General features: G+C 46.8%; 6 protein-coding genes and 1 long non-coding RNA gene across 10 annotated transcripts in view; 4 read left to right on the forward strand and 3 right to left on the reverse strand.

Moving 5' to 3' along the window:
* The window catches only part of mdga1 (MAM domain containing glycosylphosphatidylinositol anchor 1), a 188395-nt gene extending 174988 nt beyond the window's left edge, over positions 1 to 13407 (forward strand). For both annotated transcript variants that reach the window (XM_031902282.1, XM_031902283.1), the window contains 5 exons: positions 668 to 820; positions 2569 to 2721; positions 7796 to 7926; positions 11655 to 11763; positions 12018 to 13407. In XM_031902282.1, coding sequence (XP_031758142.1) covers positions 668 to 820; positions 2569 to 2721; positions 7796 to 7926; positions 11655 to 11763; positions 12018 to 12103 — 632 coding nt within the window. In that variant the 3' untranslated portion in view covers positions 12104 to 13407. The remainder of the gene's footprint in view (positions 1 to 667; positions 821 to 2568; positions 2722 to 7795; positions 7927 to 11654; positions 11764 to 12017) is intronic.
* LOC116410881 lies at positions 13408 to 14568 on the forward strand. The gene is made up of 2 exons (XR_004222705.1): positions 13408 to 13606; positions 13895 to 14568. It is a non-coding gene; the product is annotated as an uncharacterized LOC116410881 (long non-coding RNA).
* An 83781-nt stretch (positions 14569 to 98349) lies between these two features.
* ccdc167 (coiled-coil domain containing 167) lies at positions 98350 to 103595 on the forward strand. 2 transcript variants are annotated; one of them, XM_031901457.1, is made up of 5 exons: positions 98350 to 98458; positions 100358 to 100452; positions 100873 to 100925; positions 102654 to 102765; positions 102809 to 103595. In XM_031901457.1, the coding sequence occupies exons 1-4, from the start codon at positions 98417 to 98419 to the stop codon at positions 102755 to 102757; spliced, it is 294 nt and encodes a 97-aa protein (XP_031757317.1). In that variant the 5' UTR covers positions 98350 to 98416; the 3' UTR covers positions 102758 to 102765; positions 102809 to 103595.
* Positions 103596 to 104112: 517 nt separating this feature from the next.
* LOC101731658 (potassium channel subfamily K member 17) lies at positions 104113 to 111614 on the reverse strand. The gene is made up of 5 exons (XM_031902305.1): positions 111249 to 111614; positions 106898 to 107012; positions 106096 to 106262; positions 104990 to 105158; positions 104113 to 104624 (listed from the first exon to the last, which is right to left on the reverse strand). Exons 1-5 carry the CDS (start codon positions 111471 to 111473, stop codon positions 104305 to 104307), a joined length of 996 nt encoding a protein of 331 aa, XP_031758165.1. The 5' UTR covers positions 111474 to 111614; the 3' UTR covers positions 104113 to 104304.
* A 2386-nt stretch (positions 111615 to 114000) lies between these two features.
* On the reverse strand, positions 114001 to 124206 carry kcnk16 (potassium channel, two pore domain subfamily K, member 16). Its single transcript, XM_002942017.5, has 5 exons — positions 122323 to 124206; positions 119131 to 119245; positions 118776 to 118942; positions 116276 to 116441; positions 114001 to 115141 (listed from the first exon to the last, which is right to left on the reverse strand). Exons 1-5 carry the CDS (start codon positions 122533 to 122535, stop codon positions 114921 to 114923), a joined length of 882 nt encoding a protein of 293 aa, XP_002942063.2. The 5' UTR covers positions 122536 to 124206; the 3' UTR covers positions 114001 to 114920.
* A 1093-nt stretch (positions 124207 to 125299) lies between these two features.
* On the reverse strand, positions 125300 to 224731 carry kif6 (kinesin family member 6). Of its 2 annotated transcripts, none has more exons than XM_031901479.1 (21): positions 224489 to 224731; positions 218595 to 218704; positions 217635 to 217709; positions 207501 to 207648; positions 205804 to 205913; positions 199878 to 200007; positions 195332 to 195538; positions 193839 to 193982; positions 192801 to 192887; positions 190080 to 190183; positions 184768 to 184873; positions 184151 to 184289; positions 181345 to 181560; positions 171068 to 171170; positions 165593 to 165648; positions 138442 to 138492; positions 131446 to 131530; positions 130993 to 131128; positions 128582 to 128655; positions 127056 to 127162; positions 125300 to 125829 (listed from the first exon to the last, which is right to left on the reverse strand). In XM_031901479.1, exons 1-21 carry the CDS (start codon positions 224546 to 224548, stop codon positions 125819 to 125821), a joined length of 2259 nt encoding a protein of 752 aa, XP_031757339.1. In that variant the 5' UTR covers positions 224549 to 224731; the 3' UTR covers positions 125300 to 125818. The 2 variants fall into 2 exon arrangements, with proteins under 2 accessions (XP_031757339.1, NP_001106482.1); NM_001113011.1 differs by having other exon boundaries at positions 184151 to 184292; positions 224489 to 224571.
* Positions 224732 to 224936: 205 nt separating this feature from the next.
* LOC105945555 lies at positions 224937 to 233294 on the forward strand. Its single transcript, XM_031902006.1, has 5 exons — positions 224937 to 225132; positions 230057 to 230242; positions 230435 to 230506; positions 232300 to 232380; positions 232561 to 233294. The coding sequence occupies exons 1-5, from the start codon at positions 225082 to 225084 to the stop codon at positions 232909 to 232911; spliced, it is 741 nt and encodes a 246-aa protein (XP_031757866.1). The 5' UTR covers positions 224937 to 225081; the 3' UTR covers positions 232912 to 233294.
* Positions 233295 to 243793: the final 10499 nt, after the last annotated feature.

The following is a 243793-nucleotide window of genomic DNA, read 5'->3' on the forward strand; positions in this document are numbered from 1 at the left end:
GCTACACAGCGCGTCGGATATTATTTTTTTTTTTTGTCAGATCTGATTCATTTCCAAAGAAACTTATCAAGTAACTATATTGATTAAAGGGGAAGTAATGCCCTTGCTATGATTAGCTTTAACTCCTGGGCATGACCCCAATGTCCCTCCCTAGTTATATCAATTAAAGGGCAAACTAACCCCTAGCCATCATACACTTTTTACTCCTGGGCACAACCCCAATGCCCCTCCCCAGTTATATCAATTAAAGGGGAACTAAGCCTTAGCCATGATAAACTTTTCACTTAATTAAACATAGGGCCCTCTCAGGGGCATAGACTGGGGTGCCGGGGCAGAGAGTGGGGTGCAGGGGCAGAGAGTGGGGTGCAGGGGCAGAGAGTGGGGTGCAGGGGCAGAGAGTGGGGTGCAGGGGCATAGAGTGGGGTGCCGGGGCAGAGAGTGGGGTGCAGGGGCAGAGAGTGGGGTGCCGGGGCAGAGAGTGGGGTGCCGGGGCAGAGAGTGGGGTGCAGGGGCAGAGAGTGGGGTGCAGGGGCAGAGAGTGGGGTGCCGGGGCAGAGAGTGGGGTGCAGGGGCAGAGAGTGGGGTGCCGGGGCAGAGAGTGGGGTGTATATTACAGACCCAGAGGCCATTTGTATTTATGGATATGATGTTCCCCCCCCAATCACAGACAACACGTGCCGGTTCGATGATGACAAGATGTGTGGGTTCGTGCAGGACCGGAAGGACAACTTTGATTGGACACGACAGAGCATGCAGACAGAGAACCCCAAGAGGACGGCCAACACCGGGCCCAGAATGGACCGCAGCAACACCCCAGAAGGTAACTGCCCTATCAGTTGTGCTGAGAATGGAGTTTCCAGTAGAAATCATTAGATAAAGCAGCTTCCCTCATAAATGTAATTGCACAACAATAACCCCAGTCTGGGGGAGAAGGGGAGACGGGCCCAGGGGTTCCTAGACTGACGCTCTCGCACATTATTGTACCTCCCTCAATGCTGCCAAGCGGTACAGGGATTTCTAACCAGTTTATCCATGAGCTGCAGCCCCAAAGGGCCCCCCACTAGTGACCTGCAGGTCAGGCAAGTTTGGGTTTAAATTTGGGCAACTACTGTGGGTTTGGGCGCAGGTCAGACTGGGGCACACTCTCCTCCTCTGGTCCCATAGACTCCCTGCCGCAGGCATGAAAAATAGTAGCGCACAGAGCAGCGAGATGTGGGTCAGGGTTGGGTGCTGGTTAAGGTTTTACAGGGGTAGGGTAGGGTGCTGGTTAAGGTTTTACAGGGGTAGGGTTGGGTGCTGGTTAAGGTTTTACAGGGTAGGGTGCTGGTTAAGGTTTTACAGGGGTAGGGTTGGGTGCTGGTTAAGGTTTTACAGGGGTAGGGTTGGGTGCTGGTTAAGGTTTTGCAGGGTAGGGTGCCGGTTAAGGTTTTACAGGGGTAGGGTTGGGTGCTGGTTAAGGTTTTGCAGGGTAGGGTGCTGGTTAAGGTTTTACAGGGGTAGGGTTGGGTGCTGGTTAAGGTTTTACAGGGGTAGGGTTGGGTGCTGGTTAAGGTTTTACAGGGGTAGGGTAGGGTGCTGGTTAAGGTTTTGCAGAGTAGGGTAGGGTGCTGGTTAAGGTTTTGCAGAGTAGGGTTGGGTGCTGGTTAAGGTTTTACAGGGATAGGGTTGGGTGCTGGTTAAGGTTTTGCGGGATTGGATTGGGTGCAAGTTGAGATTTCCTGGCCTGCACATCACTACCTCCCCCTAAGGAAATAACCATAATTATTATTATATAGCACAGGCAGCCTTACACGCACATACAGGCTCTATAGGAAGTGTTTATGCGGCTGGAGCTGCCAGCGAGTCGGTAATGGTACAGTCCGTGTCCATTTCATGGCGGGGGGGTGGGATATAATGACACCCCCGATGACAGAATCATTGACTCTAAAGGCTCAGTGTCTGGGAGGTGCGGCAGGGAGCGGGGATTAAAGTCTTCCTTTCATTTGAGTCAATAACTGGCACAGGGCTTGGCATCGGGCAGACTGGAGCTAATATAACCTGCCATCAACTTACAGACTAATCTCCCCTGGGGATGATACATGCAACCCCCCCGGCCATACGTGCAGGCTGGCACTGGGCATCTGAACTGCCTGGCACAGGGCATCTGAAATGCCTGACACGGGGCATCTGAACTGCCTGGCACGGGGCATCTGAACTGCCTGGCACGGGGCATCTGAACTGCCTGGCACGGGGCATCTGAACTGCCTGGCACAGGGCATCTGAAATGCCTGACACGGGGCATCTGAACTGCCTGGCACGGGGCATCTGAACTGCCTGGCACGGGGCATCTGAACTGCCTGGCACGGGGAACAGAGGGACAGTCTGCCAGTGCAGGGAACATATACATGTAATTGTTTCCACTTACGCACCCCCAGAATTAGTGCCCCTCCTGGGTGCATCTCGCTCAGCTAGTAATGCCTGCCCATTGGGCATCCCAGCCTTAGGGTCTAACATGGGGGGGAAACGCTGTTTAATCTACATCTAAAGGCACCAATCAGCTTCTGACTGTGTTTCCATGCCACCCAACAGGGTACTACATGTTTATTGAAGCCTCTCGGCCCCGACTGCCAGGGGAGAAAGCTCGGCTGATCAGCCCCACGTACAACGTGACCACCAAGCCCCCGTACCACAGGACCACCTTCTGCGTCTCGTTCTACTACCACATGTACGGGAGGCACATAGGTGAGTGGCACCGACCCTCTTACTATTAATCCAGCATGATCCCATATAGATTTCCTGAGCCAACCCAATATCACTGATGCCCTTTCATTGTCATATTCCTTACTGGCTACCATCCTTGGCTAAACTGTCAGTAATTAAAGGGGAACTAAACCCTGCGGCACAGCGCGGCTCAACCAAACGTTACTCAGCTGTTGCCGGACTACAAATCCCAGAATAATGTAACATATAATGAAGGGTGAGGCATGCTGGGAGCTGTAGTCCAGCAACATCAGGGTTGTATTCTTAAAGCAATATTGCCCAATAAAACTTTCCCCCAATGAGAATCCCAGCTGATGTGAGTAAATCCGGCTCCCTGTTCTCTGTTCCTGCAATTGGAGTTGGGAGCAATAAGCACAGTTTCCCAGCACTGAACAAGTCTGTCCCTTTATCCCCATGTCTGATTCCTGTGCCATATAATGAGGGGAAAATGCCATCATTATCTCTATATGTAAGGTACCAGCAAGGGGCCTGACACAGGGAATCAGCATTCTCATTGGTCACTTCTCTTGCACTTATAATCACATGTTGCTCAGTAGAAGGCTCATTGGGGAATTTCCTTGCATCTAGAATTACGGTTTTCGACAACTTCTATAGCAACACTAGGGGGCGCTGTGGGGCAGCGTTATGGTTGGGTTTATATCCCCTTTAATAGCACTTAGTCAATTAGCTGTTCTGTAGACATGCTGCAATGGGTCTGAGCCTCTGGACATATATATTACTGGGGTTAAATACCTGTGCCATGGATATAAAATGACATTACCAGATATGTACCAGGGGTGGCAGTTAGGGGTGCCCTCGCTGTGCCGGAGCCCCTGCCAGCTGTATCCGTGCCTCCTGCTGGGGATAATGGGGATAGATATGCCGAGGCGCTTTCATGGCTGATTAGCCGCATTAGCACAGAAGCACAGGGGCAGCTGGTACCCGCTTGGCACTTATCTGACTAATGATATCATTGTAATGAGGAGTGTGAGCGGCTCGGTGTGACTCACGTAGGCACAGAGGGGGCTACATGTGCCCACCATCTCTGTTACCCATAATGCACTAAGCTCCTGTATGCGGGTAGCATCTTCCCTTTCTCACTCACATCAGTTCTGCCCCCCCATTGGCTCCCTCATTGGGGCCCTCCGGCTGACAGGGGTTCCGTTTGGGTGGGTCATGGGTTCCTAGTGGGTGGGGCCTCACCTTTACATGCAGGGTATATACACACTACCATAACCCACGTCCCACCCTGTTTAACCCTCGGCATTCCTGTAACTATTAGGTTCCCATAAGCCAACATATTGGGCCAATTAATCACCCCCCCCCCATGTGAGTAATGCGGCATTAACCCCCGCAGTCATTTACGCCTGCTCGCCTGATCGCATTTCATTAGCGGCCTCTTAAATAAGGAGTGAAATGCAGCAGATTGGGCGTCTCGCAGGCGTTGGGGTGCTTGATGGATTGCGCTCGCTGCATGTCTGGGGCCCTGGGGGATATTATAGCTTTTATTTTATTTGTTAATTTCATCCCCCCCCACCCCTTTCGTGTTTATGCCTGTGTAATACCCGGCTCTCTGCCAGCTGCTGCCAGTTCCACAGGGGGTGCCCAGGCCTGAGATGCTGTAGGGGCACAGATACTGAGGAGCCCTATCAGAACCTGGGGGCAAGCACCCTAAAACCTCTGGCTTTGGGGTTAGCAGGGCAGGGAGCAGATGGGGGCAATTATATTGCACATTACTAGTGTACTAGGGTTGCCATCTGCTATTCTCCCGGCATACACTCTGTACCCCCAGCATATACTCTATACTCCCAGAATACACTCTATACCCCCAGCGCACAACTCTATTCTCCTGGAATACACTCTATACCCCCAGCGCACAACTCTATACTCCCGGCATATACTCTATACCCCCAGCACACAACTCTATACTCCCGGCATACACTCTATACTCCCGGCATATACTCTATACTCCTGACATACACTCTGTACTCCCAATGTACACTCTATACTCCCAGCATACACTCTATACTCCCAATTTACACTCTATATTCCCAATGTACACTCTATACTCCCGGCATACACTCTATACTCCCAATTTACACTCTATACTCCCAATGTACACTCTATACTCCCGGCACACAACTCTATACTCTTGGCATACACTCTATACTCCCAATGTACACTCTATATTCCCAGCACACAACTCTATACTCCCGGCATAAACTCTATACTCCCGGCATACACTCTATACTTCCGGCATACACTCTATACTCCCAGCGTACACTCTATACTCCCGACGTACACTCTGTACTCCCGACGTACACTCTGTACTCCCGGCATATACTCTATACTCCCGATGTACACTCTGTACTCCCAATGTACACTCTGTACTCCCAATGTACACTCTGTACTCCCAATGTACACTATATACTCCCAATGTACACTCTGTACTCCCAATGTACACTCTGTACTCCCAATGTACACTCTGTACTCCCAATGTACACTCTGTACTCCCAATGTACACTCTGTACTCCCAATGTACACTCTGTACTCCCAATGTACACTATATACTCCCAATGTACACTCTATACTCCCAATGTACACTCTGTACTCCCAATGTACACTCTATACTCCCGGCATACACTCTATACTCCCAATGTACACTCTGTACTCCCAATGTACACTCTGTACTCCCAATGTACACTCTGTACTCCCAATGTACACTCTGTACTCCCAATGTACACTATATACTCCCAATGTACACTCTATACTCCCAATGTACACTCTGTACTCCCAATGTACACTCTATACTCCCGGCATACACTCTGTACTCCCAATGTACACTCTGTACTCCCAATGTACACTCTGTACTCCCAATGTACACTCTGTACTCCCAATGTACACTCTGTACTCCCAATGTACACTCTGTACTCCCAATGTACACTCTATACTCCCAATGTACACTCTATACTCCCAATGTACACTCTATACTCCCAATGTACACTCTATACTCCCGGCATACACTCTATACTCCCAATGTACACTCTGTACTCCCAATGTACACTCTGTACTCCCAATGTACACTCTGTACTCCCAATGTACACTATATACTCCCAATGTACACTCTATACTCCCAATGTACACTCTGTACTCCCAATGTACACTCTATACTCCCGGCATACACTCTATACTCCCAATGTACACTCTGTACTCCCAATGTACACTCTGTACTCCCAATGTACACTCTGTACTCCCAATGTACACTCTGTACTCCCAATGTACACTATATACTCCCAATGTACACTCTATACTCCCAATGTACACTCTGTACTCCCAATGTACACTCTATACTCCCGGCATACACTCTGTACTCCCAATGTACACTCTGTACTCCCAATGTACACTCTGTACTCCCAATGTACACTCTGTACTCCCAATGTACACTCTGTACTCCCAATGTACACTCTGTACTCCCAATGTACACTCTATACTCCCAATGTACACTCTATACTCCCAATGTACACTCTATACTCCCGGCATACACTCTATACTCCCAATGTACACTCTGTACTCCCAATGTACACTCTGTACTCCCAATGTACACTCTATACTCCCAATGTACACTCTATACTCCCAATGTACACTCTATACTCCCAATGTACACTCTATACTCCCGGCATACACTCTATACTCCCAATGTACACTCTATACTCCCAATGTACACTCTATACTCCCAATGTACACTCTATACTCCCAATGTACACTCTATACTCCCAATGTACACTCTATACTCCCAATGTACACTCTGTACTCCCAATGTACACTCTGTACTCCCAATGTACACTCTGTACTCCCAATGTACACTCTGTACTCCCAATGTACACTCTATACTCCCAATGTACACTCTATACTCCCAATGTACACTCTATACTCCCAATGTACACTCTATACTCCCAATGTACACTCTATACTCCCAATGTACACTCTATACTCCCAATGTACACTCTATACTCCCAGCAAGGGCATCATTTTCATGGCGAGGGTTCAGTTTGTCGCTTTACTACTCCAAATCCCAGTGTAACTCCCCTGGCAAACTCTGTACTGTGTGGCAGAAAATGGGTTAATCCAGGGCACAGGGACCCGATGTAGTAGTTACATTTTCCTGTGTGGCCTTTAGTTTCCTTGTTTTCTCACCTGCCAAGAACCAAATAGGAGTTGTTACTTGCAGTACCACCCCTCACCTTTAGGGGGTTTCTGGATTGTTTAACTGCAGTAGGGCAGCGCCACCACCTACACTGTTGCAAAACCACTGGTGCCCACAGTGAATTATCTCATGGACATATTGAGCCCTTTATTTGGAGACCTAAATAGATCACCCCCACTTGTCTCACAGGACGGCTGTTGCCCGAGACCCCCACAGATTATAGAGTGCCATTTGGGCAGTGTGACTGCCCACAGAGTTCTACAGACCCAGTCCCCACTAACTATACAATAACTGGGGGGGCACTCGCTGCCATACTGACTGGCACCGGCCGGAACTACATGGGCCCAAGTGGCAGCCGCTGGGATAAATGCACCAAAGCCGGATTAAATATTTACCTTTCCCATTAAGTGTCTTGGCTGCAGCGGAACCAGCGCCCGGGGACTGTCACAGCTTAACTCTAATCCTGCCAGAGCCCAAGCGACATCTATTGATTGTGTCCAAGTGAAGCTGGGGCTCAGTGTGTGTGTGTTTGTCTGTGTTTGTGTGTATGTATATATATATATGTGTGTGTGTTTGTATACTGTGGCTCCCTCCAGGAGTGGGACATGGGGGTGCTGCCCCAAGGAGAAATAATGCAGGGGGGATCCCCAAGTGTCACCCCCAGCATTCTCATTGGTCACTTCTCTTGCACTTATAATCACATGTTGCTCAGTAGAAGGCTCATTGGGGAATTTCCTTGCATCTAGAATTAGGTTTTTCGACAACTTCTATAGCAACACTAGGGGGCGCAGTGGGGCAGCGTTATGGTTGGGTTTATATCCCCTTTAATCCCTTTGTTTCTTTCTTGCACAGGGAATCTGAACCTGCTGATGAGGCTGAAGAGTAAAGGTACCATAGACACCCAGGTGTGGAGCCAGAGCGGGGACAGAGGGAACAAATGGCAGCACGCTATGGTCCCTATTAGCGCCACGGGCCAATTCCAGGTACCCACTCTATTTGCAGCTCTCCATTTTCTCTAGGCACATTATGCTTCCTTGTTGCTAGCGTCAGTTACCCTAGCAACTAGGAATCCAAAAAACTATTTTTTTCAAATGCAAATGGTAAAAGCCCAACTGCAGGCAGTCGGACTCCTTCCAAGTGTGGTTGTTAGGGTCACTCATGCTGCGAGCCAGAATAATGGCTGATGATTTTGGTTGCTATGGTCACTGTGACCCTAGCAATGAAGGTTGTGTATCCCTGATGTATACACTAAATATATGAATAAATCAATATCCCCAGTGATGTTAGGGGCCCCCCTGCCAATAGGCACCAAACTCCATTGTTTCTCCCAAATACAAACAGAAATACTGACGTGTTGGCGCCGCGGGCATAAAATATAAAATCCAGAGAATCTTTGTGTTATTGTTACGGCTCATAAACCCTCCGTGTATCTGTCCGAGCGGCACGAACACTTGTGCCAATCTCTCCCCTGGCACAGCCGGCACTTTAACTGTTCCGGCAATAAAAGTAGAACAGCGCCGGGCACTAAAGTCCTGAACGTGCCGTGCATTTTCCTGGGCCCCTGGGGGCTCTAAATCCAACCTATAGGCTTCCTTGCTGATATATTCCATTTTGTGATGTTTAATTATCATTAGGTGTTGGGCACATACCCGCCGGACCCAAAAACATTACATTACAGTCACTAGGGGGCGCCCCTAATCCATTCCCATGCCCTTACATCCCTTTAAAGGGGAACTAAACCCTGCGGCACAGCGCGGCTCAACCAAACGTTACTCAGCTGTTGCCGGACTACAAATCCCAGAATAATGTAACATATACTGAAGGGTGAGGCATGCTGGGAGCTGTAGTCCAGCAACATCAGGGCTGTATTCTTAAAGCAATATTGCCCAATAAAACTGCATTAAAATGCAAGAAATCCCCCAATGAGAATCCCAGCTGATGTGAGTAAATCCGGCTCCCTGTTCTCTGTTCCTGCAATTGGAGTTGGGAGCAATAAGCACAGTTTCCCAGCACTGAACAAGTCTGTCCCTTTATCCCCATGTCTGATTCCTGTGCCATATAATGAGGGGAAAATGCCATCATTATCTCTATATGTAAGGTACCAGCAAGGGGCCTGACACAGTGCTGGGAATCAGCATTCTCATTGGTCACTTCTCTTGCACTTATAATCACATGTTGCTCAGTAGAAGGCTCATTGGGGAATTTCCTTGCATCTAGAATTACGTTTTTCGACAACTTCTATAGCAACACTAGGGGGCGCCGTGGGGCAGCGTTATGGTTGGGTTTATATCCCCTTTAATCCCCACTGGGATTGTTCCCTGTGCCGCTTTGGCCTCACAGTATCTTGTACCCATTAGTCAGTGTGTGGGAGAGAAGCAATAAATAAGCCCCTGTGTGGCTTTGAGCCTCGCAATGAATCCCCAGGGTGCCCAGTAGCAGCTTTGCATATCCTCACAACAGGATTATAGAATTATATTTTCCGGCAGAAGAGGGATCAATAATATTAATATCCTGCCGAGGTTTAGTTACAGTTCATTGACCTTTCATAAATCCATTTTAATCTAATGTTGGCATTAACTTTCCTCAGCATAATCTCACGTAATCTATTTATCATCAACCCTTCCCATGCCGCAGCCCTGCCCAACCCAACCCAATCCAACCCAACCCTGCAGCAACTCTCTATGTGGGTTGGGAACGGTGTACAGAGAGATACCATAGAACTATGGCACATAGGGATTCCCCTGTACTAAGCACAATTCAGCAGGAACAGCCCCCTAAGTTTGCCCATAGCCTGTACAGAGAGATACCATAAAACTATGGCACATAGGGATTCCCCTGTACTAAGCACAATTCAGCAGGAACAGCCCCCTAAGTTTGCCCATAGCCTGTACAGAGAGATACCATAAAACTATGGCACATAGGGATTCCCCTGTACTAAGCACAATTCAGCAGGAACAGCCCCCTAAGTTTGCCCATAGCCTGTACAGAGAGATACCATAAAACTATGGCACATAGGGATTCCCCTGTACTAAGCACAATTCAGCAGGAAAAGCCCCCTAAGTTTGCTCATAGCCTGTACAGAGAGATACCATAAAACTATGGCACATAGGGATTCCCCTGTACTAAGCACAATTCAGCAGGAACAGCCCCCTAAGTTTGCCCATAGCCTGTACAGAGAGATACCATAAAACTATGGCACATAGGGATTCCCCTGTACTAAGCACAATTCAGCAGGAACAGCCCCCTAAGTTTGCTCATAGCCTGTACGGAGAGGTGATGATGATGATAATTGTTAAAATGAATCAAAATATGACTTTTCTCTTTATGTTGGCAAATAAAAAACATCCTATGCTCTCATTTTTGCCCCACTATCACCACCTTGACTTACTGTCCATCTTGCTTTATTGTCATTGTCTTCTGTCTCTGCTGTCTTGATTTGTTCCCACTGTCATCATCTTTACCAACTGTATGTCATCTTGTACTACTCTCTTTTTCTCACTATCACAATCTCCATCTTGCCCTACTGTCTCCGTCTTGCCCTACTGTCTCCATCTTGCCCTACTGTCTCCATCTTGCCCTACTGTCTCCATCTTGTCCTACTGTCTCCATCTTGTCCTACTGTCTCCATCTTGCCCTACTGTCTCCATCTTGTCCTACTGTCTCCATCTTGCCCCACTGTCTCCATCTTGCCCCACTGTCTCCATCTTGCCCTACTGTCTCCATCTTGCCCTACTGTCTCCATCTTGCCCTACTGTCCCCGTCTTGCCCTACTGTCTCCGTCTTGCCCTACTGTCTCCGTCTTGCCCTACTGTCTCCGTCTTGCCCTACTGTCTCCCTCTTGCCCTACTGTCTCCGTCTTGTCCTACTGTCTCCGTCTTGCCCTACTGTCTCCGTCTTGCCCTACTGTCTCCGTCTTGCCCTACTGTCTCCGTCTTGCCCTACTGTCTCCATCTTGCCCTACTGTCTCCATCTTGCCCTACTGTCTCCATCTTGTCCTACTGTCTCCATCTTGCCCTACTGTCTCCATCTTGTCCTACTGTCTCCATCTTGCCCTATTGTCCCCATCTTGCCCTACTGTCTTCGTCTTGCCCTACTGTCTCCATCTTGTCCTACTGTCTCCATCTTGCCCTACTGTCTCCCTCTTGCCCTACTGTCTCCATCTTGCCCTACTGTCTTCGTCTTGCCCTACTGTCTTCGTCTTGCCCTACTGTCTCCGTCTTGCCCTACTGTCTCCATCTTGCCCTACTGTCTCCATCTTGCCCTACTGTCTCCATCTTGCCCTACTGTCTCCATCTTGCCCTACTGTCTTCGTCTTGCCCTACTGTCTTCGTCTTGCCCTACTGTCTCCGTCTTGCCCTACTGTCTCCATCTTGCCCTACTGTCTCCATCTTGCCCTACTGTCTCCATCTTGCCCTACTGTCTCCATCTTGCCCTACTGTCTCCATCTTGCCCTACTGTCTCCATCTTGCCCTACTGTCTCCCTCTTGTCCTACTGTCTCCATCTTGCCCTACTGTCTCCATCTTGCCCTACTGTCTCCATCTTGCCCTACTGTCTCCATCTTGCCCTACTGTCTCCATCTTGCCCTTCTGTCCCCATCTTGCCATCTTGTTCTTAAAGACAAGGTAAGATTAATAAAAGTTTCAGCAAAGAAACAGCAGACATTGTGGCAGCCCTGGCATCACATGTACTTTCCCATCATGCCATTGACAGGTTGTATTTGAAGGTGTGAGAGGCTCAGGAATCGAAGGGGACATTGCTATTGACGATGTTACAGTGAGGAAAGGAGAATGTCAGTGGAAGCAAGTGCCGCCAAGTAAAGGTCAGTGTGAAATGTAGCGGGTACCCACCCTGTATGAGAAGCGCTTTGCCCTAACTGTCGTTACAATTGTTCTTTTGGATGTATTATATCTGGGTTTTACCTTCGCTAATTCATTTATGCCATTACATTTTCTTTTATTATGCAAATAGCAGTTTATTTTCTTTATCCTCCTCCATGGAGGTAGTAGTGTTTGTATGAATAGTATAGAAACTAACTAACATGGTTGTCATTTTCCATTTCTATTCCCCATCCAGACGTGATGCCTCCTGGAAGCTCCACCTGCAAGGTCCTCCCTACGGCTCTCCATTGGGCCTTCTTTCTCTTCGTGCTGCTGAGATGATACCGAGCCAATGACGCTGCTCATTCCGACTAAGGCTCCCCCAACCTCGCATCCTTTCCTCCTCCAGTCCTCCTCCGTCGCAGACACACCAAAGTGTCCACAGTTACCAAAGACCAACGAGCATGACTGCTTGAAGGACCCCCCCAACAAGAATAATCAGACTGGGAGGTCTCCTTGGAGAAGGTCATGGTATCTCCACAGTGTGTGGAAAGGAACGTGAAGAAGAAAGAGATAGAATCTAGGGGAATGGGGCGAAGGACTGACTCTTGAAGACTTTGTATCCACATTGACTTGTGGTTAAAAACAAGCAACAAACAAACTTTGATGAAAATTATAAGCACAAATTTCTATCTGGACTTTTCTGGGATTGGGGGAAACAATGGCTACGAATCCGCTCGAGGTCAGCGGAGATAACGCGGAAGAAATTCCGGCTGCTGCATTCTATTTTCTACGTAGGTTTCTTTTCTCGTGCTGCTGCTGCCGCCCATCTGCCTCCATGTAGTCTCACACGCCAGTTGCATGTGCTTCCGTGCCCATATCTGCATCCAGCCCTCACCCCGCGTACGCCGACGCTCACGGCCTTCGCTATAGCAGTCACGTTTGTTGGCGAAAGGGAACTTTTACTCTGCTGGCCTTTGGAAAAATGATCCCTTCCACAGCAAATGTGTAGAGACTTGACAGAAGGGGAAGCTGGGGGAATCCCCCCTCTATTCCAGTAGCTATGGATCCGTTCCTTGGTCTTCCCTCTTGTCATGCTACTGTTACATACATCTCATTTTATCTAGAGCGCCCCTTGCAGGTCAGGAAGACCAAACAATGATGGTGAAACAATATGGGTTTGTTGCTTTATTAGAGATAATTTTTAGGGAGGCCACATCATTCAGTAGATATTTCGGAGCTGCCAATGTCCTTTTCTCTTCTGTCGGAGACATGCAGTGTTGGATTGGCCAGCCAAGGTACCACTCCCAGTGGGCTCTCTTGCTCCTAAACCATTTGGCCTAGTTCATAGTCATTCCCTATGTTTGAATGGAACCAAAGAGAAGAAATAGATGGGAGGATAGATGCTAGCACTCAAAGAACAAAGACTAATAGAATGTAGAGGGTTAGAATTATGGTTATTAGGGTTAGGGTTGAGCAAGGAATGGAGGAAAAATAGTTTGGAGAGTTGGCCTATGGTCTAAAGTTTTCTGGTGGGCCCTGGGTTAGGGTTTTTAGGGTTAGGATTGAGCGAGGAAAGGAGGAAAAATAGTTTGGAGAGTGGGCCTATGGTCTAAGGTTTTCTGGTGGGCCCTGGGTTAGGGTTTTTAGGGTTAGGATTAGGGTTAGGGTTGAGGAAGGAAAGGAGGAAAAGTAGTTTGGAGAGTTGGCCTATGGTCTAAGGTATTCTGGAGGGCCCCTGCTTAGAGTTATTAGGATTAGGGTTATTAGGATTCAGGTTATTAGGGTTAGGGTTGAGCAAGTATAGGAGGAAAAGTAGTTTGGAGAGTTGGCCTATAGTCTAAGGTTTTCTGGTGGGCCCCTGGTTAGGGTTTTTAGGGTTAGGGTTAGGGTTAGTGTTATTAGGGTTAGGGTTATTAGGGTTAGGATTAGGGTTAGGGTTGAGCAAGGAAAGGAGGAAAAGTAGTTTAGAGAGTGGGCTTATGGTCTAAGGTTTTCTGGTGGGCCCTGGGTTAGGGTTAGGGTTTTTAGGATTAGGGTTAGTGTTAGGGTTATTAGGGTTAGGGTTATTAGGGTTAGGGTTGAGCAAGGAAAGGAGGAAAAGTAGTTTGGAGAGTTGGCCTATGGTCTAAGGTTTTCTGGCGGGCCCCTGGCATTCCAGTCCAACACTGGAGACATGGCATTAATACAGTATATTGACAGGAAAAGTAATGACCACAAATTCCAGGGATGTCATTCATTTTTATTTAGGTTGATGAGGACACCCAATGGCTCCCAGAATTTCAGCTGCTGAGATTCCATCTCTTGGACCAATCAGATGTCTTAACCAAATTGTAAGGTCCTAACTAAACAAGTAATCTTATGTTTAGAAAGCTCCGAGTATCCATGGTAACGAGGTGAAGACGGACTTGAGTATCTCCTGTAGGTTGGACTGAAGCCACCTCAGATACCTGCGCAATGTAAAGATACAGAATGTGTGCGGGGAAATGGGTTTTTTTGTTTTTTTAAATCTATATATGGAAAAGTTATAAATGTATTCTGCACAGATATTTATCTTATCAGCTGATCAGCTGTTTTTTGTGATGTAGCGAAGACAACCTCAGATCACACAGACGGTGGGAAGGTTGAGACTGCACTGAAGGGGTCCTGGGAGGGACAATCCGCGAGTGAATGTGTTGCAACCAATCAGTGGCCACGTGTCAGTTATGAGGGAATTTCTTTGTCCATGACATTTACCAATCAATAATATTCCACAGGTGCCTATGGGGAAAAATGTTCCTTAATAAATGTCTAGAATTTTTGTTTTTTTTTGGTTTCTTCAATTTTATTAATGAAAAAAATTTAATAAAATGCACAACATACGTGGTGTCGGACTTATAACCGCAACACGTGAACGAGGGACCCGTTTGGGTATCAATAAATTGATACATTCAGGTAGGTTCCTACGGTCTTGGTCAACCAATTAGATAAAACTTCAAAAAAGTGATTTAAATGGGGCTTGGAACCACCCACAGTGATAGAGACCATGAACCTATAGGAAAGATCAGAGCAGGAGAATATTCTGAAGATTATTTGCTATAAATTACACACAATGGCTGATTTGGTAAAATAATTTGAAAAAAATTCAAATTCAATTTAAATTTTCAAACATTTCTATTTTGACCATTTTTCCTCCTATTTATAAAGCAGGAAAATATTCTGAAGATTATTTGCTATAAATTACACACAATGGCTGATTTGGTCAAATTTGAAAAAATTTCAACACATTTTTTTATTTCTATTTTGACCATTTTCCCTCCTATTTATAAAGAACTTTAATATATTCTTGGATTTGTTCTGTAACCTAAGCCTGGTACAATCCATTATTTTATACGGGAGGGATTATTCCCATGTATTCCACTTCCTATAAATCACAGAGAAAAAGGAAACCATTTTTAAAAATGTGACTTATTTGATTAAAATCGAGCCTATGGCAGATGGCCTTTCCATAATTTGGAACTTTCTGGATAATGGGTTTCTGGATAAGGGGTCCGATACCTGTAGCATAGATATAGCCATGTTGGGGAGCTAGTGGGAGTTACAGTTGAACAATGCGCAGGATGAGTGGGGAGGGGTTGGGGTGACAGGGGTATGTAATACAGTGGGGGGCACAGCGGGGGGCAGTCAGGGGCCGGCGGGGCACTAATTTGGCCTGAGTGGCAGCCGAGGCCGTTGCTTTCAGCCGGAGCTGCGGGTCGGATGTTTGTTCCCAGACTACAGATCATTTGGTCGCTCATAAAATATAAATCAAAGGGCCCGGCTGTCGGGAGGTGAGAGCGGGTGATTAATTGCCTTATTAGAGATAAATTATACAGGTGCCCTTGTTTGTGCCTGACAGCTGCCCGACAGCCGGGCTCGGCCGCCCGCGGGGGGATCGTAAAGACATTACAGGGAGGGGGGCCGGGAGCCCCACAGATTCCCGGGGAGACGCCGTGCCGCTCAACATCTGTTCCACCAACGCGGAAATCAGATCAGCGCTTCGTACAGAAAGAATACGGACCCAGCTCCTGTCAGGGCTCCAGATGTTCCGCAGGAATGGGCTCTGTATGATAGCATTGTGCCCAGTGGGCAATAGTCTCACCGCTATTGGGCAGAGCACTCACTTAGCACTGGACTTGTTTCCATGGAGCTACAGCGCCGGGGAGCCCAGCTGGTCTGTTTATGTTCTGTTGCTCCGCTGAATAGCGGCGCTGGTATCAGTCCAGTCTGACAGGTGCTGGGTGTCCTTATACCTTTATACAGTAATTGCCATTTCCTGCTACTTTATTTCCTTTCTATCCAAAAAACACAATAGAATGGCACACACAGCCCATTTACAGCACTGCTGCCTGGAGATACATGTGACTGGGTTACTAAGGACACTGGGAACAATATAAAGCTTAGATGAGCCAAACTCGTTCATCCAATTGGAGCAAATGGAACAGAACTATTTAGCCTTGTGTAACAATCTTTATAGTTATTATTTTATTATTATTAACATTTATTTATAAAGCGCCAACATACCCCGCAGCGCTGTACAATAAGTGGGTTACATACATTGGACATACAGAGTAACATATACAGCAATCAATATCCGATACAGGAGGGGAAGGGAGCCCTGCCCAAAAGAGCTTACACTCTACAAGGAGTAACATATACAGCAATCAGTAACTGATACAGGAGGGGAAGGGAGCCCTGCCCAAAAGAGCTTACACTCTACAAGGAGTAACATATAAAGCAATCAGTAACCGATACAAGAGGGGAAGGGAGCCCTGCCCAAAAGAGCTTACACTCTACAAGGAGTAACATATAAAGCAATCAGTAACCGATACAGGAGGGGAAGGGAGCCCTGCCCAAAAGAACTTACACTCTACAAGGAGTAACATATAAAGCAATCAGTAACTGATACAGGAGGGGAAGGGAGCCCTGCCCAAAAGAACTTACACTCTACAAGGAGTAACATATAAAGCAATCAGTAACTGATACAGGAGGGGAAGAGAGCCCTGCCCAAAAGAGCTTACACTCTACAAAGTGGGGTGAAAAATTGTGCCATGGGCATAAGAATAATTAGTGGCCACACCTTTATATAAATAGCCATGTGTTACAGGGTAAGCGGCTGCCCCACTGTAGTCCTGAAACTCCACCAAGACACAAGTAGATCCCTCCAGGCACAACTGTGGCAGTAAAGGGGATATAAACCCAACCATAACGCTGCTCCACGGCGCCCCCTAGTGTTGCTATAGAAGTTGTCAGGCCCCTTGCTGGTACCTTACATATAGAGATAATGATGGCATTTTCCCGTCATTATATGGCACAGGAATCAGACATGGGGATAAAGGGACAGACTTGTTCAGTGCTGGGAAACTGTGCTTATTGCTCCCAACTCCAATTGCAGGAACAGAGAACAGGGAGCCGGATTTACTCACATCAGCTGGGATTCTCATTGGGGGATTTCTTGCATTTTAATGCAGTTTTATTGGGCAATATTGCTTTAAGAATACAGCCCTGATGTTGCTGGACTACAGCTCCCAGCATGCCTCACCCTTCATTATATGTTACATTATTCTGGGATTTGTAGTCCGGCAACAGCTGAGTAACGTTTGGTTGAGCCGCGCTGTGCCGCAGGGTTTAGTTTCCCTTTAAATCAGCGCTGTCCAACTTCTGTTGTACCGAGGGCCGGAATTTTTCCGACCTACGTGGTGGAGGGCCGATAATGGAAGCCAGTTTTGACCACTCCCCTTTTTGAAACTGCACCCACTTGAAACCACACCCATGTTATAACATGACCATACCCATATTAATGGTTGTAGTACAGCAAAAACTGCCATACTCTGCCTTCCCTACCCTGCCTGTGTGTGCCATACTCTGCCTGCCCTACCCTGCCTATGTGTGCCATACTCTGCCTTCCCTACCCTGCCTGTGTTTGCCATACTCTGCCTGCCCTACCCTGCCTGTATGTGCCATACTCTGCCTTCCCTACCCTGCCTGTGTGTGCCATACTCTGCCTTCCCTACCCTGCCTGTGTGTGCCATACTCTGCCTTCCCTACCCTGCCTGTGTGCCATACTTTCACTGTGTTTGCCATTCTTGGCTGGTTTGTGCCATACTTGGCCTGTGTGTGCCATACTCTGCCTGTGTGTGCCATACTCTGCCTGTGTGTGCCATACTCTGCCTGTGTGTGCCATACTCTGCCTTCCCTACCCTGCCTGTGTGCCATACTTTCACTGTGTTTGCCATTCTTGGCTGGTTTGTGCCATACTTGGCCTGTGTGTGCCATACTCTGCCTGTGTGTGCCATACTCTGCCTGTGTGTGCCATACTCTGCCTGTGTGTGCCATACTCTGCCTGTGTGTGCCATATTCTGCCTTCCCTACCCTGCCTGTGTGGCACACACAGGCAGCCTACAGTGACACAATGCTGGCACTGCTCCTACAGTCTGCACAATAACTATATATTAAAAAAAACTTTTTAATTGCAGTACCACCTCAGTATATGTTCTTTTTGTAGTGTGCAGGGATTATTTGTGGGTTTCTACTGCTCCTGAGGTGGGAACAGGGGAACAATGGGGGTGATTACAGCCTGAGCCTGAGGTGTGAACAGGGGAACAATGGGGGTGATTACAGCCTGAGCCTGAGGTGGGAACACTGCAGGGGGGAACAATGCAGAGATTAAAAGGTGGAACAACACAGGGGATTACATGTTTAAACAATACAGCCTGATTACAGCCTGAATCTGAGGTGAGAACCATGTAGGGGGGCAGTTAATCTCAGTACTGATACCATTTAAAGCTTACACAAGAGTAAGCCATCAAAGCAGCCAGACAGGTGGGGGGCCACACAGAGGGGGGTCGCGGGCCGCATGCGGCCCGCGGGCCGCCAGTTGGACAGCACTGCTTTAAATGGTTCTGGAGATGGTGAAGAGCAGGGTGAGCCCCGGCGGCACAGGCCCCTACACCTTTAGCAGAAGAATAATGAAGATTAACTGTTAGTATGTTATAGAACGGCCAATTCTGAGCAACTTTTCAATCTGTCTTGATTATTTATGTTATGTTTTTGAATTATTTCCCTTCTTCTTCTGCCTCTTTCCGGCTTTCAAATGGGGGTCACTGACCCCGGCAGCCAAACCCTATTGCTCTGTGAGGCTCCAGTTTTATTGTTACTTTTTATTCCTTATCTTTCTATTCAGCCCCTCCCCTATTAAAATATCTGTCTCGTTCAAACCACTCCCTGGTTGATAAGGTAATTTGGACCCTAGCAACCAGATGGCTGTTATAACTCCAAACTGCAGAGCTGCTAAACAAAAATGGAAATAATTAAAAAAAACATAAATAATAAAAAATGAAGACCAATTGCAAATTGTCTCAGAATATCACTCTCTACATCATAAAAGTTAAATCAAAGGTGAACGTTCCCTTTAAGATTTTATTGGCAGCGATGAGCGAATCTTTCCCGTTTCACTTGCAAAACTGCTGAAAAATTCACGAAATTGCAAAAAATGAGCAAAACGCGTCAAAATCAATAGACGACTTTTTATACGTGTAACTTTTTTGTCTCTGCTACATTTTTTCGCGCCAAATCAATGGCTGGCGAAAAAACCCACTCATCACTATTTATTGGTTGGGCGGCTGTCTCGCATATGATTGGCAGTTTTTCTCTCATACATAAGGACAGGCCGGCAGAGTTTTTACACTTTTTACAGCTCCATTTAGTGATTAATGAGGAGACGTCGCAGTTTGGTGCATTCGGAGCGAGACATTTGTCATCCGTGGCTGGTTCCCCGGTCCCAGAGCAGTGCATTATGGGACTGGCTATGTGCCTCTCCCTCAGGTACAAACATTTGTTTATCAGCGCCGGGAAATGAGAATCCGGTGGCGCCGGGGGGGGGGGGGACGTGACGCTGATGGACCAGCAGAACCCGCTCTGCCCATATGTGAGCTCTTAATTACCCAGCAGCGCCGGTACCGTGCCAGTATCTGTGAATTGATTGTGTTGGTATCAATTTCCTTCTGTCAAGTGATCTCAGAAATACTGGCGTAAATAAACGGCGGCGGCTGATAACGACCCATCTGTCCGTCTGTCGGCGGAACAATATCCCCCTCGGCCCATTGTGTTTGTCTCCAGATTCAGCAGCTTTGGGAAGAACCTGCCAGCTATTAATCACTGTCATTGGTGGGAGCAGGCTGGGCTTCAAGGGGTTAAACGCTCTGCAGCTTCCAATCTTCTTCTGTACAACCAGATCTGGTGCAATTAGAATCCTAGGGGTTCACTTGGGGATTTTCCGACCAAACACAGTGGTGGAACGTCTCCTGTGTGACTGGTCCGACCCCCAGATCTTTCCATGTAGGGGCAGCTCACACCCTATGCAATGCAATTGCCCCCCATTTACTGCCCCTTGGGCTTTCCCTGCTTATCTGTGCCAATCAAGTTGTGTCTGTCTGCCCCCCGATTGCATCACCAAATATTAAGTTTTCCTCACATGGTTTCCCCCCCCCCAGGAATCCCGCCCCACAGAGGTTCTAGATTCCCTGGGAATCTCCAATACCAAGAGTTAATGCTCCAGAACAGGCCCAACTGGGATTTTCCCAGTCTCCCAGCAGGCCAGTCCCATCCTCATTTCCCATTTCTAAAGTTCCAGGTTCTTCCCTATGTAAATATAATAATAATAATAATAATATAATAATACTATAATAATAATTATAATATAAATCTCTGAAGGAAATACCAATAAAATACCCATAAGACCTGATGAAATCCTCTCATTCCCATTGGCACTCCATTAACATATGCGGTATCGGGCCGGCCCGCACATCACTAGCAGACAGGGATCGGTTCTGGGTCGGTGGGGCCCACTGGGCTTTTTCCTGGTGTCCCACCGTCCCAGTCCGACCCAGTTCCTATCACCAACATGGCTGGAACCAATGGCTCCTATATATATATATATATATAATACACAGCTGCCTAAGAAGAGCAGGAACATCTCTATGGATTCCATGGCTTTGTTGGGTGACACAGAATTGCCCCCGCTGGCTGGGGAATAAGTACCCCCCTCCCTTGGCTTCTCCGTACAAGTGGGGGCAATTTGATCCCATTGTAATGGCGCTGCGCTTCTCCGATGGCATTTAGCATCTCAGGAAGATTAAAAGATACGGTTAACATATGAAAAGAGCCGGATTCTGGTTCAGCGGATTTTCTTTCAATACCATCTGAGCCCGGACAAAGCGCCGTTCCGTTTTTATAGTCTCGGAACTCCCCCGTGACCCATACGAACACCTGGAAAATGTCACAACTCCCCCCCCCATCCGCCTGAATAAAATATTCTTTTTGGAACTGAAGACTTATTATTCTCTGTACGAATTATGGATGTTCCTCCGTTTGGACAAAGTCAATTTTTTTTTAACTCCTTCACGCAAGCGTCCCAGCCTGTTACTATTATGAGAAAGGCCAAACTCACTGACCCCCTCCGCAGAGACGGTGCCAAGGGCTATAAAACAAGAGATAATTAAGTGCTGAAATGTGAGGATTGGGAAGCTTCAATATCATTCCTGGAAGACGATAAATTCAATTTCCCCCTCGTGGAGGCTCGGGGGACTCTTGCGGCTATAGAAGGAGAGGCCATTTTGCTCTTGGAGGGAGGAAGAAGAGGGCAACGGCCATTTCCAGACAACTCAGATCCTTCCCAGAAGCCTCGTCACAAAAAAGTGGGAGTCATGTGTTTCGAGGAAGGAATCATAAAATCTGCCCTAAAAATAGAAACGACCCTCTAGGACACTGACTGGTTGGTAACTGGAAGTTGGCTCCATATCAACAATCATGAATAGAAGGAGACACCCCAGGGATAGTATTTTGTACTAAATTACAAGGATCAAGTGTAAAATTCATTGCAGAGATAAAGCGTTTCCATACATAAAGGGAAACTAAAGCCCATTATAATGGATTCTATTATCGGCACAATAATGGCTCATTCCTTGGACTGTACAGAAGCTCTTCAAGAAGACATCAAACCAGAAGCTCCTGTCCTCTGGATGTTCTGCAGGTTTGGTCGGGGTGCCCATAATCTAAAGTCATATTCAACAGCCGTACTGGCCATATAGAGGTCCACTGGGTCCAACAACTTCTTTGAATGTACTGATCATGTAGTCTAGGAAATAACTGGGCCACCATTTGGAAACAGTTGGATGGCTTTGATTTTTGCGATTCATAAGGTATTCGGGATTGGCTTAGGGGAAGTCCATGGCTTATATTTATAGGAGGATGGTGAGTCCTTCAGGCAAGAAGCATTTCTGGACCAATAGTAGCAGAAAGGGAAGAGATGGCAAAGAACTGGAACAGGACAGGGTGAAGTGGGATGGTGAAGAAGCAGGAAAGTTGAATTAGGAGTGGGCGAAGAAGTAAGATGGGCTGGAAACCATCTAGGACAAGACGAGAGCCAAGAGGAACAGGAGCTTCAGTGCTCAAGCAACAATGCCCGGGTCTGAAACTGATGTGGGAGAAGGGTTTAAATAGGGAACATCCAGCTCTGCTTGATTGGCCCTAAATATCCAATATGGCAGCAGATACAATGGGGAAGGCAAGTGAAAAGATCAAATTCACTGGCAGTTAAGGAAAGGCAGTCAAGGCTCTTACATCTTTAGTTTGCTAGGGTCGGTGACCCCGGCACCCAGAACCCAGCAGAGGCGTATTTATATATAGGCACCCAAAGGCCTGTGCCTAGGGGGCAACTTTAGGGTTGGTGGCCCTCGAATGCCTATATAATACATTTTCTTTTTTTGGAAAAGAATAAAAAGTCCCCCAGCTGCTGCCGGAAAATTCTTACAGAAATCTGGAGATGGAACTAGGGGAGAGAGGGGCAGGGTTGGACTGGGGGGTGCCCTGCAGGTGCCCCCGCCGGCTGCATCTCCTAACCCCCCCGCAGGGGCCTCTACCCGGCGTCCTCCCCTGAGCATGTGTAAATTTAATGTGTCAGGGGAGGAACAGTCGGGCAGGGGGATCGCCGCAGGGGTCGGGTCTGGGACGGGGCCCACCGGGATTTTTCCCGGTGTCCCGGCAGCCCAGTCCGACCCTGGAGAGGAGGCATTTGCGCCAACTGGGGGGCACATCTGGGTGCTTAGGGTGGCAGCCAGCCACAAAGCAAGAAAAAGTGAAATCTCTTGAAACCTAGTATAAGAAATAAAGAACAAATACAAATGTGCATTATACTAAGCCGACCCCCCCCCACCCCCCCGCAGAGATGGCGCTCAGTCCTGATGATAATTGGTGCAATTCTCGTTAGCGCTTCGCTTGATGCCCATGTATCCCCCGTGCCGGTCCCGCACCCCCTTGTACCCCTCTCTGCAAATCATATTCTCGGCGCAGCCGGACACTCGGCGCCAACAATGCACAATTAACAAACTCGCGGATATTTTCTTCTCGCTTCTTATTCTACATTTCAGCCAATTTAAGGAGATTCTGGGGAGGAGGCAGGCAGATAGCGAAGTAATTAAGAGAGAATAGAAGTGATGAAGGATTAAATGTTCTGCTCATCCTGCAGACACGCTAATTAGTCTGCCTAAGCCCGGCTGAGAAATAACCGCCAACCTGAATCCCATAGAAATGAATTATTTCACTGTAGAACGTTCCGCCGTATCGTTGTTATCTGCAGAGATCCGACCCGTCCCCGGGGCAGGGGGTTTGGGCTTCATGTCATTAATGTCATAACTGGTTAAAGTGATACTCGCTCTTCCAACCGAACAGCCCCTGGCATAAAAACAACCCCAGGTTGTGCCGTTAGTTTCCCCTTAGGGTTGAAGTTCCTGGCGGATCCGAGATTCCCCCGCCCTGCTCTGTCGCGCCTTTATTACCAGATTGGAAGGTACACCTGCCAGTCACAGCTGAGCACTGACCACTTCCTGTGCAACACAGGAAGTACCACCCTGCTGGCACACTACAGGGCAAAATAAATAAAAATAAAGATTAAACATACTACAGGGCAGATCTGCATGGAGAGTAAAAGATTTCTAACTAAAGGTGGCCATCCACGCTGAGATCCACTTGTCGACAAGCGAGCGGATCTTCTCCCGATATCCCCACCTACGGGTCGCCGATATCGGGCTAATTCGGTCGTTTGGCAATGGGGCTCAATATCTGGCTGATTTCAGGCCAGATATCGGTTGGGCAGGCCCGCCTTTAGTGCCCGTGCATGGGCCAATAAGCTACCGAGTCGGTCTGACCGATATCAGCATAGCTCCCAACTGTACCGATTTTCGCGGGACAGTCCCTCTTTTGACTGCTCAGCCCGCAGTCCCAGATTCTTACTGAAAAGCCCCTCATTTCCCTTTGATCTCCTGCACCGAAGCTAAAAAAGATACAAATTTAATAAAAAGTAACTTTTGGCAGAGCCCAGAAATCTTAATGAGCGTCACCTTCACTTAGATACAGTGTTTCTCACATTTAATTAAATAAGTAGCTTTTGGCAGAGAGCCCAGAAATCTTAACGAACTTCACCTGCACTTAGATACAGTGTTTCTCACATTTAATTAAATAAGTAGCTTTTGGCAGAGAGCCCAGAAATCTTAACGAGCTTCACCTGCACTTAGATACAGTGTTTCTCACATTTAATTAAATAAGTAGCGTTTGGCAGAGAGCCCAGAAATCTTAACGAGCTTCACCTGCCCTTAGATACAGTGTTTCTCACATTTAATTAAATAAGGGGGCTTTTGGCAGAGAGCCCAGAAAGGTAAAAAGCCCCCCCCCTGCACTGAGAGTGTAACTAATAAGCTAAACGGGTCTCGCAGCTTAAAAGACAATTTGTAATAACTGTAATAACACATAAACAAGACCCCAAACCCCCCAGAACTGTGTTCAAACTTTAAATAACCTGCCAAATTTAGTCAAATGGGAGTGGTATTTAGGGGGTGTGGGTTAAAAAAATGGGCGTGGTAAAAAAAAGTCACTACACTACAAGCGGCATTCCTTTTTGTCCCTCTTTCCGTTTTCAAAATGTTGGGAGGTATGGATATAGGCAGCTAGAATCGGCCCGTGTAAGGCCACCCTTACTGATCAGGGGTAATTTTATGTGAAGAAGCTTGATGAGCACCAAACCTTAACCAGTCCGATCCCAACCCTACCCGACCTGCCTTATCCCCTCTATTTATAGACCCACGCCTGCCCCGCCCCACTGATGACATCATAAAAGGGGTGGAGTGAAGTGGCGCACTCACCTATACATCCAGAAGTGCAAGCTGGCAGTGTAAGGTCGCGGGCAGGGAGACGTGGGCAGAAGTGCCCTACCAGAACCTGACCCGTAAATGTGCCCGAACCCACCCGACCTATGGGTAGCCACCCGGGTATGTATGTATATCTTTATTTATAAAGCACTATGTATGTACGCAGCGCTGTACAGTAAAATAGATTAATACAAACAGGGGGTTAAAGATAATAATAGATAAATACACAGTAGTGATGGGCAAAATGTTATGGCAGGCCGTGGAAAAATTCGCCGCACGTCCAAAAATTGTCGCCGGCGTCAAAAAAAAATAGCCGCGCGACGAAATAATAGCCACGGGCGACAAAATAATAGCCACGGGCGACAAAATAATAGCTGCGGGCGACAAAATAATAGCCACGGGCGACTAAATAATAGCTGCGGGCGACAAAAGAATAGTCGCGGGCGACAAAAGAATAGCTGCAGGCGACAAAAGAATAGTCACAGGCGACAATTTTTTTTGCCGCACGACATATAAATACAAGATACAGTTGCAATAAGTTAAGAGTCAAAGACACAAGAGGATGGAGGTCCCTGCCCCGTAGAGCTTACAATCTAGCTGAGTATGGGGGGTATCCCCTAACATGCACCCTTCAGACATGCAATTTAGGGGTAACAAGAGGATGCAGGTTGCAATGGGGCCCTGTGCCTGCGCCCCGACACTGTGTCTGCCCTGCACCCTGGATATCTGACAGCCGCAGCCGGATGAGGGAGTGTTCTGGTCTTCTATAAATGACCCCTAATAATTCTATATTATTATTATTATTAACATTTATTTATAAAGCGCCAACATACCCCCAGCGCTGTACAATAAGTGGGTTACATACATTGGACATACAGAGTAACATATAAAGCAATCAGTAACAGATACAGGAGGGGAAGAGAGTCCTGCCCAAAAGAGCTTACACTCTACAAGGAGTAACATATAAAGCAATCAGTAACCGATACAGGAGGGGAAGAGAGCCCTGCCCAAAGAGCTTACACTCTACAAGGAGTAACATATAAAGCAATCAGTAACCGATACAAGAGGGGAAGAGAGCCCTGCCCAAAAGAGCTTACACTCTACAAGGAGTAACATATAAAGCAATCAATAACCGATACAAGAGGGGAAGAGAGCCCTGCCCAAAAGAGCTTACACTCTACAAGGAGTAACATATAAAGCAATCAGTAACCGATACAAGAGGGGAAGGGAGCCCTGCCCCAAAGAGCTTACACTCTACAAGGAGTAACATATAAAGCAATCAATAACCGATACAAGAGGGGAAGAGAGCCCTGCCCAAAAGAGCTTACACTCTACAAGGAGTAACATATAAAGCAATCAATAACCGATACAGGAGGGGAAGAGAGCCCTGCCCAAAGAGCTTACAATCTCCTCTATATAACATTCTCTCCCGCTAATGGGATTCCTACAGTCCGTATCAGGCGGCAGAAATGAAACCCGCCGCATCCGGGCACTAATCGTCCATCTGCCTCCTTGCCCCCCCCCATATCCACCAATCAGGGGGGATCCCGGCAGCTGTTCGGCCCCATTTCCACTTTAATATCAGAAAGCAATTTTTATTTTAATTTCAATTTGATCTTCTCTGAAAAAAATAAAAACACAAAAAAAGAGAAATCCCAGATTAAAACATGATGGAAATAGAAAGCTGCGTCTCCGCTGTAGGGCGAGAGCGGCCAAAAGTTCCACGCCGGCAGCTGATTGGCTCCCGTACTTGGGAAGATGCGGCGGATTGAGATGATTAGAGGGGATTTTCGCGGCACAAGATGAAGATTTGGAGCCGATTTGTTTGCAGGAAATAATCCCAAATATTTCCCTAATGCCAGATAAATACAGATTAGTACCTGGGGGTTAAGCTGGAGGGGGGCAAAGTCCTTCATGTCCGTCCTGCCGAGAGAAGGAGCCGCTCGGCCCATTAATCCCACTCCCTGCGGCCTGTTACTCGCATGGTTTCATCCCCGGCAGGTCCGGCAATTTGTACCTAATAATAATAATATGAATAATAAAACTCATGTGTTTCATACAAGCTTAGAAATAAAGTAGGGAATTGTGGGAAATCTGCAATGATGCTCCCATGATTCCATGTAATTCTGCATCATTTCCCAGAATTCAATACAATTATACAGAGAAGGAATGTTCTGGGCACACAATAAGCTGTACCCCCATACTGTACTGTCTAAGGGAAACACTATGGCACCCCCTACCCATATGTATAAATACAAATATACAGAGAGGGAATGTTCTGGGCACACAATAAGCTCCACCCCCATACTGTACTGTCTAAGGGAAACACTATGGCACCCCCTACCCATATGTATAAATACAAATATACAGAGAGGGAATGTTCTGGGCACACAATAAGCTCCACCCCCATACTGTACTGTCTAAGGGAAACACTATGGCACCCCCTACCCATATGTATAAATACAAATATACAGAGAAGGAATGTTCTGGGCACACATTAAGCTGTACCCCCATACTGTACTGTCTAAGGGAAACACTATGGCACCTCCTACCCATATGTATAAATACAAATATACAGAGAAGGAATGTTCTGGGCACACATTAAGCTGTACCCCCATACTGTACTGTCTAAGGGAAACACTATGGCACCTCCTACCCATATGTATAAATACAAATATACAGAGAAGGAATGTTCTGGGCACACAATAAGCTGTACCCCCATACTGTACTGTCTAAGGGAAACACTATGGCACCCCCTACCCATATGTATAAATACAAATATACAGAGAGGGAATGTTCTGGGCACACAATAAGCTGTACCCCCATACTGTACTGTCTAAGGGAAACACTATGGCACCCCCTACCCATATGTATAAATACAAATATACAGAGAAGGAATGTTCTGGGCACACAATAAGCTGTACCCCCATACTGTACTGTCTAAGGGAAACACTATGGCACCCCCTACCCATATGTATAAATACAAATATACAGAGAGGGAATGTTCTGGGCACACAATAAGCTATACCCCCATACTGTACTGTCTAAGGGAAACACTATGGCACCCCCTACCCCTATGTATAAATACAAATATACAGAGAAGGAATGCTGTGGGCACACAATAAGTAACAGTACTGATACCCTAGGCGCCAGCCTCCCATACTCAGCACTTTTATGAGTTGAAAACTCTCCGGCTGGCACTTTGCATGGATCGGTGCCAACGTGTTGGGTCTATTTATCAGCTGGAACTGTTTGTGCGCCTCCTTGCTGTGCCGCCTGAACATGGAGAATTTATGTTTCATACACAATTTCCCCTGAGCAGAGCAGGTGGGGGACTGATAGTGGCTCTGACACCCCAGGGGCTCACTATTGCCACACAGGGGGGCTATAAACTGATAATAGCCTTTCAAGGACTAAGCTGGAGGGATACGGGTTTCCCTGTATAGGAGAGAGTGGGTTTAAGGTGCCCCACTGTGTGTCCCTATGGGATTGGCAGGATCGCGTGACACCCCCCAGGGGGTATATAAGGCAGAGGGGGGGTCTAGGTCTTTCTCTTTGGCCCCTTATTGTTCTTAAAGAATAAGAGTCTCGAATAGGAATGCCAACTTGCCCTTTGGCTCAGATGCTTTACACCAGGTCTCAACACTGTGCTACCAGCCTTGCTAATTGTAAGCTCTGTGGCCCACTTTTCCTGTAATACTCAAGCACCCAAATCCCAGGGCTACTAACCCAAAGGAGTCCTTCCGGGACTTGGCAGCGGCACCGTGCATAAGAACAAGGGAATATTAGTGGCGTTTCAGGCTCCTACAGATTAATGAGAAAAAGATAAACTCGTTAATCCACTTATTTACTACTGATTAGCGGTTCTCTCTTTCTGCGCTCAGATTAATCAATGGGACGTCGGGATCTAGGACTTTAGGATTCAATTACTGCACTGAAGGACGACTTAATCAGTTCTCTTTAAGGCAGGTAATTAGTCACCTGCGGCTCGATGGCAGAAAACTGGTTAATTGCGCCTCTGTAACTCCCGAGCCTGGGCGCAGGGAAAGTGATGGTGTTTAGGATTTACTGAACTGGTGTAACCGCCAATCGGCTAATACTCCCACTTAATTGTGTGCAAGAAGACTAATGAAAAAAACTCAATTCTGATTGGTCACAGTGAGTAGCAAACACTTCAGGGCTTTGCACAAAGTATCTGTGTTTATATAGGGGGGAATGGTCAACATTAAACCCAATTTGCTTTCTATCCTACCTTTATTAGAGCAATTTAAATAGGAAAGTAAAGGTACTGTATGGAGTAAGTAGGACAAGATGGAAACAGCACGATAGACAAAGTAGGGCAAGATGGAGACAGTAGGGCAAGAATAAGACAGTGGGGCAAGATGGAGACAGTAGGGCAAGAAGAAGACAGTAGGGAAAGATGGAGACAGTAGGGCAACATGGAGACAGTAGAACAAGATGGAGACAGTAGGACAAGATGGAGACAGTAGGGGGAGATGGAGACAGTAGGACAAGATGGAGACAGTAGGACAAGATGGAGACAGAAGGGTAAGATGGAGACAGTAGGACAAGATGGGGACAGTAGGGGGAGATGGAGACAGTAGGACAAGATGGAGACAATAGGGCAAGATGGAGACAGTAGGACAAGATGGGGACAGTAGGGGGAGATGGAGACAGTAGGACAAGATGGAGACAGTAGGGCAAGATGGAGACAGTAGGACAAGATGGGGACAGTAGGGGGAGATGGAGAAAGTAGGGCAAGAAGAAGACAGTAGGGCAAGATGGAGACAGTAGGGAGAGATGGAGACAGTAGGGCAAGATGGAGACAGAAGGGTAAGATGGAGACAGTAGGACAAGATGGGGACAGTAGGGGGAGATGGAGACAGTAGGACAAGATGGAGACAGTAGGGCAAGATGGAGACAGTAGGACAAGATGGGGACAGTAGGGGGAGATGGAGACAGTAGGGCAAGATGGAGACAGTAGGACAAGATGGGGACAGTAGGGGGAGATGGAGACAGTAGGACAAGATGGAGACAGTAGGACAAGATGGGGACAGTAGGACAAGATGGAGACAGTAGGACAAGATGGAGACAGTAGGACAAGATGGGGACAGTAGGACAAGATGGAGACAGTAGGACAAGATGGAGACAGTAGGACAAGATGGAGACAGTAGGACAAGATGGGGACAGTAGGACAAGATGGAGACAGTAGGACAAGATGGAGACAGTAGGGGGAGATGGAGACAGTAGGACAAGATGGAGACAGTAGGGCAAGATGGAGACAGTAGGGGGAGATGGAGACAGTAGGACAAGATGGAGACAGTAGGGCAAGATGGAGACAGTAGGACAAGATGGGGACAGTAGGGGGAGATGGAGAAAGTAGGGCAAGAAGAAGACAGTAGGGCAAGATGGAGACAGTAGGGAGAGATGGAGACAGTAGGGCAAGATGGAGACAGAAGGGTAAGATGGAGACAGTAGGACAAGATGGGGACAGTAGGGGGAGATGGAGACAGTAGGACAAGATGGAGACAATAGGGCAAGATGGAGACAGTAGGACAAGATGGGGACAGTAGGGGGAGATGGAGACAGTAGGGCAAGATGGAGACAGTAGGACAAGATGGGGACAGTAGGGGGAGATGGAGACAGTAGGACAAGATGGAGACAGTAGGACAAGATGGGGACAGTAGGACAAGATGGAGACAGTAGGACAAGATGGAGACAGTAGGGGGAGATGGAGACAGTAGGACAAGATGGAGACAGTAGGGCAAGATGGAGACAGTAGGGGGAGATGGAGACAGTAGGACAAGATGGAGACAGTAGGGAACAATTATAATAGAATTCCTTGTTGTGATATTAGAGAATATTGGCTACAGTAGGTAAATAAAGTGACAAATTGAGGACTGTGGGACAGACGATGACGGCTGGGGGTGAGAGTAACATTTTGTATCAACGCCCAACATGCAGTTGTTTTTTTCAGAACCTCAAAAACATTTAACAGGTCGTAAGTTGAAATTAGTTTGGTCCCATCACCGCTGAACTTGCCCCCCCCCCCCAAAATGATCCTACTGGTGGGGCAGTTTTTATTATAAGGAGAACTTTCCCTTTAATGTGAATACCCCCCAACAGTTCCCTCCGTTCCCCAATCTCATTGCTTCTCACAGTGCGTATGGGGGGGGGGGGGTTTGGCTCCTTCTCGTTTGCACCAAACTTCTTTCTTTTTTAATTAAAAACTAATTACTTTCTGCCTAATTAAAACGGCAGCGCATTGGATGGTGGCGCGTTGTATATAAAACACAACTGTTTAAACACCCTTAACGTTCCAAGCGCCGGGTTTGTAGCCCCACTGTTGCCATGGTTACCGGAACGTCTGAAGTCTGCGATCAATGTCTGCGGGGGTGAGAAATATCCAGTCTGCTGAGCTCAGACACAGTTCTGCGCATGGGGCGCCCCGCAACCAACTTGGGGTACAAAAGGCATCCGGCTTGGGGTATTTAATGTACAGATATAGGACCTTTTATCCAGAATGCTCTGGACCAAAGGTATTCCGGATAAGGGGTCTTTCTGTAATTTGGATCTTCATACCTTGTCTACTAAAAACTCACTAAAACATTAATTAAACCCAATAGGGCTGTTCTGCCCCAATAAGGGGTAATTATATCTTAGTTGGGATCAAGTACAGGTACTGTTTTATTATTACAGAGAAAAGGGAATCATTTAACCATGAAATAAACCCAATAGGGCTGTTCTGCCCCAATAAGGGGTAATTATATCTTAGTTGGGATCAAGTACAGGTACTGTTTTATTATTACAGAGAAAAGGGAATCATTTAACCATTAAATAAACCCAATAGGGCTGTTCTGCCCCCAATAAGGGGTAATTATATCTTAGTTGGGATCAAGTACAGGTACTGTTTTATTATTACAGAGAAAAGGGAATCATTTAACCATTAAATAATCCCAATAGGGCTGTTCTGCCCCCAATAAGGGGTAATTATATCTTAGTTGGGATCAAGTACAGGTACTGTTTTATTATTACAGAGAAAAGGGAATCATTTAACCATGAAATAAACCCAATAGGACTGTTCTGCCCCAATAAGGGGTAATTATATCTTAGTTGGGATCAAGTACAGGTACTGTTTTATTATTACAGAGAAAAGGGAATCATTTAACCATTAAATAAACCCAATAGGGCTGTTCTGCCCCAATAAGGGGTAATTATATCTTAGTTGGGATCAAGTACAGGTACTGTTTTATTATTACAGAGAAAAAAGAAATCAGTTTTAAAATTCTGAATTGTTTGATTACAATGGAGTCTATGGGAGACGGGCTTTCCATAATTCGGAGCTTTGTGGATAACGGGTTTCCGGATAAGGGATCCCATACCTGTACTGCCTGTCTGGCTCTGTATATTCTCTCCCCGGCCGGTCCTGACTTCTGAAACAATGTAACTGATCAACAAACCTGGATGAGAACTGACTTCTGCTACATTGTTGTGAGAGTCAGAACCAGCAGTGCATTCAATAGGAATCACATTTACACCTCACTTTAAAAGCAGTGAGAATGAGAAATCAATGGATACAGGGTAGGACCGGGCAGCTGGGACATTGGGAAAATACCCGGGGGGCCCCGGCGGCCCAGACCCGACCCTATTGCTGCTTCCTCTGGCCTCCGATGTCCTCCCCTAACGCGTTTCACATACACGTTCAGGGGAGGACGTCGGACAGGGGCCCCTGCGGGGGTGGGTTTAGGGGTGCGCAGCGGGGGACGTGGCCGGAGGAGGCAGCTTGGGGGGGTGCGGGGCCCCCAGCGGGCCCTGCACCCCCCAGTCCGGCCCTGAATGGATATTAAGTTGCTTCAAGTTATATTTTCTATTAAGCAAATAAAAATGTTTGGGTTGAGTTCCCCTTTAAAGACAGGAACTGACCCAGACGAATCCCCCATGGGTCTGAGTCTAAAAAAACGTCTTTTTCGTTTGCCGGGGACCGGCTGAATATTGTGCGACGCCAGCAGCATTGAGTTGGAATAAAACGCGTATTGACAGATGCTAATGGTGTCCTGCGGAGACGCTTCGCCCAGCGCCCAAGTCATTATTATACAGCGCAGAAATGAGAGCTGCCTGGTATCGATCCCACCACTCGGGCCGGAGAGGGGGGAATTCATTGGTTCCACTCCCAGACTGTTTCACCGGAGCTTTATCAATCAGCCACCGTCACATCTCTTGCTATAAATTCAATTAGCTGTGAAGTCTGGGGGATGCTGGGAGGAAGCAGGGAATCCTGGGTAGTTTGTGAATAGAGAGCGCTAATGTAAGAGCCGAGAGCGTCCCGCATTGCGTTTAGTCTGTGGCTGTTCCAATAATATCTTATATTTTTGAGATATTTAGGAAGAGATGGTTCTGCTAATGAATTTTCCCACTGTTTGAGGGAATAACATTTTGTGCAGAGAGGGCTGCTGGGAGTTGTGCCACTCTGGGGCCCTGTATCAGGATTGGTTTGTGTTATCAGGTGACTGGTACATGCGCTTTGTGGGGTCCCATTATTTATATAAAGTAGGAATTTGTTGTCTACATATTACCATTACCTTGTCACCTTGAATTTGCCAACTTGCCCTACTTTCACCATCTTGCCCTACTGTCTCCATCTTGTCTTACTGTCTCCATCTTGCCCTACTGTCTCCATCTTGCCCTACTGTCTCCATCTTGTCCTACTGTCCCCATCTTGTCCTACTGTCTCCATCTTGTCCTACTGTCTCCATCTTGCCCTACTGTCTCCATCTTGCCCTACTGTCACCATCTTGCCCTACTGTCTCCATCTTGTCCTACTCTCTCCATCTTGCCCTACTCTCTCAATCTTGCCCTACTGTCTCCATCTTGCCCTACTGTCCCCATCTTGCCCTACTGTCTCCATCTTGCCCTACTGTCTCTATCTTGCCCAACTGTCTCTATCTTGCCCTACTGTCTCCATCTTGCCCTACTGTCTCCATCTTGCCCTACTGTCTTAATCTAGTCCTACTGTTTCCATCTTGCCCTACTGTCTCCATCTTGCCCTACTGTCTCCATCTTGCTCTACTGTCTCCATCTAGCCCTACTGTCTCCATCTTGCCCTACTGTCTCCATCTTGCCCTACTGTCTCCATCTTGTCTTACTGTCTCCATCTTGCTCTACTGTCTCCATCTTGCCCTACTGTCTCCATCTTGCCCTACTGTCTCCATCTTGCCCTACTGTCTTCATCTAGTCCTACTGTTTCCATCTTGCCCTACTGTCTCCATCTTGCCCTACTGTCTCCATCTTGCTCTACTGTCTCCATCTAGCCCTACTGTCTCCATCTTGCCCCTACTGTCTCCATCTTGCCCTACTGTCTCCATTTTGTCTTACTGTCTCCATCTTGCTCTACTGTCTCCATCTTGCTCTACTGTCTCCATCTTGCTCTACTGTCTCCATCTTGCTCTATTGTCTCCATCTTGCCCTACTGTCTCCATTTTGTCTTACTGTCTCTATCTTGCCCTACTGTCTCCATCTTGTCCTACTGTCTCCATCTTGCTCTACTGTCTCCATCTTGTCCTACTGTCTCCATCTTGCTCTACTGTCTCCATCTTTTCCTACTGTCTCCATTTTGCCCTAATGTCTCCATTTTGTCTTACTGTCTCTATCTTGCACTACTGTCTCTATCTTGCCCTACTGTTTCCATCTTGCCCTACTGTCTCCATCTTGCCCTTCTGTCTCCATCTTGTCCTACTGTCTCCATCTTGCCCTACTGTCCCCATCTTGCCCTACTGTCTCCAACTTGCCCTACTGTCTCCATCTTGCCCTACTGTCTCCATCTTGTCCTACTGTCTCCATCTTGCCCTACTGTCTCCATCTTGTCCTACTGTCTCCAACTTGCCCTACTGTCTCCAACTTGCCCTACTGTCTCCATCTTGCCCTACTGTCTCCATCTTGCCCTACTGTCTCCATCTTGCCCTAATGTCTCCAACTTGCCCTACTGTCTCCATCTTGCCCTACTGTCTCCATCTTGTCCTACTGTCCCCATCTTGCCCTACTGTCTCCATCTTGCCCTACTGACTCCATCTTGTCCTACTGTCTCCATCTTGCCCTACTGTCTCCATCTTGTCCTACTGTCTCCTTCTTACCCTACTGTCTCCATCTTGCCATACTCCATACCCTGCTAGAATTCCTTTCTGCATTTCTAACTACAACTCGTAACCTCCTCAACTGTGGGGCAACAACTCGACCACCTATAACTCTTCCTTCTGTTGCTCCATTTTCCCCTCCAGACTCTCACCTGTCCCCCCAGGCATTAGGGTCAGACGCCTTTATATTCCAGACTGATCGGTTGCACAACACAAAGTTAGATTAATTCAAAGAACCAAGAAAACATAAGAGCAGATACACGTTTTTTTCATACTAAACATTCATTATGGGATGAACCTCCCTCCAACAGAGGGCGCCGTCTGGGGGGAGTTTTATTCACCTTAGAGGGGTTTGACGTGTCCATTATTGTGCGTGTCCTAAAAATGTGCCTATTAGTCCCCCCGGGTGGCCCTAAGGCCTAAGTACCGCTGTTCCTCAGCTAATTGCATAAAGAACTCAGTAAATTGCACCAATATATCAGCTTCTGGCACCAACACTAATAGCCGGTGCTACTGCCGCCCAGCCGGGAATCTGGCCGTTGTGCTTATTATGAACCCCAGGAACCCACAGAAACAGCACCTCAATAAGATTAAGCAACTAAATGTTCATTGTATATTATCTAATAATTGTCTAACGATTCCTGGGAACGGCAATGGGTTCCGAATGTGCCGCATTATACACAGAATTGTGTCCAAACTGCATGTTATTATATGAGGTGTATAAAGGGATTCTGGGTAATTACTAACATTGGAATTATCCTTATTAACCTGAGTGTTTATTGCCCAACACTGCCAGTATAGTCACGGGGAAGGCAATTATCCATTGGAAAGGTGGAGACTGTTTAGTGCCCCATAATGATTAATAAAGGGGCAAATCTAAGTGTTTCGCCAGCTGCCAAGTTAGAAATCACAGTCGACAATTCACTAACCGGGCGCCGTTGCCCTAAAGCTGGCACAGAGCTGAATCTCTGGGGCACAAGTCATGTACCTACAGGAATATCTGATTCAGGGTCAGACTGAATGACAAGAGAGAGCAGGTACCGTCATCTGCCCGGCGCTGCCCGACCCACTGAGACAGTAATTACTGTACCCACCTCACTCATTTTGTGCAAATAATTCACATGTAGGTTTAAAGGGGAACTATATTGCATTTAGAAACAAAACATTCCCCCGTCTCTGTCCCTATCATTGTGTCGGTCTTTAAGTATTTCCTGTGGCAGTTCCGGTGCAAGCAGACCATTGGGCACCCTAACACCTCTGTAAGCAGCATGGTGAGGGCAATGGTTAGTGAGTTGGCCAAGCTGCGTGTCCCAGTGCCCAATGGTTAGTGAGTTGGCCAAGCTACGCGTCCCAGTGCCCAATGTTTAATGAGTTGGCCAAGCTGCGCGTCCCAGTGCCCAATGGTTAGTGAGTTGGCCAAGCTGCGTGTCCCAGTGCCCAATGGTTAGTGAGTTGGTCAAGCTGCGTGTCCCAGTGCCCAATGGTTAGTGAGTTGACCAAGCTGCGTGTCCCAGTGCCCAATGGTTAGTGAGTTGGCCAAGCTGCGCGTCCCAGTGCCCAATGTTTAATGAGTTGGCCAAGCTGCGCGTGGCAGTGCCCAATGGTTAATGAGTTGACCAAGCTGCGTGTCCCACTGCCCAATGATTAGTGAGTTGGCCAAGCTGCGCGTCCCAGTGCCCAATGATTAGTGAGTTAGCCAAGCTGCGCGTCCCAGTGCCCAATGATTAGTGAGTTGGCCAAGCTGCGTGTCCCAGTGCCCAATGGTTAATGAGTTGGCCAAGCTGCGCGTCCCAGTGCCCAATGATTAGTGAGTTAGCCAAGCTGCGCGTCCCAGTGCCCAATGGTTAATGAGTTGGCCAAGCTGTGCGTCCCAGTGCCCAATGGTTAGTGAGTAGGCCAAGCTGCGTGTCCCAGTGCCCAATGGTTAGTGAGTTGGCCAAGCTGCGTGTCCCAGTGCCCAATGGTTAATGAGTTGGCCAAGCTGCGCGTCCCAGTGCCCAATGATTAGTGAGTTAGCCAAGCTGCGCGTCCCAGTGCCCAATGGTTAATGAGTTGGCCAAGCTGTGCGTCCCAGTGCCCAATGGTTAGTGAGTAGGCCAAGCTGCGCGTCCCAGTGCCCAATGGTTAATGAGTTGGCCAAGCTGTGCGTCCCAGTGCCATGATACCAGGGCCCACATTAGCTGCCCTTACCCTGTTAGCTGCTGCCTGGCTTACTGGTTATTTGTGCTCTCAACTGGGATCCCCATGGGGCCAACAATATGTTTCTCCCAGGTTTTCTAGGAGTTGTAACATTGTTATCAGACTGGGTTCTTACATGGGACTTGGAGCTTTCTGGACCTGCCAAGCTCACTATGTTGGATTTTGCTCCTTCAGACCCCCGGGAGCAACAGGGTGTAAATGGTTTTGATTTGCCATCGTCCTCTTCCGGAAATCCACGGCAAAATCATAGACTCTTCCCAGGACTGAGACTGCTTTTGTCCATATGTCAGGATCTTCATCAGGACATTTGGCCAGTGGACTGGGGGGGTGAATTTTAGTTATAACTTGTAATTATTGGCCGGCATGTCTGAGTTATGTTTATTCTTTTTTGTTTTTAATAAAAACACATAAAAACCCTATATATTAGGTACCTACCTAGTGCTACCAACCCCTATTTCTGTAGGGAAATGAGAGCAGGGCAGGCAGTAACCCTTCCAACACTTTCCCCTGTCTCCCCCCAATATATTAGGTACCTACCTAGTGCTACCAACCCCTATTTCTGTAGGGAAATGAGAGCAGGGCAGGCAGTAACCCTTCCAACACTTTCCCCTGTCTCTGCCCCTATATATTAGGTACCTACCTAGTGCTACCAACCCCTATTTCTGTAGGGAAATGAGAGCAGAGCAGGCAGTAACCCTTCCAACACTTTCCCCTGTCTCTGCCCCTGTATATTAGGTACCTACCTAGTGCTACCAACCCCTATTTCTGTAGGGAAATGAGAGCAGGGCAGGCAGTAACCCTTCCAACACTTTCCCCTGACTCTGCCCCTATATATTAGGTACCTACCTAGTGCTACCAACCCCTATTTCTGTAGGGAAATGAGAGCAGGGCAGGCAGTAACCCTTCCAACACTTTCCCCTGTCTCTGCCCCTATATATTAGGTACCTACCTAGTGCTACCAACCCCTATTTCTGTAGGGAAATGAGAGCAGAGCAGGCAGTAACCCTTCCAACACTTTCCCCTGTCTCTGCCCCTATATATTAGGTACCTACCTAGTGCTACCAACCCCTATTTCTGTAGGGAAATGAGAGCAGGGCAGGCAGTAACCCTTCCAACACTTTCCCCTGACTCTGCCCCTATATATTAGGTACCTACCTAGTGCTACCAACCCCTATTTCTGTAGGGAAATGAGAGCAGGGCAGGCAGTAACCCTTCCAACACTTTCCCCTGTCTCTGCCCCTATATATTAGGTACCTACCTAGTGCTACCAACCCCTATTTCTGTAGGGAAATGAGAGCAGGTAGGCAGTACCCTTCCAACACTTTCCCCTGTCTCTGCCCCTATATATTAGGTACCTACCTAGTGCTACCAACCCCTATTTCTGTAGGGAAATGAGAGCAGGGCAGGCAGTAACCCTTCCAACACTTTCCCCTGTCTCTGCCCCTATATATTAGGTACCTACCTAGTGCTACCAACCCCTATTTCTGTAGGGAAATGAGAGCAGGGCAGGCAGTAACCCTTCCAACACTTTCCCCTGTCTCTGCCCCTATATATTAGGTACCTACCTAGTGCTACCAACCCCTATTTCTGTAGGGAAATGAGAGCAGAGCAGGCAGTAACCCTTCCAACACTTTCCCCTGTCTCTGCCCCTATATATTAGGTACCTACCTAGTGCTACCAACCCCTATTTCTGTAGGGAAATGAGAGCAGGGCAGGCAGTAACCCTTCCAACACTTTCCCCTGTCTCTGCCCCTATATATTAGGTACCTACCTAGTGCTACCAACCCCTATTTCTGTAGGGAAATGAGAGCAGGGCAGACAGTAACCCTTCCAACACTTTCCCCTGTCTCTGCCCCTATATATTAGGTACCTACCTAGTGCTACCAACCCCTATTTCTGTAGGGAAATGAGAGCAGGGCAGGCAGTAACCCTTCCCCGACTCCTTTCCATATAAAGGGTTAAAGATCCCCCAACTTGTTCCCGCTGTCGGCCGTTAATAAATTTAGACCTAAAGCGAAGGTGTCAGTGGCCGCACGGTGTGACAGGGAGCCGCTAATTTCTCATTACCCGGTGACAGAACAGAATTGAAAAACTTTGGCGGACACTCGGCGAGTTCCTCTCATTTCGGCGCCAGTATCAGCGGCCGATTGGCGGAAAAGAAAAAAAATCAGCTTGTTAAATTGGTATCTTTCCGGCCGCCTCTCCCATCTGCATGGTAATGGGGTGCAGTTCCCGGCGCAGGGAGGCGGCCGGTGGCGCCGGTTCTGAAGGCAGGAAATATAATTATCTGGAAATTGGAACCTTCTATCGAATTCTGCGGGAGTCGCTGCCTATAAACGCGGCGAGATTGGGAAAGAAAGCGGCTCCTAATGCAGATGGAAGGGAGACGCTCTGGGCCGCGGTGTCGGCCTCCTAAGTGAAGAGGCCAATTTGGTCTCTAATTCCTGCGACGCCTCTGCACTTTCCTATGTAACAACCGCTGATTGCTAGGAAAACCAGGTCTGGCAGCAGCCTATTAGCTCCGCGCGTCAGGAACCAGAACGGCTAATGCTGCGCGACACCGGGAACCTTTCCTGCCTGGGTTAAGTCTCCTATTGGGGCTGCTTCATGTTCAGCGGGGGAGGGGCGTCATTTACTATCGCTGGGAGCTAAAGAAAGTGCTTGCATCTCCCATAATGCATCTGTAGCACCCCCTTAGTCACATGCATGGTGCAAGGATACCTTTAACTAAAGGGGATATAAACCCAACCATAACGCTGCCCCACGGTGCCCCCTAGTGTTGCTATAGAAGTTGTCGAAAAAACGTAATTCTAGATGCAAGGAAATTCCCCAATGAGCCTTCTACTGAGCAACATGTGATTATAAGTGCAAGAGAAGTGACCAATGAGAATGCTGATTCCCAGCACTGTGTCAGGCCCCTTGCTGGTACCTTACATATAGAGATAATGATGGCATTTTCCCGTCATTATATGGCACAGGAATCAGACATGGGGATAAAGGGACAGACTTGTTCAGTGCTGGGAAACTGTGCTTATTGCTCCCAACTCCAATTGCAGGAACAGAGAACAGGAGCAACTTCTACTCTCTATCTGCCCCCCATGTTTGTATTTGTTTCCTCCAACGATGCAAAGATACCCCAGTGGGTTAATTGCCTCCTGACTCTTGAATAATGTGTGCATAATATTAGGGAGATAAATGAATAATAACTGATAAGAAGAAATTATATCATAGTGGGGGCAATTTCCATTGCGGCTAATAATTATGAATAATGACCTTCTGGATATAAATGGTTAATGGGTTCCTACTCTCACTGACCTGGAAATAAAGCTGTCTGCTTCCCAGAGATGGAGCAGCAGCTACAGATGGAGACAGTAGGGCAAGATGGAGACAGTAGGACAAGATGGAGTCAGTAGGGCAAGATGGAGACAGTAGGGCAAGATGGAGTCAGTAGGACAAGATGGAGAAAGTAGGGCAAGATGGAGACAGTAGGGCAAGATGGAGACAGTAGGACAAGATGGAGAAAGTAGGACAAGATGGAGACAGTAGGGCAAGATGGAGACAGTAGGGCAGATTGGAGACAGTAGGGCATATTGGAGACAGTAGGGCAAATTGGAGACAGTGGGGCAAGATGGAGACAGTAGGACAAGACGGAGACAGTAGGGCAAGACGGAGACAGTAGGGCAAGACGGAGACAGTAGGGCAAGATGGAGACAGTAGGACAAGATGGAGAAAGTAAGACAAGATGGAGACAGTAGGGCAAGATGGAGAAAGTAGGGCAAGATGGAGACAGTAGGGCAAGATGGAGAAAGTAGGGCAAGATGGAGACAGTAGGACAAGATGGAGACAGTAGGGCAAGATGGAGACAGTAGGACAAGAGGAAAAAGCTCAGATTTTCTTATTTATATAAAGACTGAGGCCACAGAAAGTTAGTTGCCCCTTGGCCCCATCACTACTAAACGCAGCGATTAATGCAGCAATGTCACGTGCCCCCCTAGTGAGTGTTACAGGGTGGGGGATGAATTGCCCAATTTCCTTTTATACAGGGAGTAGAGACTGAGTAGGAGCGTTACTGAGCAGCCCCTGGAGTAGAGGTGAGTCCCTTGTCCATTCAGTTTGGATGTTCTGGTCAGAAACTGGGAAAGGATAAAATTCCCACAAATATCCAGGACTGGGGGCTTATCTCATATAATTTCCCCTGCAGGATGGTATTTTATAGAATAAGCCCCTTTAACTCTTTCACTGCCAGTTTGGGTACCGTGCATCCCAGTGTCCATATCTATCTCAGGAATCACAAGCTGCTGCCGGCAGCGTTCATTTAATCCTGACCCCCACGCACTCAGGGCCCCCCCGTCTGCTCCCAACATTCACCTCAATCCTCCACAAACACTTCTCTTGGCTTCTGTATTGTCTGTCTGCCTCTTCCAGCTCATAGGCAATTACTGCGGCCGCATATTTACTCCCTGTAGATTCTCAGCAATTGCACAAACTCGCCCTCTGCCCCCGAATCCTGGAACCCAAGCAAATTACCTGCCGGCAAAAATGATTAATGAAAAGAAAAATCTGTGTTACAAGATATAGTGGGGGAGAAAGGTCCTCAGCTCTGTAGAACTAGCAGTCTGTAGTGGCGAGGAGACTGTCCTACCTATGGCAACTTATTATCCCCCCACTGCTACTATAGGCACCATCTCTGCCTACTATACCTGCTATCCCACAGCCCCAGTCCCTTCCCAGAGGCTATTATCCCCCCACTGCTACTATAGGCACCATCTCTCCCTACTATACCTGCTATCCCACAGCCCCAGTCCCTTCCCAGAGGCTATTATCCCCCCACTGCTACTATAGGCACCATCTCTCCCTACTATACCTGCTATCCCACAGCCCCAGTCCCTTCCCAGAGGCTATTATCCCCCCACTGCTACTATAGGCACCATCTCTCCCTACTATACCTGCTATCCCACAGCCCCAGTCCCTTCCCAGAGGCTATTATCCCCCCACTGCTACTATAGGCACCATCTCTCCCTACTATACCTGCTATCCCACAGCCCCAGTCCCTTCCCAGAGGCTATTATCCCCCCACTGCTACTATAGGCACCATCTCTCCCTACTATACCTGCTATCCCACAGCCCCAGTCCCTTCCCAGAGGCTATTATCCCCCCACTGCTACTATAGGCACCATCTCTCCCTACTATACCTGCTATCCCACAGCCCCAGTCCCTTCCCAGAGGCTATTATCCCCCCACTGCTACTATAGGCACCATCTCTCCCTACTATACCTGCTATCCCACAGTCCCAGTCCCTTCCCAGAGGCTATTATCCCCCACTGCTACTATAGGCACCATCTCTCCCTACTATACCTGCTATCCCACAGCCCCAGTCCCTTCCCAGAGGCTATTATCCCCCCACTGCTACTATAGGCACCATCTCTCCCTACTATACCTGCTATCCCACAGTCCCAGTCCCTTCCCAGAGGCTATTATCCCCCCACTGCTACTATAGGCACCATCTCTCCCTACTATACCTGCTATCCCACAGCCCCAGTCCCTTCCCAGAGGCTATTATCCCACTGCTACTATAGGCACCATCTCTCCCTACTATACCTGCTATCCCACAGCCCCAGTCCCTTCCCAGAGGCTATTATCCCCCCACTGCTACTATAGGCACCATCTCTCCCTACTATACCTGCTATCCCACAGCCCCAGTCCCTTCCCAGAGGCTATTATCCCCCCACTGCTACTATAGGCACCATCTCTCCCTACTATACCTGCTATCCCACAGCCCCAGTCCCTTCCCAGAGGCTATTATCCCCCCACTGCTACTATAGGCACCATCTCTCCCTACTATACCTGCTATCCCACAGCCCCAGTCCCTTCCCAGAGGCTATTATCCCACTGCTACTATAGGCACCATCTCTCCCTACTATACCTGCTATCCCACAGCCCCAGTCCCTTCCCAGAGACTAGTATCTCACTGTATCAGCTCCCATCTGTAAATAAAGGGTTAACAAGGTGCACGCATTTCATGCACAGCTTGGTTTTCTCATCAGTGCCCTTCTGCTCTTCCAATGTGTTAAACAAGTGAGAAAAGAGTGGAGTGAAAATTTCAGATGGATCGATAGAGAGCTTGGAAGTCGTGGCTGTTTGTCGGTGATCCATGAAGTATTAATGGTGATTGTCCCAACTTGCTAGAACACAGAATCTATACTGATTGCCTGTACTGATTGTTCTGGGCACACAGCAAATCAGACGCAGGGATATAAAGCATTCGGCATGTACGGCACGCTCCCGCTATGTTTGTGATACACGCGACCCCCGGCCCCTCACGGTATTTCCCTTGTTTTCTTGTGTCAGTCCTGCCCCAACTACACAGCAAACTAATTACCTGAAGCAACAAAATAATCACATACAGTTATAATAAAGAGACTTGTGATGCAAAGGGAAATAAGTTTTATGTGAGTGTATGGGGGTGATATGATTGGAGATGTAATTACCACATATTAAAATGCATTATGGTGACTGTGACAATAGGACAAATGGAAATGAGGGAACAAGATGGAGACAGTAGGGCAAGATGGAGACAGTAGGAGAAGATGGAGACTGTAGGGCAAGATGGAGACAGTAGGGCAAGATGGAGACAGTAGGGCAAGATGGAGACAGTAGGGCAAGATAGAGACAGTAGGGCAAGATGGAGGCAGTAGGGCAAGATGGAGACAGTAGGACAAGATGGAAACAGTAGGACAAGATAGAGAAAGTAGGACAAGATGGAAACAGTAGGACAAGATGGAGACAGAAGGGTAAGATGGAGACAGTAGGACAAGATGGAGACAGTAGGGCAAGATAGAGACAGTAGGGTAAGATGGAGTCAGTAGGAGAATATTGAGACACTAGGAGAAGATGGAGACAGAAGGGTAAGATGGAGACAGTAGGAGAAGATGGAGACAGTAGGGCAAGATAGAGACAGTAGGGTAAGATGGAGTCAGTAGGAGAATATTGAGACAGTAGGGCAAGATAGAGACAGTAGGGTAAGATGGAGTCAGTAGGAGAATATTGAGACAGTAGGAGAAGATGGAGACAAAAGGGTAAGAAAGAGACAGTAGGACAAGATGGAGACAGTAGGGCAAGATAGAGACAGTAGGGTAAGATGGAGTCAGTAGGAGAATATTGAGACAGTAGGACAAGATGGAAACAGTAGGACAAGATGGAGACAGAAGGGTAAGATGGAGTCAGTAGGACAAGATGGAGACAGTAGGGCAAGATAGAGACAGTAGGGTAAGATGGAGACAGTAGGAGAAGATTGAGACAGTAGGAGAAGATGGAGACAGTGGGGCAAGATGGGCTCAGTAGGACAAGATGGAGACAGTAGGAGAAGATGGAGACAGTAGGGTAAGATGGAGTCAGTAGGACAAGATGGAGACAGTAGGAGAAGATGGAGACAGTAGGACAAGATGGAGACAGTAGGAGAAGATGGAGACAGTAGGGTAAGATAGAGTCAGTAGGACAAGATGGAGACAGTAGGAGAAGATGGAGACAGTAGGGTAAGATGGAGTCAGTAGGACAAGATGGAGACAGTAGGAGAAGATGGAGACAGTAGGGCAATATGGAGACAGTAGGGTAAGATGGAGACAGTAGGACAATATGGAGACAGTAGGGCAAGATGGAGACAGTAGGGCAAGATGGAGACAGTAGGGCAAGATGGAGACAGTAGGGCAAGATAGAGACAGTAGGGCAAGATGGAGGCAGTAGGGCAAGATGGAGACAGTAGGACAAGATGGAAACAGTAGGACAAGATAGAGACAGTAGGACAAGATGGAAACAGTAGGACAAGATGGAGACAGAAGTGTAAGATGGAGACAGTAGGACAAGATGGAGACAGTAGGGCAAGATAGAGACAGTAGGGTAAGATGGAGTCAGTAGGAGAATATTGAGACACTAGGAGAAGATGGAGACAGAAGGGTAAGATGGAGACAGTAGGAGAAGATGGAGACAGTAGGGCAAGATAGAGACAGTAGGGTAAGATGGAGTCAGTAGGAGAATATTGAGACAGTAGGGCAAGATAGAGACAGTAGGGTAAGATGGAGTCAGTAGGAGAATATTGAGACAGTAGGAGAAGATGGAGACAGAAGGGTAAGATGGAGACAGTAGGACAAGATGGAGACAGTAGGGCAAGATAGAGACAGTAGGGTAAGATGGAGTCAGTAGGAGAATATTGAGACAGTAGGACAAGATGGAAACAGTAGGACAAGATGGAGACAGAAGGGTAAGATGGAGTCAGTAGGACAAGATGGAGACAGTAGGGCAAGATAGAGACAGTAGGGTAAGATGGAGACAGTAGGAGAAGATTGACCCAGCTGGGGTTTTAACCCCCCTATGGCTGGGCATGGGAGTGTGGCATGAAGCTGGTGTCCTGGGTGTGGAGTCAGGTGGGCTGTGTGGCAGTATTAGTGAAGTTACAGGGAACATTGGGCTCCCACTTGATTGGTCCACACAGCCCACCTGACAGTCACCAGACACAAGGTTATTTAAGGAGCTTACCCAGGCTAGCTGTGCAGTCTGGTCAGCGCCGGGTGTGGAAATCCCCATCCCACCCACCCCCTTTTTTCTGTAGTTATAAAAAAAAAAAAAAAAAATGTATATATATATTATGTCGCAGCTGTGTATTCTTCTCGGTTGGCGGTAGGTAAATGTTAGTTCTGGCTGTGGTCATGGCAGAACTTTTCAGCATGGCGGGCATTGAAAGTACAGTGCCTGGCTAAGAAGGTTTATTATAAAATATAATTTACATACGAGATGTTGATATCTGATTTTGGTTATTGAAACTTTGATTTATGAATAATAAACAGCTGCGGCCTTTCTCCACGCATTTCCATAGTCTGGTGTCGGTTATTGTGTTGATTCATTTATTCTTCAGTAATTATTTGGTGATAGGGTAGACAAATAAGTAAATGTATAAATCTGCTACTCTATAATACATGCCTACTACTCCCATGAGACAGTAGGAGAAGATGGAGACAGTGGGGCAAGATGGAGACAGTAGGAGAAGATGGAGACAGTAGGACAAGATGGAGACAGTAGGAGAAGATGGAGACAGTAGGGTAAGATGGAGTCAGTAGGACAAGATGGAGACAGTAGGGTAAGATGGAGACAGTAGGACAATATGGAGACAGTAGGGCAAGATGGAGACAGTAGGACAAGATGGGGACAGTAGGGCAAGATGGAGACAGTAGGGCAAGATGGAGACAGTAGGGCAAGATGGAGACAGTAGGACAAGATGGAGACAGTAGGAGAAGATGGAGACAGTAGGGTAAGATGGAGTCAGTAGGACAAGATGGAGACAGTAGGAGAAGATGGAGACAGTAGGGCAATATGGAGACAGTAGGGTAAGATGGAGACAGTAGGACAATATGGAGACAGTAGGGCAAGATGGAGACAGTAAGTAAATGTATAAATCTGCTACTCTATAATACATGCCTACTACTCCCATGAGACAGTAGGAGAAGATGGAGACAGTGGGGCAAGATGGAGACAGTAGGAGAAGATGGAGACAGTAGGACAAGATGGAGACAGTAGGAGAAGATGGAGACAGTAGGGTAAGATGGAGTCAGTAGGACAAGATGGAGACAGTAGGAGAAGATGGAGACAGTAGGGCAAGATGGAGACAGTAGGGTAAGATGGAGACAGTAGGACAATATGGAGACAGTAGGGCAAGATGGAGACAGTAGGGCAAGATGGAGACAGTAGGGCAATATGGAGACAGTAGGAGAAGATGGAGACAGTAGGACAAGATGGAGACAGTAGGAGAAGATGGAGACAGTAGGACAAGATGGAGACAGTAGGAGAAGATGGAGACAGTAGGGTAAGATGGAGTCAGTAGGACAAGATGGAGACAGTAGGAGAAGATGGAGACAGTAGGACAAGATGGAGACAGTAGGAGAAGATGGAGACAGTAGGACAAGATGGAGACAGTAGGAGAAGATGGAGACAGTAGGAGAAGATGGAGACAGTAGGGCAAGATGGAGTCAGTAGGACAAGATGGAGACAGTAGGAGAAGATGGAGACAGTAGGACAAGATGGAGACAGTAGGAGAAGATGGAGACAGTAGGGTAAGATGGAGTCAGTAGGACAAGATGGAGACAGTAGGAGAAGATGGAGACAGTAGGGTAAGATGGAGTCAGTAGGACAAGATGGAGACAGTAGGAGAAGATGGAGACAGTAGGGCAATATGGAGACAGTAGGGTAAGATGGAGACAGTAGGACAATATGGAGACAGTAGGGCAAGATGGAGACAGTAGGGCAAGATGGAGACAGTAGGGCAATATGGAGACAGTAGGGTAAGATGGAGACAGTAGGACAATATGGAGACAGTAGGGCAAGATGGAGACAGTAGGACAAGATGGGGACAGTAGGGCAAGATGGAGACAGTAGGGCAAGATGGAGACAGTAGGGCAAGATGGAGACAGTAGGACAATATGGAGACAGTAGGGCAAGATGGAGACAGTAGGGCAAGATGGAGACAGTAGGGCAAGATGGTGACAGTAGGGCAAGATAGAGACAGTAGGGCAAGATGGAGACAGTAGGGCAAGATGGAGACAGTAGGACAAGAATAGGACAATGGGGAAAGTTGGAGGCAGTATCCTATTTGGGTTTCTATTTATTTCTTATTACATAATGATAGTAGGGCAAGATGGAGACAGTAGGGCAAGATGAACAAGACAGCTCCATTTTGCTCCCGGTTTCCTGATAATCCCACATACAAAGGAAAGATATCCCAGTAGATTTCTCTATTTCTGAGAGAACTTTGAAGGTTTTGCAGAGAATGCCCAACCTTTTGGTCTGTGTGTGTCTAGACCAGGGATCCCCAACTTTCTTTTACTCATGAGCTACACCAGCTAAAAAGTGTTGGGGAACCACACAAGCATGAAAAAAGTTCTTTGGTGATGCTTAATAAGGGCTGTGATTGGCTAAGCAACATGGAGCCCCGGAGCCGCTGGTTGGGGATCACTGATTTAGACAAAGAGGCTCCTGTGCTGCCTCTGAGGAATCTGAATACTTTGCCTTTGTCCATAGAATGGAACCATAATGAGAGAATATTCAGCGTACGGAGAGCTGACATTAAGGGGCTCAGTACTTTGTTCTGACATCAAACATCTTGGGCTGACGCTGAGCAGTAATATCTCCGGCTAAGGAGCCTGCGCTGGCAGACAGGACATAAAGCTGACAGTCGGTGCAGAAGATCATGCGAATAACCGGCAGCCCCGCGAGGCAGGAGACAAGCCTGACAGGCAGCGATGGAATTGTAGCCGACAGATTTACTTGTTCTGTCAGTTTAGATATAGAGGAGCCGCCTGGAAGGACAGACCCTCTGAGTGACACCCTGTGTGCAGCACGGCCTTGTGGGAATTCTAATCAAGAGTGGGCATAGTGTTTAATCTTCTCTGCCTTGTGCCCAGCTTCTGGCATCCTGAGTACTACTTGTACTAAGGAACCTGCGGGTCGGACGGGTTTGGGCCGACATTTGCACATTTACACCTACGCTTCTGCCTTCCTACCCACCCACGACTTCAATGGGCCCCGCCTCCAGCTCCGGCGGTGTCTATTTATAGGGGCGTGCTCTCCTGGCTCCACCCCCACTTTGACTTCATAGGCGAGTTGGGGGCGGGCTTAGGCCCAGGGCCGGAACTAGAATTAGGCAGAAGAGGCAGCTGCCTAGGGGCGCGATGCAGGGGCGAGGTGGCCAACCTAGTTGGCGCCCAGTTGGCTCAGCCTGCCCCTGCTTAGGCCTATAAATAGAGGGGGAGCCATGGGTTCAGGTGGGGCAGGTTAGGGTCGAGTGTGGGTTGAGTATTTGTCAGCCTTTTGGCTAAGATCAAGTGTAGTATCTGCTCTTGCTGCGGGTGGGCTGCTCCCTAGCTAAGGGGGTGATGTGACCCCCAATCCACATGCAGGGCGGAGAGGCACTTGATCCTCACTAGAGTGGAGCCCGAGATATTGCCCCAGGATTTGCACCCCTGGGGTGCCAGATGAGCACTCTCTGTGTAGCACTGGCACTTTAAGCGCACTTACAGCCCCATTTTGGTAGGGGCAGGAGAATTTTTACAAATCTGGCCGAAAGGCTGGGGCTTTTTAAGCCACTCTTTTATTAATTTTACCATGATTTCTATTTATTACTTTCAGCACTTTTATGCCCACATTTTAATGCACTTTTACAGATTTTGGTGCAATAGCCTCCAGGTTATGCACAAATCCCTGGCCCCAGAGAGGGCGCATACCGCTTCAGGACTTCATCAGTTTAATCCGGCCCCCTTCTACGCTTCGGCTTGGGGGGGAATGGACGAAAGGATCCCCCTAGACTTGCCGGGTGTCGGGGATAAAGGGGTTGCCCTGAGCTTCGTCAAGGTTTTGGCTGAATCGGAATCTGCATATGGATCAGGGCAGGGGCCCAAATGAGCACAATTTTGCCCCGGAACAGTCGGACTGTTAGGGCATATCAGTGGGCATATCGGGGGAAAGACTTGTTCATTTGGCATTTTCATGAAACGAGTAGTGATGAGCGAATCTGTCCAGTTTCGCTTCGCCGAAAAATTCGCGAATCTTTCAAAAGATTTCTGAAACGGTGAAAAATTTGCGAAACGGTGAAAATGTCGCACGTCAAAAAAAATTTTCGCTCATGGCTATTTTTTTGATGCAAGGCTATTCTTTTGTCGCCCGCGGCTATTCTTTTGTCGCCCGCGGCTATTCTTTTGTCGCCCGCGGCTATTCTTTTGTCGCCCGCGGCTATTCTATTGTCGCCCGCGGCTATTCTTTTGTCGCCCGCGGCTATTCTTTTGTCGCCCGCGGCTATTCTTTTGTCGCCCACGGCTATTTTTTTGACACAAGGCTATTCTTTTGTCGCCCACGGCTATTTTTTTGACGCAAGGCTATTCTTTTGTTGCCCATGGCTATTCTTTTGTCGCCCATGGCTATTTTTTTGACGCAAGGCTATTCTTTTGTCGCCCACGGCTATTTTTTTGACACAAGGCTATTCTTTTGTCGCCTACGGCAATTTTTTTGACGCAAGGCTATTCTTTTGTTGCCCATGGCTATTCTTTTGTCGCCCACGGCTATTTTTTTGACACAAGGCTATTCTTTTGTTGCCCATGGCTATTCTTTTGTCGCCCACGGCTATTTTTTTGACACAAGGCTATTCTTTTGTCGCCCACGGCTATTTTTTTTTCCGCTGCGAATTTTTTCATCTGTTTCGTGAAATGGTGAAACGCGGAAATTCGCCGCAAATCCATGCCTGGAGAAACATTTCGCCCATCACTACAAACGAGCAAATCTTGCCGTGTATGGCCACCTTTATTGTGACTTTGCCCTGATATGTGAGTGCTAGCTCTGCTGTCAGTTTACATTCATACGCACAGGCAGAGGGCAGTTGTTTGCTGACCCCCCAGCAGGAGTTTAGCCGGGGGCATCTGTCTCCTGTCTCGGCCGCTTGTGCCGCAGGTTTCCGGGAGTCGCTGCCGGTTCCATCGGAGAACCCGAGAGCTGCTGTTTGCGTTCTGTTAATGGCGCATTACTATGAGCTATCGCTTTCATTACCATCGCTCTCTCCCCATAATGACTATTGTGCCTGCTCTCCAGTGCCGCATTTTCCCGCAGACACATGGCCTTCTCTGTAGCTGGCGGTATTTAATTCTCTTTAATCAACTCGCGGCCCAGGAAAGCATATTTCACTTTATGAGTAATTAAAATAGAATGAATTTAAGGGGAAGTGTAACAGCCTTTGTGTGTTCCACTTACATTTACTCAGAACTTTAAAGGGGAACTCAACCCAAATGCCCTGATGAAGAATAACGCATTTCTAAGCAACGGGGAGGCACCACGACGGCCCCCTATACAATACCCTATACTATACTATATTTCACAGCCAATATTCAAGGGCAAAGCCCATAGGGTGAGAATACTTACCCTAACCTTTAATTAATAATTTGCTTTTTTATATACATCTTATAAATCATCATCCGGGAAAAGAAATTACGGTTGAACCAGACTGACGCACAAACCCCAGTTGAAAAATGATGGGACGTTTAAATGCAATAAAATAAAAGAAAATCATGACTTTGTTTTGGGGGGGAACAGTAAATGAAGGATCAAAACAATTACAGCAGAGATATTATTAAAGATGAGTTTAATTAAAAGGAATACAGATTACTTCTAGATACTCTGCAATTTCACTGAACTAAATGCAAAATAAAAGGCATTTTATCATAAAAATGAGCTCGGGAAGAATCTGAGGCAGTGCCGGGGGGCTGTGTTTGTATCACTGGGGAAGGGAGCTGCCATGATGGTTACTTTTAGCAATAGGGGCAAAGTTGCAGTTGGTTGCGTTTAATACAAATGCAATTGGTACAGCCCGACAGTGTGCAGTTATTGGATCCGTTCCATGCACCGTTCTGATACCCCTAACTGTTGGGCTCTGGTACTGGTGCCTGGTGAGGGCGGGGGGGACGGGACCCTGAGCAAAACAGATTTATGTATTTAATGTACGACTGCCTGACTGATCGCTCTTCATCTGTTCTTAGATTATAACTTCTAGAACCCCCAGTGCGCACAAGTACAGGGAGTTGCGCAGGGAGTTGCGCAGGGAGTTGCGCAGGGAGTTGCGCAGGGAGTTGCACAGGGAGTTGCACAGGGAGTTGCGCAGAGAGTTGCGCAGGGAGTTGCGCAGGGAGTTGCGCAGAGAGTTGCGCAGGGAGTTGCGCAGGGAGTTGCGCAGGGAGTTGCGCAGGGAGTTGCGCAGGGAGTTGCGCAGGGAGTTGCACAGGGAGTTGCACAGGGAGTTGCACAGGGAGTTGCACAGGGAGTTGCACAGGGAGTTGCACAGCGAGTTGCACAGCTGGTTTAATTAATGGCCGGTAGGCAGGGTGAGGGATTTCAGATATAAAGTGTTGCTGCCAACATCTTGCCCTAATACACAACTGAAAATGAGACCTACTGACTTGCACCCCACAACTGTATTCATTCCCAGAGACCTTAAGTAGAGGAGGAGAGAGCGACGCAGGGATAGAATCCCCAATAATATTCATACAGCGGAACAGAGTTGTCATTATATAAGGAGGAAAGGAGGGCAAAAAAGAGGCTGTTACTGGGTTTATGGGGTCCAGGATTTAAACATGGGCAGTGCTGGGAATAGCAGGTATAGTAGGGGAGGGGGAGACGGTAGAACAGGATGAAGCCAATAGGGAAAAAAAGAAATAATAAGAAAGATAGAGATAGTAGGGCAAAATGGAAAATGTAAGCTGAAAGGGAATTAATTCTTGATGGTAAAAAATGGAGACAGTAGAACAAGATGGAGACAGTAGGACAAGGTAGAGACAGTAGGGCAAGATGGAGACGGGAGAGCAAGATGGAGACAGTAGGGCAAGATGGAGACAGTAGGGCAAGATGGGGACAGTAGGGCAAGATGGGGACAGTAGAGCAAGATGGAGACAGTAAGGCAAGATGGAGACAGTAGGGCAAGATGGGGACAGTAGGGCAAGATGGAGACAGTAGGGCAAGAGGGAGACAGTAGGATAAGATGGAGACAGTAGGACAAGATGGAGACAGTAGGACAAGATGGAGACAGTAGAACAAGATGGAGACAGTAGGAGAAGATGGAGACAGTAGGACAAGATGGAGACAGTAGGGCAAGATGGAGACAGTAGGATAAGATGGAGACAGTAGGGCAAGATGGAGACAGTAGGGCAAGATGGAGACAGTAGGACAAGATGGAGACAGTAGGGCAAGATGGAGACAGTAGGGCAAGACGGAGACAGTAGGGCAAGATGGAGACAGTTGGACAAATTGAAGACATTAGGGCAAGATGAAACCAGTTAGAAAAAAAAAGAAATTAGGTCATGATAGAGAAAGTAGGGCAAGATGGGGACAGTAGGGCATTATGGAGAAAATAGGATTCAAATCTGATAGGAGGACAACAATCGAACAAGCTCTGATGCCAAAACTCCAGCCTTTAATTTAGTTATTGTTGAAGTTTAGGCCCCACAAAGTGTGTTTGGCCTCAGGCCAACCCACCTCCATAGACAGACTTACAGTGACTACAAATACATTAGGCCTGAAGGCAACTAAATTCTCAGAGCTGAACAAATTGATACCTGCACAGGAATGATCAGTAGCAATAAATAATAATAACCCAAAGTAGCTCAAGGCTGGCAACCTAAAGCCTAATCCTGCTTGTGTGTAATCACGTACAGTAAGAGTTACCCCAGCCGTGCAACTGAGTCTGTAAGTGAAGGGCAAGGGTCTTAAGCCCCCCTTAGCTCATACCAAGGTTACAGATATATAGAAACATTGGGGTAACAGTCACCCCGCTATAGTTCCAGGGGTACCCAGGGCACAAATAAGCACTCACCCCAAATCCCCCCCTAACTGGCCTTCAGGCTGGGCCCCCTTAGCCCATAACAAGGTTACAGATATATAGAAACATTGGGGTAACAGTCACCCCACTATAGTTCCAGGGGTACCCAGGGCACAAATAAGCACTCACCCCAAATCCCCCCTAACTGGCCTTCAGGCTGGGCCCCCTTAGCCCATAACAAGGTTACAGATATATAGAAACATTGGGTAACAGTCACCCCGCTATAGTTCCAGGGGTACCCAGGGCACAAATAAGCACTCACCCCAAATCCCCCCCTAACTGGCCTTCAGGCTGGGTCCCCTTAGCCCATAACAAGGTTACAGATATATAGAAACATTGGGGTAACAGTCACCCCGCTATAGTTCCAGGGGTACCCAGGGCACAAATAAGCACTCACCCCAAATCCCCCCCTAACTGGCCTTCAGGCTGGGCCCCTTAGCACATAACAAGGTTACAGATATATAGAAACATTGGGGTAACAGTCACCCTGCTATAGTTCCAGGGGTACCCAGGGCACAAATAAGCACTCACCCCAAATCCCCCCCTAACTGGCCTTCAGGCTGGGCCCCCTTAGCCCATAACAAGGTTACAGATATATAGAAACATTGGGGTAACAGTCACCCCGCTATAGTTCCAGGGGTACCCAGGGCACAAATAAGCACTCACCCCAAATCCCCCCCTAACTGGCCTTCAGGCTGGGCCCCCTTAGCCCATAACAAGGTTACAGATATATAGAAACATTGGGGTAACAGTCACCCTGCTATAGTTCCAGGGGTACCCAGGGCACAAATAAGCACTCACCCCAAATCCCCCCTAACTGGCCTTCAGGCTGGGCCCCCTTAGCCCATAACAAGGTTACAGATATATAGAAACATTGGGGTAACAGTCACCCCGCTATAGTTCCAGGGGTACCCAGGGCACAAATAAGCACTCACCCCAAATCCCCCCCTAACTGGCCTTCAGGCTGGGCCCCCTTAGCCCATAACAAGGTTACAGATATATAGAAACATTGGGGTAACAGTCACCCCGCTATAGTTCCAGGGGTACCCAGGGCACAAATAAGCACTCACCCCAAATCCCCCCCTAACTGGCCTTCAGGCTGGGCCCCCTTAGCCCATAACAAGGTTACAGATATATAGAAACATTGGGGTAACAGTCACCCCGCTATAGTTCCAGGGGTACCCAGGGCACAAATAAGCACTCACTCCAGTTTCCACTAATAGAGTTTATATAACAGGGGGGTGTCGGAGCACCTCATTTCGCCCATTCTCGCTGGCAGGGAGACACAGGGCCAGACGTGGGTGACAGTTAAACCTATCACTGCCGGAGATGATTCTGATGCGACTGTGATGTTACAAAGCAGCGGGGACAGTGGGGCATGAAATTAAAATATGAGCAGTCAGTGAGCAGGAAAAGAGCGGCTCTGATCTGAAATGAAAGTTGGAGTGGGGAGGGGGGGCTAGACCTTTTATGAATCTATACTGAATATGCACTGGCATTATGCTGCAAAATACCCCTAGTCCTGTCTGGCAGGTACAATCTTTAAAGGAGAAGTTAAACCTTTATTATGTTATAGATGGGCCTAGTTTCATTAGCCTCCCAGCTCTGCCTTGTTCCTAATGTAAAATAAAATTGTGTCTGACTGAAGGGGGTCACTGACCCTGGCAACCAAATTAAAAATGATCGATAGTAAAACTTCACATTCATTGTTATTCTATATTTTTTTAATTGCTAATGTTTGTTTTCAGGCCATTTGGATTTTAAAACTGCTCCCCTGGTTACTACGGTACTTATACCCCTAGCAACCAGGTAACCGTTTAAATTCTAAAAGACGCAGGGCAAGTTGGGTGGGCGGGATTGGCTCTGCCAATCACATTATCTGTCACTGTCTTGTGATGATTGGCCGGCTGGGAAAGTGACTGTCTGATAGAATATTGTATTTCTGTTGGAATTATAATCAAGACTGATTGGTTTATTAACGGCCGACAGAAAGTATTAACTGTTACATTTATTTTACGGAAAGGCCATAATGATTTGGCATGGAGGGGCACATACAGAATGGGGAGACACAGAGGGACCCTGCCCAGACCGAGGGGAAGGGGCACATACAGAATGGGGAGCCACAGAGGGACCCTGCCCAGACAGAGGGGAAGGTGAGGGGCACATACAGAATGGGGAGCCACAGAGGGACCCTGCCCAGACAGAGGGGAAGGTGAGGGGCACATACAGAATGGGGAGCCACAGAGGGACCCTGCCCAGACAGAGGGGGTGGGGGGGCACATACAGAATAGGGAGCCACAGAGGGACCCTGCCCAGACAGAGGGTAAGGCGGGGGGCACATACAGAATGGGGAGACACAGAGGGACCCTGCCCAGACAGAGGGGAAGGTTAGGGGCACATACAGAATGGGGAGACACAGAGGGACCCTGCCCAGACAGAGGGGGGGGGGGGCACATACAGAATGGGGAGACACAGAGGGACCCTGCCCAGACAGGGGGAAGGTGAGGGGCACATACAGAATGGGGAGCCACAGAGGGACCCTGCCCAGACAGAGGGGAAGGTGAGGGGCACATACAGAATGGGGAGACACAGAGGGACCCTGCCCAGACAGAGGGGAAGGTGAGGGGCACATACAGAATGGGGAGACACAGAGGGACCCTGCCCAGACAGAGGGGAAGGTGAGGGGCACATACAGAATGGGGAGACACAGAGGGACCCTGCCCAGACAGAGGGGAAGGGGCACATACAGAATGGGGAGCCACAGAGGGACCCTGCCCAGACAGAGGGGAAGGTGAGGGGCACATACAGAATGGGAGACACAGAGGGACCCTGCCCAGACCGAGGGGAAGGGGCACATACAGAATGGGGAGACACAGAGGGACCCTGCCCAGACAGAGGGGAAGGTGAGGGGCACATACAGAATGGGGAGATACAGAGGGACCCTGCCCAGACAGAGGGGAAGGTGAGGGGCACATACAGAATGGGGAGACACAGAGGGACCCTGCCCAGACAGAGGGGAAGGTGAGGGGAACGTACAGAATGGGGAGACACAGAGGGACCCTGCCCAGACAGAGGGGGGGCACATACAGAATGGGGAGACACAGAGGGACCCTGCCCGGACAGAGGGGAAGGCGGGGGGCACATACAGAATGGGGAGACACAGAAGGACCCTGCCCAGACAGAGGGGGGGGCACATACAGAATGGGGAGACACAGAGGGACCCTGCCCAGACAGAGGGGAAGGTGAGGGGCACATACAGAATGGGGAGACACAGAGGGACCCCTGCCCAGACAGAGGGGGGGCACATACAGAATGGGGAGACACAGAGGGACCCTGCCCAGACAGAGGGGGGGGGCACATACAGAATGGGGAGACACAGAGGGACCCTGCCCAGACAGAGGGGAAGGTGAGGGGCACATACAGAATGGGGAGACACAGAGGGACCCTGCCCAGACAGAGGGGGGGCACATACAGAATGGGGAGACACAGAGGGACCCTGCCCAGACAGAGGGGGGGGGCACATACAGAATGGGGAGACACAGAGGGACCCTGCCCAGACAGAGGGGAAGGTGAGGGGCACATACAGAATGGGGAGACACAGAGGGGCCCTGCCCAGACATAGTATACATCTGTTGTTATAATACTTTTTTGTTGGAATTTTCTCCCATTTCACTATTTGAGTAATTTCTCCCTCCAATAAAAGAAACATTGCGGCATCTCTTAGTAAGCTCCGCGCAGCCCCCAGTAACCAGACGGTTCTGCTTGTGTTCTGTCGGGCTCAGCGAGTTGCTAATTCCCTGACAGGCGGGACACAGAGCTGGCAGTTTCAGGCCGCGTGGCAGTTGCAGGGAGGGAGCTGAGGGCGTTGCGACTGGCAGGAATAAATAAGCGCCCTAACGAGGCCGTTTCTGTCTTTTCGTCTCCACGAAATACGTTCTCCCTGCGTTCCGCGCTTTGCAAAGATTTTCTAATTAAGAACGGAGCCGCCAGTGAGAGCAATTAGGCACCAAACGCCGTCCTTCAATTTATTTGCTTCAAAAGCAAAGGAAGAAAAGAGAATTTTCTCATCGAGCCTCAAAGCTTTATTTCTTGATCTCCCAGGTTGTCCCAAGTCAGCGCCAGGACCCAGGCAGAACCCATCCAGGCCGGTTATCGGGCCAACATGGAGGCCCAGGCTGCAGCTACTGCTTCAATGCAATTCCCATCATCCTCTGTTTATTGCTGTTATTTACATTTGCTCAGGGCAAATACCAGGGGGCTCATTTTTCAACACTGGGCAAATTAGCCCATAGGCCGTAACCCATAGCAACCAATCATCGATTGGCTTTTTTAGCCAGCTGCAGGTAGAACAATGAATACAACTATTTGATTGGTTGCCATGGGTTACTGCCATGGGCACATTTGTGGCCCATTCTACCTGCCCCGTTTATCGCCCATTCGGTGCAGCTTCTCAATAACAGCCCCGCAGTCTCTCTCACACGCAACGCCCGGGAAGGCGATACCATTACACAGTGCAAATGGGGGGGGGGGAACTGGTAATTAAATAAAACACCAGAAACGTGAATCCTTCGGCTTCTGCCCGACTCAGCAATTTATTGCCCACTGGCCCAATATAATTTATCCCTGGCAGAAAGGTTATTGCTCAGGAGAAGGAGCCGGTACCAGCCCGGCAGCGCTACTCAATCAGCGCGACAGCTCCCGGCTCGGACATTAGCGCCGCTCCGTATCATCTGCATAATATATTGGGGCTCGGCTGGTACGGCGGGAGGGGGGGGCTGACTCTATACTTTGCCTACAAAGGTCTTCTGGGGGGCAAACAGGGGCATCAGGGCAACAGAAAGAGGCCAGAAGGGGACTGGGAGATCTGTTATACACCAGAATCTCACCCACTGAATGTGCAGCAGCGCTAATGGCATTAATATATCAGAACCAACTGATCCCCATAACTGAGCCCATTCCCTTTATCAGCTTAGTCGCTCTTCCCTGTACTTTCTCTATTTCATTACTGCCCCCCCCTTATATATTTATATATAGTGACCCCCCCTTAACTGCCCCTTCCCCAGTGTAACCAATCCCAACTGGGCCAGCCTTTCCCCATAACTGAGCCCATTCCCTTTATCAGCTTAGTCGCTCTTCCCTGTACTTTCTCTATTTCATTACTGCCCCCCCTTATATATTTATATATAGTGACCCCCCCCCTTAACTGCCCCTTCCCCAGTGTAACCAATCCCAACTGGGCCAGCCTTTCCCCATAACTGAGCCCATTCCCTTTATCAGCTTAGTCGCTCTTCCCTGTACTTTCTCTATTTCATTACTGCCCCCCCTTATATATTTATATATAGTGACCCCCCCTTAACTGCCCCTTCCCCAGTGTAACCAATCCCAACTGGGCCAGCCTTTCCCCATAACTGAGCCCATTCCCTTTATCAGCTTAGTCGCTCTTCCCTGTACTTTCTCTATTTCATTACTGCCCCCCCTTATATATTTATATATAGTGACCCCCCCTTAACTGCCCCTTCCCAGTGTAACCAATCCCAACTGGGCCAGCCTTTCCCCATAACTGAGCCCATTCCCTTTATCAGCTTAGTCGCTCTTCCCTGTACTTTCTCTATTTCATTACTGCCCCCCCTTATATATTTATATATAGTGACCCCCCCCCCCTTAACTGCCCCTTCCCCAGTGTAACCAATCCCAACTGGGCCAGCCTTTCCCCATAACTGAGCCCATTCCCTTTATCAGCTTAGTCGCTCTTCCCTGTACTTTCTCTATTTCATTACTGCCCCCCTTATATATTTATATATAGTGACCCCCCCTTAACTGCCCCTTCCCCAGTGTAACCAATCCCAACTGGGCCAGCCTTTCCCCATAACTGAGCCCATTCCCTTTATCAGCTTAGTCGCTCTTCCCTGTACTTTCTCTATGTCATTACTGCCCCCCCTTATATATTTATATATAGTGACCCCCCCCTTAACTGCCCCCCCCAGTGTAACCAATCCCAACTGGGCCAGCCTTTCCCCATAACTGAGCCCATTCCCTTTATCAGCTTAGTCGCTCTTCCCTGTACTTTCTCTATTTCATTACTGCCCCCCCCCCCTTATATATTTTGTATATACTGGTACTGTTTTATTATTACAGAGAAAAGGGAATCATTTAACCATTAAATAAACCCAATAGGGCTGTTCTGCCCCCAATAAGGGGTAATTATATCTTAGTTGGGATCAAGTACAGGTACTGTTTTATTATTACAGAGAAAAGGGAATCATTTAACCATTAAATAAACCCAATAGGGCTGTTCTGCCCCCAATAAGGGGTAATTATATCTTAGTTGGGATCAAGTACAGGTACTGTTTTATTATTACAGAGAAAAGGGAATCATTTAACCATTAAATAAACCCAATAGGGCTGTTCTGCCCCAATAAGGGGTAATTATATCTTAGTTGGGATCAAGTACAGGTACTGTTTTATTATTACAGAGAAAAGGGAATCATTTAACCATTAAATAAACCCAATAGGGCTGTTCTGCCCCCAATAAGGGGTAATTATATCTTAGTTGGGATCAAGTACAGGTACTGTTTTATTATTACAGAGAAAAGGGAATCATTTAACCATTAAATAAACCCAATAGGGCTGTTCTGCCCCCAATAAGGGGTAATTATATCTTAGTTGGGATCAAGTACAGGTACTGTTTTATTATTACAGAGAAAAGGGAATCATTTAACCATTAAATAAACCCAATAGGGCTGTTCTGCCCCAATAAGGGGTAATTATATCTTAGTTGGGATCAAGTACAGGTACTGTTTTATTATTACAGAGAAAAGGGAATCATTTAACCATTAAATAAACCCAATAGGGCTGTTCTGCCCCAATAAGGGGTAATTATATCTTAGTTGGGATCAAGTACAGGTACTGTTTTATTATTACAGAGAAAAGGGAATCATTTAACCATGAAATAAACCCAATAGGGCTGTTCTGCCCCCAATAAGGGGTAATTATATCTTAGTTGGGATCAAATACAGGTACTGTTTTATTATTACAGAGAAAAAGAAAATCAGTTTTAAAATTCTAAGTTGTTTGATGAAAATGGAGTCTATGGGAGACGGGCTTTCGGTAATTCGAAAAACTCAAGTTTGAGAATAGGTGTGACTTTGCGTAGAGCAACTCCCATTGACTTCTATAGGAACTTGCAATTTTTACGTTTGAGTTTTCGGATTTTTGCACTTCATACCAGACATTTGAGTGTTTGAACCATAATTCGAATTTGAAATATTTTTACCGCAAATAAACTTAAATCGGACAATTTTCCCCAAACAGTCCAGTATTTGGCCAAAACTTTCGGTAGATTTTTGTGGTTTTGGCGTGTATTGTGACCAGGGCCGCCATCAGGGGGGCACAGGGGGGACAATTGTCCCGGGCCCGGACGTTTTTAGCTTTAAAGGGGGCCCGGCCGTGCTAAAGTTTTCTTAGCTCGGGCCCCCTTTAATCAAGTCCGGGCCCTGCTTCCTCCGGCTCGGCGGCGTCCTCCGCTATGTGCCGCTACTTCTCCGCTTTTATAAGGTTGCGCCCGTGCGTCCTGACGTCACACGCACGGGGCGCAACCTTATAAAAGCGCAGAAGTAGCTGGGAGCCGCGGCACATAGCGGTAGGGCTGAGAATGAGAAGCCGAGCTATGGGAGCAGCATCCTTGGGGGGCTCAAACAGCGCTGGGTTATTTGGGAGTATCTTGGCCCCTTCCGAACGCTCTCTCCATGTATCTCCTAGTGGCCACAGCTTATTGGTCCCCCACATCAGTAGCCCAGTCACCCCCATGTTATGCACTGCGGGTAACCCCCACCCCATTATACAGGCACTATTGGGGGGGTCGCAGCGCTTGGCCCCCCCATTTCTCTATTAAGGTTCTTGAATAATTGAAAAACGGGCCCCCACTGACTGAACTACCTAATAAATAAAGGGGGGCGGCTGAACCCAAATTGACTGAAGACCTCTGGGCAAATAGGCACCAAGATGCTGCCACTGTGCATGAAAGGGGAGCTGTGTGCCCAGAGCCGCTGCTATAATAGCAAAGATACAGCTAACGAGCCTTTCCCATTAGAGCTTATCAGCGCACAGTATTGGGCTGGGCAGGGCCGCCCAGTTTTTTTAGCTCGGGCCCCCTTTAATCAAGTCCGGGCCCTGCTTCCTCCGGCTCTGGCGGCATCCTCCACTATGTGCCGCTACTTCTCCGCTTTTATAAGGTTGCGCCTGTGCGTACTGATGTAACACGCACGTGGCGCAACCTTATAAAAGCGCAGAAGTAGCTGGGAGCCGCGGCACATAGCGGAGGACACCACGGCAGCAGGAGGGCCCTGGGGGAAGCTGGAGAATGCTTTGTGGGGGGGCCCTGGGGGAAGCTGGAGGTTGTTTTGGGGGAGGCCCTGGGGGAAGCTGGAGGATGTTTTGGGGGGGGGCCCTGGGGGAAGCTGGAGGATGCTTTGGGGGAGGGCTGTTTAAGGTGGCACTGGCTACCAAAGTTTTAGGGGGCCCTGGGCTGGCTAGCAATGATTTAGGGGGTACCTGCCCTGGCACCAATGCAAAATGTAACTCCTGGACACCAATGTTTTAGGGGGCCCTGGCTACCAATGTTTTATGTCCTTTGTATTGATGGGAGGGGTCACTGGGGGAGGGGCCATTGGGGGTATGGGAGGAGGGGGGCCCAGAAAACTTTATTGTGAGGGGCCCCGTGATTTCTGATGGCGGCCCTGATTGTGACATTTCGAACCCATCGCTGAGCCCCCTGAGTGGGTTAAGACGAGTGGCGTCTCACAGACGGGGGAGCGCTCTCGGGTGGGCGCCACTCAATGCCGCGCGAGGCAGCGAGCGTGAAATGAAGAAGCAATGCTTCCAGTAGATATTTATTTTATATCAGGGAAATTAGCATACCAAATGTAATTAACAACAACTTTACGCCGGCAACTGGCGTCCCCCCCCCCGGCCGCGCCAGTCTGCCAGCGACATATTTATAAAACCTGATAGAGAATGTGCAGTAATTGGCAGCACCTCGCCGGCTCCGGCCCTTTGATAATTACACCGCAATGAGGCGAGGAAATGATTTGAGCCCCGGCTAATTATAGAGCGACGGCTTTGTCTTCATGTCCGGAGAGAAACCCATTAACGACTATTGTAAAGTGACCCGAGATAATGCGGCGACGGCGACGGTCTGTACGGCACATGGATGATTAAAGGCACAGCTGCGCGCGCCGGCCCAACACATACAGCTCTGGCTACTTAAAGAGACACTGCACCAATTAATCACCAGCCAATAGCAGCAGAGGGACAGCCAGGGAGGGCTTTGGTTTGTAATGGTAGTGACAAAGCAGACTTCTCATGGGACCTCAGTATAAAGTAAATAGGACTGTCCAAAATATTGCCTTTAGACTGTTGTTAGACTCCCAACATCCCTGACAGTCTTAAGCTGGGAGTTGTACAATGCACTTCAACAACAGAGAGAATAGGTGCAGGTTGGGCGGCGCCCTTATCAACTGTTACTGTCTCCATCTTGCCCTACTGTCTCCATCTTGCCCGACTGTCTCCATCTTGTCCTACTGTCTCAATCTTGTCCTACTGTCTCCATCTTGCCCTACTGTCTCCATCTTGTCCTACTGTCTCCATCTTGTCCTACTGTCTCCATCTTGCCCTACTGTCTCCATCTTGCCCTACTGTCTCCATCTTGCCCTACTGTCTCCATCTTGTCCTACTGTCTCCATCTTGCCCTACTGTCTCCATCATGTCCTACTGTCTCCGTCTTGCCCTACTGTCTCCGTCTTGCCCTACTGTCTCCGTCTTGCCCTACTGTCTCCATCTTGCCCTACTGTCTCCATCTTGCCCTACTGTCTCCATCTTGTCCTACTGTCTCCATCTTGCCTTACTGTCTCCATCTTGCCCTACTGTCCCCATCTTGCCCTACTGTCTCCATCTTGCCCTACTGTCTCCATCTTGCCCTACTGTCTCCACCTTGTCCTACTGTCTCCACCTTGCCCTACTGGCTCCATCTTGCCCTACTGTCTCCACCTTGCCCTATTGGCTCCATCTTGCCCTGCTGTCTCCATCTTGCCCTACTGTCTGCATCTTGCCCTACAGTCTCCATCTTGCCCTACTGTCTTCATCTTACAAAACCATTTTTCTTGCCCTACTGGCTCCATCTTGCCCTACTGGCTCCATCTTGCCCTGCTGTCTCCCTCTTGCCCTACTGTCTCCACCTTGCCCTACTGTCTTCATCTTACAAAACCATTTTTCTTGCCCTACTGTCTCCATCTTGCCCTACTGTCTCCATCTTGCCCTACTGTCTCCATCTTGCCCTACTGTCTCCATCTTGCCCTACTGGCTCCATCTTGCCCTACTGGCTCCATCTTGCCCTACTGGCTCCATCTTGCCCTACTGTCTCCATCTTGCCCTACTGTCTCCATCTTGCCCTACTGTCTCCACCTTGTCCTACTTTCTCCATCTTGCCCCACTGTCTCCATCTTGCCCTACTGTCCCCATCTTGCCCTACTGTCTCCATCTTGCCCTACTGTCTCCATCTTCTCCTACTGTCTCTTTTCTATCTTGCCTCACTGTCTCCATGTTACCAAACAAAATTTTCTAACCTGTCTGACTGACTTAATGACTGATCTCCAAGGTACGAAAATTATACAATAATTCTGAGCCCACACACGGTCCATCAGAATCCCTCCAGCGAATGGGTCAGGCTCTCTGCTCCCATCAGACTGGATCAGTACAGAACCGGAAAGCACAGAAGGAAGGAAGCAACTTATAGCCAGTAAGTACTGAGCCACCTCTGAGCCACTTACCTTGGGAGGTTAATGGGATCAGTTTTCCTGTATGAGGGATCCGGCAGTGGCTGTTTGTTTGTTTCTCACTGATACACAATACAAGTGATTATCTCCCAGACTAATTAGTAGCCGCGGTTAGTCCAGCAGCAAATTCCGAATTTTGTTATTTAAAATGACAGCCCCGACACAGGGCAGTGAGGGAAACAAGAGGAAATATTTTAGGACTACAATGTGGATCTGCAGGGAAACACAATACATCTACATTTACTCACCTGTCACTAACCGGCCCAATGGCAAATGATTTATACAGAATATTAATGGCACCGCGGCTCCTACTCTGCGCCTGGGGGGTAAGGGCCCATATCTGAGGGCCCCTCTGTTAACCCTGTGTGTTCAAAAAACAAATAGAGGTTCAATTAAAATCACACAGAAATGCGTGTATAATGTGTTTCTTTCATTAGAAGCAATAAAACCCCTTTAATAGCCGTGTTGTTGGCGCAGTCACTATTGTACACGGCGCGGTATATTGAGTATTTCTGACTCCGCACACTGGAATTAGACACAGATCCATGTAATGGCAGCCGGGGGCCACACTTCACTCTTGTGGATTAGGATCTGATTGATTTACAGGTGAGAGACGCCCAACGTTACACGACTCGGTGGCGCTCGGGGCTTTATAGCGCTCCCCTTCCCCAGCGTCTGTCTCAATAAAGTCATCGCCTGTCTCTCATAATAACCAGCACCCTGGGAGCATCAATAACACTCCATCTGCGCATTAGGCCTCTATCCACTCGTAGCAACACGGCACGGCGCGCACGTCTCCTGTCAGGGTAACACGGAGCCAGATGGGCCCCCCCTCATATGAGTATCACTCATGTATTATAAGGGATAATGTACCCCCTACTGTAAATGATAAGGATATTAGCAGTCACTGAGGGGTTCTGTGCCCCCCATATAAAGGCACAAGGCTGCAGGCTGAGTTATACAGGGAACTCTGAGTATCACTCATGTATTATAAGGGATAATGTACCCCCTACTGTAAATGATAAGGATATTAGCAGTCACTGAGGGGTTCTGTGCCCCCCATATAAAGGCACAAGGCTGCAGGCTGAGTTATACGGGGAACTCTGAGTATCACTCATGTATTATAAGGGATAATGTACCCCCTACTGTAAATGATAAGGATATTAGCAGTCACTGAGGGGTTCTGTGCCCCCCATATAAAGGCACAAGGCTGCAGGCTGAGTTATACAGGGAACTCTGAGTATCACTCATGTATTATAAGGGATAATGTACCCCCTACTGTAAATGATAAGGATATTAGCAGTCACTGAGGGGTTCTGTGCCCATATAAAGGCACAAGGCTGCAGGCTGAGTTATACAGGGAACTCTGAGTATCACTCATGTATTATAAGGGATAATGTACCCCCTACTGTAAATGATAAGGATATTAGCAGTCACTGAGGGGTTCTGTGCCCCCCATATAAAGGCACAAGGCTGCAGGCTGAGTTATACAGGGAACTCTGAGTATCACTCATGTATTATAAGGGATAATGTACCCCCTACTGTAAATGATAAGGATATTAGCAGTCACTGAGGGGTTCTGTGCCCCCCATATAAAGGCACAAGGCTGCAGGCTGAGTTATACAGGGAACTCTGAGTATCACTCATGTATTATAAGGGATAATGTACCCCCTACTGTAAATGATAAGGATATTAGCAGTCACTGAGGGGTTCTGTGCCCCCCATATAAAGGCACAAGGCTGCAGGCTGAGTTATACAGGGAACTCTGAGTATCACTCATGTATTATAAGGGATAATGTACCCCCTACTGTAAATGATAAGGATATTAGCAGTCACTGAGGGGTTCTGTGCCCCCCATATAAAGGCACAAGGCTGCAGGCTGAGTTATACAGGGAACTCTGAGTATCACTCATGTATTATAAGGGATAATGTACCCCCTACTGTAAATGATAAGGATATTAGATGCTGAATGCAGTGTCTGTCCCTTTCTGCTCTTTGCTCTGCTGGTGACACAGTATAACAGATGGAGCTGGAGTAGAAGTGACTGGCGCTACATTATTTCATGAGTCTGAACCAGAAGTGCAGAATGGATCCTCTGCCGGCGGTGAATCTTCCCGCTTGTCTCTCAGCTCGTTCCCCATCGGCAGGAAAGAATAATCTCGACCTCCCCTCGTTTGGCAGAAACCACCGCGCGAGGCAGGAAAAACGCGGCAGATAATTTATGTGTCTGTAACGGGATCTTTCTACAATTCTGATTAAATGAATATTTAAATGGAGTAATTACTCATTTTAATTGACTTTTATGCTGAGTGTTCGACTTTCACTTTCATTATTAATTCTGCGCTGAAACATAATCTCGCTATGATTAAATTAGCGAAAGCGCTCGTTTACCTGCAGGATATTTAGCGATGAATACTCTGATGGCAGCTCACAGGGGGAGGGGCAAGATGTCTTTGACTTAAACAGTGGGTGGGACTAGGATACTCTAATGGAAGCTTAAGGGGGAGGGGCAGGGAGTCTATGACTCAAACAGTGGGTGGGTCTAGGATACTCTAATGGAAGCTTAAGGGGGAGGGGCAGGGAGTCTATGACTCAAACAGTGGGTGGGTCTAGGATACTCTAATGGAAGCTTAAGGGGGAGGGGCAGGGAGTCTATGACTCAAACAGTGGGTGGGACTAGGAAACTCTGATGGAAGCTAACAGGGAGAGGGGCAAGATGTCTTTGACTTAAACAGTGGGTGGGACTAGGATACTCTGATGGCAGCTAACAGGGAGAGGGGCAAGATGTCTTTGACTTAAACAGTGGGTGGGACTAGGATACTCTGATGGCAGCTAACAGGGAGAGGGGCAAGATGTCTTTGACTTAAACAGTGGGTGGGACTAGGATACTCTGATGGAAGCTTAAGGAGGAGGGGCAGGGAGTCTATGACTCAAACAATGAGTAGAGCAAGGATACTCCGATAGAAGCTTAAGGGGGAGGGGCAGGGAGTCTATGACTCAAACAGTGAGTAGAGCAAGGATACTCCGATAGAAGCTTAAGGGGGAGGGGCAGGGAGTCTATGACTCAAACAGTGAGTAGAGCAAGGATACTCTGATAGAAGTTGACAGGGGGTGTGGCAAGGAGTCACTGACTCAAGCAGTGAGTGGGGCAAGAATACTCTGATGGTAGCTTACGGAGGAGGGGCAGGGAGTCTATAACTCAAACAGTGGGTGGGACTAGAACACCCTGATGGCAGTTTACAGGGGGCAAGACTGCTGAGTCTAAGCTCTCATGGAATTTTTATGCATCAATGTTTGGGCTCTGGGCCCTATGGGAGCCCCCATATACAGCAGCCCACCCTGGCAGGCAAGGCAATATCTGAGCCTGATAATATGGCAGCTGCACTGGTTCAGAGATGGGGCCCTCACCACTAAGTTCTATGGGGCCCAAGATTTCGAGGGGCATAAAGCATCTCCATTTAAAGGGAAAGTTCACCATAGAATAATTCCTATTCCAGTGTAGATGGGAGTGATCTAAGCAGCTTTGCCTTTTTTCTTTATTTAATTATTATATATTATTGTTTGTGGATTTATTTGCCTTTACTGGTTTAGTCCCCCATAATCCCAACTCCCCAGTCCTATTCATTCTCCGCTCATTTAAACCGTTATGATTCCCTCGCTCCTTTATAAAAATGGAACATTGGAACATTCGGCACCCACAGCAACCTGTAAGTAAATGGTTTAGAAAAGTTAGAAGCTGAAAGCAAACGTCTGATTGGTTGTTATGAGTCAATGCCCAGGTGGGTGCAGAACTGCCCAGGGTTCATTCAATACAGCCGGGGATGGAGCTAGGGGTGGGCAGAAGAGGCAACTGCCTAGGGTGCAATGGCGGGGGGGCACTAAGCAGGTACCCCTAGTCCACTTTCATGTTCGTTCAAGTGGGGGGCTGGTAGGGGGGCAAGGTGGCCGGCTGGGTTACCCAGGGTGCACGTCTCTGAATACAGTAGAGCTTTGTAAGAATCCCCTTCTCTTTGCCAAATGATGAGTTTTACTTTCCCTTTAATTGTGCTGCCTTTCTTCCAGTTACAGAATCAAGTCAATTATTCTATTCTATTATATTATTATTATTCTATAGGAGTTAGCGCTGCTTTCTGCCGCTGAAGGGACAGATTAGGAAAAGTAGGTGACACCCAAGTGAGACTGAGAACCCCCCATTTTAACAAATCGCTTTTCTGCATTTTACACCCAAAAAACAAATGTATTCTGCGCAGAGACTGCCTGCCGACGTGGCGCCTCTCATATCTCTCTCATTAACAGCCCCTGATTGATTGATCATTGAGATGCAGCGTTAGATGTGGTGCCTCCAGCAGAGAGAGACGGGGGGCGCTGGGGTGGGGTACACTCGGTATAAGGAGCAGTCATTAGAACGGCTCAGGGAGTCAGAGCTCCATGTGGAAAGGGTTAAGGAATTAAACCGCTTCTCGCTGCATAATCATCATTATCTCTAACATTTACACCCTGTAATAACACTCACACAGTGTCTCTCTCTCACTATTTATCATTCATACACTTCATACACAGCCTGCACATCCCTGTACTGTGGCACTATATACAGAATCAGGGGTCTCGCAATTATACATAGTATCATTCATATACAGTATCATTCATACATAGTATCATTCATATACAGTATCATTCATACATAGTATCATTCATATACAGTATCATTCATACATAGTATCATTCATATAGAGTATCATTCATACATAGTATCATTCATATACAGCATCATTCATACATAGTATCATTCATATACAGTATCATTCATACATAGTATCATTCATATACACTATCATTCATACATAGTATCATTCATATACAGTATCATTCATACATAGTATCATTCATATACAGGATCATTCATACATAGTATCATTCATATACAGGATCATTCATACATAGTATCATTCATATACAGGATCATTCATACATAGTATCATTCATATACAGTATCATTCATACATAGTATCATTCATATACAGGAACATTCATACATAGTATCATTCATATACAGGAACATTCATACATAGTATCATTCATATACACTATCATTCATACATAGTATCATTCATATACAGTATCATTCATACATAGTATCATTCATATACAGGAACATTCATACATAGTATCATTCATATACAGTATCATTCATACATAGTATCATTCATATACAGGAACATTCATACATAGTATCATTCATATACACTATCATTCATACATAGTATCATTCATATACAGTATCATTCATACATAGTATCATTCATATACAGGAACATTCATACATAGTATCATTCATATACAGTATCATTCATACATAGTATCATTCATATACAGGATCATTCATACATAGTATCATTCATATACAGGATCATTCATACATAGTATCATTCATATACAGGATCATTCATACATAGTATCATTCATATACAGGATCATTCATACATACTATCATTCATATACAGGATCATTCATACATAGTATCATTCATATACAGGATCATTCATACATAGTATCATTCATATACAGGATCATTCATACATAGTATCATTCATATACAGTATCATTCATACATAGTATCATTCATATACAGTATCATTCATACATAGTATCATTCATATACAGGATCATTCATACATAGGATCATTCATATACAGCATCATTCATACATAGTATCATTCATATACAGTATCATTCATATATAGTATCATTCATATACAGGATCATTCATACATAGTATCATTCATATACAGGATCATTCATACATAGTACAATTCATATACAGGATCATTCATACATAGTATCATTCATATACAGGATCATTCATACATAGTATCATTCATATACAGGATCATTCATACATAGTATCATTCATATACAGGATCATCCATACATAGTATCATTCATATACAGGATCATCCATACATAGTATCATTCATATACAGGATCATTCATACATAGTATCATTCATATACAGGATCATTCATACATAGTATCATTCATATACAGGATCATTCATACATAGTATCATTCATATACAGGATCATTCATACATAGTATCATTCATATACAGGATCATTCATACATAGTATCATTCATATACAGTATCATTCATACATAGTATCATTCATATACAGGATCATTCATACATAGTATCATTCATATACAGTATCATTCATACATAGTATCATTCATATACAGGATCATTCATACATAGTATCATTCATATACAGGATCATTCATACATAGGATCATTCATATACAGCATCATTCATACATAGTATCATTCATATACAGTATCATTCATATATAGTATCATTCATATACAGCATCATTCATACATAGGATCATTCATATACAGCATCATTCATACATAGTATCATTCATATACAGCATCATTCATACATAGTATCATTCATATACAGGATCATTCATACATAGTATCATTCATATACAGTATCATTCATACATAGTATCATTCATATACAGGATCATTCATACATAGTATCATTCATATACAGGATCATTCATACATAGTATCATTCATATACAGGATCATTCATACATAGTATCATTCATATACAGGATCATTCATACATAGTATCATTCATACACTTCATACACAGCCTGCAGATGCCTATACTGTGCCATTATATACAGAATTATGAGTCCCAAATGGCATCATTCATACCCTGTCATTCACGTACAGAATCGCTTATATACAGCATTTATCATATACAGTATCATTTAAATATAGTACAATTCATATACAGCAATTATACATAGTATCATTCATATACAGTATCATTTATACATAGTATCATTCATATACAGTATCATTCATACACAGTATCATTCAAACATAATATCATTCATACATAGTATCCTTCATATACAGTATAATTCATACATATATCATTCATACATAGTATCATTCATATACAGTATCATTCATACATAGTATCATTTATATACAGTATCATTCATACATAGTATCCTTCATATACAGTATCATTCATACATATATCATTCATACATAGTATCATTCATATACAGTATCATTCATACACAGTATCATTCATATACAGTATCATTCATACATAGTATCATTCATATACAGGATCATTCATACATAGTATCATTCATATACAGTATCATTCATACATAGTATCATTCATATACAGGATCATTCATACATAGTATCATTCATATACAGGATCATTCATACATAGTATCATTCATATACAGTATCATTCATACACAGTATCATTCATATACAGGATCATTCAAACATAGTATCATTCATATACTGGATCATTCATACATAGTATCATTCATATACAGGATCATTCATACATAGCATCATTCATATACAGCATCATTCATACATAGTATCATTCATATACAGTATCAGTCATACATAGTATCATTTATATACAGTATCATTCATACATAGTATCCTTCATATACAGTATCATTCATACATATATCATTCATACATAGTATCATTCATATACAGTATCATTCATACACAGTATCATTCATATACAGTATCATTCATATATAGTATCATTCATATACAGGATCATTCATACATAGTATCATTCATATACAGTATCATTCATACATAGTATCATTCATATACAGTATCATTCATACACAGTATCATTCATATACAGGATCATTCATACATAGTATCATTCATATACAGGATCATTCATACATAGTATCATTCATATACAGTATCATTCATACATAGTATCATTCATACACAGTATCATTCATACACAGTATCATTCATATACAGGATCATTCATACACAGTATCATTCATATACAGGATCATTCATACATAGTATCATTCATATACAGCATTATTATATTGGGTTGAACTTTTCTTCGACTTATTCTTCCTCTTATTCTTCTTATTATTATTCTTAGTGCCCCCCATTTTCTAAACGCTACTCCTCCTACAGGTTTAGGGGTACAATACCCAAACTCCCCACACATCTTCGCCCTATAGCAGGGCAGGTTGCTTGTGTCTATCTAAGGGATCCCGCCCCCCGTCTTTTTGTGGCGCAGCTCCGAACCCCCCAATTTTCCCATTGACTTTGACAGGGAAGTTTTTCAAACTACACCCCCCAAACTTGAATAACATAATCATGGGGTCACCCCGAATGAAGCAGCGACATTTGTTGGACGACCCAAAGAGGGAGGGGCCAACAGCAGCCAATCAAATTTCACCCACTGACTTGAATCCCATAGTTATGGGGTTCAGCCTGAATGAAAATATGATGATTGTTGGTGCCCACTGTTTGTCACTGGGTGACTTTGGTTAGAAAAAGTGGGCGTGACCACAAACCACCAATCACAATTCACCTATTGACTTTTATTTATATTTGAATTTAAACTGCTGCTGTTCTGTAACTATTAATCCCAGGGTCCCTAAACTGTGCAGAGTCAGTCACTGGGTAACTGCAGTTCCAGGTTAGAAAAAGGGGGCGGAGCCACCAACCAATCAGAGTAGATGGGCGGTCGTGGACTGGGGGGCACGGGCCCCCGAGCGGGGACTGGGGGGCACGAGCGGGGACTGGGGGCACGGGCGGGGACTGGGGGGCCATGGGTGGGGACTGGGGGGCACGGGCGGGGACTGGGGGGCATGGGCAGGGTGCAGAGTAAGAAAAAAATTTGTCTGTGCTAAGTAGGTATTGCCCAATAGTGACTGCAAACATCTCCCACCCTAAGCGACTGTGTGGGATTTATAGTGTTGCCACCGGGGGGCGCCGCTCTCCCACACGTCTCCTTATTGTACCTACTGTATGTACTGTACTTACTATACTTACTGTACTCATGATACTTACTGTACCCACTGTATTTACTGTACTTATGATACTTACTGTACTTATGATACTTACTGTACCCACTGTATTTACTGTACTTATGATACTTACTGTACCCACTGTACTTATGATACTTACTGTACTCATGATACTTACTGTACCCACTGTATTTACTGTACTTATGATACTTACTGTACCCACTGTACCCACTGTACTTATGATACTTACTGTACCCACTGTACTTACTGTACTTATGATACGTACTGTACTTATGATACTTACTGTACCCACTGTACTTATGATACGTACTGTACTTATGATACTTACTGTACCCACTGTACTTACTGTACTTATGATACTTACTGTACCCACTGTACTTATGATACTTACTGTACTTATGATACTTACTGTACTTATGATACGTACTGTACTTATGATACTTACTGTACCCACTGTACTTACTGTACTTATGATACTTACTGTACCCACTGTACTTATGATACTTACTGTACTTATGATACTTACTGTACCCACTGTACTTATGATACTTACTGTACTTATGATACTTACTGTACCCACTGTACTTATGATTCGTACTGTACCCACTGTACTTATGATACTTACTGTACTTATGATACTTACTGTACCCACTGTACTTATGATACTTACTGTACTTATGATACTTACTGTACCCACTGTACTTATGATACTTACTGTACTTATGATACTTACTGTACCCACTGAACTTATGATTCGTACTGTACCCACTGTACTTATGATACTTACTGTACCCACTGTACTTACTGTACTTATGATACTTACTGTACTGTACTGTACCCACTGTACTTATGATACTTACTGTACCCACTGTACTTATGATACTTACTGTACCCACTGTACTTATGATACTTACTGTACCCACTGTACCCACTGTACTTATGATACTTACTGTACCCACTGTACTTATGATACTTACTGTACCCACTGTACCCACTGTACTTATGATACGTACTGTACTTATGATACTTACTGTACCCACTGAACTTATGATTCGTACTGTACCCACTGTACTTATGATACTTACTGTACCCACTGTACTTATGATACTTACTGTACCCACTGTACTTATGATACTTACTGTACTTATGATACTTACTGTACCCACTGTACTTATGATACTTACTGTACCCACTGTACTTATGATACTTACTGTACCCACTGTACTTATGATACTTACTGTACCCACTGTACCCACTGTACTTATGATACGTACTGTACTTATGATACTTACTGTACCCACTGAACTTATGATTCGTACTGTACCCACTGTACTTATGATACTTACTGTACCCACTGTACTTATGATACTTACTGTACCCACTGTACTTATGATACTTACTGTACTTATGATACTTACTGTACCCACTGTACTTATGATACTTACTGTACCCACTGTACTTATGATACTTACTGTACCCACTGTACTTATGATACTTACTGTACCCACTGTACCCACTGTACTTATGATACTTACTGTACCCACTGTACTTATGATACTTACTGTACCCACTGTACCCACTGTACTTATGATACGTACTGTACTTATGATACTTACTGTACCCACTGTACTTACTGTACTTATGATACTTACTGTACCCACTGTACTTATGATACTTACTGTACTTATGATACTTACTGTACTTATGATACGTACTGTACTTATGATACTTACTGTACCCACTGTACTTACTGTACTTATGATACTTACTGTACCCACTGTACTTATGATACTTACTGTACTTATGATACTTACTGTACCCACTGTACTTATGATACTTACTGTACTTATGATACTTACTGTACCCACTGTACTTATGATTCGTACTGTACCCACTGTACTTATGATACTTACTGTACTTATGATACTTACTGTACCCACTGTACTTATGATACTTACTGTACTTATGATACTTACTGTACCCACTGTACTTATGATACTTACTGTACTTATGATACTTACTGTACCCACTGAACTTATGATTCGTACTGTACCCACTGTACTTATGATACTTACTGTACCCACTGTACTTATGATACTTACTGTACCCACTGTACTTATGATACTTACTGTACTTATGATACTTACTGTACCCACTGTACTTATGATACTTACTGTACCCACTGTACTTATGATACTTACTGTACCCACTGTACTTATGATACTTACTGTACCCACTGTACTTATGATACTTACTGTACTTATGATACTTACTGTACCCACTGTACTTATGATACTTACTGTACCCACTGTACTTATGATACTTACTGTACCCACTGTACTTATGATACCTACTGTACCCACTGTACTTATGATACTTACTGTACTTATGATACTTCCTGTACCCACTGTATTTACTGTACTTATGATACTTACTGTACTTATGATACTTACTGTACTTATGATACTTACTGTACCCACTGTACTTATGATACTTACTGTACCCACTGTACTTATGATACTTACTGTACCCACTGTACTTATGATACTTACTGTACTTATGATACTTACTGTACCCACTGTACTTATGATACTTACTGTATCCACTGTACTTATGATACTTACTGTACCCACTGTACTTTCTGTACTTATGATTCGTACTGTACCCACTGTACTTATGATACTTACTGTACCCACTGTACTTATGATACTTACTGTACCCACTGTACTTATGATACTTCTGTACCCACTGTACTTATGATACTTACTGTACTTATGATACTTACTGTACCCCACTGTACTTATGATACTTACTGTACCCACTGTACTTATGATACTTACTGTACCCACTGTACTTATGATACTTACTGTACCCACTGTACTTATGATACTTACTGTACTTATGATACTTACTGTACCCACTGTACTTACGATACGTACTGTACTTATGATACTTCCTGTACCCACTGTATTTACTGTACTTATGATACTTACTGTACTTATGAAACTTACTGTACTTATGATACTTACTGTACCCACTGTACTTACTGTACTTATGATACGTACTGTACTTATGATACCTACTGTACCCACTGTACTTATGATACTTACTGTACTTATGATACTTACTGTACCCACTGTACTTATGATACTTACTGTACTTATGATACTTACTGTACCCACTGTACTTATGATACATACTGTACTTATGATACTTACTGTACTTATGATACTTACTGTACCCACTGTACTTATGATACTTCCTGTACCCACTGTACTTACTGTACTTATGATACTTACTGTACTTATGATACTTCCTGTACCCACTGTACTTACTGTACCCACTGTACTTATGATACTTACTGTACCCACTGTACCCACTGTACTTATGATACGTACTGTACTTATGATACTTACTGTACCCACTGAACTTATGATTCGTACTGTACCCACTGTACTTATGATACTTACTGTACCCACTGTACTTATGATACTTACTGTACCCACTGTACTTATGATACTTACTGTACTTATGATACTTACTGTACCCACTGTACTTATGATACTTACTGTACCCACTGTACTTATGATACTTACTGTACCCACTGTACTTATGATACTTACTGTACCCACTGTACCCACTGTACTTATGATACTTACTGTACCCACTGTACTTATGATACTTACTGTACCCACTGTACCCACTGTACTTATGATACGTACTGTACTTATGATACTTACTGTACCCACTGTACTTACTGTACTTATGATACTTACTGTACCCACTGTACTTATGATACTTACTGTACTTATGATACTTACTGTACTTATGATACGTACTGTACTTATGATACTTACTGTACCCACTGTACTTACTGTACTTATGATACTTACTGTACCCACTGTACTTATGATACTTACTGTACTTATGATACTTACTGTACCCACTGTACTTATGATACTTACTGTACTTATGATACTTACTGTACCCACTGTACTTATGATTCGTACTGTACCCACTGTACTTATGATACTTACTGTACTTATGATACTTACTGTACCCACTGTACTTATGATACTTACTGTACTTATGATACTTACTGTACCCACTGTACTTATGATACTTACTGTACTTATGATACTTACTGTACCCACTGAACTTATGATTCGTACTGTACCCACTGTACTTATGATACTTACTGTACCCACTGTACTTATGATACTTACTGTACCCACTGTACTTATGATACTTACTGTACTTATGATACTTACTGTACCCACTGTACTTATGATACTTACTGTACCCACTGTACTTATGATACTTACTGTACCCACTGTACTTATGATACTTACTGTACTTATGATACTTACTGTACCCACTGTACTTATGATACTTACTGTACCCACTGTACTTATGATACTTACTGTACCCACTGTACTTATGATACCTACTGTACCCACTGTACTTATGATACTTACTGTACTTATGATACTTCCTGTACCCACTGTATTTACTGTACTTATGATACTTACTGTACTTATGATACTTACTGTACTTATGATACTTACTGTACCCACTGTACTTATGATACTTACTGTACCCACTGTACTTATGATACTTACTGTACCCACTGTACTTATGATACTTACTGTACTTATGATACTTACTGTACCCACTGTACTTATGATACTTACTGTATCCACTGTACTTATGATACTTACTGTACCCACTGTACTTTCTGTACTTATGATTCGTACTGTACCCACTGTACTTATGATACTTACTGTACCCACTGTACTTATGATACTTACTGTACCCACTGTACTTATGATACTTACTGTACCCACTGTACTTATGATACTTACTGTACTTATGATACTTACTGTACCCACTGTACTTATGATACTTACTGTACCCACTGTACTTATGATACTTACTGTACCCACTGTACTTATGATACTTACTGTACCCACTGTACTTATGATACTTACTGTACTTATGATACTTACTGTACCCACTGTACTTACGATACGTACTGTACTTATGATACTTCCTGTACCCACTGTATTTACTGTACTTATGATACTTACTGTACTTATGAAACTTACTGTACTTATGATACTTACTGTACCCACTGTACTTACTGTACTTATGATACGTACTGTACTTATGATACCTACTGTACCCACTGTACTTATGATACTTACTGTACTTATGATACTTACTGTACCCACTGTACTTATGATACTTACTGTACTTATGATACTTACTGTACCCACTGTACTTATGATACATACTGTACTTATGATACTTACTGTACTTATGATACTTACTGTACCCACTGTACTTATGATACTTCCTGTACCCACTGTACTTACTGTACTTATGATACTTACTGTACTTATGATACTTCCTGTACCCACTGTACTTACTGTACCCACTGTACTTACTGTACCCACTGTACCCACTGTACTTATGATACTTACTGTACTTACTATACACAGAATCATCACAGGATTCATTAAACAGAAACTGTAAATAGGACGGATACATTCAGAATCACCTGACGGCTTAATAGCTGCTAAGTCTCCATAGAATTTAATGGTGTGAATAATTAGCTGCAAAATGTGTTAATGAGAATCAGTAGCAGAGTAATTAGACTCGCCGGCAGGTAGTGTATATACTGTATATCTGTGTATAGCTATGTACATACATTACAGCTCTTTAGTACCACTGAGCCTCTCTGTTGGATTCCATGCAATGCTATGAGCCCAAACAACCTGAAGCCTCACACCTGCACCTGAACTATAACTCTCACTCTCAGCCCCTCACAGCTCTCACTGGGGTTCAGAACTGAAGCGAAACAGCAGCTGAAGGTTCCCACATTTTGGGCCAAATTGGCAGAAAGGCTTGAAAATCAGTATTCTGCCAAACAATCCTTTTTTTATAGTGCACCCCAGTGCTCCCTGGGAAATCAAGCTGGAACCGATGTTTAACTTCTGCATCTCCTGTCTGGAATAAAAAGTACTGTCTAGTTCTGTGGGGCAAGATGGAGACAGCAGGGCAAGATGGAGACAGTAGGACAAGATGGAGACAGTTGAACAAGATGGAGACAGTAGGACAAGATGGAGACAGTAGGGCAAGATGGGGACAGTAGGGCAAGATGGAGACAGTAGGGCAAGATGGGGACAGTAGGGCAAGATGGAGACAGTAGGGCAAGATGGGGACAGTAGGGCAAGATGGAGACAGTAGGGCAAGATGGAGACAGTAGGGCAATATGGAGACAGCAGGGCAAGATGGAGACAGTAGGACAAGATGGAGACAGTTGAACAAGATGGAGACAGTAGGGCAAGATGGAGACAGTAGGGCAAGATGGAGACAGTAGGGCAAGATGGAGACAGCAGGGCAAGATGGAGACAGTAGGGAAAGATGGAGACAGTAGGGCAAGATGGAGACAGTAGGACAAGATGGAGACAGTAGGACAAGATGGAGACAGTAGGACAAGATGGAGACAGTAGGGCAAGATGGAGGCAGTAGAGCAAGATGGTGACAGTAGGGCAAGATGGAGACAGTAGGGCAAGATGGAGACAGGAGGGCAAGATGGAGACATTAGGACAAGATGGAGACAGTAGGGCAAGATGGAGGCAGTAGGACAAGATGGAGACAGTAGGGCAAGATGGAGGCAGTAGGGAAAGATGGAGACAGTAGGGCAAGATGGAGACAGCAGAGCAAGATGGAGACAGTAGGGCAAGATGGAGACAGTAGGACAAGATGGAGACAGTAGGGCAAGATGGAGGCAGTAGGGAAAGATGGAGGCAGTAGAGCAAGATGGTGACAGTAGGGCAAGATGGAGACAGTAGGACAAGATGGAGACAGTAGGGAAAGATGGAGACAGTAGAGCAAGATGGTGACAGTAGGGCAAGATGGAGACAGCAGGGCAAGATGGAGACAGCAGGGCAAGATGGAGGCAGTAGAGCAAGATGGTGACAGTAGGACAAGATGGAGACAGTAGGACAAGATGGAGACAGTATGGCAAGATGGAGGCAGTAGGGAAAGATGGAGACAGTAGGGCAAGACGGAGACAGCAGGGCAAGATGGAGACAGTAGGGCAAGATGGAGACAGTAGGACAAGATGGAGACAGTAGGACAAGATGGAGACAGTACGGCAAGATGGAGGCAGTAGAGCAAGATGGTGACAGTAGGGCAAGATGGAGACAGTAGGGCAAGATGGAGACAGTAGGGCAAGATGGAGACATTAGGACAAGATGGAGACAGTAGGGCAAGATGGAGGCAGTAGAGCAAGATGGTAACAGTAGGGTAAGATGGAGACAGTAGGGCAAGATGGAGACAGTAGGGCAAGATGGAGACAGTAGGACAAGATGGAGACAGTAGGACAAGATGGAGACAGTAGGGCAAGATGGAAGCAGTAGAGCAAGATGGTGACAGTAGGGCAAGATGGAGACAGTAGGGCAAGATGGAGAGAGTAGGGCAAGATGGAGACAGTAGGACAAGATGGAGACAGTAGGGCAAGATGGAGGCAGTAGAGCAAGATGGTGACAGTAGGGCAAGATGGAGACAGTAGGGCAGGGGTCCCCAACCTTTCTTACTCGTGAGCCACAGTCAAATGTAAAAAGCCTTGGAGAGCAAAACAAGCACCATAAAAGTTCATGGAGGTGCCAAATAAGGGCTGTGATTGGCTATTAGGCAGCCTCTATGCACCCTATCAGCTTACAGGGACCTTTATTTGGTAGGAAATCTTGTTTTTATTCAACCAAAACTTGCCCCCAAGTCAGGAATTCAAAAATAACTACCTGGTTTGGGGGCACTGAGAGCAACATCCAAGGGGTCAGTGAGCAACATTTTGCCCCCAAGCCACTGGTTGGGGATCACTGCAGTAGGGCAAGATGGAGACAGTAGGGCAAGATGGAGACAGTAGGGCAAGATGGGGACAGTAGGGCAAGATGGAGACAGTAGGGCAAGATGGAGACAGCAGGGCAAGATGGAGACAGTAGGACAAGATGGAGACAGTAGAACAAAATGGAGACAGTAGGGCAAGATGGACACAGTAGGGCAAGATGGAGACAATAGGACAAGATGGAGGCAGTAGGGCAAGATGGAGTCAGTAGGACAAGATGGAGACAGTAGGGTAAGATGGACACAGTAGGGCAAGATGGAGACAGTAGGGCAAGACGGAGTCAGTAGGACAAGACGGAGACAGCAGGGCAAGACGGGGACAGCAGGGCAAGACGGAGACAGCAGGGCAAGACGGAGACAGCAGGGCAAGACGGGGACAGCAGGGCAAGACGGAGACAGCAGGGCAAGACGGAGACAGCAGGGCAAGACGGGGACAGCAGGGCAAGACGGAGACAGCAGGGCAAGACGGAGACAGCAGGGCAAGACGGAGACAGCAGGGCAAGACGGAGACAGCAGGGCAAGACGGAGACAGCAGGGCAAGACGGAGACAGCAGGGCAAGACGGAGACAGCAGGGCAAGACGGAGACAGCAGGGCAAGACGGAGACAGCAGGGCAAGACGGAGACAGCAGGGCAAGACGGAGACAGCAGGGCAAGACGGAGACAGTAGGGCAAGATGGAGACAGTAGGGCAAGATGGAGACAGTAGGACAAGATGGAGACAGTAGGACAAGATGGAGACAGTAGGGCAAATGGAGACAGTAGGGTAAGATGGAGACAGTAGGGCAAGATGGAGACAGTAGGACAAGATGGAGACAGTAGGGCAAGATGGAGACAGTAGGGCAAGATGGAGACAGTAGGGTAAGATGGAGACATGGCCGCTCACAGTGTGTAGGTAAGAGAGCAGCAGGGGAGGGGGAACTTAGACCTATAGAGGAAGCAGGCAAATTAGCGGCAGTTACACAGACTTTGTTCCTACATCCCCCCAACTGGAGAACTACAGGGAGTAGGGCTTTGGGAACCTTTACCCCCAGGGGGCAGTTATACAGGAAAACAAGCCTGGTGCATGTCACCCCCAGTGCATTCTGATCTATTGTTTAGTCAGGCACTAAAGTTAATGGGGGATTACAATTGGCTTCTGTAACCCATTCATACATCCCCCCCCCTCACCCCCAACTTGTGTTATGTGCAGGGGCTCATTAATTAGCAAATTACACTCAGCTCGTTTGTGTTACTCAGGCGCCATTAAAAGGCCATTCCCGCTCTGCCTTATGCTTTTTTGGCTTCTAATTAAAGCCTATTAGCGCTGGGGAATAACGAGCCCCTCCCAATCAAATTAAGGGCATGATGATTAGAACTACAAATCTTTGTTTAACTCTGGGGGTTCCAGGTGAACATAAATCTCACCACTAGGGGGACACTGAGCACTTTCCGTTTGCTGCGTCTGTTGCCTGTAAGGGAGGTGATAATAATTATAATAATAGCTATTAGTTACAGGATACACTCGTTTACTGTACTCCTGGAATCAGCGGCCATGTTGCTGGATCCGACAACAAATGTATTTGGGGCCCCACTATGGCAGCATAGGGATTCCCCTGTACTAAGCCCAATTCAGCAGGAACAGCTCCCTAAGTTTGCCCATAGCCTGTACAGAGAGATACCATAAAACTATGGCACATAGAGATTCCCCTGTACTAAGCACAATTCAGCAGGAACAGCCCCCTAAGTTTGCTCATAGCCTGTACAGAGAGATACCATAAACCTATGGCACATAGGGATTCCCCTGTACTAAGCACAATTCAGCAGGAACAGCCCCCTAAGTTTGCTCATAGCCTGTACAGAGAGATCCCATAAAACTATGGCACATAGGGATTCCCCTGTACTAAGCACAATTCAGCAGGAACAGCCCCCTAAGTTTGCCCATAGCCTGTACAGAGAGATACTATAAAACTATGGCACATAGGGATTCCCCTGTACTAAGCACAATTCAGCAGGAACAGCCCCCTAAGTTTGCCCATAGCCTGTACAGAGAGATACCATAAAACTATGGCACATAGGGATTCCCCTGTACTAAGCACAATTCAGCAGGAACAGCCCCCTATGTTTGCACATAGCCTGTACAGAGAGATACCATAAAACTATGGCACATAGGGATTCCCCTGTACTAAGCACAATTCAGCAGGAACAGCCCCCTAAGTTTGCCCATAGCCTGTACAGAGAGATACCATAAAACTATGGCACATAGGGATTCCCCTGTACTAAGCACAATTCAGCAGGAACAGCCCCCGATGTTTGCACATAGCCCGTACAGAGAGTTTGTTGTTGCTATTGCATCCCTTATGTTCCTATTCTATCAGTGAGTGAGGCCTGTATGTGCCAGGTTCCTGCGGGTACGGCCCAGTGCCAGGCATACAGAGCGCGAGGGCAATGCATTATGGTCCTGCTGCTGACGCTCTACTACAAACCCGGTGCTGCCACGAAGCCCTTTATTCCGGCTGTGAGCTGAATTATTCACTGGGCGCAGATGTTTCTCCGCTGCCGAAGTCCAGAACAATCTCTGTCTCACAGCCGGGGCCCCGCATTGCACAATCCCATCTAACAGGGAACCTGGGGCCCCGCATTGCACAATCCCATCTAACAGGGAACCTGGGGCCCCGGCTATTTATGTTCCACTCTTGTGAGATTAGAAACGATGGGATTCGCCCAAATACCCATTCAGCCGCCATAAACCTGTAATAGGGAATTGGTATGTAGGGAATGAGGGGCCGGGGCCACACGCTGACCTTCTATATTCACTTTGGGGGGGTGATGGAATTCTCATGTAAAGCAACTATTCCCAGAATCCTCTGAGGGGCCCGCAGTTACCCAATTGCCTTTAATGTGCCTCGTGCAACTACAGAGCAGCTAATTATATTCATCATCTGTGTCTCCCAATGTCCCTCTGCCCTAAATATGTACCCACGTGCCTGCCCTGCTTTATGGCTGAGATTCTAGCTATCTGTATAACAGAGCATTCTGTCACAGTGGCACAGATCCTATCTGATCCCCCCATTGTAAGCAGCAGTCCTGCCCTGCTTTATGGCTGAGATTCTAGCTATCTGTATAACAGAGCATTCTGTCACAGTGGCACAGATCCTATCTGATCCCCCCCCATTGTAAGCAGCAGTCCTGCCCTGCTTTATGGCTGAGATTCTAGCTATCTGTATAACAGAGCATTCTGTCACAGTGGCACAGATCCTATCTGATCCCCCCCATTGTAAGCAGCAGTCCTGCCCTGCTTTATGGCTGAGATTCTAGCTATCTGTATAACAGAGCATTCTGTCACAGTGGCACAGATCCTATCTGATCCCCCCATTGTAAGCAGCAGTCCTGCCCTGCTTTATGGCTGAGATTCTAGCTATCTGTATAACAGAGCATTCTGTCACAGTGGCACAGATCCTATCTGATCCCCCCATTGTAAGCAGCAGTCCTGCCCTGCTTTATGGCTGAGATTCTAGCTATCTGTATAACAGAGCATTCTGTCACAGTGGCACAGATCCTATCTGATCCCCCCCCCCCCCCCCATTGTAAGCAGCAGTCCTGCCCTGCTTTATGGCTGAGATTCTAGCTATCTGTATAACAAAGCATTCTGTCACAGTGGCACAGATCCTATCTGATCCCCCCCATTGTAAGCAGCAGTCCTGCCCTGCTTTATGGCTGAGATTCTAGCTATCTGTATAACAGAGCATTCTGTCACAGTGGCACAGATCCTATCCCCCCCATTGTAAGCAGCAGTCCTGCCCTGCTTTATGGCTGAGATTCTAGCTATCTGTATAACAGAGCATTCTGTCACAGTGGCACAGATCCTATCCCCCCCATTGTAAGCAGCAGTCCTGCCCTGCTTTATGGCTGAGATTCTAGCTATCTGTATAACAGAGCATTCTGTCACAGTGGCACAGATCCTATCTGATCCCCCCATTGTAAGCAGCAGTCCTGCCCTGCTTTATGGCTGAGATTCTAGCTATCTGTATAACAGAGCATTCTGTCACAGTGGCACAGATCCTATCTGATCCCCCCATTGTAAGCAGCAGTCCTGCCCTGCTTTATGGCTGAGATTCTAGCTATCTGTATAACAGAGCATTCTGTCACAGTGGCACAGATCCTATCCCCCCCATTGTAAGCAGCAGTCCTGCCCTGCTTTATGGCTGAGATTCTAGCTATCTGTATAACAGAGCATTCTGTCACAGTGGCACAGATCCTATCCCCCCCATTGTAAGCAGCAGTCCTGCCCTGCTTTATGGCTGAGATTCTAGCTATCTGTATAACAGAGCATTCTGTCACAGTGGCACAGATCCTATCTGATCCCCCCATTGTAAGCAGCAGTCCTGCCCTGCTTTATGGCTGAGATTCTAGCTATCTGTATAACAGAGCATTCTGTCACAGTGGCACAGATCCTATCTGATCCCCCCATTGTAAGCAGCAGTCCTGCCCTGCTTTATGGCTGAGATTCTAGCTATCTGTATAACAGAGCATTCTGTCACAGTGGCACAGATCCTATCTGATCCCCCCATTGTAAGCAGCAGTCCTGCCCTGCTTTATGGCTGAGATTCTAGCTATCTGTATAACAGAGCATTCTGTCACAGTGGCACAGATCCTATCTGATCCCCCCATTGTAAGCAGCAGTCCTGCCCTGCTTTATGGCTGAGATTCTAGCTATCTGTATAACAGAGCATTCTGTCACAGTGGCACAGATCCTATCTGATCCCCCCATTGTAAGCAGCAGTCCTGCCCTGCTTTATGGCTGAGATTCTAGCTATCTGTATAACAGAGCATTCTGTCACAGTGGCACAGATCCTATCTGATCCCCCCATTGTAAGCAGCAGTCCTGCCCTGCTTTATGGCTGAGATTCTAGCTATCTGTATAACAGAGCATTCTGTCACAGTGGCACAGATCCTTTCTGATCCCCCAATTGTAGCCCACTTTGGAAGACCAGAGAATAAGATCAGGAGGGAAAGACCAGGGAGGAGAAGGCGGCAGCAGGAGCCCCAGGGAAGGCAGTGAAGGGGCCCAAAACTGCTTCTGTGGAAGAGAGGAAAGAAGCTGAAAATGGAGGAGGCAAAGCCAAGCAAGAGAAGGGGGAAGGCAGGAAAGTGGCAGAAATCTGTGAAAAGATGAACTTGGCACATCCTCCAGGCGGGATCTTTATATGAGGGTGCGGGGGGTCTATTCTGTTGTTCCAATGGCTTTGAAGGAACTGCATTGGGGGGACGTTGAGGGAAAGTCTCCGTTTACCTCCTAAGTTCTTGGCTCTCACCTCAGGGAAGGCTCTTTGTCAGGAGGAATGTAAATTATCTTTCTGTTGTCGATAGAAACTGCCCTTGGGGTCGTGGAGTAGAGGAGTCGCATGATCATTTCCTTCCCCAGTGCCCCCCCAAACAGTGAGCTCTCACAGGTATCCCGGGCACTATGCGCCCCGTTACTGGGCACGGCTTACGGTGTCTCAGGAGGAACAATCACCACCGCGAGACAGTGTCCCTTGTAATAACAGCAGTAAAGTACCACCTATGGCTGGGGAGATGTCGCTACACAATGGGGGTGGAAAAATTATTGTAGACTAGTGATGAGCGAAAGATTCGTGAAACGGCGAAAAATTTGCGAAACGGCGAAAATGTCGTGCGTCAAAAAAAATTGTCGCCCGCAGCTATTCTTTTGTCAATTTTTGGACGCGAATTTTTCCGCTGCAAATTTTTTCATCCATTTTGCAAAACAATCCGCCAATGGCGAAACGCGGAAATTCGCCGCAAATCCATGCCTGGCAAAACATTTCACCCATCGCTATTGTAGACGAGTTGCGCTTCATTAGAGCGTCAGACCAAACGCGCCCCCACTTCTCTGTATCTCTATGGAGGGGTTTCGCCTCCTACAGTCCAACCTCCAAACTGCGTGTCTTTTATACTAATAAAGAAAAATCCCTGATACCAATTTTTATTTTTATGATTTAATTTCTGCCCAACAAACACTTTTATTGCGGTGCCCATTCTTCTCATAGAACATTATTTTGCTCTGTTTGTGGCTGAGGTTCCGCAGAGCCGAGACCATTGGGCCGAGGGGAGAGTTCAGTAGGGGCAGCAGGTTAGAATGGGGGGGCTGTTAGATTTTTCTAAAGCTTCCCTCCCTGGGCCGGCGGAACTCGGGGGCCCCTGCTAAAGAGACAGACAGACAGGAGGTTAAAGGCAAAGCTGTGACGAGCTCCATCCCCAGGCTCGGCGCCGGTTCCGCCGTATCAGCACTTTCTGACATCTCCTCCGGCTCAACTCCCGGCTCGCAGCCATCGCAGGAAAACACACATCAATGCGATTATAATGGGATATTTTTAGGAAAGACTGACAGATCAGAGCGAGCGGCGCAATTACCGGGGGAACTTACCGGCAACGAGAAAAAGTGGCTTGTGATGCCTTCAGCTCCGGCAAAGGAACTGACATCCCTGACACCGCAGCGAGTCCTGCGACAGCGCCGGCGAAGTCACGTCAAGGCTGCGCTCTCTTTCTTCTGTACAAAGTGACTCGGTAGCAAAATCTTCCACCCAATAACTGTCTCTACTGAGCTCCTTCTGCCTCTTCCCTGTGTTATAACCCGGCCCCAACCCAAACTAGTCATTGGCACAATTAGAAAGAGTATCAGAGAACTGTCTTCCAGTTTATAGTTAGTGATGGGCAAAATGTTTCGCCAGGCATGGATTTGCGGTGGAAGAATTCGCTGCGCGTCCAAAAATTGTCTCCAGAATAGCCACGGGCGACAAAGGAATAGCCACGGGCGACAGAGGAATAGCCGGGCGACAAAGGAATAGCCACGGGCGACAGAGGAATAGCCGGGCGACAAAAGAATAGCCGGGCGACAAAAGAATAGCCGAGGGCGACAGAGGAATAGCCGGGTGACAAAAGAATAGCTGGGCGACAAAAGAATAGCCGCGGGCGACAGAAGAATAGCCGCGGGCGACAAAAGAATAGCCAGGCGACAAAAGAATAGCCGGGCGACAAAAGAATAGCCGAGGGCGACAGAGGAATAGCCGGGCGACAAAAGAATAGCCGAGGGCGACAGAGGAATAGCCGGGCGACAAAAGAATAGCCGGGCGACAAAAGAATAGCCGAGGGCGACAGAGGAATAGCCGGGTGACAAAAGATAGCTGGGCGACAAAAGAATAGCCGGGCGACAAAAGAATAGCCGAGGCCGACAGAGGAATAGCCGGGTGACAAAAGAATAGCTGGGCGACAAAAGAATAGCCGCGGGCGACAGAAGAATAGCCGCGGGCGACAAAAGAATAGCCAGGCGACAAAAGAATAGCCGCGGGCGACAGAAGAATAGCCAGGCGACAAAAGAATAGCCGGGCGACAAAAGAATAGCCGAGGGCGACAGAGGAATAGCTGGGCGACAAAAGAATAGCCGGGCGACAAAAGAATAGCCGAGGGCGACAGAGGAATAGCCGGGTGACAAAAGAATAGCCGGGCGACAAAAGAATAGCCACGGGCGACAAAAGAATAGCCAGGCGACAAAAGAATAGCTGCGGGCGACAGAAGAATAGCCGGGCGACAAAAGAATAGCCGCGGGAGACAGAAGAATAGCCGCAGGCAACAAAATAATAGCCGGGTGACAAAAGAATAGCCGTGGGCGACAGAAGAATAGCCGCGGGCGACAGAAGAATAGCCAGGTGACAAAACAATAGCCGCGGGTGACAGAAGAATAGCCGCAGGCGACAAAAGAATAGCCGGGTGACAAAAGAATAGCCGTGGGCGACAGAAGAATAGCCGCGGGCGACAGAAGAATAGCCAGGCGACAAAAGAATAGCCGGGCGACAAAAGAATAGCCGGGCGACAATTTTCTGGCGAAGCGAAACGGGACAGATCCGCTCATCACTATTTATAGTATTATATCGTATATATCACATAAACCCAAAGGGGTTTAACTGTTAGTACAATGTAGAGAGTCATATTCTGAGACAATTTGCAATTGGTCTTCATTTTTTATTATTTGTGTTTTTTTAATTTTTTCACTTTTTGTTCAGCAGCTCTCCAGTTTGGTGTTTCAGCAGTTATCTGGTTGCTAGGGTCCAATTTACCTTAGTAACCAGGGAGTGGTTTGGATGAGAGACAGGAATATGAATAGGGGGAGGGGCTGAATAGAAAGATAAGGAATAAAAAGTAACAATAACAATAAAACTGGAGCCTCACAGAGCAATAGGGTTTGGCTGCCGGGGTCAGTGACCCCCATTTGAAAGCTGGAAAGAGGCAGAAATATAAGGCAAATAATTTAAAAACTATAAAAAAAAAAAAAAATAACCAAGACCAATTGAAAAGTTGCTGAAATGTAACCATTCTATAACCTACTAAAACTGAACCCCCCTATAACTTAAATCTTAACTAAAATCTGCCCCCCCCCCCGTGTGGCCATTTGTTTCCTTTGGAAATAATTCAATATATTCAGTAAGTTAATGAAAATCCCTTTTCTTCTCTCTCTTCCATTAATGATGTAATTAATTCGCTGCAGCGAACGCCCTCGGCAAAGGCGGGGGCCCCGTAATGTTCCCAGGGGCCCGAGGGAGACCTCCCATCCACCCGGCGATGTTCCTAAAAACTCCATAAAACTCGACCTTGCGTCCAGCTGCCCCTCCCCCTTCCAATATTCCCCCCGCCCCCTGCGTATTTATAGTCGCCGGACGCCCCCTGTCCATAAAGAGAGCGATGCGGCCGCCATACTGGGAAACACCAAGGGGGGGGGGGGATTTGTCAAAAAACTTCCAATAATCGAATTATGGTTCAAAAACTCAAATGTCCAATATTTGCAATTGGTCTTCATTTTTTATTTGTGGTTTTTTAATTATTTGGCTTTTTTCAGCAGCTATCTGGTTGCTAGGGTCCAGTTTGGGGGGCCGTTTTCTGTTTCGGCACCATAATGCCCCCCCAGGCACAGAGCCGGGTCTGTACAGAATGGGTTGCTGAGATGGGAAGAACCTGACTGAGCCCTGACCCCCAACCCAACTGACCCCTGTGGGATGGACCCCCCCACTGTGAGCCTGATCCCCAACATCACTGCCCAACCTCACTAATGCCCTTGTGGCTGAATGGGAGCAACTCCCAGCAACACTGTTCCACCATCTAGTGGGAACCTTCCCAGAAGGGCAGGGGCAGTTATAGCAGCAAGGGGAGGGGCAGTTATAGCAGCAAGGGGAGGGGCAGTTATAGCAGCAGAGGGAGGGGCAGTTATAGCAGCAGAGGGCAGGGGCAGTTATAGCAGCAGAGGGAGGGGCAGTTATAGCAGCAGAGGGAGGGGCAGTTATAGCAGCAAGGGGAGGGGCAGTTATAGCAGCAGAGGGAGGGGCAGTTATAGCAGCAGAGGGAGGGGCCGTTATAGCAGCAGAGGGAGGGGCAGTTATAGCAGCAGAGGGAGGGGCAGTTATAGCAGCAGAGGGAGGGGCCGTTATAGCAGCAGAGGGAGGGGCAGTTATAGCAGCAGAGGGAGGGGCAGTTATAGCAGCAGAGGGAGGGGCAGTTATAGCAGCAGAGGGAGGGGCAGTTATAGCAGCAGTCAGTACATTACCATGTGAGGTCCCTTATAATTGTGCTGATTCTGTTACACTGATCCATAAGCATCAGAACCATTTTGTAAGTTAAATTGCCGCTATTTACAGAATCGTAGAGTCGCCACATTGTTTCCATGTTTCTCCCCCCCCCATCCCTCTGATTGCTGCCCCCCTGCCCTCTCTCCCACAGCCTGTTCCCCCCCCCATCCCTCTGATTGCTGCCCCCCTGCCCTCTCTCCCACAGCCTGTTCCCCCCCCCATCCCTCTGATTGCTGCCCCCCTGCCCTCTCTCCCACAGCCTGTCCCCCCCCCCCGGCACATAGTACATAGAGGCGGCAGGACTGGCGGATCTCTGGCGAGGGCCCGGCGCAGTAAGCGCAGATAATCCGTAGAACATTCTGTATCCCATCTGGGATCTTCAGAGAATGAGCGTGAAACCCAGGATTATGGGTCTGAGAGAAACTCACACACCGGGGGGCGCCGCACCCCCCCATGTATTTCCTATTTGTCTGTTTATCTATTTACATAACTTTTTATTGCCGGAACTTTCACTTCTTCTCTTTCTCTGATAAATTCTGGGACCGATTCCAGAAGGAACAGATGCGCGGCTATTGGACCGGCACCAAACCCGATATCTTAGCTGGAACCCCCCCAGCCCGGAGTTTGGGCAGCGCAGATAAAAACACACATTAATGTGATTAGTTAAAGGGGCAGTTCACCTTTATATTAACTGTTAGTAGGTTATAGAATGGCCTAATTCCTAGCAGCTTTGCAATTGGTCTTCATTATTTATAGCTCTTAAATTATTTGCCTTCAACTTCTACATCTTTGCAGCTTTCAAATGGGGGTCACTGACCCCGGCAGCCAAACCCTATTGCTCTGTGAGGCTGGAAAGCTTTGGATCTGACCCAGGACAGGATAAATTAACCTAAACAGGGAGGTGAGATGGTTAACTGTTTGTTTGCCAGCAGAAACACCAACACAAAGGCTGCATTATTTATATACCTGACTGAATAGAGAAAGGGTCTATCCAATACTAAAAGATGAAGTTCTCCTTTAAACGGACACTATGAGACTGGCACAGCGGGCATGGTAGCCTCCCTGAATGTGGCTCTGATCCAGCCCATGTAATTAGGAGCGGAACCAAGTGCCCATTAGTACAGGTGGTGCCCGCGCTGTGATTATTGCCCCCCTGTATAACGGGGCTGCCCTCTCGCTGGGAACTGGCAGGGAAACCAAGGATCCGGGACCCCGGGCAGCTGTTGGAACCGCCCCTTTAACCCCCAATCCATCAATTACATCTGATCAGCCGACACCTCATGTATGTGATACTGTGAGCAACATGGGGCAAATTGTTACATTCGTTGCTTTAACGGCTGAAATACGTCAATCACTCACTACTACTCATTGCTACTCATTACAATTCATTGCTACTCATTGCTACTCATTACAACTCATTGCTACCCATTGCTACTCATTGCTACTCATTACAACTCATTGCTACCCATTGCTACCCATTGCTACTCATTGCTACTCATTACAACTCATTGCTACCCATTGCTACTCATTGCTACTCATTACAACTCATTGCTACTCATTGCTACTCATTGCTACTCATTACAACTAATTGCTGCCCATTGCTACTCATTGCTACTCATTACAACTCATTGCTACCCATTGCTACTCATTGCTACTCATTGCTACTCATTACAACTCATTGCTACCCATTGCTACTCATTGTTACTCATTACAATTCATTGCTACCCATTGCTACTCATTGTTACTCATTACAATTCATTGCTACCCATTGCTACTCATTGCTACTCATTACAACTCATTGCTACCCATTGCTACTCATTACAACTCATTACAACTCATTGTTACCCATTGCTACTCATTACAACTCATTGCTGCCCATTGCTGCCCATTGCTGCCCATTGCTACTCATTGCTACTCATTACAACTCATTGCTGCCCATTGCTACTCATTGCTACCCATTGCTACTCATTACAACTCCTTGCTACTCATTACAACTCATTGCTACTCATTACAACTCATTGCTACCCATTGCTACTCATTGCTACTCATTACAACTCATTGCTACTCATTGCTACTCATTACAATCCATTGCTACTCATTACAACTCATTGCTACCCATTGCTACTCATTGCTACCCATTGTTACTCATTACAACTCATTGCTGCCCATTGCTACTCATTGCTATTCATTACAACCCATTGCTACCCATTGCTACTCATTACAACTCATTGCTGCCCATTGCTACTCATTGCTACCCATTGCTACTCATTACAACTCACTGCTACCCACTACTACTCATTACAACTCATTGCTGCCCATTGCTACTCATTGCTACTCATTACAACTCATTGCTGCCCATTGATACTCATTGCTACCCATTGCTACTCATTACAACTCATTGCTACTCATTACAACTCATTGCTATCCATTGCTACTCATTACAACTCATTGCTATCATTGCTACTCATTACCACTCATTGCTACTCATTCCTACTCAATGCTACTCATTACAACTCATTGCTACCCATTGCTACTCATTGCTACTCATTACAACTCATTGCTACTCATTCCTACTCATTGCTACTCATTACTACTCATTGCTACCCATTGCTACTCATTACAACTCATTGCTGCCCATTGCTACTCATTGCTACTCATTACAACTCATTGCTGCCCATTGCTACCCATTGCTACTCATTGCTACCCATTGCTACTCATTACAACTCACTGCTACCCACTACTACTCATTGCTACTCATTACAACTCATTGCTGCCCATTGCTACTCATTGCTACTCATTACAACTCATTGCTGCCCATTGCTACTCATTGCTACTCATTACAACTCATTGCTGCCCATTGCTACTCATTGCTACCCATTGCTACTCATTACAACTCATTGCTACCCATTGCTACTCATTACAACTCATTGCTACTCATTACAACTCATTGCTATCCATTAGTGATGAGCGAATCTGTTCCGTTTCGCTTCGCCGAAAAATTCGCGAATCTTTGAAAAGATCCGCGAAACGGCGAAAAATTCGCGAAGCGGCGAAAATGTCGTGCGACAAAAAAAATTGTCGCCCGCTGCTATTATTTTGTCGCGCGCGGCTCTTGTTTTGTCGCACGGCTCTTGTTTTGTCGCACGGCTCTTGTTTCGTCGCGCGGCTCTTGTTTCGTCGCCCACGGCTCTTGTTTCGTCGCGCGGCTCTTGTTTCGTCGCGCGGCTCTTGTTTCGTCGCCCGCGGCTATTATTTTGTCGCACGGCTCTTGTTTCGTCGCCCGCGGCTCTTGTTTCGTCGCGCGGCTCTTGTTTCGTCGCCCGCGACTATTCTTTTTTGACGCCGCGACAATTTTTGGACGTGCGGCGAATTTTTCCGCGGCGAAATTTTTCATCCGTTTCGCGAAACAATCCGCCAATGGCGAAACGCGGAAATTCGCCGCGAATCCATGCCTGGCGAAACTTTTCGCCCATCACTACTATCCATTGCTACTCATTACAACTCATTGCTACTCATTACTACTCATTACAACTCATTGCTACCCATTGCTACTCATTACTACCCATTGCTACTCATTGCTACCCATTGCTACTCATTGCTACCCATTACTACGGTTCGGCGCATCCCCAGTATAAATACAAATACACCGATATGGGGGGCTGAGATTAACAAATGATATTCACATTTATTTGCCCTTTAATACTAGCAATAAAGAAAGTCTCTGTAATAAAGGGTAGGTGGGGTATAAAGGGGGGGCGGGGGGATAAAGGGGCAGGAGGGGTATTTGTCTGCATGAGAAGGAACAGGAACGTGACACTGTTACACCGGGTTTCTTTCCTCTCTGACCTGATTGATGGGAATGTGATAGGGACCTTAGATTGTAAGCTCACTGGGGCAGGGACTGATGGGAATGGGATAGGGACCTTAGATTGTAAGCTCACTGGGGCAGGGACTGATGGGAATGTGATAGGGACCTTAGATTGTAAGCTCACTGGGGCAGGGACTGATGGGAATGTGATAGGGACCTTAGATTGTAAGCTCACTGGGGCAGGGACTGATGGGAATGTGATAGGGACCTTAGATTGTAAGCTCACTGGGGCAGGGACTGATGGGAATGTGACAGGGACCTTAGATTGTAAGCTCACTGGGGCAGGGACTGATGGGAATGTGATAGGGACCTTAGATTGTAAGCTCACTGGGGCAGGGACTGATGGGAATGGGATAGGGGCCTTAGATTTTAAGCTCACTGGGGCAGGGGCTGATGGGAATGGGATAGGGACCTTAGATTGTAAGCTCACTGGGGCAGGGACTGATGGGAATGTGACAGGGACCTTAGATTGTAAGCTCACTGGGGCAGGGACTGATGGGAATGTGATAGGGACCTTAGATTGTAAGCTCACTGGGGCAGGGGCTGATGGGAATGTGATAGGGACCTTAGATTGTAAGCTCACTGGGGCAGGGACTGATGGGAATGTGACAGGGACCTTAGATTGTAAGCTCACTGGGGCAGGGACTGATGGGAATGTGATAGGGACCTTAGATTGTAAGCTCACTGGGGCAGGGACTGATGGGAATGTGATAGGGACCTTAGATTGTAAGCTCACTGGGGCAGGGACTGATGGGAATGTGATAGGGACCTTAGATTGTAAGCTCACTGGGGCAGGGACTGATGGGAATGTGACAGGGACCTTAGATTGTAAGCTCACTGGGGCAGGGACTGATGGGAATGGGATAGGGACCTTAGACTGTAAGCTCACTGGGGCAGGGACTGATGGGAATGGGATAGGGGCCTTAGATTTTAAGCTCACTGGGGCAGGGGCTGATGGGAATGGGATAGGGACCTTAGATTGTAAGCTCACTGGGGCAGGGACTGATGGGAATGTGATAGGGGCCTTAGATTGTAAGCTCACTGGGGCAGGGACTGATGGGAATGTGACAGGGACCTTAGATTGTAAGCTCACTGGGGCAGGGGCTGATGGGAATGTGATAGGGACCTTAGATTGTAAGCTCACTGGGGCAGGGGCTGATGGGAATGGGATAGGGACCTTAGATTGTAAGCTCACTGGGGCAGGGACTGATGGGAATGTGACAGGGACCTTAGATTGTAAACTCACTGGGGCAGGGACTGATGGGAATGTGATAGGGACCTTAGATTGTAAGCTCACTGGGGCAGGGACTGATGGGAATGTGATAGGGACCTTAGATTGTAAGCTCACTGGGGCAGGGACTGATGGGAATGTGACAGGGACCTTAGATTGTAAGCTCACTGGGGCAGGGACTGATGGGAATGGGATAGGGACCTTAGATTGTAAGCTCACTGGGGCAGGGACTAATGGGAATGGGATAGGGACCTTAGATTGTAAGCTCACTGGGGCAGGGACTGATGGGAATGTGATAGGGACCTTAGATTGTAAGCTCACTGGGGCAGGGACTGATGGGAATGGGATAGGGACCTGAGATTGTAAGCTCACTGGGGCAGGGACTGATGGGAATGGGATAGGGACCTTAGATTGTAAGCTCACTGGGGCAGGGACTAATGGGAATGGGATAGGGACCTGAGATTGTAAGCTCACTGGGGCAGGGACTGATGGGAATGGGATAGGGACCTGAGATTGTAAGCTCACTGGGGCAGGGACTGATGGGAATGGGATAGGGACCTTAGATTGTAAGCTCACTGGGGCAGGGACTGATGGGAATGGGATAGGGACCTTAGATTGTAAGCTCACTGGGGCAGGGACTGATGGGAATGGAATAGGGACCCAAAGCTGGGGGGCTGCAGCCTTAGTACCACCCCCATGTCGGTACCAGTTGGACCGATGTTACACGATCCCCCAATACACACGGGGGCACCTCCCCCAACCCCCTGCTACTATACCTGAGTGGCCCCCCAGCTGTATGGCACCTCCCCCAACCCCCTGCTACTATACCTGAGTGGCCCCCCAGCTGTATGGCACCTCCCCAACCCCCTGCTACTATACCTGAGTGGCCCCCCAGCTGTATGGCACCTCCCCCAACCCCCTGCTACTATACCTGAGTGGCCCCCCAGCTGTATGGCACCTCCCCCAACCCCCTGCTACTATACCTGAGTGGCCCCCAGCTGTATGGCACCTCCCCCAACCCCCTGCTACTATACCTGAGTGGCCCCCCAGCTGTATGGCACCTCCCCCAACCCCCTGCTACTATACCTGAGTGGCCCCCCAGCTGTATGGCACCTCCCCCAACCCCCTGCTACTATACCTGAGTGGCCCCCCAGCTGTATGGCACCTCCCCCAACCCCCTGCTACTATACCTGAGTGGCCCCCCAGCTGTATGGCACCTCCCCCAACCCCCTGCTACTATACCTGAGTGGCCCCCCAGCTGTATGGCACCTCCCCAACCCCCTGCTACTATACCTGAGTGGCCCCCCAGCTGTATGGCACCTCCCCAACCCCCTGCTACTATACCTGAGTGGCCCCCCAGCTGTATGGCACCTCCCCCAACCCCCTGCTACTATACCTGAGTGGCCCCCCAGCTGTATGGCACCTCCCCCAATCCCCTGCTACTATACCTGAGTGGCCCCCCAGCTGTATGGCACCTCCCCCAACCCCCTGCTACTATACCCGAGTGGCCCCCCAGCTGTATGGCACCTCCCCCAACCCCCTGCTACTATACCTGAGTGGCCCCCCAGCTGTATGGCACCTCCCCCAACCCCCTGCTACTATACCTGAGTGGCCCCCCAGCTGTATGGCACCTCCCCCAATCCCCTGCTACTATACCTGAGTGGCCCCCAGCTGTATGGCACCTCCCCCAACCCCCTGCTACTATACCTGAGTGGCCCCCCAGCTGTATGGCACCTCCCTTTGGCCTTTGGCCCCGCCCAGCAATGAGAGTTATTACTGACTCCCCAATTCCCTGCACCCTCCGTAAACCCTTTGCTCCCCGAACTAATCACTAAACGTGTGACTCGACCAGAATGGGCCCCAACCTGCCCCAACCTGCCCCAACCTGCCCCAACCTGCCCCCAACCTGCCCCCAACCTGCCCCAACCTGCCCCAACCTACTGCCCAGGTGGGATCCAAGGAGCCTGTGATTTCCTTTATATTATAGAATAAAACAGTGACCTCTAGTGGCCACTCACTGAACTGCCAGGAAAATAGGGAAACACCTCCCCTCCCGCCTGTAACTCAGGCCCGCCCCCACCTGGGGCAGATTGTACCGGGTACGACTCTCACTGAGGGTTTCGGGGACCCAAGTTTGCCCCTACCCCCCCCCCAGGCTGCTCCTCTATTTGCTCATTAACCAACATGTTGTCTAACAACTTCCCAATTCCTGGGAGACGCTGTTCGGCCGCCACAGGAGTTCCCAAAACAAAAATGGCGGCATAATTACCAATAAAGGCAGCGGAATGTGCTGCCCAAATAAAAAATGGCGGCCGCAAATTGCCTTCCTAGTAACGCAAGAGGGCGGGGCGATAGCGCCTGTAAGAGCCGGGGGAGGAGCCCAGGAAGGCAACGTGTTCAACGGACAGACCCGGAGATGGGGAAGAAAAAGAAGGAGAAACTGAGTGTCGCCCGGGAGGTGCGGGGTCTGGGGCCTCAGGGGAAAGGGGGCTGGGGGTGAGATGGGGGGTGAGATGGGGGGGGCTGGGGGTGAGATGGGGGGGGCTGGGGGTGAGATGGGGGGGGCTCTGGGGGTGAGATGGGGGGGGGCTGGGGGAATGATGGGGGGGGGGGGCTGGGGGAATGATGGGGGGGGGGGGCTGGGGGAATGATGGGGGGGGGGGGCTGGGGGAATGATGGGGGGGGCTGGGGGAATGATGGGGGGGGGGCTGGGGGAATGATGGGGGGTCTGGGGCCTCAGGGCATGGGGGGCTGGGGGAATGATGAGGGGGGGGCTGGGGGAATGATGGGGGGGGCTGGGGGAATGATGGGGGGGGGCTGGGGGAATGATGGGGGGGGGGCTGGGGGAATGATGGGGGGGGGCTGGGGGAATGATGGGGGGGGGCTGGGGGAATGATGGGGGGGGGCTGGGGGAATGATGGGGGGGGGGGGCTGGGGGAATGATGGGGGGGGGGGGCTGGGGATGATGGGGGGGGGCTGGGGGGAATGATGGGGGGGGGGGCTGGGGAATGATGGGGGGGGGGGGGCTGGGGGAATGATGGGGGGGGGGCTGGGGGAATGATGGGGGGGGGGGCTGGGGGAATGATGATGGGGGGGGGGCTGGGGAATGAAGGGGGGGGGCTGGGGGGAATGGCATGGAGTCAGTATCAGAGGGATATTTGGGGGGGAGTCGGTATCAGAGGGATATTGGGGGGAGTCGGTATCAGAGGGAATATTTGGGGGGAGTCGGTATCAGAGGGATATTTGGGGGGAGTCGGTATCAGAGGGATATTTGGGGGAGTCGGTATCAGAGGGATATTTGGGGGAGTCGGTATCAGAGGGATATTTTGGGGGGAGTCGGTATCAGAGGGATATTTGGGGGGGTCGGTATCAGAGGGATATTTGGGGGAGTCGGTATCAGAGGGATATTTGGGGGGAGTCGGTATCAGAGGGATATTTGGGGGGAGTCGGTATCAGAGGGATATTTGGGGGAGTCGGTATCAGAGGGATATTTGGGGGAGTCGGTATCAGAGGGATATTTGGGGGGAGTCGGTATCAGAGGGATATTTGGGGGAGTCGGTATCAGAGGGATATTTGGGGGGAGTCGGTATCAGAGGGATATTTGGGGGGGTCGGTATCAGAGGGATATTTGGGGGGAGTCGGTATCAGAGGGATATTTGGGGGAGTCGGTATCAGAGGGATATTTGGGGGGGTCGGTATCAGAGGGATATTTGGGGGAGTCGGTATCAGAGGGATATTTGGGGGGTCGGTATCAGAGGGATATTTGGGGGGGTCGGTATCAGAGGGATATTTGGGGGGAGTCGGTATCAGAGGGATATTTGGGGGAGTCGGTATCAGAGGGATATTTGGGGGGAGTCGGTATCAGAGGGATATTTGGGGGGAGTCGGTATCAGAGGGATATTTGGGGGGGTCGGTATCAGAGGGATATTTGGGGGGAGTCGGTATCAGAGGGATATTTGGGGGAGTCGGTATCAGAGGGATATTTGGGGGGGTCGGTATCAGAGGGATATTTGGGGGGAGTCGGTATCAGAGGGATATTTGGGGGAGTCGGTATCAGAGGGATATTTGGGGGGGTCGGTATCAGAGGGATATTTGGGGGAGTCGGTATCAGAGGGATATTTGGGGGGGTCGGTATCAGAGGGATATTTGGGGGGGTCGGTATCAGAGGGATATTTGGGGGAGTCGGTATCAGAGGGATATTTGGGGGGGCTGTGGGAAGTTGTGGGAGGGGCAGAGTGCGTTTCGGTGATTCTATTTGATATTAAACCCCCAGTTGGGACTTTCCTCTCAGTTCCATAATGAGTGACATTAGTTCTGACCAATAGCAGTTGATGGGCGGAACTTTCTCCCTTTGCAGATTGATGGGATGGAGGAGAAAGTGGCTCTGTGCAAGTACAACCTGGATGTGATTGACGTGAAGCTGCGCAAGATGGAGCTGACAGAGGAGGGGAGGTGAGTACCAACTCCCGGCAGGGCCCCCTCCCTAGGGGCTGGGAGTCCGACTAATACAGCCGGGGCCCATGCAGTCTGGGTGGGGGTTATTGTGGAGTAAATGATAGGGATTATGTTAAGCAGACAGTGTAGCCAGTGATTTCCCCCCGGGTTGGCCAGTGATTTCCCCCCGGGTTGGCCAGTGATTTCCCCCCGGGTTGGCCAGTGATTTCCCCCCGGGTTGGCCAGTGATTTCCCCCCGGGTTGGCCAGTGATTTCCCCCCGGGTTGGCCAGTGATTTCCCCCCGGGTTGGCCAGTGATTTCTTCAAAGTGGCCACTTTACTGTCCCTTCAAAGTGAATAGGATTTTAGTTGTCAGGGTCAGCGACCCCCCAGGCCAATTACTGTTGCTAATTCCGTTTGCTCTTTCTTGTACCCCAGGAAGTCTCTAGAGAAGGAGAAGAGCTCACTCAGCAGCCGCCTGTCCAATTACGGTAAGTGACTGCCAGTTTTATGGAGGCCGGGCCCCTCCCTCTGCGCCTGTTGTACTAACGGGCCCCTCCCTCTGCGCATGTTGTACTAACGGGCCCCTCCCTCTGCGCATGTTGTACTAACGGGCCCCTCCCTCTGCGCATGTTGTACTAACGGGCCCCTCCCTCTGCGCATGTTGTACTAACGGGCCCCTCCCTCTGCGCATGTTGTACTAACTGGCCCCTCCCTCTGCGCATGTTGTACTAACGGGCCCCTCCCTCTGCGCATGTTGTACTAATGGGCCCCTCCCTCTGCGCATGTTGTACTAACGGGCCCCTCCCTCTGCGCATGTTGTACTAACGGGCCCCTCCCTCTGCGCATGTTGTACTAACGGGCCCCTCCCCCTGTGCCTGTTGTACTAACGGGCCCCTCCCTCTGCGCATGTTGTACTAACGGGCCCCTCCCTCTGCGCATGTTGTACTAACGGGCCCCTCCCTCTGCGCATGTTGTACTAACGGGCCCCTCCCCCTGTGCCTGTTGTACTAACGGGCCCCTCCCTCTGCGCATGTTGTACTAACTGGCTCCTCCCTCTGCGCATGTTGTACTAACTGGCTCCTCCCTCTGCGCATGTTGTACTAACTGGCTCCTCTCTCTGCGCATGTTGTACTAACTGGCTCCTCCCTCTGCGCATGTTGTACTAACGGGCCCCTCCCTCTGCGCATGTTGTACTAACGGGGCCCTTCCCTCTGCGCATGTTGTACTAACGGGCCCCTCCCTCTGCGCATGTTGTACTAACGGGCCCCTCCCTCTGCGCATGTTGTACTAAAGGGCCCCTCCCTCTGCGCATGTTGTACTAACGGGCCCCTCCCTCTGCGCATGTTGTACTAACGGGGCCCTTCCCTCTGCGCATGTTGTACTAACGGGCCCTCCCTCTGCGCATGTTGTACTAACGGGCCCCTCCCTCTGCGCATGTTGTACTAACGGGGCCCTTCCCTCTGCGCATGTTGTACTAACGGGCCCCTCCCTCTGCGCATGTTGTACTAACGGGCCCCTCCCTCTGCGCATGTTGTACTAAAGGGCCCCTCCCCCTGCGCCTGTTGTACTAACGGGCCCCTCCCTCTGCGCATGTTGTACTAACTGGCTCCTCCCTCTGCGCATGTTGTACTAACTGGCTCCTCCCTCTGCGCATGTTGTACTAACTGGCTCCTCTCTCTGCGCATGTTGTACTAACTGGCTCCTCCCTCTGCGCATGTTGTACTAACGGGCCCCTCCCCCTGCGCATGTTGTACTAACGGGCCCCTCCCTCTGCGCATGTTGTACTAACGGGCCCCTCCCTCTGCGCATGTTGTACTAACGGGCCCCTCCCCCTGCGCCTGTTGTACTAACGGGCCCCTCCCTCTGCGCATGTTGTACTAACTGGCTCCTCCCTCTGCGCATGTTGTACTAACTGGCTCCTCCCTCTGCGCATGTTGTACTAACTGGCTCCTCCCTCTGCGCATGTTGTACTAACTGGCTCCTCCCTCTGCGCATGTTGTACTAACTGGCTCCTCCCTCTGCGCATGTTGTACTAACTGGCTCCTCCCTCTGCGCATGTTGTACTAACGGGCCCCTCCCCCTGCGCATGTTGTACTAACGGGCCCCTCCCCCTGCGCATGTTGTACTAACAGGCCCCTCCCTCTGTGCCTGTTGTACTAACGGGCTCCTCCCTCTGTGCCTGTTGTACTAACGGGCCCCTCGATGTCCATTCACAGAGCGAGAACTCAAATCTCTGCGCCATGAAAACCGCAAGAACATGCTGCTCTCTGTCGCCATCTTTCTACTCTTTGCCGTGGGGTATTACTGCTGGACTCTCTGATTGGCCACATTCCTGCTCCTCGCACTGATGTACTGCCCTGTGATTGGCCACATTCCTGCTCCTCGCACTGATGTACTGCCCTGTGATTGGCCACATTCCTGCTCCTCAGACTGATGTGCTCTCCTGTGATTGGCCATCTTCCTGATCCTCACACTGATGTGCTCTCCTGTGATTGGCCATTTTCCTGATCCTCACACTGATGTGCTCTCCTGTGATTGGCCATCTTCTGTACTTTTACCCCTGGGACCAGTTGTTCTCTAAGCTGAGGGCATTTTGATGGATGTTGTTATATTTTACCCCCGGCAGATGTTCCTCAGGATACAGGAACGGACACTTTGATTTTACATTTCCTTCAGATATTATTGTTCCAATCAGATTTAGGTTTAATGAAAGTATCTGGGCATTAAAACACACATGTTCTCCTGATACCCCTGCCCGGGGCACTTCGGCCGATCCTTTATACACAATGAATGTAGCGATTTGCAACTGTAATACATGTTTGTGCCATAGGAGGGCACTAGCGCTACACTGGTTATTGGAATTCATGGTTTTGGTAGATCTAGTAGATCATTGCAGGGGGTGGGGGGCGCACTATATACAGTAAAGGGTAAGTGATCTAGTGCTGAGGTCGCCCCCAGAAGGAAACCACAAGGATTCTCAGTGTCTTAGATGCAGTTTCCCAGCAGGTGGGGGCGCTGTTCTGTTGGTGCCAAGGGAGAAATGACCTCCAGCAACAGGCGGGAAGTGGTACTGCAAGCGCCAATGTTGCAGTTGCACAGTCACATAAGGGTTGTGGGAGGGGTTTGTACATCTGTAAGTATATAAATGTTTTCTTTAACCCTTTGTTTCCTGATTTGTGTCTGTCGGGGTGTGAGGGTGGAGTTTAGGGTAATTACCAGCTCTCGTTGTGTGGTTGTGGGGGGGGAGGAGCTCCCTTAGAAGATAAAAGATCCTGTGCAGGGGGGCAGGGAGGTTTCACCCTTTGATAAATATCCCCAAGGTCCCCACTTTGCAGCATTGGCACAAAGCAGCGGTGCAACAGAAATATACATTTATTGTGGGTACAAAAGAGTAAAAACAAACCCCCCCCCCCCCCAAACCAAAATCCCTTCATTTACATGAAAACGGCTGAATGAACTTTGATCACATGATGTGGGGAATAAAAAGGGCTTTTGGCCTCAGCCCCGCCCCCATTAGGGCAATAAGCGGCCGGGGTCACTGTGGGCAAACATCTCTCTGACTGCTGCAGTGTTACTAGTGGGCCAGCAGGGGGCGTACATGGTTCAATTACTACTACTACTAATAATAATAATTTACTAACACCAGTGGAGATACCCATAGCAACCAATCAGATGGTTACTGGGGCTAATTTACCCTTAGCAACCAATCAGATGGTTACTGGGGCTAATTTACCCATAGCAACCAATCAATCAGATGGTTACTGGGGCTAATTTACCCATAGCAACCAATCAGAGTGTTAGTTTCACAGGCTAGGGGGGCAGTTTAGCGCCAGTTAGTGACCCGGTGGCGCTGCCGCTGTCCCTCATTCACTGTTCATGTTTCAGTTTGTCGCTGCCGGATGATTCGCTGGTGTCGGCGTCGCGCTGATCCATCGCTCGGGTCTCGTTACTCGCTGAGTCTTCGCTCTGTTTTGTGCAACATAATGACCCCTCCCCCCCCGGGTCCATAAGCTCCTCCCCTGCTGCCTGGTTCTTACTTTTCCTGCGGCACGGGCACCTCTCCCTGCAGTGCTCCAGCGCGTCTGCGCCCGCGTTTATACCCAGCGCCAGCCATGCCAGCCCAAACAGGATCCACACTGACAGCAGGTTCCGGTACCAGTTGGGGTACTGCTTGTCTGGGTTCCGCCCTGCAGAGAGAGAGCGAGCAATGAGATCTTATGGGGGCGCTGTTCTGTTGTGTCTCTATGGGGGACAGGGGGCTCTTGGCTGATAGTGGTGAGAAGTGGAACTGCAACTTGGCATCTGGGAACCAACAATTTTGGTTCATTTATAAAATTGTTTCCCCCTGAGGTGCAATTCCTTGTGCTCCCATAAGCACACTAAGCAGAGCCGGGTACAGAAGGGGCAGGAGTTGGGCGGCCCCAGGACTGCCCCCAGCTTGGGCATCATTCACGTGGACAAAAGGGAGCCCTGTACAAACAACCTTGTGCCAACAGTAAATTGGCTGTGATGGGTGCAGGGTCCCTTAGTGGAGAGGAGAGAAATTACCCACCGACCACGTAGTCCCCGAAGCCGATGGTGGCGAGAGTGATGAAGGAGTAGTAGAGCCCCTCCCCGTACGTCCAGCCTTCTACTGCCCTAAAGAGCACGGGGGGCAACAGCATGAAGAGTAGGAGCCCAATCAGCAGCGCCGATCCACTCGTCACCAACTTGGTCAGTCTCTGAGAGAGGAACCGAGAGAGATCATTGGAGGGTCAGTCGGGGTACAGTATTGGGCGATGAATAGTTAGGGTATAATATTGGGTGATAGACAGTCGGGGTACAGTATTAGTCGGGGTACAGTGTTGGGCAATGGATAGTTGGGTACATTAATGGGGGAATGGACAGTCAGACACAGTATTGGGCTGTGGATATTGGGGGTACAGTATTGGGTAATAGACAGATGGGGTACAGTGTTGGGCAATGGACAGTCGGGGTACAGTGTTGGGCAATGGACAGTCGGGGTACAGTGTTGGGCAATGGACAGTCGGGGTACAGTGTTGGGCAATGGACAGTCGGGGTACAGTGTTGGGCAATGGACAGTCAGACACAGTATTGGGCTGTGGATATTGGGGGTACAGTATTGGGTAATAGACAGTCGGGGTACAGTGTTGGGCAATGGACAGTCGGGGTACAGTGTTAGGCAATGGACAGTCGGATTACAGTGTTGGGCAAGGGACAGTCGGGGTACAGTGTTAGGCAATGGACAGTCGGATTACAGTGTTGGGCAAGGGACAGTCGGGGTACAGTGTTGGGCAATGGACAGTCGGGGTACAGTGTTGGGCAAGGGACAGTCGGGGTACAGTGTTGGGCAAGGGACAGTCGGGGTACAGTGTTGGGCAAGGGACAGTCGGGGTACCATACTGGGCAACAGAATTAGTACTAATCAGTTCAGTTACATAGTAACAAGCGACTGCACATTCCTGATTGGCCGTTACTCCCAGGTACTTGGATGACTTTATAACAGCAGCCAATCAGCGATGAGTAGATTTTGGTAAAGAGTCACTCTGGCCTGGGATAGGCACAGAACTGGCCTACTGAGTGCAGCGAAAGATGTAGTCACAGCGAGTGGCGTAACTGATCCCCACTGATCCCTAAATGGGGGGGGGGGGCACCTACCTGGCGCCGGATTCTCTTTCCCACAACGTCACCGCAGCGATGAACCAATGAGAGCATCTTCTGCCCAATGCGGTTCAACAGAATGAGGTTCAGCGGGATCCCAAACAGCGCGTAGACGACACAGAAGGCCCGGGCGCCCGCAGTGCTGGGGCACAGATTCCCGTAACCTGGGGAGAAACGCACTCTGTTACCTGCAACTCCCAGCACCCCTGCAACTCCCTGCACCCCTGCAACTCCCTGCACCCCTGCAACTCCCTGCACCCCTGCAACTCCCTGCACCTCCCTGCAACTCCCTGCACCCCTGCAACTCCCTGCAACTCCCTGTACCCCTGCCCCAAAAATCCTCGATTAGTTTAACATGTCATCTCTAATTGCACCACTAGATGGCAGCATGTGAATATAATATAAAAATCGGCGCAACAGGTTAGAAATAGTTATTGCGATCTGCCATAGACCTATTGATAAAGGGGATCAGCAAATGGGGGACATAAACACACCCACTATCAACACTAGGAAAGAAGCCAAAGTCTGACAGGGGATGCTGGGATTTAGCCATAGAGTTGCAGGCTGGTGCAGAGGGGCCCTGGCAGGGGTGGGGGGGCTATATAAATATTTATCAATGATTAATCATTAAATGTCTCCAATGATTACTTAACAAGTCCAGTTGCTTTAGATTTATTTATATTTATCATTCCCTGGGATGCTGAGAGCTGTAGTTGCACAAGCGCTGGGGGGGCTACACTGTAGGGCCCAGTGCCGGTGCCACTGACGTTGGAATATTTGCCGTTTGGGCGCCACTTACCAATGGTGGTTACGACTGTGACGGAGAAGAAGAAGGAGCCCCCGAAGCTCCAGGAGCCCAAGTTACTGCTGTTCCCCTCGGGGCTGATTCCGCTCTTATAGGCACCAATGACTGTCTGCGAGAGAAGGAACCGTGAGAGATAAGCAACTCCCGGCCGCCTTTACCCTGTCAGCTGATCTGCTTGCCCCCAGGCCGGGGTCTCAGTGCCAAGTCTCTGCCCAATGATTGTGCCCAATGCAACCCAACTCACACTCAATGCACCAATAGGGACACAAGGAGAACTCCCTGCATGTTGGGCCTCCTGTGCCTCCCTCTGACTGTCTGTTCTATTCCAACCGTCTGTCTCTTTAGCACAAATCAGTCTGTCTCTGTAGCACAAATCAGATGGTGGCGCTGTTGCATTGCATCCCAATAGGATGGCCACTGAGCAGTGGTGAGAAGCGGTACTGCAGCCAATAATCAATATACCTGAATATCATATATCATCAATATTAGTGATGGGCGAATCTGTCCCTTTTCGCTTCGCAAAACGAACAGAGAATTCAGGAAATGGCAAAAATTATGCGAAATGCGACTTTTTCATCACCTGCATCTTTTTTGTCACCTGTGTCTTTATTTGCAGCGGCCATTTTGACACAAATCAGTCTGTCTCTGTAGCACAAATCGGTCTGTCTCTGTAGCACAAATCGGTCTGTCTCTGTAGCACAAATCGGTCTGTCTCTGTAGCACAAATCGGTCTGTCTCTGTAGCACAAATCGGTCTGTCTCTGTAGCACAAATCGGTCTGTCTCTGTAGCACAAATCGGTCTGTCTCTGTAGCTCAAATTGGTCTGTCTCTGTAGCACAAATCGGTCTGTCTCTGTAGCACAAATCGGTCTGTCTCTGTAGCACAAATCGGTCTGTCTCTGTAGCACAAATCGGTCTGTCTCTGTAGCACTAATCGGTCTGTCTCTGTAGCACTAATCGGTCTGTCTCTGTAGCACAAATCGGTCTGTCTCTGTAGCACAAATCGGTCTGTCTCTGTAGCACAAATCGGTCTGTCTCTGTAGCACAAATCGGTCTGTCTCTGTAGCACAAATCGGTCTGTCTCTGTAGCACAAATCAGTCTGTCTCTGTAGCACAAATCGGTCTGTCTCTGTAGCACAAATCAGATGGTGGCGCTGTTGCATTGCATCCCAATAGGATGGCCACTGAGCGGTGGTGAGAAGCGGTACTGCAGTCAATAATCAATATACCTAAATATCATATATCATCAATATTAGTGATGGGCGAATCTGTCCCTTTTCACTTCGCTGAAAAATTCGCAAAACGAACAGAAAATTCGGGAAACGGCAAAAATTCCACGAAATGCGACTTTTCGTCACCCATGTCTTTATTTCATCGCGTGTTGTTATTTGCAGCAGCCATTTTGACGCGAGACAAATTTTTCTGCAAATTTTCACAGAAGTTTTGCGACAATGGCGAAATGCGTAAATTCGCTGCAAATTCATGCCTGGCAAAAAAATTTGCTCATCACTAATCACCCACTGCATAATGTTGGGGTGCAGAAAACTTATGTACTAGATACCCCAAAATAAACCCAGACACGACTAATGCACCTAACGGGGCAGGAATCACAGGGCAGCGCCCCCTATTGGTCAGACTTGGCCCCCCTTTCTGGGGCACAACTCCCTGCTGGCTCAGCCTGTTTATAATAGATTTAAATAAAGGCAAAGTTCCCAGTTTCGGTTATTAATCTCCAGCGAAACAATGGAAATGCAACGTGAGGTTGCGCTGCTCCGTTTGCTCCATGGACCAATCACCTGAGTCTTATTGTTACTAAGGGTGGGGGGGGGGATTCATGGGGCAAAACAGGTTCCCTTGGAGCCTTTTGTCTTCCAGCAACTCCCAGCAGCCTCAAGCAACTCCCAGCAGCCTCCAGTAACTCCCAGCAGCCTCCAGCAATTCCCAGCAGCCTCCAGCAACTCCCTGCAGCCTCCAGTAACTCCCAGCAGACTCCAGCAATTCCCAGCAGCCTCCAGCAACTCCCTGCAGCCTCCAGCAACTCCCTGCAGCCTCCAGTAACTCCCAGCAGCCTCCAGCAATTCCCAGCAGCCTCCAGTAACCCCCTGCAGCCTCCAGCAACTCCCTGCAGCCTCCAGTAACTCCCTGCAGCCTCCAGCAACCTGTGTCCTGTGTTGGATCCGGTGCCGAGACCAAGGGAAGTTTCATGTCCCGGTGCTGATACTGTGGGATTCTGAGTAACGTTGGGCTGGGGCCAAGGGCCCGACTCCTTGGCAAATGTCTCACTGGAACCTGGGACTTTACTCCCCGGGAGCCAAAGAAACAGACTTTCACCCCATTCGGCTCTTTAATTACAGTTTATATATAATTGGGCAGGCTGGGGGGGGCACTGAGGGTTCAGGCAGGTGTATATACAGTATATATATATAACTGGGCAGGCTGGGGGCAGGTATATACACAGTATATATATATATATATATATATATATATATATATATATATATATATATACAGTATATATATATATATATATATAATTGGGCAGGCTGGAGGGGGCTGAGGGGTCGGGCAGGTGTATATATATAAGTATATAATTGGGCAGGCTGGGGGAGACACACTGAGGGGTTGGGCGGGTATATACACAGTATATATATATATATAATTGGGCAGGCTGGGGGGGCTGAGGGCAGGTATATACACAGTATATATATATATATATAATTGGGCAGGCTGGGGGGGGCTGAGGGGTCGGGCAGGTGTATATATATATGTATATAATTGGGCAGGCTGGGGGGGCTGAGGGCAGGTATATACACAGTATATATATATATAGTTGGGCAGGCTGGGGGGGCACTGGGGGGTTGGGTAGGTGTATAATATATATATAGTTGGGCAGATGGTTATACGCTGCAGTAAGTAGAATCAGTTGCACAAATAATATGGTTATTGGTTCATTCCGACCTTCCCTATGTAAATACCCTGGGAGCCAATGGGCTGAGTAATAGGCGCCCGGGGCTCCCAATGTGGGCGACTTGCCCTTTAAGGTTCGGCCAAATGTTTAACTTTCGCTGCAGGAGGAACAATGGAGGGTTCGGTTCCTTAAATAAACCAACTGTCTGTGTGCCCAGATTTCCCATCAGCCTCAGCGCCGCGCTCAAACCGGTTCCCCAACGCCTGCCCCTGTGCAACTGTCACCCACTGTCACGTTTCTATAGGGTGGGGGCACCCAGGATACAGACGGGGCAGTGAGAAATGAAAGAGGCTCCATGTAACCTCTCTCCCATTGTAATAACCCTGACTCCTGCCCCATTGCCCCTCTCCTGCCCCTGATGTCACCCTTATGACCGCCAGATAATAACTGACAGTCGGACCCTGTTGGTTCTGGAGCATCTCTATGACACGGTGCCCATAGTTACTCTGACAACAGTGAGAGGCCTTAGTCCTATTGGCTACTGAGGATCCGCCCAGCTGTCAGTGACCCCCCCCTTGATACATTTGGGGACCTATTTAACAAGCTGCTAGAAATGATTGACACCAGAATCCCAGTATAAAGGGGGGACATGCTGGGTAACCAGGATCCCTGTACCCCAATATGTGCCACCCCCATAGCATCAGAGAGGGCCCATTAGGTGCCAGGGGGGGCAGGATCCCTGTACCCCAATATGTGCCACCCCCATAGCATCAGAGAGGGCCCATTAGGTGCCGGGGGGGCAGGATCCCTGTACCCCAATATGTGCCACCCCTATAGCATCAGAGAGGGCCCATTAGGTGCCGGGGGGGCAGGATTGAGGCAGGATCCCTGTACCCCAATATGTGCCACCCCCATAGCATCAGAGAGGGCCCATTAGGTGCCAGGGGGGGCAGGATGGAGGCAGGACCCCTGTACCCCAATATGTGCCACCCCCATAGCATCAGAGAGGGCCCATTAGGTGCCAGGGGGGGCAGGATCCCTGTACCCCAATATGTGCCACCCCCATAGCATCAGAGAGGGCCCATTAGGTGCCGGGGGGGCAGGACCCCTGTACCCCAATATGTGCCACCCCTATAGCATCAGAGAGGGCCCATTAGGTGCCGGGGGGGCAGGATTGAGGCAGGATCCCTGTACCCCAATATGTGCCACCCCCATAGCATCAGAGAGGGCCCATTAGGTGCCAGGGGGGGCAGGATGGAGGCAGGACCCCTGTACCCCAATATGTGCCACCCCTATAGCATCAGAGAGGGCCCATTAGGTGCCGGGGGGGGCAGGATTGGGGCAGGATCCCTGTACCCCAATATGTGCCACCCCCATAGCATCAGAGAGGGCCCATTAGGTGCCGGGGGGGGCAGGATTGGGGCAGGACCCCCCTTACCTTAATGAACAGCTCCAGGGTCCGGTTGTCCATGCAGGTGAAGTTCCGGAGCAGCTCCCACTTGTCCTGCTGGAAGGAGACGCTCTGCTCCACCTCAGTTTGGCTCTCAAGGGCCCAGAAGACGGCGGCCCCCACCAGTAAGTAACAGATGTAGATGAGCAGAAGGATGGGGGTGACTGGCACGGGCACCTTGCAGGTATCCAGCCTTGGGCAGCAGCAGGGCATGATGGGAAGCAGGGGGATGGGCAGGGAAGAGAGAGTGCCGGGGGGCTAGCAGCAGGACCCCAGGAGCAGCGGCAGAGCCATTCAGGCTGAGAGAGCAGGAAGCACAGACACTTGTACTTTGCAGAGATAAAGCCCTGGGTGGGGCTGAAGGAGACTTAGAAGTGGGGGGGGGGGGGGGGGGGGGGAGGAACTGACACTCACTCCTTCTTACCCCGTCCCAAGGAGAGCGGGGCCCCTGCATTAACCCTTTCCCTGCCACAGACACAAGCGTGGGTGGGAGATCTCTCACTTTCTGCCCCCAGTCATCCTGTTTAGGTAAAGGCTAAGGGGATGTGAAACTACAAATCCCAGCAGCCCCCAGGCTCTTATAGGGAGGCTGGGGGCTGCACTGCTGGGCCCTTCTATGTGAGGGGCCACTATAAACAGAGATGGGGGGGTTGAGCAGGGGGGCATCACATGGTGGGGAGCAGCCCCCCAGCACATAACGGAAAGTGAAATGAGGAAATGAGTTAACCCTTTGTTCCCCAGTCAGGAGAGGAAGTGACAGCGCAGTCACATTGCAGGGGGGGCTCACAATTTCTTGAAAAACTATTGGCCTTCCTTTATTTAGAGGTTTCTTCCCTATTAATAACATTGATATCATGGATCAGTTTTACTGGCCAGGCTGCTACAATAGTGGCCCGGGGGCAACCTTACCTTGGGGCCCTCCCATCAGTGTGACTGGGGTATGTGGGGCCCACTAGGGATAGTTCATCCCCCCTCCGGGGCCCCCCGGCCCCCACACATACCCAGGGCCACCAATGCCCATCCGACCCACCCCCGGGGCCCTGTACATTATACTTCTGGGTTTGGCGGGGGTCGGGGGCCCACTGGTTTATTCCCAATGCCCCACTGGCCCGGTGTGACCCTGGGGGGGGGGGGGGGCAGGATACAGATAATAGTACAATATTATTGTGTAATTGAAACATTTCAGCATATTCTGTAAGGAAGTCCAACCTACGGCTTTAGTTCAACTGTAACTCTCTGTATCCCGGCACAGGGCCCCAAGTGATATACATTATCTCCACTTAGCAGACATGGGCTTCTGGGCTCCTTCACCAATCACATTTTGGCTTACATTATTTTTCCTGAAGCTGATTGAACAAAGCTGACTGGTTGCTATGGGTTACTGCCCTGGTGCAAATTTGCTCACAGTTACCTGTTACTGACACTAATCAGAAAAGGATGATGTAGAGCGGAGTACTGGGATTCCCACTTATTGTACAGCGCTGCGGAATATGTTGGCGCTTTATAAATAAATGTTAATGTAATGTAATGTAATGAGGCAATTTGCAGTTGGTCTTTTTTTCATGCTTGTAGTTTTGGGATTACTTTTGGGAAAGTTTCTTTTTGGAGCAGAAGGGCCCAGTCCCTGGGGGTCTGTAGAGGATTTGTATTGGGCGCTTCATGCAGGGTTGCCATAGGCTAAAACCAAACAAAGGGGCGGGGCTGATGGCATTAGGGGCGGGCACGATGAATGCTGGGTGGGGTTATGATGTGGGGGCGGGGTTATTGCATCGCTTAGACACATTTGGCTGGATTTCTGTTCAGATTTTTTTAATGATTTAAACTGGACAGAACGTTATGAAGCCGACAGCCCTATGGGATCTGTTATACAGAAACCAGTTATCCAGAAAGCTTTGAAATGTGCTGTAATAATAAGAAATTACCTTGCTGATAACTAAGCTGAGCTGAGACCCAAACACGGAAACCGGACAGGGGGCAACCCCAGTGTCATGCTAAATCCAGAAACTGCCCCCCGCAGGGGTATTCCTGCCTATCAGATGCCCCCCACCATGCAACCCACCCTTTCCTTTCCGAGCATCAGAGCGGGGTGAGGGGGCCCCAATAGTTCTCTCTGCACCACATGAGCCAAAATTCAGATTGAAAAGGTTATTAACTCAACTCATGGCAATAGCCCCCCCCCCCCAGGGGCATTAAGGGCTTTTTATTGTCGCTGATGCACTGAGATACCCTCATTCCTCCGCCTGGGGGGGGCATCTCTACCATTCACTGCCCCATTGGATCTACAGTGGGACTGTACCATCTCCTAGAGCCTGGAGGGGGGGGGACTAAGGTACAGAAAACCCTGCGGTCCGGGCCCCCCTGCAACCTTGGGGTCTGCTGTACATATAGTTACAACATTGGGGGGGTGCATAGTAGGGCAATAATAACAAGTGGGGCCCCTCGGAAAACATTAATTAAACCGAACTGAGAAGGGAGTGTTCTAAATGCCCTTAAATACCCATAAACCCCCGCTGTCCGGCCCCCGGCGCAAGGATAAGACTGTCAGTTCCATGGGTAATGGACCCTCTTCCTCCTGGTCCAACTGAGACTCAGCGGAACCATTCGACCCCCGGTATCACCTGACCAACCTGGGGGCAATTCTGCCTGGAACAATGGGCCGAAGTCATTGCCAAGCTGGTTCCTACTAACCCCAAACTTACCGTTGTTATTGATGCAGGATAATGACGAGCGCTGATTATTTCTCATTGTCTTTTAATGATATTTTATAGAAATGTTTCAGTTTCAGAGCTTTAAATGTGACAATATCAGCGTTGGGTTTGTTATTGGGTAAAAAGTTCTGATCCGATTGCATCACATAACTGTATTGGCCGGTGCTGCTGACCATGCAGGGGTAGATAAACAGGCCGGGACTGGGGTACAAATTAATCCTGGGCATTTCAAGTACCCAGAGACCCAAACAGCCCCCCCAGTCCAATAATTAGTGGAATAACTGGAATAATAACTGGAACCATCGCGCCCCAAGGCAAACAGAACCTTCTCTCAGTGGAAATAATGCGGCTCCCGGCAGATGTCCGGCTCTGTTTGTCTTGTCTCCTTATCTCCCAGCAGGCAGAATAAATGGCGTTGCCTTTCCGCTGAGTCCCATTAGCCGGTCCGCTGGCTGCGGGGGAACCCATGTGCGGAATAAGCAGTTCCTATCAGCCGCTTCCAAGGGGCACGTGGCCAATGGGAAAGATGAGGAGCAAAATGATTGGCCCTCAGCTGGTAGAACCCATAACTGAATACGGACAATCAAATTGTATGGGCCAATTGCTAGTGATTGGGTTATCAAAAAACATATCAGAGATCAAGGAAAGGACCCATTTACTGCGCAGAGACCCCTCAAAGCAAGTGCACATAGGGGGCGCCATTAGGAAGAATAGGAAATAGGGTAACAAAGGGGCTCCCCATATTCATCGTACAAACACTGGGGGAATGGCGCAGTTACCCTTTAAAAAGGGGTAGGGAAAGTTCTACAAACGAACCCATTAATGGTCAGTTTTCCCCGAACTGTAAATCAGTTTCAAGTCGGTTCCATTTTCGTTTTGTCGATATAAGTTTGGCCTCATACAAGTCTGGGAAATGTAACATTGGGCCAATGTCTTTGGGTCGAGCCGGAGATTAAATCTGGACTGGAATCTGAATGGGAGCCAGATCGTCGGGTTTGTGCACCGCCGTCTCCTCTGTCTCCGACTGAGTCCGGTGGATTCTGAGACGCATGAACTTCTCTAGCAGGTCGGCGGCAAGACTGAACACCAGCGCCAGCCATGCCAGGCCCGAGATGATCCACAGCGCCGCCAGGCTCCGGTAGATGGAGATGTAGTGTTTGTTTGGGTCAGTCCCTGGGGGAACAACATGGAAACAGAACCGATTGGTGGTATTTTGGTACATGGATTATGAAAAACCTAAAAAAAATGGCACCCAGCCAAACGTTACCATAGATATATTCATTCTGGGTGGGTAGATGGGCAGTTACCAGCGATACACTCATGGGTTACCATAGATATATTCATGGTGGGTGGGTAGATGGGCATTTACCAGTGATACACTCATGGGTTACCATAGATATATTCATGGTGGGTGGGTAGATGGGCAGTTACCAGTGATACACTCATGGGTTACCATAGATATATTCATGGTGGGTGGGTAGATGGGCATTTACCAGTGATACACTCATGGGTTACCATAGATATATTCATGGTGGGTGGGTAGATGGGCAGTTACCAGTGATACACTCATGGGTTACCATAGATATATTCATGGTGGGTGGGTAGATGGGCAGTTACCAGTGATACACTCATGGGTTACCATAGATATATTCATGGTGGGTGGGTAGATGGGCAGTTACCAGTGATACACTCATGGGTTACCATAGATATATTCATGGTGGGTGGGTAGATGGGCAGTTACCAGTGATACACTCATGGGTTACCATAGATATATTCATGGTGGGTGGGTAGATGGGCAGTTACCAGTGATACACTCATGGGTTACCATAGATATATTCATGGTGGGTGGGTAGATGGGCAGTTACCAGTGATACACTCATGGGTTACCATAGATATATTCATGGTGGGTGGGTAGATGGGCAGTTACCAGTGATACACTCATGGGTTACCATAGATATATTCATGGTGGGTGGGTAGATGGGCAGTTACCAGCGATACACCCATGGGTTACCATAGATATATTCATGGTGGGTGGGTAGATGGGCAGTTACCAGTGATACACTCATGGGTAACCATAGATATATTCATGGTGGGTGGGTAGATGGGCATTTACCAGTGATACACTCATGGGTAACCATAGATATATTCATGGTGGGTGGGTAGATGGGCAGTTACCAGCGATACACTCATGGGTTACCATAGATATATTCATGGTGGGTGGGTAGATGGGCAGTTACCAGCGATACACTCATGGGTTACCATAGATATATTCATGGTGGGTGGGTAGATGGGCAGTTACCTACCTACCTAATACATAATCCCCGAAGCCAATGGTGCTGAGAGTGATGAATGCAAAGTAGAACCCTTCTCCGTAGCTCCAGCCTTCTACGTAACTGAAGATCATCGGGGGGAGGACCAGGACCAGCAGGGAGCCCAAGGCCAGGTAGGTAGCCATGACTAGAAGTTTCATTGCCTGGAAACAAACCAAAAGGATTTATTTCAGTGCCTGGTGATGGCCAAAAGCCTGAAGTTCTGCCATATTGTAGCTTCTCTCCCACAACCCAACATCCATAATGGCACAACTTCTCTCCCACAACCCAACACCCATAATGGCACAGCTTCTCTCCCACAACCCAACATCCATAATGGCACAACTTCTCTCCCACAACCCAACACCCATAATGGCACAGCTTCTCTCCCACTACCCAACACCCATAATGGCACAGCTTCTCTCCCACAACCCAACACCCATAATGGCACAGCTTCTCTCCCACAACCCAACATCCATAATGGCACAACTTCTCTCCCACAACCCAACACCCATAATGGCACAGCTTCTCTCCCACAACTGAACACCCATAATGGCACAGCTTCTCTCCCACAACCCAACATCCATAATGGCACAACTTCTCTCCCACAACCCAACACCCATAATGGCACAACTTCTCTCCCACAACCCAACATCCATAATGGCACAACTTCTCTCCCACAACCCAACACCCATAATGGCACAGCTTCTCTCCCACAACCCAACACCCATAATGGCACAACTTCTCTCCCACAACCCAACACCCATAATGGCACAGCTTCTCTCCCACAACCCAACATCCATAATGGCACAACTTCTCTCCCACAACCCAACACCCATAATGGCACAGCTTCTCTCCCACAACCCAACATCCATAATGGCACAACTTCTCTCCCACAACCCAACATCCATAATGGCACAACTTCTCTCCCACAAACCAACACCCATAATGGCACAGCTTCTCTCCCACAACCCAACACCCATAATGGCACAACTTCTCTCCCACAACCCAACATCCATAATGGCACAACTTCTCTCCCACAACCCAACACCCATAATGGCACAACTTCTCTCCCACAACCCAACACCCATAATGGCACAACTTCTCTCCCACAACCCAACACCCATAATGGCACAACTTCTCTCCCACAACCCAACACCCATAATGGCACAGCTTCTCTCCCACAACCCAACATCCATAATGGCACAACTTCTCTCCCACAACCCAACACCCATAATGGCACAGCTTCTCTCCCACAACTGAACACCCATAATGGCACAGCTTCTCTCCCACAACCCAACATCCATAATGGCACAACTTCTCTCCCACAACCCAACACCCATAATGGCACAGCTTCTCTCCCACAACCCAACACCCATAATGGCACAGCTTCTCTCCCACAACCCAACACCCATAATGGCACAGCTTCTCTCCCACAACTGAACACCCATAATGGCACAGCTTCTCTCCCACAACCCAACATCCATAATGGCACAGCTTCTCTCCCACAACCCAACATCCATAATGGCACAACTTCTCTCCCACAACCCAACACCCATAATGGCACAACTTCTCTCCCACAACCCAACACCCATAATGGCACAGCTTCTCTCCCACAACCCAACATCCATAATGGCACAACTTCTCTCCCACAACCCAACACCCATAATGGCACAGCTTCTCTCCCACAACCCAACATCCATAATGGCACAACTTCTCTCCCACAACCCAACACCCATAATGGCACAACTTCTCTCCCATAACCCAACACCCATAATGGCACAGCTTCTCTCCCACAACCCAACATCCATAATGGCACAACTTCTCTCCCACAACCCAACATCCATAATGGCACAACTTCTCTCCCACAACCCAACACCCATAATGGCACAACTTCTCTCCCACAACCCAACACCCATAATGGCACAGCTTCTCTCCCACAACCCAACATCCATAATGGCACAACTTCTCTCCCACAACCCAACATCCATAATGGCACAGCTTCTCTCCCACAACCCAACACCCATAATGGCACAACTTCTCTCCCACAACCCAACACCGATAATGGCACAACTTCTCTCCCACAACCCAACATCCATAATGGCACAACTTCTCTCCCACAACCCAACACCCATAATGGCACAACTTCTCTCCCACAACCCAACACCCATAATGGCACAACTTCTCTCCCACAACCCAACATCCATAATGGCACAGCTTCTCTCCCACCACCCAACACCCATAATGGCACAACTTCTCTCCCACAACCCAACACCCATAATGGCACAGCTTCTCTCCCACAACCCAACACCCATAATGGCACAGCTTCTCTCCCACAACCCAACAACCATAATGGCACAGCTTCTCTCCCACAATCCAACACCCATAATGGCACAACTTCTCTCCCAGGATAATTAATTGATTCCAAACCCAATGTTTATTACCCGCCGTTGAACATGTGACAAACACATAATAAAAGAGAGATTTGGGGCAGTTACCCCAGAGCCTTGGGGGCGCCGCGTGATCCTTCCCAGAGCCAGTAGGTGGGTGTTCAGGGATTTGCCGATCAGGTTGAGGAAGGCCAAGTTGAGGGGGATGCCAAACAGGGCATAGAACACACAGAAGACCTGCCCGGCCACCGTGCTGGGGTACAGATTCCCATAACCTGCCATTGGAGAGAGAAGGTCCAATCAGAATTCAGACAAAGTACTAATGGGGCTTATTTAATAATACTGAGTCTATCAGAACCAATTCCTATTGATACACAGAGCTGCCGTACAGCAGCCCAGGCACAGCAGGCTCTCCATGCCCTGCGATTTCCCATCAACCCCTGTGCCCCGGGGGTCCCGTTACCTATAGTAGTGATCACTGTCCCAGCGAAGAAAAAGGAATTACTGAAATCCCAGTTGCTCGGATTCGTGGCGTTGCCTTTGGGGTTCAGCCCTTTCTCCCAGGCTTCCATTATGATCTGGGGAGCAGAATAAAAATGGCAGATGTCTTCAATACAGGAGGGATCTAATCCCAAGAGCTGACAATCTAAAGCAACTGGAGATGAATGATTAATAGCTGTAAGGGGTTTCTAAAAGCAATGACATTTTTATTCAGTTTATTCAGTCCTGTTATCTAAATCTTATGGCTCATCTGGAATAAAGGGGAACTAATCCCTATAATGTATTAAATGCACAGCCCCCCCCCACTTTACTCATTATAATTTCCCTTCCCATTGTCGCTGCTTGGTGCCAGGTTTCATTTGAAAGCGCTGTTTGTTTATTATAGAAAGTTCAGGAGGCGGCAGGTAAATATTAATCACAATATACCCTCCTGGCACTGAGCCCTGTTCCACTGGCATCATGGCACCGGCCTGCCCGACCTTTGTAATCATCCCAGGGAGGCATTAAAGGGACATTATTATCAATATAAGATTGCTTCATTTCTCTTATAAAGCAGCAGTCCTGCCCTGCTTTATGGCTGAGATTCTAGCTATCTGTATAACAGAGCATTCTGTCACAGTGGCACAGATCCTATCTGATCCCCCCCATTGTAAGCAGCAGTCCTGCCCTGCTTTATGGCTGAGATTCTAGCTATCTGTATAACAGAGCATTCTGTCACAGTGGCACAGATCCTATCTGATCCCCCCATTGTAAGCAGCAGTCCTGCCCTGCTTTATGGCTGAGATTCTAGCTATCTGTATAACAGAGCATTCTGTCACAGTGGCACAGATCCTATCTGATCCCCCCATTGTAAGCAGCAGTCCTGCCCTGCTTTATGGCTGAGATTCTAGCTATCTGTATAACAGAGCATTCTGTCACAGTGGCACAGATCCTATCTGATCCCCCCATTGTAAGCAGCAGTCCTGCCCTGCTTTATGGCTGAGATTCTAGCTATCTGTATAACAGAGCATTCTGTCACAGTGGCACAGATCCTATCTGATCCCCCCATTGTAAGCAGCAGTCCTGCCCTGCTTTATGGCTGAGATTCTAGCTATCTGTATAACAGAGCATTCTGTCACAGTGGCACAGATCCTATCTGATCCCCCCATTGTAAGCAGCAGTCCTGCCCTGCTTTATGGCTGAGATTCTAGCTATCTGTATAACAGCATTCTGTCACAGTGGCACAGATCCTATCTGATCCCCCCATTGTAAGCAGCAGTCCTGCCCTGCTTTATGGCTGAGATTCTAGCTATCTGTATAACAGAGCATTCTGTCACAGTGGCACAGATCCTATCTGATCCCCCCCATTGTAAGCAGCAGTCCTGCCCTGCTTTATGGCTGAGATTCTAGCTATCTGTATAACAGAGCATTCTGTCACAGTGGCACAGATCCTATCTGATCCCCCATTGTAAGCAGCAGTCCTGCCCTGCTTTATGGCTGAGATTCTAGCTATCTGTATAACAGAGCATTCTGTCACAGTGGCACAGATCCTATCTGATCCCCCCCATTGTAAGCAGCAGTCCTGCCCTGCTTTATGGCTGAGATTCTAGCTATCTGTATAACAGAGCATTCTGTCACAGTGGCACAGATCCTATCTGATCCCCCCATTGTAAGCAGCAGTCCTGCCCTGCTTTATGGCTGAGATTCTAGCTATCTGTATAACAGAGCATTCTGTCACAGTGGCACAGATCCTATCTGATCCCCCCATTGTAAGCAGCAGTCCTGCCCTGCTTTATGGCTGAGATTCTAGCTATCTGTATAACAGAGCATTGATTAATATTCTGTATAATATATGTCATGAATGGAATGTCATCAATGTACCTGCACATTAAGTAATTCTAAAATTCACAAATTCTTCTATAGAAGGAGACTTGGGGCGCCATCGGGCTGCAGCTTAGTGCACCACTCATCAGATCATTTTTAAATGACTTTTTGCACAAACATTAATAACAATAAAAGGACAAGAGAAAGGGGGCAGCAGGGGCCATTGGAACTTTAGAGATGGGAAACATAATAGAGAAGGGCATTGTATAGAAACCTATGATATGTGACTGTGCCCAATGGGGAACTCAGATTTGTACCCAGTCTCGCTGCTCCCTGTTCTGTGAGACCCAAGAGACCCGAGGGCATGGGTAGAATGTTACAGAGACTGTTGCAATAAATACTGGGATCTTTCGGCTCATCTTTCTTTAAACTGAAATACCCAGTAGGGCCCACTCTCAGTTGCCACCTTATGGTGACCATTTATGGGCAGATTTCAGCTGCCAATTCGGGTCCTTCAGAATGATTTGGCAGCTTATCTGTCCATGAATGGGCCCCACTAACAGGCCTAAAATTGGCCAGATTTTGATTGGGCAGGTTTCATTTTCCCCATTGGCTCGTTGATGCAGTCCTCGGTTCGACGGCCCATATACCGGCCATTATAATTGGATCTAGGGCCAAAGATCGCAGGTATATGGGCTGTCGAGCAGAGCACTGCATCAACAAACCGATGGGAAACATTTCCCAAACAATCAAATTAACCCCATATCAGGGCATATCAGGAGATCGCTCAATTGATGACCTTGCCAAACAAGCGGAACGCACAGTATATGGCCACCTTTACTGCCCAGCACAGATTGGCTTACCTAATGTCACGTGACCAGCGGCAGAACACAATATATTGTAGAAGACCCCCATAACCAAGTGGGGAGCCAGGGATTGGCTAGGGAATGTGGGTAACCTATGTTTGTCCATTGGCACAGGGAAATATGCTCAGTAAAGGTCCATCGGCCCATACATGGGCTGATTCTAGCTGCCGATATGGGTCCCTTAGACTGATTTGGCACCTTATCGGCTCGTGTAGGGGCACTAACGACTGGCCCGACCGATATCTCGATTGGGCAGGTTGAAAAATCGGGGGCCGCATCAGGTGGGGGATATTGGGATAAGATCCGCTCACTTTGGCGACATTGCCAAGCGAGCGGATCTGAAGGTGTATGGGCACCTTAACTCTCACCTTAATTGACTTGCAGGGTGGGCTCTCCTTGCCACTAACCCCCCCAGTTTGGAACCAGTAACACAGAGTAGTATAGCACACAATAACCCCACCCCCCCCACATCGTACCCCCTGTACCTGCACAAACTGCTCCAAGGCATTCACATCCAGACAGGTGTAGTTCTGCAGGAACCGGAGCTTGGCCACCTGGAACTGATCCCGGGTGTTGCTTTCCGCTTGCTTCTCCAGGATCTGGAACATCATGGCTCCCAGGAACAGGTACAAGAAGTAGCCCAGAGAGAGGGCGACGGAAAGGCTGATCTGTCTGCGGCACTGGAAGATCTGCCACATTTCTACAGCTTGGCCGGCAAACTTCTAAGCACCCCAAGCCCAGGCTACAGCTGATCCGAGCTAAGGTTCTGGTACTAACCCAAAGGGACCGGAGATGATCAGTATCTGTTACCTTCTCACCTTCCAAAAACCTTGATGAGGCTCCTCTAGTTGGGAGAGACCTGAGCATGTAGCACCCATGTCTTGGGTTCCTCAAGATCTCAGGTAGGTGCAACAGGACGGTGCCAATCCAGGTACGGTGGGTACAGTAGGTGCAGCCGCTTTGTGCTTCTGACTCGCCAGCTGCCAGGCTGGACTTACTGGGCAACACTCAATGTGCCGGATAATGGGGAGGATCACACATCCGAGCAGATAACACATTAGGGCTCATCACGAGGAAGCAGCTGGTTAATCTTTAGCCACTGAGGGACTCGGGGCCGTATAGATCTCTCAGCCAGGGGGTCGGGGAGCCAACTGCAAGGGAGCTAAGAGAGCATCATGGGTACAAGAGCTAAAAGAGCATCATGGGTAGAGGGTGGAGCTGCTATATAAATGCCACCAATAAGCAGAAAGCTCCATGGGGGAATAATGCATTAGAGTGGCTGTGCAACTCCCAGCACCCTCGGCAGCCAGACAGCGGTGCCCGGGGCAGTGGGTGGATGCTTTCAGTGGGGGAGATAAGGAGTCGCTGGGAGACGCTCTAGGGCCCCAGCTAAAATCAATTAATGGAGAGCTGACTGTGCCGGCAAATTAGCCACACAGATAAGTTCTCGGCCGATAAGCGCTTTCGTCTCAAGTAGAGAGAAAAATCAATGGATATGACAGGGCGGGAGATACCACGTTGGCTATTGCTTCCGACCCCCCTCCATCATCGATAAGACTGGGCGCTGTATGCATGGAAAGTACAGCAGCGCATTGCATGACTGAGCCCCAATCCCTGCATTTAACATAAACACCCCCAGAAACCTCTATACTACAGGCATCACTGGGGCTTTAAAGGGTAAATCCACCAAGTCAATCTTACCCATTAAAGGGAGTTTACACTTGGTCTTTATTTTTTTTAATTATTCCAAATTCTGTTCTGCAGCTCTGGGGCACAAAGCAATCATTCCCCGGGGAGGGTTAACTTCCCCTTGAAGGTGTCACTTTAATAAGCGCTTGCAGAGCCCCAATAAATTAGGCACAAGGGGGCGCCGGCACCGATCCAAACGGGTTTCTGTTCAGTAAATGAGCCCCGGTGCCGGCCTGGGGGGGGGGTTGTTTATACGAGCTGCCATGGTATTACCCAGAAGTCCCACGCACCACGCACCACCATTAGGCCCAACGTGCTGATCTTTTAAAATGTTTTTTCTACAGAGGCGGTTGATGATGTGAGATTTTTATTTCCTTGAGTCATTATTTGGTTTGGAGAGTGTGAGTGCGGTTACGCTCAGCCTGGCACCCGGACCCCCCACCCATCCAGCGCCTGCACTAGGTGCCTGGCATCACTCACATCCCGACACTCATGGCTTCATGTTTCCCCTGCTCCTTATTATATACCTCCCAGCATCCTCCCTTCCATTAAATATAAACTTGGCCCACAAACTGTGGGCTGGGCCCTGCTCAGTGGCCATAAAGCCATAGAGAAAGCATATATTGTCTGAATGGCGAACACTTGGGTGACTTCTAATATCCTTATCATTTACAGTAGGGGGTACATTATCCCTTATAATACATGAGTGATACTCAGAGTTCCCTGTATAACTCAGCCTGCAGCCTTGTGCCTTTATATGGGGGGCACAGAACCCCTCAGTGACTGCTAATATCCTTATCATTTACAGTAGGGGGTACATTATCCCTTATAATACATGAGTGATACTCAGAGTTCCCTGTATAACTCAGCCTGCAGCCTTGTGCCTTTATATGGGGGGCACAGAACCCCTCAGTGACTGCTAATATCCTTATCATTTACAGTAGGGGGTACATTATCCCTTATAATACATGAGTGATACTCAGAGTTCCCTGTATAACTCAGCCTGCAGCCTTGTGCCTTTATATGGGCACAGAACCCCTCAGTGACTGCTAATATCCTTATCATTTACAGTAGGGGGTACAGTATCCCTTATAATACATGAGTGATACTCAGAGTTCCCTGTATAACTCAGCCTGCAGCCTTGTGCCTTTATATGGGGGGCACAGAACCCCTCAGTGACTGCTAATATCCTTATCATTTACAGTAGGGGGTACATTATCCCTTATAATACATGAGTGATACTCAGAGTTCCCTGTATAACTCAGCCTGCAGCCTTGTGCCTTTATATGGGGGGCACAGAACCCCTCAGTGACTGCTAATATCCTTATCATTTACAGTAGGGGGTACATTATCCCTTATAATACATGAGTGATACTCAGAGTTCCCTGTATAACTCAGCCTGCAGCCTTGTGCCTTTATATGGGGGGCACAGAACCCCTCAGTGACTGCTAATATCCTTATCATTTACAGTAGGGGGTACAGTATCCCTTATAATACATGAGTGATACTCAGAGTTCCCTGTATAACTCAGCCTGCAGCCTTGTGCCTTTATATGGGGGGCACAGAACCCCTCAGTGACTGCTAATATCCTTATCATTTACAGTAGGGGGTACATTATCCCTTATAATACATGAGTGATACTCAGAGTTCCCTGTATAACTCAGCCTGCAGCCTTGTGCCTTTATATGGTCACAGAGTGACTTCTAATATCCTTATCATTTACAGTAGGGGGCACATTATTCCCTATATTACACCATATCATACAAGTGCCTGTTTTGGGAAAACAATATTTTATTAACTCTGCCTTTAGGGACTATTGCCTGTCAGGCTTTGCTTATGTACCCGCCAGTTATACCCTAACTGTGGGTAATATGACCCCCTGTACAGTACATGAGTGATGTCACAACTGCATGATTACATTGTGACGTCACAAACGACAGATTCTTATATCATATAAACAGTAATAACAGCACATGGATTATAATAATATCTCAGTCAGTCGATGCCCATTAGGGCCCCATATATACAGGTATATACACATATACAGGCAGTGTGCGTGTAATACCCAGGAGCTGCACAATTGTTATGTATATAGGAAAGCAGCTCACTGCAATCACATCTGGTTCTGCTTGAAAATCCAGTTTTGGGGGGCCGGGACCCCTGAGGATAAAGGCGGCACATTCTATGTGAGGTCACTTCCTGTTCATGTGAGGGTTTCCCCATAATGGGCACATGATCATGCTGGCACTGCTTGATTGGCCGGAGCTCTGCGGGTCTGAGGCTCAGTGGGCATCATGGCTTCCCTGTGTAAGAGAAATGCTTGTGAGAAACAGAACCGGCACACTGGCACCGGGCAGAACCTGTCTAACCAAATCCCCATTGTATAAATTAATGGCACTAAGGAGGTCTCACTTGGGGCATTTATTACAGTGGGGCAAACATTCATTTTGGTTTGGTTCCTCTGTGGGTGGTACATGGGCAGCGCCATAGGGCAGAATGGGCCACTGCTGATCTAATGTACCAGTCAAGGGGCACAGAAGCCATTTTGGGTCCAACGTACGAGACTCCGTGCTTGATAAATCCTGTTTCTGCAGGAACCGGCCCCAAAACAAGAGCCCAAACAGGTACAAACGGCGCTGACTCAGGGAACAGCAGAACAAGCAGGTGTAATGGGCTGGAAAAGCGCCCGCCGGCAGATGGGCTTATTTTTAGACTGAGATGTCACGCTGCTGCCTGATTGGAGGAGAGACCTGGGCACAGAACATACGCTGATATTGCACAGAATTTATCTCCAGTTGTCAAGTCAGGTCTCCGCTCTCCAACTGCAGCTCATCCCCCGGCACATTTATTCCATATATTTCTCAGTGAGTCTGAGGCTTGGGGAATGCATTGTTCAGCCTCTATAGTGTCATGTGACTGCACTCAGTGAGCCTGGGGCTTGGGGAATGCATTGTTCAGCCTCTATAGTGTCATGTGACTGCACTCAGTGAGCCTGAGGCTTGGGGAATGCATTGTTCAGCCTCTATAGTGTCATGTGACTGCACTCAGTGAGCCTGAGGCTTGGGGAATGCATTGTTCAGCCTCTATAGTGTCATGTGACTGCACTCAGTGAGCCTGGGGCTTGGGGAATGCATTGTTCAGCCTCTATAGTGTCATGTGACTGCACTCAGTGAGCCTGGGGCTTGGGGAATGCATTGTACAGCCTCTATAGTGTCATGTGACTGCACTTAGTAACCCTGAGGCTTGGGGAATGCATTGTACAGCCTCTGTAAAGTCATGTGACTGCTCTCAGTGAGCCTGGGGCTTATGGAATGCATTGTACAGCCTCTATAGTGTCATGTGACTGCTCTCAGTGAGCCTGGGGCTTGGGGAATGCATTGTACAGCCTCTATAGTGTCATGTGACTGCATAATAAAAGCTGCAGCTGACTCCTCCCCTTTGCTCTCAATAAAATGAGAATAACTTACATCACTATAGATCTGCCCTCTATTCACTGCCCTGGGCCCGGCACCATCACAGAATCACTTACCTCTTCTTTGCAGGAGGTTCTGTCGGGCCCTGACAAAGGCCAGGATGTCTGCGTCGGTCTGGCTGTCCCCAGTCAGCGGGATGGGGGTGTCCAACATCCGAGGAGCCCTGAAATAATAGAATGGCTACTGAGGCTGACCCAAGACACACGTGCATTAGTCTTACAGGGACCCTTACTTATATATAACCCACAAGGAGAAACAGGTACAGGGTAGTTCCTTCCTGAGCCCAACATGGCAGCCACGGACGTGGGCAAATAATCTGATTTAACCCTGAGGCAGAAACCTTGCACACATTACTCTGCTAAATGTATTTACAGAATCAGCCGTTAGCCCCTCTGTAGGCAAAGATCTGTGTTGGTTTCATCCCTGAAGCCCCTTCCTTTGCTGGTGATTAAATCTCATTTCCCCTTTGTTGCCCAGGACAGCGCTGTTTCCCCGTGTTCAGCTGCATGGTGGTCTCTTCTCTATAAGTTCCACTATACCCACAGTCGCCACTAGATGGCAGCAGCATCTCATCGGCTGGGGAGCTCTGGATAAACTGCAAAGATTAAAGGAAAACTACACCCTGTGTATTTTAGTTTATTCATATCAGTGGGAGCTGCCATGAAGCTACAGAACCCACGCAGTCTAATCAGACGATGCCCCCTAGTGCTGGAATGTGTTGCCTCTTTATAGATACATTAAATCATCCATACCTGTTAAAAATGCAACAAATGATTGACAGCTGAGATTTTCAATAACAGTTACTTTCACTTTCCATTCAGCACTTCCTAGATATCACCTAGATGGCAAATGGGGTCATACAAGGTTTGCCTTAATAACACTGGATACGCACATGATCAGGAACCAATAGCATTCATTAAGCAATATCAGTCCCATTAGAATATGCTGGGGGCACCCTGACTGTAACGCCGCTCCCCCCGGATCCCTCCATATTTACTGATGGGGAAAGTTACAGTTTATTTGCGCAGAATAAATATAGGAGGAGTCTATCAGATAAGAGTGAGTGCCACGGTATTTACTAATCTAAAGCTGCAAAGACTGAGCCCTGGGTAATACAGAATAATAAATATTAGAGGTGAAATTACCTCCCTTGTTCTGTGTATAAAACTATGGCACATAGGGATTCCCCTGTACTAAGCACAATTCAGCAGGAACAGCCCCCTAAGTTTGCTCATAGCCTGTACAGAGAGATACCATAAAACTATGGCACATAGGGATTCCCCTGTACTAAGCACAATTCAGCAGGAACAGCCCCCTAAGTTTGTCCATAGTCTGTACAGAGAGATACCATAAAACTATGGCACATAGGGATTCCCCTGTACTAAGCACAATTCAGCAGGAACAGCCCCCTAAGTTTGCCCATAGTCTGTACAGAGAGATACCATAAAACTATGGCACATAGGGATTCCCCTGTACTAAGCACAATTCAGCAGGAACAGCCCCCTAAGTTTCCTTGATTTTATTGAGTTCAAACTCCCAGCACCCTACCAAGAAATACAGGCTGTTTGTATATACTCTGTACCTGCTCTGCTCGTGCACCTGTGGGGAGGGTGGGGCAGATGTGGCCATTCTTGCCTTGTGCACCTCCTGTTTAGCCTAAAAGAGAAGAGAGGACAATCCTTCATATTGCGATCACATTGTCTTACCAACAGGGGGCGACAGTGTAACGCAGTCAGTAGATATGCGCTCACACACGGAGATGAGAAGCCGCTAGAAGTGATTTTAATTGTTTCCTTTAGACCAGTGCTGTCCAACTTCTAGGGTGCCGAGGGCCGGAATTTCTCTAGCATACATGGTGGAGGGCCGCTAATGGAAGCCAGTTTTGACCACTCCCCTTTTTGAAACCACACCCACTTCAAACCACACCTATTTTATCACAATGGTGGTAGCACAGCAAAATCCCAAATGCTTGGTCCTTACTGTGGGGATTTCAACCGTCATTCATTTGTGAAAGAATTATGTCATATTAAGATATACCCTTAAATTCCATATGGCTCCTCCTCCCCTGTGGATAGCAGAGCAACCCCCAGTACATAATTACACACGTTTGGGACCATTTAATGGCTATTTCCAACTGCTAACAAACTCCCACAACAAACCCCTGCCAGGTTCACCTCCCACAAGCAGCATAGGGCAAGCAGAGTATGGCACACACAGGCAGCACTCTGCCTGTCCTATGCTGTCTGTGTGTGCCATACTCTGCCTTCCCTATGCTGCCTCTGTGTGCCATACTCTGCCTGCCCTACCCTTCCTGTGTGTGCCATACTCTGCCTGCCCTACCCTGACTGTGTGTGCCATACTCTGCCTGCCCTACCCTTCCTGTGTGTGCCATACTCTGCCTGCCCTACCCTGCCTGTGTGTGCCATACTCTGCTTGCCCTACCCTTCCTTTGTGTGCCATACTCTGCCTGCCCTACCCTGACTGTGTGTGCCATACTCTGCCTGCCCTACCCTTCCTGTGTGTGCCATACTCTGCCTGCCCTACCCTGCCTGTGTGTGCCATACTCTGCCTGCCCTACCCTTCCTGTGTGTGCCATACTCTGCCTGCCCTACCCTTCCTGTGTGTGCCATACTCTGCCTGCCCTACCCTTCCTGTGTGTGCCATACTCTGCCTGCCCTACCCTGACTGTGTGTGCCATACTCTGCCTGCCCTACCCTTCCTGTGTGTGCCATACTCTGCCTGCCCTACCCTGACTGTGTGTGCCATACTCTGCCTGCCCTACCCTGACTGTGTGTGCCATACTCTGCCTGCCCTACCCTGACTGTGTGTGCCATACTCTGCCTGCCCTACCCTTCCTGTGTGTGCCATACTCTGCCTGCCCTACCCTTCCTGTGTGTGCCATACTCTGCCTGCCCTACCCTTCCTGTGTGTGCCATACTCTGCCTGCCCTACCCTTCCTGTGTGTGCCATACTCTGCCTGCCCTACCCTGCCTGTGTGTGCCATACTCTGCCTGCCCTACCCTGCCTGTGTGTGCCATACTCTGCCTGCCCTATGCTGCCTGTGTGTGCCATACTCTACCTGCCCTATGCTGGCTGTATGTGCCATACTCTGCCTACAGTACCTATGTCTGAGGTGTGAAGAAGTGAACAATGTGGGTGATTACAGCCTGAGCCTGAGGTGGGAACACTGCAGGGGGGAACAATGCAGAGATTAAAAGGTGGAACAACACAGGGGATTACATGATTAAACAATACAGAGGGATTACAGCCTGAATCTGAGGTGAGAACCATGCAGGGGGGCCAGTTAATCTCAGTACTGATACCATTTAATGCTTACTCAAAGGTAAACCATCAAAGCAGCCAGACAGGTGGGGGGCCACACAGAGGGGGGTCGCGGGCCGCCAGTTGGACAGCACTGCTTTAGGGTGAAGACACACAGAGCTACTTAGTAGCAGCTATTTGTCACGGCTACTAAATGCCAGAAAATCCCCTGCCATAGACAATACTGAGAATTGCCTCTGCTAAACACACAGACAATTATCAGTAAATGATCAGCATTGTCTGTTTTAGTAGCTGCTACTAGTAGCTCTGTGTGTCTTCCCCCTTAGGGGCAGCACAAGTACCCTGTCCCTTTCAGTTCAATTTGGTAACATCCCTGGGGAAGGAAGCTGCCATGTTGTTACTTTTATTTGCAAGTAGTATTAAATCATGTGACAGAAATGACATCACTAAGCTCTGATTATAACTGATGACATCACTAAGCGCCGTTTATAAGAATATAATTTACAGTTTGGTCCCATAGGGAAATGACTAAACTGTATATTATATATATATATATTATAAGCAAAAAAATGTCTTTATTATTTGGGTGGAGTTTGGGTGAAAAGCAGCTAAATGGGAGGGGCTTTCTGGGCTGTAAGTCACATGACTATTGGAGAATGGGATTCAGGCGCCACGGCGCAGCCACGGAAAGGCCCAGCCTTGGGCTCCTACCTGCAGATGTGCCGCCTCTTCCACCCACCAGCCCTCGAAGTCTTTCTGCAGCTTCACTTTCGCCTTCTCCAGGAGAAGCTGTAGGTGTTCGATCTCCGTCTTCAGGTTCTTGAGGCGACTAAAAAGCCCTTTGTATCTGCGGCGAGAAGGAACAGCAATAAAATGGCTATAAACCCAGCGAGAACGCGGAAAGAACTGGGAGGGTGATTGGAATGGGATTTTCTTTCATTAGGCAGAGTTCCCCTTTAAATACTAGAGTAGCCCAGTGACTGGCAGTGGCAGGAAATGGTCATTTCTCCATATATTAACTGTCTGATTGGCTGTTTGATGCAGTGATGCATTCTGATTGGCTGTTGAGTTATTGCCATAACAGGCACATTGTTCCCAGTTGCTGAGGCCACACACGGAGGGATCATGGACTCGCCCAGAGCGGCACAGGGGTAAAGTCCCTACCGTTTCTTCTCTTCCTCCATTTGCTCCCGTAGTTCTTCCTCCACTGGGTCGTACTGGTTCTGTTCATCAGAGGAGCTGAAGATGCCTGTGGGGGGGGAGAGAAATGATAAGAAACCCAGGAGCTGTCCATCAGTGCGTCCCCCCCCCCTACTACTCCCCCCCCCAACTACCATAGTACCGGGCAGCACCCCCAGGAACCTTGTCCCCCAACTTCCTTAATGCTCTGCCTTCTGCCCAGTGATCTGATTGTCTGGCTGGGCATTATATTAGGGAGGGGCCTCTGCATTATATTAGGGAGGGGCCTGTGTATTACATTATAATAGGGAGGGGCCTCTGCATTATATTATAATAGGGAGGGGCCTGTCCATTATATTAAGGAGGGGCCTGTGCATTATATTGTAATAGGGAGGGGCCTGTCCATTATATTAAGGAGGGGCCTGTGCATTATATTGTAATAGGGAGGGGCCTGTCCATTATATTAAGGAGGGGCCTGTGCATTATATTGTAATAGGGAGGGGCCTGTGCATTGTATTATAATAGGGAGGGGCTTGTGCATTATATTAAGGAGGGGCCTCTGCATTATATTATAATAGGGAGGGACTTGTGCATTATATTATAATAGGGAGGGGCCTGTGCATTATATTATATTAAGGAGGGGCCTGTGCATTATATTATAATAGGGAGAGGCCTGTGACTTATATTAGGGAGGGGCTTGTGCATTATATTATATAGTGAGGGGCATGTGCTTTATATTATAATAGGGAGGGGCCTATGCAATATATTATCCATAATCAGATTGCTAGCCTGAAGGTTAAATGTTTTGGATGGTCCCACCCCTATGGGCGGCTGTAATACCCCAGGGCTCAGGCCTATGAGTATATACTGGTGCTTGTTTGGCTTTTGTGCTTGAGCAGGAACCCAGCGGAGCGACTGGGCCACATTATAACATTACGTGTTCTCTCTCCGGTACAAATAGCCGGTATTTTGTGCAGACAAATTGTGTACTTGGAAGAGAATGAGTTAAAACAAACTGAGCAATCAGTGTCCTTATGTGCTGCTCTGTCTCTATCTGATCCGACTGCTGCCAACAAGTACAGATCCATCAGTCCCTGGCAGGGAAACTGGACCTGCGAGCGCGGAGTTCTGCTAATCCCCTCGCTGTAACAGGAATGAGATAAGGGACTGACCCCCAGGGGTTGTTGGACTATAACACCCAGCATCTCACCGACAGTGACAGCTCTAGTTCAGCAATATGGATGGGGCCTAATCTGGTTACCCAAAACAGGTCTAGGATCAATTAGTTACTGTTTAATTACTATTGCTTATAATACAGACTTACAGGGGGTCCGGGGACTCAATCTAAACAGCCTGGGGACCCATTTTTGGGTCAAAATTCCCATTTTCGGAGTAAGGCTAATGGTACCACGAATGGCCACTAGGGGGCACTGCCGTCACTGCATCCCTTACATCACCCAGAGAAATCATTAAGTGCAAGTGGCTCAGATTTGCAGCTGCTTTGGTGCAAAATTCTAAGATAAACACAAACCTCAGGCAGATATGGGGATCTGGTGAGTTGCCAGCCCACCACTGAACAGAGCTATTTAAAGGGGAACTCCACCTAAGCACTGTTTTTGTATTCTAACAACTTTCCAATATATAGCAATGTATACAATTTAAAGGGGAACTAAACCCTGCGGCACAGCGCGGCTCAACCAAACGTTACTCAGCTGTTGCCGGACTACAAATCCCAGAATAATGCCCAATAAAACTTTCCCCCAAATCCCCACAGCCAGCGACTGCTTTAACATGCGAAAAATCCTCCAATGAGAATCCCAGCTGATGTGAGTAAATCCGGCTCCCTGTTCTCTGTTCCTGCAATTGGAGTTGGGAGCAATAAGCACAGTTTCCCAGCACTGAACAAGTCTGTCCCTTTATCCCCATGTCTGATTCCTGTGCCATATAATGACGGGAAAATGCCATCATTATCTCTATATGTAAGGTACCAGCAAGGGGCCTGACACAGTGCTGGGAATCAGCATTCTCATTGGTCACTTCTCTTGCACTTATAATCACATGTTGCTCAGTAGAAGGCTCATTGGGGAATTTCCTTGCATCTAGAATTACGGTTTTCGACAACTTCTATAGCAACACTAGGGGGCGCCGTGGGGCAGCGTTATGGTTGGGTTTACTTCCCCTTTAATTTGTTTGCATCCCTCCCTGTACAGCTTCCAATGTTTGGTTATTAATAACAGCAGGAATGCTTTTTAAGGACCCTCTATTTTCGTTCTTCCTTTTCGGGGCTTATTTTTAGGCGCTGGGAGGCTCGGCCCAACGTTACGGGCGCTGGCCCAGTCCGGCAGGAGGAGCCGCTCATTTTCGCAGCAAACGGGATTAGAAAAGATATAATTTAGTTTCCTTTTTAGGGAACCGCCATTAAATCAAAATGATTTGAATTTTTATCTTCAAATGGGCAACAGCTGTTTGTGCTGCTCCGGGGGGGGCGGAGCGGGGGGGGGGGGGGGTATGTAGGGGTGACAGATTCCTATTTATAGCCCAATTCTTCCAAACAAATAAACTCTGATAATGTACATGTCTGTGAATTCCCCTTCTGATTGGACGGAATGGGGTCCGTTAGTAAATAGTATTGTTTCCATAACAGCAACGGGGCATAAATCAAACCCCTCCCTACAGTTATTTACCCCCCAGTGACACTGCTGACGTGACCGGCCGCACAGAATGAAACAAACACAGGGAATCAGTATTGGGAATGGGGGGCCATGTCGCTGGCACTCAGAGACCCCCCAGGAACAGGTTTGTAAAGGGAATTAGTTTAGTTTATTAGTCTATGGGAAGTCTCTTCTCAGCCCTCTACACTAATATCCAGGATGTACAGTAGCCAGCAATCAGTTACAGTAGCCAGCAATCAGTTACAGTAGCCAGCAATCAGTTACAGTAGCCAGAAATCAGTTACAGTAGCCAGAAATCAGATACAGTAGCCAGCAATCAGTTACAGTAGCCAGAAATCAGATACAGTAGCCAGCAATCAGTTACAGTAGCCAGAAATCAGTTACAGTAGCCAGCAATCAGTTACAGTAGCCAGCAATCAGTTACAGTAGCCAGAAATCAGTTACAGTAGCCAGCAATCAGTTACAGTAGCCAGCAATCAGTTACAGTAGCCAGAAATCAGTTACAGTAGCCAGAAATCAGTTACAGTAGCCAGCAATCAGATACAGTAGCCAGCAATCAGTTACAGTAGCCAGCAATCAGTTACAGTAGCCAGAAATCAGTTACAGTAGCCAGCAATCAGTTACAGTAGCCAGAAATCAGATACAGTAGCCAGCAATCAGTTACAGTAGCCAGAAATCAGATACAGTAGCCAGCAATCAGTTACAGTAGCCAGAAATCAGATACAGTAGCCAGCAATCAGTTACAGTAGCCAGAAATCAGATACAGTAGCCAGCAATCAGTTACAGTAGCCAGAAATCAGATACAGTAGCCAGAAATCAGTTACAGTAGCCAGAAATCAGTTACAGTAGCCAGCAATCAGTTACAGTAGCCAGAAATCAGTTACAGTAGCCAGCAATCAGTTACAGTAGCCAGCAATCAGTTACAGTAGCCAGAAATCAGTTACAGTAGCCAGAAATCAGTTACAGTAGCCAGAAATCAGTTACAGTAGCCAGAAATCAGTTACAGTAGCCAGCAATCAGTTACAGTAGCCAGAAATCAGTTACAGTAGCCAGAAATCAGTTACAGTAGCCAGAAATCAGATACAGTAGCCAGAAATCAGTTACAGTAGCCAGCAATCAGTTACAGTAGCCAGAAATCAGTTACAGTAGCCAGAAATCAGTTACAGTAGCCAGAAATCAGTTACAGTAGCCAGCAATCAGTTACAGTAGCCAGAAATCAGTTACAGTAGCCAGAAATCAGTTACAGTAGCCAGCAATCAGATACAGTAGCCAGCAATCAGTTACAGTAGCCAGCAATCAGTTACAGTAGCCAGAAATCAGTTACAGTAGCCAGAAATCAGTTACAGTAGCCAGCAATCAGTTACAGTAGCCAGCAATCAGTTACAGTAGCCAGAAATCAGTTACAGTAGCTAGCAATCAGTTACAGTAGCCAGAAATCAGATACAGTAGCCAGCAATCAGTTACAGTAGCCAGAAATCAGATACAGTAGCCAGCAATCAGTTACAGTAGCCAGAAATCAGTTACAGTAGCCAGCAATCAGTTACAGTAGCCAGAAATCAGTTACAGTAGCCAGAAATCAGTTACAGTAGCCAGCAATCAGATACAGTAGCCAGCAATCAGTTACAGTAGCCAGCAATCAGTTACAGTAGCCAGAAATCAGTTACAGTAGCCAGAAATCAGTTACAGTAGCCAGCAATCAGTTACAGTAGCCAGAAATCAGATACAGTAGCCAGCAATCAGTTACAGTAGCCAGAAATCAGATACAGTAGCCAGCAATCAGTTACAGTAGCCAAAAATCAGATACAGTAGCCAGCAATCAGTTACAGTAGCCAGAAATCAGATACAGTAGCTAGCAATCAGTTACAGTAGCCAGAAATCAGATACAGTAGCCAGAAATCAGTTACAGTAGCCAGAAATCAGTTACAGTAGCCAGCAATCAGTTACAGTAGCCAGCAATCAGTTACAGTAGCCAGAAATCAGATACAGTAGCCAGAAATCAGTTACAGTAGCCAGAAATCAGATACAGTAGCCAGAAATCAGTTACAGTAGCCAGAAATCAGATACAGTAGCCAGAAATCAGATACAGTAGCCAGAAATCAGTTACAGTAGCCAGCAATCAGTTACAGTAGCCAGAAATCAGTTACAGTAGCCAGCAATCAGTTACAGTAGCCAGCAATCAGATACAGTAGCCAGCAATCAGATACAGTAGCCAGCAATCAGATACAGTAGCCAGAAATCAGTTACAGTAGCCAGCAATCAGTTACAGTAGCCAGCAATCAGATACAGTAGCCAGCAATCAGATACAGTAGCCAGCAATCAGATACAGTAGCCAGCAATCAGTTACAGTAGCCAGCAATCAGATACAGTAGCCAGCAATCAGTTACAGTAGCCAGAAATCAAGTAACAATCAATCCTACCTAGCCCCATTAGCCCAGTCTGGGTGTACTTGTCCCTCCCACTGCTGGAGTTACACTCACTGCTCCTCCCCCTGCAAATTGCCATCACCGTTCTAGTCCCACCCACTGCTTGTTATAGACTTCTTGCCCCTCCCCCTGTAAGCAGCCATCACTGCTCTAGTCCCACCCACTGCTTGTTATAGACTTCTTGCCCCTCCCCCTGTAAGCAGCCATCACTGCTCTAGTCCCACCCACTGCTTGTTATAGACTTCTTGCCCCTCCCCCTGTAAGCAGCCATCACTGCTCTAGTCCCACCCACTGCTTGTTATAGACTCATGGCCCCTCCTTCTGTAATCTGCTATCACTGTTCTAGTCCCACCCACTGCTTGTTATAGACTCATGGCCCCTCCTTCTGTAATCTGCTATCACTGTTCTAGTCCCACCCACTGCTTGTTATAGACTCATGGCCCCTCCTTCTGTAATCTGCTATAACTGTTCTAGTCCCACCCACTGCTTGTTATAGACTCATGGCCCCTCCTTCTGTAATCTGCTATAACTGTTCTAGTCCCACCCACTGCTTGTTATAGACTCATGGCCCCTCCTTCTGTAATCTGCTATAACTGTTCTAGTCCCACCCACTGCTTGTTATAGACTCATGGCCCCTCCTTCTGTAATCTGCTATAACTGTTCTAGTCCCACCCACTGCTTGTTATAGACTCATGGCCCCTCCTTCTGTAATCTGCTATAACTGTTCTAGTCCCACCCACTGCTTGTTATAGACTCATGGCCCCTCCTTCTGTAATCTGCTATAACTGTTCTAGTCCCACCCACTGTCTGTAACAGACTTCCTTCCCCTCTCAGAGTAAGGTGTAATCTAGTCCACCCACTTGGTAAAGACTTCTTGCCCCTCCCCCTGGAGGCTTCTATCACTGTTCTAGACCCACCCACTGCTTGTTACACACTTCTTGCCCCTCCCCCTGTAAACTGCCATCAAATATTTCTAGCCCCATTCACTTTTTGACTTACAGACTCTGTGTCCCTCCCACCCTAAAATTTGATTGGATGTGGGTTAAGCAGCAACAGTGGCAGCAGTTGGCAGGAGAATGAGGCCAGGGGGCTGTGCATAAATAGGGGCATTGGATACAGTCTGAGAAAGGAAATAAGCAGCTTGGAGCTTGAGTAAAGGCAGTAGGTGGAGCTTCAATAAAGAAAGAAGGTGGAGCTTGAGTAAAGGCAGTAGGTGGAGCTTCAATAAAGAAAGAAGGTGGAGCTTGAGTAAAGGCAGTAGGTGGAGCTTCAATAAAGAAAGAAGGTGGAGCTTGAGTAAAGGCAGTAGGTGGAGCTTCAATAAAGAAAGAAGGTGGAGCTTGAGTAAAGGCAGAAGGTGGAGCTTAAATAAAGAAAGAAGGTGGAGCTTAAGTAAAGGTAGTAGGTGGAGCTTAAATAAAGAAAGAAGGTGGAGCTTGAGTAAAGGCAGCAGGTGGAGCTTAAATAAAGAAAGAAGGTGGAGCTTAAGTAAAGAAAGAAGGTGGAGCTTGAGTAAAGGCAGCAGGTGGAGCTTAAATAAAGAAAGAAGGTGGAGCTTAAGTAAAGGTAGTAGGTGGAGCTTAAATAAAGGAAACAGGTTGAGTTTAACTAAAGGCAGTAGGTGGAGCTTTAATAAAGAAAGCAGGAGGAGCTTAAGAAAATGTAGTAGGTGGAGCTTAAATAAAGGAAGCAGGAGGAGCTTAAGAAAAGGCAGTAGGTGGAGCTTCAATAAAGAAAGCAGGTGGAGCTTAAGAAAAGGCAGTAGGTGGAGCTTCAATAAAAGAAAGCAGGAGAAGCTTGAGTAAAGGCAGTGAGTGATGCTACTTTATAAGTACAAGGTATTGTTACTACGAAGGGGTATTTTCTCCCATCTCTGTGCCACTTACCCAGCGCTGCTCTTTGGATCCTTCGTTGTTCCACATCCCCTTTCATCTGATCTGGAACAGATAGAATCTTGTATTAGATTTTCAGCCCATTGAGACACGTGATAAACAGTGTATTATTCCCCATTCTGAGGGTATCCTAGTGTCACACAGCCTTGCACTACAGCACCTTTGGGATTCTGGGAGTTATAGTTAAACAACAGCGGCCAGGACCCTGGGGAACCCAGGAACAGGGATACAGTGAGATACACTGCAGTCATGGGGCAATCATCTAAAGGCCAGTTAGGGGGGGATTTGGGGTGAGTGCTTATTTGTGCCCTGGGTACCCCTGGAACTATAGCGGGGTGACTGTTACCCCAATGTTTCTATATATCTGTAACCTTGTTATGGGCTAAGGGGGCCCAGCCTGAAGGCCAGTTAGGGGGGATTTGGGGTGAGTGCTTATTTGTGCCCTGGGTACCCCTGGAACTATAGCGGGGTGACTGTTACCCCAATGTTTCTATATATCTGTAACCTTGTTATGGGCTAAGGGGGCCCAGCCTGAAGGCCAGTTAGGGGGGGATTTGGGGTGAGTGCTTATTTGTGCCCTGGGTACCCCTGGAACTATAGCGGGGTGACTGTTACCCCAATGTTTCTATATATCTGTAACCTTGTTATGGGCTAAGGGGGCCCAGCCTGAAGGCCAGTTAGGGGGGGATTTGGGGTGAGTGCTTATTTGTGCCCTGGGTACCCCTGGAACTATAGCAGGGTGACTGTTACCCCAATGTTTCTATATATCTGTAACCTTGTTATGGGCTAAGGGGGCCCAGCCTGAAGGCCAGTTAGGGGGGGATTTGGGGTGAGTGCTTATGGGCTGCCCCGGGTACCCCTGGAACTATAGCGGGGTGACTGTTACCCCAATGTTTCTATATATCTGTAACCTTGTTATGGGCTAAGGGGGCCCAGCCTGAAGGCCAGTTAGGGGGGGATTTGGGGTGAGTGCTTATTTGTGCCCTGGGTACCCCTGGAACTATAGCGGGGTGACTGTTACCCCAATGTTTCTATATATCTGTAACCTTGTTATGGGCTAAGGGGGCCCAGCCTGAAGGCCAGTTAGGGGGGGATTTGGGGTGAGTGCTTATTTGTGCCCTGGGTACCCCTGGAACTATAGTGGGGTGACTGTTACCCCAATGTTTCTATATATCTGTAACCTTGTTATGGGCTAAGGGGGCCCAGCCTGAAGGCCAGTTAGGGGGGGATTTGGGGTGAGTGCTTATTTGTGCCCTGGGTACCCCTGGAACTATAGCGGGGTGACTGTTACCCCAATGTTTCTATATATCTGTAACGTTGTTATGGGCTAAGGGGGCCCAGCCTGAAGGCCAGTTAGGGGGGATTTGGGGTGAGTGCTTATTTGTGCCCTGGGTACCCCTGGAACTATAGCGGGGTGACTGTTACCCCAATGTTTCTATATATCTGTAACCTTGTTATGGGCTAAGGGGGCCCAGCCTGAAGGCCAGTTAGGGGGGGATTTGGGGTGAGTGCTTATTTGTGCCCTGGGTACCCCTGGAACTATAGCGGGGTGACTGTTACCCCAATGTTTCTATATATCTGTAACCTTGTTATGGGCTAAGGGGGCCAGGGTACTTGGGATCAACAAATTTCCTTGAATTCAGGGAATAAATCAGTTAGAATATGGATAAATGAGTAAATATGGAGCATTGGGCTGCTGTACAATACAATACAGTTATTTACAAGGCAAAGCACAGTCCGGCTATAAATAGCCATTAACAGATAATGAAGTTTTCCAGCAAAAAATATTCTCCTCTGCTTTGGAGATAACATTCTTCTTAAGGAGTCGGCTAAAGCCCAGCTTGTCTTGGCTGAAATATCCACTGGGGAAATATAAGAACTTGCTCAGCCTGCCGCTCGCTGTCATTAAATCTCCCCATAGATCTGTTGGCTTTGGCACTGCCTTCTGTACTGAGGCACCAAAGAGGTAAGAGGAGTAGAGAAAAAAGTCCAAGTGGATAGAAGGGAAATGAGCAAGGTCAGAACCATTGGTATTAACATGGCTGAGATTCTAGCTATCTGTATAACAGAGCATTCTGTCACAGTGGCACAGATCCTATCTGATCCCCCCCCATTGTAAGCAGCAGTCCTGCCCTGCTTTATGGCTGAGATTCTAGCTATCTGTATAACAGAGCATTCTGTCACAGTGGCACAGATCCTATCTGATCCCCCCCCATTGTAAGCAGCAGTCCTGCCCTGCTTTATGGCTGAGATTCTAGCTATCTGTATAACAGAGCATTCTGTCACAGTGGCACAGATCCTATCTGATCCCCCCATTGTAAGCAGCAGTCCTGCCCTGCTTTATGGCTGAGATTCTAGCTATCTGTATAACAGGGCATTCTGTCACAGTGGCACAGATCCTATCTGATCCCCCCCATTGTAAGCAGCAGTCCTGCCCTGCTTTATGGCTGAGATTCTAGCTATCTGTATAACAGAGCATTCTGTCACAGTGGCACAGATCCTATCTGATCCCCCCATTGTAAGCAGCAGTCCTGCCCTGCTTTATGGCTGAGATTCTAGCTATCTGTATAACAAAGCATTCTGTCACAGTGGCACAGATCCTATCTGATCCCCCCATTGTAAGCAGCAGTCCTGCCCTGCTTTATGGCTGAGATTCTAGCTATCTGTATAACAGAGCATTCTGTCACAGTGGCACAGATCCTATCTGATCCCCCCATTGTAAGCAGCAGTCCTGCCCTGCTTTATGGCTGAGATTCTAGCTATCTGTATAACAGAGCATTCTGTCACAGTGGCACAGATCCTATCTGATCCCCCCATTGTAAGCAGCAGTCCTGCCCTGCTTTATGGCTGAGATTCTAGCTATCTGTATAACAGAGCATTCTGTCACAGTGGCACAGATCCTATCTGATCCCCCCCCCCATTGTAAGCAGCAGTCCTGTCCTGCTTTATGGCTGAGATTCTAGCTATCTGTATAACAGAGCATTCTGTCACAGTGGCACAGATCCTATCTGATCCCCCCATTGTAAGCAGCAGTCCTGCCCTGCTTTATGGCTGAGATTCTAGCTATCTGTATAACAAAGCATTCTGTCACAGTGGCACAGATCCTATCTGATCCCCCCATTGTAAGCAGCAGTCCTGCCCTGCTTTATGGCTGAGATTCTAGCTATCTGTATAACAGAGCATTCTGTCACAGTGGCACAGATCCTATCTGATCCCCCCATTGTAAGCAGCAGTCCTGCCCTGCTTTATGGCTGAGATTCTAGCTATCTGTATAACAGAGCATTCTGTCACAGTGGCACAGATCCTATCTGATCCCCCCATTGTAAGCAGCAGTCCTGCCCTGCAATATGGCTGAGATTCTAGCTATCTGTATAACAGAGCATTCTGTCACAGTGGCACAGATCCTATCTGACCCCCCCCCATTGTAAGCAGCAGTCCTGCCCTGCTTTATGGCTGAGATTCTAGCTATCTGTATAACAGAGCATTCTGTCACAGTGGCACAGATCCTATCTGATCCCCCCCCCCATTGTAAGCAGCAGTCCTGTCCTGCTTTATGGCTGAGATTCTAGCTATCTGTATAACAGAGCATTCTGTCACAGTGGCACAGATCCTATCTGATCCCCCCCCCCATTGTAAGCAGCAGTCCTGTCCTGCTTTATGGCTGAGATTCTAGCTATCTGTATAACAGAGCATCCCCCCATGGCTAAGGTACAAAACATTTTTAACCTTAGTACTGGGTTGTTTATTTTATGCTACATACAACCACACAACAGACCAATAACTTCTCACAAAGTGCTTATGAAGCCAGTTGCATGGGGGTTTGTGTGCATTACACACGGGGAGAGGCCAAACTGGGACCCTCTGCACAAACACTATGTTCCTTCCCAGACATGCTGATTTGCATATGCAAAGTGACTGACACTGAGCTCAGAGTTTGTGTCTCACTATTATAAACAGGCTGTGTATGGAACCCCCAGGCTGCTCAGCAACCCTTTGCTTTGGGCAGTGTAATGCAAGTGTCAGAGAGAGTTGTTTGTAGGAGGAGAGAATTCAGAATGTGTTTTGGTTGGAAAAAGCCCCAATTATCTCCTGAGCTGATATTTTGGGGGGTGGAGATATGATAATATTTGGGACTCTGTTGTAAACAAGTTATGTCTAAATACTGAGCTAAAGCTTGTTTGTATTGATATCCTGTAATAAACTGTGTGTAATAGGGCAGCACTAGTTTATATGTACCGGTACCCATGATGCACCTGTGTCTCTGTGCCAATGGGATCATTTGTAGCTTCCACCTAGTTCTCTATGGAGGTTGAAGGAAAAAATTATATACACAAGAGAAGTGACCAATGAGAATGCTGATTCCCAGCACTGTGTCAGGCCCCTTGCTGGTACCTTACATATAGAGATAATGATGGCATTTTCCCGTCATTATATGGCACAGGAATCAGACATGGGGATAAAGGGACAGACTTGTTCAGTGCTGGGAAACTGTGCTTATTGCTCCCAACTCCAATTGCAGGAACAGAGAACAGGGAGCCGGATTTACTCACATCAGCTGGGATTCTCATTGGGGGATTTCTTGCATTTTAATGCAGTTTTATTGGGCAATATTGCTTTAAGAATACAACCCTGATGTTGCTGGACTACAGCTCCCAGCATGCCTCACCCTTCATTATATGTTACATTATTCTGGGATTTGTAGTCCGGCAACAGCTGAGTAACGTTTGGTTGAGCCGCGCTGTGCCGCAGGGTTTAGTTCCCCTTTAAACAATACTCCCAGGCAACACTGTTATTAAAGGGAAAGTTGCACTGTGTTGGCAGCACACACCAGTAGCGACGCCTGGCACGGGCCATGATTTAGTACCAAGGTTAAGCTATAAAATCAGCCAGTTGGATCCACTTAAAGCATCAGTCTGTGTGAGCAAACCCTGATTCCCAAGATACAGTCCATGAATCCCACTGAAGTCTGATTTACAGCACTGAGGGCAAGCGATGATGTTAGAGAAAACAAAGCTTGTGGGTTGTACTGCTATATATCAGTCTCCAGACTCCAGACACAAGAGTTGGGCCATAAAGTCTGCCATCTGCATCACCAGAGAAGTTAATGGTAAATTACAAATAAATCATTGGGGTTGAGGAGAGCGCCTTATACATATGCAAATAAACAAAAGGAATTCTGGGATATAATACTAAACAGCTCTTTGAATATGAGAAGGTCTCCTCATCCTTAATGATTTATTTGTGGAACCACATTCCTGGCTCTATCTAAACGGATCAGAAAACTCTGTGTTACAAGAAGGGCAAAACTGGTCTGTAGTTGGGAATCTGATCAGCTGTTATCCCGGCTTTTACTTTAAAGGAGAACTAAAATTAAAAATCATTAGAAATGCTTTATTTTGTATACTGAACATAAATATAAAGATTCTGAACTTACTGCAAAAGCCCAGAGGCTGAGAGGCCTAATTAAAGGACAACTAAAGCCTAAAAAAGACTATGGGTAGAAATGTTTAGCTATGTGTTTGGGCCCCTGTACCAGCCCAAAGCCACCAAAGCTCTATAGAAATAAAGCCCCATGCCCCTGAAGATGCCCCCAGTAGCTCTCCATCTTTTGCCTTGCCCAACTACTGCACATGCTCAGTCTGCTCTTGGCTGATGTCAGTGACCTGAGCTTAGGGATCCACTCACAATATTTTTCTTTCCCCTGCCTGCTTAGTCTGGTCACTATTAAACATGCATACAGGCCAACCAATCACAGGCCTGTCTGGCTGCTCCCTATAAAACTGAAGTCCTGCTCTGGCACTTTGAGCTTGGGGCGAGACTTTAGCCGAATCCTTAGTGGGGCTTCTCTTTCCCCCTTGTAATGATCCCAAATACTGAGCTGAGTTACAAATATAAGTTACAGAGGTTGGAAACAGAGGCAGAAGCTGTGACAAAAGTTCCAGTCACTTTGCTGTTACAAACAGCCCCTCTGGGAATAAACTGCCCCAGTGTAAAGGTTTCTCTGTATGTAACACAGTGACTGTATCTGCCCCTTACACTCCCCCCCAGGGCTAAGGTACAGAATATTACTAGCTTTAGCACTGGGGCTTACTTTGTGTTGCATTGTGTTGTGTTGCATTGTGTTGTGTTGCGTTGTGTTGTGGTTTTTTTTTTTTTTTTTATATATATACACCCACACAACAAACCAATAACTTCTCACAAAGTTCTTATGAAGCCAGTTGCATGGGGGTGTGTGTGCATTACACACGGGGAGAGGCCAAACTGGGACCCTCTGCACAAACACTATGTTCCTTCCCAGACATGCTGATTTGCATATGCAAAGTGACTGACACTGAGCTCAGAGTTTGTGTCTCACTATTATAAACAGGCTGTGTATGGAACCCCCAGGCTGCTCAGCAACCCTTTGCTTTGGGCAGTGTAATGTGAGTATAAGAGAAAGTCATTTGTAGAAGGAGAGAATTCAGAATGTGTTTTTAGAAAAAGCCCCAATTATCTCCTGAGCTGATATTTTGGGGGGTGGAGATATGATAATATTTGGGAGTCTGTTGTAAACAAGTTATGTGTAAATACTGAGCTAAAGCTTGTTTGTATTGATATCCTGTAATAAACTGTGTGTAATAGGGCAGCACTAGTTTATATGTACCTGTACCCATGATGCACCTGTGTCTCTGTGCCAATGGGATCATTTGTAGGTTCCACCTAGTTCTCTATGGAGGAAAAAAATATATACACAAAAGCATTGACCAATGAGAATGCTGATTAGATTCCCAGCACTATATCAGCCATTTTGATATTATCTTACATATAGAGATAATGATGGCATTTTCCCGTCATTATATGGCACAGGAATCAGACATGGGGATAAAGGGACAGACTTGTTCAGTGCTGGGAAACTGTGCTTATTGCTCCCAACTCCAATTGCAGGAACAGAGAACAGGGAGCCGGATTTACTCACATCAGCTGGGATTCTCATTGGGGGATTTCTTGCATATTAATGCAGCCACTGGCTCTGGGGAGCTGGGAAATGTTTCATTAAACAATACAAAAACTCTAAACCCCACATTACATTACAGGGCAACACAGGAACCAGTGCAGGCTGCATATTATGATTCTAATTATTAATCAGCTTCTATGGCAGATATTCCCTGACGTGCTGTTTTGATCATTTACTACGTTCCCTAAGCTCCACCTCCCAACAGCAGCCCAGAGCCCACTGAGCATGTGCAAGCCCTAAATCTTACAAAAGATGGTCTACTTTGGTTTTCTTTAAAGGAGAACTAAACCCTAAAATAGAAAATCATTAGAAATGCTGTATTTTATATACTGAACATAAACATAAACATTATGAACTTACTGCACAAGCCCAGAGGTTGAGAAGCCTAATTACAGTGATGATTTATGCTTTCAAAGTTGTCCACAGGGGGCCGCCATCTTGTTACTTTGTTATACCATCTTCTATAAGATCTGGCTCCTGCACATGCTCAGTTTGCTCTGGGCGGCTGTTGGGAGGCGGAGCTTAGGGAACGTAGTAAATTATCAAAACAACAGCACAAAGCCAGTGGCTGCATAAATATGCAAAATAATCCTCCAATGAGAATCCCAGCTGGTGTGAGTAAATCCGGCTCCCTGTTCTCTGTTCCTGCAATTGGAGTTGGGAGCAATAAGCACAGTTTCCCAGCACTGAACAAGTCTGTCCCTTTATCCCCATGTCTGATTCCTGTGCCATATAATGACGGGAAAATGCCATCATTATCTCTATATGTAAGATAATATCAAAATGGCTGATATAGTGCTGGGAATCTAATCAGCATTCTCATTGGTCAATGCTTTTGTGTATATATTTTTTTCCTCCATAGAGAACTAGGTGGAACCTACAAATGATCCCATTGGCACAGAGACACAGGTGCATCATGGGTACAGGTACATATAAACTAGTGCTGCCCTATTACACACAGTTTATTACAGGATATCAATACAAACAAGCTTTAGCTCAGTATTTACACATAACTTGTTTACAACAGACTCCCAAGTATTATCATATCTCCACCCCCCAAAATATCAGCTCAGGAGATAATTGGGGCTTTTTCTAAAAACACATTCTGAATTCTCTCCTTCTACAAATGACTTTCTCTTATACTCACATTACACTGCCCAAAACAAAGGGTTGCTGAGCAGCCTGGGGGTTCCATACACAGCCTGTTTATAATAGTGAGACACAAACTCTGAGCTCAGTGTCAGTCACTTTGCATATGCAAATCAGCATGTCTGGGAAGGAACATAGTGTTTGTGCAGAGGGTCCCAGTTTGGCCTCTCCCCGTGTGTAATGCACACACACCCCCATGCAACTGGCTTCATAAACACTTTGAGAGAAGTTAGTGGTCTGTTGTGTGGTTGTATATATAAGAAAGTTTTTTTTTTTTTTTTTTTAGTGAGCAGCCAGACAGGACTGTGATTGGTTGGCCTGTATGCATGTTTAATAGTGACCAGGCAGAGACTAGAGCAAGCAGGCAGGGGAAAGAAGAATATTGTGAGTCGCTCCCTAAGCTCAGTGACATCAGCCAAGAGCAGACTGAGCATGTGCAGTAGTTGGGCAAAAGATGGAGAGCTACTGTGGGCATCTTCAGGGGCATGGGGCTTTATTTCTATAGAGCTTTGGTGGCTTTGGGCTGGTACAGGGGCTCAAACACACGGCTAAACATTTCTACCCATAGTCTTTTTTTAGGCTTTAGATAAACCCATGTAAATTAGTTCCCAGAATTCCTTGTGTTTAATTGTAATTTATAGGGATTTGGCACAGGAGAAAGCGGAGGGCATCTGGATAAGGGGTTAAACATACTCGGTATTCCCGGAGATTCCACGTTATTCTACACGGAGGCTGAACTGCCGCAAGTCACGAGTGAAGAAGTTTTCACCCTGATTAATATCCAGGAATGTATGAAATGATTCCCTGCATGTAGTTTTAGCTTTGTGTTCTGTATTCCTGCAGTTTGGAATTTCAGCAGCTATGTGGTTGCTAAGGTCCAGTTTACCCCAGCAACCAGGCATTGGTTTGGCTACGAGACTGGAAGATGAATAGGAAAGAAACTAAATAGAAAGACAAGTAATAAAATGTCATAGAATGAGCAAAAAGGGGTCAGTTGCTGCACCCCAATGCAACTGCCATGTTTTTACCCACAATGCAGCTCATTATAGGACATTCTACAACATACTAATAGTTAACTTAAAGGTAAACTACAACTTTAACCGTAATTGTAATCTTTTTTTATTATACAAATGTATTGCGCGCACATGTAGGCCTTAGGCTCCTACCTGACTGCTCTGTGAAGGGTTAATTGTTATTTTTGTACCTTTAGGATTAAAGTTGGACGTCAGTTTAATTGGCAGAGCTGAGGGTATGAGCCAAAACAAACTGAAACCCGAGGAAAAAAAACAACCCAAAGTGCAAGCGTGAAATTAAAAGGGGGGGGGGGGTTGTGAGTTGTTTTTTTGAGGTTTTATATATTTTTTTGCCATAAAGCAAAATGATTCAGAATCAGTAAAAAGAGTAAATAGTGAGATATGGGGGGCAATTCTTCCCAGGTGCCCTGTAAAGTAAAGCAGGTAAACTCTCTGCATAATGGACTCATCCGAACCTGGTCACACCAGACACTGGAGAAGGCAGGGGGTTGTTTATACAGAGCCCTTTATAGCTAGGCTTTTGAGGGACATTTTTGTTTGATTTGGTTCAGCTGAGCCCTTGCAATCCTGCTGAATCTGAATCCTGCAAAAAACACTGGGATTTGGCCGAATCCCAAACTCATTTACCAACAAGACTCTAATGTGCACACTAAGGGGCACATTTACTAATCCGCGAATCCGAATCCTGAATGGGAAAAAATCGGATTGGAAACGAAAATTTTGCATCTTTTTCATCGCCATCACGTTTTTTTACGTATGTTGCGGTTTTTTTTGTCGCCGTCATGGCTTTATCGTATTTTGCGCGACTTTATCGTATTTTGCGCAACTTTATCGTATTTTCGCAACTTTTCCGTCGGCGGCGCAATTTTTTCGTATTGAGCAATTGTAAACGGTGGAAAAACCAATCCGATTTTTTTTGCGACGGCGACGATAAAGTCTCGACAATTCGCGAAAACGTTGTGACGGCGGCGAAAAAGTTGCGGCAATTCGCGCAAAAAGTCGTGACGGCGACGAAAAAGTCGCAAGAATTCATGAAAAATTTGCGACGGTGACGAAAAAAAATCACAAAAATACCGCTCGTTACAGGAAAAACGCATTCGGACTCTTTTCGGACGTTTGTGGATTAGTAAATGTGCCCCTAAATCTTACATGTGGTGCTTATAGGACCCCAAGGCCCCCACTGGGGCTGCCGGTTTCTTAGGCCTAGTAACGTCTGACCCAGCGCCCCTAGTCCAACGCTCTGAAAGCCACACATCCCGCAGTACTTCCCATTACAGTGCCGCCATCTTTCCCACGTTACTGCATCCATGCACATTTATTTGCACATTTATTATTTTTCTATTAGTATTAACTACTACTGACTAGTTATTGGGCCCCTAAACTTACGCAGTTTACGTAACTTATTTAAATACGTACGTAACGTCCATATCAAGCAATGACGGCGCAGAGCAGGGGCAGGTAGGTGGGAAGGGGTTAAACTTAGGGCAAACCCCACTGACCCCCAATACTGACTAACTTATTAGCACATTAATCAATGGAACTCTTTATATGAACTGCTTATTATAGGGTAACATCAGCTGTTTATATTGCGCACACAAGGGCCAACATGTTGGTACTGTGCACTTGTGTTCATGGGGGGCCCCAGGGGGCGGGGCCCCAACATTTCTGCACATAACATGGCAGCAGCAACACTTGGGGGGTGCAGGGAGTTGAACCCTGAATCCCATGTAACGAGGGGACAGTAAACCCATAGGCGCAGTGAGTCCAACCAACCTCGAGGCCCCCGTAACACAACAAACCGGAGCACCGCAAGGCGCCGCCTCCCAAATACCACATATTTCTACGTGTTTGTGACCCGGCCAGCGTTTTCCTGGATTTGCTCGTGGAATTCCAAGCATTGCCATGGATATTTCCAATATTTATGTTTCACAATGTGCAGCATTACCATAGGAATACCCCGGGCTCTGTGCTCGCTGCATCCAAGCCATTAGGGAAGGAATGTTCTAGCAACGCGTGTCGGGGAGACTCTCACGTCAGCTTCTTCTCGCTCGTGCTCCAAACCCAAAAGGACTGTTGGAATAACAAACAACATGTTGCCCAAACATGCACGGAATTAGCAGGGTGTTTATTTCCAGCGCGGGGCGGCGGGGGGGAACATTCTTTAAGGAGAGTTCTGACGAGGCCCAGAAGGTACACGAGCGCTTTCCAAATAAAGCTCTGGGTTATGCTAATTCCCTGCCACTTCTATTGGCAACAGGATTCTTGTTAAATCTACGGTGCGAGGCTTCGGGCGCCTTGGCGGCCGGCGTGGGGCTGCTTTCCAAGGTGCTGTAAAATGCTGAGGAGGCTCTATAGAAATCCTTCCTTACGGGTAACTCTCAGGCACTGAGTATATAATAACTAAGTTCTACCTGAGTTCAACCTCCTCTATTTGCTATTGCCCTTTCTACCTCCTTTCTGTTCGCCCCTATCTGCCTTAATTGGTAGATCTATATAAGGATCCATCATTCCCAGGGCAATAAAACCTAGATTTAGAGCTAGATTTACCCCTAAGAAATCCAAGTCCGGCTTGGGACTCCTCCAGTTACATGGGAGTAGGAGAAACAATAGGTTAGCTGAAAGCAGTTCTAATGTGTAGCGCTGGCTGAAAGCTCAGACTCAGGCACACTTTACTGCTGCGCTGCAAGTTGGAGTGATATCCCCCCCCTCACCCCCAGCAGCCAATCAGCAGAACAATGGGAAGGGAGCAAGATAGCAGCTCCCAGTAGGTATCAGAATAGCACTCAATAGTAAGAAATCCAAGTCCGGCTTGGGACTCCTCCAGTTACATGGGAGTAGGAGAAACAATAGGTTAGCTGAAAGCAGTTCTAATATGTAGCGCTGGCTGAAAGCTCAGACTCAGGCACACTTTACTGCTGCGCTGCAAGTTGGAATGATATCCCCCCCCCTCACCCCCAGCAGCCGATCAGCAGAACAATGGGAAGGGAGCAAGATAGCAGCTCCCAGTAGGTATCAGAATAGCACTCAATAGTAAGAAATCCAAGTCCGGCTTGGGACTCCTCCAGTTACATGGGAGTAGGAGAAACAATAGGTTAGCTGAAAGCAGTTCTAATGAGTAGCGCTGGCTGAAAGCTCAGACTCAGGCACAAGGCACTGAGATGGCGCCTACACACCAATATTACAGCTACAAATACATTTGTTGGTTCAAGAATAAAAGGTTAAATGGCAGAGGGAATTATTTGCTGTGTAATTTAGAAATAAACAGCGCCCCATAAATATCATGGCAGTGTCCCTTTAAGGCAAGCATTGTATCACCCCAAAATCTTATGCATTTGCCATCTAGGTGATACCTAGGAAGTGCTGAATGGAAAGTAAAAGGGGCTCACCATGGCGCTGTTATTATCACACTGTAGGATTCCTTATGCGGTACTTAAAGCAAAGGATAAATTCCCTTCCAGCCCAAAACACATTCCCATCTCATATTAATGTTTTCTGTCTGTTCCTCATTATATCCCAACCAGTACATTTCCTTTCCATCCCATACTCGGCTCATCCAAGCTTGGGGTTTTCAGTCGTTCAACCTCATAGATGAGATTTTGAGTTGATTTGGAAAAACATTCTCCTTCCATATAAACCACACGTGGTAAATAAAGTTAGGTGCCATTTATTGCAGGGGTGTCCTTAGATCGGCCTATTGTCCTTTGATTCTGATGCTAAAATAAAGGGGATTTATAATCATTTTCCTGCAGGATTCGTCATTAACTTTCAGTACGATGTAGAGAGTAATATCCTGAGACAATTTGCAATTGGTCGTCATTTTTTATTATTTGTGGTTTTGTAGTTATTTCGCTTTTTGTTCAGCAGCTTTCCAGTTTGGTATTTCAGCAGTTATCTGGTTGCTAGGGTCCCAATTATCTTAGAGACCAGGCACCACATTAAATGAGACACTGCTAAATTTATAGGAAAGGGCCTAAACAGAAAGGAAACTAATAATAAAGTAACAATAATAATAAAACTAGAGCCTCACAGAGCAATTGTTTGTTTGTTTGGTGGCCGGGGTCAGTGACCCCCATTTGAAAGTTGGAAAGGGTCAGAAAAAAAGGCAAATAATTTAAAAACTATAAAAAATAAATAACAAAGACCAACTGAAAAGTTGCTTAAAATTGCCAATTCTATAATATACAGACATGGGATCCGTTACCTGGAAACCCGATATCCATCTCCCATGGACTCCATTATAAACAAATAATTTTCATTTTTAAAAATGATTCCCTGTTAATAAAACAGTACCTGTACTTGATCCCAACTAAGATATAATTACCCCTTATTGGGGGCAGAACAGCCCTATTGGGTTTATTTCATGGTTAAATGATTCCCTTTTCTCTGTAATAATAAAACAGTACCTGTACTTGATCCCAACTAAGATATAATTACCCCTTATTGGGGCAGAACAGCCCTATTGGGTTTATTTAACGGTTAAATGATTCCCTTTTCTCTGTAATAATAAAACAGTACCTGTACTTGATCCCAACTAAGATATAATTACCCCTTATTGGGGCAGAACAGCCCTATTGGGTTTATTTAATGGTTAAATGATTCCCTTTTCTCTGTAATAATAAAACAGTACCTGTACTTGATCCCAACTAAGATATAATTACCCCTTATTGGGGCAGAACGGCCCTATTGGGTTTATTTCATGGTTAAATGATTCCCTTTAAATCCTATTGGGTTTAATAATGTTTAAATGATTTTTCAGTGGACTTAAGACGGCTGCTGATTTGCCGGCGGATCTGTCAATCATTCTCACTGCTATCTCTCTTATCTACAGCCTTCACGCACATTCCCAATATGAAGACGAGGATGGCGTTATCCAAAACAAACACATCTGAAATCTATTTTCATTCCCTGGTTGCCAAGCTAATGAGCCAGAGAATTAACGGCAAAGAATGCAAGAATTTCCCGACCATTCTGCGAGGCCGAAGGCCAGGAATCAAGGTGTTGGCCCTTTAAAGATTTGTCTGCTTTATTACAGGATGAGTCTGAAGCCGAAACAATGGGTCAGATTAAGAGGAGCTGGAAGTCCAGGCATTGGGCCAGTACTGCACGGGTCTGCTTGCCGCCGCCGCTGCGTGTAAATCTCTATTCTGTTTGGGGTGAGGGGAGGATAAGTCTGGCGCTCGCACACACGACACATTGTTGTTCCACAAGAGACAGTAACTATAACTCTACGTTCCCTCCCTGGGCCGGGGGGAGCGGATTTTTATTTTCTACCGCTTTATAGGTCTGTACCCCCTACTGTAAATAATAAGGATCTTAGAAGTCACTGAGGGGTTCTGTGCCCATATAAAGGCACAAGGCTGCAGGCTGAGTTATACAGGGAACTCTGAGTATCACTCATGTATTATAATGGGTAATGTACCCCCTACTGTAAATGATAAGGATATTAGCAGTCACTGAGGGGTTCTGTGCCCCCCATATAAAGGCACAAGGCTGCAGGCTGAGTTATACAGGGAACTCTGAGTATCACTCATGTATTATAAGGGATAATGTACCCCCTACTGTAAATGATAAGGATATTAGCAGTCACTGAGGGGTTCTGTGCCCCCCATATAAAGGCACAAGGCTGCAGGCTGAGTTATACAGGGAACTCTGAGTATCACTCATGTATTATAAGGGATAATGTACCCCCTACTGTAAATGATAAGGATATTAGCAGTCACTGAGGGGTTCTGTGCCCATATAAAGGCACAAGGCTGCAGGCTGAGTTATACAGGGAACTCTGAGTATCACTCATGTATTATAAGGGATAATGTACCCCCTACTGTAAATGATAAGGATATTAGCAGTCACTGAGGGGTTCTGTGCCCATATAAAGGCACAAGGCTGCAGGCTGAGTTATACAGGGAACTCTGAGTATCACTCATGTATTATAAGGGATAATGTACCCCCTACTGTAAATTATAAGGATATAAGAAGTCATTGAGGGGTCCTGTGCCCATATAAAGGCACTATGTGTCCTTGCCACTAGCCACACTGGCAACACTGACATCTTATCTGTTGCTGCTTTTTTTTGGGCAAAGTCGCAGAAAGAAAATGGGATGTGTGACATGAGCCATAATCGCCCCCTATAACAGCGACACGGCGTCTCTCCGGGAGTAGAATGGCGGCTAATGAATAAATGAGCCCCAGTCAGTCTAGATCGGAGCCTTTAACGCCGAGCCAAGTCTGACAGGATAAAAGCATTAGATGCGCCCGCAATCCGACATTCCCTCCATCTGGCTGAGATTTTCATTAGCCGGCCTGGCACACAGGGAGCAGAGCCATGCTTGTCATTATGGGATGTAAATAACAGGGTGGGATATCAAATATGTAAACTCTGGGAATATGAGGGAGACGGATGGAGGGGAAAGGGATTAACTGGAGCCGACACCATCACATCGTGATTCCAGCGAGTCTTCCATGAAGCCCCCATTATCCATTATACTGGCAATAGCCCTTGCCCCCAGCTGGTAAATGAGCCCTGGGGTGACTCTGAATTACAGGGGCAACAAAATGGGGAGTAATGAGCTGGCGCCATACAGGGTGGTATATTGAGTGCAGCCTGTTCCTAGAACTATCCTCTCAGGGGGCTCATTTACACTATTAAACAATGTGGTTAGAAATTCTGTATTTTATACAGCTGTATACTGAGCTTACTGTACCGGCCCAGAGGCTCAGTGTGGTTTATATGAACCATGTCTTTAAAGTTGCCCTTAGCCCAGCAGCTTTCAAGAACTTTTGGGGCATCTTTTGTGTGTCAGTGGCTTTGCACGTGCTCAGTGGGCTGCTGCTGAGAAGCTTAGGGGGCGTGGCAAATCATCAATCAGGAAGTGAATTCACATCTGTCATAGAAGCTGAGGCTACTGGGCTGATTATGAATCAATTCTGATGCAGACTGAACTGATTTCTATGCTGCCATGTAATGTGAGTCTGAATTCATTACTAATCAGCCTTGTATAGTAACTGATATATTGTATATATACTGTATATATTGGGGAGGGGGGTCCTTAAGTGCAGGTAAGTGACAGTAGCCCACACCATGTGCTGGGAATCAGCAGAAAAGAAGTTGGGGGGCTACTGGGGGGCACAGATCGAGGGCACATATCTTCCCTGCTAAAGGGCTGGGGGCCATTCTATATTATAAAGCATTATAAAATATAATCACACCCCTGCCCATACATAACCCTGAATATATAACATATTAATATAAAAACATGAAAATGATACAAAGTCAGTGACCCCCCACGCTGAATTTTTCCAATATTGGCAAAGTTTAGAGGCAGAAAAAGACCCGCTGAGTAAACAGGACGTGCGTTTGGATTTCCGCATAAAAACTCGGAGGTGTCGGACCCTTTGATGGAGACACGCGGCCCCCTCTCAGCGAGCGCCGGAGTCCCGCTGCTGAATGAATGGCGCTCTTATTTGCGACACTACGGATAATGTTGTGTGTCGGCCCTTTGTGTCCAGAATAAACACCGTATGGGAAAACAAAGTCTGTTTGGAGTTCAGACAACAATAAAGAACTTATTTCCCATTAAATCTCATTGCCGTACATCGGGAGAAGATCCGCTCGCTTGGATCTTCTCCCAATATAATTACCCCTTATTGGGGGCAGAACAGCCCTATTGGGTTTATTTAATGGTTAAATGATTCCCTTTTCTCTGTAATAATAAAACAGTACCTGTACTTGATCCCAACTAAGATATAATTACCCCTTATTGGGAGCAGAACAATCCTATTGGGTTTATTTAATGGTTAAATGATTCCCTTTTCTCTGTAATAATAAAACAGTACCTGTACTTGATCCCAACTAAGATATAATTACCCCTTATTGGGGGCAGAACAGCCCTATTGGGTTTATTTAATGGTTAAATGATTCCCTTTTCTCTGTAATAATAAAACAGTACCTGTACTTGATCCCAACTAAGATATAATTACCCCTTATTGGGGGCAGAACAGTCCTATTGGGTTTATTTAATGGTTAAATGATTCCCTTTTCTCTGTAATAATAAAACAGTACCTGTACTTGATCCCAACTAAGATATAATTACCCCTTATTGGGGCCGAACAGCCCTATTGGGTTTATTTAATGGTTAAATGATTCCCTTTTCTCTGTAATAATAAAACAGCACCTGTACTTGATCCCAACTAAGATATAATTACCCCTTATTGGGGGCAGAACAGCCCTATTGGGTTTATTTAATGGTTAAATGGTTCCCTTTTCTCTGTAATAATAAAACAGTACCTGTACTTGATCCCAACTAAGATATAATTACCCCTTATTGGGGCAGAACAGCCCTATTGGGTTTATTTAATGGTTAAATGGTTCCCTTTTCTCTGTAATAATAAAACAGTACCTGTACTTGATCCCAACTAAGATATAATTACCCCTTATTGGGGGCAGAACAGCCCTATTGGGTTTATTTAATGGTTAAATGATTCCCTTTTCTCTGTAATAATAAAACAGTACCTGTACTTGATCCCAACTAAGATATAATTACCCCTTATTGGGGGTAGAACAGTCCTATTGGGTTTAATTACTGTTTAAATATGTTTTTTAGTAGACTTAAGGTAGGAGATCCAAATTACGGAAAGGTCCCATATTTGTAAAACCTGCTGATGTAGGAAGCATCTCTGGAGGCTTCTCTGCTCATTTCTGTCACCTGTTTGGGGCTGAGTGGGGCAAAGGGCCAGGACATTAGGGCAGAAGCCACTAGCCACTGCATAGAGGCAACTATTAATGAGAGTGGCCCAAGCTGTGAGGTTAATAGGAATGAAGCTGGAGGGGCAGATAGGGGCTCAGTGTGCGCTACAGGGAAATACAAAGCTGAGCAGATGAGAAGGGGCGTTTGGAATAAATGACTATTAAATATAGCAATAGAAACCTCCTGCCTGCATATTAATAGCGCTGGGATGGCGGTGCCGGCCCGGTATAATAACGCTGCATTCTTTAAAGGGGAACTGTCGTCACCGTGATGTGTTTACACAGAGCCGGAATGTGCCGGATATTATGGAATATTATGTAAAACCGGGTCTTTTTCTGATTTACTTTCAACTCAGCTGAGGTAGAGTAAACAAAACCACAGACAAAATCTAAATATATCAAATCAAGCCCTCCGTTGTGAGCGGAACCCCCCCCCCCCCAAGCCTGTTCCATAGGTTTAACCTATTGCTTTCTGGCACCGAGGCGCTGGCTCCAAACCACCTACACGATTTGTGTTGGATCGGTCTTGTTCCTCGGGCACTGGAGTCTCTTCTGGCTGATTTAGGAGATTTCTGTTGCATCTCCGACTCCCACAAGGTTCTGGTGGGTCCACTCCCTCCCTAAATGATTGAATTAATTGCGTTTGGATGGAGAAGAAAGCCCAGCTGTGCTTACATGCGCTCTCGGCATGGCCACAGTGTGCCTTTTTTATTGAGGGACTGTTGCACCCCACCTCTCATGTTTTTATGTGGAACAATCAGATCAAGTCGTGGCGCGAAGGGACCAAGAACAACAATCGCCCGGCGGCACCTTTGAAGGGCCCCCAGTACATTTCAGCGACGAGATTATCGCAGGCGGAACCCTGTAGGTGCCCTTGTGTACACACCGACCGCTCTGGGCATGTCTCATGTATTTAGTTGGCGCTCTCGAGTTTCCAGCAGATTTGGCAGGTTCAAACGCGAGCGTATGATTAAGGGGAGATCTGTTACAAACAGTTATTACAAAAGAAAATAATGGGAATGGCAAGAATTCCACGGGCCGAATGCTAGGCATAGTTGTAGGCGTTGGGCTAGATCAGGAGATATTTAATATTGCTCGCGGGCAATTTAGAGCCGAGCGCGGAATTTCTAAATTGATTTTCCTGACCGCACGTTGCTTTTGGAAGGGGGCGACGTGTAAAACGCGTTTGCAAATCCCTTACCAAGCTATAAATCAGGGTAATCTGGCGTAATGCGCCGAGTGAAATTGTGACGTCAATCGGGATCCTGTATTGGGTCGGAGATAATGAGACCCGCTTTGTGGCTTCATTCTTTCAAATAACCACTCTCCAATTTCATGTACAGTTTGGCTTCATATTGAGGGGCTTCATAGGAAACTACTGTCCCTGTTCATGTCTCCATGCCTGTTTAGCGCTCAGTAGTGATGAGCGGCCCGGCCCAATACCTGTGGGACCTTGGGGTTCGGGTCGACCTTGGCACATCACTTGCAGGTCACAGGGGGTTCGATTGAGCTCTTCCACTCTCCCTCTATGCCCCCAACCTAACACTGCCGGCTGCCTCTTCTAGCTTTTGTATTTATAGACGCGCCCGCCATGTCTATTGTGACATCGTTGCGGGGTGGGTGTGAGTCTATAAATACAGGGCAGAACCTGGCTCGGGTAGGGTTAGGGAGCTGGGAGGTTAGGGTTGGCCACAGACAGTAACTATTTATTGGGCTGGGGCTGTTTGTGCCTCTGGGTACTGGGAATGCCAGGGGGGCTGTAAGGTGCCACAGACAGTCTCTATTTATTGGGCTGGGGGGCTGTTTGTGCCTCTGGGTACTGGGAATGCCAGGGGGGCTGTAAGGTGCCACAGACAGTCACTATTTATTGGGCTGGGGGGGGGCTGTTTGTGCCTCTGGGTACTGGGAATGCCAGGGGGGCTGTAAGGTGCCACAGACACTCACTATTTATTGGGCTGGGGGGGCTGTTTGTGCCTCTGGGTACTGGGAATACCGGGGGGGCTGTAAGGTGCCACAGACAGTCACTATTTATTGGGCAGGTGGTGGGGCTGTTTGGGCCTCCGTGTACGTAAAAAGCCAGGGCCTGTTTTTAATCCCAGCCAGGTCTGGTCCATCCCACATTAGGGACTAACATATATACACAAGTTTATACCAATACAAGCCAAATAACCAGTGGCCCGTTACAGAATACGGCTCCGCCTTTAGCTGAGGTTTCATCAATGGCACCAGTTTGCCAAGCGCCATCGGTAATGCGCGTCGTTCCCTCTGAAGCCGTTTCAAACCCAAAGCGCATTGCTTTATAAATACACATTTGCGTCGCAGCAGTAAACACATTTGTCTGAATTGTGGCCTCGGTTCTTCCTGCTGCCCACATTAGTGAAAGATTCCCCGCCGAGCCTTCCTCTGCCCCCCTAACTCCCTGCTGCCTCCCGGGCCAGAATGAAACACGAGCAGATTCTGGTGACCCAGAAAGGAAATCTTGGCCTCAAATAACACAAAATAAAAATAAAATGTTGCTTTATAGTAAAATTACAAATCTTCTCTAGATGATGCCTGAAGGTTCCCCACAAATGAACACAATGGCTCAGGAATAAACTGAAATAATAGTTTCCTTGGGATCCGGTGACTGAGTTGGGCCGGGCTGAACCACCATGTCTCAACAGAACATTAGTTCCAATCACATTTACTTATACTTAGATTTTGGGTTCAAGGCAGAAGGAGAAGTGGAACTAGTGAGCAGATCAACCAGGACAATGATAAAAATAAAGAAAGATTTACTGGGGCAACTCCCCTCACCCCCAGGGCATGTTCTCAGTAGACTTTGGGTGTCACTGGCCATTAATAGGGTTCCGGGGATGGAGTCTGTAAATAAATGGCAATGCTATTTGTTGGAGCAAAGTATAGAGGCACAGGTGGTCTCCTCTGCTAGCTGCGGCTCTAGATCTGAGGAGAATGGCTGGTTGGTGGGGGTTTAAGGGCCCCTCATTCCTGTGCTAAATACCCTATAAAGAATTTGTAAGCGAGACAGCTCTATTGGCCTGAGAGACATTACAAGTGACTGATTCTCTAGGACAGGGCTGTCTAGTTAGAGGCCTGTGGGCTAGACATGGACCTTTTCATGACCCCTGGTCTTCTCAGTAGATCCATAGACATCTTTGTACATCAGATAATCTACTCCTTAAACAGGCAGAAGGACAAACAGGGGGAGGGTGGTGGGGGTCCAAGCCGGCCAGGTTGCCTAGGGCGCCTGGCCGGCTTGGCCCAGCACTGTCTACAGTCTTTGGGTTATGTGACTTCAAGTCAGACCTACAGAACCTGCTTTGAAGGAACTGGCAGGGGCATAACCAGAGTCACGTCACCATGTTGCAGTCCAGCAACAGCTGAGTAAAGTTTGGTTGTGCTGTGTAGCAGGGTTTAGTGCCCCTTTAAAGGCTATTACAGTACATAGGTACCCAGCTATTCTCAAATAGATGCAAGTACCCAAGCAGTAATATCTTTAGCGACTAAAGAGAACCCAAGATAAGTAGGGTTCATTTGTGGTTTCTATTCAGCAGTACAGTCCCAAAGACAAAACAAGACTCTTACTTGTGCCAAACAACTGGCCTGGCACACACACACTATATAAGCCCCATCTTTCCTCAAATTGCAGATTTTTTTCCCGAAATCTAGAACTCTATACCACCATGGTTTCCCACCCAACATATGAGACAGCGGTAACATTTCTGGCTCGTGTGTGAAGCTGCACTTATCTTGGGTAACTGAGTTCATGGAACACAAAATTGACAACAAATTCCAGAACTGATATCTAGTTACCCCTAAAGCAGCAAATCAGGGTGCAGAACAAACCGTGAGATGTTGTTAAGGCCTTGCCCGGAGTCTGATCTACTCCCCCAGACACTGCATTTGGCCATCAGTAGTTCAACCGAGATTGTTTTTCTAAGGATCTTTGTCTACGCGAGTAAACACAGAGAGCATGTTCTGAATTATACAGATAATTTGAACCCAAATTAGTGCACAGTCCAAGATGTCTATCTGTTCGGGGAATAATGATCCCAGATGTGGCTGAGCTTTTCTGTGTCCTGCAGTATTTGCTCTGATGTTGTCCCTAGGCTGAGGGAATATTCCACGTTGCCTCTTCATATTCTCCGTCACTCAGTATAAATCGATGAGAACATCGGCTGTTTATATGAAGTCGGCCCACAAAGAGGCAAAGGAGAAGGTTGAACGGAACAAAGACATGAATCAGCCCTACGTGGCCCCCACGGCAGTGATGCAAACTCAGGATTACTAACGTTCAAGTCATCAAGGCTTTTCATTTAGTGTTTAGCCAATGAGCAAACGGGTCTCTTTGTACTCAATTCAGTTCCATTGACCAAAGTTAGCAACTAGACTAGAAAAGTGGATTCAATGTGAAACTTCTCAGGAGCAAGTTACCCCTATGTTCCTTTAGCCCTACAAAGTTTACAGCTGAATCCCTAGGAGATCACATGGAAGCTGACCTACGTTACCCACCCAGTGCTGCAATAACTGGAACTGGTGGGCCTGGGAGACTGGGAAGAGATCGCCCATTCAGCCCCCAGATGAGAAGACTTCAGTATGACATTCATTGAGCCATAAAGGTCTTGTATTTATTCAACACTTGGCTGACATGGATACATTCATGATGTTTCATTGGTAAAACAATGGCAAAAGGAGGATCATAGTTATTGTAAGGTCAACCCGGAAATCCCCAAAGAGACAAAATGATATCTTAATCTTCTGAAAGGCTCCATTAATATTATTTAAGCCTTTTAGCTGCTGCCTGGCACTGAGCTCAATCTTTCTATTTTGTATTTTATATGGAGTCTTAAAAGAGAAGGCATTTTACTGCCAATAGATTAGCCACATTAGTGCCACCTAGAACCCTATATTTATTCTGCACAAAGCTTTACCTGCCTGAGTAACAGCCCTAGAAGCTCCCTCTCTTTGTATAAGATAGCAGCTGCCATTTTAGCTTGGTCTGACTTTACTTTCCTGTCTGCATACTGCTCCTGGAATGGCTCTAAACTCAGATTACACAGCAGAGATGGGAGGGGGAAAGAGCTGACATGGGAGGAGGAGGAGAAGGGAGGGGGAGAGAGGAGCACACTGAGCAGGCTTGATGCTGTGCTGTAAAAGATTTAATTATTATTTATCTTTCTATTTAGGCCCTCCCCTATTCATATTCCTGTCTTTCTTTCGAATCACTGCCTGGTTGCTAGGTTAGATGGGACCCTAGCAACCAGAAAGCTGCTGCAATTCCAAACTGGAAAGCTGCTGAACAAAAAGCTAAATAATTCAAAAACCACAAATAATACAAAATAAGGACCAATTGCAAACTGTCTCAGAATCGCATTCTCTGTATCATACTAAACGTTATTGTAAAGGCGAACAACCCCTTTAGAGGAGATAATTTGTATTGCATCTCACTTGCCCTCACTTCCTCTGGCCACCGTTCCTCTGGGTTTGCACCATTTCTATTGGCTCTTGGACTGAGAACTGGCGACCTGCGCAGACAATAGACGCCTGGAGAGCCTAAACAGTGATGGGGGAAGTGAGGTGGAAATATTGGAATATTGAAGAAATGTTTAATGGAGTACAGAATGTTTACTGTATATACTCGAGTATAAGCCTAATTTTTGCTAAAAAAGTCACCCTCGGCTTATACTCGAGTTGGGTGCCATGGGTCCCTCCAGACTAGCACCCTCTGTCCTTTGTGTGCAAATTAGGCCCCCCGCAACCCTCCAGTGCCCCGGCCCGCTCCCAAATTCATACTCTTAAGGTATCATTGTTGATACCATATTGTTTTTGTTGACCCTCTTCTCCACTTACAGAGCTAATTTACTGTTTTGAAAACCATATACCCCACTGATGCCTCAATTAATGTAATTTTATTGGTATTTATTTTGATTATTGAAACTTAGCAGTAGCTGCTGCATTTCCCACCCTAGGCTTATACTCGAGTCAATAAGTTTTTCCAGTTTTCTTAGGTACCTCGACTTATATTTGGATTATACTCGAGTATATACAGTAAAATATTATAAAGATTGGGGAACATGAAGCTGTTACATCTAGGGATGCCACTATTTTCGGATTTGGCCGGCCAGAATCATAGATTTGGCCAATCCCAATCCTGCTGAATCCTGAACCATATCCTGCACTGTGTGCAACCATAGTTATATTGGAATACGTCGCCACAAGTTATAGTTGCAGGATTATGCAGCCCGATATATAAACATTCGGCACAACCCCAGAGGCCTTGGGGCTCGGTATCTCGGCTCCTCTCTCAGAAAATAACATGAAGAGTTGCCTGCGGAAATGAAACGCAATCACAGAGAAATCTGGGGGCTGAGTGACATAATTTCCCCTTTAAAGCCAGCCAATGGAGCGCCCCATAACGCGGGTTATTCTAACGCAAACAGAAGGGAATTTTGCAGAGAGGTCGGTATTGTTTTCACTTCAACAAAACATTTCTGCCTCGGCCGCGACAGCTGGTTTGACTTAACGTTTCCCTTATGACACTCCATTATACTCGCTGCCTGCCAAGCTTCAGCTATGTAAGTAATTGTGATAATTGGGAATAAAGACAAAGGGTTGTGCCTTGTTAGACAAATGCAAAACTGGAAAAAAAAAAGTATATGTGATGCCTTGAGGCTTATGGGCTCGCTGGGCACCCTTACAGGAGCTAATAAACCGGTTTCCGAAAGTACAACCAACTACCCTTTTTGGCCGCAGTAATATGTCTTCTAATGAACAATACTATTATTAGTCTTACGGGAACACAAGCCCCACTGTCAGAGGCTCTGAGTAGTTGTAGGGCAACGTCTAGTGCAGTGTACCGCTCCGCACTAGGGCAACGTACCGCTCCGCACTAGGGCAACGTACCGCTCCGCACTAGGGCAACGTACCGCTCCGCACTAGGGCAACGTACCGCTCCGCACTAGGGCAACGTACCGCTCCGCACTAGGGCAACGTACCGCTCCGCACTAGGGCAACGTACCGCTCCGCACTAGGGCAACGTACCGCTCCGCACTAGGGCAACGTACCGCTCCGCACTAGGGCAACGTACCGCTCCGCACTAGGGCAACGTACCGCTCCGCACTAGGGCAACGTACCGCTCCGCACTAGGGCAACGTACCGCTCCGCACTAGGGCAACGTACCGCTCCGCACTAGGGCAACGTACCGCTCCGCACTAGGGCAACGTACCGCTCCGCACTAGGGCAATGTACTGCTCTGCACTAGGGCAATGTAATGCTCATCACTAGGGCAATGTACTGCTCTGCACTAGTCTTAGTTTCCCAGGTGCCCTCAGCTGTATGACTTGCTCTGCAAGTTGGAGTAATATCCCCCCCCCCCCTCCCTTTCCCCACCAGCAGCCAATCAGCAGAACAATGGGAAGGTAACAAGTTAACAGCTCCTTGACATCTGAATTGCTAAAAATGCTCCCAAACCCCACCTAGTGGTAGATATGAGAATGGCACACAATAGTAAAAAATCCAAGTCCGGCTTGGGACTCCTCCAGTTACATGGGAGGAGAAACAATAGGTTAGCTGAAAGCAGTTCTAATGTGTAGCGCCGGCTCCTTCTGAAAGCTCAGACTCAGGCACACTTTACTGCTGCGTTGCAAGTTGGAGTGATATCCCCCCCCCTCACCCCCAGCAGCCGATCAGCAGAACAATGGGAAGGGAGCAAGATAGCAGCTCCCAGTAGGTATCAGAATAGCACTCAATAGTAAGAAATCCAAGTCCGGCTTGGGACTCCTCCAGTTACATGGGAGTAGGAGAAACAATAGGTTAGCTGAAAGCAGTTCTAATGGGTAGCGCTGGCTGAAAGCTCAGACTCAGGCACAATGCACTGAGATGGCGCCTACACACCAATATTACAGCTACAAATATATTTGTTGGTTCAAGAATAAGAGGTTAAATGGCAGAGGGAATTATTTGCTGTGTAACAGGGTCATTTAGAGATAAACAGCGCCCCATAAATATCATGGCAGGGTCCCTTTAAGAACTCCCATAACACAAACACAAATATCAGATACATTTGGTGACTGCATTGCATGACAGTGTCCCATCAACATACAGATTTAGGGGCCCTGCACCCCACAGTCCAACCCTGCAGGAGAGGCCTATAGTAACACACAGCCTGTACCATTGCGCCAAAAGCAACCTCTATGTGCCTGAGCCCAGCTGCCACATTCCAGCATTGGCCGGGACCGATCTGGACTCACTTCTGTCACCGCTGTAGAAGGGTCGGTAGCCAAATTTACAGTTAATCAACAAAAAGGAAAACCCCCCGGGGTATATGTGGCAGATCTATAAGTGGGGGCGGAGACACAGACATCATTGAGGGAGATGTATAATTTATAGGGATCTAATTGAGAAAGTGAAGCATAAACAATGTCAGCACATTTAATCACTGCTATCAGCATCTGTTGAGCAAAGTGCGCCGGGGCCAGCTGGCTCAATGGGAAGCCATTTTTCCTTTCATCGGGGGGGGAGGCAAACACTCGCAGCTTTACTTAAATAATCATTTCCCTTTGTGTAAGTAATGAATTTGGTGACTTACTTATTAACTTGCCTTAGAAGTCCCGTCTGCCTGATCCCTTTCAAATCCTCGCACACACAGGCGTGACGCATTTGGGACCCTGCTGCTAGAAGCGCCCCCCCGGGGGGGAGTAATAACGGCCGAGTACTGGGCAAGTTTAGCAGAAAAGCAGCAAAAGTGGTGATAATGAGACAAAATAAAGGTGGAGATTTAAGGGTCTAAATACCTTCTTTATGCGAATCAAGGACACGCCCCCTGCGCTACTCTGCCCCCCCACTGATGACAGCAAATCCGGCCCACCAACCAACATGCCCAGTGGAAAGGGGCCCAACAGGACCAGAGCCCACAAGGTTTTTATCCAGTGCCCTATTGGGGCCAATACAACCTTGTACCCCAATATCCCAGGTTGGGTGCCAGTGTGCATATTCTGGTTACCGATCACCAAGATGGCGGCTGGGAACAGAAGGGGCACAGCTCAGGGTGGGGGAGCAATGTTGTAATGCAGCTCTGTAGTTCTGGACATGGCTATGGGGGAACAGATTAGTCGCGGAAAGTGTCAGGGTTTACTTCCGCTTTAATAGATAGATTGTCATGTTACTAATTAACATTGTATCTGATCATAAGGAGCTTGGATTAATTAGTATAATAAAAGCACTTACTTATTCTGCTTCTCACTTTATTCACTTCTTCTCCCAGAGACTTTGCTTCAGCAAACCTAATGCAAAGAAAGCACAGAGATTACTGCTGGTACTCAAGGGGTTAATGTATAGGGTTTTAATATACTGAATATTCAACAACGGCACAAGGCTGCAGGCTGAGTTATACAGGGAACTCTGAGTATCACTCATGTATTATAAGGGATACTGTACCCCCTACTGTAAATGATAAGGATATTAGCAGTCACTGAGGGGTTCTGTGCCCATATAAAGGCACAAGGCTGCAGGCTGAGTTATACAGGGAACTCTGAGTATCACTCATGTATTATAAGGGATAATGTACCCCCTACTGTAAATGATAAGGATATTAGCAGTCACTGAGGGGTTCTGTGCCCCCCATATAAAGGCACAAGGCTGCAGGCTGAGTTATACAGGGAACTCTGAGTATCACTCATGTATTATAAGGGATAATGTACCCCCTACTGTAAATGATAAGGATATTAGCAGTCACTGAGGGGTTCTGTGCCCATATAAAGGCACAAGGCTGCAGGCTGAGTTATACAGGGAACTCTGAGTATCACTCATGTATTATAAGGGATAATGTACCCCCTACTGTAAATGATAAGGATATTAGCAGTCACTGAGGGGTTCTGTGCCCATATAAAGGCACAAGGCTGCAGGCTGAGTTATACAGGGAACTCTGAGTATCACTCATGTATTATATGTTATAATGTACCCCCTACTGTAAATTATAAGGATATTAGCAGTCACTGAGGGGTTCTGTGCCCCCCATATAAAGGCACAAGGCTGCAGGCTGAGTTATACAGGGAACTCTGAGTATCACTCATGTATTATAAGGGATAATGTACCCCCTACTGTAAATGATAAGGATATTAGCAGTCACTGAGGGGTTCTGTGCCCATATAAAGGCACAAGGCTGCAGGCTGAGTTATACAGGGAACTCTGAGTATCACTCATGTATTATAAGGGATAATGTACCCCCTACTGTAAATGATAAGGATATTAGCAGTCACTGAGGGGTTCTGTGCCCATATAAAGGCACAAGGCTGTATTATACTCATGTATTATAAGGGATAATTAATACCCGCATTTCAAAAGTCTTTTATTAATAGTTAAACATTTAAATCTTGAGTGTGGGTTTCACATTTCCCAATATCCATAATAGATTTTAGTGCAATTCACTTGGAAGAGGCCATATCCTCATACAGTGTAACTGATGGGACCGTTCCCAGTTGCCAGAGATGCATCAGATAGAAATATAATGAGGCAAATGGAAGTAAATGGGGGGACGTGGGAGACGCCGCTGCCTCAAGCTGTTGCTGTTGGAACGTGACTCACAAAGCCGGTTACTTGATTTATTTCTTTTTCATATTAAAACTTAAAAATAAATACTGAGGCTTTACTCTAAACATTCATTTAACTGTTTTAACCCCCTTTCCTGAAACAACACAGCAGAGCCGACATTACCCAGTGGGTCACTTTGGCTCAATGGCAACGGGGCCCCCCGGGAGCTGCTTAGTTGTGTGTCCCTACAGGAGCCAGTGGGTCACTTTGGCTCAATGGCAACGGGGCCCCCCGGGAGCTGCTTAGTTGTGTGTCCCTACGGGAGCCATTGGTTCACTTTGGCTCAATGGCAACGGGGCCCCCCGGGAGCTGCTTAGTTGTGTGTCCCTACAGGAGCCAGTGGGTCACTTTGGCTCAATGGCAACGGGGCCCCCCGGGAGCTGCTTAGTTGTGTGTCCCTACGGGAGCCATTGGTTCACTTTGGCTCAATGGCAACGGGGCCCCCCGGGAGCTGCTTAGTTGTGTGTCCCTACAGGAGCCATTGGTTCACTTTGGCTCAATGGTAAGGGGGCCCCCCGGGAGCTGTTTAGTTTGTGTGTCCCTACAGGAGCCATTGGTTCATTTTGGCTCAATGGTAAGGGGCCCCCCCGGGAGCTGTTTAGTTTGTGTCCCTACAGGAGCCAGTGGGTCACTTTGGCTCAATGCCGGCAATGGCAAGGGGGCCCCCGGGAGCTGCTTAGTTTGTGTGTCCCTACAGGAGCCATTGGTTCACTTTGGCTCAATGGTAAGGGGGCCCCCCGGGAGCTGTTTAGTTTGTGTGTCCCTACAGGAGCCATTGGTTCATTTTGGCTCAATGGTAAGGGGCCCCCCCGGGAGCTGTTTAGTTTGTGTCCCTACAGGAGCCATTGGTCCACTTTGGCTCAATGCCAGCAAGGGGGCCTCCCGGGAGCTGCTTAGTTTGTTTGTCCCTACAAGAGCCATTGGTTCACTTTGGCTCAATGCCGGCAATGGCAAGGGGGCCCCCCCGGGAGCTGCTTAGTTTGTGTGTCCCTATAGGAGCCATTGGTTCACTTTGGCTCAATGCCGGCAATGGCAAGGGGGCCCTCCGGGAGCTGCTTAGTTTGTGTGTCCCTACAGGAGCCATTGGTTCACTTTGGCTCAATGCCGGCAATGGCAAGGGGGCCCCCCGGGAGCTGCTTAGTTTGTGTGTCCCTACAGGAGCCATTGGTTCACTTTGGCTCAATTCCGGCAATGGCAAGGGGGCCCCCGGGAGCTGCTTAGTTTGTGTGTCCCTACAGGAGCCATTGGTTCAGCTCCAGCCAAGGGGCCAGGCTGGAAATGAATAAGCCCATATACAATTAGACTTAGGATTTCCCAATACGGAGCGCCCTCTACTGATCAGAACTTGCCACCTTGCTTGAACCATTACTCCCACTCTAATGCCCCCTCATTGTCGAAGTCAGCAATTAAATATTCAAATCTGATACCCTAACGGGGTTTAAATAAACCCACAAGCAGTGTTGCATTTTCATTACATACACATTTAATGGGCTATAGATAGAGTCTGCCCAGTACAAAAGCCCTGACTCATTAGCAGCCCGGTCAGTGTGGCCTTGGTTCTGTTTGGCCAGTCCGTCTCAGAGGAGCAGTGTGGCTTCCCCGGAGGGACTCATGTTGCCTAGAAAGGTCTGACTAAGCAACGAGAACATTTCTGGGTCGCTGCCCAATCATTTTACTCCGAGTACCACAAGTCAGCAGAACCCTCTGTCCCTCATTATAAACCCCCCTAGGGGAATGAGTGCAACTCCCTGCCCTGAGCAAAATGGCTTCCTTTCTTGCTGAGTGTATGTTTGTATAGTGGGTGCTGGGATACGGGCCGGGGGCATCTTAGGGCTGTCATTATGTTCTGTTCGTTCTCTATTAAAGGGATATTACATAAAGCAATTCATTATTTACATGGCAGTGTTGCTTTTAAACTTTAATGGGATTAATTACCAATTTTCAAGTTTGTGAACTTGTTTTTCTAAATCAAATAAACTCACATGTTGAATGCTCGCTTATTTATTAAAGCAAAAAATATAATTTTTTTGCCTTTAAAAGACACCATAATTCTAAGCGAATTGTTCATAGCATATTTGCAATGGTTTTTGAGTTGCAGGATTTAAATATATATAATTGCTATTAAAAGCAGAAAGCAGTATTGGGCAAACAATTATATATATAAGGAGAATTTGTTTGAATAAAAAACTTTAATACATGGTGACGACCAGGGAGAAGGGGAGTGACGAATGGGTGACTTATGGATAATGCACAGGACTCTAGGTACTGGACTAGGGGTAGGACTCTAGGTACTGGACTAGGGGTAGGACTCTAGGTACTGGACTAGGGGTAGGACTCTAGGTACTGGACTAGGGGTAGGACTCTAGGTACTGGACTAGGGGTAGGAATCTAGGTACTGGACTATGGGTAGGACTCTAGGTACTGGACTAGGGGTAGGACTCTAGGTACTGGACTAGGGGTAGGACTCTAGGTACTGGACTAGGGGTAGGACTCTAGGTACTGGACTAGGGGTAGGACTCTAGGTACTGGACTAGGGGTAGGACTCTAGGTACTGGACTAGGGGTAGGACTCTAGGTACTGGACTAGGGGTAGGACTCTGGGTACTGGACTAGGCATAGGACTCTAGGTACTGGACAAGGGGTAGGACTCTAGGTACTGGACTAGGGGTCAGGCCCGGATTTGTGGCGAGGCCACAAAGGCCCGGGCCTAGGGCGGCAAATACACAGGGGCGGCATGCCGCCCCGCCGCAAGCAAATGTTAACATTTTGCTCCCATACGGAGCAATGGGGACATCTCCCCACTGCTCCGTATGGGAGTTCTAAGTTAGGCGCTTGCGCATGCGCATTAGCGATAGAGGTTGTTCGCGCATGCGCAAGTTAGGCGCATGCGCATTCGCGTTTACGCGGCGGGGGTGGGGGGGCGCCGAATGGGGGCGGCCTTGGGGCGCCCCAAGTAGAAATCCGGCCCTGCTAGGGGTAGGACTCTAGGTACTGGACTAGGGGTAGGACTCTAGGTACTGGACTAGGGGTAGGACTCTAGGTACTGGACTAGGGGTAGGACTCTAGGTACTGGACTAGGGGTAGGACTCTAGGTACTGGACTAGGGGTAGGACTCTAGGTACTGGACTAGGGGTAGGACTCTAGGTACTGGACTAGGGGTAGGACTCTAGGTACTGGACAAGGGGTAGGACTCTACTGACAGGGTAGCCTGGTACTGACTAGGGGTAGGACTCTGGGTACTGGACTAGGGGTAGGACTCTGGGTACTGGACTAGGGGTAGGACTCTGGGTACTGGACTAGGCGTAGGACTCTGGGTACTGGACTAGGGGTAGGACTCTAGGTACTGGACTAGGGGTAGGACTCTAGGTACTGGACTAGGGGTAGGACTCTAGGTACTGGACTAGGGGTAGGACTCTAGGTACTGGACTAGGGGTAGGACTCTAGGTACTGGACTAGGGGTAGGACTCTAGGTACTGGACTAGGGGTAGGACTCTAGGTACTGGACTAGGGGTAGGACTCTAGGTACTGGACTAGGGGTAGGACTCTAGGTACTGGACTAGGGGTAGGACTCTAGGTACTGGACTAGGGGTAGGACTCTAGGTACTGGACTAGGGGTAGGACTCTAGGTACTGGACTAGGGGTAGGACTCTAGGTACTGGACTAAGGGTAGGACTCTAGGTACTGGACTAGGGGTAGGACTCTAGGTACTGGACTAGGGGTAGGACTCTAGGTACTGGACTAGGGGTAGGACTCTAGGTACTGGACTAGGGGTAGGACTCTAGGTACTGGACTAGGGGTAGGACTCTAGGTACTGGACTAGGGGTAGGACTCTAGGTACTGGACTAGGGGTAGGACTCTAGGTACTGGACTAGGGGTAGGACTCTAGGTACTGGACTAGGGGTAGGAGAAGAGCTATGTGCCTGGCACCCCCTGTTGTAGGCATAAACCATTACACTACCAGTTTAGCCAATAAGATGCTTTTCTAGTTGCCCCCAGCTTACACCCATTTCCCTAATACCCATGGTCCTAGTCCCGCCCCAATACTCCCTCCAGAACCAATGCACGTGGGATAATGCAATGCCGGGTTCACCCTGTAGGGGGCAGAACACTGTACCTCTGCTTCAGGAGCCTCTTGTTATCCTCAATGGTGACTCGGTCGGGATAATCCCTTTTGAAGATTTCAAATGCTTCTTGCCGTCCGAGAGACATTTCCTCTCCTGCTGGGAAATACAATCAGCCATTATACAGCCCAGTCACAGAACGTTAGGCTTCGGCCTCTAAACCACAATCTTTAAAGGAGAACTAAAGCCTAAATAATAAATATGGCTAGAAATGCAGTGTTTTATATTCAGGCCTCTCAGTTCATCCGGCAGTGGCACTGCACATGCTCAGTGGGCTGCTGGGGGAGGAGCTAAGCTTGGGGGGCGTGGCAAATCACTGAGAAGCATCCAATAGCGCCACAAGGTGCTGGGAGTTACACTATATAAGGGCAGACACTATACAAGGAAGGACAGTATATAAGAATGGACTCTATACTTGGGGGACAATATACAAGGAAGGACAGTATACTAGGGGGACATTATACAAGGAAGGACAGTATACTTGGGGGACACTATACAAGGAAGGACAGTATACTAGGGGGACATTATACAAGGAAGGACAGTTTACTAGGGGGACACTATACAAGGAAGGACAGTATACTAAGGGGACACTATACAAGGAAGGACAGTATATAAGAATGGACTCTATACTTGGGGGACACTATACAAGGAAGGACAGTATACTAGGGGGACACTATACTAGGGGGGCACTATAATTGGGGGACACTATACAAGGAAGGACAGTATACTAGGGGGACACTATACAAAGAAGGACAGTATATAAGAATGGACTCTATACTTGGGGGACACTATACAAGGAAGGACAGTATATAAGAATGGACACTATACTTGGGGGACACTATACAAGGAAGGACAGTATACTAGGGGGACACTATACAAGGAAGGACAGTATATAAGAATGGACTCTATACTTGGGGGACACTATACAAGGAAGAACAGTATACTAGGGGGACACTATACAAGGAAGGACAGTATATAAGAATGGACTCTATACTTGGGGGACACTATACAAGGAAGGACAGTATATAAGAATGGACACTATACTTGGGGGACACTATACAAGGAAGGACAGTATATAAGAATGGACACTATACTTGGGGGACACTATACAAGGAAGGACAGTATATAAGAATGGACACTATAATTGGGGGACACTATACAAGGAAGGACAGTATACTAGGGGGACACTATACAAGAAAGGGCACTATACAAAAAAGGGCACTATACTAGGGGGACACTTTTCAAGGATGGACATTATACAAGAAAGGGCATTGCAAAATACCCTCAGCTTGCCTTGCCCCAGCCGGCCATATATATCTATATATCCAGTATATAAAGCACTGGAGCCGTATCCTGAGCGGATGATATCGGGGCAGGACAAGTGCAGGGAGTTATTAGGAAAGAGAAACACAGGCGCTCGGTGAGTAAATTGGTCCGGGGCGGCTGAGAGAGTAGTTTTGGCCCTGGCACCGGGCCATTACCTTAAAGGACCTACAGGAGGCTTCCAAGGGAAACACACGAGGATGTTTTGCCCCCGTCACTGCTCGTATGGAATAACAGCGGAGCGGCACTGCCCTGGCACGGGGGAACCAGGAAATCTGCTCAGTGTCACCCTGCCAGGTACATCTTGTATAGGGCTGAAATAAATAGCAACCGAATAGCCTGAACCTGAGAAGCAGGGTCTCCTTTCCCCCGGAACAGCCCTGGTGTGAGGGGGGACCCCTTATCTGTGGGACACTGGGGGAAACAACTCCCAACATCCTTTGTGGCATCAGAATGTATTTTACCTACATATCTTATTAGCAAAAATACTCACTGGGGGTTCTGACTCATGAAACACTGTAACACAAGGCAGCAGCCTGACAGACCTGACTCGCTGGGGGAGACCAACTCCTGAAACAATGTAACACAAGGCAGCAGCCTGACAGACCTGACTCGCTGGGGGAGACTGACCCCTGAAACAGTGTAACACAAGGCAGCAGCCTGACAGACCTGACTCGCTGGGGGAGACTGACCCCTGAAACAGTGTAACACAAGGCAGCAGCCTGACAGACCTGACTCGCTGGGGGAGACTGACCCCTGAAACAGTGTAACACAAGGCAGCAGCCTGACAGACCTGACTCGCTGGGGGAGACCGACCCCTGAAACACAAGGCAGCAGCCGGACAGACCTGACTCGCTGGGGGAGACTGACCCCTGAAACAGTGTAACACAAGGCAGCAGCCTGACAGACCTGACTCGCTGGGGGAGACCGACCCCTGAAACACAAGGCAGCAGCCGGACAGACCTGACTCGCTGGAGGAGACTGACCCCTGAAACACTGTAACACAAGGCAGCAGCCTGACAGACCTGACTCGCTGGGGGAGACTGACCCCTGAAACAGTGTAACACAAGGCAGCAGCCTGACAGACCTGACTCGCTGGGGGAGACTGACCCCTGAAACAGTGTAACACAAGGCAGCAGCCTGACAGACCTGACTCGCTGGGGGAGACCGACCCCTGAAACACAAGGCAGCAGCCGGACAGACCTGACTCGCTGGGGGAGACTGACCCCTGAAACAGTGTAACACAAGGCAGCAGCCTGACAGACCTGACTCGCTGGGGGTGACTGACCCCTGAAACAGTGTAACACAAGGCAGCAGCCTGACAGACCTGACTCGCTGGGGGAGACCGACCCCTGAAACAGTGTAACACAAGGCAGCAGCCCGACAGACCTGACTCGCTGGGGGAGACTGACCCCTGAAACACTGTAACACAAGGCAGCAGCCCGACAGACCTGACTCGCTGGGGGAGACTGACCCCTGAAACAATGTAACACAAGGCAGCAGCCTGACAAACCTGACTCGCTGGGGGAGACTGACCCCTGAAACACTGTAACACAAGGCAGCAGCCTGACAGACCTGACTCGCTAGGGGAGACTGACCCCTGAAACAGTGTAACACAAGGCAGCAGCCTGACAGACCTGACTCGCTGGGGGAGACTGACCCCTGAAACAGTGTAACACAAGGCAGCAGCCCGACAGACCTGACCCGCTGGGGGAGACTGACCCCTGAAACAATGTAACACAAGGCAGCAGCCTGACAGACCTGACTCGCTGGGGGAGACCGACCCCTGAAACACTGTAACACAAGGCAGCAGCCTGACAGACCTGACTCGCTGGGGGAGACTGACCCCTGAAACACTGTAACACAAGGCAGCAGCCTGACAGACCTGACTCGCTGGGGGAGACCAACTCCTGAAACAATGTAACACAAGGCAGCAGCCTGACAGACCTGACTCGCTGGGGGAGACTGACCCCTGAAACAGTGTAACACAAGGCAGCAGCCTGACAGACCTGACTCGCTGGGGGAGACTGACCCCTGAAACAGTGTAACACAAGGCAGCAGCCTGACAGACCTGACTCGCTGGGGGAGACTGACCCCTGAAACAGTGTAACACAAGGCAGCAGCCTGACAGACCTGACTCGCTGGGGGAGACCGACCCCTGAAACACAAGGCAGCAGCCGGACAGACCTGACTCGCTGGGGGAGACTGACCCCTGAAACAGTGTAACACAAGGCAGCAGCCTGACAGACCTGACTCGCTGGGGGAGACCGACCCCTGAAACACAAGGCAGCAGCCGGACAGACCTGACTCGCTGGAGGAGACTGACCCCTGAAACACTGTAACACAAGGCAGCAGCCTGACAGACCTGACTCGCTGGGGGAGACTGACCCCTGAAACAGTGTAACACAAGGCAGCAGCCTGACAGACCTGACTCGCTGGGGGAGACTGACCCCTGAAACAGTGTAACACAAGGCAGCAGCCTGACAGACCTGACTCGCTGGGGGAGACCGACCCCTGAAACACAAGGCAGCAGCCGGACAGACCTGACTCGCTGGGGGAGACTGACCCCTGAAACAGTGTAACACAAGGCAGCAGCCTGACAGACCTGACTCGCTGGGGGTGACTGACCCCTGAAACAGTGTAACACAAGGCAGCAGCCTGACAGACCTGACTCGCTGGGGGAGACCGACCCCTGAAACAGTGTAACACAAGGCAGCAGCCCGACAGACCTGACTCGCTGGGGGAGACTGACCCCTGAAACAGTGTAACACAAGGCAGCAGCCCGACAGACCTGACTCGCTGGGGGAGACTGACCCCTGAAACACTGTAACACAAGGCAGCAGCCCGACAGACCTGACTCGCTGGGGGAGACTGACCCCTGAAACAATGTAACACAAGGCAGCAGCCTGACAAACCTGACTCGCTGGGGGAGACTGACCCCTGAAACACTGTAACACAAGGCAGCAGCCTGACAGACCTGACTCGCTAGGGGAGACTGACCCCTGAAACAGTGTAACACAAGGCAGCAGCCTGACAGACCTGACTCGCTGGGGGAGACTGACCCCTGAAACAGTGTAACACAAGGCAGCAGCCCGACAGACCTGACCCGCTGGGGGAGACTGACCCCTGAAACAATGTAACACAAGGCAGCAGCCTGACAGACCTGACTCGCTGGGGGAGACTGACCCCTGAAACACTGTAACACAAGGCAGCAGCCTGACAGACCTGACTCGCTGGGGGAGACTGACCCCTGAAACACTGTAACACAAGGCAGCAGCCTGACAGACCTGACTCGCTGGGGGAGACTGACCCCTGAAACAATGTAAAACAAGGCAGCAGCCTGACAGACCTGACTCGCTGGGGGAGACTGACCCCTGAAACAGTGTAACACAAGGCAGCAGCCTGACAGACCTGACTCGCTGGGGGAGACTGACCCCTGAAACACTGTAACACAAGGCAGCAGCCTGACAGACCTGACTCGCTGGGGGAGACTGACCCCTGAAACAGTGTAACACAAGGCAGCAGCCTGACAGACCTGACTCGCTGGGGGAGACTGACCCCTGAAACACTGTAACACAAGGCAGCAGCCTGACAGACCTGACTCGCTGGGGGAGACTGACCCCTGAAACACTGTAACACAAGGCAGCAGCCTGACAGACCTGACTCGCTGGGGGAGACTGACCCCTGAAACAATGTAAAACAAGGCAGCAGCCTGACAGACCTGACTCGCTAGGGGACTGACCTTTGCAACATTGTTAAAAAAGTAACAAATAAATAAAAATAATTGCCCCTCCTGGGGTAACTGATCCACTCCCAGCACATTTGGGTTATTTTACATTGCTCCTTATTTCCTCTGGCATGGGTCGGAAATGGAACAAGCTTAAAGACGTGGTTTAAGATCACTTTTATTATGTTATAGAAGGGTTAATTCTAAGCAACTTTTTAATTGGTCTTCATTATTTATTTCTTATAGTTTTTGAATTATTTCCGTTCTTCTTCTCTTTGCAGCTTTCAAATGGGGATCACTGACCCCGGCAGCCAAACCCTATTGCTCTGTGAGGCTCCAGTTTTATTGTTATTGTTACTTTGTATTTCTTTTCTTTCTATTCAGCCCCTCCCCTATTCATATATTAGTCTCTCATTCAAACCTCTCTTTGGTTGCTAAGGTAATTTGGACCCTAGCAACCAGACAGCTGCTGAAACACCAAACTAGAGAGCTGCTGAACAAAAAGTGAAATTACTTAAAAATTACAAATAATAAAAAATTAAGACCAACTGCAAATTGGGGAGTTATTTAAAATAAATATTCCCTTCATCGCGGCACATTTGGCACTGGGGGCAGCCCCTTCCATTAAGGTTTTAAAACCATAGAGTGACCGGAGGGCCCCACCCTGACCGGAGCTTTCTGCCAGTGCATTGGCACCTCCTGCGCCCTCAGTGATTGCGCCATAAACCACAATGAGGCGGGTGTTTCCTTAGGGAGGCGTGTGTCCAGGAGAGGGATTATATTAAATATACATTGGTTTCATAGCAGCGCGGCACGTTCCCAATCATTCCTTTCCCTTTACTTTATTTCCATCGCACATCAGCGCATCTTACACTCCAACTGGCCTGTCTCCTCTGTCTCTATGAACCTGACTGCCCTTACAGTAAGGAACCCCTTCCTATGCTGATGGTGAGATCCCCTTTCCTCCCCACCCCCAATAAATCACTCATTCCCCCTCTCTTGGTAGGGAATCCCATAACCTGACTGCCCTTACAGTAAGGAACCCCTTCCTATGCTGATGGTTAGATCCCCTTTCCCCCCACCCCCAATGTATCACTCATTCCCCCTCTCTTGGTAGGGAACCCCATAACCTGACTGCCCTTACAGTAAGGAACCCCTTCCTATGCTGATGGTTAGATCCCCTTTCCCCCCACCCCCAATGTATCACTCATTCCCCCTCTCTTGGTCAGGAATCCCATAACCTGACTGCCCTTACAGTAAGGAGCCCCTTCCTATGCTGATGGTGAGATCTCCTTTCCTCCCCACCCCCAATGTATCACTCATTCCCCCTCTCTTGGTAGGGAATCCCATAACCTGACTGCCCTTACAGTAAGGAACCCCTTCCTATGCTGATGGTGAGATCCCCTTCCCTCCCCACCCCCAATGTATCACTCATTCCCCCTCTCTTGGTAGGGAATCCCATAACCTGACTGCCCTTACATTAAGGAACCCCTTCCTATGCTGATGGTGAGATCCCCTTCCCTCCCCAACCCAATGAATCACTCATTCCCCCTCTCTTGGTAAGGAACCCCATAACCTGACTGCCCTTACAGTAAGGAACCCCTTCCTATGCTGATGGTGAGATCCCCTTTCCTCCCCACCCCCAATGAATCACTCATTCCCCCTCTCTTGGTAGGGAATCCCATAACCTGACTGCCCTTACATTAAGGAACCCCTTCCTATGCTGATGGTGAGATCCCCTTTCCTCCCCACCTCCAATGAATCACTCATTCCCCCTCTCTTGGTAGGGAACCCCATAACCTGACTCCCTTACCAGTAAAGACACAGTAACATTACCAGTAACTGGACCATTTAGCTGATCGAATGAAAGCATCTGGCTCACAAGAAGGAGGAATCATGTCAATATCTGACCAATTACTAACTGCGCCCAAGCTATAAATCAAGCGGCCAAACAGAGCGGACTGGAAGCATTAGTTACACACAATAGAATGAGGGAGCCAAGCAATGAAAGCTGCTAAGACTTTTATAATAAGAAGCAAATCAGGTTCGGATACAGAAGGGCTTTGCCCAGTTCCCTCCTGGCACCAAGATACCCAACAATATGTTACTGGGAATAGACCAATCAGCTCAGCGCTACTCATTAACAGTTTGTGGCCTAACGACTAACAGCTCCCTCTGATCCTATGTTTTACATATATTTTTGAAAATATGGTCATTTAATTAACTTTGATTTCCTTTTTATTTGCTAGGCTTTTGTTTAATCAAATCCATATCAAATGGTCAGATTATGTATGAGCGCCAAATTAATTTGGTTTCCTAATCCATTTTGCTGGGGCCCCAAAGAGCCCTACAGAGAGCCCATTGGGTCGGACATAAGCAGGTACCAATTTAGACACCAGGGGGCAGCACCTATATCCACCTGTAGCACCAAGCTCCACCTGTCCATCCAATGGGAGGCTTTTCAGTATTAGAAGCGGTGACAGTGATGCCCAGTGGCCTTTCCAGCCCCCCACCCCCCCCCCCCGGCCTTTCCCTACTGATTTCCCATCCCTTTCATTCAAAGAAATAAACCATGGGTTTCTATGGGTGATATTCCAAGACAATTTGCAATTGGTCTTCATTTTTTATTATTTGTTGTTCTTTAATTATTTCAATAATTGATCAGCAGCTCTTCAGTTTGGAGTTATAACAGCTATCTGGTTGCTAGGGTCCATATTACCTTAGCAACCAGGGTGTGGTTTGAATGAGGGACTGATATATGAATAGGAGAGGGGCTGAATAGCAATGTAAAGGAATAAAAAGTAACAATAACAATAAAATGGAGGATCACAGAGCAATAGGGTTTGGCTGCCGGGGTCAGTGACCCCCATTTGAAAGCTGCAAAGAGTCAGAAGAAGAAGGCAAATAATTCAAACACTATAACAAATACATAATGAAGACCAATTGAAAAGTTGCTTAGAATAGGCCATTTAGGGAGTGGGCAGGGCCAGGTTTATTCATTATTATTATGATTATTATGGTCTATTCTTGCTCAGTGTATCCTTCCCTCTCCCCAGCAGGCAGCCGGGAGCCGGCACCACGAAGGGTTAAAGGATGCAGTGAGTCATGGGGGATTTTCGGAGCGCTGAATGGTTCCAGGTGATGATTTGGAACACACATACAAGTCACATTAAGGGAAAAAGCTCAGGCCGCTGCTATTTTAAAGAGAACAATATGGCCTTTTTGTTAACTTCCACGTTGAACAAGCAGCGCTTTTCATTATTCCAATAAAACAGAAACAGACACCGAAGCTTAAAAAAAGAAAATACCAAAAATAAAAATAAAAAATCCCTGGCTCTGGGCGAGTGTGCGCGGGGCCAAACGCGCTACATAAGCCCCTCAGGGAGCCATCAATTTCTCTGCGTTCTGCCTTACAGGACATTCAGGTGCTGCTCAGGTTCCGAGCAATGTGCAGAGCCAGCGGAGCCGCATCACGTACCGAGGCAGAGCCAATAGAAACATCTTCTGCCTAAATATGTCTCTGCTATACAGGCCAGTGAGTAGGGACTGTGCCGAACATCATTTGTGCCTTTTATATATATCTATAGGGATTGAAACCACTTTCCAGAGTCACTGTTTGAGGAGGAGCACGTAGTAAGGCCTCTTTATAATAAGCTGCTCCTTATCTCAAAGCCTGACAGATGTTGCGGCTTGGGGAAGGGGCGAATATTTTAACCATCTACAGATAAGGCCTCTTTATAATGAGTTGCTCCTTATCTCAAAGCCTGACAGAGCTTGCAGCTTAGGGAATAGAGGTGTTTGTTTATACAGAGCTTATTTTCTCCCAGTCACCCAAACCCAGTTAACAAACTGGCTGAGGCTGGGGCCACCAGTAAAGATGGTGTATGGGCACGGCTACAAGAGGGCTCCAGTAATGGCTACAGAAGCGGAATGGATTACAACACTGTGTGCCGCCCACCCAACTGGCACGAATGTACCCTTTAAACTCATCTGCCCCCCAAGGAGATTTTATTCCCCTCACTGTTTTCTGTTTCACCCAGTTTCAAGGAGAAGTTATTCCCCTCACTGGTTTCTGTTTCACCCAGTTTCAAGAAGAAGTTAATCCCCTCACTGTTTTCTGTTTCACCCAGTTTCAAGGAGAAGTTATTCCCCTCACTGGTTTCTGTTTCACCCAGTTTCAAGGAGAAGTTATTCCCCTCACTGGTTTCTGTTTCACCCAGTTTCAAGGAGAAGTTATTCCCCTCACTGGTTTCTGTTTCACCCAGTTTCAAGAAGAAGTTAATCCCCTCACTGTTTTCTGTTTCACCCAGTTTCAAGGAGAAGTTATTCCCCTCACTGTTTTCTGTTTCACCCAGTTTCAAGGAGAAGTTATTCCCCTCACTGGTTTCTGTTTCACCCAGTTTCAAGGAGAAGTTATTCCCCTCACTGGTTTCTGTTTCACCCAGTTTCAAGGAGAAGTTATTCCCCTCACTGGTTTCTGTTTCACCCAGTTTCAAGGATAAGTTGTTCCCCTCACTGTTTTCTGTTTCACCCAGTTTCAAGGAGAAGTTATTCCCCTCACTGGTTTCTGTTTCACCCAGTTTCAAGAAGAAGTTAATCCCCTCACTGTTTTCTGTTTCACCCAGTTTCAAGGAGAAGTTAATCCCCTCACTGGTTTCTGTTTCACCCAGTTTCAAGGAGAAGTTAATCCCCCCCATAGTTTTCTGTTTCACTCATTTTCAGGGACGTTAATCCCCTCATTGTTTTCTATTTCACCCAGTTTCTAGTGAAACATAAACCTATTATTATTTTTAAAGAATGAGCGCCAATGCTCCTAAAATGGCTGCTGGTGGAATTCCTGTTTCGGAAAGATAAAGAGAATTTATGGAAACTAACATCCGGTTAAACTCAATTTTTTCATGAGGGGGCAGTGCCAGTGCTGGGAATAACCTTACACCCAGATGTAGGGTGCTGCCCATCTCTATCAGCCTGCGTATCCCCCACATAATGGGGAGCCCCCTGCATCTGGAAGGAGCGTGCGTGTCTCACTCACAGCTCTTTGGCTGAGGCTCCTTTCCAGGGACGGTACAATCGCAGTTTTGGAAGGGAATGTCGGCCAGACATTGGGATGTGATGTCTCTGAAGCACATTTGGCTTTATAGGTGCTCTGATGTTCAGGATAGAGGGGGAGAAGTACTCATAAGTCATGTTGTTTTAGTTCTGACTCCGTACGTTACGCACCTGTTTTCCTGGGAAAAGAATGTGACCTCCATTCCTGAGATCCCATCTGATCTTCCACAGCCGCAGATACAGACGACTTGGGACTTTGGTCCAAACTGCCGGACTGCGCTGAGCTGTCTGAGTGTCGCGTGGGGGCATTAAGCCTAGAAGGCGCCATTTCAAACATTGCGTCTTGAGTCTTCTTCTTCTCCTTCTTCAGCATGCTAACCAGGATATCTGAGAGCCATGCATAGGAGAAACACTATGGCACCTCCTACCCATATGTATAAATACAAATATACAGAGAAGGAATGTTCTGGGCACACAATAAGCTGTACCCCCATACTGTACTGTCTAAGGGAAACACTATGGCACCTCCTACCCATATGTATAAATACAAATATACAGAGAGGGAATGTTCTGGGCACACAATAAGCTGTACCCCCATACTGTACTGTCTAAGGGAAACACTATGGCACCCCCTACCCATATGTATAAATACAAATATACAGAGAGGGAATGTTCTGGGCACACAATAAGCTGTACCCCCATACTGTACTGTCTAAGGGAAACACTATGGCACCCCTACCCATATGTATAAATACAAATATACAGAGAGGGAATGTTCTGGGCACACAATAAGCTGTACCCCCATACTGTACTGTCTAAGGGAAACACTATGGCACCCCCTACCCATATGTATAAATACAAATATACAGAGAGGGAATGTTCTGGGCACACAATAAGCTGTACCCCCATACTGTACTGTCTAAAGGAAACATTATGGCACCCCCTTCCCATATTTATAAATACAAATGTACAGAGAAGGAATGTTCTGGGCACACAATAAGCTGTACCCCCATACTGTACTGTCTAAGGGAAACACTATGGCACCCCCTACCCATATGTATAAATACAAATATACAGAGAGGGAATGTTCTGGGCACACAATAAGCTGTACCCTCATACTGTACTGTCTAAGGGAAACACTATGGCACCCCCTACCCATATGTATAAATACAAATATACACAGAAGGAATGTTCTGGGCACACAATAAGCTGTACCCCCATACTGTACTGTCTAAGGGAAACACTTTGGCACCCCCTACCCATATGTATATATACAAATATACAGAGAAGGAATGTTCTGGGCACACAATAAGCTGTACCCCCATACTGTACTGTCTAAGGGAAACACTATGGCACCCCCTACCCATATGTATAAATACAAATATACAGAGAAGGAATGTTCTGGGCATTCTACTGTACAGCGCTGCGTACATAAGTAGCGCTTTATAAATAAAGATATACATACATATATACAATAAGCTGTACCCCCATACTGTACTATGACCCCCATTTGTAAATGAAAAAATTAAGACAAATTGAAAACTTGCTAAGAACAAGCCATCCTATAACATACTAAACGTTAAACCACCTCTTTAATCACCAACGATCTTGGGTGGCTATGGGGAAGTTAGGCAAGATGCCATATAGAGTAGTTATAAGAACGGATCAGTATCACCATATAAAATACAGTTTGATCATTTCCCTATGGGACCAAACTGTAAATTATATCCTTATAAACGGTGCTTAGTGATGTCATCAGTTATAATCAGAGCTTAGTGATGTAATTTCTGTCACGACTCACTAAACCATATAATAAATTAAGTATACCCTGATGTAAAATATGAGGATATTAGAAGTCACCTCAGAGTTCCATTACCATATAAAAGCACAAGGCTGAAGGACTCGTGCTTTTATATGGTCATGGAACTCCTTGGTGACTTATAATATCCCTATATTTTACAATAGGGGGCACTTTATTCACTATATATTATAAGGAACTCCTCGGGGGCTTATAATATCCCTATATGTTACAATAGGGGGCACTTAATTCACTATATATTATAAGGAACCCCTCGGGGGCTTATAATATCCCTATATGTTACAATAGGGGGCACTTTATTCACTATATATTATAAGGAACTCCTCGGGGGCTTATAATATCCCTATATGTTACAATAGGGGATACTTTATTCACTATATATTATAAGGAACTCCTCGGGGGCTTATAATATCCCTATATGTTACAATAGGGGGCACTTAATTCACTATATATTATAAGGAACCCCTCGGGGGCTTATAATATCCCTATATGTTACAATAGGGGGCACTTCATTCACTATATATTATAAGGAACACCGCGGGGGCTTATAATATCCCTATATTTTACAATAGGGGGTACTTTATTCACTATATATTATAAGGAACTCCTCTGGGACTTAAAATATCCCTATATGTTACAATAGGGGGCACTTCATTCACTATATATTATAAGGAACTCCTCTGGGACTTATAATATCCCTATATGTTACAATAGGGGGTACTTTATTCACTATATATAAGGAACCCCTTGGGGGCTTATAATATCCCTATATGTTACAATAGGGGGTACTTTATTCACTATATATTATAAGGAACTCCTCGGGGACTTATAATATCCCTATATTTTACAATAGGGGGCACTTTATTCACTATATAAAAATTCCCAGCAGTGTTTGACTTTTCTCATTCTAATACCTTGCACCCCCGTCTGCTCGCCAGCATCACACTCCCACTATAGTACCCAGATATCAGACTTAGGGGTGACAGGCTGGTGCATCCATGTAACAAGTATTTCCTTCCTGGCAAAAACACAGCAACCTTGACTTACTTTATGGCAGGGATTCTCAGCATCAAAACTAGACACTGAGAGAATCCCTACATCTATAAACCTGGGGGTACATGTCTGGCTCAGGTTTATCCCACTGCACATTAAGGATACTTATTTCATTGTCTCTCTGCTGCAGAATGTCTCGGAGCTTCTTGATCTCCTCGGGTCGTGGGGCAGAACTGCTGGGTCTCTCAGCCGCATTCACTGGAGATGAAGCTCTGCTCTCCTCTTCCTTCTTTCCATGCAGAAGCTTCTGTATAATAAGGATAAAGTTTTGGTGAAAGCACTCAGTGTCCATATGGATTTTAAGATGTGATCAGAGTTCCCTGTATAACTCAGCCTGCAGCCTTGTGCCTTTATATGGGGGGCACAGAACCCCTCAGTGACTGCTAATATCCTTATCATTTACAGTAGGGGGTACAGTATCCCTTATAATACATGAGTGATACTCAGAGTTCCCTGTATAACTCAGCCTGCAGCCTTGTGCCTTTATATGGGCACAGAACCCCTCAGTGACTGCTAATATCCTTATCATTTACAGTAGGGGGTACAGTAACTATTATAATACATGAGTGATACTCAGAGTTCCCTGTATAACTCAGCCTGCAGCCTTGTGCCTTTATATGGGGGGCGCAGAACCCCTCAGTGACTGCTAATATCCTTATCATTTACAGTAGGGGGTACATTATTCCCTATTAGACTTCTCTGAACAGCAGAGAATAAGTTACCTTTATGAAGGCAAAGCAGTACTGAATCTTGCGCATGTCGGCCCCCATATCCAGGCTGCTTTCTGGGTCTCGGTCTTCAAGGAATCCCCGCACTTGTTCCTCCAGTCTGTAGGGGGATGAGAAATGTGTCATAAATAAGCATTTTAGCCAAATTAGGAATAAAATTGCCTTTGGGTATAGCCCCACACAGAACAATGGTTACACAGACACTGGGCCCAAGTGCACAATACATGTATAGGACCCGTTATCCAGAATGCTCGGGACCAAGGGTATTCCAGATAAGGCGTTTTTCTGTAATTTGGATCTCCATACCATACGTCTACCATACAATCAAGTACAGGTACTGTTTTATTATTACAGAGAAAAGGGAATCATTTAACCATGAAATAAACCCAATAGGGCTGTTCTGCCCCCAATAAGGGGTAATTATATCTTAGTTGGGATCAAGTACAGGTACTGTTTTATTATTACAGAGAAAAGGGAATCATTTAACCATGAAATAAACCCAATAGGGCTGTTCTGCCCCAATAAGGGGTAATTATATCTTAGTTGGGATCAAGTACAGGTACTGTTTTATTATTACAGAGAAAAGGGAATCATTTAACCATGAAATAAACCCAATAGGGCTGTTCTGCCCCAATAAGGGGTAATTATATCTTAGTTGGGATCAAGTACAGGTACTGTTTTATTATTACAGAGAAAAATGAAATCAATTTTAAAATTCTGAATTATTTGATTAAAATGGAGTCTATGGGATATGGGCTTTCCGTAATTCGGAGCTTTCTGGATAATGGGATAAGGGATCCCATACCTGTACTAACACAAATACAGCCTGACTACTGATACTTTGTACCCCATTGCCAATAGGGCCATTAATACTATTTTGTTATTTCCCCTTTTGTCAGATTAGAGAATCTCTAATATTTTTCTGTTGATTTAATTTCACTTGCACTCAAAACTATAGCAGCATAGGGATTCCCCTGTACTAAGCACAATTCAGCAGGAACAGCCCCCTAAGTTTGCCCATAGCCTGTACAGAGAGATACCATAAAACTATGGCACATAGGGATTCCCCTGTACTAAGCACAATTCAGCAGGAACAGCCCCCTAAGTTTGCCCATAGCCTGTACAGAGAGATACCAAAAATATAAGGCAACATGGCTCCATAAAAATATATATTCAGAGTGCAGAACATAACTTGCCCTTTATTAATTTGCCCCAAGAGCATAGTCCCTGGCACCTCTAGTAACAAAGGGGTTAATGCCACAGAATAGCATCTGGGACATTTTCATGTGTTTCTAATGTGCACAAAAATACATGAAAAGCGGTTGGAAAGGAAAGAGAACAAAGCGGCGCTCAGAGGAACAAGCCCTTTAACAAACAGACTTTTCCGTAACTTATAAAACCCCCCCTGCTCGCAAATTAGCCGCAAATTTACTTAAAATGAGGCAAAACCCGGAGTAACAGCGAGGGGCCAGACTCACGGCTGCTGCTAATTGGGAACACTTCCTGGGGACACTAATTTGGAACGCGCTGAAGGGGGTACATGTGGGGGATAATGGGATGGGCACCAAGCTGCCAGGCCGCAATCAGCCCCCCGGCGCAGTAGAACAATAGGGTATTTGCTGGGCAGGAACAATGGGAATGAGCCCCAAAGGTGGGGAAGGCACAAACAGGCTGAGTAATAGGAATAGCTGGCAATTAGTCCCACAGCGCCGACAGATAGAAACCACAGGAGCGAGACATGGAACTGAGCAGCAGCCATAAAATACACAGTGACGTGCCCCCCATCATTCCCCAGCATCAGATAAGCAATGTGAATAAGCAGCAAAGTGGCGAGTAACCGGAGAGGTATGTACGGAGCAGCGATAATTCCATGTTATTCCGTGGGACGCACAATCTCAAGAAACCACATTCACTGGCCAAACAGCGGCCCGAGCCAATCACAGCACAGCCGCATTCTTCTCTCCCCCAATATCCAAACACCCAGAGCAAAGCCGGGCTCCTACCGGCTCATATTCATCAGCCCCAGCATCGCAGGGTTAAAGGGGAAGTAAAGGGTAACAAAAACATTTGACTACAAATAGCACTTGTGTTTTGGGCTTTTCTGTAGCAGAGAAGGACTGTACCCCTATAGATGCCCCCAGTAGCACCCCAACTTCTACTTTGCTGATTCCCAACACTCTGTAATAATAAAACAGTACCTGTACTTGATCCCAACTAAGATATAATTACCCCTTATTGGGGGCAGAACAGCCCTATTGGGTTTATTTCATGGTTAAATGATTCCCTTTTCTCTGTAATAATAAAACAGTACCTGTACTTGATCCCAACTAAGATATAATTACCCCTTATTGGGGCAGAACAGCCCTATTGGGTTTATTTAATGGTTAAATGATTCCCTTTTCTCTGTAATAATAAAACAGTACCTGTACTTGATCCCAACTAAGATATAATTACCCCTTATTGGGGGCAGAACAGCCCTATTGGGTTTATTTCATGGTTAAATGATTCCCTTTTCTCTGTAATAATAAAACAGTACCTGTACTTGATCCCAACTAAGATATAATTACCCCTTATTGGGGCAGAACAGCCCTATTGGGTTTATTTCATGGTTAAATGATTCCCCTTTCTCTGTAATAATAAAACAGTACCTGTACTTGATCCCAACTAAGATATAATTACCCCTTATTGGGGCAGAACAGCCCTATTGGGTTTATTTCATGGTTAAATGATTCCCTTTTCTCTGTAATAATAAAACAGTACCTGTACTTGATCCCAACTAAGATATAATTACCCCTTATTGGGGGCAGAACAGCCCTATTGGGTTTATTTCATGGTTAAATGATTCCCTTTTCTCTGTAATAATAAAACAGTACCTGTACTTGATCCCAACTAAGATATAATTACCCCTTATTGGGGGCAGAACAGTCCTATTGGGTTTATTTAATGGTTAAATGATTCCCCTTTCTCTGTAATAATAAAACAGTACCTGTACTTGATCCCAACTAAGATATAATTACCCCTTATTGGGGCAGAACAGCCCTATTGGGTTTATTTAATGGTTAAATGATTCCCTTTTCTCTGTAATAATAAAACAGTACCTGTACTTGATCCCAACTAAGATATAATTACCCCTTATTGGGGCAGAACAGCCCTATTGGGTTTATTTAATGGTTAAATGATTCCCTTTTCTCTGTAATAATAAAACAGTACCTGTACTTGATCCCAATAGGGCTGTTCTGCCCCAATAAGGGGTAATTATATCTTAGTTGGGATCAAGTACAGGTACTGTTTTATTATTACAGAGAAAAGGGAATCATTTAACCATGAAATAAACCCAATAGGGCTGTTCTGCCCCCAATAAGGGGTAATTATATCTTAGTTGGGATCAAGTACAGGTACTGTTTTATTATTACAGAGAAAAGGGAATCATTTAACCATTAAATAAACCCAATAGGGCTGTTTTATATTAATCTTAGCTGTAGGCTAATTGTTAGATACAAACTACATTACCCAGCATGCAGTGGAACAGGCACACTAGGGGAAAAAATTTGGCTAGTTTCTAAACTACAAACCCACCAAGGCTCCATAACCCAAAACTGTACCTTGGTGGGTTTATACTTTGAAAAACCCGCCTGGGCTTTATATTAGTAGCCCAATTTGGCGGGAAAACCGCCAACCTGGCAACCCTGCTGGACAGTGACATCACGTGAGCATGGCTATGGCATTGTGGGGGTGGGACTATGACACGGTGATCGGAAATTGGTCAATCACCACATCAATCTCAGAGTCCTGTCTGGGTTTCCAAATTGGGGAAACCAGGGCAGGTGTTTTTGACCCAGTCAAAACAGGACAGGTGGCAGCCCTAGTGATAGTGGCTCTGGCTGGTATGTTACTAGCCGGGCTGGAGAAATACTGGCCACACACACAAGCAGATTTCACCTCATCATGTGACCAGCCTGAGGCTCAGAGTAGAGAGACAAAGTTGTGCCCAATAAATCTCCTGAAAATGCTTTACCACTGGCAATTATATAAATTCACTGTGGGAAAAAACACTTGTCTCTTTGTTTTTCCTAAGTTTCCTCATGGGGCAACTTTACCTTACTGCTAATTTATCATGAGCGTCAATGCCATCAGCCTCAAAGACCATTATGGGGACCTGGGGCACTTGCCCTGTTTACGGGGGAAACTGCCCCTTTCCCATTGCTGTGGGCGCCTATGATCTCCATATAAATAAAGGATGATGACAACTTCATTAGGCGTCGTAGAATTGTCTGCCCTATCAGAATCCATCAGCTCTACTTCCCCTTTAAATGATTCTGTCTGCATTCATAAATGGCACGTATAAGAGGATATGAGAAGCGATTAAGGAATATCTCTCCCTAATGTTATATAGTCCGGCCGGCTCCCCTACAGAAGCCAAACTGGGAAAGGCCTAATGATAAATCCAGGGCTGGAGGGGCCGAGGGGCGGAGCCTATGGAGCAGGTTCTGTGAGGGTTTTACCCATAATGGTACCTTGTTATGGGGCAGGTAAGCAAAGTGCCAGGGATGGGGGACGTGTGGGCGCAGTTGGACGGAGATCTCACTTGGGCACAGACGCTGCTGAGCTCATTCCGCATTAAGTGAAATAAACAGAAGGAACTGGCACATTGAGCCTCAGTACAAAATGGATTGAGACAGAAATAACGAGGCGGTGATTCAGCTCTGCGGCTGCTTCCTTTCAGCACAACGGCAGGATCACATGACTCCTGGCCTATACATTACACTGTGTTTAGTGTTTAGATTATACAGGGAAAAGGTGCCTGTAAGTACTGCAGTCTGAGTCACTCTATTCGTTATATAGGGGGACAGATAATACCAGTGGCACGTAGGGTAGGCCACCAGGAGTGTTAGTGGGAGCCCAGCTAAACCAGTGGCACGTAGGGTAGGCCACCAGGAGTGTAAGTGGGAGCCCAGCTAAACCAGTGGCACGTAGGGTAGGCCACCAGGAGTGTTAGTGGGAGCCCAGCTAAACCAGTGGCACGTAGGGTAGGCCACCAGGAGTGTAAGTGGGAGCCCAGCTAAACCAGTGGCACGTAGGGTAGGCCACCAGGAGTGTAAGTGGGAGCCCAGCTAAACCAGTGGCACGTAGGGTAGGCCACCAGGAGTGTTAGTGGGAGCCCAGCTAAACCAGTGGCCCGTAGGTTAGGCCACCAGGAGTGTAAGTGGGAGCCCAGCTAAACCAGTGGCTCTGACTGATCTGCAGACCCCCCAGTGATCCCCAGGGGTGGGAGCTGCTGTGAATTATTAATAACAGCCCTGTGTTACCTCAGAGTTTCATCCTCGGTCAGTTCTTCAGTCCGTTGCTCCCCTGTCAGCAGGGCCAACTCCCCCTTCAGCCCCTGAATCTCCTTTCTCAGTCGAACAATTATCTGTAAATAACGAGAGGGCAGATTAATAAAGCAGGAAACCATAATATCAAGTGCTACGGAAACAACCAATAAGATCAGGGGAAGAGCACAGGAAACAATCGGTAAGAGTAGAGGAAGAGCACAGGAAACAATCAGTAAGAGTAGAGGAAGAGCACAGGAAACAATCAGTAAGAGCAGAGGAAGAGCACAGGAAACAATCGGTAAGAGTAGAGGAAGAGCACAGGAAACAATCAGTAAGAGTAGAGGAAGAGCACAGGAAACAATCAGTAAGAGTAGAGGAAGAGCACAGGAAACAATCGGTAAGAGTAGAGGAAGAGCACAGGAAACAATCAGTAAGAGTAGAGGAAGAGCACAGGAAACAATCAGTAAGAGCAGAGGAAGAGCACAGGAAACAATCAGTAAGGGCAGAGGAAGAGCACAGGAAACAATCAGTAAGGGCAGAGGAAGAGCACAGGAAACAATCAGTAAGGGCAAAGGAAGAGCACAGGAAACAATCAGTAAGAGCAGAGGAAGAGCACAGGAAACAATCAGTAAGGGCAGAGGAAGAGCACAGGAAACAATCAGTAAGGGCAGAGGAAGAGCACAGGAAACAATCAGTAAGGGCAAAGGAAGAGCACAGGAAACAATCAGTAAGGGCAGAGGAAGAGCACAGGAAACAATCAGTAAGAGTAGAGGAAGAGCACAGGAAACAATCAGTAAGGGCAGAGGAAGAGCACAGGAAACAATCAGTAAGGGCAGAGGAAGAGCACAGGAAACAATCAGTAAGGGCAGAGGAAGAGCACAGGAAACAATCAGTAAGGGCAAAGGAAGAGCACAGGAAACAATCAGTAAGGGCAGAGGAAGAGCACAGGAAACAATCAGTAAGGGCAAAGGAAGAGCACAGGAAACAATCAGTAAGGGCAGAGGAAGAGCACAGGAAACAATCAGTAAGGGCAAAGGAAGAGCACAGGAAACAATCAGTAAGGGCAGAGGAAGAGCACAGGAAACAATCAGTAAGGGCAGAGGAAGAGCACAGGAAACAATCAGTAAGGGCAGAGGAAGAGCACAGGAAACGGAGCTCAGAGGCTCTTGACTAGAGAAGCTTCCTGTATATATAAAATGACCCAGTGGGCCCCCACCCATTACTCATAGCTCCCTGAGTTCTACAGAGCGTTGCATATACAGCCCCAATTTAAAGGACAAGTTCTACCCCTTTCCAAGCTCAATAAACAGCTCATTTGCTGAACATGCTTTTTTCCTGTTGTTTCCACTGAGAAATATCTACGGTTTTTGTTATTTCCTACACTACACAGTACAATGACTGAAACCCAACAACTCTCGCTTGACAGCTTCCAGGTTCTGCCAAGTCACTGTTTGAGGAGGAGCGAGTAGCAAACCAAATTACCAGTCTACAGACAAGTCCTCTGTATAACGAGCTGCTCTTTATAGCAAACTTGAGGGGCAGAGGAGGTTGTTTATAGGGAGCTCATTAGCTCAATTTCAGCAGAAGACCCTGTCTGCGGGTGGAGTGAGTTCTATTTATTGTACTTAGGGTGAGCAATGGTGTAACGAGGAGCACACTGCCCCATTCTATCTGTGTTGGGCTACGGAAATAAAGGGAAAATAGTCGCTCAGATGGATTCACTTAGCCTTTTCTGATGCTGTTTATTTTGGCTCCGGCCCATATCTATGCCCCCCAATCCAACCAAAGACTGGTATGTAAATTGAATGGGGATGGGGGCGGGGCCCTGCATTCCTCTCCCCGCGCTCATTAGGCCTCCCGCGTTCCTCCTATTTTTAAAGTTCCAGAAATAGAAGCGCTTAAAAAAAGATCAAAAGTCCAAGCTGCTGTTTGTGCTGAAAGAGGCCATTCCACAGGTAGCGCTTACGCCACTCGCTGTATATATTAGTATCGAGTTTCCCCAAAGCCACGCGTGCAAATATTGGTGCATGTGGGTTCTGTTTGCAGGCCTCGCCGCAAGCATTGGGTATTGGTGAAAGATGCAGATATATATATAGAATAGTCCTGGTGAAAAAAAAATAATTTTTTAGAGAAAGCCAATTCAGTCTGTAGCACCCTTTGTGCCATGGGGCCCTACCCTTTAATCAAAAAGAGACTGACACGTGTAGGCAGGGCCACCATTGGGCCAGGTATCCGTGGGGACCAAATTGGCCCCATTACCATACTGCAGGTCAGTTATGATCGGACTGGAACTTATTCGTTCAGTTCGGGCCTGTTGTGCATTTAGTGAAAGAATAAGAAGACCACCTGCTCAGAGCTCCTCCCCATGTGGGAGTGGCTACATCAGTATTGCTTTATAATCAGCCCTCTATCATCAGCTTCTATGACAGATGTGACCTCACTTCCTGATTGATGATTTGCCCACCCCCTAAGCTTCTCAGGAGCAGCCCAGGGCCCACTGAGCATGTGCAGTGCCCCTGATACAACAGACAGTCTTACAAGACCCAAGATGAGGGGCTGCTGGGGGCAACTGTGAAACCCTGGATCATTACTGTTCTAGGGTGGCTGTACCTCTGGGCTGGTACAGTGAGTACAGTATATAAAATACTACATTTACAGCCAGATCCCTTTTCAGGTTTTACTTCTCCTGAAACAAAAATCCTGACTAATACCTACCAGCTGGGGGTCAGTCTCCTCGTTAAGGATGGCCTCGTTCTTAATTAAGGCAACTCTTTGCGCAAAGCGGCACGTAGAAATGGATTCCTGCGGGGGAAGAATCGGGATTTAATGATTTCCATGATTTCAAGTGACATTGGCTTCTGCTGTTAAATAGAATCAGTAAAACTCCTGTTCCTGGATATGCCCAATGGATATATTATATGGTTATTTATTATTATCCCTATACATCAGGCAGCAGGGGGGTTTCCAATTGTACTTGAACTTTAACTCCCAACATAGCCTCATAGCTTTTGTCTATTGAAGGAATGCTGAGAGTTGTAGATCAATAATATCTCAAGGGCAACACCGATGCATCGAACCCCAAATGCTTTGCGAAAGATTCGGCCAAATACCGAACCCCAATTTACATATGCAAATTAGGACAATAAAGGGTCACGTGATTTTAAGGATCCCTATTGGGTTCACCCATAGGCATTGGTTCGATCGAATCCGAATCCTGCTATAAAAGGCCGAATCTTCCTCGAATCCCAAATTGAATCGTGGACTTGGTGCATCCCTAGTAATTTACTGTCCATGTAACTCACACAGTGTTTAGTCATGTCCAAAATGGACTTTTCCATCTGTTGCTGAGATATCTTTTTCCCATCAGTGCTATCTAGGAGAGAAAATTTACATTTCCCCCAGTCCCACCCAATTTATCCTTCTCAGCCCCCCTTAGTTTGGAAACTTCAGCTCGTTGGAATGACCAAGTGTACAAGCCCATCAATGGTCATCATGGACACCATAACATGGCCTCTAGTCTTCCCCTGTCCCAGAAACCCACAGCAACCAATCAGCAGTTAGCTTTTACTAATTTAGGGCAGTTAAAATAATAAAAGCAAGCATCTCATTGGCTGCACTGATATGTAAGTTATATCAGATTCTCCAGAGTTGTTTATACATTGGGGCTGGGTACTAGTACTGCGCGAGGATGGCGGGGTTATGGGCCTCTTATGGTTTGATAGGGGGCAATAATAATAATAATATGACACTCACATCGATGTTTCGCTTGTCCAGTGACAGAGTTGCAATCATGGTGGTCATGCAGTTGCCCCCCAGGCTGTCTCGGAGCACAGAAGTCATCATGGAGTTCCGATAGGGTATATGGGAGCGGTTCTTTTCTGCCAGAGCTATAATGACCTGGAAAAGGAATTGGGAGGTAAAGGGGTCTGGCTGATCATGGTGGACACAATTATACTGGGGGGGGGGGGGATGTTGCATTGTGGGTAAGATTGCACTCATTTAGTGAGCAGAGAAGCCAGACTCCAGGTAATCCCCCTCTTCCTTACATTTACAGCCTGTCAGACAGCCCAGTGTCAGGGAATAGCAGAGAGGCCAGGAAACATCTCATAAGAGAACATGGAACATTCACTAATGGATAAAGTGCAGCGCCGCTGCGAGGGAGGCGATACGTTGGCACGGAGCTGATTCCCCCACGCCCGAGCCTTGAGCCAAGCAGACTGCGGATCCAGTGTCGTCCGGCTGGGAACAGATCTTATTCCAATAACGCAGGGAATGGTGGAGCAGCAGGGAAAGGGTTAATTTGAAGCCTTTCAGTTCTGGCGCCTTTATACATTGCCTAAATAACCAGCCCAGTATGCCCAGCTGGATAGGCTACTGCCACACAGGGGTGAGTTCTCGGCCTGTGCATATATGCAGCCTGAAAGGGGGCAACTTTTCAATTGGTCTTCATTATTTATTTCTTATAGTTTTTGAATTATTTGCCTTTTTCTTCTGCTTCTTTGCAGCTTTCAAATGGGGGTCACTGACCCCGGCAGCCAAAACCTATTGCTCTGTGAGGCTCCAGTTTTATTGTTACTGTTACTTTTTATAACTTATTTTTTTATTCAGGCCCTTTCCTATTCCTATACCAGTCTCTCATTCAAACCACACCCTGGTTACTAAGGTAATTTGGATCCTAGCAACCAGATAGCTGATGAAATTCCAAACTGGAGAGTTGCTGAACAAAAAGTGAAATAACTAAATAAAACTACAAAAAATAGAAAATTAAGACCAAGTGCAAATTGTCTCAAAATATGACTCTACATCATAGTAAAGGTCACTTTCCTTGCTGTATTCGGCAAACATGCCGGGCACTGGGCCACTACAGAATTCTCTGTGAGACAACTGAGCAAAGGGAATTGGGGGAACATGAAAGCCACAGGCTTAAAGGGGTGGTTGACCTTTAAGATAACTTTTATTATGTTATAGAAAGTACTAATCCCAGCAACTTTGCAACTGGTCTTCTTTATTTATTTTTTATAGTTATTATTGCCAGGTTGCCAAGGTAAACAAGACCCTAGCAACCAGGCAGCTGCTGAAATTCCAAAACCAGGCAGTGGTTTGAATGAGAGACTGGAGTATGAATAGGAGAGGAACAAAACAGAAAGATAAGGAATAAAAAGTAACAATAAAACTGGAGCCTCACAGAGCAATAGGTTTAGGCTGCCGGGGTCGGGGGGGTGGGGGGCAGCAGATGGGGCAGTTACCTGCTCCAGGTAATGAAGTGACAGGTTGATATATTTGGCTTCTGTAAGTAACTGTCCTCCGACTCCGGTCTTGGCAACTCGCTCCGACCCGGCTAAATCCACCAGATGGAGCTTGGAACGTCGTACGGTGGCGGATCCGGGCTCCTTGCTGGAAACGTGAATGGTGAAGATGCAGTGGGAGCGGGTGGAGGCTTGGTTCATAGGGGTCTGGATGGAAAGAGCACAGATACAAATGGGATTTAAGAAACTTCAGACATATCCGGGATTTACTGCCCCCCCCCACCCCAACTCCTGTGGATGCGGATACAGTTTCATTGAATCTGTTAAGGAATACTCGTATTTACCTTATTCCTAGAGCTTAAAGGGGATGTTCACCTTTGAGATGATGTAGAGAGTAATATTCTGAGGCAATTTGCAATTGGTCTTCATTTTTTATTATTTGTAGTTTTTTTAGTTATTTCATTTTCAGTTCAGCAGCTCTGCAGTTTGGAGTTGCAGTGGTTATCTGGTTGCTAGGGTCCAAGTCACCTTAGCTACCAGGGAGTGGTTTGATTGAGAGACTGGATTATGAATAGAGGAGGGGCTGAATAGAAAGATAAGGAATAAAAAGTAACAGTAACAATAAAACTGGAGCCTCACAGAGCAATAGGGTTTTTGGCTGTTACCGGGGTCAGTGACCCCCATTTGAAAGCTGCAAAGAATTAGAAGAAGGCAAATAACTTTTAATATATTATATAATCTCCTATTTCTAGAAACTTTGCAATTGGTCTTTATTATCGATCATTTTCTTTTATAGTTGTTGAATTATTTACCTTCCTCTTCTACATCTATCCAGCTTTTAAATGGGGGTGACTGACCCCCAATAGCTAAAAAACAAATGCTCTGGAAGTTTATAATTTTATTATTGTTGTTACTTTATATCACTTACATTTCTTTTTCGGACCCCTCTCCTATTCATATTCCGGTCTCTCATTTAAACTACTGCCTGGTTGCTAAGGTAAAAAAAGACCCTGGCAACCAGATAGCTGCTGAAATTCCAAACTGGAGAGCTTACCAGGGAGTGGTTTGGGAGTGTGACTGATATATGAATAGGGGAGGGGCTGAATAGAAAGATAAGGAATAAAAAGTAACAATAACAATAAAACTGGAGCCTCACAGAGCAATAGGGTTTGGCTGCCGGGGTCAGTGACCCCCATTTGAAAGCTGCAAAGAGCTGGAAGAAGAATTCAAAAACTATAACAAATAAATAATGAAGACCAATTGAAAAGTTGCCTAGAACTGGCCATTCTATAACATACTAAAAGTTATCTTCACAGAGCAATAGGTTTTGGCTGCCGGGGTCAGTGACCCCCGTTTGAAAGCTGCAAAGAGCTGGAAGAAGAATTCAAAACCTATAACAAATAAATAATGAAGACCAATTGAAAAGTTGCTTAGAATTGCCAATTCTATAACATACTAGAGCCATCACTTTAATTCATTGTTACTCAGAAGAAAAACAGCAATATGAGCCCTTTGGGAATATCTGCAAACATGGAACATTTCATTGGCTTCTACACAACCTCGGTAACCAACCCAAACGATGGGTAATAAAGGGCCCTAAACACATCCTGGGCAGAGTCAAAGAACCCCATAAGTCGCCCCTATAAGCCTACAGCGAGGGGCCAAGGCACAACCCCCCGTGAGCGTGCCGCCCTCCCATTAGTGCAAGATTTACATGGAATGCCTTTGGCTCCTAAGCCTTCCAAATGGAACATAACGAGGGGCTGAATCACCCTTCCCTGAATGAGTATTTATTGGTTTTAAGACAACAGATCTTTTATAAGGATCTCTATATTTAGTATTGGAAGTGTGCGCACTTGGAAGCGTGCATGGAAAGGCTAATAACCCCCTTTGGTTGGAGCGTGCCGTATCAGCGAGCTTCTGTTGTGCACTGACACCCGCGGCCAAAGCAATTCCCAATTTAGCCGATTTAGCACAAACATTTATGGTTCGTTAATAGCTGTCAACAACCCGCAGATGTTTCGTGTAACAATACGGACTCTGTGCCGTGACTTTCCCTGCGTGGACGGACCCCTCGCCGCACAGCTGTCGGACTGGCCGAGCGTGATCCAGGCTCTCGTGTATGAATCCCTTGTGTTGCTTCAATTGTCTCCGCGATGGAAAACCCGCTCCATATGTGTATGAGATCATTTATCAGGAGCATTAAAAGGCTTTGTGCGTCAGGCAGGTTTGGCAAACAGTTTGAAAATGATAATCTTCTTGTTTAGCAAACAACATATCTGGGATTTCTACTTAATCGCTGTCAAAGCCATCATTTGGATTGGGATTAGACTTCCCCTTGCCTCCTAGGATTTGGTGCAAAGCAGAGAGCTTAATCAACCATGAACCTAAGGGGCAAGTACATTGGAATTGCCCAGGCCAGCCCACCCATAACCATACCCAGGAGAGAACTGATTCACCCTATCCTGTCTGTAGTACAAGAGGAAGACTTATTAGCCATCTTCGAGGATGGAATGTCTACCTATCAAGCCATAAGTGAAAAGAACCTGGGCAAAAACCTCCAATCCAAGTGGAAATCTCTTCCTGTGAATTAATAACCAACCATCTTGTTTGCCTACATCTTTATTTGCATCAAAACCATGAATAGTACCAAACAAAGCATCCTGTATGGTATTAGTTCACATAGGGGCAATGAAGTAGCCAATCACAGCTCATAGTTTGGACCGCCAGGAACCTTTTTCATGCTTGTGTTGCTCCCCAACAATTTTTCCATTTGAACGAGGTATAAAAGGTTGGGGACCCCTGGCCTGTATTATTAGGGACTCCCTTGCAACGTGGCCACCATGGCTGGCATTTCATAACTAAGACATTGTAGCCGGATTTCAAGCTTCATCCTATTCCTGTTTATCTGCTCCATGACTTGAAGACTGACCCCATTAGACACCTGTGCTTTGTCTAGGGCAGGGGTCCCCCCGTAAGCCAAAAGGGTTGGGGAGCAACACAAGCAAAAAAACAGTTCCTGGGGGTGCCAAATATGGGCTATAATTGGCTATTTTATAGACTTGTCTCCATACCAGGAATTCAAAAATAAGCCCCTGCTTGGAGGCCTCTGGGAGCAACATCCAAGGGGCAGGGGAACACCGTGTTGCCCCAGAGTCACTGGTTGGGGATCCCTGGTCTAGGGGAAAGCAAGAGAAATTTAGAGACTCCATCTGTTTTCCTTATGAACAACAGGAAAGCCAGCTATGAAGAGAAACATGGGCAGTATGGAGAATGGGCACCTCTCCGCGTAACGTAATATATATGGAGTTTCCTTCCTTCCTACTTAGGGTGCACCTTTATATAAGAAGTATCCCTGGACGAGCACAAACTTGAAAGCTCGTTTTTCTTTCAGAACATTGTTTTTCAGGGGAATTTTGGCAAAAAGACTCCAAGCGAGAAGAGGTTGGATTGAGTTTTGAAAGCAGCAGCCTTTGCATATGTTCATTATTAGCAAAACAGGAAGGGTCTGAGTGGAACCACTTCAAATGGGACTTGTATATTTGAAAGGAGCCGTAACAATGCCACAGCGGCAATATGAAAACTCTGATCTTTTTTATGTGCCTACATGTGGCCCCCATACCCTGCCCGGCCAGACTCGCTGGGAGCATCTATGCAGAGTATTGCTCCTACATGATGATATCACGAGGAACCAATCAAAAGCGCCTGCTGGTGCCCAACTGTAAATTGTTGATGATACAAGAGACAAAAAAAAATAGTCTCGCCAGAAGGACTTGTGCTTCTGCTCTCCGTATGTTCTCTGGCATGGGAAAGATGGCGGGCCAAGGGAATTTATTGCTGGATTAATTGGCCGAGATGAGTTTTCTCAGCTCAAGCTAAACGATAACATCGGGGGGTTTCTGTTTTGCCATGTTAAAAGGAATTTGGGCGAAACAGCAACATCACCAACGTATTGTAGCTTAGGAACCGAGACGGAGGCCCTAGCTCACGTCAGGGGTTTGTCTGAACCCCCACAGTGCAGACTGGGCACCGCCCTATCCCCTCAAGGCACTCTTACTGTATATCAATGCACTACTAGTTCCATGAAATGGCTGCCCGACGGGGTTCCTTCTGATCTGTGCTGCCCTTTCAATGCAATAACATGCTTTCCTCTTGCCAAATATACACAGATTCAACCACATTTCCTTTACCAATGTCAGCCAGGCAGGGTCCCCTAAAACACTGGTAGCCAGGACCCCCCTAAAACATTGGTAGCCAGGGCCCCCCTAAAACATTGGTAGCCAATTGCATTGGTGCCAGGGCAGGGACCCCCTAAAACATTGCTAGCCAGCCCAGAGCCCTCTAAAACAATTACCCGCTGACCACCAATGACAGAGCCCGTAATTCTTTAAAGGGGGCCCGAGCTAAAAAACTGTATCACAGCTGGGCCCCCTTTAAAGCAAGGATCGTCCAAGCCTGGGACAACTGTCCACCCTGTGCTCCCCTGATGGCGGCCCTGCAGCCAGGTATCCCAAGAACCCTAGACCTCCCCAAAGCCCCCCCTCACCTCTGCAATCATCCTGTTTGTGTCCCCCAGAAAGAGAAGGTTTAGTGCCTCTTCCTCGTTGCTTGCTTGCAAAAGGGAAAGGTTCTTCAGGTGAATGTTCTGGTCAGGATCTTCCATGATGGTCACTTTCCTGTCCAAAAGCACAACATTCATTAATAACTGACAACTAACAGGAGCAAGACAGCAGGGTGCCACAGCCATGTCACCTGTGCTCTGATGAACTTCAGTCACACTTTACTGCTGCGCTGCAAGTTGGAGTGATATCCCCCCCTCACCCCCAGCAGCCGATCAGCAGAACAATGGGAAGGGAGCAAGATAGCAGCTCCCAGTAGGTATCAGAATAGCACTCAATAGTAAGAAATCCAAGTCCGGCTTGGGACTCCTCCAGTTACATGGGAGTAGGAGAAACAATAGGTTAGCTGAGAGCAGTTCTAAAGTGTAGCGCTGGCTGAAAGCTCAGACTCAGGCACACTTTACTGCTGCGCTGCAAGTTGGAGCACTTTCTTATATGTTTTCTAAAATGAAAAGCATGCTATAAATATATATATGAATCCGGGCCGTTACATAGCGGCTTTGACTTTATGCCACAGTGACCATGACAGCATCAGATTTCTAACAAAACAATTACATGACCAGCAGAGAGGCAGAGCTAGCAATTTGCTGCAATAAGGTGGATATTTATATTTTCCTGCGGTTGGGCGTTTTTGTGCTACCACCAGAGCAGCCGCGGACGGACCTGTTCCAGTAGGGTGACTCCCATTGCTCGGCCGTGTCCCTCCGGCGTGGGGGCTTTATGGTTTTACCCAGTAAGGAGCCATCTGCCAGCCGGGCTTTTATGTCTCATAAATATATGCCTTCCTCGCCACTATTTACACTGGGAGTTTTTTTCAAAGGTTTCTTTCCTTATTTAGAGTTGTTATCGAGAGGTTAAAGAAAAAGCAGCCGTCGTTTATAAGACCAGAGCTCCCCTTTAAAGCTCATAAAAGGATAATTTGGGTTTTTATAAAGCTGCTGCATTGAAGAGTGTGGTTATTGTGGGACTGGGGCACGTGGCATTGCCCAGAATGGGATAATATATAGATGGGGGGGTTCTCAAACCCAGTTACCTTCCCATGGAGCAGAAACGTATTTATATATTTAGGGTATAAGCAGAACATCTTCATTGCTTGCTAATCAGCCAGGGTTTCAGTGCCCTAAGGAAATATTCAATCCTATTCTGTTGGTGGTTTCTGTGTTGGTTGGAGACCACCCATCGGTGATGCCTTGGACCAGACTTTCATCATGATCTGAATGGCCCATCATGTTCGCAGGGATGTTCAAGCCTAAAGAATCCATCAGTTTCTGATCCTAAAACTAAAGCTGTTAGTTTGTCCCCCTGCATGCCCAGCTCCGAAATCCAAGACAAGGTCCTTCTGAATAGTCCAAAGTCACCAAGTTATAGCAGGCATATCTCAGAGCACAAGAAATCTGACAGGGTTAATCTGTAGGAGAAATCAATCTTACCCCCAACTTGCTTTATGCACCCTAAATCCTATTGAGTTGGTTATTGTTGTCTCACCAGCAGCAGTTGACCCTCTGTTTCCCTTTGCAAATGGCCAGAGTTAGTCTGGAGCAGGGAATATCAGCTATGGTTGGCCCAGAGCAGGGGATATCACCTATGGTTGGCCCAGAGCAGGGAATATCACCTATGGTTGGCCCAGAGCAGGGGATATCACCTATGGTTGGCCCAGAGCAGGGAATATCAGCTATGGTTGGCCCAGAGCAGGGAATATCAGCTATGGTTGGCCCAGAGCAGGGGATATCAGCTATGGTTGGGCCAGAGCAGGAGATATCAGCTATGGTTGGCCCAGAGCAAGGGATATAAGCTATGGTTGGCCCAGAGCAGGAGATATCAGCTATGGTTGGGCCAGAGCAGGGGATATCAGCTATGGTTGGCCCAGAGCAGGGGATATCAGCCATGGTTGGGCCAGAGCAGGAGATATCAGCTATGGTTGGCCCAGAGCAGGGGATATCAGCTATGGTTGGCCCAGAGCAGGGGATATCAGCTATGGTTGGCCCAGAGCAGGAGATATCAGCTATGGTTGGCCCAGAGCAGGGGATATAAGCTATGGTTGGCCCAGAGCAGGAGATATCAGCTATGGTTGGCCCAGAGCAGGGGATATCAGCTATGGTTGGCCCAGAGCAGAATTTTAGCTACAGTTGGTTAAGAGGGATATTGTATCAGCTAGGATTGGTCAAAAGCATGGGGAAGGAACTAGGGTATGTCTAGAGCAGGAGTAATGAGTAAGGGTTGGGTTAGATCAAGACGTTGGGTTGAGAATATCAGTTAAGGTTGGTTCTGACCAAGGGACCAAGGCAAGCTAGGCTTGGTACGGCGCATGGGAAACCAGTTAGAGTTGGTCTGGAGCAAGGCATATATCCATAGCTTATACTGTATTCCTTGATCCAGAACAACAGCAAAAAAATCCAGTAGCACACTGAAGTTGCAAGCCATGAAAAAAGTTTTTTATTTGCCCAAGTACATACAAAAAGCAAGAGCACCGTTTCGGGCCCCTGCGGACCCTTTCTCAAGCTAAGCTCATAAGAACCCAACAAGGGAATAACTCTCAATATCCAATGAACAGAAAGTAAAAGGAGTAGAAATGTCGGCCATTTTCTGCTAATTTATTGGCCGGTAACGTGCGGCCGCCTGGTCCCTCGGAATAGTAAGTGTGCGAGGGACAGAGGAGGGATACAGACAGCGCTGATAACTACAGGGCAGCTCTCTCTGTAATTTCCTGCGCTCTCGGCACGCTCCCCAGTAACGCAGGCTCACATTCCATTCTAATGCTTGGGGATATTTTATAACCTCTACTTTGTTTCACATTGACTTCATACTAATTTGCTATCTCTTTTCATTGGCTATTCTTAGCCTGCAGCCAGCAAGCCGCCTCCCACCTACAATAACATGTGTGTTTTCTGCCGGCAATATGGCCGACTGCCGCTCACATCAGCCTCGGTGTAATGGGGTCGGTCGGTCAGTCGGGCCGAAGCCGAATCCTTCAAAAAAAGCCTGGATCACAGGTCAGCTAAACATATCTGTATTATAGGGAAATGCCATAAAAGGGGCAGTATTACCCCTATAGAAACCCTTTTTTGACACAAGCAAAATAAACAGAGCACTGTTAGTTTAACTGATGAGCTCTGTATAACCAAGCCCCTCCTTTCACACCTTTACTGCGGCTTACAGATAAGCAGAAGGCCACCGCACAGAGGGTATTATTAAATGTGATCAAGTACAAACTGCTGTGAAATTGCCCCTGTGTGTTAGGAAATACCACAAGGATTTGGGCACACTGTTGTGGTTTCCCCTTTAAATTGTATTTTAAGAAATCCTTGCCTTTATCAGTGAAGACATTACCGGCACCCCCACTTGCACCCCAATATCCGCTAGCCCCCGAGACAGACAGGAGTATTTGCTTGCAGGCCGCCCCAGGGCCCTTATGGATCCCCCCTTCGCAGTATAAAGGCCACGCTATACTTTGTGGTTTCCTACACATGTGGAAAGGCTGAGGCCTGACTAAAATCACCAATTAAATCTGACATTTAGCTCAAATAAATTAGGGTTTTGCTTCCAGCTGGCCTTCCCGTGGATTTCTGCTGACCAGAAACGGTAACTTAACTGAAACGCCTTGGATTGTGTAAATAAACACTGGGTAACGAGGTCGGGCAACCTGCAGCCTCCAGATGTTGCTGAACTACAGCTCGGCTGGGTCAGCTGATACCTATAGGTGCTGGGAGACAGCCCTGTCCTGCACCCGTCCTGACAGGAACTTTAACTTGATCACTAACTGTCGCCTCTTGTACAACCTGCTTTGATTTAAAGTGACGGCAACACCTGAAATCTGAATTTAAAACTATCCCCCCAAACAATGTAGGTCTCTATACAAATATATTACATAAACAGCTCATATGTAAAACCCGGCTTCATCTAAATAAACCATTTTCATATAAATATACTTTAGTAGTATGTGCCATTGGGTAATCCTAAATAGGAAACTGCCATTTTAAGTACTAAGCCCCGCCCCCTGGGATCATAGGAGTCACAGTGCACACAAACAAGCCAAGGCACACATACATGCTAGGCCCCATCAGCCAATGAATGGGCAGAGTTCTGTCTTTTGCTCCCACACTACTTCCTGTTATAGTGTTACACTTCCTGTCAGCTGATCTCTGAGGGAGCACACAGCCCATCACTAAATGGTGGATCAAGGGAAAGACCCCCATTTGAAAGGTGGAAAGAGTCAGAAGAAGTATAATAAATAGAATAATAAGTATTTTTATTTAACACGTATAAAAAAATAAAATATGAAGACCAATTGAAAATTTGCTATGAATAGGCCATTCAATAACATACTGAAAGTTAACTTGAAGGTGAACCACCCCTTTAATCCACAATGGGCTAAAATCAAACTGAACAATGGGAAGGGAGCAAGATAGCAGCTCCCAGTAGGTATCAGAATAGCACTCAATAGTAAGAAATCCAAGTCCGGCTTGGGACTCCTCCAGTTACATGGGAGTAGGAGAAACAATAGGTTAGCTGAAAGCAGTTCTAATGTGTAGCGCTGGCTGAAAGCTCAGACTCAGGCACAAGGCACTGAGATGGCGCCTACACACCAATATTACAGCTACAAATACATTTGTTGGTACAAGAATAAAAGGTTAAATGGCAGAGGGAATTATTTGCTGTGTAACAGTGTCATTTAGAAATAAAAAGTGCCCCATAAATATCATGGCAGGGTCCCTTTAATAAGAAAGATGTTGCCTGTATATAACGTTACAGTTAATCTGATACAAAACACAGAGAAATATCCGGCACAGTTTATTCCAAACTGGAGACAAAACCGGTACCTAAAACTGTATTTTTACTTGAGATTTTTCCGTTTGCTCTGACCCAAAAGAACCCGCACATTTTCACGCTTATTTTAACTCTACCTCGGCGCGTGATGCCAGGAAGCAGCAGCCGTTGGAAATCAGAAAGATGAATAAATGTAATTACACCCCCTCGTTGTGAGATCATCGCTCCCTCCGTGCCGAATACACCAGGCTCCGTGCTGCTGCGGCAAAGGAACCCACGGTGCTGCCTGCCTACACAGCGACTGTTCCCTTGTGGTGTAAACGCTGATCTCTGAGATGCAATTCTCCGGCTGTTCATGAACTATAACTCCCAGAATTTATAGACCTATAGACTGGGTGCAAAGCTCAGGGAATGCCTGCCCTGGAAATAATGCTGCATTATATGCAAAAATGTGGCCCTAAGGGCAAGACACACAGAGCTACTAGTAGCAGCTACTTGTCACGGCTACTAAACCCCAGAAAATCCCCTGCCATAGACAATACTGAGAATTCCCTCTGCTAAACACACGTAGAGACAATTGTCAGTAAATGATCAGCATTGTCCGTGACAAGTAGCTGCTACTAATAGCTCTGTGTGTCTTCCCCCTTAAACATTACTTTTTTCCCCATGGCTCTCCAGTTTGGAATTTCAGCAGTTATCTGGTTGCTAGGGTCCAATTTACTTTAGTAACCAGGGAGTGATTTGATAGTGTGACTGATATAGAAATAGGATATGGGCTGAATAGAAAGATAAGGAATATAAAGTAACAGTAACAATAAAACTGGAGCCTCACAGAGCAATAGGGTTTGGCTGCCGGGGTCAGTGACCCCCATTAGAAAGCTGCAAAGATTCAGAAAAAGAAGGCAAATAGTTCAAAAAGTATAAAGCATAGAAAATGAAGACCAATTAAAAAGTTTTGTTTAGAATTGGCCATTCTATAACATATTAAAAGATAACTTAGAGGTGAACCACCCCCTTAAATTAAAGTGGAATGCCCCCCTAGGAAGCCTAGCACAAGCAGGAGAATGCCCCCCCATGGGTGCTACTTACGGAAGGTCTTCCAGTTTGGACGCTTCGTGCCTCGGATCCAGCAGGTCGTAGCCGCACTCATTGTAGATCTCCAGGTAGGACACATGTGCCGTATATACTTTGCTGCTGTCCTAAAGGGAAAGTTATTTATGAGCCTTGATAGCAAGAAGCGCACAAACAGGTTTAAAGGGGACCTGTCACCCACACATCAAAAGCTGTATAATAAAACATAAAAACCCCAAATCCTTTTTCATTTAACACATCCATACCCATTATAAAGGCACTTAAAAATCCCAGCTGTCAATCAGATATTGCCTGCCCCGCCTCTAAGCCTTCGGCACAGAGGCGGGGCAGACAGTTACTTTCACTTTCCATTTAGCACTCACTTTTCCCCTCCTTCCTCACCATCTAACTGTATATCCTGTGCATGGGCATCTGGTCCCCCATTCTGGCACATAAACATGTTTTGGGGGGTGATACAAAGCTTGCCTTAATAACAGTGTCCCCAAAAATGGCGCCTCCCTGCTGGCTGTGATTGTGTAATTCCAAGACTGAAAAGGGAATCATGTTTAAAAATTTGAATTATTTGCTTATAATATACAGTTGGGTCATTTCCCTATGGGACCAAACAGTAAATTATATCCTTATAAATAGTGCTTAGTGATGTCATCAGTTATAATCGGAGCTTAGTGATTTAGTCATTTCTGTCACATGACTCACTAAAACTTGTATATTATAATGAATAAAGTTTCCCCTTTTGTAAAATATGAGGATATTAGAAGTCACCTCGGAGTTCCATGAACATATAAAAGCACTCAGCCTTCGGCCTATTACCTTTTTATGGTCATGGAACTCCTCGGTGAGTCTAACAGACTTATATGTTACAATAGGGGGTACTTTATTCACTATATATTATAAGGAACTCCTCGGTGAGTCTAACAGACCTATATGTTACAATAGGGGGCACTTTATTCACTATATATTATAAGGAACTCCTCGGGGACTTATAATATCCCTATATGTTACAATAGGGGGTACTTTATCCACTATATATTATAAGGAACTCCTGGGTGAGTCTAACAGACCTATATGTTACAATAGGGGGTACTTTATTCACTATATATTATAAGGAACTCCTCGGGGGCTTATAATATCCCTATATGTTACAATAGGGGGTACTTTATTCACTATATATTATAAGGAACCCCTCGGGGGCTTATAATATCCCTATATGTTACAATAGGGGGTACTTTATTCACTATATATTATAAGGAACTCCTCGGGGGCTTATAATATCCCTATATGTTACAATAGGGGGCACTTTATTCACTATATATTATAAGGAACTCCTCGGGGGCTTATAATATCCCTATATGTTACAATAGGGGGTACTTTATTCACTATATATTATAAGGAACCCCTCGGGGGCTTATAATATCCCTATATGTTACAATAGGGGGCACTTTATTCACTATATATTATAAGGAACCCCTCGGGGGCTTATAATATCCCTTTATTTTACAATAAGGGGTACTTTATTCACTATATAATGGAGTCTATGGGAGACGGCTTTCCCGTAATTCGGAACTTTCTGGATAATGGGTTTCTGGATAATGGATCCCATACCTGTACAAAGTGTCAGAGCTTGATACTCCCTAGCAGCAGCCAATGAATAACCTTCTCCAAGTCTAACGGATAATTCTATATCCTGCATTTACCTTCTGGAACTGCTCAAACATGTAGGACAGGGTGCGAGGGATGATTCCTCTGTCGCTGTAACGCTCGGCGCCTCCCGTGATGGTGAAGGTCTTGCCGCTGCCTGTCTGCCCGTATGCGAATATGGTGCCATTGTAACCTGTAAGAACACTGCCCGAAAACACACAGCGTCAGCGTAACTGATATATGAATAGGGGAGGGGCTGAATAGAAAGATAAGGAATAAAAAGTAACAATAACAATAAAACTGGAGCCTCACAGAGCAATAGGGTTTGGCTGCCGGGGTCAGTGACCCCCATTTGAAAGCTGAAAGGAGCAGAAGAGGAAGGGAAATAATTCAAAAACTACACAAAATAAAAAAATGTAGACCAACTGCAAAGTTGCTAAGAACTGGTCATACTATAACATTTTAAAGTTAATTTAAAGATGAACTATCCCTTTAATTTGCTTTTTATTCCTACTACTGCCTACCTACTATAAATATTTGTGGCACAGAATTCCTAAATAGTCACTTATAGTTATAGGTATAGATGGGCCTCTACTAAGCAACTTTTCAATTGGTCTTCGTGATTTATTTTGTATTTTTATGTTTTTTTCTTTTTTTTTTAATTATTAGCATTCTTATTCTGCCTGTAACTGAAAATTCATTCTGGTTGTCAGGGGGGGTCACTGATCCTGGCAACCAAAATGGAGGGGGAACAGGAGAAGGGAGGGGAAGAGAGAAGCAAACTGAGCAGAATCGTGCCCGTGCCTAAAGGATTTCTCTGAGACCAGGAAGTCTGATACCAAAAAACATGTTTACAAAAAAGAAGGAAAGAAATCCTGTGTTTCTTTTGATAGAGGACTCTGTGAGTGCTTATGGCTGTATTTACATAGACCTTTCTGATAAAGCTTACCGAGTTTGTACCTTTCCTTCTGCTGTAAATAAGGACATTTTTTCAATAATGTCGGCTATGTGCTTGGGCCACAATGTTTGGCAGTGACACCTTTAAAGCTCATTGCCCCCCCGGCCCATACACAGAGGGGAACACAGAGCAGAATATTCTGCATTCCTCGCCCTGTTTGTTAGAAGAAAAGACCATTTGCAAGTTTAAGTGAATGGGCTCATTCCAGTGGAATTTTTCCGCTCACTTTGTTTTCCTGGTGAAACCGCACGGGTGGCCCCGGTCCACATGCGATTCTATCCCACAGGCTGTAATTAGTAATAACCTTCTATTATTTTGCTTATTTCCCAACAGTCCCCGGGGCACAACATTCCCAGCGGCAGCACGACAGAGGTGAGGGGAGATATTTATTATGTCCGGGGAGTAGTGGTTGGGCAGTGTGAGTAACAATGGCGGCTTGTTCCATGTTGCGCCATTACAATTGGTTCCATTGTCAGGAGAGGGCGAGGGGCGCCGCGGCCAAGCGAGGGGTCGCAATAACTGTCAGCAGAACTGGGAAGGGCCCATCCTGAGTTGTTTGCGGATAAACTGCTCTTTCATTCTAATGGGAACAAATAAATAACAAGTACGGAAAGAACAACCGGTTCACGGTGGCAATGAAGTCCAGATGTTTTGCCGGCAAAGCAAACGGAACGAAACTTCCAGCTCATTACCCCTAACGAGAACTGCCTGATTAGGGTACAGAATAGGAATAGACTCCCCTTGGGGGGCAATAAAGTAGGGATGCACCAAATAAAATCCAAATCCTAATTTACATAAGTAGCCAATTGGGGCATTAGAAGGATCACAGGGCTATACCAACCTGTAGCCAATTGGGGCATTAGAGGGATCACAGGGCTATACCAACCTGTAGCCAATTGGAGCATTAGAAGGATCACAGGGCTATACCAACCTGTAGCCAATTGGGGCATTAGAAGGATCATAGGGCTATACCAACCTGTAGCCAATTGGGGCATTAGAAGGATCATAGGGCTATACCAACCTGTAACCAACTGGGGCATTAGAAGGATCACAGGGCTATACCAACCTGTAGCCAACTGGGGCATTAGAAGGATCATAGGGCTATACCAACCTGTAGCCAACTGGGGCATTAGAAGGATCACAGGGCTATACCAACCTGTAACCAATTGGGGCATTAGAAGGATCACAGGGCTATACCAACCTGTAGCCAATTGGGGCATTAGAAGGAACACAGGGCTATACCAACCTGTAGCCAACTGGGGCATTAGAAGGATCACAGGGCTATACCAACCTGTAACCAACTGGGGCATTAGAAGGATCACAGGGCTATACCAACCTGTAGCCAACTGGGGCATTAGAAGGATCATAGGGCTATACCAACCTGTAGCCAACTGGGGCATTAGAGGGATCACTGGACTATACCAACCTGTAGCCAACTGGGGCATTAGAGGGATCACTGGACTATACCAACCTGTAGCCAACTGGGGCATTAGAAGGATCATAGGGCTATACCAACCTGTAGCCAACTGGGGCATTAGAGGGATCACTGGACTATACCAACCTGTAGCCAACTGGGGCATTAGAGGGATCACTGGACTATACCAACCTGTAGCCAACTGGGGCATTAGAGGGATCACTGGACTATACCAACCTGCAGCCAACTGGGGCATTAGAGGGATCACTGGACTATACCAACCTGTAGCCAATTGGGGCATTAGAAGGATCACAGTGCTATACCAACCTTTAGCCAATTGGGGCATTAGAAAGATCATAGGGCTATACCAACCTGTAGCCAATTGGGGCATTAGAAGGATCACAGGGTTATACCAACCTGTAGCCAATTGGGGCATTGGAAGGATCACTGGACTATACCATCTGCAGCCGATTAGTGCATGGGAATATTGACAGGGCTAGACAAGCTGTAGCCACTTGGACCAGTGAAATAGCCACAGGGCTAGAACAACGTACAGCCAATCAGAACACTGGAATGCTTACAAGTCAGTCTGAGCACTGGACTATACCATCTCCCATGTTGCTCTCCCCATTTATAATACAATATCCCACCTAATCTACCAATAATCCATCTACACTTCAGTATAATGTGGTGTTACTGGTAAAAACCGTGTGTCAGTGTCGGGGGGGGGGGCAGCCGTTCCAGCTGCGATGGGGCAATAGGGCACTGGTTTCCATAGCAAATAAGGGCTAAACTGTGTAGAGGCCAATGGATTTTGCACAAACGGGGTCAGATGTGATTCCTGGCTCTATAGAACCAGCCCCTCGCATATAAACTGGGGCCTCACTTGCCAAGAAATAGTTTATTTGTAAATGCCGGTTGGACAGTTACAAACTGGAAATGTTGGAAAAAATATTTTCAATTTATGTTGTTTCTTTAATTTTTTTTGCCTTTTCCAGCCAAAGTTTAGAATATAGCCCTTTTCGCGTATTCCAAGGATTTTTTGGCATTTTTGACGCGGAAACTGAAGTTCAATTTTAGAAATGGAAATGACTCTCCCTGCCTGAATCTATTCCTGCACTATTTATACAGACTGAAGGTATAATGAATCATTTCCCTGCCTGCGATACACCGGAACCCTCTCACTGCCAGATGAGTTTACAGCCTGTGTTTCTGTTATATACATATCAGCCCAACCCGCCAATTAACCCTTTGCTGGCCACCAGTGGCGGGAGTGCACCATCAGTTATTACTTTTCAGTATTAGTCTATACTGTTGGCAGCAGTAAAGCGAGGTCTATACTGTTGGTGGCAGTGTAGCGAGGTCTATACTGTTGGTGTCAGTAAAGCGAGGTCTGTACTGTTGGTGGCAGTGTAGCGAGGTCTATACTGTTGGTGTCAATAAAGCGAGGTCTGTACTGTTGGTGGCAGTAAAGCAAGGTCTGTACTGTTGGTGGCAGTGTAGCGAGGTCTATACTGTTGGTGGCAGTGTAGCGAGGTCTATACTGTTGGTGGCAGTGTAGTGAGGTCTATACTGTTGGTGTCAGTAAAGCGAGGTCTATACTGTTGGCAGCAGTAAAGCGAGGTCTATACTGTTGGTGGCAGTGTAGCGAGGTCTATACTGTTGGTGTCAGTAAAGCGAGGTCTGTACTGTTGGTGGCAGTAAAGCAAGGTCTGTACTGTTGGTGGCAGTAAAGCAAGGTCTGTACTGTTGGTGGCAGTGTAGCGAGGTCTATACTGTTGGTGTCAGTAAAGCAAGGTCTGTACTGTTGGTGGCAGTAAAGCGAGGTCTATACTGTTGGTGGCAGTGTAGCGAGGTCTATACTGTTGGTGTCAGTAAAGCGAGGTCTGTACTGTTGGTGGCAGTAAAGCAAGGTCTGTACTGTTGGTGGCAGTGTAGCGAGGTCTATACTGTTGGTGTCAGTAAAGCAAGGTCTGTACTGTTGGTGGCAGTAAAGCGAGGTCTATACTGTTGGTGGCAGTGTAGCGAGGTCTGTACTGTTGGCGGCAGTAAAGCGAGGTCTATACTGTTGGTGGCAGTGTAGCGAGGTCTATACTGTTGGTGTCAGTAAAGCGAGGTCTATACTGTTGGTGTCAGTAAAGCGAGGTCTGTACTGTTGGTGTCAGTAAAGCGAGGTCTGTACTGTTGGTGGCAGTAAAGTGAGGTCTGTACTGTTGGTGTCAGTAAAGCGAGGTCTGTACTGTTGGTGGCAGTAAAGTGAGGTCTGTACTGTTGGTGGCAGTAAAGCAAGGTCTGTACTGTTGGTGGCAGTAAAGCAAGGTCTGTACTGTTGGTGGCAGTAAAGTGAGGTCTGTACTGTTGGTGGCAGTAAAGCGAGGTCTATACTGTTGGTGGCAGTGTAGCGAGGTCTGTACTGTTGGTGGCAGTAAAGCGAGGTCTATATCCCCACCGACAGGTGGGAACATCGGGAGAAGATCCGCTCACTCAACGACCTCACCAAGCGAGCGGATCTCACCGTGTCTGGCCACCTTAAGGCAAGCCCCTCCTATTGGCCTAACAGGAATTATTTTGGGGACACATATAGGTGGGCGGGGCTTTACTATGGGGTTAAACCCCTTTAATACCCAAAGACCCGAGGTATATATAAGTACAAAAGAAATGAACTTGGGCAGTGAGAATCATGGATACGTAGATGACTCTATGGAAATACTTACTATACTCCAAAGTTCAGTTGGGGGTGAAAACTTGTTGCGTTCACGTAAATCTTCCCTGTATATAGAGCAACACAAACACAAGGCGCATACCATGTTGTGTATATACAACTATAACTCACCCACATATCAACAACTAACAGGAGGTTTGTGTCCCGGCTATGTGACCCATCCATCCATTGCTGTTTTTACAGTACAGTACTGGCTTTTCATTAAAGGGGTAGGTTCCCCTTTAACTTTGACTATGTTACAGAATGTTCTATTCCTAGCAACTATGCAATTGGTCTTTATTATTTATAGTTTTTGAATTATTCGCCTTTCAAATGGGGGTCACTGACCCCGGCAGCCAAACCCTATTGCTCTGTGAGTCTCCAGTTTTATTGTTATGGTTCTTTTTTATTACTTATCTTTTTATTTGGACCCTCCTCTATTCATATTCCTGTCTCTCTTTCAAATCACTGCCTGGTTGCTAGGTTAAATTGAAGCTAGCAACTTTGCAATTGGTCTTCATAATTTTGTTTTTATATAGATTCTGAATTATTTGCCTTTCTATTCTGACTCTTTGCAGCTTTCAAATGGGGGTCACTGACCCCGGCAGCCAAACCCTATTGCTCTGTGAGGCTCCAGTTTTATTGTTATTGTTCTTTTTTATTACTTATCTTTTTATTTGGACCATCCTCTATTCATATTCCTGTCTCTCTTTCAAATCACTGCCTGGTTGCTAGGTTAAATTGAACCTAGCAACTTTGCAATTGGTCTTCATAATGTTTTTTTTATATATAGGTTTCTGAATTATTCGCCTTTCTCTTCTGACTCTTTGCAGCTTTCAAATGGGGGTCACTGACCCCGGCAGCCAAACCCTATTGCTCTGTGAGGCTCCAGTTTTATGGTTATTGTTCTTTTTTTATTACTTATCTTTTTATTTGGACCCTCCTCTATTCATATTACCGTCTCACTTTAAAATCACTGCTTGGTTGCTAGGTTAAATAGGACCCTAGCAACCAGAAGAAAGCTGCTGAAATTGCAAATTGTATCAGAAGAGCATTCCCTACTGTAAAGCTGAACTACCCCTTTAATAAGAACAAAGGGTTCGGTGCGAGATCGTTTCCAGCAGAACAAAGAGATGGGGCCCCCCGACACCCCCACGCTGATTCCCAGGCAGTCCCAGCAAAGTGCAGTGGGGCGCTGAGCCTCTGCCAGTGTTTATAGAGAAATTTCCAACTTGTTGGCAGACGGGCCCCATTCAGAGCATGGCGACCCCCTGGCCCATACGCACACACCATGACAGGCCTTTGAAGATAAGTGATCTTTCATTTCCCGGCGCTTTGATCCCTTCGCTATCTCTGCTCTCCATCGAGGTACGATCCAGACTCACCATTAACACGCCCGGCCCCAATGTGCCGCAGAGCTTTATAAATAATCGTGCCCGCTTCCTGGCTCGCACCGTCGCTCACACTTTCCTAATGCCAGAATTACACGTACTCTCAAAAGGGAAAGTTAACCTTCAAAGGGAAAATGCCGCTATTATCAGGGATTTGTTAAACTGCAGCACGTGCTCAATAAATCTCTTATTTATTATTCTTTCCTAATTTACTATTTATATATTTCTTTTTAGGGTTTGTTTAAAAAGCAGTGAAGTTGCCAGCGACTAATTAGCAATTAGCTTGGAACTGTCTACTACAGGTACTGGATCCATTATCCAGAATGCTTGGGACCTGGGGTTTTCCAGATAAATTGTATCTCCGTACTAAAATTCATTTAACCATTAAATAAACCCAATAGGGCTGTTCTGCCCCAATAAGGGGTAATTATATCTTAGTTGGGATCAAGTACAGGTACTGTTTTATTATTACAGAGAAAAGGGAATCATTTAACCATTAAATAAACCCAATAGGGCTGTTCTGCCCCCAATAAGGGGTAATTATATCTTAGTTGGGATCAAGTACAGGTACTGTTTTATTATTACAGAGAAAAGGGAATCATTTAACCATGAAATAAACCCAATAGGGCTGTTCTGCCCCAATAAGGGGTAATTATATCTTAGTTGGGATCAAGTACAGGTACTGTTTTATTATTACAGAGAAAAGGGAATCATTTAACCATTAAATAAACCCAATAGGGCTGTTCTGCCCCAATAAGGGGTAATTATATCTTAGTTGGGATCAAGTACAGGTACTGTTTTATTATTACAGAGAAAAGGGAATCATTTAACCATTAAATAAACCCAATAGGGCTGTTCTGCCCCCAATAAGGGGTAATTATATCTTAGTTGGGATCAAGTACAGGTACTGTTTTATTATTACAGAGAAAAGGGAATCATTTAACCATTAAATAAACCCAATAGGGCTGTTCTGCCCCAATAAGGGGTAATTATATCTTAGTTGGGATCAAGTACAGGTACTGTTTTATTATTACAGAGAAAAGGGAATCATTTAACCATTAAATAAACCCAATAGGGCTGTTCTGCCCCAATAAGGGGTAATTATATCTTAGTTGGGATAAAGTACAGGTACTGTTTTATTATTACAGAGAAAAGGGAATCATTTAACCATTAAATAAACCCAATAGGGCTGTTCTGCCCCAATAAGGGGTAATTATATCTTAGTTGGGATCAAGTACAGGCACTGTTCTATTACTACAGAGAATCATTTTTTTAAAAATTAGAATTATTTGAATAAAATGGAGTCTATGGGAGATGACCTTCCCCTAATTTGGAACTTTTAATAACGGGTTTCCGGATAACGGATCTGTATATCTATATCTGTACTACAATTAGAACATAATCCCTGCTGCAGATATCAGAGGGGCAGCCAGCACCCCTTATTCAGCACATTGGTAACAGGAAAAGCCGATTCGGCACGTACTGGGCAACCATCCACTGAAAATGGCAATAAATTCATCATGGTCTCAGCACATGTAGGAACTATGATAACATTAGGAAGGCAGTGGCAGCAGGGCCGGACTAGCAATCTGTGGGTTCTGGCAAATGCCAGAGGTTCTGCTGTAAGGTGCCACAGGAACTCACTATTTATTGGGCCTCTGGGTACTGGAAATGCCAGGGCCTATTTTGAATCCCCGTCCAAGCCTGAGCAGCAGTTTGAAGCATTAAGTTTTAATATAAAAAAAAGTACTGGCTGCCAAAAAGGACAACTCAATCATTCAGAATATAATTTTTTTTTAATCCTTCATTATGCAAAAAGGAATAATATCACGGGAAAACATGTTTTTTTTAAACCCATCAGTTAAAATAGCTTCTCCAGCAGAATCCTGCATTGTAATCTGTTTTTCCCATGGGGCTAGCCATATTCTTCATTTCCCAGGGTGCCACAGCCATGTGACCTGTGCTCTGATAAACTTCAGTCTCACTTTACTGCTGCGCTGCAAGTTGGAGTGATATCCCCCCCCCTCACCCCCAGCAGCCGATCAGCAGAACAATGGGAAGGGAGCAAGATAGCAGCTCCCAGTAGGTATCAGACTAGCACTCAATAGTAAGTAAATCCAAGTCCGGCTTGGGACTCCTCCAGTTACATGGGAGTAGGAGAAACAATAGGTTAGCTGAAAGCAATTCTAATGTGTAGCGCTGGCTGAAAGCTCAGACTCAGGCACACTTTACTGCTGCGCTAAGTTGGAGTGATATCCCCCCCCCCTCACCCCCAGCAGCCAATCAGCAGAACAATGGGAAGGGAGCAAGATAGCAGCTCCCAGTAGGTATCAGAATAGCACTCAATAGTAAGAAATCCAAGTCTGGCTTGGGACTCCTCCAGTTACATGGGAGTAGGAGAAACAATAGGTTAGCTGAAAGCAGTTCTAATGTGTAGTGCTGGCTGAAAGCTCAGACTCAGGCACACTTTACTGCTGCGCTGCAGATTGGAGTGATACCCCCCCCTCCCCCCCAGCAGCCGATCAGCAGAACAATGGGAAGGGAGCAAGATAGCAGCTCCCAGTAGGTATCAGACTAGCACTCAATAGTAAGTAAATCCAAGTCCGGCTTGGGACTCCTCCAGTTACATGGGAGTAGGAGAAACAATAGGTTAGCTGAAAGCAATTCTAATGTGTAGCGCTGGCTGAAAGCTCAGACTCAGGCACACTTTACTGCTGCGCTAAGTTGGAGTGATATCCCCCCCCCTCACCCCCAGCAGCCGATCAGCAGAACAATGGGAAGGGAGCAAGATAGCAGCTCCCAGTAGGTATCAGAATAGCACTCAATAGTAAGAAATCGAAGTCTGGCTTGGGACTCCTCCAGTTACATGGGAGTAGGAGAAACAATAGGTTAGCTGAAAGCAGTTCTAATGTGTAGCGCTGGCTGAAAGCTCAGACTCAGGCACACTTTACTGCTGCGCTGCAGATTGGAGTGATACCCCCCCCCCTCACCCCCAGCAGCCGATCAGCAGAACAATGGGAATGGAGCAAGATAGCAGCTCCCAGTAGGTATCAGAATAGCACTCAATAGTAAGAAATCCAAGTCCGGCTTGGGACTCCTCCAGTTACATGGGAGTAGGAGAAACAATAGGTTAGCTGAAAGCAGTTCTAATGTGTAGCGCTGGCTGAAAGCTCAGACTCAGGCACAAGGCACTGAGATGGCGCCTACACACCAATATTACAGCTACAAATACATTTGTTGGTTCAAGAATAAAAGGTTAAATGGCAGAGGGAATTATTTGCTGTGTAACAGGGTCATTTAGAGATAAAAAGAATCCCATAATTATCATGACAGTGTCCCATTAAGGTGGCCATACACAGGTGGCTGGAGAGCTACCAAACAAAAACAATGAAAAATGAAGAACAATTGCAAATTGTCTCACAATATTACTCACTACATCATAATACAAGTTAACTCAAAGGTGAACAACGCCTTTAAGGAGGGGTGGGGCCATGAGAAAGGCGGAGTTTGCGTTTATGTAGAATGAGAAACCAAGAAGTGATGAAGGTTGGGATGGGGCCTCGTGCCTTTATATTGCTATGAGACTCCTCGGTGACACGTACTGGATATAGCAGCCCTCCGTATGCCCCCATAGCACCAATGAAATGATTTGCCTCTAAGACGTGGGTGAGAGATGTGTGAAGGTCCAATAGAAGAGTCACATAATAACCAGAAATTCACATTTACCTCTCGGCCACGGGTTTGGCGATGCTCTCGAATATCGTGTCTTGTTTCACATCTTGGTCGAACGTTTCTTGAAATCTGCAAAATGTTCAGCCGTTAAGTTATTTTTGCCAAAACAGCGTTGAATTCAGAGACAAAAATGCTGTTTTTGTAGACAAGATTGGTCATCCCTTTAGCTAATGGCGCTCACTAAATGGCGTAACGGTCCCTCCCCTGCGCCCTGTCTCGCTGCACCGGTGCCGGAGATTAGTTCTGCCCCATTAGATTCTCTTATTTACACTCCGTCCATAACGGGCTACGTAATGCCATGTTATCCGGGGATTGGCACCGCGGTTGCGCTAACGGGCAGAGGAAATTAAACACTTTCTAATCCCTGCAGTAATTGGTCTGCGCAGAAAGTGCTCGGGAACTGACCCACTGAATAAGGCCGAATCCTGAATTCTGTGCATCCCTAGTAATTATTGTTACTTTTAAATTATCATTATTATTTCTTTTACTTATCTTTCTATTCAGTCTCCCTCTCCTATTCATATTTCAGTCTTTCATTTAAACTACTGCCAGGTTGCTAAGGTAAACAAGACCTTGGCAACTAGTACAAGTTGATCCAGGGACTGGTCCAATTGCCATCTTGGAGTCAGGAAGGAATTATTTCCCCTCTGCGGCAAATTAGAGAGGCTTCAGGTGGGGTTTTTTGCCTTCCTCTGGATCAACTAGCAGTTAGGCAGGTTATATAAAGGCATTATGGTTGAACGTGATGGACGTGTGTCTTTTTTCAACCCAACTTACTATGTTACTATGTAGAAAGCTGCAGAAATGCCAAACTGGAGAGCAGCTGAACAAAAAGTTAAATAACTGAAAAAGTGAAAATCAATTGCAAATTGATTGATCAATGTCTTTATCATACCGAAAAATTAATTTCAAGGCAAATAAGCCCTTTCAGCCAGACTGGAGGAAAGATTATACCTGAACTTGTAGCTTTCTCGCTTGTTGTTGACAAAGCCGTCGGCAAGGTCTCGGGGAACGAGGATCTCCAGGGAAGAGGCTCTTTCTTCCTCATTACTAACGGAATAGATCTGTAATAAACCCAAAACACAAGATGAGGGTTGCAGCTCAGCAATGCAGTCACCAAATGTATCTGATATCTGTGTTTGTGTTATGGGGTTCTTAAAGGGACCCTGTCATTATATTTAATGGGTACTGTTTATCACTAAATGACACTGTTACACAGCAAATAATTCCCTCTGCCATTTAACCTTTTATTCTTGAACCAACAAATGTATTTGTAGCTGTAATATTGGTGTGTAGGCGCCATCTCAGTGCCTTGTGCCTGAGTCTGAGCTTTCAGCCAGCGCTACACATTAGAACTGCTTTCAGCTAACCTATTGTTTCTCCTACTCCCATGTAACTGGAGGAGTCCCAAGCCGGACTTGGATTTCTTACTATTGAGTGCTATTCTGATACCTACTGGGAGCTGCTATCTTGCTCCCTTCCCATTGTTCTGCTGATCGGCTGCTGGGGGTGAGGGGGGGGGGGTATCACTCCAACTTGCAGCGCAGCAGTAAAGTGTGAGTAAAGTTTATCAGAGCACAGGTCACATGGCTGTGGCACCCTGGGAAATGAAGAATATGGCTAGCCCCATGGGAAAAACAGATTACAATGCAGGATTCTGCTGGAGAAGCTCTATTAACTGATGGGTTTGTAACAATCATGTTTCCCCGTGACAGTGTTGCTTTAATTGCACATTATGAATCAGACTCCTACGCAGCTGAGTGTGTGGGCCTTTCACTCACACGTCTGACAGTGTTACGTTTGGCTGTGAGGGGCCCTACTAATTGTGAGACCCCGTCGATCTTACAGAGGCGCAAATCCAGTTATTAATGGGGCCCCCGGCGCAGGTGAGAAAGTTCTAGTTCATTGTTATGTCCGATGGGAGTTAATACTCCGCAATGAAGCGGCACCCTGACTGCGCAGATGTGTCTGCGACCCCCTCGTACCATTTATTTTACCTCTTGCCCCCATTCCAGAGCAGTGAGGTGTTTCTTGGCCGCCGGCTGAGTCCCGGTGAGACCCGACTCCTGACATACACTTGTTTGAAATAACACGTTAGCGTTTGTTTCCTCGGCTCGGATTATGGGCTAAAGATTTCATTCTGCCTAAAATATTCCAGTGACCCCGTGTGAGCGCGTAGTAATAACAACGGGGGGTTATTGTTACTGCACACAGCGGGGTAGGGTTTCATACAGACGGTCGGGGCAATAGTGAGAGATCTATAGGCGCTAATCCCACTCACAGCTGGGGTTACAATCTCACATATACAGTAGGGAAAATGGCGCGGCTGGGTGCCAGGGGCAGAGCAGGGTGCAAAGTCCAAAAAATCGTGAACTGTACAGGTATAGGACCCGTTATCCAGAATGCTGGGGACCAAGGGTATTCCGGATAAGGGATCTTTCCGTAACTTGGATCTCCATACCTTAAGTCTACTAAAAAAATAATAAAACAATAATTAAACCCAATAGGACTGTTCTGCCCCCAATAAGGGGTAATTATATCTTAGTTGGGATCAAGTACAGGTACTGTTTTATTATTACAGAGAAAAGGGAATCATTTAACCATTAAATAAACCCAATAGGGCTGTTCTGCCCCAATAAGGGGTAATTATATCTTAGTTGGGATCAAGTACAGGTACTGTTTTATTATTACAGAGAAAAGGGAATCATTTAACCATGAAATAAACCCAATAGGGCTGTTCTGCCCCAATAAGGGGTAATTATATCTTAGTTGGGATCAAGTACAGGTACTGTTTTATTATTACAGAGAAAAGGGAATCATTTAACCATGAAATAAACCCAAAAGGGCTGTTCTGCCCCAATAAGGGGTAATTATATCTTAGTTGGGATCAAGTACAGGTACTGTTTTATTATTACAGAGAAAAGGGGATCATTTAACCATTAAATAAACCCAATAGGGCTGTTCTGCCCCCAATAAGGGGTAATTATATCTTAGTTGGGATCAAGTACAGGTACTGTTTTATTATTACAGAGAAAAGGGAATCATTTAACCATTAAATAAACCCAATAGGGCTGTTCTGCCCCAATAAGGGGTAATTATATCTTAGTTGGGATCAAGTACAGGTACTGTTTTATTATTACAGAGAAAAGGGAATCATTTAACCATTAAATAAACCCAATAGGGCTGTTCTGCCCCCCAATAAGGGGTAATTATATCTTAGTTGGGATCAAGTACAGGTACAGTTTTATTATTAAAGAGAAAAATGAAATCAGTTTTAAAATTTTATATTATTTGATTAAAATGGAGTCTATGGGAGACGGGCTTTCCGTAATTCAGAGCTTTCTGGATAATGGGTTTCTGGATAAGGGATCCCATACCTGTATTTGTTTTTTTTGAACATTTCAACCCAGTTTCCTTGCATTACTGATGCATAGAATGCCATGCCTTCCGCACACTCACACTCCTACATTCGTACTCACACTCACTCATTCTAAACTCACACTCCTAATTGTATAGCCATACTAATACTCACACTCACTTGTAAGCACACACTTACACTCACTTACAGTCAGTCCCTGAGTCTCAAACACAAGTATAAATTCTAGGGATGCACCAAATCCAGGATTCGGCCTTTATTGGCAGGGTTCAGTTTTGGCTGAATTCACAGTCCTGGCCGAACCGAATCCAAATTAGCATAAATTAGCATATGCTAATTATCATTCGGTAGGGGTAAATGTTAGGGGGGGGGGGGAATTTTTTTTGCAGAGCGCTGCGCTTTTTAACCCTTCCGGATCCTATTTAGCATAAGTTAATTAGGATTCGGATTCTGTTCGGTATTCGGCTGAATCCATCGGGGTGGATTTGGGACTTTGGCCGAACCCAAAAAAATGGGTTTGTTGCACCCCTAATAAATTCACTCATTTAAACATCAGCACATTCCTTGCAGGCACGTCACTCATTCACACAGTGGTGTAACTTGGTCGTGCCGGGCCCCCCTGCAAAAAAATCTAAGGGTGCCTCCGAAATCGCACTCTGCCGTACCACTATTTAAAAAAAAAGTAGAGAAGGGGCCAGGGAGGAGAGGCTGCAATACAGCAGCCCCCGTGGTCCGGGCTCCCCCCCCCCCACTGCATTCACACTCAGTCACACTGTGCCATGCAGTTGCTTTGACCAATGCTGTCTCCCAGCAGAGATCACTGGCAGCCATAATGTCCCCACCTGCAATATTAATGAATGAAAAGTGCTCTGTATGACACACATGGAGTGGAAACTCACATACCCACACTCACTCATTCATGCTCACTCACAACCCCTTACCCAACACAAACATTAGGGAGATGAGTGGGACTGTCTTGGAAAATATATTAGAGGGGCATGGATTTTGACCCACGTGACAGATGTGTAGGGAGAGTATGCGCCAACCACCCTTGTATAACAGCCAAAAAAACATCAAAATGAGCCGAAGAGCTAAACAGCACCCCTTTATTAAAATGCAAAAGAATTGCCCGTAACTCATTAAAAGTGTCCATACATGGGAACATTCGCTCTTTTGCCGGGGTCACCGAGCGAGCGAATCTTCTCCTGATATGCCCACCTAAAGGTGGCTCTAGGGCCAAACGATCAAATTACAATGGTAGGGATAGGCGCCATCGGATCGAGGGGTTCACCATTGTGCCAATGCGGTCCCTGATCCGAGGGAGAATCAAACCTGCCCAATCAATATCTGCCCAATTTTAAGACCAGATATGTTGGGTAGGACCGTCGGGGGGCACATACACGGGCAGATAAGCTGCTGAATTGGTCTGAAGGACCCACATCTGCCCGTGGATGGGCACCTTAACACTGGAAAAAATTGTCTTTGCTCTTCAGTAATGGAAATCTTTTTGCACCAAAATGAAGGCAGTGCCCGTGATTGCCAAAGTGCAATGTGCCATATAGTGTTGTGGCAGCCGTTATTCACACAAGCGTACGGACAATGCATATTGACTGCCTATGGCATGTTATGGTGGCCATACATGTTACAATAATAATTTGTCTGCTCCACTAACGTTAAGAGCTAAATCATCAGATATGCAGGTAGCAACAATAGGAATTCTACCCCTATCTGACAATGCAGCATTAACGTATAGGTGACATTAATGAAGGTGCCCAATCAAGATTTTCAGACCTGCCCAATCAACGAGGCGACCAATATCCAAGGCTTTTACAGTCGCCTCGTCAACCCACCCACCCACGCAGCGAATATTGCACCGAACCTCGTTTCATACAATAACATTTGCAACCTCTGCGTTTATGTGGCGAAGTCACATGATTCTAAGGATTCAGTTCAGCCAGGTCTATGGGTTAGTCCCAATCCCAATCCTACTGAAGAAGGCCGATTCTTGGCCGAATCATGAACCGAATCCTGGATTCAGTAAATACCTAGTTTATTCATAGATTGCAAGCTTTTTAGGGCAGGATCCTCATACTGTGTATTAAATCTCTAGCACTTGTGAATTTATTCTGTATACACTGTACTGTACCCAGGTTTGAGTGAAGTTATCAGCTGTACCCCTTATACTGCCCTATGTTATCAGCTGTACCCCTTATACTGCCCTATGTTATCAGCTGTACCCCTTATACTGCCCTATGTTATCAGCTGTACCCCCTTATACTGCCCTATGTTATCAGCTGTACCCCCTTATACTGCCCTATGTTATCAGCTGTACCCCCTTATACTGCCCTATGTTATCAGCTGTACCCCTTATACTGTCCCTATGTTATCAGCTGTACCCCTTATACTGCCCTATGTTACCAGCTGTACCCCTTATACTGTCCCAAGTTACCAGCTGTACCCCTTATACTGTCCCAAGTTACCAGCTGTACCCCCTTATATTGCCCCAAGTTACCAGCTGTACCCCTTATACTGCCCCAAGTTACCAGCTGTACCCCCTTATACTGCCCCAAGTTACCAGCTGTACCCCTTATACTGCCCCAAGTTACCAGCTGTACCCCTTATACTGCCCCAAGTTACCAGCTGTACCCCCTTATACTGCCCCAAGTTACCAGCTGTACCCCTTATACTGTCCCAAGTTACCAGCTGTACCCCTTATACTGCCCCAAGTTACCAGCTGTACCCCTTATACTGCCCCAAGTTACCAGCTGTACCCCTTATACTGCCCCAAGTTACCAGCTGTACCCCTTATACTGCCCCAAGTTACCAGCTGTACCCCTTATACTGCCCCAAGTTACCAGCTGTACCCCTTATACTGCCCCAAGTTACCAGCTGTACCCCCTTATACTGCCCCAAGTTACCAGCTGTACCCCTTATAACTGCCCCAAGTTACCAGCTGTACCCCTTATACTGCCCCAAGTTACCAGCTGTACCCCTTATACTGCCCCAAGTTACCAGCTGTACCCCCTTATACTGCCCCAAGTTACCAGCTGTACCCCTTATACTGCCCAAGTTACCAGCTGTACCCCCTTATACTGCCCCAAGTTACCAGCTGTACCCCTTATACTGCCCCAAGTTACCAGCTGTACCCCCTTATACTGCCCCAAGTTACCAGCTGTACCCCTTATACTGCCTAAGTTACCAGCTGTACCCCTTATACTGCCCTAAGTTACCAGCTGTACCCCTTATACTGCCCCAAGTTACCAGCTGTACCCCCTTATACTGCCCCAAGTTACCAGCTGTACCCCCTTATACTGCCCCAAGTTACAAGCTGTACCCCTTATACTGCCCCAAGTTACCAGCTGTACCCCTTATACTGCCCCTATTTACAAGTTGCCCCCCATTATACCCTACGGTACCAGGCACAGAGCAGCGGGCTCACACACAGTAAGTGCCCGGAATGCCCCTTACATACCCCGGCCGGTTTTCTGCTGGGTTTCACCCTCGCAAAGATACGAATCGCCTGTTTCACCATGTTCCCGGTACCTGACACTTTCCTTCCTTAGCAACAGTTACTATGCAAGCTACCCAGCATGCTCCCCCCTGATTGGTTACAGACCAGGAAAAGGGTGGATTCTGATAGGCTGCGCCTCTCTGCAGTTTGAATAAGAAGCTGCGAAGGGGGAGGGCCTTCCTTGTCAGTAAATGTGTGGGCTTCCAGCCCCCTGACAGGAGAGAATGGGTTGCGCTCTATTTAAACTCTCCCCGCCATGAAATCTCCAATATTGCAAAAAAATAAATCCTAATAGCACCTCCCCCCCTCCCCCACTTCTGGAAGCAGTTGTGCGATCTCCTCATACTCTGACAGGCCCCGCCTACTCCATGAACCCTCCTCCCCCATGTTCTCTGAATGTTATTCTTAGCCCCGCCTCCAAGTGATATCAGGCTTCTGTCCTCCGCCATCTTTCTTATGGGCAACATAATAACAACGGTTCTATTTGCCCTGTTATTTCATCCCGCAGACTTCCTTCTAAGAAATACAGACTTTTAAAGGGGCAATAGGGCAGAATGAACTTGAATTCGGTGCATAGATGTCCTACAAGGGACACCGTAGTACAGGTGTGTCAGTGTGTGCGGCTGTATAGCGCGCCGAGTATCTCTGAGGCGTGAGGTGATTTGGCGGGAATAGATCCCGTGATGCAGGAAGGGGTTACTAACCAAAATAAAGTGCAGATATTGTCTCTTTCCTATAATCCCACTGAGCTAGTGAGCAGGTTACACATGTTGGTAATTAAAGAGACATTTGCCCCAAGACAGACCTGTGTAAGGTGGAATACCCCCCCCCCCTATTTCATTTATAGCCCCAATTTGTGTCCCCACTATAGGTGGGCCTAAGGCCTAAGTAAGAGGAATGGCAAAAGGCAGTAATGGGTTAATATTTCACTGGGTCATAGCTGGGAGAACTGTAACTAAGGATGCCCTGCAAACAGCCCTGCACCTCTGGTGATACAGGTATAGGATCCCTTATCCGAAAACCCATTATCCAGAAAGCTCCGAATTACGGAAAGCCCATCTCCCAAAGACTCCATTTTAATCAAATAAGTTAGAATTTTAAAAGTGATTTCCTTTTTCTCTGTAATAATAAAACAGTACCTGTACTTGATCCCAACTAAGATATAATTACCCCTTATTGGGGCAGAACAGCCCTATTGGGTTTATTTCATGGTTAAATGATTCCCTTTTCTCTGTAATAATAAAACAGTACCTGTACTTGATCCCAACTAAGATATAATTACCCCTTATTGGGGCAGAACAGCCCTATTGGGTTTATTTCATGGTTAAATGATTCCCCTTTCTCTGTAATAATAAAACAGTACCTGTACTTGATCCCAACTAAGATATAATTACCCCTTATTGGGGCAGAACAGCCCTATTGGGTTTATTTCATGGTTAAATGATTCCCTTTTCTCTGTAATAATAAAACAGTACCTGTACTTGATCCCAACTAAGATATAATTACCCCTTATTGGGGCAGAACAGCCCTATTGGGTTTATTTCATGGTTAAATGATTCCCCTTTCTCTGTAATAATAAAACAGTACCTGTACTTGATCCCAACTAAGATATAATTACCCCTTATTGGGGCAGAACAGCCCTATTGGGTTTATTTCATGGTTAAATGATTCCCTTTTCTCTGTAATAATAAAACAGTACCTGTACTTGATCCCAACTAAGATATAATTACCCCTTATTGGGGCAGAACAGCCCTATTGGGTTTATTTCATGGTTAAATGATTCCCTTTTCCCTGTAATAATAAAACAGTACCTGTACTTGATCCCAACTAAGATATAATTACCCCTTATTGGGGGCAGAACAGCCCTATTGGGGTTATTTCATGGTTAAATGATTCCCTTTTCTCTGTAATAATAAAACAGTACCTGTACTTGATCCCAACTAAGATATAATTACCCCTTATTGGGGCAGAACAGCCCTATTGGGTTTATTTCATGGTTAAATGATTCCCTTTTCTCTGTAATAATAAAACAGTACCTGTACTTGATCCCAACTAAGATATAATTACCCCTTATTGGGGCAGAACAGCCCTATTGGGTTTATTTCATGGTTAAATGATTCCCTTTTCCCTGTAATAATAAAACAGTACCTGTACTTGATCCCAACTAAGATATAATTACCCCTTATTGGGGGCAGAACAGCCCTATTGGGGTTATTTCATGGTTAAATGATTCCCTTTTCCCTGTAATAATAAAACAGTACCTGTACTTGATCCCAACTAAGATATAATTACCCCTTATTGGGGCAGAACAGCCCTATTGGGTTTATTTAATGGTTAAATGATTCCCTTTTCTCTGTAATAATAAAACAGTACCTGTACTTGATCCCAACTAAGATATAATTACCCCTTATTGGGGCAGAACAGCCCTATTGGGTTTATTTCATGGTTAAATGATTCCCTTTTCTCTGTAATAATAAAACAGTACCTGTACTTGATCCCAACTAAGATATAATTACCCCTTATTGGGGCAGAACAGCCCTATTGGGTTTATTTAATGGTTAAATGATTCCCTTTTCTCTGTAATAATAAAACAGTACCTGTACTTGATCCCAACTAAGATATAATTACCCCTTATTGGGGCAGAACAGCCCTATTGGGTTTATTTCATGGTTAAATGATTCCCTTTTCTCTGTAATAATAAAACAGTACCTGTACTTGATCCCAACTAAGATATAATTACCCCTTATTGGGGGCAGAACAGCCCTATTGGGTTTATTTAATGGTTAAATGATTCCCTTTTCTCTGTAATAATAAAACAGTACCTGTACTTGATCCCAACTAAGATATAATTACCCCTTATTGGGGCAGAACAGCCCTATTGGGTTTATTTCATGGTTAAATGATTCCCTTTTCTCTGTAATAATAAAACAGTACCTGTACTTGATCCCAACTAAGATATAATTACCCCTTATTGGGGCAGAACAGCCCTATTGGGTTTATTTCATGGTTAAATGATTCCCTTTTCTCTGTAATAATAAAACAGTACCTGTACTTGATCCCAACTAAGATATAATTACCCCTTATTGGAGGCAGAACAACCCTATTGGGTTTAATTACTGTTTTATTGATTCTTTAGTAGACTTAAGGTATGGAGATCTGAATTACGGAAAGATCCCTTATCCAGAATACCCTTGGTCCCGAGCATTCTGGATAACGGGTCTTATACCTGTAATAATGTCTCTGATTCCTCTCTGTACAGCAATGTTATGTTTAATATGGATGTATGCTCAAAATAAGTGTTTTTGTAACAGTACAATCACATACCCTATAGAGCAGGGAGCAGGGGGTAGAACTGCCCCACATCCCAGTAGAAAGTAACAGTACAATCACATACCCTATAGAGCAGGGGGTAGAACTGCCCCACATCCCAGTAGAAAGTAACAGTACAGTCACATACCCTATAGAGCAGGGAGCAGGGGGTAGAACTGCCCCACATCCCAGTAGAAAGTAACAGTACAATCACATACCCTATAGAGCAGGGGGTAGAACTGCCCCACATCCCAGTAGAAAGTAAAAGTACAATCACATACCCTATAGAGCAGGGGGTACCCCACATCCCAGTAGAAAGTAACAGTACAATCACATACCCTATAGAGCAGGGAGCAGGGGGTAGAACTGCCCCACATCTCAGTAGAAAGTAACAGTACAATCACATACCCTATAGAGCAGGGAGCAGGGGGTAGAACTGCCCCACATCCCAGTAGAAAGTAACAGTACAATCACATACCCTATAGAGTAGGGGGTAGAACTGCCCCACATCCCAGTAGATAGTAACAGTACAATCACATACCCTATAGAGCAGGGAGCAGGGGGTAGAACTGCCCCACATCCCAGTAGAAAGTAACAGTACAATCACATACCCTATAGAGTAGGGGGTAGAACTGCCCCACATCCCAGTAGATAGTAACAGTACAAGCAATGCCCTGAATAAAGCGCTGAGTTTGTGCCCACTTGTACCACATAATAATGCTGCTGAAACACAAAGGAAGCCACAGAATCACAAAACGGGTGCAGCCACCATAGAGGGTTGGGGGCAACAATGCTAATTTTTTTTTTTTTTTAAATGCTCATTGCCATATTATTGTTTTCCAAGAATGAGTGCCAATGCTTCTAAAATGGCTGCTGGGGCAACTCCTATTTGGGAAAAATAAATAGGATTCATGGAAACTAACGTCTGTTTAAACTCAAATTATTTGAGTTTTACCGATACTCAAAAATTTGGGATTTTCAAATGTAAACTCAAAGTTTTCCTATGAACGATTCAAGCTTTATTGGGACATTATATAAATACAACAATGATGCAACCATATACCATGTGAGTTTATACGACTTTCAAGGCCAGAGGAAAATGAGTTTTAGTACCCAATACGTAGGGTTTATTTAGTATTAATAACTAAAAGTCATTCAAAATATATCATGATGTTCATTTGCCCTACCCCATACAACATGCATCGGTGCAGAGCGGCATGGAGGTTGGGGGGGAAGAGAGAGAGCGGGTATATTGGGGCATATATTTTGGATATAGATGGGGATGCGAGGGGATCTGCTTCTCTCAGCCTGAAAAAAAAAGCAGAGAGAAGTGTAAGAAATGCTGTGTGCCCTGGCCCTAAGGAGCACTGTATATCTATATGAGTTTATTTGGCAAAGGTAATTCAAAATATATAATGCTTTTTATTTGCCCTACTCTGTAAGTGTTTCCTATTTTGTTTCTAAGAACAACCCCCCCACCCCAGAGATAATGTCACGTGACCCTGATTGTTAGTGCTGACACCTCAATGGTGCCCCTGGGCCCTGTTATTTTGTTGGGATTATTAAAAAGGGCTTTGTATTTAAGCTGTTTAGGTAAAGTAAACAAACCCCAGAGCTGGAGTCACTTGACCATGACTGTTGGTGGTGACATCACAATGGTTAGGAGTGATGACATCACAATGAGCCCAGTGGGTATAAGGGCTGCTCACAGCTGCACTGTCAGATTAGTGATATCTTTCAGCCATGAAGTCACTAATCCTCACTCTTCTAATTTTTACCGGATTTTTATATGTAAGTTCTATTTATATTCCTGGGTTCATATATCAGAATTGGATCAGAACCATTATGGGTCCCAGTTATTAGTGTTATTTATTAATGTGCCAGTTTAGTGCTTAATGGTAAAGATGCCCCATACAGGGGCAGATATAAGTTGCTGAGTCCCTCAGACTGATTGAGCAGTTTATCTGCCCGTGTATGGGCCCCCCCAATGGGAATTGGCCAGATCTCTCTAGGGCACATATATATCTATATTTGGTTTTCCCATTGGATGTGGCGCTCGCCCCGACGGCTCTTATACCCATTGTTACAAGCCCCACTGGGGCAGGGACTGATGTATAATCCCTGTAAAGCCCTGTATAACGTGTCAGAACTATATAAATACCAGGAAATAAATACAAACAAATGCCCCAAACATCCGACCCACTCACATTTCTCTTACAGGAACGAGACATCAAACAAGATTCCAAGGAATATTCTTATAGGGAAATTGCAGGCTACACGGAGTCCTGGCCAGTTTGCCCCGTGCCAGCTGAAAGGGGCAGTTATGCAGAGAGCAGCGATGCCCCGTTGGTACAGGAGAAGCCCAGGCCCATTGTGCTACTAATCCCTCAGGATATAAGATGTGATGTAAGTCACTATTTGTCTTTCATTTGTTTATTTCCGTGTTACTGATGCACAAAAGGGCGTAACGTGGGGCAAATAACCCAGAAACCCCGTGCTCAGTACCATGTGACTCTATACAGGGCAGAATGTTATGGCAATTACTAATATATTATCTTGTGTTTTACTGAGTCAGTAAGTGATTATTTCCTATTGCAGGGCTTGCTGTGTCCCATCCCTCCTATAGAGAGTCAGCTCACTAACCCAGAGCTGAGCAGCGCCATCCTTCAGGTAAACTGGGATCATTAAGAAAGAATATTTTCTATGGATATAAAATGATTAGTGTGGGTTTAATTGTTTTACCAATCGCATCCCATCAGACTGACATGTAATTGGCCCCTATGTAAGCTCTTTTGGGCAGGGCTCTCTTCATCTCCTGTATCGGTTACTGATTGCTTTATATGTTACTCTGTATGTCCAATGTATGAAACCCACTTATTGTACAGCGCTGCGGGATATGTTGGCGCTTTATAAATAAATGTTAATAATAATAATAATAATACTGTCTCCATCTTGCCCTACTGTCTCCATCTTGCCCTACTGTCTCCATCTTGCCCTACTGTCCCCATCTTGCCCTACTGTCTCCATCTTGTCCTACTGTCCTCATCTAGCCCTACTGTCTCCATCTTGCCCTACTGTCTCCCTCTTGCCCTACTGTCTCCATCTTGTCCTACTGTCTCCATCTTGCCCTACTGTCTCCATCTTGTCCTACTGTCCCCATCTTGCCCTACTGTCCCCATCTAGCCCTACTGTCTCCCTCTTGCCCTACTGTCTCCCTCTTGCCCTTCTGTCTCCCTCTTGCCCTACTGTCTCCCTCTTGCCCTTCTGTCTCCCTCTTGCCCTTCTGTCTCCCTCTTGCCCTACTGTCTCCATCTTGTCCTACTGTCCCCATCTAGTCCTACTGTCTCCATCTTGCCCTACTGTCCCCATCTAGCCCTACTGTCCCCATCTAGCCCTACTGTCTCCACCTTGCCCTACTGTCTCCACCTTGCCCTACTGTCTCCACCTTGCCCTACTGTCTCCACCTTGCCCTACTGTCTCCACCTTGCCCTGCTGTCTCCACCTTGCCCTGCTGTCTCCACCTTGCCCTGCTGTCTCCACCTTGCCCTGCTGTCTCCACCTTGCCCTACTGTCTCCACCTTGCCCTACTGTCTCCACCTTGCCCTACTGTCTCCACCTTGCCCTACTGTCTCCACCTTGCCCTACTGTCTCCATCTTGCCCTACTGTCTCCATCTTGCCCTACTGTCTCCATCTTGTCCTACTGTCTCCATCTTGCCCTTCTGTCTCCCTCTTGCCCTGTTGTCTCCATCTTGCCCTTCTGACTCCATCTTGCCCTACTGTTTCCCTCTTGCCCTTCTGTCTCCCTCTTGCCCTACTGTCTCCCTCTTGCCCTACTGTCTCCCTCTTGCCCTACTGTCTCCCTCTTGCCCTACTGTCTCCATCTTGCCCTACTGTCTCTATCTTGCCCTACTGTCTCCATCTTGCCCTACTGTCTCCATCTTGCCCTACTGTCTCCATCTTGCCCTACTGTCTCCATCTTGCCCTACTGTCCCCATCTTGCCCTTCTGTCTCCCTTTTGCCCTACTGTCTCCATCTTGCCCTACTGTCTCCATCTTGCCCTACTGTCTCCACCTTGCCTTACTGTCTCTATCTTGCCCTATTGTTGTAGATTGTAAGCTCTTTTGGGCAGGGCTCTCTTCCCCTCCTGTATCGGTTATTGATTGCTTTATATGTTACTCCTTGTAGAGTGTAAGCTCTTTTGGGCAGGGCTCCCTTCCCCTCCTGTATCGGTTATTGATTGCTTTATATGTTACTCTGTATGTCCAATGTATGAAACCCACTTATTGTACAGCGCTGCGGGATATGTTGGCGCTTTATAAATAAATGTTAATTATAATAATAATATGTTTGAGCTGACTGTGTGCATGGAGCCCAGGGTGCGTGACTGACAGTCGCCTTTTGCTGCCATCACTGATTTACTGAGTGTCCAACTGTCTGACTAACTGATCTCTGTCTGTTGTAGGATTTCCTGCCCATTGTGCCATATATCCAGCTCCTCGTCTTTCCTACGGAGAATAAATCGACTCTTACAGAGGAACTTATGGTAAGCTGCAATAGATGGTATTTAGAGACTGCCCAGGGAATAGATGGGAATTAGAAAACAAATAACTATCTAAGCCAGGCTGCTTCTCAGTGCAACATAATATATTCCTACTATAAAGGGAAATAATATGTAGGGAAATAATGTTCTTTGTGACGAGTCTCTTTCTCTTTATCCGTGTAGGACTTATTCTCATTAGAAAAGTTCATTGTCCTACTGGACCTCTTCTGTCTGTATTGGTGCTACAAAAAGAGCTCCAAAAAGACTAAAGATGGAGCCTCTGCTGAGACAGAGAGCGACGCAGAACCAAGTCCTATTATACAGCACCAAAGTGATGAAGCAGCAGAACATAGAGAAGAAAGTGCAATGAGTTTTCCTACAGACTGCACTTATTTCTTTCAACACCAAGAACCAAAGTCCAAAAAGAAAAGGCTCGGCTTTAATGTGAGAAAGAGTTTCTGTCGCCCTCCAAACAAAACCCAGAAGAACGGAACTGGGCACGGAAACGAGCAGAAGGAATTGAGAGACACCTGAGACGGGATTATATTCCTTATGCCGAGAACATGAATTTGGTACCAGAAAAGAACTGCAAAAAGAGACATTGATGAACAGAGAGGGAAAATACTGCCATTTGACAGCATAGACTGGGAAGTTGTAGGGTTTAAAGCCATAGGGGCATATTAACCCTATGGGTCCCTGCATTTGTAAAAAATTCTGAATGAAAAAGATAAATTTGGGTGGGAGGGTGGTTGAATAAAGTCTCCTCCAGCGATTCCTACAAAGAAGGAGACTGTAGGAGAGGAGACTGCAGCCCTGAGCAGAAGGGCAAACGTTTCAGAATATCTTTCCTCGAAAATACTTTAACTATATGTATATATTTTTTTAATAAACTATGAAATATACAAATTTAGATCTGACTTCTCTTTATCATTCCTTCTCTGAGATGTTTATGCAGGAGAATGTCTGGGAGGGAAACTGAGAAGAATTTCATTCTTACGTTAAACTTTTAAAGGAACAGTAACACCAAAAATATAATGTACTGTTGCCCTGCACTGGTACAGCTGGGATGTTTGCTGCAGAAACCCTACTATAGTTTATATAAATACCCCGCTGTGTAGCCCCGGGGGCAGCCGTTCCTGCACTGGTACAGCTGGGGTGTTTGCTACAAAAATCCTACTATAGTTTATATAAATACCCCGCTGTGTAGCCCCGGGGGCAGCCATTCCTGCACCGGTACAGCTGGGATGTTTGCTGCAGAAACCCTACTATAGTTTATATAAATACCCCGCTGTGTAGCCCCGGGGGCAGCCGTTCCTGCACTGGTACAGCTGGGGTGTTTGCTACAAAAATCCTACTATAGTTTATATAAATACCCCGCTGTGTAGCCCCGGGGGCAGCCATTCCTGCACTGGTACAGCTGGGGTGTTTGCTACAGAAACCCTACTATAGTTTATATAAATACTCCGCTGTGTAGCCCCGGGGGCAGCCATTCCTGCGCCGGTACAGCTGGGGTGTTTGCTACAGAAACCCTACTATAGTTTATATAAATACCCCGCTGTGTAGCCCCGGGGGCAGCCGTTCCTGCACCGGTACAGCTGGGGTGTTTGCTACAGAAACCCTACTATAGTTTATATAAATACCCCGCTGTGTAGCCCCGGGGGCAGCCATTCCTGCACCGGTACAGCTGGGGTGTTTGCTACAGAAACCCTACTATAGTTTATATAAATACCCCGCTGTGTAGCCCCGGGGGCAGCCATTCCTGCACCGGTACAGCTGGGGTGTTTGCTACAGAAACCCTACTATAGTTTATATAAATACCCCGCTGTGTAGCCCCGGGGGCAGCCATTCCTGCACTGGTACAGCTGGGGTGTTTGCTACAGAAACCCTACTATAGTTTATATAAATACCCCGCTGTGTAGCCCCGGGGGCAGCCATTCCTGCACCGGTACAGCTGGGGTGTTTGCTACAGAAACCCTACTATAGTTTATATAAATACCCCGCTGTGTAGCCCCGGGGGCAGCCATTCCTGCACTGGTACAGCTGGGGTGTTTGCTACAGAAACCCTACTATAGTTTATATAAATACCCCCGCTGTGTAGCCCCAGGGGCTGTGGGTTCAAGCTAATGCCAGGGGGGCTGTAAGGTGCCACAGACACTCACTATTTATTGGGCTGGGGGGGGCTGTTTGTGCCTCTGTGTACTGGGAATGCCGGGGGGGCTGTAAGGTGCCACAGACAGTCACTATTTATTGGGCTGGGGGGGGGCTGTTTGTGCCTCTGGGTACTGGGAATGCCAGGGGGCTGTAAGGTGCCACAGACAGTCACTATTTATTAGGCTGGGGGGGCTGTTTGTGCCTCTGGGTACTGGGAATGCCAGGGGGGCTGTAAGGTGCCACAGACAGTCACTATTTATTGGGCTGGGGGGGCTGTTTGTGCCTCTGGGTACTGGGAATGCCGGGGGGGCTGTAAGGTGCCACAGACAGTCACTATTTATTGGGCTGGGGGGGGGGGGGCTGTTTGTGCCTCTGGGTACTGGGAATGCCGGGGGGGCTGTAAGGTGCCACAGACAGTCACTATTTATTGGGCTGGGGGGGGGGCTGTTTGTGCCTCTGGGTACTGGGAATGCCAGGGGGGCTGTAAGGTGCCACAGACAGTCACTATTTATTGGGCTGGGGGGGCTGTTTGTGCCTCTGGGTACTGGGAATGCCAGGGCTGCTTTGAATCCCAATACAGACCTGACTGCGAGCTCCTCAGCCGATAATGTGACCCCATTACGTTCCCTGGATCAGGAGCCGGGCCGGTTCCCCTCGTGCTGTTTTGGCTCTGACTCCGCGGATCATTTCCTGACACCGAGCTCCCTGACCTTCCAGCAGCCTTAAAATACCCTGGATTCCTTCCCTTTTGGAAGTTGCGGCCGATGAAGGAAATGAAATTCCATGATATCACTTAGCAACGTAACCTGCGAGTAAACAAACAGCCAAACGAGCCGCTGATAGCGCCGGCAGATATTGCGCTCGTTATATTCAGCATCTCACCTCATTCCGTACTTTCTGGCCGACCCCCCGTCCTACGGAATCCGGCCATTCCAGGCAGATTTAAGGCCTCGTTATGGGATAGACTGGTCCCAGTGCCAGTCCTGCACCCACCGGGCCCAATTATCCGCTCCGGCACGGGATGGGAAGCCGGGACATTGCCCAGCAGTTTCTTATAAAGGAAAATTAGAATGGAAATTCGCATGACTACAAGGGTCGTTAACCTGAAAATAACATTTTTGCTGTTGATTCCAAACTTTTACTGGTTTTAAAGTTATTTTTAATACGATTTATAGTGAAAACAGTATCCGTCTGCCCCTTTCTGTTTCTGGCTATTAAACTTTACTTATATCATATAAACTATTTCATTTTTTTCGCTACACATTAGAAGTGCTTTCAGCTAACCTATTGTATCTCCTACTCCCATGTAACTGGAGGAGTCCCAAGCCGGACTTGGATTTCTTACTATTGAGTGCTATTCTGATACCTACTGGGAGCTGCTATCTTGCTCCCTTCCCATTGTTCTGCTGATCGGCTGCTGGGGGGGAGGGGGGGTGGATATTACTCCAACTTGCAGCGCAGCAGTAAAGTGTGCCTGAGTCTGAGCTTTCAGCCAGCGCTACACATTAGAACTGCTTTCAGCTAACCTATTGTTTCTCCTACTCCCATGTAACTGGAGGAGTCCCAAGCCGGACTTGGATTTCTTACTATTGAGTGCTATTCTGATACCTACTGGGAGCTGCTATCTTGCTCCCTTCCCATTGTTCTGCTGATCGGCTGCTGGGAGGGGGGGCGGATATCACTTCAACTTGCAGCGCAGCAGTAAAGTGTGCCTGAGTCTGAGCTTTCAGCCAGCGCTACACATTAGAACTGCTTTCAGCTAACCTATTGTTTCTCCTACTCCCATGTAACTGGAGGAGTCCCAAGCCGGACTTGGATTTCTTACTATTGAGTGCTATTCTGATACCTACTGGGAGCTGCTATCTTGCTCCCTTCCCATTGTTCTGCTGATCGGCTGCTGGGGGGGGGGAGGGGGTTATCACTCCAACTTGCAGCGCAGCAGTAAAGTGTGCCTGAGTCTGAGCTTTCAGAAGAATACACTTACAAAAACACATTCTGAATTCTCTTCCCCCCTACAAACAACTCTCTCTGACACTTGCATTACACTGCCCAAAGCAAAGGGTTGCTGAGCAGCCTGGGGGTTCCATACACAGCCTGTTTATAATAGTGAGACACAAACTCTGAGCTCAGTGTCAGTCACTTTGCATATGCAAATCAGCATGTCTGGGAAGGAACATAGTGTTTGTGCAGAGGGTCCCAGTTTGGCCTCTCCCCGTGTGTAATGCACACACACCCCCATGCAACTGGCTTCATAAACGGTCTGAGAGAAATTGTTGGTTTGTTGTGTACCTTAGCCATGGGGGAGGGTGTAAGGTATTTATACAAGTCACTGTATTACATACATTGTAATAGCTGAAATTTTTCTCATAGTTTTTGCTTATGTTTACAACCTTTGAAAGTTATATTTTCAAATGTTTTAATATAATATTACAAGGTTATACACTTTTTAGGAGGGATAGAGAGATTAAAAAGGGTGGAGGGGTTTGTCTTTACGTAAAGTCAGACTTAAAGCCATGTAATAAAGACATTACCAATGAAAACGTCGAATCTCTTTGGGTAGAAATTTCAGTAGGGCTGAAGGTCACAAAGAAAATGATCATTGGTGTATGTTATAAACCCCCCGTATAGATGAGGGGGATGAGGCCCAGCTATTGTTGCAAATGGAGGAGGCTTCAAAACTGGGTCAAGTTGTTATTATGGGGGACTTTAATTATCCGGACATTGACTGGAGTAATGGGGGGGCTAAGTCAGAAAAAGCTAGTAGGTTTGTAAATATGCTAAATGGCAACTTTTTATTTCAGGCGGTTCAAGAACCCACTAGGAATGACTCTATTTTGGACCTGGTGATTTCTAATAATAATTAACTTATCTCTAACATTTGTGTGGGGGGGGGGGCATTTGGGGAACAGTGATCACAACATGGTCTCCTTTGAGATAATGCTGCAGAGACAGCTCTATAAGGGAGTAACTAAAACACTCAATTTTAGACGTGCAGACTTTGCCAGTTTAAGGGCATCTCTGCAATGTGTCAACTGGGAAAGGCTTTTCATGGGGTTAGACACAGAAGGAAAATGGAACATCTTTAAAACATTGCTTTGTAGGTATACACAACAGTATATTCCCCTTGTAAGCAAGGAGAGGCATCGCAAAGCAAAACCTTTATGGCTGAATAAAAGTGTTATTGTCGAGGTTGGTAAGAAAAAACGTGCTTTTAGGGCATTCAAGTTAGCTGGGACAGCGGAAACTTTCATCAGGTACAAGGAAGCAAATAAAGCAGCAAAAAAGCTATCAGGCAAGCTAAAATAGAGATGGAAAGGGATATTGCAGCTAGGAGTAAAAAGAATCCAAAATTATTTTTTAATTATGTGAATAGTAAAAAAATGAAGCAAGAAGGGGTGGGAACTTTATTATCACGGGGGGGGTACGTTGGTTGATGAAAACGGGGAAAAAGCTGAAATTTTGAACTCTTATTTTTCATCTGTCTATACATCTGAGGAGCCAGATAATGAAGGCTTCCCTTGTAATATGCCCAGTTCTAGTAATTTAGCTACTGGCGCATGGGTCACTCAGGAGGAAATTCAAAAGAGACTTGAACATGTAAAGGGAAACAAAGGTCCAGGGCCGGATGGGATTCATCCCAGGGTATTAAATGAGCTGAGCGCTGTGATTGCCAAACCTCTTCACTTAATTTTTCAGGATTCATTGAGGTCTGGCATGGTGCCAAGAGACTGGCGGATTGCTAATGTGGTGCCGTTATTTAAAAAGGGATCCCGTTCTCAGCCTGAAAACTATAGGCCTGTTAGTCTGACATCAGTAGTAGGAAAACTTTTGGAAGGGGTAATAAGGGATAGGGTACTTGAATACATTGCAGTTCACAATACTATTAGTTTGTGCCAGCATGGTTTTATGCGTAACAGATCTTGCCAGACTAATTTAGTTGCCTTTTATGAGGAGGTGAGTAGGAACCTTGATGCTGGAATGGCAGTTGATGTCATCTACTTGGACTTTGCTAAAGCGTTTGATACAGTACCTCACAGAAGGTTAATGATCAAATTGAGGAATATTGGCCTAGAACATAATATTTGTAATTGGATAGAGAACTGGCTGAAGGATAGAGTACAAAGAGTGGTGGTAAATGGAACATTTTCTAATTGGACCAGTGTGGTTAGTGGAGTACCGCAGGGGTCAGTCCTTGGGCCTTTGCTGTTTAACTTGTTTATTAATGACCTGGAGGTGGGCATAGACAGTATTGTTTCTATTTTTGCTGATGACACTAAATTGTGCAAAACTATAAGTTCCATGCAGGATGTGCCGCTTTGCAGAGCGATTTGACAAAATTAGATAACTGGGCAGCAAACTGGAAAATGAGGTTCAATGTTGATAAGTGCAAAGTTATGCACTTTGGTAGAAATAATATAAACGCAAACTATCTACTGAATGGTAGTGTGTTGGGGGGATCCTTAATGGAGAAGGATCTAGGGGTTTTTGTTGATAACAAGTTGTCTAATTCCAGGCAGTGTCATTCTGTGGCTACTAAAGCAAATAAAGTGCTGTCTTGTATAAAAAAGGGCATTGACTCAAGGGATGAGAACATAATTTTGCCCCTTTATAGGTCCCTGGTAAGGCCTCACCTTGAGTATGGGGGGCAGTTTTGGGCTCCAGTCCTTAAGAAGGATATTAATGAGCTGGAGAGAGTGCAGAGACTGCAACTAAACTGGTAAAGGGGATGGAAGATTTAAACTATGAGGTGAGACTGTCGAGGTTGGGGTTGTTTTCTCTGGAAAAGAGGCGCTTGCGAGGGGACATGATTACTCTGTACAAGTACATTAGAGGGGATTATAGGCAGTTGGGGGATGTTCTTTTTTCCCATAAAAACAATCAGCGCACCAGAGGTCACCCCTTTAGATTAGAGGAACGGAGCTTCCATTTGAAGCAGCGTAGGTGGTTTTTCACGGTGAGGGCAGTGAGGTTATGGAATGCCCTTCCTAGTGATGGGGTAATGGCAGACTCTGTTAATGCCTTTAAGAGGGGCCTGGATGAGTTCTTGATCAATCAGAATATCCAAGGCTATTGTGATACTAATATCTACAGTTAGTACTAGTGGTTGTATTTATAGTTTATGTATGTGAGTGTATAGATTGGTAGGTGTGGGTTAGGTGTGCTGGGTTTACTTGGATGGGTTGAACTTGATGGACACAGGTCTTTTTTCAACCCTATGTAACTATGTAACTATGTAACTATGTAAGGTGAAAAGAAAAGTCACACAATAAGGATTCAGCTAAAGTCTCGCCCCAAGCTCAAAGTGCCAGAGCAGGACTTCAGTTTTATAGGGAGCAGCCAGACAGGACTGTGATTGGTTGGCCTGTATGCATGTTTAATAGTGACCAGGCAGTGACTAGAGCAAGCAGGCAAGGGAAAAAAGAATATGGGTAGAAATGTTTAGCTGTGAGTTTGAGCCCCTGTACCAGCCCAAAGCCCCCAAAGCTCTATAGAAATAAAGCCCCATGCCCCTGAAGATGCCCACAGTAGCTCTCCATCTTTTGCCCAACTACTGCACATGCTCAGTCTGCTCTTGGCTGATGTCACTGAGCTTAGGGAGCGACTCACAATATTCTTCTTTCCCCTGCCTGCTTGCTCTAGTCACTGCCTGGTCACTATTAAACATGCATATAAACCAACCAATCACAGTCCTGTCTGGCTGCTCCCTATAAATACAAGTCCTGCTCTGGCACTTTGAGCTTGGGGAGAGACTTTAGCTGAATCCTTATTGTGTGACTTTTCTTTCCACCTTGTTACAAAGGGAACATTGACAGAACTTAGAGAAACTGAATTCAGTGCAATTATTTTAAAACATGAAAATAGGTTGATTCTATCACTTATTTACCATAGAGTGAAAGCACCATATGCCCCTCCCACATAGGGGACAAACATAACAAACACACAACTTATTGTATACAAAGCAAAGTCAATGGAGATTCCTGCACTGACCGGTTATTATATAGAGACACAAGCTGTGACTAGAGTATCACTTTGCTTATACAAAACAGCCCGTCTGGGAATAAACTGCTCCATTACAAAGGCTTTTCTATAAGTAACATATTGATTTACATAGCATCTTACAATCTGCCCCATGCCCAATGTATGGATGTAGAGTCATCGCCTGTGAGACCTACCCGAAGGTACGGGCTCCAATGCCCACGTGCCCAAGGCTTTCGCCAATGACCAGCAGTGCAAGCAGATTCACCTTCGCCGAAGCTAGGGTGAGACCCACCCAGTCTGGGCCTGGGGTCAAGCCCAGAGGACTATGGCACCTATCCAGGGGGCACAAATCAAACACTAGAAGGGTGCAGAAGTGTGTGGGTGCAATGCCATTAATCACCTGAGTAAGGCTCCAACTGGCGGCTGGAAAGTAAAAAAGGAAAATACCTCCCACCCACCTAATGGCTGGGGCAAAGGAATAGAAGCTGATTGGGCATAATGAGCATGTGCGAAGCCCCCGACAAAAAATTAGCCGGCAGCTCTTCCCTAATGGGAACCCAGCCCCCCCACTTTCATCCAGCTTTAGCGCAATTAGCAATAATCACGCCTTGATTAGGCCTCATTGGCTAAGATACTGCTCACCCAATGTATGGAGCATTTTTGGCTTTAACAGCAGTAACGCAAACCAATAACTTCTCACAAAGTGCTTATGAAGCCAGTTGCATGGGGGTGTGTGTGCATTACACACGGGGAGAGGCCAAACTGGGACCCTCTGCACAAACACTATGTTCCTTCCCAGACATGCTGATTTGCATATGCAAAGTGACTGACACTGAGCTCAGAGTTTGTGTCTCACTATTATAAACAGGCTGTGTATGGAACCCCCAGGCTGCTCAGCAACCCTTTGCTTTGGGCAGTGTAATGCAAGTGTCAGAGAGAGTTGTTTGTAGGAGGAGAGAATTCAGAGTGTGTTTTGGTTGGAAGAAAAGCCAGGAGAGCATTGGTGTAAGTGCTTCTATGGAGTGTATTGAGTCTATTGGGGTTCAGTCTCTTTTTAGAGGTGAAAAACTGTATGAATATTACAAAGATAAACCGGATGCAGAAATCAAAGAGTTTTTGGCAGAATGGTTGGATGACAACGAGATTGAGGGAATACGAGAGTGTATTCAGGAAAAAAAGGATATTAGGAATGTGGAACTGGGTTTCATTAGAGGTTTAAAATGATTTTTAAATAAAAAAAATATAATAAAGATAAAACATTGGTTTCTGATGATGCTGTAAAGTAATTAGGTGGTTTACTACTATTTTGCTTTATTACTGAGTTGAAACCTGATGCTAAAGCTAGTAATATTCTGTACCTTAGCCCTGGGGGGGGGGTGTAAGGGGCAGATACAGTCACTGTGTTACATACAGAGAAACCGTTACAATGGGGCAGTTTATTCCCAGAGGGGCTGTTTGTAACAGCAAAGTGACTGGAACTTTTGTCACAGCTTCTGCCTCTGTTTCCAACCTCTGTAACTTATATTTGTAACTCAGCTCAGTATTTGGGATCATTACACGGGGGAAAGAGAAGCCCCACTAAGGATTTGGCTAAAGTCTCGCCCCAAGCTCAAAGTGCCAGAGCAGGACTTCAGTTTTATAGGGAGCAGCCAGACAGGACTGTGATTGGTTGGCCTGTATGCATGTTTAATAGGGAACAGGCAGTGACTAGAGCAAGCAGGCAGGGGAAAGAAGAATAGGGATGTAGCAAACATCGCCAAAAATGTTCGCGGACCCGTTCGCGGACTTTCGGCAAAACTCGCGAATATTCGCGAACTTTGCGAACCCCATAGACTTCAATGGGAAGGCGAACTTTAAAACCTAGAAAAGCCATTTCTGGCCAGAAAACTGATTTTAAAGTTGTTTAAAGGGTGCCACGACCTGGGCAGTGGCATGCAGGAGGGGGATCAAGCAAAAATTTCTCTGAAAAATACTTTGTAAAAAAACCGCCAAAAAAAAAAACCGCCAAAAAAAAAACGCAAAAAAATAACGCAAAAAAAAAACCGCCAAAAAATAATGAAAAAAAAACGCCAAAAATAATGCCAAAAAAAAAACACAAAAAAAACCCGCGGCGAACCCAAAATGGCGAACATCGCCGAAAGTTCGCGAATTTGCGGACTTGCGAACACCCGATGTTCGCGTGAATTAGTTCGCCGGCGAACAGTTCGCTACATCTCTAAAGAAGAATATTGTGAGTCGCTCCCTAAGCTCAGTGACATCAGCCAAGAGCAGACTGAGCATGTGCAGTAGTTGGGCAAAAGATGGAGAGCTACTGTGGGCATCTTCAGGGGCATGGGGCTTTATTTCTATAGAGCTTTGGTGGCTTTGGGCTGGTACAGGGGCTCAAACACACAGATAAACATTTCTACCCATATTTTTATTTTTTGGCTTTAGTGACCCTATAAAACAAAAACCCCAAGATCTGTTGTTGCTGATTTAATGCACAAACTGCAATATTTGAGTTATTATCTGCTGCTGTTGATATAATTTTCCTAACACACAGGAGAGCTGACACGGAAGCTGCCACAGATTTATATTGCGACTCTGCAGCAGGAGAGGCCGTTTCCCTGCCAGGAGAGACGTCACAATGCGACGTGCAGTTGTTTCATCACTTTCTCTATAAACTCCTCCGAGACTTTATCTTTGAAGCCGGCGTCTTGTGAAACTGGGCCTGTGCTCAAAGCAAAGTCCCGGCACAGCTTGGAGATTAAAGCTGCTCAGATCTTTCTAAATGAATGTTTATTAACTGTCGGCTAAATGTCGGCTACATGCAACTGCCGCTGGGGGTGACAACACAGTTACTGGGATCCTGAGAAATGCACCTCTTGGCTCCTTATCACACTTTCCTTTTCAGCTCCACTTTTACATTAAAAAGCTGTTATCTGATAATCCGTGTATATTGGCTGCTTTTAGTTCTACTGTTATATTATTATAGAACAATTCCAATTATGTGCTGTTCATGACCACTAGGTGGCGCTGTGGCTATTATTGTTCCCTGTGTTTCTGCTCCATCTAACTATAGGGCCCAGCCTGAAGGCCAGTTTGTTGGACATTTGGGGTGAGTGCTTATTTGTGCCCTGGGTACCCCTGGAACTATAGCAGGGTGACTGTTACCCCAATGTTTCTATATATCTGTAACCTTGTTATGGGCTAAGGGGGCCCAGCCTGAAGGCCAGTTAGGGGGGGATTTGGGGTGAGTGCTTATTTGTGCCCTGGGTACCCCTGGAACTATAGCAGAGTGACTGTT

The sequence above is a fragment of the Xenopus tropicalis genome, chromosome 5 (assembly GCF_000004195.4).
Source record: "Xenopus tropicalis strain Nigerian chromosome 5, UCB_Xtro_10.0, whole genome shotgun sequence".
NCBI classification, from domain to species: Eukaryota; Metazoa; Chordata; class Amphibia; order Anura; family Pipidae; genus Xenopus; species Xenopus tropicalis.

Excerpts from the sequence above, each read along its gene's own strand:
- ccdc167 (XM_031901457.1), top strand. The coding sequence starts at position 98,417 with ATGGGGAAGAAAAAGAAGGAGAAACTGAGTGTCGCCCGGGAG. Across the intron at positions 98,459-100,357 it reads AACTGAGTGTCGCCCGGGAG|ATTGATGGGATGGAGGAGAA; the intron begins GTGCGGGGTCTG and ends CTCCCTTTGCAG. Across the intron at positions 100,926-102,653 it reads CAGCCGCCTGTCCAATTACG|AGCGAGAACTCAAATCTCTG; the intron begins GTAAGTGACTGC and ends GTCCATTCACAG.
- LOC101731658 (XM_031902305.1), bottom strand. The coding sequence starts at position 111,473 with ATGCCCTGCTGCTGCCCAAGGCTGGATACCTGCAAGGTGCCCGTGCCA. Across the intron at positions 107,013-111,248 it reads CCCTGGAGCTGTTCATTAAG|ACAGTCATTGGTGCCTATAA; the intron begins GTAAGGGGGGTC and ends CTTCTCTCGCAG. Across the intron at positions 105,159-106,095 it reads GAAAGAGAATCCGGCGCCAG|AGACTGACCAAGTTGGTGAC; the intron begins GTAGGTGCCCCC and ends TTCCTCTCTCAG.
- kcnk16 (XM_002942017.5), bottom strand. The coding sequence starts at position 122,535 with ATGTGGCAGATCTTCCAGTGCCGCAGACAGATCAGCCTTTCCGTCGCC. Across the intron at positions 116,442-118,775 it reads GGCGCCCCCAAGGCTCTGGG|GCAATGAAACTTCTAGTCAT; the intron begins GTAACTGCCCCA and ends GTTTGTTTCCAG. Across the intron at positions 115,142-116,275 it reads CTTCGGGGATTATGTATTAG|GGACTGACCCAAACAAACAC; the intron begins GTAGGTAGGTAA and ends TTGTTCCCCCAG.
- kif6 (NM_001113011.1), bottom strand. The coding sequence starts at position 224,548 with ATGGTGAAACAGGCGATTCGTATCTTTGCGAGGGTGAAACCCAGCAGA. Across the intron at positions 218,705-224,488 it reads CCAGCAGAAAACCGGCCGGG|ATCTATTCCGTTAGTAATGA; the intron begins GTATGTAAGGGG and ends GGTTTATTACAG. Across the intron at positions 207,649-217,634 it reads GCCAAACCCGTGGCCGAGAG|TGTTCTTACAGGTTACAATG; the intron begins GTAAATGTGAAT and ends GTTTTCGGGCAG.
- LOC105945555 (XM_031902006.1), top strand. The coding sequence starts at position 225,082 with ATGAACTTGAATTCGGTGCATAGATGTCCTACAAGGGACACCGTAGTA. Across the intron at positions 225,133-230,056 it reads CAAGGGACACCGTAGTACAG|GAACGAGACATCAAACAAGA; the intron begins GTGTGTCAGTGT and ends TTTCTCTTACAG. Across the intron at positions 232,381-232,560 it reads CTCTTACAGAGGAACTTATG|GACTTATTCTCATTAGAAAA; the intron begins GTAAGCTGCAAT and ends TTATCCGTGTAG.